Source organism: Cricetulus griseus, chromosome 7 (genome assembly GCF_003668045.3).
Source record: "Cricetulus griseus strain 17A/GY chromosome 7, alternate assembly CriGri-PICRH-1.0, whole genome shotgun sequence".
Taxonomy (NCBI): Eukaryota; Metazoa; Chordata; class Mammalia; order Rodentia; family Cricetidae; genus Cricetulus; species Cricetulus griseus.
This window is the reverse complement of record NC_048600.1, coordinates 8,987,795-9,204,784: the sequence shown is the minus strand read 5'-3', so window position 1 is coordinate 9,204,784 and position 216,990 is coordinate 8,987,795. Positions and strand designations below refer to the sequence as shown.

The 216,990-nt window shown below is 39.0% G+C and overlaps 1 protein-coding gene across 1 annotated transcript; it reads left to right on the top strand.

Annotated features, from left to right (window-relative positions):
* Positions 1–31,498: 31,498 nt before the first annotated feature.
* On the top strand, positions 31,499–207,595 carry Birc6 (baculoviral IAP repeat containing 6). Its single transcript, XM_027426080.2, is given in 74 exon segments — positions 31,499–31,784; positions 31,787–31,957; positions 48,789–48,970; positions 50,214–50,351; positions 53,366–53,559; positions 56,809–56,920; positions 57,762–57,844; positions 64,903–65,286; positions 70,566–70,624; positions 76,673–78,067; positions 85,114–85,263; positions 89,297–89,522; positions 91,304–91,464; positions 92,409–92,498; positions 92,958–93,089; positions 94,669–94,847; positions 96,098–96,231; positions 96,891–97,052; positions 97,144–97,275; positions 97,803–97,900; positions 102,299–102,446; positions 104,030–104,163; positions 104,853–104,987; positions 107,452–107,639; positions 108,385–108,708; positions 109,132–109,231; positions 111,072–111,286; positions 111,648–111,856; positions 112,291–112,637; positions 113,669–113,888; positions 114,416–114,549; positions 115,371–115,481; positions 117,063–117,190; positions 118,569–118,700; positions 120,216–120,431; positions 121,670–121,853; positions 122,197–122,352; positions 124,234–124,367; positions 126,344–126,497; positions 128,641–128,757; positions 130,489–130,643; positions 131,135–131,261; positions 134,697–134,807; positions 135,667–135,800; positions 137,489–137,616; positions 138,519–139,081; positions 140,392–140,567; positions 141,231–141,327; positions 141,471–141,665; positions 142,362–142,562; positions 144,618–144,897; positions 145,662–145,918; positions 146,152–146,260; positions 146,564–146,785; positions 147,792–148,572; positions 150,333–150,476; positions 151,029–151,158; positions 154,066–154,197; positions 155,120–155,287; positions 156,212–156,385; positions 158,366–158,562; positions 161,533–161,833; positions 162,994–163,211; positions 167,437–167,601; positions 169,298–169,466; positions 172,583–172,814; positions 189,215–189,360; positions 190,634–190,744; positions 191,281–191,498; positions 192,711–192,872; positions 195,807–195,884; positions 197,334–197,522; positions 201,767–201,901; positions 206,429–207,595. Coding segments are annotated over 74 exon segments (14,637 nt in total). The 5' UTR covers positions 31,499–31,600; the 3' UTR covers positions 206,609–207,595.
* Positions 207,596–216,990: the final 9,395 nt, after the last annotated feature.

Here is a 216,990-nt window from a genome sequence, read left to right as displayed (position 1 = left end):
ACAGGAAACCCTGTCTCAGAACTCCACCCCCCCCCAAAAAAAAGAAAAAAAATCAGGAATGGTGCTAAGTAGTCTACATTGAGGCCAAGGATGTAGCTCAGTGGTAGAACATTTACCTAGCATGTGGAAGGCTGTGAGTTCTGTCTTCTACCTGGCAAATCAATACCTTACCATGTACTATAAAGGCTCCTCCCCCAACAGTTATCTATTCTGACATGTGTAATGATGCTAAAGTTAGCCAGGCAGTGGTGGCGCACACCCTTAATTCCAGCACTTGGGAGGCAAAGGCAGGGGGATCTCTGTGAGTTCGAGGCCAGCCTGATCCACAGATCAAATTCCCGGACAGGCTCCAAAGCTACACACAGAAACCCTGCCTTGAAAAACCAAACCAACAAAACAAACAAACAAACAAAAAAACCAAAAACTTGGGACTGGAGAAATAGGTCATCTGTAAAACAGACTTATTATCAATGCTTGGCCTAGCTTAGGCTCATTTCTGCCTAGCTCTTTTAACTTAAATTAACATGTTTCTCTTTATCTCCTTTTTGCCTAAGGGCTTTTTACCTTTCCTTTCCTTCTGTGTATTTACTTACACTGCTTCTGTGGCTGGCTGAATGGCAGCTACCTGGCTGGCTGGCTCAGGGCATTTCTCTCTTTCCCCATTCTCCCTCTTCTCTTGTTCTCCTAGTCATTCTCTTTGCCCAACAGCCTTGCCATTCCCTCCCCTGCCTAGTTACTGTCCATTCAGCTTTTTATTAGATAAGTCAGGTGCCTTAGACAGGCAAAGTGAAACAGATGTCACACTTTTATCTAATTAAACAAATGAAACACACCTTTACATGGTTAAAGAAATATTCTGAATAAACAAATGAAACATGTCTTTTCCTAGTTAAAATAATATTCCACAATAGATAGGTCCCTGTGTTTCACTAGCTAGCCAATGTACTCTAGTCAGCCAGTTCCAGGTCCCTGTGAGAGATTCTGTCTCAAAAAAAAATCACACATACACACACAAATAAATAAGCACCAAAAAATATTGAGGGGAGGACAGCAGCAGTGGGTAAGAGCTCTTACTACCAAGTCTGATAACCTGAGGATCCCTGGAACCCACATAGTGAAAGGAAAGGACTGACCCAGTAAGTTGTCCTGACTTACAGGAACACACTGAGCCAAGTATTCACCATAGTGTGTACTAGTTTCCTCCTACATTCAAATAGTCCATCCTGCGGGGAAGCTCCTTAAGTTAGAAGGTAAACAACTTAAAATAGCTTCAGGAAGTCCCTGCAAGTGCCCAGATTCAGTAAGTCTTAGGGTTCTATTGCTTCGACAAAACTCTATGACCAAAAGCAAGTTGAGGTGGTGGGGAGGTATATTTGGCTTACCCTTGAGCATTGATATTCATCACTGAAGGAAATCAGGACAGGAACCCAAACAGGACAGCATCCAAAGGCAGGAGATGATGCAGAGGTCATGGAAAGGTGCTGCTTACTGACTTGCTCCCCATGGCTTGCTCAGTCTGCTTTCTTATAGAACCCAAGACCCTCAGCCCAGGGATGGCACCACCCACCATGGACTGTGACTTCCCATATTGATCACTTCACTAATTGAATAAATGACTTACTGCTGGATCTCATGGAGGCATTTCCTCAACTGAGGCTCCTTCCTCTCTGATGACTCTAGCTTGTGTCAAGTTGACACACAAATCCAGCCAGTGCACTCTCCCTGCCAGAGTAAGCAGCAAAAGTAGAGGGGTGCTCTCAGATGCAGTGATCCTGAGCTACAAAGACTCAGACAAGACAAACTGCAAAGAAGACTGAAACTAGACCAACTATCTGAGGGAAGAAGAAACCAGCCGAACTGCTTGGGAGAAGTTCAGACCAAGAGTATTGTAGTACCCAGAAGGACACTCTTCAACGTGTTGAGGTGCCTTCAGGCTATGCAGTGTGTTCCAGATCTCCAACATTTGTGAGCTGTCACCCATGCTGGTGTGTGCCTTGGTGACGCAGCTGTCTGAGTCATTTCTGCTCCTGAAAGGAGCCCCTCACCCATACTTTTGTAAGTAACCCCAGAATAACTCATTGGTTCACAAAGTTGGACTTTGTTGGTTTCTGTACTTTGGTCTGTTGTGGGCTTCCTATCTGGGGTGAGTAGACATGTGTGTTGTATCTCTCCAGGGAAAGTTTTGTCATAGAACAGTCACCTATCGCCAAGTAAATGAGTTAAGAAAGATTAAGAAAGCGTGGTGGAGGGCACCTAAAGTGCCCTTCTGGGTGCTCTCAGATGCAGTGATCCTGAGCTACAAAGACTCAGACAAGACAAACTGCAAAGAAGACTGAAACTAGACCAACTATCTGAGGGAAGAAGAAAGGCACCTAAAGGTTACCTTCTGATTTCCATGTGCACTTGCATGCACACAAGAAAAAAAAATGAGAAGAAAACAAGATTGTACGGCTTGTAGCATAAAGATTTTAATGTCATAGATATTTACTGGGAAATGACATTACATATTTCATTTTATGTATTCGTGTGAGTGTACATGTATGATGTGTGTGCATGAGTGGGGTTGCTCACATACAGTGGCACACACGTGGGAGTGAGAGGACAGCTTTTGGGAGTCAGTTCTCTCCTGCCATGGATTCCAGGGGTGGAATTCAGGTTGTCAGATGTGCACAGCAAGTGCCTTTCCAAGCTGCCATCTTTTTTTTTTTTTTTTTTTTTGTTTGTTTTTTGAGACAAGGTTTCTTTGTGTAGCTTTGGAGCCTGTCCTGGAACTAGTTCTTGTAGACCAGACTGGCCTCGAACTCACAGAGATCTGCCTGTCTCTGCCTCCTGAGTGCTGGGATCAAAGGCATATGCCACCACTGGCCAACTCCAAGCTGCCATCTTTCAAGTCCAGGAAATGTTATTTCTATAAAATACCTGGTGGCACAGGACTGCAATCCTAACAATGGTATGCAGAGGCAGGATGATCAGAAGTTCAAGGCCTGGGTTACATATTATGACCTTGTTTCAACAAAACAAAACACAAAACATCCAAACGGCCATCAAAGCCTGGATAAGAATTCGGCTCTCTGAGCCCTTGGGTGCCCATCAGATCTCTGAAGCTCTTTATCTTGCCTACTTGCTCGGACATTGTGGAACCTCTTCTGAGGGTAAAGTGTTATCTGTTCACAGCCTATTCTGTACTTGGGGAAATGATGTAGCTGGATGTACTTGCCCACTCCCCAGTGAGAGCACTTACAAAGTACATCCATGGTCCCTGTTCAGCAGAGGTGATGTGAATTGCTGAGAGTCCCTCTACACTATTTAGTTCCAGGCTTTTTCTTTTGGATCATCAACCAGCTCCCAAATCATAACATTGAGCCTCGGTTTTGAATGTTCTGCCTTAGCTTAGCATTTATTTATTTATTTATTTATTTATTTATTTATTTATTTGGTTTTTTGAGACAGGGTTTCTCTATGTAGCTTTAGAGCCTATCCTGGCACTCACTCTTTAGACCAGACTGGCCTTGAACTCACAGAGGTCTGCCTGCCTCTGCCTCCTGAGTGCTGGGATTAAAGGCTGTCGCCACCAACCGCCAGGCTGTTTAGCTTTTATTTTAATCAGTTTCTCCTTATCTCCATTTTTACCTCGGGGCTATTTACCTTACTGTCAATGCTTCTTGAGTCTGTCTGGCAGTCGCCTGGCTTCTGGCCCTGGGCTCATCACTCTCTTTATCTCATTCTCTCCTCCTCCTTCCTCATTCTTCTCCAACCTAGATTTCTCCTCCTGTTTATTCTCTCTGCCCACCAGCCCTACCTATCCCTCCTCTGCCTAGTTACTGACGGTTCAGCTCTTTATTGGTGCACTTGGGTGCTGTAGGCAGGCTAGGTGAAACAAATGCAACACTTTTTTGTTTTGTTTTGTTTTTCAAGGCAGGGTCTCTCTGTGTAGTTTGGAGCATGTCCTGGAACTCAAATCTGTAGACCATGCTGGCCTGGAACTCACAGAGATCCACCTGCCTCTGCCTCCTGAATGCTAGGACTAAAGGCGTGCTCTGCCACCACCACCTCTCAACATATGAAACACATCTTTACATAATTGAACAAAGGCAGCATAAACAAAAGTAACACACCCTTACACAGTTAAAGTAATATTCGGCAGTAAAAAACAAATGTAACACATCTTTCCCAGTTAAAATAATATCCCACAACACTAATGTTTCTATTTACTTCTAGAAATTGTCCACAAAAATTTTATTAACCTGTGGCAGAACTTCGAGTTGTCACTATCTAGGTGCTGAGTTATTGAATGAATACTTCCTCTATCCAGAAATCTCTGAGAAATAAGCAATGACTATTTGGGGAGTACAGAGGTTAGAGAAAAAGTGAAAGTATTAATTTTTAAAAGAAACTATTATCAAAGTTCTCTAGTTGTAGTTATTATGATGATTTTTATTATGCATAAAATACCCCATATCTAAAAGAAGTTCCTCACATACACTAAGAACATAAAAAGTGTCTATTTTTAACTCAACTTGGCTGGGTGGTGGTGGCACATGCCTTTAATCCCAGCACCCAGGAGGCAGAGGCAGGTGACTCTCTGTGAGTTGGAGACCAGCCTGGTCTACAAGAGCTAGTTCCAGGACAGCCTCCAAAGCCACAGAGAAACCCTGTCTCGAAAAAAACCAAAACCAAACAAACAAACAAAATATTTGTACTCTTAAAGAAATTAGCCAGGGCCAGGGAGATGGCTCAGTGGGTAAGAGTGTCTGCCTGTCACACAAGCCTGATGACCTAAGTTCAATACCAGAATTCCCCATAGTGTTAAGAGCCAGGTGTAATTCCAGCACACTTACAGCAAGATTCGAGATGGAGAGAAGTGCCTGGAAATTCATGACTCAGCTTTGGGTAGGCAGTACAGCGTGGAAACAAGAGAGACCCTGCCTCCACGGGGTGGAAGATGAGGATCAACAGACCCTGAGAGTTGTTCTCTAACCTTTCTATACAAGCACCACCCTGCAACCAAATACATAAAGAAAAGTTTGAGAAATAAATTAGCTGCTTCCCAAAGGCTTGTGATGTAATGTCACAGCTCCCCTGCCATGCTTCCTCTACCTTAGTCATTTTGGAGCACGGGTTTTGTTTCTTGAGACACTCTGGTGTATCCCAGGCTGGCTGCTGACATGTACCCAAGGATGATCTAGGCTTTCACCTTCCAGCCTTCACTTCCCAGTCTGGAATTACAGGCATGCAATGGTGCCCTGTTTCAAAAGGTGCTGGAGATGAAATCCAGGGCCTCCTGATACCGAGTAAAGGCTCTGCCACTAACTAGGCTGCACTCCCCCCCCCTTTTTTTCTCACCATTTTGAGAGTGGGTCTTGCCATGTAGTCCTGGCTGGCCTGTAACTCACTATGTAGAGACCAAGGTGTCCACAAACTTATAGAGATACACCTGCCTTTGCCTCCCTTGAAGTGCTGAGATCAAAGGCCTTTGTCTCTATGCCTGGCCTTCTGGCCTCATATTTTTCAGTGTCTCCAATGTTTACATAATTACTCCCACCTGTTACAATAAATCTTTCCGCCAAAAGCCACTGAGCCCCACCGCCATGTGGGTGCTTTACGCCAGCCGCCCGCCTGAGTTAGGGCCCAAATTAATACACAGAAACTTGTGTTAGGTTCAAATGCTGCTTGGCCAATGACTAGGATTTTCATCTGTTAGCTCAGTATTAATTATCATAAATCTATATATTTTATAAGACTTATCTTATAGAGGATGCCTTTCTCTGGCGCCCTCTCTTGCCTGTGGCTCACATCCTGCTGCTGGAGGATGCAAAGAAGAAAAGGGACACTTCCTGTTTCTCCTTGCTCAAATGAGTCTACTTGCTACGTCACTTGCCTGGATCACCACTTCTCTACTACATTTCCCAGAATCCTCTTTGACTCCTAGTCCTGTCTAACTTGCTGTTTCATTGGCCAAACAGAATTTTATTAAACAATCAGTAAGATAAACATACACAGAAGTACTTCCCCCATCACCCACCTTTAAGAGGCAAAGGTTTGGCTAATTTAGCCATTTGCCCTCTGCACCATTTTAAGTCACATTATCTTAGCGGAAGTCTTGAAAACTTACCATCTTGTTTCCTACTTTCCCTCAGGTGTGTCTATTAGTGTGTCACATGAATCCATTACCTTCTCTCTTCAGCTTCTCTTCTACCCAACTTCTGTCCGCATCACCTTTACTTGATTTTTTTTTTCATTCTGTAACATTTAGAGTAACAACAACTGTATCCGGTCCTATAAATATAAACAGATATTCGGTGTTTTGTCTCTAGCAACACTAGCTTTACTGTCACTCTGTAAATATTACTTAGGAGGATACAGAAGCTGCCCCTGGCCATTTCCTCTCTTGTCATCTAAGAACTATACCCTTTCTTTAAAGTCTGTCATTTGTTTAAAATCAAGCCAGATTTTGGTTTCCTATATGGACCGTGACATTTTGGGGGCTTTATTTAGTACTTACTATGTATCATAATCGTCCTCCCTGCCCCCTTCTGAAATCTGGGACTCCTTTATCTTCTTCCTCTACAGCAGAAGCTGCACACACACTGTTCTGGTTTGTGTGTACAGGCTTTTTGGCGGTTTCTGACTCATGCTTCGCAGACAGATTGCTTCCCAGCCCTTGACGCTGTTCTCCATGGGTAGTTTGCAAGTTGTAGACTCCACTTCATTTCCTTGTCCTTCTGTCTTTCCTTCCTCTTTTCCTAATTGCTTTCTTTTTTATGTAGCCAGGCTGGCCTCAGATTCATAATCCTCTGCTTCAGCCCCTCTGAGTGCTAAGATTACAAGTTCGTACCACCATGGACCTGGCCATTTTTCTTGATTTTTTTTTTATCAGAACACATCAATATGTCTTCATGGGAATTTTGAACACATTCTTTTTCTTTGTTTGTTTTGTTTTTTGTTTTTGTTTTTTTTGAGACAGGGTTTCTCTGTATAGCCTTGGTTATCCTGGAACTCACTTTGTAGAGCAGGTTGGAGTGCTGGGATTAAAAGCGTGTTCCACCACCACCCAGCGTGAGCACATTCTTGATTTTCCTGTCTGAAAATAAAATTGATAGTCAATCTACTTAAGTGCTTGTCTTTTTAAATTTTTAGCATTTTTTTGAGACAAGTTCTTACTAGCTAGCTGGCCTGGGACACATTATGTAGACCAGACTGGTCCCAAACTCTTAGAAATCTGCTTGCCTCTGCCTCCTGAGTTCTGGGGCTAAAGGTAAATGCCACTGTACCTAGGTAAGTGATTGATTTTTATTTTAATTTTTTTCAAGGGTTCCTTTGTGCAGTCCTGGAACTCTAGATCAGGCTACCTAGACCTAGACAGAAATCCTAGGCTACCCTAGACCTCACAGAAATCCACCAGCCTCTGCCTCCCCGCTGGGATAAAAGGCATGTACCTGATTTTTATGTGCTGATTTTTGGTTTTATTTTGTTTTGTTTTCTGATACAGGGTTACTCTGTGTAGCTTTGGAGTCTGTCCTGGAACTCGATCTTGTAAGCCAGGCTGGTCTCGAACTCACAGAGATCCACCTGCTTCTGCCTCCCACCTAGTCCTGGGATTAAAGGCATGTGCCACCAACACTTGACATATGTGTTGATGTTTAAAATTTTATGTGTATGTGTTTTTCTTCATGTATATCTGTACACCACATGCATTGCCTGATGCCCACAAGCCAGAAGAGGGTGATGGATACCCTAGAGCTGGAGTTACAGACAGTTGTGAGGTGTCCACAAAGTGGGTCTGTGAACAAATGCAGATCCTCTGGAAGAGCAGAAAGGGTTCTGTATTAATTATTTTTCCATTGCTGTGATGAAACACCATGGACAATCTACAGATAGAGGACAGGTTTATTTGGGGCTGTGGTTCTAGAAGAGTAGGGTCCATGATGGTGAAGTGGAGATAGCAGAAGAATGGCAGGCAATAGGTCCAGCAGGGAGCTCACATCTCAAGCACAAAAAGGAAGCTGAGATAGCACTGGGGAGGGCAGGAGGTTTTTGAAACCTCAAAGCCCACTGCCAAGGACATACCTCCTTCAAAACAAGGCCTCACGTCCCAGTCCTTCCCAAACACTTGTACCAACTGCCAATCAAGTATTCAAACATGGCAGACTATGGGGACCATTCTCATTCAAACCACCATGTATAGTGGGAAATTATCAATACAGAGCCAAGTAGAAATATAAGGGTATTTAATAGGGAAAAACCTTACTTACAGAGCAACCTAGCCAGCCGGCATGGCAGCAGTCTGTATGCAAGCCGAAAGGGGTGAAAACTGAAAGCGAAACTCAGCCAACTGAAACTCTTACTCTATGTCACCCTGACCACGCCCTCACAGGCATGGCTACAGGTTCCCCTACAATTCCCCTTTTAGTCTAAAAGAGGATTAAAACTTAACCGTGTAAAGTATCCAAAATTAACAATCATAAAGGTGAAATATAAGAACATACAACAATCTGCTTATGTCACATCCTAACTGTCTATTTTAACTAAAACCTAAAGTCATCTGAAAGAGGTGTCAAGCCTGAACACTTCCTTCCAATCTCAACCATAAACAATAGGAAGCTATCCCTAACTAGGTATATACACTATCCTAAGTGACAACAATGGGGAAAGGGGGCATAGCATCTTCCAAGTTACTTCCTGCTGAAATGGGATGACGATAGTCTTGTGGGGTCCTGTAGGAAGAAAATGTTAGTATAATGAAAGTCTTGAATGGATTCTATCCAGTCCATGTTAGACAGGATTTGCTTGAATGAAGATCTCGCTTGAAATCCTCAACTTGATTGAAGTCAGTACCCGAACCTCTGGCCGGAGTGTCAGTTGAAATGGAGCAAGTTGGATCCAGTGCAGTCGAGGAGGTGTGGCCCATTTTCTTTCCAGGGTGTCTAGGGATTGCTGTCAGGCAGGACTTCATTGGCTGTGTGGGACTCAAGCATAAACAGCAGAGAAATGTTTGCTTGTGTATGTACACATACTGGGAAAGGCAACCATGGGAGAAAAACGATTAGGAGAGGGTGTACACCTTGAAAGAAAGATCCAAGAAAAGACAAAGACAGTCCCAAATTCTTCTTTTATTCTGTATTACATCAATTGGCTTCTTGATACAATACAGAAACTCTAAAGTTTAGTTAAATAACTTTCTTGGATTTTAGAGGAGGAAAGCCAAATCCACCTCTAAATCCAGCGTTGGTTTAATTGAATAGGGACTAGGAAATAAAGAGAAATAGAGTTCTCTGAGAGACAGCTGTAAAGTTTACCATATGGCACGTTCCTTTTGTTTGATGATTATAGCCACCTTTTCTTCTTAAGTATCTACCCATGCAGTATCCTTTGCCTTCTGGAGATGAGTTTTCCTGTGAAGATAAAAGCAAAACACTTCCCTTTCCTTTGGGGGGGTTTCTATTTAGTTTATGAGATATACCTTAGTAGAATACCTGTCAATTGTCCTCGTTGAGAGGTTTTTCCTTTTCCACTCGAATCTTGATCAACTTTGATGGTATCCAAAGGTTTTCTTCTCCTGTAGAAACCAATGCAAACCCCCTACCCCAACGTAATACATGTCCTGGTTTACATACAGAGGTTAGTACATCTTTGATGTATACCGGCTGATTCAGTTCAGCAGTTTTCTCCGTAGTCCAGTGTCTTTCTGCAGCTGTTTGTCCTTTCTCATTGGCATTAAGAAAGTTTAGTGTTAATAAAGCATTATGCAACCTATGTTTGGGGGGTTTAGTCTTCCAAGCTTGTTTGTTGAGCATCTCCTTAAGTGTTCTATTAGATCTCTCAACCACTGCTTGTCCTGTAGGATTGTGTGGTATACCGGTAACATGCTTTATGTTATAATATTTGAAAAATTGTTCTAATTTTGTGGAGACATATTCTGGAGCATTGTCAGTTTTTATTTGAGCAGGTATATGCATAACTGCCATCACCTCTAGCAGGTGTGTAATAACAGAATCAGCTTTTTCAGAGAGTTAACAGCAGTAGTCCATTGGAACCCTGAGAATGTGTTTATAGTATGATGCACATAGTTCAAATTTCTAAACTCTGCAAAGTGAAAGACATCCATCTGCCAAACCTCATTTCTCCAAATGCCCTTAGGATTACAAGCTGATGGCAATGGAGTTTGGTTATAAAAGGAACAAGTAGGACAGTTTCTTACTATCTCCTTGGCTTGTTGCCAAGTGATGGAGAAGTCCTTTTCAAACCTTTGCTATTTACATGATGTTTCTTATGAAATTCTGAGGCTTCTAGCACACTTCCAATTAATAAACAATCAATCTCATCATTGCCTTGTGCTAGTAGGCCTGGCAAACCTGTATGGGATCTGTTATGTGTAATGTATATAGGATTACTTCTGTTTCTGATAGTTTCCTGTAATTGTAAAAACAGAGAAGTTAATTCTGTATTATCAGGAATGAATTCTGCAGTCTCAATGTGTAACACAACTCTCTCTGCATATTGAGAATCAGTAACTATATTAAGAGGTTCTGTAAAATCCATAAGCACCATGAGAATTGCATATAATTCTGCCTTCTGTACAGATGTATATGGACTTTGAACTACTTTACTTACCTCACCTACTTTATAAACTGCCTTACCTGATTTGTTGGCACCAGTGTAGAAGGTAAGAACTCCAGAAATGGGAGTTTGTCTTACAATATGTGGAAGAATCCAGACTGTCTTTTTTATGAATTTAATTCTGTCAGTTTTGGGATAGTTGGTGCTAATTGTTCCCAAAAAGGCAGTAAGAGCTATTTGCCAATATTCATTATCCTTCCATAAGGAGGAAATTTCTTCATTAGTTAAAGTTACTATAATTTCTGCTGGATCTTTTCCAGTCAGTTGACGAAGTCTTAATTTTCCCTTTAAAATCAAATAAGAAATCTTTTCTATATATGTCTTTAACTTTTTATTCTGTTTATGTGGCAGAAATATTCACTCCAATATAGTATCTTCCCTCTGCATCAGAATCCCAGAAGGGTATTCTCTGGATGGCAAGATAACCAGAATACAGTCTAAATCAAGGTTTATCCTATCTACATGTGCATCCAATATTCTGTTTTCTACTCTTTGTAACTCTTTTTCTGCCCCAGCAGATAATATTCTCGGACTGCTTAGGTCCTTATCACCTTTAAGGGCCATTTTAAATGCTTTAAGTCATGTCCTTCTACACCAATAATCGCCTGTAATTGAGAAATTTCCCCTAATAATTTCTGAAGAGAATTAAGAGTTTGATAATGATCTCTCTTAATTTGTACCTTTTGAGGTCTGATTCTTTGTAAGTCTATCTTGTAACCTAAATAGTTAATAGCATCTCCTCTTTGTATCTTTTCTGGGGCAATCTGTAATCCCCAATGAGGCAGAACTTCCTTCACCATTTCAAACATATGTTCCAAAGTTTCTTTATTGGAATCTGATATAAGAATGTCATCCATGTAATGATAAACAAGAGATTGTGAAAATTTCTTATGAATTATTTCCAAAGGTTGCTGTACAAAGTGCTGACACAAAGTAGGACTACTTAGCATTCCTTATGACAAAACTCTCCACTGATATCTCCTAACTGGCTGTAAATTATTAAGAGTTGGTACAGTAAATGCAAATTTTTCCCTATCATTTTCCTGTAACGGTATTGTGAAAAAACAGTCTTTTAGATCAATGACTATGATAGGCCATCCTTTAGGTATTAAGGAAGGTAAAGGCATTCCAGGTTGCAGAGAGCCCATTGGTTGAATTACCTTATTTATGGCTCTCAGGTCTGTCAGCATTCTCCACTTACCTGACTTCTTTTTGATAAGAAATACAGGAGAATTCCAAGGACTGATAGATTCCTCTATATGTCCAGTGTCTAGCTGTTCCTGTACTAACTTTTCTAAAGCCTCTAGCTTCTCAGAGGTCATAGGCCATTGTCCTACCCAAACTGGTTCATCTGTAAGCCATTTCAATGGCAGGGCCTTTGGCTCCTCTGAAGGTCCATCATTTGTATTTAGTTTCTGTACAGCATGGAAGGCTGGTAAACGTTTTCCAAAGCATCTTACCAGATCTTTTCTACTATCTAAAGATTGTATATAATTTGTATCCGACATTGGAGGAATATTAATCTGAGTATTCCATTGCTGTAAGAGATCATGACCCCAGAGATTTATAGCTATATCTGCATTCTCCTGGCTCACAAACCTTATCCCAGGCATTTAATGCTGCTTTCCTGCATAGGGACAGTATATCATCATCATATTCAGCCTGAACCTGTGGGTCAGCATAAATTCCCTCACCAAGAATCTTATCTGGGGGAGCTTCAAAACCTTCCTTTATGCCCTGACGCTCAAGGAGCTTCGCCTCTTCTCTCACCAATGCCTTCCACTGGATTTGGCATGAATTCTCAAGTACAGCTGCTACTACTCGTTCCCAATCGGTGGGTGTCACCCTGTTAAAGGGTGCCCATGAATGTAATAACTTTTTTACATATGGGCTATGGAGACCATATGAGACAACTGATTCTTTAATATTCTTAAGATCCTTCAGCTATATTGGTTGCCATTCATAAGCCTTCCATCCATGAAGGTTTTTCTTAGAAGCTGGCTTTTCTACCGTGGTAGCTGGGTACACTAATGGTGTACGAGTAACAACCTTAGAAGAATAGTCATGATACCTGTGTGGAGTAGGCTCCTTGGATTGGAGTGATTCTGCTTCTGAGGCATCCCAATGATCTTTAAGCCTAGTAATGATATCCTTATGAAAAGTTTCAATTTCCTTAATCATAAAAGATTCCAAGCATGTTAGTGAATCTGTAAATTGCTCTAACTGCTCATCTACATGTTTTTCTAGGTCTTTAATATGATCATCCTTAGGCAGCATCTGGATGTCATGGAAACTGCCTTCTAGGTATTGGAGTCTAGATTCGAGGTCATGATTTGCTGATTTTGAGTCCTCAGCAATCGACCGTATGGACCTATGTAATCTGTCAGCCCTGTACTGTAAATTATCTTCCAAACATTCAAATCTAGACTCAAATTTCTGATCTGCTACCTTGGATGCTTCAATAATTGATTGAATGTCATTGTCCAATTCTTCAACCCTCTCCTGGGTATTTTGTACCTTTGCATATAGTTTCTGGGTAACATTGCCTATCTGAGTTTCTAACTGGCTACAGATATTCTTTAGCTTGTCACGGTCTTCTGACAGCCTAACCTCTAAGGCCTCAGACATGGAGGTTCTCTCTGTGTTTATCTTATCATAAATATCATCCAATTTCTGTTCCACTTGCGCACAACTGTGGTCTGACTTAATCTTTTCTTCAAAAACTCATTGCTTAAAGCTGTTATTTCCTGTAAGTAGGTGGTTGGGTTATCCTTATCCCTGTTCCTGAGCCCTCTGGCTAGTAATATTATTTGTACCAGCAGGCTAACTGCCATTATGGCATTTAGGCCAGTAATTGGCAGATTAGCATCCTCCTCAAACATTGAATTCACGTAATAAGCAAAAATATTACCAATTTTAGCAAATGATAAATATTCCACCATAATTTTACCTGATTTCCACTGCAGATGCAGTAACTATCTTTGACCAGCAAGTGGCACAGGTGTTCAGTTAATCTGTGGTGTTTGGCAGTGGTCGGTGGCAGCTGTGGAGAGAGGTCACAAAAGCAGCTACGCTTATCTTAGAGAGTATCTGGCCTTGTGGCCCCAGCTACTGAATGAGGTACGGCTTTAAGGCCACTGCACAGACCCTGCTGAAAGCCGAGGAGGCATCTGGGCGCGGGTAGGCTGCAGTCCGAGCTGGTCCCGAGCATATGGTGGTAAAACCGTAGGAGGTCTGTGTGAGTCTCCAAGCTGGGTGGAAGGCTCTTCTGAGCAGCTCAATGGCAGCGGGTTGGGATCCTGGAGAACCTATGGAGAGAGGGACCTTGAACCCATAGGCTGTCCCTAATGGGGTGTAGGTTTCCAATATCCAGCTCCTGACAACCAGATATAGTGGGAAATTACCAATACGGAGCCAAGTAGAAATATAAAGGTATTTAATAGGGAAAAGCCTTACTTACAGAACGACCTAGCCAGCCGGCGTGGCAGCAGTCTGTATGCAAGCTGAAAGGGGTGAAAACTGAAAGTGAAACTCAGCCACCTGAAACTCTTACTGTACATCACCCTGACCATGCCCTCGTAGGCATGGTCAGGCAGACCTGTAGGCAGCCCCTTAGCAGGCATGGCTACAGGTTCACCTACAACCATGTTTTTTTGTTGTTGTTTTGTGGTTTTTTGTTTGTTTGCTTTTGTTTTTTGAGACAGGTTTTCTCTGTGTAACAGCCCTGGATGTCCTGGAATTTACTGTATAGACCAGGCTGTCATCCAACTCTGTAGACTGCCTGCCTGCCTCTGCCTCCTAAGTGCTGGGGTTAAAGGAGTGCACCACCACCTGGCCCATCATGGGTTCTTAAACAATGAGCCCCCTCTGCAGTTCCTGATCCTCATCTTTTTACTACAGGAAGGGTAGAGCAATCATAAGGATAGCTGAAAAGAGAAACTGCAAACACATAAAGGCAAGAAATAGTGGCAAGTTTAAGGATGGCTCATTTCAGCCCATTGGTGGTATTGATTGCCTTTAATCCCAGCATGCAGGAGACAGAGGCAGGTGGATCTCTGTGAGTTTGAGTCCTGCCTGGTCTACAGGATGAGTTCCAGGATAGCCAAGACTGCATAGAGAATCTCTGTCTCTTGGGGGAAAAAACATTCTAAGAGGAACTACCAAAAAACTCACACAAGTCTAGAGAATGCACACAAATGACTACAGATGGAACTTTCTTCAAAACAGTATCCCCTAGATCTGTTGCAATGTTGTGACATTTGAAATTTGACATGAGAATACAATTCTGGACTTAATGTTACAGTTCCCCTGACAGCAGTTCACTTTAAATCGTTATGTCCATATAGTCTGAGAGCCCCAGCTCTGGCATTTTTTCCAAGCACCAGGGTAGCACTGATGTTAAACACACTATGTTTAGAATCTTGGAGGAATGATTTTTGTCAGAACCTGGCATTGTGCTGACTCCACCCCCGACAATGGGTGGGACACGCATATCGGCATTCAGGCAGATACTTAGGCAGCTCACAGGGCCCTGTATTGTGTGGCCATGTCACACATTTCTGGGCTTCGTGAGGTCTTAGTACACATGTTGCAAGCTTTCCCTTTTAAGTGAGCACGTCAACATGTTTGCGCTCTCTCTATCATCTCCCCCTCTCTTCTCTCTCTCTTCCTTCTCTGCGCCTTCTTTCTCTCTCTCCCCCTTCCCACTTTTCTCCTTCCCTTTCCCTTCAATAAACTCCATATGGGTTTGTTGAGTCTCATGGTTCATGTTTTCATCTACTTGTGACTGAAGTATGGTTTCCTGTTCCATCTACTCTACTTGTAACTTTAGCAAAAGAACAACAGTTTTCCTTCCAGTAATATGTAGTCTATGCTTCTGTTTTCATGTGAGAGTGAATTAAAGAAAAAAGAATTATGACAACCCATGCCTGTAGTCCCAGTACTCGGGAAGAAGAGGTAGGAGAATCATGAGTTAAAGGTCATCCTCACTTACAGTCTTTGTTAGGATTTCTCTTGCTGTGATAAACACTGACATGACAAAGTGTGAGGGGAACCTTGGTGTATTCCATGGTGGACAAGCATAATCGAGGGGGGAGGGACAGGGGGCAGGGGCACACAGACGACAAACATGCCAGGCAGACAGAGCTTAAGTGAGAAGTTTTATTAGAAAGGGAAGGCTGGGAGAGGAAAGAGAATAGAGGTAAAGAGACACAGAGACAGAGAGAGGACAGAAGAGAAAATGGAGACAGGAAAAGTCCTGTCTGCCTCAGGGCAACAGCAGGAAAGAGAGGATAAGTAGGTAGGGGTCTGTCTTTTTTTTTTTAAGATTTATTTATGTGCTATGTATATAGTGCATGCCAGAAGAGGACACCAGATCACATTACAGGTGGTTGTGAGCCACCATGTGGTTGCTGGGAATTGAACTCAGAACCTCTGGAAGTACAGTCAGTGCTCTTAACCCCTGAGCCATCTCTCCAGCCCCATGGGGTCTGTCTTTTAAAGGGTTTTTTTTTGCATCTGCACACAGACTACTGAAAGACCCCCGGGAGTTCAGGCCCCCAGGATCTCAGCCAGGACTGCGGTCACCCCAATCACCAGGCAGAGTCGAAAACTTGATGCACACAGCACGAGGCTTTATTGCAGTTGTTTAACGAGCTCACCCCATGTTACCTCGGGCCTTTCACCTACCCGCCATGGCAGATGGCTAGGAAAGACCTTCGAAGCCACTACATGGAGATCTTATAGGGCAGTGTAAGGGGAGTGTCTAGGGGTATGTACAGGCTCAGGATAGGTGTGCCTCCAGGCTTGCCCTGTGTTGATTGGTCAACTGGTTGTTATGGCCCATAGGACCTCCCAGGGCGATTGCTATGCTCTGTCTGTAAAGCACACCCAGAGCCATAAAGCATAGCACCACCAACTAACTTCTGATTGGTTCCTTGCCACGAGGCAGACAACTGACCTCCTAGTGACCAAGACAAGGTCAGGCAAGTACGTGTTTGGCTGTTAAGGCTGCCGAAATGGGGAGATGGTCCCTTTACTACGAAACCATGGAACACTGGGCTGACCAGGGTACTGCCTAAGTGCATCCTGCCAGGTGACGGGGCAGATCAACATAATGCCTGAGTCCGTACAAGCACTATGACCAATAGCAACCTGGTAAGAAAAGGGTTGTCTTCTCTCAGGTCACAATCACTGGGGGGATTCAAGGCAGGACCCTAGAGGCAGGAACGGAAGCAGAGCCCATGAAGAACGGTATTTGCTGGCTTGACTCTCATGGCTTGCTCATCCTGCATTCTTAAAAACCCAGGACCGCCTTCCCACCATGATCTGGGACTTCCCACATCAACCATGAATCAAGACAACACACCACAGACGTGCCTACAGTCTAATCTTATGAAGGTATTTTGTCAATTAAGATTCCCTCTTCACAGATATGTCAAATTGACAAAAGCCAACCAGCACAGCTGTGTAGTGTGTTGGAGACCAGCCTGGGCTACATGAAACTCTGTCTCTGAGTAAATCTATGAATAGAATGTGACTGGGGGTGTGCTTCAGTGGTATACACTTGGCTAGCACACACACGATGCTGGATCATTTTTATTTTACATAAAATGAGTGCATTGCCTGTAGGTAACCCCACGTGCCACATGTATGTATTTCCTAGAAAGGCTAGATGAGATTGTCAGGTGCCCTGCAGCTGGAGTTAGGGATGCTTGTGAGCTGCCACAGGGTGCTAGGAATCAAACCCTGGTCCTCTAGAAGAGCAGCAGCCAGTGCTCTTAACTAGTGAAGCATATCTCCAGCTCCTGAACAAATGGTTTTGTTATTGTTTTGTTTTTGAGACAGCGTCTCTCTATATAGCCCTGGCTGTCCCAGAACTCACTATGTAGACCAGGCTGGCCTTGAACTCACAATGATCCTCCTGCCTTTCCCTTCCATGTGCTGGGAAATGACAGTTTTCAAAGTTGTGAGATTAAAAGTTTTCAGAAAAAAAATGTTTAAGGTGGGGGGATTTGTGGAATAGTGGCCCTTGATGAATTAGCCATCTGTGATAGAAAAAAACCCACACACTTCTCACTTTTTTGTTGTTTGATTTTTGAGACAGGGTTTCTCTTGGCTGCCCTGAAACTAGCTATGTAGTTTTGATAGCATATATTAATTGTGCATAATGGATTTTGTTATAACATTTTCATGCATATAAATTAAATATTTGATTGCATTCATTTCCATTGCCACTTCTTGCTCTCCTCACTCTGCCATTGCCTTCATTTTGCTAATGACTCCTCCTTCTGTTTTCCATGTTATTTTTTGTGTATGTATGTGTGAACCAGTGGATTTGATACTGAACTTGGGGCCACAGGCTGTGCTACAGCAAGTCATAGTTGTTGGAACCTGGTATGCTGACCACGCCCCCTGACAATGGGACACTCATATTGGCATTCAGGCAGATACTTAGGCAGCTCAAAAGGGCCCTGTGTTGCATGGCCACATCACGAGTTACAGGGCTGCATAAGGACTCAGTATACATGTGCAAGCGTCCTCTTTTAAGCACTCTCTCTCTCTCTCTCTCTCTCTCTCTCTCTCTCTCTCTCTTCGCTCTCCCTTCATGTCTCACTCTCTGCTAGCTCTCCCTTCATTTCCCTCTCTGTCTCTCTGTCTCTCTCTGTCTGTCTGTATGTCTGTCTCTCTCTCTCTCTGGTAGTCGACCACTAATTCTTCTCTCTTACTTTCTACTCTGCTGTGTTCTTGCCTTCCTCTCTTCTTGCTCACTCACTCTCTCTGTCTTTCTCTGTCCCTCTCTGTCTCTTCCCCCCTACTCTCACTCTCCTGCCCGGTAATAAAACGCTATGGTTAATGTACTCTACCATTCGTGTTTATCGTGCTGGTTTCCATCTCGCTACTTCTTTTCTAACTTTTAAACTTTTACGGAAGAACAACATTTTGGTGCCCAATGTGATTTAGGCTCTCTCCGTAACCTGCTCACTCGGTTGCTTGAGAACCCACAGGATCCTAAAATCCAAACTTATGACCCACTCATCTGCCTGTTCACTGCAACCTAGTAAGACACTCCTTCTGATCAATACATTTCCCACGGATGAGATCCACCACCATGCTTGAGGAGCATTGTGTTTTGGCTTTGAGCGTTCGGCTGCTAGCTGTCTTTCAGACCGCTGGGTCCTTTTTTCGGTACAGGACTGCTGAGTCCTATCAGACTGCTGTGTCTTTTGGGCCCTGCCCTGGCAATACTCTCGGGCTGACAAGCATCTGAAGAGTAAATTTTTTGTTCGCTTTACCCATGGGAAATACATTTTATGGCACCTTTTGGTTTTTGGCCAGCAAACAGGTAAATTATTTTTCATTTTTTTCCTCCACAAATGAGGTTTTCAGGTTTTGTACCCTAGCATCACTCATATAGACTGGTGCAATCATTTCTCAGATCCACAAGGGGTCTCTTGGGTTTTGTAGCCCAGCACTGTCCATAGACTGGTGCATTTGTTTCTCAGACCAACGGTGGTCTTTTCTGGATGTTGTGCCACTTAGACTCTGATGTCCTGTTGGTTTCACACATCTTTCTGCCTCACTCGTGGAGAAAAAAGTCACTTCTGCTGGCAGTCGGGAATGTGCTTATGGCCATGTCATCTTGGCTATGTGACCCAGCTGTAGGCACTCCCACTCCTACTGACAGATACAATTCATTTACTTTTTTGCCTTTTATTTTTGTCTCTAATTTCTTCTTTCACTGGCCCTGTTGCACATGGCTCATTTATGGAATACTGTGCCTTTCCAGGGCTCCTATTCTATCTGCAGGGACCTTCTTTCCTGTCACTGGTACTTTTAAGTTCTCCTGTTTTACTCTTATCTGCAAGCTGTTTATAAAGGTAAAGCTTCTATTACAAAATAATTTTTTTCCTCTAACTAAAGACAAATTTTGTCTGCTGAGCTACACTAAACAGACAGCCCTCAAATGCTAAGAGATCTAGAGGACATTTAAAATGTTTTATTGAAAAGCTTTTTTTTTTTTCGTTTTTTTTTTTTTTTTTTTTTGGTTTTTCAAGACAGGGTTTCTCTGTGTCGCTTTGGAGCCTTTCCTGGCACTCGCTCTGGAGACCAGGCTGGCCTTGAACTCACAGAGATCCACCTGCCTCTGCCACCTGAGTGCTGGAATTAAAGGTGTGCACCACCAACGCCCAGCTATTGAAAAGCTTTCTGGAACAGAGAGACAGGCTAGCTGCTGGCTCTACCCCATTTCCTCCAAAGAGACTTGTGGGCACTGAAGAAACTCCACCCACAAAAGTGGCAACGCTAGTCACTGAGAAACCCTGCCTTTTACCTCAACTGCTGCAAAGGACTCTTCAGACTGTGGACAAGAGGACAGTGGAATTGACTTTCTTCACGTTGCTTGGGTCAACGGTAGGCGAGCCTTCCTACAGTCCCTAATTGACAGGTCATATGCTGTCAGCAAGAAGGTGGGTGTCCTGCTACCCACAACCATGGAGGACCTTGGGGGTGGCTGTCCATGCAGCCAGCTGGCAAGTCTCTGTTATTCTTTAATCATTAACTCAGGCAAAAATTTATCCTTCCTAAGAACTCTGATGCAGTTTGACAGCTGGTAGGTTTTAATATAATTCTTACCATTCCTTTGTTTAAAAAATGTTTTAAGGTATAACAAAGTAACTTCAGGTATACTAATACAAGTTATCAGATCTTTCTCTCTCATTATGCTACTGTTCATAGTCTTAACATTAATTAATGAAGTTTTGATGAGCTATTGATCCAACTCTAACAGGGTACTAAACAACATGCTATACGATAACTGCAAGGTCAAAATTAAGGAGCTTTTCATTGTCTGAAAGACATCTGTCAGTTTTAAAAATGCTGATGCTTTCAGCCAGATCATTTCTGGCATAAACATCCTGCTAATGTGTCTAATATTTATATTTTCACAAGCTCAAAGGATTCTTGTAAGTTCCAGGGAGCTGAATTGGACCCATCCAAACAGGTCTAAGAGGTACCAGAGTTCCATACAGCCAGGACTGTGATGAAACAACCAGCTACCCCAGGATGTAGCAGCATCCCAGCTTTCTTGGGTCCCCCAGAGATAGTCAATGCCTCCCAGGTCAGCAGGAAGCAGTCTTGAAAACTTGACGCCCTTATTCCCTAACCTGCCATGCCTAACTCCCCAACTTTTTAATAATTAGAAGAGGTGAGATTGTTGGAACCTCGTATGCTGACCACGCCCCCTGACAGTGGGTGGGACACTTATATTGGCATTCAGGTAGATACTTAGGCAGCTCATAAGGGCCCTGTGTTCCATGGCTATGTCACGAGTTACAGAGCTGTGTAAGGACTCAGTAAGTATGTGCAAGCGTCCCCTTTTAAGCGTGGACCTCCACATTCTCTCTCTCTCTTTGCCTGCTCTCCCTTCGTGTCTCACTCTCTGCTAGCTCTCCCTTCATTTCCCCCCCTCTCTCTTTCCGGTGGTTGACCACTAATTCTTCTCTCTACTCTGCTCTATTCTAGCCTTCCTTTCTCTCCTTGCTCTCTCACTCTCTCTCCCCTCCCCCACCTGAAATAATCCCTATGGTTAATGTATCTCTTGTGTTCCGTCTTGCCTGCGCCAGCCCCATCTCTTATTTTTCTAATTTTTAAACTTTTACAAAATCACTACAATAGTGGCCACTCATCCTCAATAATCTAATTTAAAAAAGCAAAATCAATGGTGAAAATCTGAGTTACTCAGTGTGACCACCTTTGGAAGAGAGGCAAAGGGATCCAGTAGCCCTATAAGTCCGCTTTGGGCTGACATAAGGTTACTGTTTAAAATTTATTCGTGTGTGTGTGTGTGTGTGTGTGTGTGTGTGTGTGTGTGTGTGTGTGTGTGTTTGTGTGTGTGTGTTCATGCATTCAGGTGGCTTAAATTCCCTAGAGGTAGAATTGAGGATCAAGTGTTCTTAACTACTGAGCCATCTCTCCAGCCTGAAAGGTATGGTTTTTGTTTGTGTTTTTGAGATAGGGTTTCCCTGAGTTAACTGTCCTACCTGTCCTGGAACTCACTTTGTAGACCAGGTTGGCTTCAAACTCACAGAGATCCACCTGCCTCTGCATCCTGAGTGCTGGGATTAAAGGCATACACCACCACTGCTCTGCCTCAAGGTTATGTATTAAACAGAAGGTAAAAGATAAGCACAACTAAGTAGTCTGGCCAATGTGGCCCTTGCCCACTAGTGTCTCAGCTCCAAGGCTCTTCTGCAAGATCGGCTGATAAGTAGCAAAATGTTTCTGCCAGACAAGTTACTCCTGTGACTACCCTTAAGGCTTCTGAATTTATTCTCCCAACAGGAGATTCCTGGGACCATTCTAGTTTCTTGGGGTCCCTTCTTTCAATTGTCTGATAGCCAAAGAAGGGGGCACTAATGTTTTCTTTTTTATTTTATTTATTTTGTATATAGTGTTCTGTCTGCATATATGGCTGAAGGCAAGAAGAGGGTGCCAGATCTCATTACAGATGGTTGTGAGCCACCATGTGGTTGCTGGGAACTGAACTCAGGTCCTCTGGAAAAACAGCCAGTGCTTTTAACACTGAGCCATTTCTCCAGTCGCTAATGCTTTCTTTATAATCTCTTCATTACTATCAGATAGGCTAGTTACAGATTTTTTTATGTGCATTGCTTCATGCATGTCTATTGAGGGTTTTGGGTCCCCTGGAACTGGAGTTACAGACAGTTATGAGCTGCCATGTGGGTGCATTAAATTGAACGGTGGTCTTCTAGAAGAACAGCCAGTGCTCTTAATTGCTTGAACCATCTCTCCAGGCTGGATACAGATTTAAATATGGTTACATAAAGGTGCATGGAAAAGGGGTTATTTATAGGAACATGGGCAATTCACCAGTGGCTACACAGCACTGAAGAAAATGTTTCTTCTCTAGCAACCATTAACTGCCTGTAACTTCTTAGGAAGGAGTGTGTAGCTTGACTAATAAAAACCCAGAGACAGATGTTGGGCTTCAAGTTGAAGATCAGAAGAGTAAAGCAGCCAAGCCATTAGAAAGTTTTTACCTCAGCCGGGTGGTGGTGGTGCACGCCTTTAATTCCAGCACTCAGTAGGCAGAGGCAGGCAGATCTCTGTGAGTTCCAGACCAGCCTGGTCTACAAGAGCTAGTTCCAGGACAGCCTCCAAAGCTACAGAGAAACCCTGTCTCGAAAACCCACGCACACATGCACACACACACACACACACACACAAAAAAAGGAAGTTTTTACCTCTCCCAAGGCTGGGTGATCCTATTCTTACCATGACTGAAGACTGAATACCAAATGAATACTGACTACCAGACTAAGACCCTGAGTTCCTGTCTTATATACCTCTCTAGTGCTGGGATTAAATGTGTGTACCACCACTACCTGGCCTATATTCTATGGATGCAGCTAGCTTTGCATTTTGATATTCAGGTGAGATTTATTAGATCATAAATAATACATCACCACAGGAGTGGGGTCTTATGAGTTTCTCAACAAAAATTATAACAACATCACACACACACACACACACACACACACACACTCATACTCATGCAGACACAATATCCCAATATCTATGTACAACATTCTGAAAAAGACAACATCAGAGGCACTAAAAAAGATCAGTGGAACCAGAGGTTGAGAGATGACTATGTGCTCCACCACCTCCTGGCGATGCATTTAACTTTTATTTATTATGTGTATGACTGTTTTACCTGAGTGCCAGGTGTGTGTGTGTGTGTGTGTGTGTGTGTGTGTGTGTGTGTGTGTGTGTGTGTGTATGCCTGGAATTTGAGTTACTGATGGTTGTGAGCCACAGTGTGGATGCTGGGATGACACCTGAGTGCTCTAAAAGAGTGGCAAATGGTCTTAATTGCAGAGCCATCTCTCCAGCCCCTGTATTTTAATTTGGGTTATGTGTCTGTATAAATATACACTACCAGTATGTGCATGCCTGTAGGGGCCAGAAGAAGTGGCAGGAATCCCTGGAGCTGGAGATCTGTAGTTCCAGGTAGTGGTGAGCAGCCTAGTGTGGATGCCGTAAACCTGGGTCTTTAGAAGAGCAGCAACTACACTTAAACACTAAAGTATTTATCTAGCCTTTTTTCTTTTTCTTTCTTCTTTCCCTCCCTCTCTCCCATCTTCCCCTCCTTCTTCTCATTATTATTATTATTACTATTATTATTATTATTATTATTATTATTGAGACAGAGTCTCTATATGGAGTCCTGACTGTCCTGGAAACTCGCTCTGTAGACCAGCCTAGCCTGAACTCACAGAGATCTGCCTGCCTCTGCCTCCCTAGTCCTGGGATTAAAGGTATGCCACTATGCCTGGCTTTTCTTTTTTCTTTTTTTTAATTTATAGATGCCTTTTTTTCTTTTTAAAGCAACTGTTTTATTTATTTATTTACTTAATTATTTATTTATTAATTATAAATACAGTCTTCTGCCTGCATGCCAGCAGAGGGCACCAGATCTCACTCAGGGTGGTTGTGAGCCACCATGTGGTTGCCGGGGATTGAACTCAGGACCTCTGGAAGAGCATCCAGTGCTCTTAACCACTGAGCCATCTCTCCAACCCCTTATATTCTATTTTTCCTCTTATTTTTGTGCTCATGTATATGTGTTTTTTTGTGTGTGTGTCAGACAAAAATTGAAGGGGTTGGATTTTTTCAGTGTGTGTATATGTGTGTGTATGTATATGGGACATTCCAACCTGCCTGTCTAGTAAGATAGAATATATTCTTAATGGGCCCTAATGTCCCTTCCCTGGTATTGGAATCTTGAAAGAAGGGGCCCCAGCAATTTAGAATTACCTCAGAAATCTCCTTCTGGGGGAAGAAAGGCTGAAAGCCCAGTGGCAGCTGGAGGAGGAACTGGTCTCCCAGAGAAAGGAAGGATGACTTTTCAGATGACCTTTCTGGGACAGAATTAGAGCTGAGACAGTGGTGAGAGACTGAACACCTTGGCCTGACTGCTTAGTTACTCATTTTCTCTCAGTTTCTATTAAATACTATTCTTCTATAAGGACCACTATGTAGACTTCCAGAGTTCCTGGTTCTCTTTGACCCTTTCTCCAATGTCCCATTGAATAAGTCTTTTTCCTTAAACTGTTTGTTTGTTTGTCTGGGAACAGGGTTTCTCTGTGTAGCTCTGGCTGTCCTGGAACTTACTTTGTAGATCAGGCTGGCTTCGAATTCAGGGATCTGCTTCCCTCCTCTGAGAGTGGGTGGTGGTATGGCCACCACCGCCCAGCTTCCTTCACTATTAGTTTTGCTCTTTCAATTGTGTTATTGAGGACTAGTGGCAGAACCTGACTTGTCATGGACAGAGAATGTAACTCCTTATTGTTCAGCAATACTCTCTCTCTCTCTCTCTCTGTGTGTGTGTGTGTGTGTGTGTGAGAGAGAGAGAGAGAGAGAGAGAGAGAGAGAGAGAGAGAGAGAGAGAGAGAGAGAAAGAAAGAGAAAGAGAGAGAGATTAAACTTTTCATTTTGAACCATCCTGCCAGCCCTACAGATGTCTTTATCACCCTCAAGCATTTTTTTTAGGTAGAGTTTATGCATGGCTCAATAGTATATGCATTTGTGTTCTATTTTACTGGGAGTAATTAATCAATGTGCCCCAATTCTAGCTCCCCTGATGTGACCTCAGACTTATATTTGTAGCCCCTCAAAGTCTTAGTCTTTATCTTTCTGTGTGCTGGTGCTGAAATCTAGGGCCTTGCACATATGAGGCATCACCATGAGGGACTCCATGTGCATGCATCAGGAGTGGGAGCTTTACTCGGTGTCCTTCATAGTCAGTGAACCTCTTTTAAATAAAGAAAATCCATTCTTTTTTTTTTTACGAATTATTTATTAGTCGGGCATTAGTGGCGCACGCATTTAATGCTAGCACTCAGGTGGCAGAGGCAGGTAGATCTCTGTGAGTTCGAGGCCAGCCTGGTCTCCAGAGTGAGTTCCAGGATAGGCTCCAAAGCTACAAAGAAACCCTGTCTCGAAAAAACCAAAATAAAAAAAAAAAGATTTATTTATTATGTACAGTGTTCTGCCTACATGCATGCCTGCATACCTGCAAGCCAGAAGAGGGCACCAGTTCTCATTATAGATGGTTGTGAGCCACCATGTGGTTGCTGGGAATTGAACTCAGGACCTCTGGAAGAGCAGTCAGTGCCTCTGAGACATCTTTCCAACCCCCCAAACCCATTCTTTTATATATTTTATATGCATGATTATTTTGCCTACATATTTTGGCTGTGTACCTCATATGTGTAGTTCTGAAGATGCCAGAAGAGGGCATCAGATCATCTGGAACTGGAGTTACAGTTGGTTTTGAGACATCACATGGATGCTGGGGATCAAACTTGGGTCCTCTACAGAGGCACCGAAGTACTGACCTCTCTAGCCTCTCTTTCAAACTTTTTATTATTTATGTGTGTGACAAGTGTGTGCAGGTGCCCAAGGTCATCAAGGGGCATTGGATCATCTGGAGTGGGAGTTACAGACAGTTGTTTGTTATATGGTATAGGTGCTAAGCACCAAACTCTGCTCTTCCAAACTAGAAGAGCAGCAAATGCTCTTAACCAGTGAGCTACATCTTTTTGCCCCTTGTGCAGTGGTCTGTGACCTCCTTGTGGTTGAATGACCCTTTCATGAGGGGTTGCCTATGACCATCCTGCATATCAAATATTTACATTATGATTCATAACAGTAGTAAAATTACAGTTATGAAGAGCAACAAAAATAACTTTATGGTTGGGGGTCACCACAACATGACAAATTGCATTAAAGAGTTGCAGCATTAGATTGGTGGAGAACCACTGCACGGGTGTCTTTGCTCAGGCCTCCATTGGACTACAGCTTTCACTGTTTTTTGTTTTTGTTTCTGAGAAAAGCTTTCTCTGTGTAATAGCCCTAGATGTCCTGGAACTCTCTCTGTGGATCAGGCTGGTCTTGAACTCACAGAGATCTGCCTGCCTCTGCCTCCTGAGTGATGGGAGGGTCAGAGCTTCCATTGTTAATAAACAGACTAGTTTAGAGCTACTCAGTTGCCTTGCTGCTGGGTTCTCACCAGTGCTGCACAGTTACAGACAAGAAGGTAAAAAACTGCCTTTTCTTTGCTTTTTATTTCCTTTTCTTGCATGGTTGCAGGGATTTTTCAGCAAATTCTAGAACTGTAAGCTCTGTGCTTGAAAATTGTGGCAATGGTTGTCCTTGTCTTCTCCCTATGTAAAAGCAGCCAGTAGTTCACTGGCAATTATGGTTTACCCTAGTTTCCTTTTTTTTTGTGCACGGTGATGGGTGTCAAGTCATTTTCTTGAGGGGCTTTGAGGTGAGGGGCAGTAGGCAGAGGACAGTGAGGTGACAGCCTCAGCAGAATTGGATCTCTCCAGCCTTGCTGTCACTCAAGTATCAGGATTTCTTTGTAAGTGCTTTTGATCAAGTAGAAGAAAATTTCCTACATCTTTAGTTTGGTTTTTATTCCCTGAATGGGTGTTGGATTTTGTCAAATGCTTTTTCTACACCAGGCAGGCCTATTTCTGAGAGCTCATTTTTTATTCCAGGAAATCCCTTCCCAGAATGACTGCCAGTGAGGGCTTTCTACTTCCTTTTCACCTCTGTTCAAAACAAAGGCTGTCACTTCAAAACAGATTAGCCATGAAAGCAGTATAGCTTTCTGTGTTGAGAGTGTTTGTCCTCAACACCAAATGCAGAAACACACCAATACCAAGATGATGTTGAATTTATTTAGTCTTGTCCAATGTCATTCTCCTCCCCCCAGGCTTTTTGGTTTTTGAGATGTCATCTCACTTTCTCAGTGTGCATCTCAGGCTAGTCTAAGAATTTCTTCTTCTTCTTCTTCTTCTTCTTCTTCTTCTTCTTCTTCTTCTTCTTCTTCTTCTTCTTCTTCTTCTTCTTCCTCCTCCTCCTCCTCCTCCTCCTCCCTCCTCCTCCCTCCTCCTCTTCCTCCTCCTTTTGTTTTTTTTTGAGACAGGGTTTCTCTGTGGCTTTGGAGGCTGTCCTGGAACTGGCTCTTGTAGACCAAGCTGGTCTCTCTCAAACTCACAAGAGATCTACCTGCCTCTCCCTCCCAAGTGCTGGGATTAAAGGTGTGAGTCACCAATGCCCTGCTCGAAGATTTTCTTTTATGTGTATGGGTGTTCTGTCTGTATGCATGTCTGTGTACCATGAGTGCCTGGTGCCAGGGGAGGCCAGAAGAGGGCATTTCCTTGGGAATGGAGTTACAACTGTGTATCACCACTTAAGTGTTGGATATTGAACCTGGCAAAGCTAGCATTGTTCTCAACTGCTGAATGCTGAATCATCTCCCCCCCCCCAGCTTCTCAGTTCCATTTTTATTATCACTTCTAACCTGTGTCTTGAGCCTCTTATCCATAGCCTTTGGGATCTCAGTTAGTCCTTCCACAAAATACAGAAAGAACAAGTTACCATAGAGTGTGATTTGAAATGTCTCTCAAGGTTCTATGCTCACTTGAGCTTAGTAACTTTCTTTTTTTTTATTTTTTTGTTTTTCGAGACAGGGTTTCTCTGTGTAGCTTTGGAGTCTATCCTGGCACTCACTCTGGAGACCAGGCTGGCCTCGAACTCACAGAGGTCTGCCAGCCTCTGCCTCCCGAGTGCTGGGATTAAAAGCGTGCGGCACTGGTGTTTAGTAACTTTCTTATCAGAACAGTTAAACAAGAATCCTTATTACAGGTGATCTTAGATCTTTTGTTATGTTGGTATTTAGTCCAAAGCCACAGAGAAGAGTCACTGGGGTCAGTTGTTTCTAGGTTTGATTACAGAGGTGGTTTATTTCCAAACCTCTTCTGATTAATTAGCTTTGGAGAATGCTAGCCTAAAGGTAAAAGCAGTCTAAGCTCATGTGACAAAAACATGTTTTTCTTGGTAAGAAAAAGTTAAACATGCATTTAATATCAGCATTTGGGAGGCAGGGGTAGGTGGACCTCTGTGAATTACAGGCCAGCCTGGTCTACATAGTGAGCTCCAGGTCAGTGAGGGCTACATAGTGAGAACCTGTTTCTAAAGCAAGCAAGCAAACAAACAAAAAGTTATTCAGACTAATAGACAAGTTTTGCTTGATTCTACTCAGTAGTATTCATTAAAATGCACTTGTTTAAATGCAGCGTTCCAGTTTCAGGGTTTCCTCACTAATAAGACTGACTTGATTTGCATGGGAGGCCTGTCCAGAAGAGTCAGTCTAATTAAAGAATACTTTGGTCAAAGGGATTTTGAAAACACCTTAAAGTAGTAGCTTTTACAATTTCTACTTCATTGTTGGTGCTTTATAGGATACTCTGTGGGCCTGGAGAGATGGCTCAGTGGTTAAATGCACTGACTGCTCTTCCAGAGGACTCAGGTTCATTTCCTAGCACCCACATGACAGTGCACAACTGTCTGTAACTCCAGTTCCAGGGGATCTGACACCTTCACACTAATGCACATACAATAAAGTTAAAATAAGTTCTATTTAAAAGAAAAGGATACTAGGGTTTTGTTGTTGTTTTGTGGGAGGTGGGGGTGAGGAGCTGAGACAGGGTTTCTCTGTGGCTTTGGAGGCTGTCCTGGGAATAGCTCTTGTAGACCAGGCTGGTCTTGAACTCAAAGATCTGCCTGTCTCTGCCTCCTGAGTGCTGGGACTAAAGGTGTGAGCCACCACCACCCGGCAGGATACTAGTTTTTTGAGTGATTTAGGTTAACTAGCCACACCAATTTCAGTCCTTTAAATTGAGAACTATTTTGAGAAGAGGTTGTGTAAGCAGTTTGGATTTTCAAATCAATCTGAGTTCAAACTCTTAGCTTCGAACTCTTAGCTTCTGCTAGCAGTAGCCTGTAATGGCCAGCATTACAACTTTCCCAGAGTTCGGGTGAGGGGATCTGTGGATTAAATAAACACAAGACAGCTGGTCACTCTTGCAAGGAGAATGCCAATTATATTCAGAGGGAAGTTGACTTAAATACCACAGCATCGCCCCTGGAAGTGACTCAGATCAAAGTCCATGCTCTTAAGCCCCAGGAAATGGTTGGATAATCTGCATATTTGTAAACAGGCCTTGTCAGTAGGAGGGAACGATGATGTAGCACCTAGTCTCATCCATAGATAAGAGGAGAGTAGCAGACCCCCATGGAAATCCCCAATAGAAGCTCACAGGTGGTAGGATCATGGACAAGGCATTAAGTCTGTATTTCGATTAATTTTATTGACAAGTACTAAAGCAAGCCTGTCATGAATTTTTATCATTTTCATTTTTCTTGGGTAAGAAATTCTCAGAATCAGATTATGGTGGTATACACCTGTGTGAAGGCAAGGGGATGACAAGTTCAAGCTATGTGGCCAGTTTAAAGTCATACTGTGCTACATGCGATCCTGTCACAAAACAGAGTGGGACTGGGGAGATCACCCAGAAGTTAAAAACATTTGCTGCTCTTGTACTGACCTGGGTTTGGTTCCCAGAACTCACTGGGCAGCTCACAACTCCAATTTCAGGTGATGTAGTGCCCTCTTCTGGACACTGTAAGCACCAGGCATGCATGTGGTGCACATACATATGTAGGTAAAACCTCATATACATAAGTCTTTTAAAATAAAAACACTATGTAGATCAAATAACTTTGCTTAAGATTTGATTGGGATAATGCACAAATATTCGCTCTGCAGGAATGAAGGTAGTAACTAGGTTTCACATTGTCTTTTCCTTTTGTCTGCTAGGTTTTCATGTAGCTTAAGCATACCTCAACCTCCTGTATTAGAGGATGACCTCAAATTCCTGCCTTCCTGTTTACACCTCCTAATTATGTGTGCCTGTGTCTATATGTCAGTGAGTGAAGGTACCCATAGAGGACAGAAGACACGTGTCAGCTCCTTAGAGCTAGGGTTACATTGTTGAGGCATCCAACTCAACCTCAGGCTGAGGTCCTCTAGAAGAGCAGCAACGAGAGGATTTTTGTCATATATATAGCACAGGCTTGGCCCGAATTCGTAGCATTCCTGTTCAGGACTGGGATTCCAAGCATGTGGGACCACACCCAGGTACCGTTACACTATAACTCAAAGTGCTGACTCTAGCTAGTAACTGTTTCAACAGTTTTAAAAAAGTAATTTTTCAAAAGCCCACGATTAGTTGACTACCACTCCAAAACCTAAGCATCCTCGTGTAAATCCTTTAGAATAAGGTACACCAGACTGAATTGTAAGCTCTCCAGAACTCCTGTAGAAGGTGCATTTCTCTTTAACAAACTAGGACAGGCGTCATAAAAATCAGGTTCAGTTTCTCAAAGCCTTACAAGAGTGGTGTGCACCGATCGAGGCCTGCTTCCGGGTCCGCCCCGCCCCCCCCGCATTGCGCTGGGAACCGCTCGGCCGCACCCGCCACCAAAGGACTCCAGGCGTACCAGGCAGGGCGCGCGGACCCGGGTCTGCCTAGCGGAAATACACTGGGCCCAGCACCGCCCTCGCTGCCACGCGCCGGGCGGAACTCCCGCCGCCGCCACTCCCGGGGCTCGCAGGAAGAAACTGGGACGTTGAGGACGCAGGGCCGGCAGGAGCAGCAGCGCGTGGCACGCGCAAGCCCTACCGCGCATGCTCCGCGCACCGAGTTCCCGGCCCCGCCCCCTCCTCCGCCTGCGAGCTGCCTGGGCTGCCCTGCGAGGCTTTCCGCGCATGTCCACCTCGCCAGGTCCCGCCCCCGCCCCGCCTTCTCTGTTCCTTCGCCCGTCCCCCATCAGCTTCCCTCAGCGCTCGACCCTCCGGGCGCTGCCGCGTATGCTCCGCCCCCTGGGCGCCTGCCCTCTGGTGGTGCGGCCTCCGTCCCCTCCCCCGTCAGCCTCCTAGCCCACTTGGCCTGGCCTGGCCGGCCCGGCGGCCGACGTTCCCCGTGCGTGCGAGCGCTTGACTTCACTTCCGGCTAACGCGCTCCGCTTTGCCCCCTGGCCCCGGATGGTGACTGGCTGTGGTGCTGCACCTCCCGGGACTGTCACTGAGCCGCTTCCCAGTGTGATTGTGCTGAGCGCAGGCCGGAAGATGGCGGCTGCGGCTGCGGAGGCCGCGGGCCCGAGCTGCTCCTCCGCGGCGGCGGCGGCGGCTGCGGCGGCGGCGGCGGCGGCAGGGGCTGGGGCGGCCGGGTCTCCGAGTGGCTGGTGCTGCGGGATGGCTGCATGCGCTGCGATGCCGACGGACTGCACAGCCTCTCCTACCACCCGGCGCTCAACGCCATCCTGGCCGTCACCAGCCGCGGGACCATCAAAGTCATCGACGGCACGTCGGGGGCCACCCTCCAGGCCTCGGCGCTGAGCGGTGAGCGCGGCACGCCGGGCGGGGGCTGGGCCGGTCGCGGGCGGAGCCGGGTTGTCGGGATGCTGGGCGAGGAAGCCGCCCAGCCCCGGGGCTCGGCCTCGGGACGGCAGCGGGAAGCGGGAGGGCCGGGGAGGGCGCGGAGGCCCGGAAGCTAATGCAGGGGACCTTCGGACTCTCGGAGAGCCGGGCGTTTGGGGACGAGAGCCCGGTGAGGGGGAGTGCGCTGCGAGTTGCTTTCCGGGCCTTGTGTGTCTGGACCGGCCTGGCCCTCTGGCTGAGGAGGCCTCAGGAGGTCAGCGCCTTAGAGGGTCTGGCTCGCTGGCCTTTGGACGAGGTTTTTGGTCCAGCTTCGGGCTGGACCAGAAAGGAAGGGCTTGGTAGACTTGGCTGTGGCGGGAGAGGTGGGTGGCTGGAGGCAAGGGGCGGGAAAGCTCCCAAACTGGTTGTCGAGCCCTCCATTCCCGGGGAGTAGGGCTCGTCGGCTGTCCTCAGGTCCCGCAGGTGCGGGGACCTCCGGAGGACTGCGAGCCCTCATAGCGGTGGGTTGGGGTGGGCTGGGGAGGGGGTGGCGAGGGAGGTAGGAGGGGAGGGCCAGCTGTCTGAACTGTTGCGTGGACGTCAGTGGGACTCGCAGAGTGCAAAGGTTAGACCGGGCCCCTTAGCTCTGGGCTCCCACCCTTCCAGTGTCAAGAAGTCTAGGCCCCCTTGTAATTAGGTGAAACTTAAGGGCCTTCCAACTTGTTTTACCAAAGAGAGTTAGAAATTGGTAGTTAGAAGTACGTCTGAATCTCCTCCACCTTGAAGGGAAGAGCACATTGGTTCAGTAATAGGACTTTTAGGATGCATGAGGTTAAAGTTCATTCAGTGGACTGACTGGAGTGTTTTGGGATTGCCCTAAGTTATTTGCTGAGATGCCATTTCATTTGTGGATAAATGGTGTCTTAATTTTGATGTTAAAGATTAAAATGGAGAAGCTCGTTTATTAGTGGGTTTAAACTCAGACACAGAGATAATTGTATTTTAGTGCATTTAGCTAAATGGAAGTAGTTATGTGGTCTGCCATTCCCATTGTGTTATTTTACACAGACTACAGGGATAAGCTTGTTGTGTGAGTAAAAAGGCATAGGAATAAATGGCAATTTAGGGATACAAAGATGAAATTAGAGATGTTAATTTTTGTTGACGTCTGAAGGAACTGGTTATGTATAGTTACAGCATGCAAACCTCTATTACATTTAAGAGATGTCTAAGAGAAAGTTTCAGGTGGTAGGCTTGTAAATTTCCCTTTTCTTGCCTTAGGTAAGTGACAGGACGGCTGGCCCAGATGTAACAATGCTCACTTAACTGCAATTTGGATATAACAGGTTGTTATTGTGGCTGAGAGAATGATGTTCATGAACAGTTGACTCTTTAAAATTCATTTAAAATATTTTAAATAAGGAAAGGACTTAATTGCAAATGGTCATGTAGTCCCCTACTTGACATAAGAAGTAAGATTACAAATACAGATGTTTACTGTGGCTCCTGAGTTGCATTCACTGACCTTTTCTTTCTCTCTTCTAAATACTTAAATTTTAAATACTGACTTTCATACATGTCCATGCTTTTAACCAATTATATAATATTTTCACAATTTCTAATTTAGGATAAATGGTGTCATTACATATATGTTAGGATTTCTCTCTTTTTTTCTTTTTTTTTTTTCTTGTGGGGCAGGAAGTCACTTTGTAGAGCTGACTGGTCTCTACTCAGGAGATCTACCCTAATCTGCCCCCAGAGTTCTGGGATTAAAGGAGTGAGCCACCACTCCAGGCTTGGAATTATTTTATTTTATTTTATTTACTTTATGTATATAATTGGGTCTTTTTGAGTGTTTGATATGAGTGTGCAGGTGCTCATACAGGTAAAAGAGAGTATGGATTCCCTGAAGCTGTAGTTACGGGTGCTTGTGAGTCTCTTGACTTGGGTGTTGAGAATGGAGCTCTGTTCCTCTGGAAGAGCAGCAAGCTCTCTTAAAGGATGAGCTTTTTCTCCAGCCTAGGTGTTAGGATTTCTACAAAAAATTTTATTAGCAAACTTATTTAAGTGTTTTGGATAGACAGTTTAGTTGGGATGTTTTTGTGTCTGAAGGCCATGTTCCAGAAAAATAATGTGTGTCAGGGTTTGTTAAAAATGTGTGTCAGGGTTTTTATATTTACCTGCTGTACACAGAAAGAAAATATTCACCTTAGTGATAGAGGAGGAAGGTTCTAGGTATATAATATGAATGCAAAAATAGATGAATTAAACAACACTGATGGGAACATGCACTTGCAGATGGCCCATTCATGAGGATTGAGAATGTGACTAAAAAATATGTAGATGGGGCTGGGCTGGACTTGGTGGTTAAGAGCACTTGCTGCTTTTCCAAAGGACCTGAGTTCAGTTCCCAGGACTTGTGTCTGGCAGCTTAGAGCTGGTTGTAACTCGGAGGGTACCTGGAAATAGAGTGAGTGTCTTTGTCTCTCTCTGTCTCTCTCTCATACATACACACACACACACACACACACACACACACACACACACACACACACACAGGTGTGCGAGCACACACAGAAATAATATTAATAGAGAAGTTAGGGCTAACAGAAAAGAAGGATTGTAGGAAAACAGTTGGAAGCAACAGATCGATTATAAAACATTTTATATGTGAGAACTAAAATTTCTTTTGAATAAAGTTTAGCTGAGGTTGTGTAGGATATTTGTGTGTGATTATTCAGATGATGGGGCAGGAATGCTGCATTCCATGTTTAACCTGGAATATGTAGGTATTTTGTGGGTAACAGTTCTAAGAAGTAAGGAATAGGTACTGTTTGTGGCCATGGTCCTAATACAGCTCCTGTTTTCAATCCAAAGGAAGTGAACTACATTCTTTTCTTTTCTAGAGAAAGCTGTCTTTCTTTGTTGGGATAAATAGTTGGGTAACCATATAGAATTTTATTGGGTGACAGTAATAATATTGGGATTCAGTTTGTAGAGTTGATCGGAGCTTGTTAGTGTAGATTGGAAGTTAAAGAATTGAAGCAGGAGTCACATATATTTATCCAGTTTGGGTTCAAATTGGTGATCATTTTTTTTTAATTTATTTTTTTGCTTTATTTATTATTCACTCACTTATTTATTTTTTTAGGCAGGGTTTCTCTTTGTAATAGCTCTGGCTATCCTGGTACTTGCTCTGTAGAGCAGGCTGGCCTTGAACTCACAGAGATCCACCTGCCTCTACTTCCTGAATATGGTGGTAATTTTTAAACTGTCCATCAATGTTGTCAAATTATCTGTATCTGATATAGAATATTGCTAAATATAATTTTACTAGATTAAGAGTTGTCAGGATAGCCAGGCGTTGGTGGCGCAAGCCTTTAATCCCAGCACTCGGGAGGCAGAGGCAGGCAGATCTCTGTGAGTTAGAGGCCAGCCTGGTCTCCAGAGCGAGTGCCAGGATAGGCTCCAAAGCTACACAGAGAAACCCTGTCTGGAAAAACAAAACAAAACAAAACAAAAAACAAAACAAAAAAAAAGAGTTCTCAGGAGATAGTGTTAGAGTATTTCAGAGTTAATATTTTCCTGGTTTACAGAGTGAGTTCCAGGATAGCCAGGGTACACAGAGAAATTCTGTCTCAAAAAACCAAAAAAAAAAAAGTTAGTACTTTGGGAATCTAACTCAGTCAGTGGAGATTTGAAGCCAGCCTGGTCTACATAGTGAGCTCCTGACTAGCAGGGCTACATAGAGACCCCTCACTCCTGCCTTTTTTTCTTTTTTTTTTCTTTTTTTTTTTTTCTCCAGACAGGGTTTCTCTGTGGCTTTGGAGGCTGTCCTGGAACTCGCTCTTGTAGACCAAGCTGGTCTTGAACTCACAGAGCTCCTTCCTTCCTTCCTTCCTTCCTTCCTTCCTTCCTTCCTTCCTTCCTTCCTTCCTCCCTCCCTCCCTCCCTCCCTCCCTCCCAAGAGAGGTCTCACAGTGTCATTTTGGCTGGCCTGTGCTGGGATTAGAGGCATGTGCCACCAAGTCTGGCCCAAGTAAAATATTTTAAAGAAATAAAGTCATTCAGCATCCTTAGTTTATATTGGAGTTCATCCTTGGTATTGACATCTTTGAGTTTGGAAAAATACATAATGACATCTACTCACTATTGTGCTGTTATATCGCACCGCCTTAAAGTATTATGCTCTGTCTTATTCATCCCTCTTCATTTCCTTTTTGGTACCTATTGTTTTTTTTTTTTTTTTTTTTTCCCAGACAGGATTTCTCAGTAGCTATGGAACCAGTTCTGGAACTCGCTCTATAAACCAGGCTGTCTCAAACTCACAGAGATGCACCTGCCTTTGCCTCCCAAGTGCTGGGAGTAAAGGCATGTGCCACCACTGCCCAGCTACCTTATTGATCTTTTTACTGATTCCATAGTTTTCCCTTTTTCAGGATGCTATAGTTGACATCATACAGTTCATAGACTTTTCAGATAGGGCTTAAGGTATTTACATGTCTTTTTCATAATTTGATGCTTCATTTCCCTTTTGAGACTGCATTTCATTTAGGGCTGGCTGACCTTGAACTCACTTTGTAGTTCAGGCTAGCTTTGAACTAACCCTCCTACCTCATCCTTCCGGGTGCTGGGATTGCAGTTTGTGTGCCACCACACTCAGCTGATGGCTCATTTCTTTTTAGCATCTACTGCTGTTCCGTTGTGTAGATGTCAGTTTGTGTCCCTGTTCATGTTCAAAAGACTATGTTTCTAGTCTCCAAGTCTTGGGAATTACAAATAAAGTTGCTATAAAAATATGTGTTTTGTGTGTAGGATTTTTGTGTGCACAGGTCTTTAATTCATTTGGGAGAGTCTTAAGGAGCCAGTTGCTGGATAGGATGGGAAAACTATGATTACTTTTCTAGTCAACTGACATTCATGGCTTCACATTCTGACCTGCCTTTGGTGATGATACTGTTTTGTTTTTTGCTCATTCTGATAGGCATAGATTGGCTTGCTCTCTCTGGGTGGTTTCTTTCTCTTTTTTCTAAAAAAGGTTTCATGTTGCCCGGGTTGGCCTCAGCTGTGTAGTATAGGAAGACTTGGAGCTCCTGGTGCTTCTGTCTCACAGGTCTGATTAGGCTTTGCTCAATCTTGGTTTTTCTCTCTCTCCTTTTTTTTTTTCCTTTTTCTTTTTCTTTCCTTCTTCTTTTGTAGATCAGGCTGGCTTCAAACTCAGGTATCTCAGCCTGTCTCTACTGTAGGGATCAAATGAGTACCCATCCTCAGTTTTGTTTTACTTTGCATTACTTAATGATTCATAATGTTGAACATCGTTTGCTCAGTTGCCTCTCCTTTTGTGTTTATTTGTGTCCCCTGTCCCTTTTCCCAGCCAGGAATAAGCCCATGAACCTAGGTCGCTGCCCACACTACACAAGAACTTCACCACTGAGCTGTGTCCCTCAGATCATGACTGGATTTTAAAAACCAGAACTGCAGACACCACTTGGCCATACCATTATGACTAGTCAGGCACCTTTCTAGGCAGTTTTGATTCATGGGCTTTAGCGTCATAGGAAGTAGTGTCTTTCTAGAGACAAGTGTCTTTGCTTAAAGTTTTTATTTTATTTTTTTCAGCTTAGTGACCATGTAATCTTCATTAAATTAACTTCACATTTCTTTTCAACCCCTCATTTGCAAGATGGTGGTAATATGGTTTCAATTGTGAGGATTTAATCTTTCTGCCTATATAGTGCTGAGCCTTAAACAGCACACACCAAAAAAAAAAAAAAAAAAAAAAAACTCCACTTTTATTTGAAATCCTTGTAAACAGCTTTATTTCTTTTCATACTTTTTTTTTTTAAAATTTATTTACTTATTTTTATTACATATACAGTGTTCTGTCTGCATATTTGCCTGCACACCAGAAGAGGGCACCAGATCTTATGATAGATGGTTGTGAGCCACCATGTGGTTGCTGGGAATTGAACTCAGGACCTCTGGAAGTCCAGTGCTCTTAACCTCTGAGCCATCTCTCTAGTCCTCTTTTCATACTCTTTAAATCTTCTAAACTTACCTGAAAATTTGAACTATTTTCTTGATTTACCACTTTGTACTATCTTGCACAGTTCATCTAGTTTTTGCCTTGTTGTAAGGATATAGTTAATTATGGAAGTATCTTCCATACATTAGTTGCTGATTTTCTCTTGTTCCCTGAAATAGCACCCCCACTAACTATATTTTGTATGTTTGTTTATTATTTATTTTTTATGAGCTCCTTTGAGGATATTAGGAAACTGCTTTGTCAGGTAGCCCTGGGTTTCACTTGAGCATCCTGTATCTCAGCTTTGTCATTTAATAAGATGGTAGTGAAGATTAAGGGGTCAGACCCTAAATACTTCAAACAGTGAGCTTTTATTTCCAGCCCTGAATAAACACTTTTTTGAGGAAAAGATTTATTTTCAATATATATATATATATATATATATATATATATATATATATGAGTGTTTTGCCTGAATGTATGTACACATGCACTATGTGTGTGCAATCACTGAGTAGTCCATAAGAGAGTGTTGGAGTCACTAGAACTGAAGTTACAGATGGTTGTGAGCCACCATGTTGGTGCTGGGAACGGAATCCAGATCTTCTGCATGAGCAGTCCTAACTGCTGAGACATCTTTTCTACCCCTGGGTAAATATCTTTTAAGTATATTGGTGAGGCTAAATATCAGAACAAAGTTAAGGCTGTTGTATAACTTCTATTTTTATACACATTGTTCATACAGTGTATGTATAGGACGAAGTCTGATCTCTTAAATTTTCAAAGTGGGTTCTAGATCTGTGCTGCAGTGCAAAGAAGAAGGACTACATTACTTGAAGCTAAACATTTCTGAGAACCTTTTGGTATTTTGAGAAGGTCTTAACTGGTGTTTCAGTCAATAGATCAGCCTACCTCTGCTTTCCCCCAGTACCTGGTCTTGAAAATCTTTTCCTTTTTACCAGGTAGACAGGGTTTTGAGAAAATTGTGCTAGCTGGGAATGGTGGTACATTCCTAGTACTTGGGAGGCAGAGACAGGAGTATCTCTGTGAGCTCCAGGTCAACCTGGTCTTCATAGTGAGCTCAGGAAAGCCAGGATGATGTAGAGAGAGAACCTGATTTAAAAAAACGAGAGAAAGAAAGAAAAAAGGAAAAGAAAATTGTGAAAGCCAGGATGATGTAGAGAGAGAACCTGATTTAAAAAAACGAGAGAAAGAAAGAAAACAGGAAAAGAAAATTGTATAGTGTTTGTAAATAAGCAAAGATTTTTGAGTTGGGTGGTGGTGGCACACACCTTTAATCCTAGCACTCAGGAAGCAGAGACAGGCAGATCTTTTGAGTTTGAGGCCAGCCTGATGTACAGAGTGAGTTCCAGGACAGCCAAGACTACACAGAGAAAGTCTGTCTCAAAAAAAAAAAAAAAAAAAAAAAAAAGGAAAACAAAGCAAACCAAAATAAAGGAAAAGATCTTCCTGCTCTTGTGTTCCATTCCATCTTCATTAAAGTTTAGATTGGATACATTTTTTTTTTGTGCCTTATTCAGCTTTTGTTTTGCTTTTGTGTGTACTAGGTAAGTGCTCTACCACTGACCTACATCTCAAGCCTCAAGCCCTGCTCTTGATTATTAGCATTAATGTGTGTGTGTGTGTGTGTGTGTGTGTGTGTGTGTGTGTGTGAGAGAGAGAGAGAGAGAGAGAGAGAGAGAGAGAGAGAGAGCGTGCACTCATGCACTACATGTTTCAGTCATTCAGAGGACAGTTTGCAGGAGTGAGGTGTTGGTATGTTCTCTTACCTGTTGAGACATCTTGTTGACCAGATTGTTTTTTTCCCTGTATTTGCATATATTCATTGTACACATTGATGGGCTTCATTTTGACATTTTCATATACTTATATCTTGTACTTCTACTCCTGATTATTTTTTACTTGATTGGTTTACTCTAGATCATTGGTCCTCAACCTTCCTAATGCTATTATCCTTTAATACAGTTCCTCATGTTGTGGTGACCCCCAACCATAAAATTATTTTTGTTGCTATTTCATAACTATAATATTGCTACTGTTATGAATTGTAATGTAAATATCTGATATGCAAGAATATCTGATATACAACCCCCATGAAAGGGTCATTGGACCCACAGTTGAGAACCACTGCTTTAGATACTGATTCATCTGTATCAATGTCTGACATTATTTCTCTTTTACTTTTGAAAAAACAGGGTTTCAAGTATCCCTGATTGGCCTTGAGCAACTATGTAGCTGAGGATGACTTTTAACTTCTCTTTCTCCTACATCTGCCTCCTGAGTACTGGGATTTTAGGCTTGGGTGACCTCTGTTTTTGTACTGCTGAGGATTCCTTCATGCTCTATCCACTGAGCTGTATCTACAGCTTCAATAAAAAATTCTTGATCAAAGTTAGAGCCCAGAGCTGCCTCTCCGATAGAGCCTGTGTAGTTCTCAGAAACTCTAATTCTGATAAAATACAAATTCTTCCAGTGATGGAAAATTTAAATGATTCAAACCAGTTCTTTTGACTAAGTTGGTACACATAGCCTTCTTATATCCAAGTTATTCTTCAAGAGATAATAGTAATCACGGTGTAGGATTGGGATTTCAATAGCCCTTTAAAGATAGTTCAGTATCTTTTGGGTACATTTGAGTTATTTATCTGTTTTTGTATCCAGAAAAGTAATTTAGTGAGCAAAATTTCGAGAACAGCTAAAATTCCAAGAAAAGCTAAGTGAATATTATCTGTAGGCATTTCCCACACCTCAGTCCTTTGTATACTAAGTTCTCAACTGCATTCCTAGTTATCTTAAAGGGCTCTACACTGGTTTTGGGGAATAAGAGAAGAGGACACTTAGGATGCTCTCTCCTCATTGTGAACATCTGGATTCTTACCAAACCTCATTACCACAATCTCCTTTTGGACTAGGAGTACATGCTTGGGCTGTTTCACTTGATAGACTTCACTGATATTAAAAGATGACTTAGTTTATGTCAAATGCTTGCTGTTCTTTCCTTTTTATAAGCAAAACACTTAGCTATTAGTTATAGCAACTTTTGAGATCTTTCTTTCCTTTTTTTTGTGCTTTATTTTGAGGCAAGGTCTCTGTGAAGCCCTGGCTATTCTGGAACTCCTTGTAGGCCAATCTGGCCTTGAATTTGATGTCCTCCTGCCTTTTTTTTTTTTTTTAATTTTTATTTTGGGAGTGCTGATACTGGCATGAGCTACCGTACTCTTTGTTACTCAAGTTTTTACTTTTCTTCCCAGGTTGTTTTCCTAACTCTTGAATACTTAAAGATGGGCTTGCTCTGGAAGAAAATTTATCCTAGTCTTTTAGTAGTTTTAGATTTATTAATAATTGACATTATAAGAGCTCAGACTCTAGAGCCCAACAATTAAGTACTACTTGTTTGGGCACTCTATCTCCCTCTCTGTATGTAGGTCTCTCTCTCTCTCTCTCTCTCTCTCTCTCTCTCTCTGTGTGTGTGTGTGCGCGCGCACATGCATGTGAGATCTCACTGTGAAGCCCTGGCTAGCGTGGAGCACATGCATCCAAAGGCAAATGTTACTTTAATACTCCCCATCCTTAGCACTATTCAAAAATGCCTGAGTACATACTAATATATAAGCTCTTTATTCTACTTCAAACAGTTGAAATACAGAATCTATTAATTGGTAGTTTTCTTTTTTTTTTTCAAGACCTAAGAGGTCTTTTTTTTTTTTTTTTTAAAATGTATACAATGTTCTGCCTGCATGTATGCTTGCAGGCCGGAAAAGGGCACAAGATCTCATAGATGGTTGTGAGCCACATGTGGTTGCTGGGAATTGAACTCAGGACCTCTGGAAGAGCAGTCCAGTGCTCTTAACCTCTGAGCCATCTCTCCAGCCCCAATAAATAAATACTAAATAAATACCTACAGCAAAACACTACACTTATTAACCTTTTTTTTTATTATTTTAAAGATGCAGTGTCTTATTATTTAGCTCTAGCTGTCCTGGAACTCAGTATGTGGATTAGGCTGGCCTTGAACTCACAGACTTCTGTCTGCCTCTGCTGTAACCATTCAGATACTAAACATGTACTAAAAAAATCAAAACAAACCTTCCTTAAACCTCACATAATATATAGGAGGCATAGTTGTTTTATTACTGTTTACCATAACAAGATTGTTTTGTTTTTTTCAGATAGGGTTTCATTGTAGCTACCTCAAACTCACTGGGTAGCTAAGAATGACCTTAAACTTCTGGTCCTTGGGGGTTTATAGGTGTGTATCACTTTTATTTAGTTGTTTTTGTTTTTCTATCCCTTTTAGTTTTATGTAATGCTGGGGATCAAACCCAGGACTTGGTGAATGCTAGGCAGGTACTCTTAACAGAGCCAGAGGCCAGCCCTGTTGTAGTCTGTTTTGACAGAAAGAGAAAAAAAAGTCTTAAAATCATAATAATAAGTATTGTGTAGAGCCAGGATGGTGTAACGTGACAATATTGAATTCAATGAGCAGAAGGAAGGTGTTGGGGTTAGCATTGAGGGTTTATGTTGGGTAGTCTAGGCAGAGATAGAGGCAAGGACAAGAGCATAAATGAAGGGGACAGAGGCCATAGTGAGTTTTAAGCTAGCCAGGGCTACACAGTGAGACTGTATCCTTTTTTTATTTTTTATTTATCATCATTATTATTATCATTATTATTATTTGGTTTTTTCGAGACAGGGTTTCTCTGTATTGCTTTGGAGGTTGTCCTGGAACTCACTCTGTAGACCAGGCTGGCCTCGAACTCCGCCTGCAGAGTGTTGGGATTAAAGGCGTGTGCCACCAATGCCTTGGCTGAGACCGAATCTTTTTTTTAAAAAAGTTTGAGTTGGCTGTTGGTGGCACACACCTTTACTCCCAGCGCTTGGCAGCCTCCAGAACAATACAGAAAAACCCTGTCTTGAAAAAAAAAAAAAAAAAAAAAAAAACAAACAAACAAAAAAACGTTTGGATTAAGCTGGGGTTTTTGCTTGGTGGTATGGCATACTGCCTAACATATCCAGAGTTCTATTCACAGCATGGATCATAGGGGAGCCATTGTACTTTATGATGTGATTAAAGTTGAATTTAGAAGTTTTTGAAGTTGTGAAAAGTGATATGAAACTCATGTAAATTAGTGATTTTGAGGTAGGGTCTCACTATGTAGCCCTGACTGGTCTGTAACTCACTGTGTGACCAGCATGGCCTCAAAATCACAGATTTACTTGCTTCTCTGGTTCCACCAACCCCTGTTAGTGTAAGTCAGTTTGAAGGTGTAAAATATAATTTGGTGAATATGAGGGATAAGAAAAATAGACAAGGTAGACATTACCTTTAGGTTCTTGCTTTTTTTAATTTTTTTATTTTTATTTATTTATCTTTTTTTTTTTTTTTTTTTTTTGGTTTTTCGAGACAGGGTTTCTCTGTGGCTTTGGAGGCTGTCCTGGAACTAGCTCTTGTAGACCAGGCTGGTCTCCAACTCACAGAGATCCACCTGCCTCTGCCTCCCGAGTGCTGGGATTAAAGGCGTGCGCCACCACCGCCCGGCTCTTGCTTTTTTTTTTAATTGATGGAGGAACAATGTTAATTTAAATACATAATTCAAGAATTATGAATAGTTTTTTTTTTTTTTTTGGAGGTGTCTGTCTACATAGTCCTGGCTGCCTTGGAATTTAATGTAGACTAGGCTAGCCTCAAACACACAAAAGATTCACCAATTTCTGTCTTCAGAGTACTAGGATTAGAGGTGTAGCACTACCTGTGGTGGTTTTCATATATATGAAATATTAATTCATTTCAATTTTATTATCTATCTATTTATCTTGGTTTTTCCAGATAGGATTTCTCTGTGTTGCATTCTGGATGTCCTGGAACTTGCTCTGTAGATCAGATTGGCCTGGAATTTACAGAGATCCACCTGCCTCTGCCTCCTGAGTGCTGGGATTAAAGGCATGTGCCACCACTACCTAGATTTTTTCAGTTTTTAATTTTTATTTTTTGTTTTTTTCAGATGAATGAAATGTTGTAAAAATGTGCCCTAAAAGGAGCACATTGTACATTGAACGAGCAGGTTGGAGTCAAAAACATTAACCTTATCGTAAGAATAGAAAAGGAAGGGTTGAGAAGTCGGGGGAAGGGAGGACTACTAACACAGGGGTTCAGACAACTAAAATGGGGCCTTCCTTGATAGGCATGGAGAAAAGGCAAGGCCCACTCCATGTTTGGATGCCACTTGATCCTCCTGGATCACTACTTACCATACCTTTCCACCACTCCCCAAGTGAGTATGGAGGGACATCCCACAGCAGAAAGGGTTGAGCCAGTCATACCTTTACAAGATAGGGTGTTCATCTTGTCTTAGTGTAGCCTTGGGCTTGGGAGGTGATGGTGACTCCTGCCCCTCCCCCCACCACTATGATCCAAAGGCCCTCTGCTTGGGAGGGTCAGTTATGAGCTTAGAGAACAGTCTGGGGGAAGATAGCAGGTCTAGAGGAAAGGAAGGGGGTGGTCACAGACAAAGTAATTTACATTTCTTTTGAATCCATTTTTAGAGTTCATCTTTGCACATGTGACTTTAAGTGAGCAAATTTACTTGGTATATCTAGGGTAAATGACAGTTTTTATTTGAGGCATGGTTTTTTTTTTTTGTTTGTTTTTCGAGACGGTTTCTCTGTGGCTTTGGAGGCTGTCCTGGAACTAGCTCTTGTAGACCAGGCTGGTCTCGAACTCACTGAGATCCACCTGCCTCTGCCTCCCAAGTGCTGGGATTAAAGGCATGCAACACCAAGCCGGGCGAGGCATGGTCTTATATAGACCAGGCTATCCTCACTTCTGAATCTCCTGCCTCCCCCTCTTAAGTGCTGAGATTACTGGTGGTTGCCCCATGTCCTGCTCATGGGGTGTTGGCAGTTGAACCTGGAGCTTTTTGCATGCTAAACAATCTATCAACTGAGCTATACCCCATTTTTATTTGAATTTTAATTTATCCTTCAACATTTTTCCTTTAGAAAAATGTTTGTCCCAAATTTTTGTTAGTAAAATATGCACTATATTAAAAATTGTATATAATGACTGTATATGAAGTATGCCCATAAGGCTGTATGGCAAAGGCTAAGTTTTTCTAGCTTTTAATTTTTGTTTGTTACTTATTTCTGTGGTACTGGGCATTGATTGAACCTGGGGTCTGGTGAATGCTATATGCAAGCACTCTGCTACTTAGTTGCATCCCTTGCCAATTTGTTTATTTATTTATTTATGATGTAGGGTCTTACTCTGTAGTCCCAGGCTGGTGTCAAATTTATGTTCCTCCTGCCTCAGCCTCTCAAATTCTGGGGTTACATGTGTACGACACCCTTCATGACTTGGTTTGTTCCTTCCTTCCTTCCTTCCTTCCTTCCTTCCTTCCTTCCTTCCTTCCTTCCTTCCTTCCTGTATTTATTATTTTTTTTGTTCTTTATTTGCCTTGATTGAGTTTTGAATTAACTAAGTCTTCTGATAGTTTTTTGTTTCATTTTCTTTTTCTCTGAATCAAAATGTCGCTATTGTTGAAAAGAATGACCTCATACTAGGGACTGGAAAGAGGAAGGAAAAGATAGGGAGCATAGCAAATGTGGGCTAATGTCTTTTTTTTTTTTTTTTTTAATTTTTGTTTTGAGACAGGGTTTCTCTGTGGCTTTGGAGGCTGTCCTGGAACTAGCTCTTGTAGACCAGGTGCTGTATGGTATGGGGCGGGGGGGCTACGACTGGCTGTATGGTATGGCACTTGGTGATAAATACCACAAAGAACATTTAAGTTGGTATGGAATGAGGTGTTGGTTGCTTTGTTAGATGTCTAACGCAAAATGTGAGGACTAACTTCTGTATCCTGAGGTTGTTCAAAGAATCCATAACCAGCTGTAAATGAACTGCCACAAAGTTGCCAGTGTGAGAAGTAACTGGGCTGCAAATCAGCACAGTTCTATTTGGAGTGTGCCCATGTGGATTTCTATTTGCAGCTCATGTCTGAAATACTGTTTGGGACTTAATATAGATAACACACATCTCCAGAATGCCACACAGACCGGTTATCATTCCTCACATAGCCCTTAGTTTAAGGCAGTCCAAGTCAAACTTCATGTAACTGTTCTGAAGCAGACAGGCTGAGAGAAAATTCTCTAAATAGCTCAGATAAAGATGTTAGTCCTCACATTGTGCTTTAGCCTGAACAGTGTCCTGAGGGAAAAATAAAACCTGTATACCGAGGTGCTGAGAGATCTAACAGTGACAGAGTGAGCATAACAAAAGACTCTTGTTCCCTGGAAGGGAACAGGACTGTCTTAGAATGAATACTATCTGTGGAACATTTTCAGTAGTGATTATATTCCGAAAACTTTGTCAGCTGGGTTTGGTAGTTCATGTCTGTGGTACTGTACGCTTGGGAGACTGAGACAGGAGGATTGCTGTGAGTTTGAGGTTAGCCTGGATTACATATTGACTTAAGCTTTTTTTTGTTGTTGTTGTTGTTGTTGTTGTTGTTTTCGAGACAGGGTTTCTCTGAGGCTTTGAAGGCTGTCCTGGAACTAACTCTTGTAGACCAAGCTGGTCTTGAACTCACAGAGATCTGCCTGCCCCTGCCTCCTGAGTGGTGGGATTAAAGGCATGCACCGCCACCACCTGTCTTGACTTAAGTATTATAGTTTTGTATTTTCTATAGTATTATAAGAATTGTACCATATACTTTTTTGTTTTTCTTTTTTCGTGACAGTACTGAGGATATAACCCAGGGGAGAGCCTGGGTATATAGTAGATGAGCATTCTATATGTAAACTTTTTGATGCTGTATTCTTATATTAGCATACTTTTGGGATTCATTAAAGTTGTTATGTATAGCACTTGTAGGATTTTATTTTTGAATAATAATTCTTTTGTTATATACCATTTATTTAAGCCAGCCACTTTGAAGCTTTTATTTTTATTTTTATTTATTTATTTATTTTTGTCTGAGACAAGGTTTCTCAGCTCTGGCTGTCCTGGAACTCACTCTAGACCAGGCTGGCCTCAACTCAGTGATACACCTGCTTCTACCTCCCAAGTAGCTGGGATTAAAGACATGCACCACCACCACTTGGCTCATATTTGGCTATTTTCATTGTTTGATTTTTATGAATAGACCTATCATAAATACCTGAATACAAGTTATTATGTGAACATAGGCTTTCTATCTCCAGTGTAGAGGCATACTTAACTTTTTTTCTTTTCTTTCTTTTTTTTTTTTCCGAGACAGGGTTTCTCTGTGTAGCTTTGGAGCCTATCCTGGCATTCACTCTGGAGACCAGGCTGGACTCTAACTCAAAGAGATCCGCCTGCCTCTGCCTCCCCAGTGCTGGGATTAAAGGCGTGTGCCACCAACGCCCGGCCTTCTCTCTTCTCTTCTCTTCTCTTCTCTTCTCTTCTCTTCTCTTCTCTTCTCTTCTCTTCTCTTCCTCCCTCCCCTCCCCTCCCCTCCCTCCCTCCCCTCCCCTTCTCTTCTCTCTTCTCTTTTCTATGGGTGTCAGGTCCCCTGGATCTGGAATTACAGACAGTTGTGAACTGCTATGTGGGTGCTGGAAATTGAACCCAGGTCCTCTGGAAGAACAATTAGTGCTCTTAACCACTGAGCCATCTCTCCAGCCCCATTAGCTTTATTTTCAAAAAGAAAAAAAGCTGTCAATCATTGTGACTGTGTCATGTTACATTTTCAGTAGAAATAGTAAGTTCTATTCTCCTTATGTCCTTGTCAGCATTTCATAGTGTCTGTATATTGTGAAGATGTCTACATTATCTGCTACTTAGTCAGCTTTCTGACAAATACCTTAGATAGTCAACTTAAAAAGCAAAAAAGATTTATTTAGTAAGTTTTAGAGGTTTTATTTCTTATTTTTTTTTTTTTTTTTTTTTTTTTTTTTTTTGCGATAGAGTTTCTCTGTGTAGCCATGGTTGTCCTGGAAATCACTCTGTAGACCAGGCTGGAAAGCTACAGTAATTAAAACAGTGTAGTACTGAGGAAGGAGACATGGCTCAGTAGTACAGGGCTTGACTAGTATGCACAAATGCTGGGTTGGGTCCTTAGAATTGCAAATAAAAACAATGTGGTACTGTTATAACGACAGACATAGAACATACTGGGATGGATAAAGAGCCAAGAGCCTTTCACATAATAATTTGTGATTTTGGCAAGGGGTCAAACCCATTATTTGGGGGTAAGGATAGTCTCTATAACAAATGATTCTGGGAAACCTGGTTGCATACAGATCACTGTCTCCACCCCTGTTTCCACCGTGATAAAGAATAAAGAATAGTTGTAAGAATAATATGGTTGATTAACTTTGCTACAGCTCCTTTCCTCAGTTCTGGCACTTTTAGGTATTTACCACATTTGCTCTTTGTCTCATGTAGATGTACATAGGTCCTCCTCCTCCTTTGGTGTGGTGCCTGAGTTTTATGGAACAGGATGCCTTAACTTATGCTTCTGCCTTGGCATCCTGTATGCTGGGACTGCAGGTGTGTGCTGCCATGCTTCCCTGTATGGCAGTCTCTTACAGTAGCTATGCAGCTACCAAGTTTTAATCAGTTTTCCGTTGAGACTGGCTTTATAGTTCATATTCTGGTCTGGTATGCTATAATCAGGTCTCCTATGATTGCCTCCAGTTCAGTGTCTTACCCAGAATTGAGTGTCACATTTAGCTGATATGTAAACATATTTTTAGTAGGCTGTTGGTCTTAAAATCTTAATTGTTGAATTTTTGTTCTTTTAACAGCTAAACCGGGTGGACAGGTGAAATGTCAGTATATTTCTGCTGTGGATAAAGTTATATTTGTGGATGATTACGCAGTAGGTTGTAGGAAGGACCTTAATGGAATCTTGTTGTTAGACACTGCTCTGCAAACTCCAGTTTCAAAGCAGGATGATGTGGTTCAGCTTGAACTTCCTGTCACAGAGGTAAGTAGAAACAAGTATACCGTGTGCTTTGTGCAAGGTAACCTCTGACCTTTGGGTGTTAAGTGAAATTAAGTTGTCCTTTAGGACATTGTTCATAATTTGTGCTTAAAGGACTTTGTATAGTTACTCCCATAAAAACAAAGGTTTGAGTCATGAACCACCCTTTTAATTACTTACCTTTCTCTGAACAATTAATTGGTGTTTGTTGAAAGAGAGTTTTAGATGTGAACTGTTCTTAGCACAGGATAAGCAGCTGTAACAGAGACTCCAAAATACAATGAATTAATGAACAAGATTACTTATGGGTAGTAACAGCCCCGGGCTAGGTGTGGGGCCCACTCTGTTATCGAAACACTTACCTGTCAATTGTAGACAGTTGCTCCATCATTTCCAAGTCATAGGAGACCAGCTAACCACATCTTTTCTTTATTTTAACACTCTCCCTTTTCTCCTTTGTCTTTCATCTGTGATCATCTGGCTGTCTCTTCCTCTCCCTAGTACCTCTTCACTTCCTACCTTTTCCTTTTCCCTTCTGCTCTTCTTCCCTTTTTCATCCCCTCCAAACCCTTTTCATATTCACCTTGTTGGGCACAATTTAGTTACATAGCATACCAAGCTTGAGAAAGAGAATAGAAATTTTTGAGACAATGTCTCATGTAGCCCAGGCTGACTTCAGTTTATTCTGTAGTCAAGAATGACTTCTGATCCACCTGCCTCCACCTCTCAAATGCTGGAAGATCGGCATGTACTTAGCTCTCTACTTAGTTTTTGTTTTGAGACAGAGGCTCATTTGTAGTCCTAAAACTTGGATCTGTCTGCCTCTGCCTCTTGAGTGCTAGGATTACAGTTTGAGCCAGCACACCTGGCTTTATTTTTTATTTTATGGATACCATTACTGAGGGTTTTTGTACTATTTGTTGAATGGCTTTGTATACTGTGAGTACTTTATATATACTTACTGAAGAATCTTGTATTTATGTTGAAAAGTTGACTTGTTTCATTTTTGCTCATAGTTTCAACATGTTTATTTTTCTGTTTAATTTATCATAATTGTTGTATTGATCTATTGCCCTCTGGCTACCACACTAAATGATTGCTTTACCTCATCTAAATGATTAACTAGGCTTATATAAAATTAATTGAAAGGTTAAGCTTTGTATATAGTTAAAACCATCACAAATAAGCTGAAGGAAAATCTGATTGTTTTATTGTGTTTAATTTTCTTTCTTTTTTTTGATATCAGGCACAGCAGCTCTTGTCAGCATGTCTAGAAAAGGTAGATGTTTCTAGTACAGAGGGTTATGATTTGTTCATCACACAGCTCAAAGATGGCTTAAAAAATACATCTCATGAGACCGCAGCAAACCATAAAGTTGCTAAGGTAAGAAATGCATTTGGGGTGTGATAGACTAAACTTCGTCCTGTTGCTCTTCCTGTCCTCTTCTAGACATGTTCTAACTAACCTTTTCTCTCTTTTAAGAGAGATACATGCTTACATGATAAAGTTGAGATTTCATTGTTTTTTGTGGCATTCTTTGCCTGTAGCGTAAGTAGCTTAAAATTGCTAAGCAGCAGTTTCAGTAGCCAGTTTGGTGGAACTATTATGTTCCTGGTGGAATTTTCTTTTGTGGCAAAATGAGCTGTGTAGTTTGAAGTGTAGAGAAGAAGAAAAGTCTGTGACTAGCTCTGTTAAATAGTTTGCATGCAAAATACACTGTCGAGTCTTATTTGTGTTATGAGGCTGTGATTAGAGTCCTCTGATGGAGACTTGTGATCTTTCAGGGTGTTACTATAGTTAGTATTAGTTATCAGTGACGCTGCATTGTAGATTACCTTTTTTCTTAGACTACCTCTTTCTGGAGGATAACAAGGTAAGACAGTGAATGTCATGGGCAAGAGCCCATTGCTGGAACTTTCCTTTTCTTCTTTGAAATGCTCTCCTTGGTCAAAAGTGAAATCTAGAATCCCAACATGGTACAGAAGAGGCTCTGTTGTCCTCCATACCATGTGACATTATGGAAGAAGCATTGTGATCTGAACAAATACAATATGCATCTGTTACAGTGAAACAGATTGCTTCTCAACCTGGCTGAATTGATCTAGTAGAGTCAGCTGGCTTCTGGCTCTCTCCCCTGAAAAGTAGCTGGTGGCCTGGTTAGTACTACTTGGTGAGGAAATTCATGTGGTTGGGCCTATGCATAGCATCCATTTCTTGCCTGGCGTCTTACATTAAAGCAGTATTGGAAAGGCTGTGGAGAAAGATGATTTTTCATTTCCTTTGCTGAGCCCTTATGTAGTTTATATGTAATTCATACTGCTTCTCTTGAGATTGTGTGTAGACTTTCCCCTTTGACTTCCTTGTTTTCTTTTTCTTTCGAGCCCTGGCTGTCCTGGAACTTGCTCTGTAGACCAGGCTGGCCTCAAACTCACAGAGATCTTCCTGCTTCTGCCTCCCAAGTGCTGGGATTAAAGGTGTGTACAATCATCCCTTTATATAATCCATTGTCATTCTTGTAGATTTGACACTGTACAAAGGCTAACACAGGTTTGTTATGTGGTACTGAGATGTTTAGTTCCTACCCCTGTTACTTTTCAAGTTTCTAACCTAGTTATTACTCTCAGAAACTTACTCAGGACTGAGTATTGTTTTGGTTAAGTACTCTGTAGGAACTTCAGGGACTTCTAGGCCTTTCCTATCTTAATGGTCCTTACATGGGAACAGCATTAGTGTGGGTAATTTATCACTGGGCTTGTGTCTCGTCTCTTCCATGTATGTCACCTGAGAAATTAGTATGGTGTGGATTGGAGGACCCATACCTTTCTTTCAGAGATACCTTTGTACCAGAAAGCCATTGATCACACAAGAGTCACTAGTCACTAGTCCTCACTTCTACTTTCATACAGTCCTTGAGAGAGTGCCTCACTTTAACCCATGGGTATCACTGAGTCCTTCTGGGGGGCAAACTTTATGATTTACAGTATACAGTTGGAATTTTATTGTAAAACGTTTTTCCAAGTGGAAGTCAGATTTATTTTTTTATTTTTCCGATGAAGACTCTTCAGTGAGTAGGCTTCTCATCTATTAACAGGTTAAGTTTAGAAACTAGGTAAGAGATTTTCATTCAGTTTTTTCTTTTCCTACTTGTGTCCTATGGTGTGTGTGTGTGTGTGTGTGTGTGTGTGTGTTGTGAGAGTGCATATGGAGGCCTGCGGTTGATATCAGGAATCATTTTTCATCATTCTTCTTTCTGCTTTATAAATTGAAGCAGGGTCTCAGTCAAACCCAGATCTCACCCATATGATTAGTATTGCAAGCCAGCTTGCTTTGGGGATTCCTGACTCAGACAGAACTTAAAGGCAGGCCCACCGAGCATTTATATGGGCTTCTGGAGATCCAAACTCCCATGCTCAATGCTAGTTCCTTTACTGTTGAGTCATCTCCCCTATTTTGTGGTGCTGGGAATTGAACCTAGGGCTTTGTGCACAGTAGGCAAGTGCTCAGCCATTGAGCTATAACCCTAGTCTACATTCTGTTTTTGCAATTCAAATAATATTTTTTACCATGAAAGTTTTTTAGTTATTATTCTAGCATGCCTAGTGTGTACTGGACTAAATGGGGACAGTTTTTTGTTTGTTTGTTTGTTTGTTTTTTGAGACAGGGCTTCTCTGTATTGCTTTGGAGGTTGTCCTGGAACTCGCTCTGGAGACCAGGCTGGCCTCAAACTCATAGAGATTGCCTGCCTCTGCCTCCCGAGTGCTGGGATTAAAGGCGAGTGCCACCAACGCCTGGCCAAATGGGGACATATTAATGTGATCTGAGGACAGCCTATGAAGGTGAAATTAATGTATAGATTTATTTGTCTGGGAAAATATAGTTGGAACCTTTGTAGTCTATCCCCCTCCCCCATTGCCTTTCTTTTCCACTAGTGTAACTTGCTTAGCAATAATATTGAATAATGTTAATAGTTTTCAAAAAGTTTGTTTTACTTTATTTATTTTTCTTTTTTTGAGACAGACACAGACACACAGGCACACACAGAGACACAGACATACACACACAGACACACATAGACACAGATACATACACACACAGACACACACTGTAAAAGGCTTTGAATATTTTACTGCATGTATTTGTGCACTCACCCACATGCCATATTTTTGTCTATTCAACTAGTCAGTGATGGATACCTGGCTTGCTTCTCTGTAGCTTGGTATTTTTAAATAAAAGATTACCTTTTTTTTTTTTTTACTTAAAAGCAAATTCTTACTGTAAACAATAATGGTATAATTGATATTAGCGATACCTAGCTCTTTAATTGATCAGGTCAAGGTAAGATTTTGGTTAAAACTGTGGAAAAGTATCTCCTTGCTTATATTTCTGTTTTCTTTTAGTGGGCCACAGTTACATTTCATCTTCCTCATCATGTATTGAAGTCTATTGCCAGTGCCATTGTAAATGAACTGAAGAAAATAAATCAAAATGTTGCTGCCTTACCTGTGGCGTCCTCGGTGATGGACAGATTGTCTTACCTCTTACCCAGTGCACGTCCAGAACTTGGAGTGGGGCCAGGGCGCTCTGTAGACAGGTAGGTCCCTTGTTCCTTGGGGTGTACTGAGATAGAATTCCTAGATTTAGGGTTAACCAAAACGTGCTGCAAATCTGATTATGATTAGAATATTTTAAAAAGTAGATTTTCATTTATTTGTAAATGTTGTGATGAGATGATTGCTGCTATTGATTTTATATATATACATGTATATAAATATATATACATATATATACACACACACACACACACAAACACACACACACACACATACACACACACACACACACACACATATATATATATATATATATATATAAAATCTTTTATTCTCTAAGAGCATCTGTAAGGAGATTCCAAGATTGTCTTTTGAAGATTCCAGATTCCAGTGCTGAGTGAATATTTGAGGAAATTTTAACCCATTATAACTGTTGGGTGTGTAATATTTTGCCAGATATGAAATTTCTTTGCTTTGGAGCTATGACAAATACTGTGTAGAAATGTGAGTGTAAATAAAATTGTTTAACTGTTTTCATGGAAGAGTAGTGGGGAGATATGATCAAATACATTGCAATTATCTGTAAAACAGTTATTTAAAGGGGTGTGGGGTTTAGGTATGATTAAAATACATTGTATTCACCTATGAAGTTCTCAAAGGAAAAAAAAAAAACTGCCTCCCCATTCATTGGAGTAGTTTCCTTAAAAATCTTTATGCTATTTGCTGTAGATTTAAACAGTACTGTGAAAATCATGCCTCTGTTACTATTTTTTCAGATTTATTGAGTGACTATTTTGTGTAAAACTAAAGCTTCTAATGTATTTGGCAAAAGCTTGATAAGTTATTGGTATTAAAAGTAATAAAGTTTATTAGTGTTACAGTGGAATTTAAAGCCTGATAATTATAATTGAATATTCACATTGGATTTTCATATTTCCATTAGTGAGTCACTTTCTATGTGCTTTGCTGAAGTACATTTTTTTGGGGGGGGGTGGTTGAGACAGGGTTTCTCTGTATTGCTTTGGAGGTTGTCCTGGAACTCGCTCTGTAGACCAGGCTGGCTTCGAACTCACAGAGATCCGCCTACCGCTGCCTCCCGAGTGCTGGGAATAAAGGTGTGTGCCATCAACACCCAGCAGTAAGGGTTTTTATATTCTAGAATAATATTGTTACCTCTGTCTTTTGGATGGAGTATTTTACTTGAAATCTGAATATCAGATGCTGAGTGCTATGGCTATCATTAACATATTCTTGCAACCTATTTGGAAGTAGGAGCAAAGAATGAGAAGCTTGTAATTAGAGGGAATGTTGTCTGAACAGTGTAGATCTTGAGATGTTTATTGACCCTACAGAGCTATTTTGCAGTTACAGTGCTTTCTAAAGAAGCTACTGCATACCATGATTAAGTGTTGTATTTTAGGAAATGAGATCATAAGATAGGAGTTTTCTTTTGTTGTAGTTACTTGTGATAAGAAGTAACGTATAAGGAAAGCTTTATTTTGGCCCAGTTCATCATAGTGGGCAAGGCATGGGCAGGATATTATATGTACAGTCAGGAATCAGAGAACAGTGAGTGCTATGCTCACCTTAGTTTCTCCCTTTTATTCGTCCTGAACTCCAGGTATTTGATAATGCTTCCCAAAATAAGGGTTGATTTTTCCCTCTTAAGTTGAACTTCTGGAAATGCTCTAAAAAGGATGTGTCATTTAGGTGGTTCCAAATCCAGCCATATGTCTCTTCTGGGTGTGCTAAGATATCCTCAAGTACCAATTTGATGGAGTCTTGAAGTTATTTTATTAATAATGAGTCTTCAAAGACTTTGGTAGACATAGTGAATTGAGACCCGGTCTCAACCTCCCCTCTTGTAAATACATACAAAACCTATACATGAAACTTTCTAACCTCCATAGGTTTTTTTTTTTTTTTAAATCAATAAAAGGAAACATTTATCATTATACTTCAAGGGGATGTGTCCTGGGTAGTAACTGAACCACTATCAGATAAACTTCCCTTTTTACTTTGTGGGAGCTGAGCCCAGGGACCTATGTTTCTTGTGTGCATTGCTGGGAATTGGATCCAAGGGCTCAATTCATGTTAGGCAACTGCTTCAAGTTCTAATACTGATCTGCCCCTCCCTCTCCTAGCACATGCTTTTAAAAGTCAGAATGCAATTATGAGTAACAGAGCACTGTTGTAGAAATCAGTTTTTCTGATCTGTTTTTTCATCATCCTCCCCACCCCCGACTTTCAGTTACTATTTATACAGCTGTAAGAGCAAGAGAAAGCTTTGCTCATAGTCCTTTCTTACTTTTGAAGCCCCTTGGATTTCAGTTTGTTATTATCCTTTAAAAATTCACTGATGCCCTGAGTTGTAGCTTAACTCTGCTTGAAGTAGAAGGCTATTATGAAAGTGTGAAGATTTCATTGCATTGTTTTCTTGATAGTCTAGTTAGGCTGTCTTCCTGCTCATGATGCTCTTGTTTCAGGCTTCTGAGTTCTGTGTTTACAGACAGTATTACGGTTTTTAGAATTTACTAGCGTTTCTGGCCTTAGTGATGCACACCTTTGATCCCAGCAGGCAGAACCTGGCTGAGTTTGAAGCCAGCCTAGTCTGTCTAGTGAGTTCCACAATGGCCAGGTCTGCACAGTTGAGACAGTGTCTCAACCAGTACTAAATTAAAGTTTGCTAGCTTATAGAGCTTTGCTGGAGGAAGATTTTCCTAGTGAAAGAACAAAACACTGATTTATAGCTTAAAAAACAAAAAACAGCTTAAAAGCAAATGAAACACAGGTACTGCTTATGAGCTTAGCCAGTAGCAGAGACAGATGCCCACATCAGCTGGCTTGTGGCCGGAGGAAAAAGTGCAGGGCTTTCTGCCAGCCTCTTCATTTCCTGTTGTCTAGTTGGTAATTATTCATTATTAGTTAACTTAATCCACCTGTGGATTTATTTGGCTGCAGTAGCCATTAACCAGCTTTTCTTTACAATTTGTAGGGGACAATGTTGAAAATAAAAATTGGAACATAACCATTCCCACTTAATTTGGTTTTTCAAGACAGGGTTTCTCTGTGTAACAGCCCTAGCTGTCCTAGAACTTGCTCTGCAGATAAGGTTGGCCTTGAACGCACAAGGGCTGGGACTAAAGGTGTGCGCCACTACCTTCCAGCTTCTTTCCCCTTTTTTTTTTTTTTTTTGGTATTTCAGTCATTTTCTTTTCTGCAGCATTAAATAGGAGTTTCCCTGCAGCTTGATGCCTCGCTCCAATTATTTGCTGTTTGTTTACTTTTAGGGCATTGATGTATAGTGAGGCTAACAGAAGGGAGACATTCACTTCGTGGCCTCATGTTGGCTATAGGTGGGCACAGCCAGATCCTATGGCTCAAGCTGGATTTTATCACCAGGTAACAAGCATCAAAAATAGACCCCTCCCCCCATGTGTGCTATTCCAGCCTTCAGTGAGCCCAGCATTTAATTAAATTTTTTCTTTTTAAGTATTTTGTGCAGTCTAGCTATGTGCTTTTTTGTATATGTCCTTGTGAGTTTTGTTTGCCACGTACTTTGTTGTGATGCTGGTCCTATGTTCTACATTGGGAATTTAGGGGCCAAATAATTATTGAGTCATTTGATATTTAATCTTTCAGATTAGATACATTTTCTACTTTTGGTATCAAGTTCATATGGTCTTTAAATGTCATTTTTTGGGAAATATTCTCATTGGATATTTGATTATTTTCAGTGTTTGATTTCAGCTCTTATAAACTAGCAGTAGATTCTTGAAGTAATGTAATAAATAATTTTGCAAGACAGAAATAGTGGTATACGCTTGTAATGCTATCACTTGGGAGTCTTAGGTGGGGGAGGGGGCTTGTGAGTTGTTTACCAACCAGAAATATTTAGCAGCCAGAAATAATTAGTGAAGCAATACCTTGATTTATTTATATATTTACTTTTGAGACGGGATCTTACTGTATTGTTGTGGTTGGCCTGCAAATTTGTTGAACACTTCTTATTTATGTATGAGCACAGTAGTACTATAAATTATTTTTTTCCTTAGAAAATTGTACTTGAAATTGGGAACTTTTTGAAGAGTTGTTATTGAAACGCTGTTTTAATAATGATTGGTCCTTTTCTTTCTCTTTTCCCTTCTGTACCTGCTTCTTTCTTCCATCCCTTTTCTCCTTTTCTTCCCTTTTGTACCTGCTTGCTTCCTTTCTCTCTTCTCCATTTTAACATATTTTACAGCCTGCCTCATCTGGAGATGATAGAGCCATGTGCTTTACTTGTAGTGTATGTCTCGTTTGTTGGGAGCCTACAGATGAACCTTGGTGAGTCTTGAGTTTTCTGGGCATAGTAGGCTGTTAGTATTATAGTGTTTCTAAATTTCTGTTTTTTTTTTTTTTTTTTTTTTTGCTCTGTTAATTGACATGTCTCAAGAGAATGAGTAGTCCTGTCTGTATTCTGTCACAAGACTTTGCCAAATCTGCATGGAGAAAGTGCCAAGAAATAGAACTAGATTCTTTTTTTTTTTTTTTTTTTTGGTTTTTCGAGACAGGGTTTCTCTATGTAACTTTGGAGCCTATCTTGGCCCTCGCTGTGGAGACCAGGCTGGCCTCGAACTCACAGAGATCCGCCTGTCTCTGCCTCCCAAGTGCTTAAGGGATTAAAGGCGAGTGCCACCAATGCCCGGCTTAGAACTAGATTCTTACCAGACCATAGGCTGTATTAAATCTACCCTAGCACTTATTCAGCTGTATAGTTCTGACTATTGAAGAAAAGTGAACAGAGAATCCATGGAGGAGAGAAACATATAGTATACAGCTCTAATTTTAAATAACTTTTTGAGACAGGGTTTCTCTGTATTGCTTTGGAGGTTGTCCTGGAACTTGCTCTGTAGAGCAGGCTGGCCTTGAACTCAGAGGATCTGCTTGCCTCTGCCTCCTGAGAACCTATAACATTCTAAAACTTGATTAACACTAGATAAATAGTGAGGACCATGATTTACTAATACCTTCTATGAGACCTTACTTTAGAAAATGGTAGTAGTCGCAAATATTTGTTATACCATATAGCTGATGTTACTGCAAATCCTTTGCTTTTTCAATTCATTTAAGTCTCATAGTAACCCTCTAAAGTAGATGCTGTTGTATCAGAAAAACCAAGACTAATTGTCAATAAAAAATTTCTTTTGATAGTTCTTGTAATTGAACTTTAGGGCCTTTAGAATTCTAGTCAAGGGTTCTAACACTGAACTATACCATCCCTAGCTCCTTAAGTTATTTAATTTTGTATGTATGAATGTTTGCCTGCATGTGTGTGTGTACTGTTTGCATGCCTCATGTATTTAGCTACAGGTGTTTGTGAACTTCCATTTGGGTGATGGGGACCTGTGCTAGAAATTGAACCTGGGTCCTTTGTCAGAGCAGTAAGTGTTGTTTTTTTTTCTTTTCTTTTTGGTTTTTTGAGACACGGTTTTTCTGTGTTAATAGCCCTGGCCTGGAAATCACTTCATAGACCAGGCTGGCTTTGAACTTAATGAGATCTGCCTACCTCTGCCTCCCAAGTGCTGGTATTAAAGTTATGCTGTGCCACCACCACCCGGTGCAATAAGTGTTCTTTTTTTTTTTTTTTTTTTTTTTTTTTTTTTTTTTTCTGTGACAGGGTTTCTCTGTGTAGCTTTGGAGCCTATCCTGGCACTCGCTCTGGAGACCAGGCTGGCCTCGAACTCACAGAGATCCGCCACCTGCCTCTGCCTCCCGAGTGCTGGGATTAAAGGTGTGTGCCACCAACGCCTGACTGCAATAAGTGTTCTTAACCACTTAGTCATCTTTCCAGCTCCTTCCTTTATTTTTTATTAAATTATTCATTTTTAAAACAATTTATTTTTATTTTATGTGTATTACTATTTGGCCTGCATGCATGTCTGTGTGAGGGTGTTTGATGCTTTGGAACTGGAGTCACAGACAGTTATGAGCTGCAATGTGGGTGCAGGGAATTGAACCCAGGTCCTCTGGAAGAGCAGTCAGTGCTCTTAACCGCTGAGCCATCTCTCCTAAGTGTAAATGGGAGTTTCTCTCCTACCCACCAGTTCCCAGATAAACACTCAGAAGCTTAATGTTAATTATAATTGTTTGGCCAATGGCTCAGGCATATTACTGACTAGCTCTAACAACTAAATTAACCCATTTTTTTACTTATCTGTATATCACCATGTGGCTGTGACTTACTGGTAATATTCTGGCATCTTACCCCTCCAGGGGCTATATGGTATTCCATGACCCCACCTTCTTTCTCTCTGTATCTGTTTGGATTTCCCACCTATCTATAGTCTGCCTGGCTGTGGGGCAAATGAGCTTCTTTATTAACCAATGATTATAAAACAGATTCACAGCATAGAGTGGCATCCCACATCACCTAAGGTTTGTTTTTTTGTCTTTTTGTTGTTTCTTTCTTTGCTTTTGTTTCTCCAAGACAGGGTTTCTTGACAGTTCTGGACTAGTTCTATAGACCAGGCTGGCCTTGAACTCACTGAGATCCGCCTGCCTCTGCCTCCCAAGTGCTGGGATTAAAGGATGTGCCAGCACCATCTATCTGCACTTTATTTTTTATAGTCACTCTATGAGATAGAAATTATTATACCCCATTTTAAGCATGTTTATTTATTGATAACTCATTTATTTTTGCATATGTGCCTGTGATACCATGAAATGTGTGTGGATAAGGACAATTTGGAGGAGGAGTTAGTTCTTTTTCCGTATAGAATTCAGTTATTGAACTAAGGTCTTCAGGCTAGAGTTGTGTTTTTTTTTTTTGTTTTGTTTTTTATTTAAATAAATGATTTCACTGTGTAACTCTGGTTGGCCTGGAGCTTGCTATGTAGACTGGGCAGCTCTAGAACTAAAGGTTTTTTTTTTTAACTTTTACATATACATGTGTTGTCTGTATGTATGAGTTCATATGTGTGGGTGCTCATGAAGTCTAGAAGAGGATGTTGGATCCCCTGGAACTGGAGTTATAGGTAGTGACCTGTGTGGGATGTAGGTGCTGGGATTCCAACTTAAATGCTTTGCAAGGGTAGCAAGTACACTTGACCATTGAGCTGCCTCTCCAGGTTTTTGTTGTTGTTGTTGTTATTTGTTTTTACACCAGGGTCTCACCATGTGGTGTCTTGGTTGGTCTGGAGCTCATATTAGAGATCTGGCAGTTCTTAAACTGATTGATCCTCATAACTCTGCTTCTCCAGTGTGGGGATTCACCTTCAGGCACTTCCACACCATACTCCCTTATGCATTATTTCATTTTAAAATGAAGAAACTAACAGTTTATCCCAGGTGCATGTCCAGTAAGGGATAGAGAGAGGCTTTGGTTTTCAAATATTTCATTTAGTTTGTACTGCAATTGGTTTGAAGTTTCATGCCAGCTAATAAGCTGACATGTATGCAGTAAGCATATAAAACAATCATCTAATGTATATCTGAAAAATTATATGATATTGTAGACCATAATACATATTTAAATTTTTATTTTAGTTTTAGTTATTTTTTTTAAGATTTATTTATTATGCATACAGTGTTCTGCCTGCATGTATGCCTGCCGACCAGAACAGGACACTGTATCTCATTATAGATGGTTGTGAGCTACCATGTCGTTGCTGGGAATTGAGCTCAGGACCTCTGGAAGAGCAGCCATTGCTCTTAACTGCTGAGCCATCTCTCTAGCCCTTATTTTAGTAAGTGTTGTGTTATATATGAGGGAGGGTGCCTTCAGAGGCCAGATCCCTGGAACTGGAGTTACAGTTGGCCATGAGGTGCCTGATGTGAATGCCAGGAACGAACTCAGATTCTTTGTTAGCCATTGAGCTGTATCTCTGACCCCAACACACACACACACACACACACACACACACACACACACGGGAATGTATGTACATATATACATTTGAGACAGTTTCATATAGCCCAGGCTTGTTTGGAACTCACTATGAAGCAGAGGCTGGTTTCAACCCCTTTCCTATTTTGACAAAGGTTTTCACTAAGTAGCTCTGGCTCACTGTATAGATCAAACTGTCTTCGAACTCAAAAAGATCCACCTGTCTCTGCCTCTGTTGTGCAGAGATTAAAGTTGTGTGTTACTGTCCCCTTCTTGGCGTCAAATTCTTGATCCTCCTGCCACCATGTTCTGTGGTGTTCAGAGGAATGTGCCATCTCACCCAGTCAAAACTCTTTTTAAAAAATGTAGTCAGTCCTAAAATGAGCCTAGGGTGCACATCAACTCACTGTGTAACCCAGGATTGGCTCAAACTCATGTCAGTTGTCCTCCTCAGCTTCCTGAGTGCTGGAAATATAGGTGTAAACCACAATGGACAGTTTGGATGGTACCTGTATTGATAACTTTTTGTGTTGGGAAGCAGGTTCAAAATTTCAACTTGGGCAATTAAGTAACATCTTTTCTTTATTTGCTGAGAGGTTTGGAATGTACCTGTAGTATGAATAATAAAAACTAGAGACAGATACTGGGGTTCAAGCCGAAGATTAGAAAAACAAAGCAGCCAACCCACCAGAGAGCTCTTAACCTCTTCCAAGATTGGAGTGTTCCTGTTCTCAATGCGGCTGGAGACTAATTGCTCTGAGAGTGTGTGTCAAATGTGGTATGAGACCCTGAGCTCCTTCTCACATCCCTCTCTAGTGCTGGTATTAAAGGTGTGAGCTCTGTTTCTCTTTTAGACTGAGTCACTCCTATGTAGCCCTGAGTGGCCTTGAACACACAGAAATCTATCTTCCTCTCTCCTGAGTCCTGGGATTAAAGGTGTGTGCCCCCATTTGGCTGTGGCTGTGGCTGTGGCTGTGCCTGTGCCTGTGCTTGAGCCTGTGGCTAGCTTTGCATTCTAATCTCCAGGTAATCTTTATTAGATCATAAACAATATGTACCAGAATATGGAATTCAAAATCTCTCAAGAATTTGCTAGCATCTGATGTTCTGAGTTCACTGCTCTTAAGTGTATAGGTGAGAAACTAGATTTTTGAGTAAGGTTGCTTTCCAATCTTCTAAGAGAAAAGAGTCAATTTTAAATAATTTTAAATAGGACCTTGATATTTTGCTAGTAGGAGTTGAGTTAACTTTGAAGGGAGGTTGAATTCTTCAAGAAATAAAAGTGGACATTCTCTACTTCCTGTCAGTTCTGCTTTTACTTCTGCTCTAAGGAGTTAATTCCTTTTGTATGTTTGGCGTTGTGACAAATTTGGCCATTACAGTGAAAAAACTGGAAATTTTTTTTTTTCCCCGAGATAGGGTTTCTCTGTGTAGCTTTGAAGCCTGCCCTGGAACTCACTCTGTAGACCAGGCTGGCCTTCAACTCACAGAGATCTGCCTGCCTCTGCCTCCCGAGTGCTGAGACTAAAGGTATGTGCCACCATCTCCTGGCCTGGAAAACTCTTAAATGCTGATCAAGAGTCCAGTGGCTTCTGGGAGATGGAGGCCAGTGGATCTTTTGTTAGTTTGATGCCATCTATGGTTGCATACTGAGGCCATGACTTATTCTCTCCCCTCCCTCCTCCCTCCCTTTCTCCTCTCTCCCTCCCTCCCTCCTTCCCTCCCTCCCTCCCTTCTTCCCTCTTTCTCCCTCTCTCTCTCTTTCTCCCTCCCTTCCCTCTCCCTCCCTTGCTTCCTTCTTTTCTCTTTCTCTCCCCCCCATTTAATTTATTGTGTATACTGTGTTCTGCCTGCATGTATGCCTGCAGGCCAGAAGAGGGCACCAGATCTCATTACAGATAGTTGTGAGCCACCATGTGGGTGCTTGGAATTGAACTCAGAACCTGGAAGAGCAGCCTGTATTCTTTTGGTTTTTCGAGACAGGGTTTCTCTGTGTACCTTTGGAGCCTATCCTGGAACTCACAGAGATCCACCTGCCTCTGCCTTCCGAGTGCTGGGATTAAAGGTGTGCACCACCAACACCACCAATGCCCGGCCGCAGCTTGTGCTCTTAATCATAAACCTTTCCAGTCTCCGGCCATGATTTTCTTAAAAAAAAAAAAAAAAAAAAAAAAAAAAAAAAAAGCTATAGCCAATAAAATGTGACTGATTCATGATAGATGAGCAATAGAAAATTAGAAGAACTTGATATTCTCTAGTGATCACTATCAATAACATTCTGTTCTTGGCTCATGAAAATTGTTGCAGTTGCACAGTGCCACCGATGATTTAAAATTGTTTGAAGCAGTAAACCCTGTTTTTTTTTTTTTTTTTTTTTGGTGTACATAAATGAATAAAAAATTTTACAAGTATACTAGTTAAAAATGTTGAGAATACTTATCTGAGCTGGATGGTGGTGGTGCATGCCTATGAGGCAGAGATAGGCAGATCTCTCTGTGAGTTCACAGCCAGCCTAATCTACATAGTGAGTTCCAGATCAGGGTCCAAAGCTACACCCTGTCTCAAAATGCTTGTCCCCAAAAAGAATGCTTATCTGGAAGGTGGGATAAAAGATTATTAGGATTAGATATAACTGGTTAGCTTTTATTTTTATTTACAGTCACATGGGACTGTAAGTATTTAGTTAAGAAGTTTAAACTAAGGTAAGAAAAAGTAAGCAGGGGAAAAATGCACTAGAACTTAGCTGGGAGAGAATGTAGCTCAAATATGTGCTCGGTGGTATAATGCAACAGGATTTATGAAAGAATCTATGCATTACAGACTGCCCAGGGTGTCATTATAGTAACTGTAGGTGCAGTGTGAAAAAAAGTATGTCTGTTCAGAAGAACAGCATATGTTACAAGTGAAATTATTTTATTTTTGCCCAGAGTAAGGAAACGAAATTTTTCTGTCTTTGGTAGTAGGATTCTGTCCTCAAGTACTGCTTTGAAATTGCAAGTAGAAGCCGGGCGTTGGTGGCGCAAGCCTTTAATCCCAGCACTCTGGTGGCAGAGGCAGGCGGATCTCTGTGAGTTCAAGGCCAGCCTGTTGCAAGTAGAAAAATTGTACAGGGCAACACACATCAGAAAACTATAAGAGTTAGGAAGTTGGGCAAATAATTTTGTCATGAATTGCATTTATTTCTGATTTCACACTTGAAATCAGTTAAAGTGAGTAAAACTGCTAATAATAAGCAGCTAGAATATGGAGTGTGTAAACACTGTGAATGACTGAATGAAATTGAATGGTCTTCTAAAGGTAAGTTCAGGTGAGGGGTGGAAATACAGCTGAGTGGTAGAGTACTTGTTCGACATGCTCGAAGCCCTGCATTTCATTCCAGTACTTGTATCTGCCACCTCTATTTGCCCCATCCAGCCAAAGGAAAATGTGAATGATTTAGTAAGTTGAAGACTTTTTAAAGGCAGTCTTTGAGTTTCTGCTTTGCTCTTCAGTAAAATTTCCTTTTCACTCTGTAAAGGTCTGAACATGAGAGACATTCCCCCAACTGCCCCTTTGTGAAAGGTGAGCACACTCAGAATGTGCCCTTGTCCGTCACGCTGGCAACGAGTCCTGCACAGCTTCCTTCTGCAGATGGAGCTGACAGAATATCTTGCTTTGGGTCGGGGAGCTGCCCACAGTTTCTAGCTGCTGCCACCAAACGTGGGAAGATATGCATATGGGACGTCTCCAAACTCATGAAGGTGCACTTGAAGTTTGAAATTAATGCCTACGATCCAGCAATTGTACAACAACTGATCCTATCAGGAGATCCAAGCTCAGGAGTTGATTCAAGGAGACCGACTTTGGCATGGCTAGAGGACTCTTCTAGTTGCTCAGACATACCGAAACTGGAAGGAGACAGGTACAGGGCTTTGTTTCAGTGGTATTTGTTTTTTTTCATTTTTTTTTCTTTTTTAAATTTAAATTAGAAACCAGTTTCTTTTCTTTCTTTCTTTCTTTCTTTCTTTCTTTCTTTCTTTTTTTTTTTTTAAAGATTTTAATTATTCATTTATTATGTATACAGTCTTCTGCCTGCATGCAGGCAGACAGCACCAGATCTCATTCAAGGTGGTTGTGAGCCACCATGTGGTTGCTGGGAATTGAACTCAGGACCTCTGGAAGAACAGTCAGTGCTCTTAACCTCTGAACCTCTCCTGCCCAAAACCAGTTTCTTTTACACGTCAATCCCAGCTCCCTCTCCCTCCCCTGATTTAGGTTTTTTTTTCCTTTTTTTTAAAATTTAAATTAGAAGTCCACTTCTTTTACATGTCAATCCCAGTTTCCTCGCCTTCTCCTCCTCCCCTGCCCCCTACCGACGACCTCCTAGCCCATCCCCTTTCTTCTTCGCAGCAGGGGTGGGGGTGGGGGGGTGGGGGGGGATCCTCAAAGTCTGTTTCATTGGCATTTGTAGTGGCACATATTTTCTTTTTCTAAATTTCATTTTCTTTATTAGCTAATGAGATAGCAAAAAAAAAAAAAAAAAAGGGTCAAGTTGTAGCATAGAAAATATTCTCTTAGCTTGTTTGGCTGAAAATCTGAAAGCGATGTGAATCTCAGAAGTTTTCATTCAGGATACCACAGGTTAGTTAGATCTGGTGACTGGAACAGTAGGACTTTTATGAAGTGTATGCCAGTCTGGACCATAGAGTGAGAATTTGTCTCAAAATACCATAGGAAAAAAAAAACAACACACACACACACACACACACACACACACACACACACACACACACACAGGAAATGCCACATTGTATAATACTCGGTTTTTCTCCAAATCACATTTTCCTTTATGTTTTATAACTAGAGATCTACGGGAGTTGGTAGAAATACTGACAAGTGACTAAAGATAAATATATGATAAAGAAAAACACAATACCAAACAGTTAGGAAACAATGGAAATCACAGTTATACTAGAGAGGCTAAAATACATTTGAAAAATTATTCATTATGCAGTTCTGAAGCTATTCTGTAAATCCATTCCTATGCAGTAAATATCAAACTATGTAAGTCTTGAAATAGGAAGTCCTCCATCTTGTCAATTAGAAGTAATTGCCACAATAAAAACTAAAATCTAGGGATTGTAATTTACCAATAGAGTGCATGTGTAGCATCTGTGAAGACTGTAGTTCTGTCTTCAGTATCAGAATAAAAACAAAAAATAAAACAAGAAAAAAGTTTAAATATTGAAATTAAGCCAGTGGCTTTCATTTGTAATTTTACTTTTTACTAGGTAGTTCCATGGAATAGTTGTACCAAATGATTCTGGTTTCTCCTTTTAATCCCTCAAGTTCTGGAACTGACTTTCACTAATAAGTGGCAAAATGACTTCAGATGAGGCAAGAGGATGCAATTATTTGGAATAGTGTACTAGTAGTAGTGAGGGAGAAATGTCTGGTTGTTTTTGTTCTGCTTTCCCTCCTTAGAGCTGGAGTGCCGACCGTACAGAGCTTGAGGCACTGTAATTGAAGTGTCTCCTCTTACCTTCTTTGGTAGGTTCTTGGTTTTTGTGACTGTATCTGACCTATAGTTTTGGGGTGGAGCATCAAGGAAACCATGTTTCCTAAGAGTGTCCACTTGCGTTTGGATTAGACCACAATCACATGGCTCTGTTTTATTCACATAAATAAAATGAAGGGTTTCAGGTAGCCATTTAGTGTGTGATCAATAATAGCAGCTATTCCTGTTAAGACTCTTGTCAGTGGAGATGTGAAATGGAGCATTTTCAACCGGGTACACTTTAAATGTCTGCCTTTGACCTTCTAGGTGTCCCGTGTTACTGATGTGATCACTGTTAGACTGCAGACATGTCCTTTGTTTTTGAGACAGGATTTCATTGTGCAGCCCTGATTGGTCTGGTTCTTGTAATGTAGACCAGGCTGGTCTGAAACCTACAGATCCTTGTGCTTCTGCTTCAGGCGTACTACTATACCTAGTGACGTGTTTCTATTAAGTAATACAGAATTTTGTTAAATGGAAATTGTGGAATTGAGAATCCATAACATACAAATTGGGAAGTTTGTATCTTGGTAATAGCATGTGGAAATGGACTGGCAGATAAAGGAATTGGGCCAAAGATCTGGTACAAACTAAACTAAAACTTAAGGCTGTTTGAAGAGCAAGCAGTTTAGCTGTTGTTGTCTGAGTTTTTATTAACATTTGCTAATAGCCCTAGAACTAAGAATGCTTGATTTTCTTTTTTTAATTTTATTAACGTATTTAGTGGGTCATTATGGAAGATCATGAAATTGGCTTGTCATCTTAAACCCTGATTTTCTATTAGATTTTTGTTTTACATTTTGATTTCTGGATTAAAAGTTGCATCACAATAGACTTCTAGTATTACCATATTCCTCTTTGGGAAAATGTACCTTTTTTTTTTTTTTTTTTTTTTTTGAGACAGGATTTTTTCTCTGTGGCTTTGGAGGCTGTCCTGGAACTAACTCTTGTAGACCAGGCTGGTCTTGAACTCACAGACATCTGCCTGCCTCTGCCTCCCGAGTGATGGGACTAAAGGCATGCTCCATCACTGCCCAATGCCATATATATTTCTTTTTGAGACAGGCTCTACTGTATTTCCTAGGTTGGCTTTGAGCTCTGAACTTCCTACTTCTGCCTTCCAAGTGCTGAGATGATAAGACCTTCACTACTATGCCTGGTTTTGTTGTGTACTTTGTTGAGTTGACAAAGATGTTTTGAATTTCATTTTTAAGGATACTATGTCATTGGTAAAATAAGTGATACTTGATTAGTTTTCCAAAAAAATTATTATTGACTAAACTTTGTGACTTGCCTGTGAATTATCAAGTATGTTTGCTACTTTGTAGAAGGTTTTGTATCATCTAAAAGCTATATCATACTCCATATAAACAGGAGTAAATATGTTTATTGTAGAAAAATTGGCAGAGGCAGGAATGAGAATAAAAGGGAGCACAGAGAGCCTGTATCTAGTTATGGAAACATTTATTTGTTTTCTACATTTTTTAAAGCATGTGTTAGATCAATTTACATGTTTTAGAATTCTTTTTTTATTTTTAAGATTTATTTATTTTGTACACAGTATTCTGCCTGCATGCCAGAAGAGGGCACCAGATCTCATTATAGATGGTTGTGAGCCATCAAATGGTTGCTTGGAATTGAACTCAGAACCTCTGAGTGCTCTTAACCTCTAAGCCTTCTTTCCAGCCCTGTTTTAGAATTCTTCTCACAAAAATATTTTAGGGATAGTTTATTATGTTTTTGAACACTTTCAGACTTCTGAAATGTCTAGAACCCTGAGTTATTTTCTTTAAAAATACTGTATTTTATCTCTTATTAGTATAGCTGGGCAGAACTTGGTTAATACTAAAGTCCTTTGGTAGTTGAAACCCAGTGTGTTCTTGCTTTAGATTTGCTTATTCTAGCTTCCAAGTACAGTATTTCTCTTAGCATTTAGTTTTTTAGTGTCTTCTTACTTGTAATTAGGATTTGAATTCTTGAAGCTAATTAGCAGGCAATCCTAAGCTTGATTTACATTGTTTTTATTATTTTAAACTATTGTGATTCGGGAGTGGGATCTGGTGATACTGCTCAGTGGTAGAGTACTTGTCCAGCATTCAGGAAGCCAGACACTAAACAATAACAAAAAAGCTAATCATATGAATTGAAGTGGCTCCATTTACCTATTGATACTACTTACAAAAACCTAAGGCACAGACATTTGCCAGCATTGATAAAAAGATTTAAACATTGCCTTGAAATTTCTTTTTCTTTTTGTTTTTGTCTAAGAGGGGTTGGGGTAGTTGATTGCCAAGGCCACACTGTATTCCCAGGCTAGCCTGAAGGTTTTGGGCAAAAGTCCTGTTTCTGCTTCTCAAGGAGCTGGAAAGACAGGTGTGTGCTTGATATTTTGCCAGCAATCTTGAGTGGAAATTACCATTTATATGCAAGATAGCATTAGTAAATGTCTAAGTACTATGGATTATACAATATATTATTTGAGTACAATATATTATTTGAGAAAAGGAGAATTTCCTTTTCTTTCTACAAAATGTATCTTTTTATTTTTGTAATGAGAGTCTTAAGATAAAAAAAATACTGGTGATACGTTATGTTCCTCTGTAGGGTGCAGAGCTTGACTATTACATCTGAGAAAATGAATAAAGGTTGATGCAAAGGGGTGAATTGGACAATTTCTTGGCCACCTAAGAGAAAGGCAAAGGACAATTAACCCTGCATGTCTCATAGAATGAACACACAAAAAGCACAGGCTAAAAACAACATGGCTATTGGTGTGAATACATGTATAATGTATTACATATACATACACATAGCTGGTTTTGGTTTTAGAGTAATGGTCTTGAATTCATTAACAATAGTTGTTAATATTTTACTACAACAAACTCAGGTTTAATTTGACTAGCTGCCACTCTGACTTGCTTTATCGCCAGTTATAGTTTCACATACCTACAAAGGTTGCAGAGATTTAGAGGTTTCCTTCCACACAAAATTCTTCATTGTAGACATTCTTTTAAAAATTTATAATTGTTAATTAGTTATATATGCAACTTATTTATATCATACTTCTTTTGAGCAATTTGTATATTGCTTGTGTTTGCTCTGTGTAATAGTGATTTTACACTGCTTTTCAGGGCTGGGGTTTAGCATTGTTTTTTGATTTTGTTTTTTTAATTTTTAGGTATGTGAGTGTTTTGCCTGTATATATGTTATGTGCACTATGTGCGTGTCTGATGCCCATGGAGGTCAGAAGAGGGGATCAGCACCCTCAGAAAACTGTGAACCACTATGTATGTAGGTGCTGGGAACTGAACCTTTCTTTAAAAGCAACAGTGCTCTTAACCAATGAACCATCTCTCCATCTCCTAGTTCAGAGTTAACAGCCCTTGAGTAGAACACATAGGGTTCTAAGTTTGATCCCTGACACTGCCCCTTCTAAAGCACAAGAGACAAGCCACACACAGCTATGCTGTGTCTTCCTGCTTTCTTATGTGATGTGTGTTCTTTTTTTGGGTGCTGGGGATTGAACCCAAGGACTTATATGTGCCAGGCTCCTACACTGTAGCTAATGCATATCCCTAACCTAGCCCATAAGGTACAGTATCTTTCTTTTTTAAGTTTAAATTGTTCTTACTTTGTCTTTTAAGCGATGATTTACTGGAGGATTCAGACAGCGAAGAGCATTCCAGATCAGATTCTGTGACGGGTATGTAAAAAAAAAACCTTAGATAATATATTTTATATATCCTTTTATTTATACAGTTCAAAATAAGTCTTAATACCAATTAATTCTTAATTTCCTAGTGACCTGGAAATCTTTATGGATACACTGTTTCAGTTTTCTGTATTTTTCAGAGATCTTGAATTAAGTATAATAATATTATGTTCCCTAATTAAAATTCAAATGATGACTATTTCATTCAAAGGGAATAAAGTGTTAGGTTCATTAAATCTCTGTCACATATGCCAGGGGAGGAAAATTGTGCTTATTATTTGTATGATGTAGTCTGTTAAATAAGTGTAACGTTTTAATAAAAATTCTTCATATTCAAAAAAGCTGAAACTGTGGAGTCATAGACATTGTGCCATCAACTAGATGTTGCCTTGTTTGCCCATAAAATAATAAGGTAAATTAACATGGTTCATGTAGCCCAGGCTGGCCTGGGGCTTGCTTTGATAGTGAACTCCATGGTCTCTTGCCTTAACATCCTCAGTGTTGGATTAAAGGCATATGTCAACATATGGCTTCCATGTGTCATTTTTTCAATATTATTTCATAGAGGAGGTATTCATCTCAAAATAGTTTTATTACATTGCTTTTTTTTTTCCTTTTATGGGTGCATATATGTTTGAGTTTACTCATCTGTGCATGTGCCTGAGGAAGCTGGAGGTTGATGGATTGAATGTCTCTGCTTATTTTATACTTTAGTTTATAAAACAGTCTCAGACTCCCCCTCCCTGTTTTTCTTTCTCTCTCTGTCTCTGTGTCTCTTGTGTGTTTTTCAAGATAGGGTTTCACTGTGTAGCACTGGCTATCCTGGAATTCACTCTGTAAACCAGGCTGCCCTTAAAATTCACAGAGCTCCGCCTGGGAGCTTGTCCATTTGACTCTGCTAGCTGGCCAGCAAGCTGTAGGGTTCTACCTGTCTATGTGCCCCCAGTGCTGGAGTTACAAATAGATACTCCTGTGCTTGGCTTTTACATGGGTTGTGGTAGTCTGAACTGAAATCATCAGGATTGTACATCAAGCCTTACATCAGTTGAGTCATCTGCCCCTGCCCTATCATGTTTGAGTATAAATGCCAATCTACTTTCTTATTATTATAGTCTAATTAGATCTCCTAAACTGTAAAATCATAATATTTAACATACATTATTCTAGGGATTGAGTAAGATAACTTCATACAAAGAATTGTGCACAGTACTTGAGAAGTGCCTAGTTTTTAAAAATTGATGGTTATTGTGACTATAACTTAATATCATGTCATGAACATGTCAAGGGCATGTAACATACTTCATGTCTTTAAAAGCAACATAGGTTTGTGTAGTGTAGTAGTTAGAAACTGTAGTTATTATAGAATAGTGAATGCTTTCTAAATTCTGATTCACTGTGAAATGTTCTTAAAAAGCTCCTACAGGGAAGGCTGCACTGATTTTGGGTTAACTCAGTTTTGAAGTTATTAGATGTGGAAGAATCCCAAAAGAGACATCAAAATGCCCTGAATGATAGATATATAATTCTAGAAAAGTAAAGAATTGATTTCATTTAGAAAGTTTAAATTAGGGGAATGGAGATAGCTCAGTGGTTAAAAGCTCTGGCTGATCTTTCAGAATACCTGGGTTCAATTCCCAGCACTCATGTGGGAGCTCACACCAGTCTGTAACCCCAGTTCTGGGAGATCCAGTATTCTCACACAGGCAGACATGTAGGCAAAACACCAATGCACATAAAATAAAGGTTCTTTTTTTTTTTTTTTTTTTTTTTTTAAAGACAGTTTAGACCAGGCTGGCAAGATGGTTCAGTAGGTAGTTGGTGCTTACTGCCAACTCTGATGACCTACCTGTGTTGGGTCTCTGAGGTGGAAGAATACAGTAGAGTCCACAAGTTGTCTTGGGAGCTCCACGTTGTATGTGAACACACATGCCAACATAATGCATACAGTTTAGTCTAATGAAAGCAATGAACTTTTCCTCCTTTGCTGTCCTTTTACAAAGACAGAAGCAGCATGATGTTACATTTTCCTAATCTAACATAGAAAAATAGGGCATGCACCAGAGACCTTCTGAAACCTTGAACTTTGTTAGGTCAGTTAACTCTGTGGGTTTCAGTTTTTTGTTGTGAAGTGTTTGCAGTAAGTGTTCTTCCATGTACCCTTTCCTCTTCTTGAATACTTTGGTTTTAATTACATCAATTTATAAGCCATAACTTTATTCTTTTCTTTTGGTCTAAGTAGCTTACTAATTATTTTGGGGATTAATAGTACTTATGTTTTTTGGGCATGCTGACACATGGCACATAATATGCCATGATGGTTGTTATTAGGAGGATTGCTACAAGTTTAGCCTAGTTGGGCTATATAGCAAGACCCTGTTTTAACCCTCAAATAATACTTGCATTTGGACTATATACTTGTTTCTCTCCTATCATTATGTTTTCATCTGTGTTTATTTTCCACATTGCGTTATGATGTACTTCAGTTTCTAATATCCACAGATTTATTATTATTATTATAAATTCTTTTTCTTTTGAGACAGGATCTCATTATGTAGCTTTGGCTGGTTTGGAACTTGCTGTACAGATTAGGCTAACCTTGAACTCACAGAGTGCTGGGCTTCTGCCTCCTGAGTGTTAGGATTAAAAGTGTGTGGTGTTACCCAGGGTCCTTATGGTATATCCTTATTGGTACATTTGATGCATTTTTAATGGAGGTGTTGTGTTTGAATATAATTAAAAGGTCATGGTAGTAAGGGATAAAATCCTCCCAAATTAAAAATTTTATATTCCTTTATTTGTATTTAATATGTGTGGTGTATTTGAGTGTGAGTTCATGTGTACAGAGGCTAAACACCTCTAGTGTTTACTTTTTTGAGAGAAAAACCTCTCATTGGCTTAGAGTTTACCAGTTCTAGGCTAGACTGTTTGGCCAGTGAGCCCCAGGGACCTGCTTGTCTTGGCCTCCCCAGTGCTGGTTCCATTGCATGCCTCGATTATTTTACATTGGTTCTGGGGATTGAATTCAAGTTCCATGCTTTCTTAAAAGGCAGGTACTTTTCACAGTCCAAGTTAATTTCATTTGAGAGTTTGCAAGTAGGCCATTTTTTCATAGGAAAATGCATTTCTGTGAGACTAATTTTAAATATATAGGTTCTAACCTGTACTGCTCCCCCTGCCCTCCCTGCCAGCTTTGGATTTTTGAGACAGGGTTTCCCTGTGTAGCCTTGGTTATCCTGGAACACGCTTTATAGACCAGATGGGCCTTAAACTTTGAGATCCTCCTACTGCTGCCTCTGGAATTAAAGGTGTGGGCCACCACTGCCCAGCACCTATATGTTTTTACATCAATAACTTTTTGCAGATTATGGAATAAGCATATCTAAACTTGATAGTTACGAGAGATGTAATCTTATCCTGAAGCATCTGAAGATTTTTTTTAGGTGCCATTTCAGAACTTTACAACCCTAAGTGATTTGTACTACCTTGAATGACACAGTTCAAAGAATTGTAGAATATATTAACCTCAAAATTATGAGTACACAATTAGAGGCATCTGTTTTTTGGCTGAAGATTCTAAGTTTTTAAAGTTCCTAGTTAATTTCAAAGAGGAAAATCTTGTGTCCAAACCATATATCTGAATTAAAAAAAAAAAAAAAGACTTCTCATTAAGAGTGGAAAGAAGGGTTGGCATGAGAATTGAGTACAAATCGAACTTTGGCTTTATAAAAAAGCTAAGACAAAATCCAATTACTTAGCTCAGGAAGTATTACTGTTGGAAACTGTGGCTTGGCACTACTTAAGAAAGCAAGCTACAGGGCTGGAGAGATGGCTCAGAGGTTAAGACCACTGCCTGTTTTTCCAGAGGTCCTGAGTTCAATTCCCAGCAACCACATGGTGGCTCCCAACCATCTGTAATGTAGTCTGGTGCCCTCTTCTGGACTGCAGCAATAGATGCAGCACTGTATACATAATAAATAAATAAATAAATCTTTAAAAAGAAAGAAAGAAAGAAAGCTACAGTAGAATTGCCCAAAGTGATTGGGAAGTATTGCATTGCAGGTATGTTGCATAAACATTTGTAGACACTGTGTGTTAAGGGCCTGTCTGTGGTTCAGTGGCAGAGTGGTTGTTTAACTTTCATGAGGCCCTGTTATTCCAGGGTACTGCAAACATAAATTGAAGAAGGAGGAATAGAGTTACAGATTTCAGAGTTTCTCACTGAATTATCCTGCCTGTTTCCCAGATATGCATTGAATGGTTATAAGAGGAAGCAGAAAAATAGGGCCACTTGCTGTACTTCCCTGTTGTATGTTTATTTTCTAGTTTTTGCTTCCTTTTTTGAAGATTTATTTATTATGTATACAGTGTTCTGTCTGCATGCCAGAAATGGGCACCAGATCTCATTACAGATAATTGTGAGCTACCATGTGGTTGCTGGGAATTGAACTCAAGACATTTGAAAGAACAGGCAGTGCTTTTAACCAGTGAGCTCTCTCTTCAACCCATTCTTTGCTTTCTTGAGAAGGTTCTCACACTGTTTCCTAGCTTGTCTTGGAATTCCCTATTTAGCCCCGACTGGACTCATCTCAGAGTAATTATTCCAACTTGTTTCTTGAAGGTTGGGATTACAGCAGTGAGCCACCCAACCTAGTCCATTCCATCATTTCCTTTTAAACAGTTTCTTATGCATGCCATTTACTTTAAATAGTGTCTTAACTTTGTGTGCATTGTGGATTTATTTGACTTAATATATAAATAGATTAGAACTATTCTGTTTGAACAATTTCTTGTCATAACTTTAAAAAGTTTAATTTTTTTAGTTTAGTTCAACAAATAGGTGTCTCCAGGATACTATATTATATATCGTGAAAGGTATAAAAATACTTTTACTCTGATTTTCCAATTTGAGAAAGTAGATACAAACAATGCCATGTAGTGAAGTGGCTATTTGTTATTCTAGCCACAGAGTGTAGAAGGAATAACAGTCTTGTTCTTCTGCTTCAGGTAGAAAAGATATTAGTTGTAGAGGTTAGTGGTAATGTGTGAAGTTAAGATTATCTCAGATAATGTTGAAGAGACTCTAGTAGTGTAGTGTTCTACTGCTCCCTTACTTATTACTTTCTTGTACTTTGTTTTCATGTAGATACTTCAATATATTTCCTTGACTCTTACCTTCCTACCTAATTATAAAAGCAGCTCTAATTTTTCTTTTATTTTTTGCCTATAATTAGAAAGGTTTTTGCATTGTTGTTACTCATTCTTTCTTATTATGAGAAATAAAAAAAGAAAGAAAGAGAAGAACCAAAACCAAGATTGGTTGAAATAATTTTCAGTTCAGTGTTAGATTACATGAGTGGAGGATTGACTGTTGTCTCAGGTGGGTGTGTGTGTGTGTGTGTGTGTGTGTGTGTGTGTGTGTGTGTGTGTGTGTGTGTGTGTATGACTGTCAGCAATGTGGAGCAAGGGAGAAGAAATGGTGCAGTATTAAAAAGAAAGAGATTGAGGTGAGAGAGAGTACATAAAAGTACAATGTACAAGTAATATTAAGTTAAGCAATGACTAAGTAATATACTAATTTTCTCTTTACCTTCCCATGCCTTAAAGATAGTTCTCAAGAGAATGTATTTGAGTTGAAAATAATTTTGAATTTCTTGGGTAGTTTTTTTTTTTTATTTTCTTATGTAGGGTCATCTGAGATTTGAATAAATTTCTTTTAAAATACTCGAAATAAAAAAACATCACTTAAATTTTGCATGTGCATGTATGTATGGGCACATAGACACATGTCTAGGTCAGATGGACATCTTTTAGGAGTTAGTTTTCTTTTGCCATGTGGGTCCCAGTGATGGGGCAGAGTCTGCCTTTGGGGCAAGAGCCTTTATCTGCTGATCTATCTTGTGGCCATGAAGTACTTTGAATTCTTATATTTAATATAATGCATAAAGCATATGAATAAAGAAAAACCTCATTGAAGTACTGATTTAAATTTACATCACCAAGGCTGTTATATCTAATGTGTTGTATTATTTCTTTTTAAAGGGCATACATCACAAAAGGAAGCCATGGAAGTAAGCCTTGATATAACAGCGCTCAGCATTCTCCAACAGCCAGAAAAACTGCAGTGGGAGATTGTGGCAAATGTGCTTGAGGATACTGTTAAGGATCTTGAAGAACTTGGGGCAAATCCTTGCTTAACAAACTCTAAGAGTGAAAAGACAAAGGAGAAGCACCAGGAACAACACAACATTCCCTTTCCATGTTTATTGGCTGGAGGTTTATTAACATATAAATCTCCCGCTACCTCACCAATTAGTAGTAATTCCCACAGGTCACTGGATGGTTTAAGTAGAACTCAGGGTGAAAGTATATCAGAACAAGGGTCAACTGACAATGAATCCTGTACAAATTCAGAACTGAATTCTCCTCTGGTAAGGAGGACTTTACCTGTTTTACTTCTTTATAGTATCAAAGAATCTGATGAGAAAGCAGGAAAGATCTTTTCACAGATGAACAATATTATGAGTAAAAGTTTGCACGATGACGGTTTTACGGTTCCGCAGATTATTGAAATGGAGCTGGATAACCAGGAACAGTTGTTGTTGCAGGATCCTCCTGTGACTTACATTCAGCAGTTTGCAGATGCAGCAGCCAGCCTCACCTCTCCAGATTCTGAGAAGTGGAACTCTGTGTTCCCCAAGCCTGGGACTTTGGTTCAGTGCTTGAGGCTACCAAAGTTTGCAGAGGAGGAGACTCTTTGTATAGACTCCATAACACCTTGTGCTGATGGAATTCATTTGTTGGTAGGACTGCGGACATGCTCTGTTGAATCATTGAGTGCAATAAATCAAGTCGAGGCCTTGAATAATTTAAATAAATTAAACTCTGCACTATGTAATAGACGGAAAGGTGAGCTGGAATCCAATCTTGCTGTAGTGAATGGTGCAAATATTAGTGTGATCCAACATGAGTCACCAGCAGATGTACCAACTCCTTTGATCATTCATCCGGAGCAGAGGAATGTTAGTGGTGGATATTTAGTTCTTTACAAAATGAATTATACCACTCGAATAGTGACTTTAGAAGAGGAGCCGGTAAAAATTCAACATATCAAAGATCCCCAGGACACAATTACCTCGCTCATTTTGCTTCCACCAGATATACTGGATAATCGAGAGGATGACTGTGAAGAACCTACAGAAGAAGTGCAGTCAACCTCAAAGAATGGGATTGAAAGAGAAAAGAAGTCTGACATTTCTACTCTTGGACACCTGGTGATAACCACTCAGGGAGGATATGTAAAAGTATTAGACCTTTCAAACTTTGAAATTTTGGCCAAAGTGGAGCCTCCCAAAAAGGAGGGCACTGAAGAACAGGATACATTTGTTTCTGTCATTTACTGCTCAGGCACAGACAGGCTGTGTGCATGCACCAAAGGTGAGCTATTGACTTGACTTTTCTCAAGATCCTTCTGTGGCACGTGTCTATGTGCATACCTACTGTGAATTGTAGATCCATGTGCAGAGGATTCTTTGTTATTTTAAAATAATGTCGTGGTCCATTTTCCTACTTTTTTTTAATTGACCTTAATTTTTTTTTTTTTAATTTAAAAGTTCCATAGACTAGAGATCTGTTTGTAAGTAGCATAGTAAGTCATCAGAAAGCACTTTTTCAGCTGAATATGGAGGTTTCCTCAGGACCATGAAACTCCAGGTATGAGTTCAAGGTTAGCCTGGATTGTGTAGCAAGAAAGATCTTTGCTTAACTTCAAGAAACAAGCATCCTGGTATTTTTGTGAATATTGACTCTGTATTGCCTACATTTGTGGACCTAGTTTCTTTAGAAACTAGGATAGGGAGGCCCATGTGTTAGACTTGTTGATGTGACAACACTACTTAAAGAAGGAAGGACTTACTTGGGCACATGGTTTCAGAAATTTTAGTATGTCACAGTCAGGAAAGTAAGACTGAGCAGGGAAACCTGTCATGGAAGCTAGAAAGCAAGTGTGTGTGTGTGTGGCGGGTGGTGGTAGGGGAAGTGGGGGGTAAGGAGAGGGAGTGGGAGGAGAGAATGATTATAGCTTGTGTTTTTTTTTTTTTTATTCCAAAGGGATCCTTACATTGAGGGCAGCCCCCATTCCTACCCCTGAGTGAAAATGTCCTCATAGATTGACTTATAGATGGCTGTTTTTTTTTTGTTTTTGTTTTTGTTTTTGTTTTTTCCGAGGCAGGATTTCTCTGTGGCTTTGGAGGCTGTCCTGGAACTAGCTCTTGTAGACCAGGCTGGTCTCGAACTCACAGAGATCCGTCTGCCTCTGCCTCCCGAGTGATGGGATTAAAGGCATGCTCCATCAACGCCTGGCAGCATCTTTTTGTTACTGCAGTTTTTCTTGTCCTGCCAGGTCCTGCTGCTTCAGTCCCAAATGAACACACAGAGATGCTGTATTAATTATTAAACTGTTGGCCAGTGGCCTGGGCTTCTTATTGGATAGCTCTGTCTTAATTATTAACATATTTCTATAATTCTATGTATTTCCACGTGATCTTGGCTCACCAGAGAATTGTCCGGACCAGTTTTTCCCTTGGTGGCTAAATGGTGTCTCCTTGTGGTTTTTCTCTGCCTACTTTTCCCAGAATTCTCCTTGTCTCCTAATCCTGCCTATCTTCCTGTCTCTATTGGCCAAACAGTGTTTTATTCATCAACCAATAAGAGAAATACATATACACAACGACATCCCCCATCTTTTTTAATTTTTGTTGTTTTTCAAGACAGGGTTTCTCTGTGTAGCTTTGGAGCCTATCCTGGCACTCGCTCTGTAGACCAGGCTGGCCTCGAACTCACAGAGATCTGCCTGCCTCTGCCTCCCGAGTGCTGGGATTAAAGGCGTGCGCCACCAACGCCCTGCTGGGACTGCACTCTTTTGAATGTATTTTTTTTTTATGAATGTATTTTTTTTTAAAGATTTTATTTATTATGTATACAGTCTATACAGTCTTCTGCCTGCATGCCAGCAGAGGGCACCGGATCCCATTCAAGGTGGTTGTGAGCCACCATGTGGTTGCTGGGAATTGAACTCAGGACCTCTGGAAGAATAGTCAGTGCTCTTAACTGCTGAGCCATCTCTCCAGCCCCTGAGACACTTGAATGTATTTTAATGCTTATTTTATTTAAGTTTTTGGGATTGGGTCTTTTCTATTATGTAGCTCTTACTCCCCTTGAACTTGGGAGGTTGTAGACCAGGCTGGCCTTACACTCACAGAGATCTCCCTGCCTCTGGGATTAAAGATGTGCATTACTAGGCTTGGCAGTTTCTTACTGATACGTGGTAGCTTTTTAGTTTTATGTAATCTCATTTGTTTATTTTCTCATTCATTTCTTTTGCTCTTGGAGTCTGGTTTCAAAATTAAATCTCTGCCCATTTTAGTGTTCTGAAACAGCTCTCTTTTGTTCTGGTACTTTTCATACTTTTTTTTTTTTTTTTTTTTTTTTTTTTGAGACAAGATCTTATTCTGTAGCCCAGACAGGACTGTACTGTGTAGTCCAGGTTAGCCTCAAACTCAGACATTACTCCTTTCATAGCCTCTGATGTGGTGGGATTAAAGGCATGCATTCTTATGTCTAGAAAGTTTCAGGTCAGATCTTACATTTAAGTCTAATTCTCTTTGAGCTGATATTCACAGTTGTTAAGAGATGGTGGTTTCATATTACTCTTCTGCATTTGGACATCTGCTTTTCCCTAAACCATTTACCGAAATGGTAAATGCTTCAGTTTATGTACTTTGCATGTTTTTGAAAATCAGTTGGTTGTAGTTGTATGACTTATGTTCTGTGTGTTATATTGGTATATATGTCTTTTTTAATTTCAGTATCATGCTGATTTGATTACAACAGTTTTTGTATTATATTTTTTTGTTTTATTTTATGTGTGTGCTTTTACAAATGTCCATGTACTCATGGAGGCCGGAGGAGCATGTTTGCTGTACTATGTACTATGTACTATGCTGTCCTATGACTCTTCTGCCTTACTCTTGTGACAGAGGGTCTCTCACTAAACCTGAAACTAGTTTGATCATGATCAAGTCTCAGTGATCCTTCTGTCTCCAATCCAGGGAGTTGGGTAGATAAGGGCATAGAGCCTACTATTTCTGCCACCCTGCTACTGAATTTTCCTTTCCGTTGCTGAATTGAGCCCTTTACATTATATTACAACCTTCTTTTCTTCCTTTTTGATTATAACAAGTTCTTTTGAAATTTATCAAGTTCACAGGATTCCATGAATAAGAACAGGAGCCATTGAGATGGCTCAGTGGACAGAGGTACTTGCCAGCTCAGTGAGTTGAATTTGATCCCTGTCACCTACATGGTAGAAGCACGGAACCAACTCCTGAGAGTTGTCCTGACTTCCATATATGTGTATGCTGTGGCATGTGCACTCACATGAACAGGCACACACATAGACAACAAATAAATGTAATAAAAATTTAAGGAAAAGAATAAGAACAGAATAACAGAACAATGAAATCTATTTATAAAAACACCCTATTTGCAAGCCAACGTTGGTGACGCACACCTTTAACCCAGCAATTGGGAAGCAGAGGCAGGTGGATCTCTGTGAGTTTGAGGCCAGCCTGGTCTAGAGAGTGAGTTCTAGGACAGCCTCCAAAGCTACAGAGAAACCCTGTCTCCAAAAACAAAAACAAAAAAACAAAAAACAAACAAATAAAAAAACGCAACAAAAAACCCACTCCATTTGCATTCCATTTCTGTTTGCATTTTCATAAGCTATCTTGGTTTACTCTTTTGCATTGTCTTGAATTTGTATAACTACTGCTGCCATTAATTTTGTGCCTTTCTGTTCTTTTCTTAATTATCTTTCATTTCAGAAACCTTCCTTTAGAGTTTGTGATATAATGTGTTTGAAGTGGAAGCTGTGGTGGCTGAGTCCTTTAACCTTAGTGAGTTAGGAGGATCTACCTTTGTTTACATCATGAGTTTAAGGCCAGCCTAGGCTACGTGAAAAAGCACAACAAAACCACTTCCACCACCAACAAAAACTTATCTGCTAAGCATATATTCTTTAATCTTTTTGTTTGGATGGCAAAGTATTTCTTCTTTATTCTAAAACTTACCTGTTTTAGATGTAGCATTTTTTGAGATTCTTTTTCTTCCATTTCAGATCTTTAACATTTTGCTACTTTTTCATCTTCATAAAGTTTCTGTTCAAGCTAGTTGAGTGTGGTGGTACATACCTTTAATTCCAGCATTCAGGTGATAGAGGCAGGTAGAGTTTGAGGCCAGTCTGGCCTACCTATTGCATTCTAAGCCTACATAGTGAGATTCTTTTGAAAACAAAAAACCCTGTAATTTTCTGTTGAGCAATCAGCAGTCAAGTAAATTGTAAATTGAGGGAACATATGTGTTTTTCTTTTCTCTTATAGTCATGAGAATCTTTCACCTGTGAAAGATTGATTATATAATGTCTTGGGGGTAGAGTTGGTTGAATTTGATTAGTGTTCTTTGACCTTTTTGTACCTGGATATTTGTATTTAAGTTTGGGAATTTTTCTATTACTATTTTTAAAGTAAACTTCCTACCCTTTTCACATTCTCAAGTCATTCTTGAACTCCAATACCCCAAATAGTTACTCCCTTTAAAAATACTGTTAAAATTTGTGCCATCTCTGTTCCCTTTTCTTGCCAGTTGTTCCCTTTGCCTGTCTTTGAACTCAGTAATTCTTTTTTGTCATCTATGCTGTCATGCTTTAATTATAGCTGGGCGATAAAGGCACATGCCTTGAATCCTATACTTGGTAGGTAGAGGCAGACAGATCTCTTTGAGTTTTAGCCCACCATGGTTTATAGAATAAGTTCCAGGATAGCTAAAGCTAAACAGAGAAACCCTGTGAGAGAGAGAGAGAGAGAGAGAGAGAGAGAGAGAGGGGGGGGGGGAAAGAGAGAGAGATTATAATTTTACTGTGTAAAGTTTTCAGCTCGAGCTTTTTTATTTTTATTTTTCATCTCTGTTAGAAGATAGGGACATGCTGGTTTATTATTACTTTGGATTATATGCCTGGGAATGCTGGTGTCCTTAAAGACCAGAGGCATCAGATCTCTCCTGGAGGTGGCATTACAGGGAGTTGTGAGCTGATATAGATGCGGGGAATGTGACTCCAACCTTGTGCTAGAGCCACTGTCACTCAAGCCCTTTGTATGGTAATCTTGCAGCCACAGTTTGTATGTGGGTCTCTCGGTTTGTTGTTTGAATTCAGTGAACTGAGCAGATTTGTGGGATAATGATTAGTGAAGTTTTTCCCCACCAAAAATCTGCCTTGAGTGCTGGGATTTAAAGACATACACCACCTGCTCCTTTTCCCCTCTTACTCAGTAAGTGGGTTAGTCTTTCTTGGTCCATTGTAATTCATGGCTGGGCATTTAGTATTACAGAAGATGAGTCTGATTCTTTCCTCCTTAAGGATTATTTTATTGGTTGTTGAATAAAGCACTGTTGGCCATTAGGGAAGCAAGATAGGTGTGACTAGGAGCCGAGGAGGATTCTGAGAAATGTAGGAAAGAGAAGGCTTGTGATCCAGGCAGGAAGTGACATAGCAGGCAGACTCAATATAAGCAGGGACAAGCAGGAAATTGCTCTCTTCCTCCTCCTCTCTTCTCTGTGGAGCCGCCATATCATCCCTGGAAGAGTTCGCATGCTGCCGGTGTCCTCCATAAGTCTTTATAAATATATAGATTAATGGCCATAGTTGATACTTAACACAGAACAAGCATATAAGAAGTCCTAATAATTGGCCAGCAACATTGAAACTTATATTAATCTCTGTGTGTTATTTTGGGCTTAGGCGGCTTGGTGAAAAGACATCCCATATTATCCTCCTGTATCTTCTTATCTTTGTACTCCCTTTTTCCCCGACAGGACACACACACACACACACACACACACACACACACACACACACACACACACACACACACACACACACACACACACACACACACACACACACACACACACACACACACACACACACACACACACACACACACACACACACACACACTCACACACACACTCTGCCTCCTGACTTTAATTAGAGTTGCTTTGTTTTCATGAGGGTGGATTGGAGGAAGGCTTGATTCTTACCTACTGTTTCTGTGTCAGCATCACTTAGTGTTCAGCCAGGTTGCTGTGTCTCACAGCCTTATGCAGTGTGTTCTCTGATTTTATTTTCTGATGGGATTCGTCAAGTCTCTTGGATTGAAGGAGAGGCTTAGGCTGACTGACTTGGGGCCTCTTTGGTGGTTGCTGACCATGTGTGAAGCATCTGAGTGGGCTGTGTGGGGAGAGAGTATCCAATTCCTGATGCTTCTCTTGCTATGTGTTAATTCTGTTAGACATCTGGTTTTTCAGGGTTTTGCTTGGTCCAAACAGGAATATAACCTTACATAGAAGACCTTGTTGGCTTTCCGCTTGAAACTTAACACTTTTTACCTCTCAAAGCTCTGTAGGTCAAGTTCCCTTATGAAGTGGCAGTGAATTGGCAGGTTTTCATGACTTATCTCACCTTGACTGTAGGTTTCATAGCTTTATAGTCTATATTTATATATGTGAAAGAAAATCTATATGGTTCTATATACATGTAGACTGTATATACAGTAGCTTTTCTTTTGGAAGGGTAAATACAGAAACTCGAGTTACAATGTAACATTTGTAATCATTAGGTTTTCTTTTTGCTTTTTAGCCTCATATTTCTTGTTTGCTGTTTCTTTTTATGTGAAAGATATTTAAACTAGAAATTTGATTTTCTTTTTAAAAATTTTATTGTGAGTTAATCAGAAGTTATGAATATTTGTTCATTTTTATTTCATTGTAAGTGCATCAAAAGTTGAGAATGTTCATTTTTATTATTTCTGGAATCAATAGATTGTGCTGTGGATCTCAATATATATAACTAGTGTTTTAGTGTCCTCATCTGTAAGATGATAATGGGTATAGACCCTGTTTCAAAGGCTTTGGGTAAAGTGTAGATTAATTGTAGATATCAAAATTTCATGTTATATAATATTATGGATATGAGAATAAATACCTTTAAAAATATGTATGAGTGTTTTGCTTACATGTATGTCTGTACATGTATTTGTGCCCTTGGAGGCCAGATTCCCTGGAACAGGAGTTACAAATGGTTGTGAGTTGCCATGAAGGTGGTAGAAATTGAACGTAGGTCCTTTGCATGAAGAAATGCTTTTAACCACTGGACCATTCTGTAGTCATGAGATAAATATCTCTCTGTTATTTTCTTTACTAAGTTAGTTCATTGCAACTAAATTTCCAAATTCTTTGACACAGATAACTGCTATAATGTTCTTTGTGTTAAGTAGTATTAAAATAAATCATGAATTTTAAATTAATACTGCATTTAAATTTTAAACTATTTTATACGTATTTGTTGATGAAATTTTACTGTACTGTAGGTGGTGAGCTTCATTTTCTCCAAATTGGAGGAACCTGTGATGATATTGATGAAGCTGATATTCTGGTAGACGGATCCCTTTCTAAAGGAATAGAACCATCTTTAGAAGGTTCCAGACCTTTATCAAATCCTTCAAGTCCTGGTATTTCAGGTAAGAGACTACATTTTTAAATAATTAAGAATACTCTTATAATAGTATTTGTTTTCTTTTTAAATAATGAAGTCTTGATTGTACTGTTTAGAAAGACATTTTTTGGCCAGGCTTATTATTTATTATATGTATTATTATACATTATTGTTACCTTTCTGGTAGTTGAAAAATGTTACAAACTTAGTAAAGAAAGGAATCTTTTTTTTTTTTTCCCCCAAGACAGGGTTTCTATGTGTAGCTTTGAAGCCTATGCTCGCACTCGCTCTGGAGACCAGGCTGGCCTTGAACTCACAGAGATCACCCTGCCTCTGCCTCCCAAGTGCTGGGATTAAAGGTGTGTGCCACCAAAGCCCAGCTGAAAGGAATAATTTTCATAGGCTAATTAGTATTAGTGAAATCTGCCTATGAAGTAAAAACATTTCTCTTGTTTTTGAAAAAATCACATTTAGTTATTCGTTTATTTTGTGTGTGTGTGTGTGTGTGCGTGCATGTATGCATGCCACAGCACTTGTGTGGACTTCAGAGGACAAGTTGGAGTAGGTTCTCCAGGGGATTGTACTCAGGTTAGGTTTGGCAGTAGGCACTTTTACTCACTGAGCCATCTTGCTTGCCTTTTTCTCTCAGTGTGTAGCTTTTAGTTTAATTAAGGAATACAATGTGAAAGAGAGGGACATTGGAGCTCAAGAGAAGGCTCAGCACTTAGGAGCACTTCCAGAGGACTGGAGTTCAGTTGACAGCACCAACCTGGCAACAGTTTACAGCAGTCTGTAATTCTACCTCCAGTAGCTGTGATGATGATCTCCAAGGGCACCTGTACTCATATGTACATATTCACATAAAGACATGCATACATACACATAATTTAAAAAGATATCAAAATTAAAGTAAGGAGGAACATTAAAGTAAGTGTAGAATTTGTGGAGTTGGTAATGGTCTTAATATTACATGTAATTGAATAGCTAAGAGACAGTCTTATTGCAGAGGTACATTAACATTGTCATTGCCCCATGTCAAACCCCTAGATAGCATTGTGTATGTTTGTTTTTGCTGTTGACACCATCCACACCCACCCCAATTCTAGGTCTGTTATTATTACCTAGGCTGAATTCAGACTTCACCCAGGTCTCCTGACAAAGGGCTGACTGGTCCTGTTTAGAGTCTAGCCTGTTACTTTTGCCTTTTGTTCCTATCCACACTCTGTACTGTTTATTGAGCTAATTTTACAGAAGTAGCAATAGTGTGTTAATCCAAGCTTAAAATCTATTCCTGGCCTTGTTGATGTCTATGAAATAACTGTTCCAACCTCCAGATACAGTAAATCCATGATTTTAAAAAAAGTTTTGTTCTTGTTGTTTCTTTAAAAAAAAAAACAAAAACAAAAATAAAAACCAACGGTTTCACTATGTAGCCCTGACCAGCATGGACTTTACTGTGTAGACCAGGCTGGCCTCAAATCCATATATTCACCTGGCCCTGTCTTCTGGGTATTGGGATAACAGGTGTATGCCACAGTGCTCAAGTAAACTTCATGAATTCTTTCAAAAATATTTTTTAAAAAAATTATATATTTTATGTGTACGGATGTATTACACATGTTTGTGCACCAGCACCACGTGCAGACCCGGTGCTGTGGACTCTAGAAGAGGGCATTAGATCCTGTAAGTGGAGTGACTGACAGTTGTTACTCCCACCTGGATCCCCTGCTTGAGAAGATCAGCAAGCTCTTTACCACTGAGCTCTCTCCAGCCCCTTTTTCTGTCACACTTTGTCCAGTCCAAGGTTTATCCTCCTACTCTCCCTGCTGTGGATCAAAACCAGTGCTTTAAGTATGGCTAAGGCGTCCTTCCTCTCTGAGCTCTGTCCCCTTCCTTGTACTAAGCCATTTTACTGCTCCCTTTACATAGGCAGTTAGTCCTTCTGTGCTTCCATAACTCTTACGTACACCACAGTTTATCTTCTGAACCTAATGTTTTAAAGAAGTTTAAGCCAAGCTTGGTGGCACACATATTTAAACCCAGAATTTGGGAGGTAGAAGCATAGGCCAGTTGATCTCTGTCACTAGCCAAGGTGACATAGTGAGCTCTTGTCTCAAAAAGTGGGGGGTTGAGGGTGCTGGAAAGATGGCTCAGAGTTTAAGAGTGCGTACTAACTGCTTTTGCAGCCAATCTGAGTTTGATTTGTAGCACCCACATGTTGACTCACATCTACCTATAGCTCCAGTTCCAGAGGGTCTGACACCCTCTTTTGACCTCCATGGGTACCAGGTACATAACTGGTATACATATATACATGTAGGCAAACATTCATACACATAAATATTTGACAAAATAAACCTTTAATAAAACTTTTATTTATTTATTTATTCATTTATTTATTTGTATTTTTGAGACAGGGTTTCTCTGTAGTTTTGGAGCCTATCCTGGAACTTGCTCTGTAGACCAGGCTGGCCTCGAACTCACAGAGATCCCCCTGCCTCTGCCTCCTGAGTGCTGGGAGTAAAGGCGTGTGCCACCAACATCCAGCAACAAAACATTTAATAAAAATGATTTTAAAAGCAGTAAATAAAAGAAACTTAAAGCCAGGAAGTGGTGGTACACATGTTTAGTCCCAGCACTTGGGAGGCAGGGGCAGGCAGATTTCTGAGTTCTAGGCTAGCCTCGTCTACAGAGCAAGTTCCAGGGGTTACACCAATAAACCCAGTCTAGGGGTAGGGGAGAGAAGCTTAAGATATTTTCAGTGGTGCTGGAGAGATAGCTCAGTGGTTAAGAACACGAGCTGGTCTTCCAGAGGTCCCAAGTTTAATTCCCAGTAACCACATGATGGCTCACTGCTCTCTGTAATGAGATCTGGTGCCCTCTTCTGGTCTGCAGTGATAAAGCAGACTGTATACATAATAAATAAATCTTTTTTTTTTTTTTTTTAAGATATTTCAGTGAAAAATGTGTGTAAGAGTGAGTTAGATTTGGTGGTGCATAGCTCTAACACCTACCCTTGAGGATCTGAGACTGGAGTACTGTGATTTTTGAGGCCTATTTTTTCTACGTGGTGAAACTCCAGTTCCTCCCCCATTACCTCCTCATAAAAAATGTTACATGAATTGTAAATGGGAGTAATATCTGAAGTTGTTATATGTTCTTTATAGAGGTCCCTTACAGTTTGTCATTCTGATGTTTTTCTCTTACACAAAAAGTAAACTCTTGGTGACCATTAGTTAATGTAGTTAACTTTAGGAACTAGAAGCATAGAATGTGGTCATTTTCACTTATTTAATACTGGCACGTCTAGATGTCTATCCCAGAAGAGAAGGGATAGTTTACTCTTTATGTTTTTAAATGTTTATTGCTGTCAGAATAGCCTTTGGCTATTAATTTTTGGGGGGGAGAGGGGGAAGGGGTTTCAAAACAGGGTTTCCTCTGTAGCTTTGGCTGTCCTGGAACTAGCTCTGTGGAGCAGTCTGGCCTTGAACTTAAAGAGATCCGAATTTTTCTGCCTCCTAAGTGTTTAGATTAAAGGTGTGCTCCACTGCTACTTGGCCTTAAATTTTTTAATTGATTTTTGAAAAGGCACTTCATACTTAATTACTGTTACCTTGCATTTGCTTTGTAAGTAGCATGTTATAAAAGTTAATTGCTGATCTGAGTGAGTTGGTTTGTGTTTTAATATCATATTTGCCCATTTCTAAGAGACCGGGTTTAGGTGTACTGACTAAGCTTTCCCATGATCAGTGCTACTTAGTGTGGAGTAGCCTGCTTTATTAGCTTTCATACATTTGGCATGTGGTGGCTGGGCGTTGGTGGCGCATGCCTTTAATCCCAGCACTCAGGAGGCAGAGGCAGGCAGATCTCTGAGTTCGAGGCCAGCCTGGTTTCCAGAGCGAGTGCCAGGATAGGCTCCAAAGCTACACAGAGAAAGCCTGTCTCAAAAAAACCATGTTGGCATGTTGTATTTTGAATAGACAAAAAGCATGACTTAAAATAACATCTTTTCTTTTTCTTTTCAAATTTGTTTTAAATACTTGTTCACTACTGTTAAGGAGTTGATTTATTGGTGGACCAGCCATTCACAATTGACATCTTGACGTCTCTAGTAGAGCTAACTCGATTTGAGACACTGACTCCACGATTTTCAGCTACTGTTCCTCCATGTTGGGTAGAAGTTCAGCAAGAACAGCAGCAAAGACGGCACCCTCAGCACCTGCACCAGCAGCACCATGGAGATGCTGCTCAACACACCCGGACTTGGAAACTGCAGACTGACAGGTACTGGACTTCTCCAAGGAGCTTCACCATAGACATTTGTTAGAACTAACCGAGTTCCCAGCTATGTTACTATTTTTCTTAATATTTTAGTATTAATAACTTTTCTCCTTTGAGTTTGTCATTTGATTTTGAATATTCTTATAGTGTTTCATGTTGTAGGATGAGACAGTGTACTATTGGTTATTTGATTACTTAGTCTGAAGATTTCTTTAGTGAGATATTTAAATACTTGTGTGAAAAACTGGCACTGTTGTAGACATTAGTACTATGATTCTTTTTTTTTAAATAACGTGTTTTTATTAAATCTACTCCCCACTCTCTCCTCTCCAACTCCTCCTTTTTGGTTTTTTGAGACAGGGTTTCTCTGTGTTGCTTTGGAGCCTATCCTGGCACTCACTCTGGAGACCAGGCTGGCCTTGAACTCACAGAGATCCTCCTACCTCTGCCTCCCGAGTGCTGGGATTAAAGGCGTGCGCCACCAATGCCCGGCCAGTACCATGATTCTTGTGAAAGGCATATTTTAGTGGGCACCAGACAGATAAATCCTATGCTGTTATCATAGTTCAAAGATGGCTGTGATTAGACTAGCCTAGGGGTGGAGAAGGGGGAAGACACCAGTGAATTCGAGCAAAAGGGCTAGAGAGAGCATCCTTAGAAAGCCCCGTATATTGCTATTGATTCAGGGGCAATACAAGTATAAAACCCTGACATAGTGTATCTTATGACTTTTAGAGTAAGAAAACCATTGTTGTTGGAGGGTGGAGGATATAGTAGAATGGTAGGAAGTAAGGTCCAGCTTCTGAATTGTAGGAGATGAGGATGTTAGAAGCTTTTGAACACAGGAAAACCTTGACAGCAATTTATAGTTCAGGTTTTCTCTTGGGAATCCATAACAGGTAGGTATAGTTGTGGATTGGGGTGATGATAGGGTTGCTGTATAAGCAAATATTTTTGTTTGGTTGCTTAACTGCAGATGTTACCTTAGAAGCTAGTAATAATGATGGAGGTAGTGAAAAGAGTAGTTAGAGTCTGGATATAATTTAAAGGTAGAGGGCATAGAATTTTCTGATATATGTACCTCTGCTGTGAGAGAGGAGACTAGGTAGCAATACAAATGTATAAAGTGAGGAGTTTTTGTTTTCACAGTGAAGATTCTAGGACCCCTTTCACAGATCTTGGTTGGTGTCCAGGTAATTGATATATGACTGAATCTCATTGTTGATGGTCAAGGTATTTGTTGTTGTCATAAACAAATCTCAAGGCAGGTACAGAGTGCTAAGGTAAGATCATTTCCCTAAGTTTCAACTCTCTTTTGTGAGACAGTTATCTTCTCTTCATATTTCATGGCAAATAACTTTTTTAAAAAACAAAACAAGAGCATAGTTTTATTTATTCCTATGTGTATATCTGTTTAATTGTATGCCACATGTGTGTGATGATCATGGATGTCAAAAGAGGAGATCAGATGCCTTGCTACAGGACTTAGTGGTAGTTATTAACTGCCCAACATGAGTACTTGTAAATGAATTTGGGTCCTTTGGTAAAGTGTTGTTTTAACCACTGAGCCATCTCTTCATCCTTGGTCCTCCCTGTCCTTTTTTTTTTTTTTTTTGCAGTGTCTTTGTATCTGAGCTTTGTGTTGAGCTTTCTGCATCCCAGGGTTTGTTGGTGTGTGTACAAAAAGGAATAGGAAAGGTGATGGGATGCCTACGATACTATATTTATTGATGTATGAGGAAGGTTTTTGCCTTACTTAGCACTTTGTTTTCCTTTTCTGACAGCAACAGCTGGGATGAACATGTATTTGAATTGGTTCTACCTAAAGCCTGTATGGTTGGACATGTAGACTTCAAATTCGTTCTTAACTCGAACATCACCAGTGTCCCCCAGATACAAGTGACACTGCTGAAGAACAAGGCTCCAGGCCTAGGGAAAGCCAATGGTAAGAGGGGTCAGAGTTAATGCTGGAAGACCTTGTCTTGTAATTAGTGTCGTTACAGAAGCTAATTGTCAGCTTGACTAGCAGTTCTGGTGGCTCTTCCTGCTTCTCAGAACTAGAGTCAGAGTCATCTAAAGGACATTTCAGATTTTTCCAGTAACTCAGCAATTTGCAGAATTTATGATAGTGAATAGTTTAATCAGGTCTTTGTGAATTGACGTTAGTTTCCCTTCTGTGATTGCTAGCTTTATCCTTTGTCTTTTTGGTGGTTAAAAAAAAAAAAAAAAAAAAAAAAAAAAAACTGTTTAAAAAAATTTATTTAAAAGTAATCAGTCAAGCTAGCCTTTCATGTAATGCCAGAAATAATACAAATTTTTCATGGATTTATCATGGTAGGAGCTAGATGTTACTTTTTCAGCACTTGTTTTTCTTTAAAAATTCACTTAAAAAATTGAGAATAAATTGAGTGTGAAGTGTCACCTCAACACTAAGGATACAATATTCAAATCTGAAAATTTTCCTTTGCCACAATTTTCTTGTGTGTTTGCATACTTGAGGGTGTGTGTGTATGTGTGTGTGTGTCTGTCTGTCTATCTATCTGTGTATTCTCATGACATTTTCTTTTAATGAATCTAGGACTTAGGCAGTTGGTATTTTAAAACTTTGTGCAGCTTAGGGAAGAACTTTTAATTGCCAATAAGTATGTCTTCAGGCAAATATTTTATTACCATTTGTAGAGGAGAAAATATAAAATCATTGAGTTTAACTTTGTCCTCTTGACAAGAACCATTGTATATTATCTGTGATGAAAATCATAGTTCCCTGTTTAGCAGAAGGTTTTAGGTTTTTAGGCACAATTATTGATACTAAGCAAAATTAAGTTTACTAATATTTTTATCCTCTAGAAACAGCAGTAGATAGGCAGATCACCTTTCCTTTGTCTCCAGCTCTTACCACGGAAGTGGAACACAATGGGAACCCGTCTCTGGTTGATTTGAATGAAGAAATGCAGCACATGGATGTAGAGGAGTCACAGTGTGAGTTCTACTGCAGAGATGTTGTCCCCGGCAGTAAAGGAGTAGAGTTTGTAATGCATCCTATCGCGAAAGACTTCCTTGTAGCTTGCAAAAGCTCAGTTTTAAGAGTGTGATTAAAAAGTAACCTGTAATTATGCTTTGGCAATGTGCTGTAACTTTCAGTTCACCTTTGCAAATATAGCTGCACTAATACTTGTGTCCTAGTTTTTAATACCTTTTGATTCAAAATGGCCATGATTCTGTAGATCCTTTCTTGAAAATGAAGGTGAAATGTAAAATGAGAGTGGAAAAAGACACATAATATAGAAAATTGATTATACTTCTTAGCATGATGATGGTTTGTTTGAATATGTTTTATGTATTGTATTTTGTGTGGTGGTATCATATAAATGGGATACATATGTCTTTATTGGGTTTCCAATAATACACTGAAAGAAAAATATGTATTTTTCTTTTTAGGTCTTAGGCTATGTCCATTTTTAGAGGATCATAAAGAAGACATTCTGTGTGGCCCAGTATGGCTTGCTAGTGGTCTTGATCTATCAGGCCATGCTGGAATGTTGACATTGACAAGCCCCAAACTTGTTAAAGGTGAAGTAACTTATTTTATAAAAGCAGAATAAATAATACCAGCATAATAAAAATGCTATTTTGTTTGGAACTATAATTAGAACTACCAGCTTCCTATGTGTGAGGTTATCAGCTGCCGTCAGTACCTATTTATGTGAAACTTTTGTTGTGGGTTTTGGGGATCTCGATGTGTCTTTGAAGTAGGATTGTGTAGCTTCATCACAGTTTTGTGTTTTAGGAAATTGTAGGGTTCAGCACCATCCTTTGCGTGGTTTTCAAAAGTATACCCACTTTAGGCCAGTTCTGTATGTAGACGAGCTTCATTGTACTTCATGTTTGTATGTCATTTGTTCATAAAAATTTGAGATCCTATGATGTATTTGGGTTCATTCTTGAAAGTAGTTCTATGACAAATGAAATCTCATATCATTTAGAGTATAAATGAGCATTGTATGGAAAAAATGCTTAGACAAAACTGGGACACATTACATTGCATGTCTTGGGAAGACTTGGTGTTTTGGAGAGTTTTTTGTTTTGTTTTGTTTTTTGTTTTTTGTTTTGTTTTCTCTTTTTTGAGGTAGGGTCTCTATGTAGCCCTGACTTGGTATTCATTATATAAATCTGGCTGGCCTAGAATTCAGAGATCCAACTGCCTCTGGAGTGCTAGGTTTAAAGGCCTGCTGCACCACCACACCTGGCCCTCATGATCTTTAAAATTGTAGAACTGTGATTGGTATAAGTTGTGTCAAAGAGAAGTTTGAAGCAGGAGATTAAGGTGGGGAGTCATGTCAGAGCCCAGGAGACTGTACAGTAGTAAGAAGAGTGCAGCAGCGGAGAGAAACAAATAAATTTAATGTAGTCCGGGACTAGAGGCAGGCAGAAATGTGGAAAATGATGGGTAGCTATTGACTCTGTTCAAAGACTTAGTACTTGCCATAGCAACAGCCTGATGCTGTATTTGTTAGGTGTATTTATTTGAGGATATTTTTGCAACATATAGATAGGAACTATGAGAGTGCATTATAGAGTTAGTAACTGTTGAATTCTTTCTTAAAAGAGTTTTAGTTAACTCCAAGGTATAGGTACTATTATATATGAGAAGGAGCTGAACCACAAGAAAGTATTTGTCACATGCCTGAAAGGCACAGTTACTACCCAAAACCTGGTAGTTATAGCAAAACTTTTCTTTTTCATTCAGAAAGTTCCTCCCTCCTTCCCCCCTCCCTCCATCCCTTCCTCCCTTCCTCACTTCCTCTCTTTGTGTAGCTGTCCTGGAACGCTGTAGACCAGGCTGGCCTCGAACTCACAGAGATACGCCTGCCTCTGCCTCCTGAGTGCTGGGATTAAAGGCGTGCGCCAACAACGCCAGCTTGTCTAAGATGTAAAGCTTGATTTATTGTTCGTTCATTTGTTTGTTTGTTCGGTCGTTTGTTCATTCATTCTGTTGAAATTGTTCCATTATGTAATCAGAAGGTATAAATTGGAATTTCTGGCCTTGTATAGTTTTCTTTTTACAGAGTTAGTACTTACCTTGCTCCATAATGATGATAAAGTTTACTTTTTTGGCAATAAGTTTTCATCTTACTCTCCACTCCTTCAGGTATGGCAGGAGGGAAATATCGCTCGTTTTTAATCCATGTCAAAGCAGTGAATGAAAGAGGAGCAGATGAGATGTGTAGCAGTGGCATGCGTCCTGTTGTGAGACTTCCATCTCTGAAACACCAGGGTCACAAGGGCTACTCACTTGCTTCTCTCTTGGCAAAGGTTGCAGCAGGCAAGGTATGAACCTGATATTTGAATAGGACAATTCTGTGACTGAGAATTGTTGGAAGGTATGCTTCTCTTGCTTGACAGTTTGCTGCTTGGTCTGTTGGTAATTTTTCTTTGCTGTGATTTAAAAAATATATATAATTATAATTAATGTATTCTGAATTAACTTTGAATAAGTAATTTAGAGGTGTTTTTTGTTTTTATGTTTATTTTTTGTTTTTTTCAGGCAGGGTTTTATTTTGCGTGGCCTTGGTTGATTTGGAACTCTGTAGTCCAGGCTCTCTTTGAACTCAAAGAGATCCACCTTCATCTGCTTCTCAAGTGCTTGGATTAAAGGTGTATGCTACCACCTCCCAGCAAATAAGTTAACTTTTATAAACTGTACTCACTCAGTAGGGAGTTAATTTTAGAAGGTACTTTCCTCTAAACTTTTTTTTTCCCTCGAGACAGGGCTTTTCTGTGTAGCTTTGGAGCCTATCCTGGCACTCACTCTGGAGACCAGGCTGGCCTCAAACTCACAGAGATCCGCCTGCCTCTGCCTCCTGAGTGCTGGCATTAAAGGCGTGTGACACCAATGCCCTGCTAAACTTTTTTGTTTTTATGACCTCTTCATGAGGCTGCTGTCAAATAATTTTAGAGATAGCCTAAATTTTCTATAGGTAAGCAAAGGTTTTCATATTTGTCTGAGTCTAGATTTTCCTGAACTTGGGTTTTATTTCTTTATATTATTATTAAGAAACATAAGCAGAGCTGGTGTTGGTGGCACACGCCTTTACTCCCAGCACTCGGGAGGCAGAGGCAGGTGGATCTCTGTGACTTCAAGGCCAGCCTGGTCTACTGAGCGAGTGCCAGGACAACCTCCAAAGCCACAGAAAAACCCTGTCTCAAAAAAGTCAAAACAAACAAAAAAGAAACATCAGCAATATTCTCAGTAACACCCCCATCACTTTGGATTTGCATATGTCTTCCTGTTTTTCAAGGACTTTATCAGAATTAATCCTCAAAGTAACTCTGAGGAAGGCCAAAAATGTGCAATATCTCTGTATTTCCGTATCTGAGGATTAGACTCAAAGTTTTGGTTGTATAATTTCTAGTTATTGGGATTTTAAAATTTTGACTAATTTCCTGTTAAAATTTTGTGGAAAAATAGGCACTTACTGGTTTAATCTCGAATTTATTTTTTGGTATTTGGAATCAATTTTTATTTTATCTTTTTGTTTCATTTGTTTATCTTAAGTTACTTAATTTTGTATATTTAGGAAAAATCATCTAATGTTAAAAATGAAAATGCAGGAAATACTCGTAAGTCTGAAAATCTCCGGGGCTGTGATTTACTTCAAGAGGTCTCTGTCACCATTCGGAGATTTAAGAAAACTTCAATTTCAAAGGAAAGGTAATCACATTTCATTAGTCTGCTATTCTTTTTTCTGTTGTTTTGAGACAGGTCTCAGGTACTTGCAGGCTGACATTGAACTTAATCTCCTGCCTTCAACTGATGCATCCTACCATTTAAGGTGTGCCTCATCACGTGTGTCAATTCTGCTATTGTGACAGTGAATGGAGAAATAAAGACATGATTGAATGTCTTGCACCTGGAAGTATTTGTTTGCTTTTCCATTCTCTAAGTAAATGACAGTCTCCAAGGGTATTTTTAGTTGCTTTCACTGCTTTATTCCTGGTCTCTATGTTACTTACTGTGTACAGGGAATCTGTAAGAAATTTAAGAATTATGATTTGAGGCTCCAACTACACTCTGATCATATTACTGCAAGCTTGTTTTCCTTTAAAATACTGTGAATTCTGTATTTTACATAAGACTATATAAGAAGCATTTTTCCCCTTTTTTATTCTCCTCTTTTGTATTCTTCTGCTTTGAATCTAGATCCTTAACCATGTGGGCAAGTCCTCTGCTACTGAACTACCCAGCCCTGAAAGTTTTAGTTTTGATATTTATTATTTTACATGAATCACTATATAACCCTCCATATTGCATAGTAATAGTCTGATTGTTTTGTATGCACTGGTATAAATACACTATATATCTCTTTTTAGGGTTCAGCGTTGTGCCATGTTACAGTTTTCAGAATTTCACGAGAAGCTTCTTAACACTCTTTGTAGAAGATCAGATGATGGGCAAGTCACAGAACACGCTCAGAGCCTTGTGTTGGACGCTCTCTGCTGGTTAGCTGGAGTCCATTCAAATGGACCTGGCAGGTTAATAGTTGGGACTTTGGCTACCTTAATGATTGTCAAGTGGCTGCTAAGATTCAGAGATCAAATGAGTTTGTCTCCTCTTATTTTACAGCTCAAAGGAAGGAAACGATTGCCTGCTTTCAAAAACACGAAAATGTCTTTCAGACATTGTCCGAGTTTGCTTCTTTGAGGCAGGACGAAGTATAGCCCACAAATGTGCCCGGTTTCTAGCCTTGTGCATTAGGTTGGTCTGTTTTTATTTCAAAGCATACTTTGTAATTGTATATATGGTTTTGTGCTGATATTTTGTCTATGATGTGATTTGATTCTCCTCAAATCCATGAGTAACTTTTCAGCAGTTGATGACTGTGAAGTCAGTCCTAAAGGAGAATTTGGGGTTTTTAAGGGAGATTGCAATGTTGAATAAGTCCATTTGGCTTAATTACTCCAATAGGGAGAATTTGATGAGTGGAGGTGCCCTTCCCCCAGTCTTACTGCTTGATTATTGTCCACCACCTTATTTGTTGTCTTGCTGAGTCCTCTAATATTACCTAACTGTCTAGGAAGTATTTAAGAGGAATGGCACCTGCTTTAGCCCTTTTTAGTAACCATAGTGGTCTTACTTGGGAGAAAACTCTTGGTGGCTTGGCCTTTTTTTTTTTTTTCCCTTTTCTTTCTTTTTAAGATTTTCAAGTACTATGCCTAGTTTAGGGTTGAATTTAAATCATACATAATATCTTTACATTCCTTTTTTAATAAACAATTTTCTAGTAATGGCAAATGCGACCCCTGTCAGCCTGGATTTGGATCAGTTCTTTTGAAGGCTTTGCTTGACAATATGTGCTTTTTGCCAGCAGCAGCAACTGGTGGTATGTAAAATTACTTTAATAACAAATAGCTATAGTGAATAATTTAACAGTTATTTTGTTTGTACTCTAAATTTTTCTGTAGCTTACCTGGATTATTAGTAAATGTTTTGGTATTGGGAGTTCTTGTGTTTGTGTATATGTGCACCTGTGAGTACAGGTGCATTTGAGGGCATCAGAGATTCTCAGGTATATTTTCTCATAAATATTGTCTACCTTAGTTTTGAGCAAGGTCATCTTACTATTAGGCCAGGCTGTGTGTCCTGTGAGCTCCACGCATCCCTCTGTCTGCATCTCCCCAGCATGCCATCATGCCCATTTTTAAGATAACGTTTTTTTAGAGCTTGGATTCTGTTGAGTGGGAATCATGATACCAGATGTTGAGTGGGAATCAAGATTTACTAGACTCAATACAGGTTAAGTGAAGTTTGTTTGGGGAGAATGCAGTTAAACAAGAGGCAGGTGACTGCCACAGGTTCCAGCTCCAAGGATCATCCCAGGCTGTTCCCTGTGACCCTACCAGAAGCAAGAGAGAGCAAGCTTGTCCCCAACCCCAGACCAAATCCAACATGCTCACGGCCACAGGTAGTTAGATCTCTCACTACAGAATTCAGTTCTCCCTGCTTGTACATTAGGTACTGTACTAATTAAGCCATTTTACCAGCCCTATATGTATTTGTGGGGAAGTTAGTAACTTGTGGTTCATTGTATATACACTTTCTGTTTAATGATAGGAGGGGCAGGTGAGAGGACCTGTGGTTCAGGACACTTGCTGCTGTGCCTGAAGTGTTGAATTCCATTCCTGGAACCCATGTGGTGGAGGGAAGGAACTAACTCCTTGAGGTTGTGCTCTGAGTTCCACATGTGCCCTCAAACACAACACACATACTCAGACCTCTGCATATTTTCTGAGGCATTTTTATCCATAAGCACATACATATATACATAGAAAATAAATGAAATTTAAAATAAATAATTACCAACAGTAGATCATTGGCACAGCAATTTTCAAGCACACTTGGCATATTTTTTCTTCAACATTAAAATTATTGAATTGTTCAGTTGTTTCCTGTCTGTAGATTGCATATGTTACAGACTACAATGACAGAAAATGTTTGGGAGATGTCATAGATTAATAAAATAGTTAAGCTGCCATTGCATGCATGTATATATTATATGTTATTGCAAGTGGCCATGGCAAACTGAATTCCCTCAAGGGACCTAGTGAAGATTGTATAGAAATACCTTCCAAGAATAAATGTTGTTATTTAGCAGGGGTTTGCAAAGCTGTCTCCCTCAATAATACATACATAAGGTAATAGAGACTTTTGTATGTGTTCTTTTGTTGTTACTGTACCCTAGGAGACCTGGAAGGGGCTGCAGATCCTCTAGAGCTAGTGTCATGGGATTATGAGCTGCCATTAGGATACTGGGAACCAAACCTAGGTTCTATGCAAGAGAAACAAGTGCTCTTAACTACTATGTTTTTATAGGTGTTTCTCAGAGTGGTCTACCTTATTTATTTATTTATTTATTTATCTATCTATCTATTTATCTATTTATTTATTTTCCTAATTTTGAGATTGTCTCTATAGATATGGCATTCTACATCCTTTTGCTCACCACAATAACCTCTGATCTTCCAGTTTTTATATTGACTGGTACAATTCTGGCATGTACTTATTACTATGATTTCTTTGTTTAGGTGTCTGATGTGCCATGGTTCTCTTATTCATGCTGCGTTGGTTATATCTGACTCACAGTTTATAGGGCTAGCCCATTCATTTAAGTGCACTGTTTTAAGCTTGCTGCCATCAAGTGTTTTGAACAATTTTGTACAGAGGAGCAGTATTTCAGGAAGGTTAATTTGACAATTCCAGTTTCTGCTTTTCTGGCTCTTTCTCACATTAATATACTTTTTTTTTGGGGGGGTGTCTTTGTGTGGCATGGTTACTCTGGAACATGCTATGTAACAAATGCTTCTAAGGTCCAGCTTTAAAAGTCTTTGCTCAGGGTTCAAAACAGATGCTACAATAAGCTAAGAAATTAAAGTCTGAGGGTTATAGAAAACGAATCTTCTCATAACACGTTCTTTCTATTCATGTGCTCTTTTTTGTTCTACTGTACTTAGACAATTTCCAACTTAAACACACAATCAGCAGTTCTCTGGCTCTAGCTAGGTACAGCTAGTGTTTTCGATGGTCATAGGAAAAGCTAAAAAGTTTTACATGAAGTGGTGACTGTCAGTCTTTTTTTATGTTCTTTATGGTTCAGAGTGGCAGTGGTTTAAGCTTCCAACAACTTTTTAAAGGAATGGGAGGGAGGGAGGGATGGAGAGAGAGAGAGAGAGGGATGGAGAGAGAGAGAGAGAGAGAGAGAGAGACTGAGACTAAATCATTAGGGAATTCTACGGAGAATATGAATGCTTTGCTATTCTTTTTTTTTTAATTTATTTATTATGTATACAGTATTCTCTCTGGGTGTATGCCTGCAGGCCAGAAGAGGGCACCAAATATCATTACTGATGGTTGTGAGCCACCATGTGGTTGCTGGGAATTGAACTCAGGACCTTTGGAAGAGCAGGCAGTGCTCTTAACCACTGAGCCATCTCTTTAGCCCAGCTTTACTATTTTCTTAAATGTGACTAGGTAAATAAGCCAAAAGTTATAATCAGTAAAAATCAGGAGCAAGGCAAGAATCATCTTTATTATCAGCATGCAGCTTTTCTCCAGCGGGCAGAGGGGGAGTGTCAGGTAACTAGGCAACATATGCAAACAAAAGGAAGCTTGTAGCATTTGGCTCATGTTAGTACTTTTGCCAGATGTTAGCTGGCTGAACTGAACCTTTTGGCTCTAAGGATTACATGCTATGCTATCTCCTAGGGTAAAATACAAGCAGTGAATTTTTTGCTTCAGTAGATTGAGGTAGTAAGTACAGAGAGTTATGGATTTGCTTTATGGTTAATGGGAGGTTTGCTTGGGATAGCACTTCCCTATCTGCTGGGAGAGTGAATCCAGGACACTCTTATTCTCTATCTCACTGAGAGCTATGGATCAACAACTTCAGACATGCCATGATTCTTCTTCTTGGGCATCTGTGAATGTCTCAATTCAGGTCTCTTTGCCTGGACACTAACACCAACCATCTGCCAATGAAGATAATTGCAGGGGGATTTTTAGGAACACCTGGTTGAGAGAGTAAGAGTAATCACAGAAAGTAACTGTGATTACTTTGTTGTCAGAATCATGCATTGCTGGGGAGTCATCCAGTATACCAGTGCTTAGGGAAAATTTTGCTCAGTAAGCAATTAACACATTGTAGTGCTGTGGGAAAAGTCCCCAAGTTGTAATGTTAAGGAAAGAGCTCTTCATACAAGAAATCTGCAATGAGCACAGCTAACACATTCAGAAGACAGTATTCCTTATCGCCTCTCAGATAAGGTTACTGAGATGTGCATCTCATTCCTTGCTGCCTTGCTAAGTATGCATTGATATGCTAAGTATGCTAAGATATGCATCCCTGATGGGTTGACTTTTGAAGTATGCATTGAAATGTCACTGCATAATTCTGCAGCCCATAGCCACTATGTAGATCAGGCTAGACCTGAGATCTTTCCTGCTTTTGAATCCTGAATGCTGAGATTAAAGGCACCCTCTTGCATGGAGCCTGGCACATTAATGTACTCTTAATACAATTTTTAATCAATATACCTCCTGAAAAGTGTTGTAAAATCTTTAGGAAAGTAATTCTATGTTTGTGGATGGGAGGTCGTGCATGCCACAGTGAACACATGGAGGTGAAAGTATTGATTCTGGGCTCATTTTGTCAGGCTTGATGGTGGGTAGCCGGGGGTCAAGTGTTTATCCTTACTGTGTCATTTTACCATCCCTGGAATTCTATTTTTTTTTTTTTTTTTTTTTTTTTAGTTCAAGTTAGGGAACAAGCTTGTTTCACATGTAAGTCCCTCTCCTCTCCCTCTCCCTCTCCCTCTCCCTCCCTCTCCCTCTCCCTCTCCCTCTCCCTCTCCCTCTCCCTCTCCCTCATCCCTCCTCCTCTACCCCCAACCTACCCCCCATCCCATCCACCCACCACTCCCCAGGCTGGGTAGGGCCCTCAACAGGGGCTCTGCAAAGTCCACCAAATCTTCCTGTGCTGGGCTTGGGTCCTTCCCAGTGTGTCCCATCCTTGGAATTCTTAATCTAAGACTCTTCCTCAGGATGCTATGTATATTATTAGTGTTCTTGAACTCTTTGTTCTTTCTTCCTAAATTGTTAAGGATTATCTTTTCAGAATGAGGAAGTGTATTTCTAGTGTAGGTAACTGTATTTGTAAACATAGAAACTAAGTTTCTGTATGGTAGAGAAGAAGGAGCACAAGGGTTGATTCTGTTGTTGTTTCTAGGTTCTGTCTATTGGTATTTTGTACTGCTAAATTACGTTAAGGATGAAGACTTGGCTGGGTGCAGTACGGCTTGCGCAGCTTTACTCACTGCGGTGTCCAGACAGTTGCAGGACAGGCTGACACCATTGGAGGCTCTACTTCAAACAAGGTTTGTTTAAACATCTTAAATTATGAATAGTGTATACAGAATTGTTAATTGCTAGGTATCTTAGTTGGGATTTCTATTGCTGTGAAGAGATACCATGACCCCCAGTGACTCTTATAAAGGAAAACATTTAATTGGAGTGGCTCACAGTTCAAGAGATTTAGTTCACTATCATCATGGTGGAAAAATATGGCATCTTTCAGGCAGACATGATCCTGGAGAAGGAATTGAGAGTTCTATATGTTGATCCACAGGCAACAGGAAGTAAACTGTGACACTTGGCATAGCTTGAGCATAGGAATCTCAAATCCTACCTCCTAATAGTGCTACTTTCTTTGGGGACCATTTTCTTTAAAACCACCATACTAGGTCCACTTGAAACAGTGTTTTACCTTAAAAAGTATATTCATTTTATGCTAAACCTTCTTCTAAATATGACTAGTCCAAGGTCCCCCTTCCCATGTTTCCTCTGGAACTATTCCCTTCAGCCATTAGTAACATTCTATAGAAGTTATTCAGAGAGCTAATTGCACTTTTTAAAAGTTTGTTTTCTATGTTTTTTTTTTTTCTTTTTGCCTGCGTGTTATGTCTGTGCATCATATGTATGCAGTGCTCATGGAGGTTAGAAAAGTGTGTTGGACCCCTGTTAACTGGAGTTGCAGATGGTTGTGAGTTACCATTTGGATGCTGGGCATCATTCCCAAGTTCTCTATAAGTGTAGCCATTGTTGTTATCTGTCTGGCTATCTTTCCGGCCCTAATTGTATTTAATAAAGATAATTTGCCTTGCTAATCCAAGAGGCATGTAATGTAATTTATTAATTGTACAATTTTGAGGTGTAATTATATGAATCCCTTTTTATTTTCACCTGAAATTCTTTAAATCTTAATGTTAGTGAAATAACAAAAGTTTGGATTTACGATTTTACTGGTCTTCAGCTTTTAAAGAAAAATTTTAGATTTTATTTTATTGTGTGTGTGTGTGTGTGTGTGTGTGTGTGTGTGTGTGTGTGTGTGTGTGTGTGTGTGTTTGTCCTGCATGCACATATGTGGGTGTAAGAAGAGGGTGCCACATAATCTGACACGGAGTTATGAATGGTTGTAAACCACTATGTGAGTGCTGGGAATCAAACTCTGGTCTTCTGTAACAACAAGTGCTTTTAATCACCAAGTCATCTTTCTAGCCCCTGGTTTTCAGCTTTTAAAGTTGGGCATTCCTTTAATTAGGGTACTGCTTTTCTAGTACGTTTAGTACTTATAAATCCTTATTTTGTTGAAATTTTCCATAATGTGTTTATTATCTCTATAGTCATTGTAGTGATGGAGTGTGAGAGAGGAATGCTTATTTTTTTGTTCATTTTTGTTTCTCCCTTACCTCAGGCTATGAAAACGGTCTTGTTGCATTGGCTGCCAGTTTATTTGAATCATGTTTATTGACTCTCAGGACAGTGTTTTGGAATGACATTTTCTCTGTTGTTCAGTGAATTTGATGCCCCCTTTAGTCAAACTGCTTTTGAGACAAAATAGGTAATTTCTCAATTAAAAGGCAGAGAAGTAAATTGCTTACTACATTATTTCATTTCTTAGATATGGATTATACAGCTCACCATTTGATCCAGTCCTTTTTGACTTGGAGATGAGTGGCTCTTCTTGTAAAAATGTACATAATAGCAGCATTGGTGTCCAGTCAGATGAAATTGATTTATCGGATGTTCTTTCAGGTACTGACCTCTTATTAAGTGAACAAAACACAAATAGTTCTGTAGTTTATTCATCTTTCTAGATGTTAGGTACTGACTTTAAGTTACCATCTCATTATTGTCTTTAGAACACAGTAGCTTATCCATATGTCTATGAAGTATTAAACCATTTGAATTAATTGATTAATTTCTTTGTTCATTCTCAAAAAAAAAAAACTTTTAAAAAAGCACAGGTTGAATATACATAATTTGAAAATCCAAAATCTGAAACTTTGTCCATTTGTCAAAATTTCAGAATTTTGAGTATTTCAGAAGTGCAAATTAAGGATCTTTTATAGTGAAACATACAAATATTAAAAACACACAGAGAAAACAGTTTTCTAAATTTACAATTCAGTGTTCATTTTGATTGTTTGTTTTTTTTTTTTTGGTGTTGGAATTATTTCACTGTAGTTTTACTGCTCAAGAGATTTGGTTTGATATATGCTGTTAAGTTTCTTATTACTGTGAATCCTCCCAACTTGCTTTTTTATGAAGGAAGCTAGTATCTTTGCTTATAGATTTTTTTTTAATGTGCCTTTTGTTGAAGTTGTGTGTGAGGTTTGTACATTTTATACCAATTAAGGTTGGTGTAGTAGTCATGATTATTGCTACTTCGTGCCTTTTGTAGATTATCTTCATGCATTATGAGATTTCTCTTTCTGCACTAGGAAATGGAAAAGTCAGTAGTTGCACAGCTGCTGAGGGAAGTTTCACATCTCTCACTGGACTTTTAGAAGTTGAACCCCTGCACTTTACTTGTGTGTCAACTAGTGATGGAACCAGAATAGAAAGGGATGATGCAAGTACGTTTACTGGTATATACCTTCTTTTATTACATTCTTCGTGTAGTAATAGACAAAAATGATATTTAAATAAAGCTTATATATGTACATTTTAGATATCTTCTGAATGGTAAGTAAATATATGTGAGAGAGGCTATTTGGACAGAATACCACGAATAGTTTTGTATTAAGGTCAGTTCATGGTTTCTCCCTGTTACTCCCTTAAATCCATTCATTTTTATATGTGCATGTATTGCTAGGATGTTTTTATTATGGGAAATATCAACCGGAATGAAAATAAAAGGAAGAGTAAGGTAGATATGTATTTCAATATTCATCATTAACCATCAAATGATAGCCAGTTTTGTTTATAATTTTGATGTTTTGATGTTACTTCTTATACTTAACATTAACAGTAGTTTTGGGCAGTTTTTACCTGCCTATAATCACTGGAATACTGAATCCAGCCTAGGCTTTATAACAAGAGCTTGTCTTAGTGAGGTCTTCTAATTGTTGCAGTGATGAACACAGTATGAATGGGTAAGTGAATGTTGGTATTGAGTAGATAAGCAGCTTCTACACTTAAGCATTACATCTGTAAGTCTTGCAAATGCTTATGATTAAAATTTTTTTCCTGTTCCCCCCCTTAGATTTTAGGCTTAATGTATGTTTATAATTTTATTTTGACACAAAGAATTAAAATTTTATAATAAAGAATATTTATATTCTGTTTGGGCCGTGGAGGCACATGCCCTTAATCTTAGCTTGTAGTCAGATTCAGGTAGACCTCTGTGAGTTCCAGGCCAGCCTAGTATACAGAGTGAGTTACAAGACAGCCAAAGCTACACAAAAAATCCTGTTTTGAAAAACAGAAACAAAACAACAAAAAAGATATTTGTATTTTGGTCTAAGTATTTATTTCCTTTCTAGAAGGACTTGAATAGTATAGTGAACTGATTTTTACCAGGTACTTTATTTAAGCAAGTGCCTCTTCAGCATCTTGATTCCTTTAACAGGCCTGGTATGCTTCAGTGGTAGAACACTTCCCAAATGTGCTCAAGAATTTGGATTAAGTTCCTAGTCCTGTCAAAGAAACAGGTTAAAAAAGTACCAACAAAAGGAGAAGTCACATTTTGCAATCCTGGATTTTGGTTAAAGATTTTTAAAAGAATTCATCAGTTTATTTTAGTGTGTTTTCCTTCACATTTTGCTTTGTACCTTTTCATTATGGAAATAACCACTAAATTTAGTTTATGTAGTCAAAGATGGCACTTCAGATTTAAAATACATATATATGAATTGTGGTTTTAGTAAGTTAGGATTGCTTTGTTTTCTTATAGTCATTTCATAAAATACTCTTAGAAATCATTATCTTTTCTTGGAACCTGTCATAAGATTAGGTATCGATGTTTTTAGTTTTTTTTTTTTTTAATGTGTTTTAGTAATGTTTTGAAGAGGTTAAAAAATGTAAAACTACTTGGGTGGTTGATAACTTATTGAGTAATAGCACTGGCTTCTCCTTCAGAGGGGCACTTGCATGGTGGATGGCTCACAGTCTTCTGTAACTTTAGTTCTGGGGTATCTGACACCCATTTTTAGCTTTCATTGGCACTAGGAACACTTGTGGTAGGTACACTCCTATATGTTTAGGAAAAATACTCATACACATAAAAATAAAGCTTCAAAAATTTAATGATGAACTATTGGGTCTGAAAACTATTTTTTGTATATCTGCTTCATCCCCTACTGTAAAGCAAACCATGCAATCCTTCCCCTCCCTCCCCCAATATATGTAGTATCTGCATATACCATGTTTATTTTGGTTTTTCAAGACAAGGTTTTCTCTGTGTAATAATCCTAGCTCTCCTGGAACTCATGAAGGGTGGCCTTGAACTCTCAAGAGATCTTCCTGCCTTTGCCTCCTGAAGGCTGGGATTAAAGGTGTGTGTCAACAGTGCCTGGCAAAATTTAACATGGTTCTTTTGGGGAGCATTTTCATATTTAGTTGTTGAGACAGCATCTCACTATGTTGACCTGCTTCAAATGATGGGATTAATGGCATGTGTATCATATCCCACTAAGTGGAGAGCTGTTTTGAGTAGTCAGAGAGTTTGTCAGTGTATAAGAAAACTAACAATACTGTTAAATTTTCTTATGTGCATATTATATAAGATTATTTGGGTTTTTTAATCATGTGCAAATTCTTGTGAACTTGTAAAAAAGTGAATGACTCCGACTTTTGATTTGGGATTTGTTCCAGGACTCTTTTAGAACTTGAGTATGAGTATTAATTAGAAACACTACAGTGAAGTGTTCATATGTATATGGTCATACTGGTGATTGAACTCTGTCTTTGGGCTTTTTAGGCAAGTGCCCCGACACTTAATATAGTTTTAATGTCAAATTGTGTACTTTGACCATTTACCTCTGTGAGCCTTTTCTTCATCCTGGTGTCTTTGTTTGTTTTTCCCTTGTCTTATGCCAGTGAGTTCCTTCGGGGTTACTCCTGCAGTAGGTGGACTATCATCTGGGACAGTTGGGGAAGCCTCGACAGCTCTGAGTTCAGCAGCCCAGGTAGCTTTGCAGTCTCTCTCTCATGCAATGGCTTCAGCCGAGCAACAGCTACAGGTGCTGCAAGAGAAACAGCAGCAGCTTTTGAAGCTTCAGCAACAGGTTGGAGACTATTTGGCTCTTTGTTCATGCTGTCTCTAAACTTCAAAAGCTGAAAAGTACTGTAAAAATGACTATTATTTTCATAACGGGAAGTAGGTTGTCCAATCTGAGCTTATTGTTTTTCAGCAAAAAAATTGAGGTAGAGTCTTTGTGATATGTTTAAATGTATTAAAATTATATGAATGCATTTTATTTAACACATGATTGAAAGAAAATTGTACTTTTTGTTCAGTCTTGAAGTTAATTCTTTGTTTAAACACTCTGTGAGAAAGATTGTAATGTCACTATTTTCATGGAATAGAGAATGAAGGATATTATAAAGACCAATTGCATTCATTTGATTCTAAGTATAGCAATAATGATAACATGGTTTGTAGATTTAATTGCTGACTCGATGCAACCTGTGCAATTTCCTTTTGAGAAATTATATTAGATGAGTCAACATTGAATCCATTTTGGTGTATTTTGTTTTTAGCAGAACTTGGTTTTCTGATTTATATGTAATTATTCTGCTTGCTTTCCATCTTTTGATCAGTTTTAGTTCTGTAATATATAGAAAATTTTAGACAGTATTTCAGGAAGTGTCCTAGTATGGCAGTGCTTCATGTGTTGTTGAGTCATTTGTCTTTATATAACTAGGATCTAGTTCATCTTGTCTAACTTTATTATTTGTAACTATAGAGTATTCCTCACCACTTAGGTAGTCAGGATACTCCTATAGGTATTGCCTTTGTTTCTTTTACAGAAAGCCAAGCTGGAAGCTAAGTTGCACCAGACAACAGCAGCAGCAGCAGCAGCAGCATCAGCAGCATCAGCAGGAGGTCCTGTTCACAACTCTGTGCCTTCCAACCCAGTGGCTGCTCCTGGATTTTTCATCCATCCATCTGATGTTATTCCACCTACTCCAAAAACAACACCACTTTTTATGACTCCACCACTCACTCCACCCAATGAAGCAGTTTCTGTTGTGATTAATGCTGAACTTGCACAGCTTTTTCCAGGCTCAGTCATTGATCCTCCGGCAGTGAATCTTGCTGCACATAACAAAAATTCCAACAAGTCTAGAATGGTAAATGATTTTTTTTTGCTGTTGTTTTTTGTTTTGTTTTGTTTTGTTTTTCAAGACAGGGTTTCTCTGTGTAACAGCCCTGGCTGTCCTGGAACTAGTTCTGTACACCAGGCTGACCTCAAACTCACAGAGATCCACCTGCCTCTGCCTCCTGGGTGCTGGGATCAAACGTGTGCACCACCGCCGCCCTGCAGTAAATGTTTTAAGTAGATGGTAACTTAGACAAATTCTTATATTTTTATATAAATTCTAACTTTGTAAGCCAAATGTTTAAAATATCAACTAAGTACATCAGATTGCTTTTCTCTTATAAAATATTTCAAAATGTGTTTCAGGAAATGAAACTTTCAGTTTAATGTTATGGTTAGAAGGTTTTTTAGAGCAAGCTTAGTATCAGTACAATTACATTGTTTTCTTTTCTAGAATCCACTTGGTTCTGGGCTGGCCCTTGCAATTTCTCATGCCTCACATTTTCTTCAGCCCCCACCTCACCAGTCCATTATTATAGAGCGAATGCATTCAGGTAATCTTTGCATTTCTAAAATTATTTTTCTTTCCTAGTCTGTTGGCCCTTTTATGACTTATTTCAAACAAATCACATTTGCTATCAACTAATTATAGTCTACAAAGAATAAGAATTACAGACGATATAAGTTGCATAGATTGGCTAATTCCCTGAAAAAGTGAGATTATTCTATCTGATTCTTGCCTGTTGAAATATGAATGATACAAATAGTCTGCTTGAACTGTAGTTGCTTAGTTACCATTATTCTAGAAATAAGGCTGTAAGGCAGTATCCTAAAACTACCTTTATATCTACATTTATGTCATGCAGTATTTCAGAAATATGTAATTAGTATGGGAGTATATATATATTTACAAATAAATTTTAGCTTCTAATTCTACTAACTTTTTTCCCCTATACTAATGCAACAGCAAAAATTTTTAAAATATCTCTAGGGGGAAAATGGACATTCTATATCTCTGCTTTTCATCATATTAATAATTGAATCTTATTTGCTTTAGAAGAGAGAATTTAAAGCTTATAAAATACTCTTGGTATTTTCTGTCCTCTTAGTTATTAATTGGTACTGATAACATGTAGAGGGAAAATTTCTTGCTGTGTATACAAACAGTTGTTTATACTGTAGTTTGCTTTTAACCCATGGACACAATTGAATTGTACTAGCCCTGTGAGGAAGTGAACTATACTTTTATTTATTGTTTAGGAAACTATTGGAAATTTCCTTGTTTTATTCTAGCATAGTTGTGTCAAAACCAGCACTATTTTTACACTTTTTAGTTGTTTTTTTTCTTTGTAGAATGTAGATGGTAGAGATTGCTAAACTGCCCCTCATATCTATTTAATGAAAAAGAATTATGGTGTTAATGATTAACATTTCGTTTCAGTAATGGGATTTGTTTTTGTTGTTTGTAATACCAGATAAACAAATCTGTTCTCAACCTTTCTGATATAGTGCTGACCTAGAAAGACAATCTGTATTAATTCGAAGGCATCCACTCGAATTGTCTGTATCTTCTAGATGCCTTTCTTGACGATCTATCTGTCTGTCTATCCTATCTATCTATCTATCTATCTATCTATCTATCTATCTATCTATCTATCTATCTATCTATCTATGGTTTTTTTTGAGACAGGTTTCCTTTGTATAGCTTTGGAGTCTGTTCTTGAACTCCCTTTGTAGACCAGGCAGGCCTTGAACTCACAGAGATCCACCTGCCTCTGCCTCCCGAGTGCTGTTATTAAAGGCATGTGCTACCACTTCCCAACCTATGATTCATATTTTTTTATTGGTACTGTTACTGTGTAATTTCAGCCATGTTTAGTGACATATAAAACCAAGTATATTACAGTCTTGCTCCTCAAGTTAGCAAGACTGTCACAAAGTTACATAATCTTATATGTCTGATCTAGTGGTGAAAAAAGACAAAAAATGTCCAGTGTCTGAATAAAAGACAGATTGGTATTTTATTGGTGTATTGGTGTACCATTTAATGCATTAACTGATTTAATTGTTAAACTATGATGTTTGAAATAAATATGAGGTTTCACTCTGTAGCTGACTGCCTTCATATTAACTTCTTTAAAAATTTTTAACCTCAGGCTTTCAAAACTCTAGCAGATTTTTGGGTGAGGGATCAAATTTTGAGACTTGACATACTAAGGAATTAGAGTATTTATGAGAATTTACTGAGAAAGCTATTTTTTTACTTACATACTTATTTGTAGTTTAATGGCTTGATTGTTTTTAATAAGAATTCTTTAATCTGATTTTATGTGTCGAATTTGGTTATTCGATCCCTCTTTTGATGGGCCACTTGCTTTTTTATTTCTATCATAGGAGCCAGAAGATTTGTGACCCTGGATTTTGGAAGACCTATACTACTGACAGATGTACTGATCCCCACTTGTGGAGACTTGGCCTCCTTATCAATTGACATATGGACGTTAGGAGAAGAAGTGGATGGAAGGCGTTTGGTAGTGGCAACTGATATAAGCACTCATTCACTAATTCTTCATGACTTAATACCACCACCTGTGTGCAGATTCATGAAGGTAAAGAACCTCAAGAAAGCAAATGTGTATGTTTTCCATGTTTCTTAGTAATACATGGAAATACTGGTTAAAAAAAGTAAATCTGGGGCTGGAGAGATAGCTCAGAGGTTAAGAACGCAGCCTGTGCTGCTCTTCCAGAGGTCCTGAGTTCAATTCCCAGCAACCACATGGTGACTCATAACCACTATAATGAGATCTGGTGTCCTCTTCTGGTGTGCAGACAAAAAACACTGTGTATATAATAAGTAAAATCTTAAAAAAACAACAACAAAAAAAGCAGTAAATCTGTATGCTTCAAAATACATAGCTCAGATATTTTTATTATAACATGTGTATACTTATTTTTAACTCTTCATTTTAGATAACTGTCATTGGGCGTTATGGAAGCACAAATGCCAGAGCAAAGATCCCTTTAGGATTTTACTATGGGCATACCTATATCTTGCCTTGGGAAAGTGAACTGAAGTTGATGCATGATCCTCTAAAAGGTGAAGGAGAATCTGCCAACCAGCCAGAAATTGACCAGCATTTAGCAATGATGGTTGCGTTACAAGAAGATATACAGTGCAGGTTAGTAGAAAATCTCTCATATATTGTTAAATTATTTCTGCCAAGGAATATTACTATATAGAAAAGAGCAAAACAAGGACGAACATGTATACATTACAGCAGAATTGAAAACATGAGAATATTGTTAGCTAATTGGTGACATTTATCAATACTTGAGAACAGTAGTTTTGGTATTTTGTTTTCTTTAAGGTAGGGTCTCTATTTGTAATTTTAGGTGGCCTAGAAGTGACTGTGTGAACCAAGCTGTCCATCTCCCTCAGATTGCTGCCTTCCTTTGCCTCAGCGGTCTGGGGATTAAACGTGTTCTCCATAGTACCTAGCCCAACAATAATTCTTCATAGTAGTTGTGCTTTAATACATTTTAAGAGATGTGCTTTTTAGTGTGTAGATACAGAAGACTGAAGGAATGATTTAATTTGTTTTTTTACTCATAGATATAACCTAGCCTGTCATCGTCTGGAAGCTCTTTTGCAGAGTATTGATCTTCCTCCTCTCAACAGTGCAAACAATGCACAGTACTTCTTGAGAAAACCAGACAAAGCAGTTGAGGAAGATAGTAGAGTTTTTTCTGCTTACCAAGATTGTATTCAGCTACAGCTTCAACTAAATCTGGCTCATAATGCAGTGCAGAGGCTCAAAGTAGCTATAGGTGCAAGTCGGAAGACATTGATCGAAACGTCAGTTCCAGAAGACTTGATTCAGTCATCGTCCACAGAGCAGTTACGCACCATTGTCAGATACTTACTGGACACATTGCTCAGCCTCCTTCACTCTTCGAATGGTTTGTATTTGGCTCAGTGACTTATAGAGACTGGTAATAATTCAATGTGTCTCTCTTGCATGTTTTAGGTACATGGTATTAGCATGGATTTTTTTGGGGGGGGGGTTGGGAGTGGGTGGTGCTGGGGATTGAAGCAATAGTTTATACATGCTAGGCAAATTCTCTTCACGGGCCTCTCTTTCCTGCCTCTACTTTCTAGACATTTTTAGTTTGAGATCCTGTTTAATATGTTCATGAAATATCTGTGAATTTACTCATGTATTTTCTTCTTGACATTTTTTGTTGTTGTTGCCATGTTATGGAGTAAACCTAGGGTTTGCCACATGGTAAATGGTTGTTTTTCTACTGACTTTATCAACCCACCCCCCCCAACTCCCCCAATTTTATTTTTATTTTTTTGGTTTTTCAAGTCAGGGTTTCTTTGTATTTTTCTGGAACTTGATATGTAAACCAGGCTGGCCTTGAACTCACAGACATCCGCCTGCCTCTGCCTCCTTTCTGTTGGGATTAAAGGTGTGTACCACCAACACCCAGCTTCATCATCCCCTTTATTCTAGTGTTTCTAAAGTGAATTTTTATTAATTTCTTAGGTTTGCTGTATTCCTATACATCATCATGTGAATGGCAAAGTATTAAGCATTACATAAAAATAGAGTAGCAAAAGTATACTGACTTAATAGAGTAGTGGTGTTTTTCAGCCATGAGCTGTTTTTTGGGTCACTTATTCATGTTTATATTCTCTATCTTAAATGCCTGACCCTTTTCTCATTTATATCTACTCACATACTCACCTGCAAGGCAATTTGATAAACCTAACCACAGAAACAAGAAACACATTTAATGTGTGTGTTATCTTTTACTGCTAAATATTTTACAACTAAATTCTATATAAAAGTGGTAAATAGTCACAAAGTAAATAGAATGTAATTGTCTACTGGTTGTTGGGGAAAAATGTGTATGTAGGTGTACTGGTGTTGAACCAACACCATACACTTAGATAAGTGGTTTTATTTGTTTCTTTCTTGTAACAGGGCATTCTGTTCCTGCAGTTTTGCAGAGTACCTTTCACGCCCAGGCCTGCGAGGAACTCTTTAAACACTTGTGCATCAGTGGCACCCCAAAGATACGGTTGCATACTGGCCTTCTCCTTGTTCAGCTGTGTGGTGGTGAGAGATGGTGGGGCCAGTTTCTTTCTAACGTTCTTCAGGAATTGTATAATTCAGAGCAGCTTCTCATCTTTCCACAAGATAGGTAGGTTGAAGATATTGGTGGAGTTAAAATTATTTTTACTTCTGTTTTGTCAGAGTGTGAAATTTTGTTTACATTGGTAGTAAATATAAAGAAAATATAAAATAGTTCTTATGATTTTAAATACTAAACGAAGGAACTCTAATGTGTATTACATAATGTCATACATGCTATAGCTTTTTCACCCTTTTTTTGAATCAATCTATGAGATTTTATAGGTCTGAGTACATACTTTCTATAAGATCATGCTATGCTTTGTGCATTAAATGTGATTTTTGAGGATCTCATAAAGTTTTTTCTTTGAAAAGTGTCTTCTTTCTTAGGGTTAAGCATTAGGAAATACAACCAGTAACCAGAAAGGAAATGCATATCATTTCTCCTGATAGAAATCTTTCTTACTAACTTTAAAATATGATAGGTTTTAAGAAGCAAATACTTTTTATAGTAATTGCCATGTGCATCTATTTTTCTTTTAAAGTAGGATAAGTAAATTGATTCCCACTGGTCATTTTCTTTGTATCTGTTTTTAGGGTCTTTATGTTACTTTCCTGCATTGGTCAGCGATCACTTAGTAACAGTGGAGTATTGGAAAGCTTACTTAATCTCTTGGATAATTTATTGTCACCTCTTCAGCCAGAGTTGACCATGCTTAGAAGGACAGAAGGTATTATATAAAGTGATTGTCTTTAGTACTTATGGTCACTACAAATCCTGTTTGTATAAAATATTTCTGATGTATTACTTTAATTACCATTGAAGCACATTGTATTCTTATTTTTGTTGTGTGGGCTTTTTAGAATGAATAGCTTTCTTGTGATTTATTGCCATATAGTTCTCCTTTTGGGTGGGGGAAACAGGATTCATCTGTGTAACAGCCCTGGCTGTCCTGGAACTCCTTCTGTAGACCAGGCTAGCTTAAGGGCTCAGGGTCTGCTCCAGCCTCGCAACTGCTGGAATTAAAAATGAGCACCACCACAGCCCAGCCCACATAGTTCTTTTCAACTCAAATTTGTAAATTTGGATGGTTGGTTTGTTACTTTATTTATTTTGTGTATTTTTTTCTTCCTTCTTTTGGAACAGGGTCTTACTTTGTTGCCCTGTGTGGTTTGAAATTTGCTATATGTAGACCAGGCTGGCTTAGAACTCAGAAATCCTTTGTCCTCTGCCTCTTGCGAGCTGGCTGGGATTAAGGTTGTGCACCATCACACCTAGTTGGGTTGGGTCGTCCCGCACTGTCATGCCCTTATCCCCATTTCGTTCTTTTGGATATATGTATGGTTATTTTAGTTTCCTGTGGGCTCTTGTTTAGTTTCCTGTCCTTTATTAGATTCATGTTTCTACTCATTTTGTGACCATAAATGTCTGTTTTAAGGTATATTGTATTACTTTGGTATTGGTTATGATGCAGTGTGTTCTTATTTTAAGAAGTTCTCTCCATTCTCCTTAGGACACTGACTTGAATCTCCCCCTCTTCTTTCTCTCTAGGAGTCCTAGATATTCCCATGATCAGTTGGGTTGTCATGCTGGTGTCCAGGTTACTGGATTATGTGGCCACTGTTGAAGATGAAGCAGCAGCTGCAAAGAAACCTTTGAATGGTAAAGACAGGGAGAGGTTTCTGACAGGTATCAGACATTTATAATAATGTGTTGGTGGGGATTTTCAGTGACTTCCGCATTTGTTCCTGCTCTGGCTATTGGCCTGGAGATACCAGATGTATGTAATTTATGTGAAATATGAGTTAATTTTCTTTAGGAATCTGCTGAAAGGTAGAATTTTTATTTCATTGATAAACTCGTTCGGCTATAATCTATTTTTATCACATTTCTCCCTTCCATTTTCTCCCCCTAAAGATTTTATTTTGATATAGTATGCTGTTTTTCTGAATAACTATTCATTTCAGTTCAGTTCTTTTAATTAACTACAGTTGTCCCTTATACTTAGATTTAGAAATTCCTAAGGTAGTTATTATTCACTTTTTAGTAGGATTGGTGTCCAAAACAGTTTACAAATTTAGGGATTCAAATATCCAAGATCAAATAAATTCTTGCATTTATTAGAATTAATGATGATTTTAATGAAAGATTCGAGGCAGCTGAACCTCATGTATAATTACAGCAAATAGAACTCATAAAAGTTTTGTACATTGTAACGTATTAAAAGCTCTGAAAAGATAAAGGAATTCTTAGATGCAAGGAGATTATGTTGGTGTAAAAAATGTGTGTGTGTGTATGAATTCATTTCCTGAGTTACAGGGTAAAGGGTAAACAATAAAGCATTGAGTTAAATATAACTATAATTTAATATTGGACACAGTTAAGTTGTATTATAAAGTCTTAATTTTCCCTTTTATTGTTTAGTGTTAGAAGGAATGGTGGGAGGACTTTTTCATGGTTTGAAGATTTTGAACTAAGACTTCATTAATGAGCAGCAGAAATAGGAAGATATTTTAAAATTATGAAAAATTAATCAGAAGAGGGACACTGCATCATGGAATATACCTTTAATTCCAGTTGTTGGGTAACAGAATCATTGGGATCTCTGAGTTCAAGGCCAGCCAGAGCTATATACATAGTGAGACTCAAAAGAATAACAACAAGAAGATCAGAGGAAAAGACAGTGTGGTTTTAGGTGTTTTGAAGGAAAGAACAGTGTAGAATAGTGTGGACTGGTTCCAAAACAGAGTCAATGTAATTATGCAGCCTGCCTTTTGAACTATTGAACCCATCCTGGCAGTCATTAATCTGATTAGCTATGTTAGTGCTTTTACAAAACTTTTTATTACGATCATTATTTCTTGTTTAGAACACATCAAAGTTATGTTGCTCAAAATCAGTCTTTGTTTTTTCAAGACATATTTCTCTGTTTAGCTCTGGCTGTCCTGGAACTCTTTTTGTATATCAGGATGGCCTCAAACTTACATAGATCTGCCTGCCCCTACCTCCGGAGTGCCATCAAAATGAATCTTAAGTATTGTGACAGAAAGTGTCTGAGATGCTCAAGAAGAAATTGAATACAGATCTCTGTTGTCAGTCATTTTTTTAACCTTAAGAGAGCTATCTTTACTTTCAAAGACTGTCTTGTTTGATGTATTGTTATGTATGTTTTTGTTTTCTGAGTATAGAAGTTAATGTAAAGCCATATTTAACAGAATTATTAATAAAAGCCTTTCTTTCCAGGTAACCAGTGGAGTTTTATCAACAATAATCTACACACTCAGAGCTTAAATAGATCATCCAAGGGAGGCAGTAGCCTCGATAGATTATATTCCAGAAAAATCAGAAAGCAGCTTGTTCACCATAAGCAGGTAATGGTCAGTAACTTTTGTTTTAGTTTTGAGACTGCCATTTGGGATCAAAGACCTTAGACAAGGATGGAGCATGCTCCCCAGGTTGTTGCTTTACTACTTTGGTAACCTTATTTGTAAAATGGCAAAAATATATATTTAGTTTTGATATTCTTTAAACTTCTAGTTCTCTGTTATTATTCTTCAAGGAATTTGTTTGCTTATTAAGGTGGTTTCTTGGCTTTTTTCTTCTTTATTCTGGATGTTTTGCCATTCTACCATTCATCCTGTATCTTTTTTGTACAAAGCCATTAACACTTTTTTTCTATATTTCTAGTAGCTTCCAGTTTACCTTTGGATGAAGTTACTTGTCAGCTGTACCGCTGACTTTTAGATTTTAATTTTTTGAATATTAGATAATATTGAATTTAAGTTTGTTGGACAACCTGCACTCATTTTCTCACCCAGATTTCGGGGTGTGCTTTTTTAATTTCAATTTCTAAGTACATATTTTTAGTCTTTTGCTTGGATAAATGGACATATTTTTCTGGCATTAGTACACTATCTATGGTTGCTGAGTTGGAATAGCATACCCATGCACTGGGGTTCCCAAAGTGTTGAAATTCTTTATGGTATGAATTTGTTTTATGTTTTCATAGGTAGTGTTGTGTTGTGTTTCTTTTACTTTTGTGCAGTTTATTGTGTGTAATGATTCAGTAAAATATTGGCATGCGGGTATGCAATGTGTTTCCTTCATGTCTAGTCTCTTTTGCTCAGAGTTGTATTCTATGTCAAATATATCAGTACTTTGCTTTGTAGATTTTACTTAATCTAGCTTCTTATGTGTGTGTGTTTTGCTTGAATGTGTGTGTTTGGTAAGTGAGGAGGCAAGAAGAGGGTATCAAGTTTCCTGGAACTGGAATTACAGATCTGGAATCACAGGTGGTTGTGAGCTGCCATGTGTGTGCTGGGAACTGAACTCAGGTCCTATGTAAGAGTAGCAAACTGTTGAGCCATCTTTCCAGCCATAGTACTTTTATTTTCTTATTGCTAACTACGAACGCATTCTTTATTCTGAAATAAATTTAACCATTTTCCTGTAGTTTCTAGAGATTTATTTTCCCATTGTTGCTTTGTGAAATATAAAAAGAAAGCACAAACACACATACTCTCATTCACTTCTCCTTTTGTGGTCATTTGTTCATATACACTTTGCTTTCATAGGTGGTTATGTATGAGAATATAGTTCTGTTGCATGAATCTGTGTGATTTTTAAACAAACAAGCTACATCATTCTTCCAGAATCCACATGTCATTTTTATCTGCAAGAAGTATAAAAATTTATATTTTATTTTTAACATTGATATTTTAAGATTAAGTTGTTGATTTGTATTTTAAGCAACTTAACCTACTAAAGGCAAAACAGAAGGCTTTGGTGGAACAGATGGAAAAAGAAAAAATACAGAGTAACAAAGGCTCATCTTATAAACTGCTAGTCGAGCAAGCAAAACTAAAGCAGGCGACCTCCAAGGTAAGACCTATACTTCAAAGTGTAATCACTGCTGTATTGATGATTGTTATTATAATAATGATTACACATTCTTGTCAGTACTCAATGTTAGAATGCTCAGCTTTAATGTACAAAATGTAGTATGTACTTCACTACCTAATATAGACCTTCAGGGTGGATTGAGAATAAGTTGGAGATGAGTAATAAATGTGCAGTCTTAATGTGTTCTTCGTTTGACATTGATGGTTATATTTTCTTTAAAGATCTGTCTGTCTGTCTGTCTGTCTGTCTGTCTGTCTGTCTGTCTGTCTGTCTGTCTGTCTGTCATGTATACAGTGTTCTGTCTGCATGTATCCCTGCATGGCAGAAGAGGGCACCAGGTCACCAACTTCAGATAGTTGTGAACCACCATGTGGTTCCTGGGAATTGAACTCAGGACCCCATCTCCAGCCAGTTTTTGTCTATTTTCATGGTATATAATAAGATAGATCGGCCGGGCATTGGTGGTGCACACTTTTAATCCCAGCACTCGGGAGAGGCAGGTGGATCTCTGTGAGTTCGAGGCCAGCCTGGTCTTCAGAGCGAGTGCCAGGATAGGCTCCAAAGCTACACAAAGAAACCCTGTCTTGAAAAACAAAACAAAACAAAAAAAGAAGGATCATAAATACCGTCTCCTTATCCTTTTAAAGATAAGTAATATGGAAAATACTTATTGACATTTGTTCTTCCTTAAGTTACGTTATTGGAAGATTTAGATTTGGAATTTGTATCCAGTGGTGCATATGTCTCAAGAACTGTCTTTGCCACATCAGGATTACATTCCAGTGACTTTTTAAAAATGTAATTAATTTTTTTCCTCATGGTGGTGCTTGCTTATATTCTCAATATTTAGTAGGTTGAGGCAGATGGATCACAAGTTTAAGTCCAGCTTGGACTAGAAGCAAGACTATTGTCTCAAAATAGACAGAACAAGAAATACCCACTAAATTTGTTTTCATGAATCCATATTTACATAGCACCCAAGTAACATTAATTTTAAACTTGTAAACTTTTGAAGATTTTGAAATAATTTGAATCAATATTTTGAGGTGACTATTTCTATCCATTTTGTATAATTTATTCATTGTATTTTTTTAAAACTTGTTTTAAATATTGGGTTTAATCTAGTTAATGGTCTTTATGCAATTTTGTTCTATATCATGTATGTTAAATAGGGTATGATTTATGCCAGTCAGTATAGTTTTTAATAATCTTAACTTTTAGACAGGTGTGATGGTTCGTGCCTATTATACCAACATCTGGGAGGTAAAGGCAGAAAGATTAGAGATTCAAGGTCACTTAGGATTTTGGCTGGATCACAAGAGGCAGTTTTAGACAAAACACGCTCCACTATTTTTTTCTTGGGAGCTTATGGTATATATGAAAGTTTTGTGAATTAGAAATGTTCTGTTGGATATTTTCATCTCACGGAAGTATATATTGAGAGGTTTCCATTCAATAAGCATTGCTTTAAATCATGTAAATTTCTGTGTGCAGCACTTTAAGGATTTGATTCGCTTGCGCCGGACAGCAGAATGGTCTCGTTCTAATTTAGACACTGAAGTTACAACAACAAAAGAAAGCCCTGAGATGGAACCTCTGCCATTTACTCTGGCCCATGAACGTTGTATCTCAGTAGTGCAAAAGCTTGTTCTGTTCCTCCTTTCCATGGATTTCACATGCCATGCAGACCTCTTACTATTCGTCTGTAAGGTAAGTAAGCTGTGGTACAGTTTTTGGTTGATATTAAAAAAAGCCTGCCTCCCTGTCTCCCTGCCTGCATTCTTGCCCTCCCTCCTTCCCTCCTTCCCTCCTTCCCTCCCCCGTGTTTATTTTCCTTATCTTATCGAGCCTTGAAAACTTTTTAAAAAATATGCTTTTCCTGAGAAAATCAGATGCAGTGTTTTATTTGGTTAAAAAACTTGAGGATTGGGCCTGGAGAGATGGCTCAGAGGTTAAGAGCACTGACTGCTCTTCCAGAGGTCCTGAGTTCAATTCTCAGCAACCACATGATGGCTCACAACCATCCGTTATGAGATCTGGTGCCCTCTTCTGGTGTGCAGATATACATGGAAGCAGAATGTTGTATACATAATAAATAAAATCTTTAAAAAAAACAAAAAAAAAAAAACCTTGAGGATTTGTCTGGACAATGGTGTTTACTTGTCTTTCATCCCAGCACTTGGAGGCAGAGTCAAACAGATCTCTGAGTTCTGGGCCAGCCTTGACTACAGAGCTAGTTTTAGGAGAGCCAAAGCTACCCAAAGAAACTCTGGCCCAAAAACCCAAAGAACAAAAATAAATAAATAAATAAATAAATATCAAAACTTGAGGGTTTGAAATGTAGATAATTTGGGTGTTCCTATCTTTAATTTCCTACTAATTCATACAGGAAATAAATAACATAAATTAGACTTTGAATGTCATGATTCATTCATTCTTGCAATGCATTCATTCATTGTCAGTATTCATCCAGATTTAAAGCCAGAAATAAAATCTGGGTTTGATGGCTCATGCCTTTAATCCCAACTGTCAGAACAGGCAAGCCTCTCTACAGAATGAGTTCCAGACAGCCAGGGCTACACAGAGAAACACTGCCTTTAAAATAAATAAGGCTGGGCGGTGGTGGGATTAAAGGGGTAGAGGCAGGCAGATCTCTGTGAGTTTGAGACCAGCCTGGTCTAAAAGAGCTAGTTCCAGGACAGCCTCCAAAGCAACAGAGAAACCCTGTCTAAAAAACAAACAAACAAACAAAAAAACGGGGAAAAAAAGTGAATATAAAATAAAACCAGATAAAGTATTTGATCTACACTATTTTATTGTTTGTGTTTCATCTTAACTAACTTGGTACAATGGTCTACTTTGAAAACTGTCATGTCATTGTTTCTATTATTGCTATTACTTTTTAATTTAACTGGTATTTCAGCATATGATTCTATGATGTGTTTCAGGTTCTTGCTCGAATTGCAAATGCAACAAGGCCAACCATTCATCTGTGTGAGATTGTGAATGAACCACAGCTGGAAAGATTGCTGTTACTTCTGGTTGGAACCGACTTCAATAGAGGAGACATCTCTTGGGGCGGTGCTTGGGCTCAGTATTCCCTAACCTGTATGTTACAGGATATTTTAGCAGGTTTGTCAGGATTAATTTCTCTTATGGTTTGTCAGAATTAGCTTATCATTGCTCTGGTAATGTCTAAAGGAAATTGTAAGAGGTTTCCTAAATGTATAAATGTTGCAGGGGTAACCATTTAAATTGTCTTTATGTTGACAGAGCAGTAGTTTTAATAAGTTGTTAGGTAATTCAAATTCATTAGCAGGGAAGCCCCTATTTTAGTATTACTATCAATGATTTGCTGCTTACTAGTTCTTCTGTGACCATAGGGAAACCATTTTGTTTGCCTCTTCATCTGTTACAAAAGGGTAATAAAACATATAAATTATTAAAGTGGTTAGGACTGTCTCCTCTAATACAGGAGAATTGTTGGCTCCAGTAGCTGCAGAAGCGATGGAAGAAGGCACAGTGAGTGATGATGTAGGTGCCACAGCTGGTGACTCTGATGACTCCCTTCAGCAGTCTTCCGTTCAGTTGCTGGAAACCATAGATGAACCTTTGACACATGATATAGCAGGTGAAATTTCAAAATTATGTTCAAAATCGCCCTTCTGTCTTTCAAATGAAAATACATCTCCATTTGAGGAATGTTAATGCCATATAAAACTGAATTTTTTTTTTTTTCCTGTCAGGGTTTCTTTTTATGGCCTTGGCTATCCTTTTATTAGCTCTGTAGCTCAGGCTGGCCTTAAACACAGGCCTACCTCTGCCTCTAGATTAAAAGATTAAAGGAGTGTGCCACCATGCTATCATTTTATAATATTCTAATCATTTTAATTTAGTATGATTTTTATATTACTTTCATTGTTATTGCATTGTAAATATTTTCATATATTAGTTTCTTTTCTGTTGCTGTAGAGAAACAATACCCAGACTAAAGCAATTTAGGTAGGAAGCATGTGGGATGGAGAGTGGGCTCAGCAGTTAGGAATATTTCTTTGGTTCCCATCACCACACAGTGGCTCACAACCACCAATTCTAGGAATCTGACACCTTTTTCTTATGTGGACACCAAGCATGCATGTGGTGTGCATGCATACACGTAGACAAAACATTTATATCCGTAAAATGTCTAAAAACAATGGAAGGGTTTCTTTTGGCCTGCATTATGAGGTTTTATTTCATCACTGGGAAGTCATAGTGATGAGCTTGTTAAGTCAATCATCACATCTGTAATCTGTAAGTAAAGATGATGAATGCTCACTTTATCCTTTTTATACAGTTAATGGTGCCACCAAGAGTGAGTGAGCCTTCACATCACAGTTAATACAATTAAGAAAATCTCCCACAGTTAAGCCTAGTGGCTTGACTCCCAGCTGATTCTAGATCTCAGGTTGATAGTTGTGATTAACCATCACTTACATGTTGAAGGCAAAGTAGAAAACATTATAAAAATACTCAGTGATGAAGACAAAGTTGAAAACTCTTGTTTTTTAATATCTAAATATGGGATATTATATATATTTCTTCCTTTTTAAAATCTGTATTTGTTAATTTGCTTGTATAGTCCTTTGTGATCAGGATAATCCTTACTTTTTGAAACTAAATTTTGTTTAGTATTGAGTACACACATTCACACAGATATTTAACATCCTGCTATCATTTTCAACTACCTGTTGTTTTTTAGTCCTAGGTTCCCTCATTTGGAAAGACTTCTTCGCATACAATTCATGGTTGCTGCCAAGAGTCTTGTTGTGTACCTATCAGTAGAGTAGGACCTTTGCCATTAGTACACTCTGTTAACTGGTCTTGTTGTAGTTTGCTTACGTAACCATGTAATGTACCTCTACCTCTAACCCTTTCTTGATCTAGTAAGGATAAAGAAATGGTATATTGATCTTTATGTACATATATGGAAGCTAGTAAAGATTAATATTTGCTGGCATTCTATAAAGATATCTTTAGTGAAAAGAATGGAAAAGTAATCATTACAAGGTATAGAAACTAATTAAAAATTGCAAATATCTGAGAGCAAGGTAATTAGTCATACAATTTAATCCTTTTTTGGTTTAGCCTGTGTGCTCAGGATTATTACCTGTAATAATAGCTACAGGTATAATAATAGTTGAAATACCATAAAAAGGATTACATAGTAGGTGTAATAAGAATATTAATCATTTTAGATAAGCCAATGATCATTTTGAATAGTAAAATTTATGTCACTTTAAGAAGAGCAAATAATGTGGACTTCTCACTAAGAAATCAGATATTGCATTGATTTTATTGTGTTGTAGAGTGATAAACTTGCATGTTGATTGATACTTAAATATAAATACTTAGAAATTTGAGTTGTGTATGTATATGTTCTATGCAAATGAAGTGTTTAGTTCTACAACATAATTTGTTTTAAATTTCATGTAATACACTTTACCAGTGAAATCTTTTTACCTATTTGAAGGTACACCTCCTCTCTCTTCTTTGGAAAAAGATAAGGAAATTGACCTTGAACTACTTCAAGACCTAATGGAAGTTGACATTGATCCTTTAGATATTGATCTAGAAAAGGATCCTCTTGCAGCCAAAGTGTTTAAGGTATTTTGTATTAGAATATTTTCATCTTACATGTTTTGTCTAGTAATTACATGATAGAGAAAAGTAAAGAAACTTCAGAGCTGAGATACACTGTGTATGAACAGGATTTAACAGATCTGTATACAGAATAGTCCATCCAATAGATGGGCAGTGCATAGTTTTGTTGTTGTTGTTGTTGTTGTTGTAGTTTTGTTTTGTTTTGTTTTTAGTGGCACATAAAATTTTTTATCAGATGATCACAGCATAGGATCCTAGTGAAGTTTCAACAAACAGCACAACAAAACCTGATATAATTCCTTTTTTTTTTTATGAGACCATAATATTGTAAAACTAGATGACAATAATAGAAACAATAGAAACTGCAAAAGTACTTGGAGCTTAAACACATGTTTGAATAAACAGTGGGTCATCCAAGAAATCATAGAGAAAATAAAAAATTCATAGAGACAAATGATAGTGAAAATGTGTTCTGTCAGAACCTCTGAGGTGCAGTCATGGCTGTTCTTTTTTTTTTTTTTTTTTTTTTTTTTTATGGTTTTTCGAGACAGGGTTTCTCTGTGTCTTTGGAGGCTGTCCTAGAACTAGCTCTTGTAGACCAGGCTGGTCTCGAACTCAGAGAGATCCACCTGCCTCTGCCTCCCGAGTGCTGGGATAGTCATGACTGTTCTAAGAAAGTACTTATACTAAAAAATACTTCATATAATGTGATGTATGTATGTATGTATGTATGTATGTATGTATGTATGTATGTATTAACCTGATGATGCATCCCAATCGTCAATCCTAAGCACAGATGGCAAAACTTGATGAAATAGATATTTTAAAAAAATCTGTAAGCTAGGTGTGGTGGAGTACACCTTTAGTCCTAGCACTTGGGAGGCAGAGGCAGAGGCAGAGGCAGAGGCAGAGGCAGGCAGATCTCTGTAAGTTCAACACCCGCCTGGTCTACAAAGTCCCAGGGCAGCCACGGCTGTTACACAAAAAAACCCCAAAAAGGAACAATATATAGAATCAACAAAAGAGTTGGATCAATGAAAAAGTTAATAAGCTGGCAAACCCTTAGGTAATCTAACAGAGAGTAAAGAGGAAAACCATGCACATTGTTCCCAAATGTATCCCTTTCATTATTCAGCATCCACAAAGTACATTAAGATACTTAACAGTGGCAGTGGGGATGGAAAACTGACTTGGCAGCTAAGAGCATTGGCTGCTCTTATGTAAGGCCTGGGCTTGATTTCCAGTACTCACATGGTCGTTCTTAACCATCTGTAACTCCAATTCTTGGGAACCCAACATCCCTTCTGGCCTCTGCAGGCACCAGGCACACATGTAGTACACAGACATATGCCCCAGTATACGTGTATATTTTTATAATTTTTAATTATAATAATAATTTATAATTTTTATATTTATAATTTATAATTATAATTTATAAATTATATATAATTTTTAAATAAAATACAATTAAATATAATAAAATACATTTTTAAAAAATTAAAAAGTAAATGACAAGGGTGTTTTGATCCCTAGCACCCCCATGCTTAGTACATCTTTTTTGTTTTCTTTTTAAACTGATAATATCCATGAACAACTGTGCTAATCTGAATCTTGAAGTAACAGATGCTAGTGATGGATTACCAGCATTCCTGGCAGCCACTTGGAGTCTTAGCCAAGACAAGATTCTTGCTGTCCTTATTTCTGTGTTATTCTCCCTCAATTTTTAATGGAGATACAGCTGTAATCCTTTATACAGTTACTACTCTTTGGGTACATTAGTTTATTAATGATGCTGGTCACCTTTCATGTTCTGATCCTCTAAGTTATTTTTATGTCTGAAAAATGAATAGGATATTACCGAAGCTTTTAACAATTTTGGGGCATTTAAAAGGGGAAGAAATGTTATTTTGTAGGCTTACTTTGGTTCAAATACTATGAACTTTGTAAATCTAAAATACTAATTTTTCTGTTTTTAAAAGCCTATAAGCAGTACCTGGTATGACTATTGGGGAGCTGATTATGGTACCTATAATTATAATCCTTACATTGGAGGCCTGGGGATGCCTGTCGCAAAGCCACCATCAAATACAGATAAGAATGGATCCCAGACTGTCAGTGTTTCAGTATCTCAGGGTAAGTATGCATAGGGCTATTTTAAGATTTATGCTGTAAATGTTGTGAATTTCTGTTTTGTTTTGAGAATTTGCATTTGAGTACACAGTAGCTGAGTGGCTATAGCTGTTTTTGTCAGCATGATTTGTTTTGTTTTCTTCTCATTTTGGTTTTTCAAGACAGCTTTTCTCTGTGTAGCCTTGGCTGTCCTGGGACTTGCTCTATAGACCAGGCTGGCCTCTAACTCACAGAGATCTTCCTGCCTCTGCCTACTGGGTGCCCTATCAGCATGTTTAGAGAGCTTTCATTTATTGATGGTCCACCCTGGTTTCTCATTGAAAGTAAGACTTACCCTAAGCTATTTGATGGCTTTTTGATACGTGAAATGAAAATACATTACTTTCTTGTAATTTCTTTTACTTTGAGATTATGTTATAATCACAACATTTTCCCCTTCCCTTTCTTCCTGCAAACACCCCAAAATACCTCTCCTTTCTCACTTTCAAATCAATGCCTCTTTTTCTATTCAGTGGTATGTATGTATGTATGTATGTATGTATGTATGTATGTATGTATAAATACATAAATATAATCTGCGCAGTTTGTAGAATGTTTTCAGGTTGCTTGCACAGTCATATTGGTGAAAAAAAAAACTTACATGGGTATAGCTGCTAGTTTCACAGCAAATTCCCTAATCTTTTGTCTCTTAACAATCCTTCTGCTCACTCATCTACAGTGTTTCCTGAACCTTAGGTACAAGTGTGTTTTCTTGGTATAACCATTGGGACTGGTCTCCATAGCTCTGCATTTTGATTGATTGTGGTTTTCTGTAATGGTCTCCATCTGTTGGAAAGAGAAGTTCCCTTGATAGGGGGTAGACTCCACTTACCTGTGGGCATAAGGACTAATGTTTAGATTGTTGTCAGGATTATGCTAATTTAGAAAAGGATTGTTTTCCAAAATCCATGACTTCTTTAGCACTTAGTTGACTAGGTTTCCAGTAGCAGGCATGGTTTCTCTCATTTTGAGCAGATCTTAAGTTCAGTTAAGAGAGTTGCTGGTTACTGCCAAGGTATGCTTGCCACTACTATCCTCTTAGTGCCATGCTGGTTGCATGGTATCTTCAGTAATAGGGTATCAACCTTCCACATTTGTGGGCCATCAAGGGCAGTAGCAACAGCCTTTATGTTTTGGGAGGCTCTTGGACAGCCTTGAGTAACAGCTCAAAAGAGGGCTGCTGATGTCTGGTATTGGGGTGTTTGTTATGTGATTTTGGCTCTTAGAGGGTGTATTGTCAGCCCAGGTCAAAAAAGTATGTTTTAACAACATACACATATTTATCTACAGAAATGAATTTAATGTCCTTTTTTTTTTAACTTAATTTGTGTGTGTGTGTGTGTGTGCGCGAGTGTGTGTGTTATGTATGTACTTGTGCAGACATGTGTGTGTGTGCATGCACACCAGAGAGCTATAGAAATAATATTTATACTTTTGGTCATTTTCATGTATAGTTATTACATATTTTACTCCCAGAGTCACTTTTATTTAATTGGATATGTAAATTGTCTCAGATGTGACTAATCTGACTCCTTTAAGTGGCTTTTGGATCTCTAAGTGTTATTATTTTTTAAGCATTTTTTTCAGTTCTTTGGCAAATTAAGATGCCTCTGGTTCATCATTTACTGCTTTTGCCTGTACTTGGGAGTTAGTTCCTTGTATAATTAGCAGTAGTGTATTTCCAAAGAAATCAAGAATTGGATGGAAGTTATTACTGTCTTAGTGACTGTTAGTATATGGATGTATGTCTGTATTTCTACACATATATCTGACAAGTGTGATAAGCTAACATTTATATGTCTGATAGTTCTCTCTTACATTTGTTTTGGTTTTCTCTTTTTGTCAGAGGGGGAAGCCTTCTCTCATTCTTTAATGTATTTTCTTCTCTTGTCACTGTGTCATTTATTCCAACTGTCTCTGTACTGTTCATTTCCCCTGTTTAATCTGTGTACTCAAGATATTCTCCCTGGTTTAGTTCTGATACCACATGCTAGGATTTATTTTTAAAATAAAAAAGCTTCATCAGCCTTTTCTGGGAGCAGATGTTGCCACGTTTTCTGTAGTAAGTAGTAGTAACTGATCGGGTATCTCTTCTTCCCTTTTGTAGCTTTAGATGCTCGTCTCGAAGTTGGCCTTGAACAGCAAGCAGAACTTATGTTGAAAATGATGTCTACTCTGGAAGCAGATTCCATTTTGCAAGCATTAACAAATACATCTCCTACCTGTAAGTCTGATTATTCCTGAGTGTCATGTATTATTTATCAAGAACAAGTTTAAAGTTCTATGTCTGTGGGGAATTTGAAATAGCTTAGAGTATATAGAATACTACCTCTGTAACTTGGTAGCCTGTTGTTAAATAAGATAATGTATTCACAAGTGGACATTTGGTGTGCATGCCAAATAGAGCTCCATGTAAATTCAGTCCAAAAACATAAAGTGTGTTCCTGCTTTTGTGCTCTTGTGCGATTGAGGAAATTCTAGAGAATACTACATAGCTCATTACTTGTATTATACATCCATGAAGGTGAACTTTTGAAATACCTTTATTCTGAATAAACATCTCTATTCTGAAATACTGGGCTAGATTAGTGAAATGTCAGCTAAGGTCTCCTAATTGAACCCCAGAATTGAGAGGCATTACATTTTAATTGTAGCTCAAAGAAGGCAATTTTTTTTTCCTAATGGTGTGAACAGAAATGGGCTGTCTGCCAGATTTGGCCATTACTAATGTGGATGTACACTGCTAGATTTTACTCATAACAGGGAAGTACATTTTGAGGAATACTCTGTTTAATAAAAGACAAACATTAAGGAGTAGCACTGAGGAGGAGGAAATACATGCCATGTCACTTTCTCCTAAGCTGAATTAGTAAAGAACTATGGATAGTTGGGTGTGTTGTGGGTGATTAAATAACCTGTGAAGATAACTCAAATGTATTTTGGTTCATGAATTTGGGATTTTTGAACCTTCCCTATGTAATTGGGAAGTTTATAATCTTCATTAATTTCTTGCTCACAGTAGATGAAAGAATAAAAGGAGAAAAATCCTACTATTAGTACATGAAAATACTGCGTATTAGCTGGGTGGTGCTGGTGCACACCTTTAACCCCAACACTCAGGAGGCAGAGGCAGGTGGATCTCTGTGAGTTTGAGGCCAGCCTGGCCTACAAAGCTATACAGAGAATAACCTGTCTCAAAAAAATCAAAAAAAAAAAAATTACCATGTATTATCTCCCATCTAATATGAGAACCATTTTTATTGCTTCAGTACCCTTATGATATGAGACAGTGGCATGTCCCCCCAAGATCCCATTTCTTTATTTAATATTACTTATTTAAAATTTATTGGAAGCCTTATTGAAATAATAATAATAATAATAATAATAATAATAATAATAATAATAATAATAATATCTACTTCTGTTCTACATTCAGGTGTGTACTTTTTAGTGTAATAATACTTTTAATGTATGATAAAATTTTCCAGTGTTCTTGTGTTTCCTGCTCCCCAAGTGATGTGTGCAGCGAACTTTCAAAAGTTATTAAGTTGATTGTAAAGTGTAGTCAAGTTTAAGAAACAATAAGCTATAGGGTTGTGGATCTAGGTCAGTGGCAGAGCACTTTTCTAGAATGCTATGTCCTAAGTTTAACAACATGGTAGGAAAAATAACTGATGCACTTTATATACTGGATTATTCTAAAATCGCCTTCTTAATTACTATTCAAGGTTTTTTTTTCATTAACTTTAGAAAAGTGTTAAAGATTAGTGTTGTGAATTTGGGAGCTTCTCTTTTCCTTCTCTTCTTAAATATCGAATAATTCATAAATAGTTTCCCCGAATAGTATTATAGAACCAGTGTACAGACTTTAAGTTTTTAGCCTGTTCCTGACTATTGAGCAATTCACATGTTTCTGAAACTTGCTTACAAAATGGTACTTGTGTTTGACTTTCAGTTTCACAGTCTCCAAGTGGAACAGATGATTCACTTCTAGGGAGTTTACAAGCAGCAAACCAGAACAGCCAGCTTATTATACAGTTATCGTCTGTCCCAATGTTAAATGTTTGTTTCAATAAACTTTTTTCCATGCTTCAAGTCCATCATGTTCAGGTAGGACTTTAGGGGAGAAAGCAATGAATTTTGACATATTACTTCTTTATTAATGGATGAAACTGACTGGAAAATTCATAAGTGACCTGACCATCATGTTATTTTTGTTGTTGCTAAACTTAATCAAGAAAAATCTTGGGAATATTTAATAATGCCCCTCATTAGTTATCAGCCACTTTTTGTTTTCATGAATTTATGCATTGGTACTTTCCTTTCTGCTGTGTACATATAAACCTGTGATTAAAAAGAATTGGCTCGCCCAGTTTTCATTGAGGAGAACATGGGATATGAGGGGAATTATACACTTTAATTCAGTTAATTATAATTCATCAAGAATTTTAAGATCTATTTGTGAACCAAATTAATATAGCTAGAAGGTAATAAGAAATTATTTACTCATGACAAGTTTATAATCAAAGTTTTTTGTTTAAATGGCACTTTGTAATATAAGTACATCTTCCCTTTCTTAGTTTTCTTTCTTTTTTTTAAAGTTGGAATCACTTCTTCAGTTGTGGCTCACATTGAGCCTTAATTCTAGTTCATCAGGGAACAAAGAGAACGGAGCAGATATTTTTTTATATAATGCTAATCGAATACCTGTTATCTCATTAAATCAAGGTAAGGTTTCTTAGCTAGAAAACTATTAATATAATCTAAATAGCAAGTTTTTAAATAGTCATAATTTGTTTAAAATATACATTATCTTTATTGTTAGGGTTGTATTGTTTTGGTGAAAGAAGTGCTTTATGGCTGGGTGTGGTGCCTCATGCCTTTACTCCCAGCATTTGAGAGCAGCAACAGGTAGATTTCTGTGAGGTCGAGGTCAGCCTGGCCTGTATAGCAAGTTACAGACCAACTAGAACTACATAATAAGCCCCCATCTCAAAATTTTAAGTGAGGAAATAAATGGTTTATTCTTTTTGAAATTCAGTATTTAGACCTGGATGATTTTTTTAGTCATGTCGTCTGGCGTGGGCTTCAGGCCAGCCTGGTTCTACCTAGTGGGTTCCAGCATAGCCAGGGTTGCATAGTGAGAACCTGTCTCAAAAATCCGGAAAAAACTTTGATTAACCTCCTCCTTCTACCTTTTCCCCCCTCCCATTCTCCTCCTCATCTCCATCCATATACATTTGTGTATGGGTGTGCATGTGTGCGTGTGTGTGTGCGTGTCTGTGTCTGTGTCTGTCTGTCTGTCCTATGTGTGCCAAGGAGTGTATTAGGAGTCCTACTCTATCACTGTGCTCCTATTGAACCTGGATCTAGGTTGGTAGTCAGCAAGCCTCAGCAATTCTCTTGTCTCAGCTTAATACTAGGGTTGTAGTTGTTGTGCCTTTGGCTTTTTATGTGGGTTCTGGGAATTTTAACTTGGGTCCTTAGATATGTACAGCAAATGCTTTTCCATGCTGAGCTATCCCTCCAGCCCATTTGCATTAATTTCTGTGGTGTATTCTCTTCCATGCTGTAAGGTTTTATTGCTTCGTTCTTTGGGGGTATATTTCTTCTGTGTTTCTGCTTCTGCTTTTGGAATTACTTTTTCTTTTTTAGTAAAGATTTTGTCCACTTGTGGCTGAGGAAGCTCATGTTTGGGTTAATTACCCCATGAAGTCTGTAAGTACAGGAATGTGCCCTGATAATTTGTTCACCTGGATACATACCATATCCTGACACTTAATTCCTTTGTGCATTACTCTTTTTTTTCTTTTAAGCAAACGACCCACTCCAGAGTTGTAATAACAGGTGGTACACATTGCTTCTTACGAGTTGTGCCTTTTGTGTCCTTGGTGATGTTTGGGTAGGTTTTTGCCCTTCTTGGCTTTTCTAGTATCCTGGGTCCTCTGAAAGTAAACATGAAGATTTGAAGCTTGTGTTTTGCATGATTTTGTGAGATTTTTTTGTGCGAGAGTAGCCAACCATTTTCATAGCTGACCAGAGACTGTTTTCTAAAAGCTGGCTTGCAGAGACTGGAGAGACTCATCAGCAGTTAAGAGCATTTGTTGTTCTTATAGAGGACCCAGGTTTTGTTCCAATTACCCACATGGTGGCTTACAGCCATCCATAACACCAGTTCTAGAGGATCCACCACACCTTTAGACACCAAGAAGACAGGTGGTACACAACATATGTCCAGGCATAAACACACACACACACACACACACACACACACACACACACACACACACACACACACACACACAAATAAAATAAATAAATAAATCTTAAAAACATAAAGTAAAAGCTGAGCTGGTTAGGCCTTCCTTCCTTTTTCTTCCCCATTTTCTCCTTCCCCTTCACCCTTCTGGATTTTTTTCCCCCTTGCTTTCTTCCTCCTTTTGTCTGCCCCACCCCCTTTTCCCATTGTTCTTGACTGGCTTACTTAAACTTATGGCCTCAGCTTCCTAAGGGCTGGAATTGAAAGCACATGTCACTTCTAGTCTTTATATATGTGTGTGTGTGTGTGTGTGTGTGTGTGTGTGTGTGTGTGTGTGTGTATAATTTTTTTTTTGGTAAGACAATTTTTAGGTATATATGCCTATTAACATTCTAACTAGAAGTTTCAAAATGAATATTTCTTTTCTTTTTTCTTTCTTTTCTTTTCTTTTTTTTTTTTTTTTTTTTTTTTTTTGATTTTTCGAGACAGGCTTTCTCTGTGTAGCTCTGGACCCTATCCTGGCACTCACTTTGGAGACCAGCTGGCCTCGAACTCACAGAGATCTGCCTGCCTTTGCCTCCCGAGTGTTGGGATTAAAGGCGTGCGACACCAATGCCCGGTGCAAAATGAATATGTCTAATGGTTCTTATTGTTGAACTTCAAAATTGTGCCATTTGGGACCAATAAGAAAGTGTATCTGCTTTTGACATTCCAGGTCTTTAGAACTCCCATTGTTTTATTCCTTACAGCTGTCAGCAAGCATCTCTGCAGCATGTTTTAAAAGCTGTTCGGGCCCTGGTCCTGCACATACTGCTGTATTTGATGGGCATTGTGCACTTTGAATAACTTCTTAGACTTCTCCAACTGCTCTGCTTTGCTGTGTTCACTCTCTCTCCTCCCTTCCCTTCCCCTCTTCTTTTTCTCTTGTCTTTTTTCCTCTTCCTCTTCCTCTTCTCTTCCCCCTATGCTTTTTTCCCCTTTGATATGAGTGCTCAGTCTGCATGTATGCCTGCGTTCCAGAAGAAAGCATCAGATCTCTTTATAGTTGATTGTGAGCCACCTTGCTGGGAATTGAACTCAGGACCTCTGGAAGAGCAGCCAGTGCTTTTAACCTCTAAGCCATCTCTCTCCAGTTGTGTGTCCGTCTCCCTCCCTCATTTGTTTTTTTTTTTTTTGAAACCAGGTTTCTCTGTGTAGTCCTGGCTGTCTTAAAACTTTATCTGAAGATCAGGCTGACCTTGAACTCAGAGATCTGTCTCTGCCTCCTGAGTGCTGAGATTAAAGGGGTGCACCACTACTGCCTAATCTTGCTTCTTTCTGTGTCCCCCAGGTTACCTTATTAGTTTTGAGTTTGTCCTTTTCTTCTGAAGTTTTATTGATTATAATTGATCTACTGTATCCCAGATTTTTCAGTGTGCCTTTTTATATGATTTTTGTTCTAAAGAATTTAACTTATAGACAAATTACATTTAATGAAAAGTACAGCAAATTTATAATGATAACATTTCATTGTGTGTAACGTGCTGATCTTTAGACTTGTTATTAACATTTTAAAATGTTTATTTAACTTAATGTGTATGTGTGTTTCTGAGTGTGTGTATGTGCAGCGTGTGTGTGTGTGTCAGAATCCACAGAGGCCAGAAGAGTTACCAGCTCTCCTGGGATTGTAGCTCCTTGCATTTGTGATTTTGTGGGAACCTTATGCAGAGCAGTAAGGGCTCTTACCCAATGAGCCATCTCTTCAGCCCCCTTGTCATTGACTCTTGTCATTTTATTTGTATTTAGTGGGGGGTATTTTTGTTTTTGTATTTTAAAGATACTAGGTAATTTGTCTTTTGCTTTTTATCATTAATAAATTTTCAGTCATCCTGAATAAATAAATTGTCCCTTTCTCTTTTATGTAGCATCAATAACTAGCTTTCTCACAGTGCTAGCCTGGTATCCAAATACTTTACTTCGGACATGGTGCCTTGTGCTTCATAGCCTAACACTCATGACAAACATGCAGCTTAACTGTAAGTTCAAAAATTTATTCATGTCTCTGGCATGTACTTTAAAATACTTATAATATTTAGTTGCTAATGTACATTATTCCATTTTTCTTTATGTCACTATTTGGATGGATTTCATGTTTATTTAAATATAAATTAATTTAATGGAAAACTTTTTACAGTGATGTAAAGTGTTGTTCTGCTTTCTGGGGTTTGTATTTTATCTCCCATATGACTCTGTGATACTGACAATTAAGTTATTGTAAAGGTGTGTTCCCTATAACCTGTGTATAACAAAAGTAGAATAGCTTTTGCCTCAATTTATCTTGGAGAATTGAGTTAAAGTTTTTCAAGTAAGTGTTTCTGGAAATCGAAGGTTGTTACTCTAAAATATGACACTTGAGATTTAGGTCCTTTCCACTTGTCTGTGCATGAAAGTAGATGTACTTGATATGTTTTTACAAGATGAAGAGAGGTGAGTACACATGAGGTAGAAGAGAAGAGAGGAATATCCAGATCTGTCTTCTGAGTATTGAACTCAGGGCTTCTTGCCTAGGAAGTAAACACTCTACTCTAGGACTGACTGTATTCACATCCCTCTTTGTACTTTTGAGTATGAGAAAGAGTCTTCCTGAGTTGCCCTATGTGGCTTTGAACTCTTTGTCTATATCTCTAGCAGTCCTAAACTTGTGGTTTCTCTTCTTGCTTCAGCAACTGCAGTAACTGGGAATGCTGGCCTGCGCCACAGGCCCATGTGATTGAACTCTGTTTTAATAAGGAATGTAGGCTTGTTCTTTGCAATGAAAAATTGGTTATAAATACAGCATTTCATTATTGCTAGGGGTTATTTATTGCTTTCCTTACTTTTTCTTTTTTTAAATAGCTGGTTCCAGCAGTTCTATTGGAAATCAGGAGACTACTGCTCATTTGTTGGTTTCAGATCCAAACCTTATTCACGTATTAGTGAAATTTCTTTCTGGGACCAGTCCACACGGGACAAATCAGCACAGCCCTCAGGTAATACAGTCTTTAACTAGTGATGTTCAAAAACCTTTTAGTAAACATATTTGTAAAGTGTAATTCTTTAAAAGTAGCCTTGAAAGTCTGATAGAAAACTTTTTGTCTATGCAAATTTATTTTGTTTGGCATGTTTGTGTTCTTGTCTTTTGAGACAGGGTCTTACTATATATCACTGACTGTCATGGAACTTACTATGTAGACCAGGCTGACTTCAATCACACAGAGATGAACCTGCCTTTGCCTCTTGAGGGTGGGATTAAAGGTGGGCATGTATCACCATGCCCAGCTATTGTTGTTAGTTGAATAACTTAATAAACAACATTAAATTTGGGGGGGATTAAGTTTTTCTGCAGTTTCTCTGTTAATAGTGCTATTAAAATTGACGATTTTAATCATTTTCTGATATTAATGATATACCCTAAACAAAAAGATAGAACCCCAAAAATAGTGCTCAAGAATGAGCTTGATGCATCTCACTGTAGACTTCCTTAATATTAATTTCATTTATGTTGTAATGTGCTGCTTTTATTTAAGTAGTCCTACTTGACTAGTGGTCAAATCATTTTTTAACTTACAGGTAGTTAAAGTTATTTAAAAAGATTAAACTTTCTAAATTTTATGTATTTCTAAAATAATTTGGTGGGTTTTATTGTGTTTTACTTTTCATATATTTCTCTAGGATTGTATTATTTTTCTACCAAAGCAAATTAGCTTAACAAAAAAGACCACTATGTAGAAATTCTGCAGCGGCATTCTTAACCTGAAACATGGTCTGCCCATTGAATGCTGGTAGTCATCATTTCATTCATTGAGGAGAATGATGTTTGGGGAAGAGGATTTTGGAACTTGGCATAAATAATTTTAGCTTTAGGGTATATTGTTTTTTTATGGTTTTTTTTTTTTAAGCTCTTGCTTTACTAGGCACTGAAAACATGACCATTGGTGAGTCATTTAACCTGAGTCCAAGTTCTAGTGTTTTTTTTTTTTATTAAGTTATTTATGTGCATAAATGGTTTGTCTGCATGTATGCCTGTTTACCAGATGCATTTCTGGTGCCCATGGAGGTCAGAAGAAGACTATAGTTACATAGAATGTTGGAAACCACCATGTGTGTTCTAGGAATTGACCTGGGTTCTCTGGAAGAGCTAGTGCTTTTAATCACGAAGTCATCTCTGTAGCCTCTAATTATTTACTTTAGGTATCACACTTTTTTTTGAGACAGGGTTTCTCTGAAGCCTATCCTGGTACTCTCTCTGGAGATCATGCTAGCCTTGAACTCACAGAGATCTGCCTGCCTCTGCCTCCCGAGTGCTGGGATTAAAGGCATGCGTCATCAACGCCCGGCGGGATCACACTTTTTAAAAGGTTGTTCATAAAAATCAGTGGAAAATGTTCTCATAGTTTCAGAAGCGTTATAAAGACTTTGCTTGGTCATTGAAGTGAATCTTTGTTAATAGCTATATAATCATAAAGAAATATGATTAATAATAGAATATCCATTTCCATCTTACTGTAAATATATGAAGACCTAAAACATGAGTTTACTTTCTCGTGTTGCTGTTAATACTGTGTTCTTCCTCATAAGAAGCATGCTGTGGTATAGCTCACAGCTTTACACCTGACCCTTTCAGAATGCCATTGGTATTTGTGTCAGTAGGTTTCAATGGATATGCGTTTCTCTTCAGGTTGGTCCAACAGCTACACAAGCCATGCAGGAATTTCTCACCCGATTACAAGTGCATCTGTCTTCAACATGTCCTCAGATATTCAGTGAACTTTTGCTCAAGCTAATTCATATACTGTCTACAGAAAGGTAAATGACAGCATTTACTGTAAGCATCCTGATGTAAAAACAAATGTGGAATCCTCCAAATACACCCCCTCAATTTTAATTAGGGTTTGTTTGGAACAAATAGGTCTTAGGATAGTTTGGTTGAGGAAGCACTTATTTGGTGTTTCTTGGTCATTTTCATTTCATCTCGTTGCAGGGTCGTCCCCCCCCCCAAGTCCTCCAGTTTCTGTTATAAGTAGGAATGTGGTTCCTCAAAGCTCAACCTGTGTTTTAATGGTCTTACAGCTTAGTTAAAAATTTTAGCTAAAAGTTATTTGAAATTACTTAAATTCTTCTGGAATACATAGAGAAATAAGGTGATTTCTTATGAATATGTCAAGATAAAGAAGAAAATAACAGTTTAATTTCACAAAGAAATCATAAGTAAACAAAATTATGCAGTGTGTCAAAAGAATTTTGGTCATGTTTATGTTATTCTTGAAATGTATTGAATGTTACAGGTTGTCACATGACAGTGAATTTTTATCATTATGTAACACCTAGGGTCTCCTTTGTACATTGAAGGCAAGCTCTGTACCATCGAGCCTGAGAAATACTTCCTGGACTATTTTCATTTATGTAGAGGTTGAAGAGACTACCTTGTTAGCCAGTGTCCTCATATACAAATGACCACAATAGAAGTCTGTTTGTTATGAAAAAAATCTTTAGTCTGTTACTTTAAGATAATTTGGTATTCTTATGTTATTTTCCCTTTGATTTCAATTTAGAAGGGAAGCTATTTTTCATTCTCTGTAAAGTGGAGTTGAACAGAAAACTTGGGAATGGTAGAAGAACTGCTAAATGAAGAAATGTCATAGTTAACTCTGTCAAAATTACCTAAAGTGATTTCATTCTCAATCCTGTTTCTGTTTCTGTGTCTGCAGGGGGGCCTTCCAGACTGGCCAAGGACCTCTTGATGCTCAAGTGAAGCTCTTAGAATTTACTCTGGAACAGAACTTTGAAGTTGTCTCAGTTAGTACTATTTCTGCTGTGATCGAGTCTGTCACCTTCTTGGTGCATCACTATATCACTTGCTCAGACAAAGTAATGTCTAGAAGTGGATCAGATAGCTCTGTAGGTGCTCGAGCTTGTTTTGGGGGACTCTTTGCCAACCTCATTCGTCCAGGTGATGCAAAGGCTGTTTGTGGTGAAATGACAAGAGATCAACTCATGTTTGATTTGTTAAAGCTTGTTAACATTTTAGTACAGCTGCCTCTTTCAAGCAATAGGGAATACAGCGCAAGAGTGTCCGTGACCACCAATACAACAGATAGTGTTTCAGATGAAGAAAAAGTCTCAGGAGGCAAAGATGTCAATGGAAGCAATACCAATATTCCAGGATCTCCTGCCTATGTTGCTGACTTAGTCTTAGGCAACCAACAGATTATGAGCCAGATTTTGTCTGCTCTAGGCCTGTGTAATAGCAGTGCCATGGCAATGATAATTGGTATGTATTTGGAATATTAATCTTAATCTTTTCTTGGTACTAAATCTATTCTTACTTTTTTTGTAGGATTTTTACAACAACATAGTATTAGTGAATATTTTCAATGGAGTGACTTTATAGGAAATGCACTATCAAAAGATTGTATGTGTCAGTTTCAAAAATTCTGAAAAACACTAACAAAGTAAATTAAGAAATCAGTATTAACCAGTCATGGTGGCACATGGCTTTATTTCTAGCACTCAGGAGGAAAAGGAAGAGGCTCTCTGTGAGTTTGAGGTCAGCATGGTATACACAGGTCAGCACTCTGTCTCCAAAAGAAAAAAGAACAGCAAGATTAAAATATCAGTCTTAAGTACCGTAATTTATATATAAATACCTGTAATGATTTCAGTGTATTAAATACCAGTAAGATAAATCTTTTCCTGCTTGCTTTTATGACACATATTTCATTATACTTTTACATGCCATTATTTAACCTTTCTACCATTTGGAAACTAATATATTGTATTACTTTTTAAAGTGTCTTAAATACTTTTAACAAAATGTGACAGAGTTCATTTCTGATATATTTTCCACCTACTAGTATGTCTTTCTCCGGTTTTATTTCACGTGTATGGTGTTTTACCTGGATGTATGTTTGCATCACATACATTCAGTGCCGTCAGCGGCTAGAAGAGGGCTTCAGATCCCCTGGGACTGCAGTTATAGACAGTTGTGAGCAAGTTTCCATGTTGGAGCTGTGAATTGAAACTTGGTCCTCCTGGGGTGAGGTGGGATGCACACCTTTAATTCCAGCACTCAGGATCTGGAAAGCAAAGACAGGCAGATCTCTGTATGTTCTAGGCCAGCCTGATCTACAGAGTAATCTAGGACAGTCATGTCGACAAAGAGAAACTTTGTTTCCAAAAAAAAAAACAAAAACAAAAAACCTGGGTCCTTTGGAAGAGGAGACCGCGCTCTTAATCCATACCCTGTATTTTCCTCTTGTCTCAGTGCTAGCGTTTAGAGTGATGTTCTCTTAGTCATACAGGACACCTTTTTTTATAGATACCATATATGATGATGCCTTCACGAAATCATACTTTATTGGACACTGTTATAGATACTTTAGTCTTACAGATGTGTGTGTGTGTGTGTGTGTGTTTGTGTGTCTGTCTGTCTGTCCGTCCATCTCTTTCTCTGTTCATGAGGAAGAGACTTATGTACCTATCCTTTAGTGTTTATTTTTTTAAACTGGCATTTAAAACTTTTAATTTTTATTGGCTTTTTTGTGTGTAGTTTAAAAAATGTGCAATCTTTTATTAAACTAGGTGCAAGTGGCTTACATCTCACGAAACATGAAAACTTTCATGGTGGGTTAGATGCCATATCAGTTGGAGATGGATTATTTACCATATTGACAACACTTAGTAAGAAAGCCTCTACAGTCCACATGATGTTGCAGCCAATCTTGACCTACATGGCCTGTGGATACATGGGCAGACAAGTACGTTCAATCCAGCAGTAGCTGCAATAATTGGAACAGTTTGATAATAGTGCTTGTAGAGAATTACACAATTATCATATAGACAACAGTATCGACCAAATGTATTAGAAAATAACATACCAGTTCATGAGCAAAGTAAATTTTATTTCAGTTTTAATAGAAATTGAAGACTTAAATTCTTTTGCATGGTGTTTTCAAAACTGGTGGTGGCTCAAGACGGGTGGCAGTAGTGCACGCCTTTAATCCCAGTACTCAGGAAACAGAGGCAGGCAGATCTCTGTGAGTTCAAGACCAACCTGGTCTACAGATTGAGTTCTAGGATGGGCTTCAAAGATGCAGAGAATTCCTGTCTCGAAAAACCAATACAGTAAAAGAAAATATTTATAGTCCCGGAAGTACCACTACTACTTAAACTTCATTAGCTGAGGTCGCATAGTTGAATATTAAGATGTTTGTTGAGATGTTACCAATAACTACTTAAGATAGACAACTCTTCAATATTTATCTTTTGTTTCTTCTTAGTTAAAGGGGATTAGGGTAAATATTTAATGTTTAGATTAATTCATTAGTGATTTCAACATTATATTTTGATCATATTAAGAAATGTAATTATCCAAATTCACAGGGACTTCTAAAATCATATTGTATTTATTTACTTTTTAGGGTTCTCTTGCTACTTGCCAGTTATCTGAACCATTGTTGTGGTTTATTTTGAGAGTGTTGGATACTAGTGATGCCTTGAAAGCATTCCATGATATGGGTAAGATAAAAATCCCATATACTATCATTTTAGAATGATCTTGGTAGTAGTATGTGTTCATTTTTGTAGTCTCTGAACATTTACTGTTGATGTCCAGTCTTGTTCCTAGGATTGTTTTTATTTAGTATTCTTTGTGAATTTAGGTGGAGTTCAGCTTATTTGCAACAATATGGTTACCAGTACAAGAGCTATTGTGAACACTGCAAGAAGTATGGTATCAACTATTATGAAATTTCTTGATTCTGGTCCAAATAAAGCTGTTGACAGCACTTTGAAAACAAGAATCCTTGCCTCGGAGCCTGACAACGCAGAAGGGATTCATAACTTTGCACCCTTAGGTAAGAAAATCTGTCCTGATTCTTAACAATCATGAGTCAATTTAGCATGATGTGAAACAAAATTAGTTGTTGACACAAGTTGATATTAGATGGGCACCATTTTAAATATAAACAGTTGTTTTTATAGGCTGTCAATACCAGAACATTCAGTTTAAGAACAAAGAATTTAACAATTTTTTTACTTGAAAGCGAAAGGGTTTCTTTGCTTCAACTTCAAGTTGAAATAGTTGTACAATGTATACACCTATGACATTTTTAGGTCTGTTTTCTCTTAATGTTAAACAGCTTGAAAGGATTTAAATATATGTTTTAAAGAATTAATATAGATATGTGTTCCTTTATACTGCATTTCTTTTTATGCTTTTCTTATTGCTGCTTCATTGACATGAGCATTTGAAAAATAAAGATAATTTTTTTCCTGGTAAACAGTATAGTGGACAGAGTTTTTTACTTACTTTAAAAATTGCACTAGACTGTCTTCACTAGAAATCATTTGTCATCTGTATAATGAACTTGTCACCTTGTCAGTCTTACTGTTGGGGATACTTAGATAATCATGTTTGGTGACAGAAATTGTTGCAGTTTATTTTCTGCTCTTTTTATAGTTGAATGTTCATACTATCTGAATATTTCTCAGTGTCTTATTGTACCTTTTCACAAGTTTGTATGTTATTTATTTATTTATTTTTTTAATAGGTACAATCACATCTAGTAGTCCTACTGCCCAACCAGCTGAGGTGCTTTTGCAAGCCACACCACCCCATCGCAGGGCTCGATCTGCTGCTTGGTCCTACATCTTTCTGCCAGAGGAGGCTTGGTGTGACCTTACTATCCACCTGCCTTCAGCAGTGTTGCTGAAGGAGATACATATCCAACCTCACCTTGCATCTCTTGCAAGTAAGTTTTATGATCCAACATTAATTTAGTAATTGGTGAAAATGGGAAGTACTGTTGAACAAGCCAAGATATATCACTTTTGATTTTACTGTGTCTGTTTGTCTCATCAGTTTTGAATGGAATATTTTAAATTATCACCAAGTAATTTCTTATTAAGTGAAATGCTGACAGTTTGGTTTTTTTTAATGCATTATTGTATAATTCATTTGGTTGTTAATTGGATACATTTATCAAAATATTTTAAAGTAAATTCCTTAAAATATTTGGAAAATCAGTTCCAGATTAGGTAGAGACAGAACTCTGTATTGTATTCATTAATAGTACTTGATACCATTTTTTTTTACTTTAAAGTCACTTAGATTCTTACAGTTTATATTGAGACTGTTACATTCATTTGTATTTACTGTGCTCATTGTTATCCAGTGTCACTCAGTAGGATGAAAACTGAGAGATTTCATAGATTCTTACTGTATTTGAAAGAATGGTTTCATTTGAAAGGTAGACTCTTATTTAGTTATGTTATCCAAACTATTACCTAATCACATACAATTAATATAAAGTGAAAGTCAGGCATAATGTCATTCCCCTATAATTTCATCTCACAGGTGCTTGATGTAGGAGAGCTTTTATCTTGAGGCCATCCTGCATTACTGGATAAAATAAAACAAAGTTTGAAAGAGTAACATAGACTAAAACCTTACTTTAGCAGGTCAAAAACTATTTTAAAAGACAAAGTACTGCTTGACAGTATAGTGTAGATCTGTATCCCTAGCTACTTAGGCTCAGACAGTAGGATTTAAAGTTGAGGGGTCCTCATGGGCATCAATAATCAGTGAGCAACTTAGGGGGACCTAGTTTTAAGATATAAACAGTGAAATGATCTAGTGATATAGCTTATTTATGGGGCATTTTCCTATTAGATTCTGGTTCAATCTGTAGTGGTCTTTCTTAGCTTCCCTTCTGCCAGAGTGAACTAAAGTTCAGTTGGGTGGGCCTGAAATAAGAGCTTTTATTTAGAAGGAGAATGGTTGTGTGAATGTGGATAGATTTCACCTGTGGGAATAGGGAAAGAAGTACAGTGTAAGTAGGGAAAGCAGATATTTATGCTTAACAAACAATACATTACTGTTGGATTAGGGCAGAGATTGAATATATGTGTTCCAATGAAAATTGAATAATTTATTATTAAATAGTGATGGGAATTTCCATATTTTTGATTTCTTTTACTATATTGCTCCTGTAAAATATAGCTGATAGTTTCTTGAAATGCTTTTAAAGTTACAGTTTACAAAGTTTTTTAAAATTTCTCTAATCCTTAGTATAAGTCTGACATTTAGCATTTAAATAATATTACACTAAATATGTTTATTATTGAAATTAAAAATAAAACCAATTTTCAAGATTTTTCTTTAATAGATATGTTTGCCCTATAGGTTTCTGTTCTTTGCTGTCGATGGTAATGACCCTGTGGGAGTTGCCTGTTGTTATCTCATTTCAGTAACAAGAATTGTTTACTGTTAAAGTTTGAGGCTGTGTGGTTTAGGTTTAAAATTAACTGAAAATTTAAACACAGTGTTGCAAATTACACTATGAAGTCTTAAACCAATTGGTATTACTATTCTGTTCTTCTCAAATTATTTTAAACAGCTAGTTTTAAGATATAAATCTTAATATTAATCTTAATATTAACTTAATGTAGTCCTTATTGTTCATGGTAGTTTTGGTAGAACATGAATAATAAGTAATTGCTTGTTGGATTGGGATATTTTTCCTTTTGGGAGTATCAGTTGTGTAAGTATTGAAATCTATAGTTACTATTTCCTTAGAAGAATGTTTTAATATTTATGATTATTTTAATTATTCAAGATCACAGTTTTAAAATCTCAAATTATGATGAATTTTAGCGACAAGGTATTATTTGTTATATATAGTGTTTTTTGGTAAGTTTATAGTGTATACATCTGAAAGCTGGTAAATTGGTAGAATTTTGTATTAGAGTGTGACATCTAGTTTACTTTTGTGTATGTATGAATTTTCTATTTTCTCTTCTTGTAGCCTGCCCTTCCTCAGTGTCTGTTGAAGTAAGTGCAGATGGGGTTAATATGCTACCTTTGTCGACTCCTGTTGTCACAAGTGGTCTCACCTACATAAAAATTCAGCTGGTTAAAGCTGAGGTAGCTTCTGCTGTCTGCCTCAGACTCCATCGTCCTCGGGATGCCAGCACATTAGGTCTTTCACAGATTAAATTATTAGGCCTCACTGCTTTTGGTACGACTTCCTCAGCCACGGTTAATAATCCGTTTCTTCCATCTGAAGATCAAGTTTCCAAAACAAGGTATGTTTTTTTTTATTTCTTACTCTTAAAAGATGTGAGTTTGAGGCCTTGTCTACAGAGTGGGATCCAGGACAGTCAGACTCTTTCAAAAAAAAGGGGGGGGGGGTCAAATTATTTGTTCCATGATACATTTCCTGTGTTAGATTGTAGTAAGTTGTTGTTCCATAGGTGCTTATATATTGCCTAACTCTATGAGGTGTGGTATGACAGTTTTGTGGAGGTATAACAATGAAACAGTAAGTTGAAATTTTTGTGTGTTTAGGTTATGAGTTGACCCTTGCTATGTGTAGTATGTTTGTTTTTGTAGGTTTCAGTTTGGAGATTATAGTCTTGCTTAATGATTCCTAAGTACCTTGCAACAGGAAATATTTGAACCTTACATACTAACTTACTTATAGAAACAGTGAACCAATCCTCACAGTGATTTATCAATGTCAGTTTATAAGAATATTATTTCACTCATACAGTTGATAGATTGGTTTCATTAAAGTTGTTATCTGGTCAAATATTTAGGATTTCTTTAGTTTATTAATCTTTAGTGTTACTGTATAATTGTAAAAGAACAAAGTTCATTATTGACTTTTTAAGCAAATATGTAGTTCTTAAGTGATGTGCACATTATCCATAGGGAAAACTTGCTGTGTGTGTAATTCAATAGTGTATTTCCAACATTCCAAAACTTTTTAAAAACACATTCTGTTTTATTCTTGCAATAATTTGGGGTACTTATGTTACCATATATATATTTGAATTCTGTATTTCAGCATTGGATGGTTACGGTTACTACATCATTGCCTTACTCATATAAGTGATCTGGAAGGAATGATGGCCAGTGCAGCTGCACCTACTGCCAATCTGCTACAGACTTGTGCTGCCTTACTGATGTCACCGTATTGTGGAATGCATTCACCCAACATTGAGGTTGTACTTGTAAAGATTGGATTACAGTCCACTAGAATTGGCCTGAAGCTTATAGACATTCTCCTGAGAAATTGTGCAGCATCGGGCAGTGATCCTACAGGTGACTATTGACTTCGCCCTAAAATTTTTACATTCCTGCACAGTAATCATACTTGGACTACATGATGTTTGTAATTAACTTTTTCTGAAATGAATTCTCTTAAAGCTTTGTTACTTTTGAACTGTTTTCTCATTATTACAGCTGACATTTAATTAATGACTTACAATTTTAAGCATATGTTCCATTTTAAGTTGACTAATTTAAAAACTTTTTTTCCCCCACCTTTGGCTTAGATTTGAATAGCCCTTTACTTTTTGGAAGGCTGAATGGACTTTCCTCTGATTCTACAATAGATATTCTTTACCAGCTTGGAACAACTCAGGATCCTGGAACTAAAGACAGGTATATATTGGTAGTGGTTTTTAATTCAATCACAAACATGCTGTAGCAAATTGGACTTAATACTCTCCCTTAGGAAGGCCTCACAAAAGTTAAAGCAAGTATTATTTATTGATACCTATTTACATGCTGTCTGTAATGGAACCTAAATGTAGATCCTAAATTTTTAGACATATTTTGAATGCTTTTGAGCTAAAAATAGAATTGTAATTCAATATTGCCTTTCCAGGACTAGTTTACATGGAAAATTCTTGTTTCTATCAAATATCAGTTGTAGCATTACTGGACTTTTTCTTTTCTTTGAAGAATTCAGGCCCTGCTAAAATGGGTCAGTGACTCTGCAAAAATGGCTGCTTTGAAGAGAAGTGGCAGGATGAACTATATGTGTCCAAGCTCATCAGCTGTTGAATATGGCCTTCTCATGCCGTCCCCCTCTCATCTGCACTGTGTCGCAGCGATTCTTTGGCACAGTTATGAATTGCTTGTAGAGTATGATTTGCCAGCACTGCTGGACCGAGAACTTTTTGAGTAAGTTTGAGTGAAATTCTACCATCTTTCTTCGGATGCTAGATTACTGTATGTTTTCACTTGATAGTGTCACAACAGAGTATTTTGTCTGTTACAGTAGTTATTTTCTGCTCTAAAGGTGGTGGGACATGAGACATTGGAGTGTAAAAATGAGGCGGACTAAAGTCTCAGCAATAGCCAACTTTATTTATAGCATTGGACAATTTATACTCCAAGGATTAAGAAAAGTCACTTGATTACACAAGGACAAGCCACACCTGGCAAAAATATGTTTTTCCATGTGGGCATATGAATAACAACAGCTGAAGTTGTTATTTACTCCTATCTGTTACACCTGGGAGGAGCACAGAAAACATATAGCAAGAATAATTCTTTTTTTGAATTAACTGAAGTCACAAGACAAGAGTATTGTTTTCTTGGAGTTTTCTCACAAGCACTCAGAATTCTTACATGATAATTTTTTTCTTGGTAGTAATAGTAGTTAGAAAGTAACAAATATGAAAGTAGTACTTTTGAAATGAGATATCACATTATTATTTTCTCCCATCCTGGGAATTGACATGTTCTACCACTGAGCTACACTCCCAGACTTTCTTGTTTTAAGATTGAATAGCAGTGTAGCTAGCTTTTCTTCAAATCAGAAACCTTTGTGTAGGTGTTCTAGATTGCTTTACATTATTACCTGCAAATCTTTCTGTCAGCTAAATTTTTCTTTACTGTACAACTGTGGAAGGAGAGTAGAAGAAACTTTGAGATTGGCAGGGACGGTTGCCCACCTCTAATCCTAGCACTGGGAGACTGAGGAAAGTGTTATAACTAGTGAGTTCCAGAGTAGTCAGGGATAAACACTGAGACCCTATTTCAAAGAAAAGGAGTCGGAAGAGAGCTAGAAATGACAAGTAAACTATCTTTTTGTTGTTATATTTAGTCTATAGTAGGAGTTATTCCAGCATTGAATGTTTTCCAAAAAAAACTATTATTCATGTGGTATCTTTTCTTTCTCTAGGTTACTTTTTAACTGGTCCATGTCTCTTCCATGCAACATGGTTTTGAAGAAAGCTGTTGACAGTCTACTTTGCTCCATGTGCCATATACATCCAAATTATTTTTCCTTGCTCATGGGCTGGATGGGAATTATCCCTCCTCCAGTGCAGTGTCATCATAGACTGCCCATGACAGATGACAGCAAGAAGCAAGATCTTAGTTCTTCATTGACAGATGATTCCAAAAATGCACAAGCACCTCTTGCACTAACTGAATCCCATTTGGCAACTCTTGCTTCCTCTTCTCAGTCTCCTGAAGCTATTAAACAGTTGCTAGACTCAGGGTTGCCCTCCCTTCTTGTGAGGAGTCTGGCTAATTTTTGTTTTAGCCACATTTCCTACTCCGAAAGCATTGCTCAGTCAATAGATAATTCTCAGGACAAACTCCGACGGCATCATGTTCCACAGCATTATAATAAGATGCCTATCACAGCCGATCTAGTTGCTCCTATTCTTAGGTTTTTGACTGAAGTTGGCAATAGCCATATTATGAAAGATTGGCTTGGTGGTTCTGAAGTTAATCCACTATGGACAGCACTTCTGTTTTTATTATGTCACTCTGGGTCTACTGCTGGAGGACATAATTTAGGGTCACAACAGAGCAGCACAAGACCAGCTTCTCATTCTTCAGCTGCTACAACAGGACTGACTACTCAGCAACGGACAGCCATTGAGAATGCAACTGTTGCCTTCTTTCTGCAGTGTATCTCATGTCACCCTAATAATCAAAAGCTGATGGCACAGGTAAGAGAGCAAAGCCCATCTGAGAGTTTATATGGGACCTTACTAATAGGAGAAAGTATTACGTTTTTGTAAGTAGTTAAGTGAGTGCCACATGATAATAAAGCTTGGGTTTAAGTATATGCAACTATCAGAATCTAAGCACAATTGAAATATTGGTGTCTTCTCCCTATCCTTGAAATATATGCTCTTTAAATCCATTAAATCTTAAGGTGAGGTGACTGGAAATTCATGACCATTCTGGCTAAATCTGACACTCTCTCAAAACTCCTTAGTTTAAGAACAAGCCTAAAAGAATGTAGTTTTGATGCTGGAGCCTCTTGTCACACAGTCATTAAGAGCAGGTTTCAAGAGAGAGAGAGGCTCTGGATATTACAGACAGTTTACTGGTGTTAGTCTGCATGGCCACCAGTTTTGCAAAGTAGAATTGTTTAAGGATATTTGCTGGAGCTGCTTTTTTTTTTTTTTTTGTTTGTTTTGTTTTGTTTTGTTTTTTTTTTGTTTTTTTTGTTGTTGTTGTTGCTGAGTTCTGCAGCTCTGGCTTTTGTGACTTTTATTTAGTATATATATTATATATTAGATATTAGATATTTAGTATATATATCAGGGCTAATAGCTCTGTCAGGGACTTTTGAACACAGGCATTATTGTGTACAAACACTTTAGCATAAAACCTCTGTAAAATAGGGGGGTATAATTAACAGGAGAAAGCTTCTTTTTATTCCCTGTCAATGGAGATTGCTTATTCCTGTCATTCTGTTAATATGGGAGAGCTTTCCAAATTTTTATAAATATAGAATGACTTGACTTTACCAAGTAGAAAGCAAGGTGCATTAGTGTTCATAGTAGTAGTTATTAAGTAAAATGCCTCTCTGCTTAATATGGTTAGTTAAAAGTGAGTGCTTGAAATATATCCTCAAAGTAGGGCCATAATCAGCAATATTTACAAGTTTTAGAGCTGTGCTTTGACTGCATTGTGTAACTGACTTCTGACTTCATTATCATGTTTCTTATTAAGACTTTGCTTTTAATGCAAAACCAACACCCCCTATTCTGCCTCATACACCCCCTTTGACCTACCTCCCAGTCTCACTATGTAGCCCAGGCTGGCCTCAAACTCAAAAACTTACCTGCCTCTCAGTGTTGAGATTAAGGCATGGGTCACCATACCTGACTAAAGACATTTTTCTAAAAGTAATTTTTACTATGTTATAACTGCATTTATATTGACTAAAATTAGTTATGCTAGGTCTAATCTTCATGTCAAAGATCAATACTAAGCATTCCTCTCAGCTATTTGAAATTCTTTTTGTTTTTGTTTTGTGAGTCAGGGTCTCACTATGTAGGCTGACCTGGAACTTCCTATGTAGACTAGGCTGGCCTTGAGTTCACAGAGACCCACTTGCCTTTGCCTCCTGAGTGCTAAGATTAAATGTATGTGCTATCACATTGGGCTGTTTCTTACCCTTGTTTATCTGCTTCTGTATTCTCGTATTTTAAGATAAGTATTTATTTGCAAACTCAATGCATTAAAATACTTTTGTTAGCTGGGTGGTTGTGGTGCACATCTTTAATTCCAGCACTCAGGAGGCAGAGGCAGCCAGGTCTCTGAGTTCCAGGATAGCCAGGGCTTCATAGGAAAAAATAAAACAACAACAACAACAAAAAATCACATTTGTTCTCATTCTTAATTTCTTGTGGGGTTTTCAAAGTAAAAACCTCCAATCTTCCACTAAATTTTTGAAATTTCCTTTCCTTGCCAGGTTCTCTGTGAACTATTTCAGACAGCTCCTCAAAGGGGTAGCCTTCCAACATCTGGGAATATTTCAGGGTTTGTTCGAAGACTCTTCTTACAATTGATGCTGGAGGATGAGAAGGTGACAATGTTTCTTCAGTCACCATGTCCAGTGAGTGCTCTTAATGATTACCTACGTGCCTGTGTAACTTGCATACTTTTTAGGGGAACTTGTAGTAAGTTCTCTTCTCTTTTTTATTTTTTTGTTTGTTTTGGTTTTTGGTTTTTTTGTTTTGTTTTGTTTTGTTTTGGTTTTGGTTTTAGTTTTAATTTTCTTTTTATGTGTATGAGTGTCTTCCTTGAATGTATGTATATCCATGTACCATATGTGGCCTGATGCCCAGGCAGGTGAGAGGAGGGCATTGGATCCCTGGAACTAGAGTTATGTGAGCTGCCGTTGTATGTGTTGGGGTCAAATCCAGGGCCTTTGTAAGAACAAGTGCTCTTAACTGTAGAGTTGCTACATTGCTAAAGAGAAGAGGGGCCTGGAAACATGGCTTACAGTTAAGAGCACTTGTTCTTATTGAAAGCATGCCTGAAATATATAAACTATACAAATTACTTTGTACACTTTATTGAACCTTTTATTCTTCCATGCTTTTGAAATTGGTTCGTAATGGTATGTGTCCTAAAACATTTAACTTCTTAATTAATATTTTCCCAGCTGTACAAAGGGAGAATTAATGCAACTAGCCATGTCATCCAGCACCCAATGTATGGAGCAGGTCATAAGTTTCGTACTCTTCATTTGCCAGTCTCAACAACATTATCAGATGTTCTTGATAGAGTTTCAGGTAAGTTAGAATTAAATTTTAGTTTTTCTTTAATTCCGTTTTTTTTGCATTGAGCTTAAAGAATAAGGTTTATTTTTCTTTTATGTATATGGTGGTTTTGCTTGCATATATATGTCTGTACCACATACATGCAGTGTCTATAGAATCAAGAGTGCATCAGATCCTCTGGAACTGGAGTTAGAGACAATTGTTAAGACACCATGTGGGTGTTGAGGACCGAATCTGGGTCCTCTGCAAAAGCAATAAACCCTTTTAGTCACTGAGCCATCCTTTCAGTCCCTTGTAACTTTGCTTCCACCCACTCAGAAACTGTTCACAGCCAGAAAAATCTATGTATCTTCATAGTTTAAAAAGAGAATAAAATACTAATTAAGCAAGTAATAATGAATATTACCTCCAGGCAATAATAGTCTTAGCTATGATGTCAGCTTTGTCTTATGATAACAGGATGAGAGCTGGAAGTGCAAACAGTCACTGGAAATCATTGTTGGGTTTTCCCACACATAACCATCTGGTTCCTATTATAGTTACATTAGTATATGGATGGTAGGTTTCAAATTAGTATTTTCTGAATCTAGATGTAAAATCAAAAAATTGTCAAAAGTTGAAATAAAAGGAGTAGGATTACCTAGTTACCTAATTGTTCATAATGTCAGTGAAGAAAGCAGAGGGAACATTCTTTCTTAGGTGCTTGTAAACAGCTTAACAGTGTGTTCAGGAAAAGCTGCTTTTTTGTTGTTTTGTTCTTCAAGCTAGGGTTTCTCTTTGTAACAGCATGTCTTAGAGAACTCACTTAGTAGACCAGGCTGGTCTTGAACTCAGCCTCTGCCTTCTGAGTGCTGGGATTAAAGACATACACCACTACGCCTGGCTGGAAAAAGCTGCTTTTAATGACACTGTGAACATCAGCTTTAGATAGAGTTTATTGCCTCTTAGAAGTCCTAGTTATTGACTGAATAAAGTGATTATTTTCTGTGAATAAGACTGTAATTTTCTCTGGTGATGTGCTTGTGAGAATGACCCATTTTGTCTCTAAAACCAATTATGATTATTTGTAGTAGATTTTAAAGTAAACTGATAATATGTATGTGTTATGACATAAAACTAGTTCCTATTTATGTACTTAAGTGAATTATTGAAGGAAAGGGTGGGAGCTGCCTGTTTATCACATGAAAAATCCACAGCTCACAATAAAAGACAGCTTGAAAAGACTGGAAAGGGGCTTGTTTGGCAGCACATATAGACATTAGCATTGCCCCAGTACAGGGATGACATGCAAATTCATGAAGGATCCTGTGCTTAAAGAAAAAAGAAAAAATTAGAAAGTTTGTTAGTATTTATTTGCAGGTAGTATGTCAAGCCATGTGGATGAAACTGTTCACTTTTGTAAAACAAAATAAAAGAATTCTCCTTAAGACAGTTATGGGGGAGTATGGTTCAGTGCTTAGCTATGGGTGCCTGTTTCTGCTTCGAACAGCTACTGGATGAAGGCTCTAGGAATGGTAACCAAGGTAGACAACAATCCCATTATAGGGGAAGGGCATCAATGGCATCTTCACCACCACTGCTTGGATTCTTAGTTGGGGTCATCCCTGTGGATCCCCTAACATTTCCCCTGTGCCAGACCTCTCTCCATACCTGTACTGTTTCCCTCTATTAAGGCATCTCCTTTCTTGCCCTCCTCTATCCTCCTCTGTCTCAGTCCTCTTGTTCTCCCCCCCCTTCTTTCCTTCCCACCTTCTTCCTCTTCATCCCCCCTGCTCTGTGCTCCCACTTTGTTCATGGGTTCTTGTCCCCCTCCCCTTTTTCAAGGTACTATGCAATCTTCTCTTGGGGTCCTCCTTGTTTCCTAGCTCCTCTGGCAGTGTGGATTGTAGACTGATAATCCTTAGCTCTATGTCTAAAAATCATATATGAGTGAGTACATTCCATGTTTATCTTTTTGTGACTGGGTTACCTCACTCACGATGGTTTCTTCTAGTTCCATCCATTTGCCTGTGAATTTCAAGATTCCATTGTTTTTTCTGCTGAGTAGTACTCCATTGTGTAAATGTACCACATTTTCTCTATCTCTATATATTGTGGAGAGAGAGGAGGGATGAGCAAAGGAGCCTAATGGAGCTGCAGAAACCGGCAGAAACAGTTGATCTGATCTACTGAGAGCATGGAGACCCTAGTCATAAAGCTGGGGAAACAGCATTGAACCAAACCAAGCCCTTCTGAATGTGGGTGCCAGGCTAGGAGGCCAAGACAGTCTATGGGACCTCTAACAGTGGAGCCAGTGTTTATCCCTAGAGCACAAATGGATTTTGGGAGCCCATTCCCTATGGAGGGATACTATTGCAACTCAGATACAGCAAGGAGGGCCTAGGCCCTCTTCCAAATGGTATGACAGACTTTGAAGGTCCCTTTGGAGGGCCTCACTATCCCTGGTGAGGGGTTGAGATGGGTGGGTGGGGATAATGGGAGCATGGGAGGTCGAGGGAATGGGGAGGATGGATATGTAAATATGAGTAGTAATTAAAGAATTTAAATTTTAAAAAAAGGTTTAAAAAAAAAAGACAGTTATGGGGGTAAAACAAGTTTCTGGAGGCTGGAGCAGGAGGATCACTAGAGCCTGGAAATTAGGGTTTAGCATCAGAGTGAGTTCCTGTGTTGTAGCAAGAAACAGATTGTATTTTAGTTTGCATTCCATATAGCTAACACAGTTGTTTGCATAGAATTTCACTTTTTCCCTTCAGAACACAATAGAATTTTAATATGCTATAATAACTACATTTTAAAACTAGTTTGTTTTTGTTTTTTAATTTGGAAATGGCAACTTACTATTAAAACTAAACTAATAATATTGCTTTCCTTCTGGATAATGTAGAAAAGCACTGTACTTTAGACAGTATTTTCTTACAGATACTCCAAGTATCACAGCTAAACTAATTAGTGAGCAAAAAGATGATAAAGAGAAGAAGAACCATGAAGAGAAAGAAAAGGTTAAGGCGGAAAATGGATTTCAGGACAACTACAGCGTTGTTGTTGCTTCTGGTATGCTTTCTGCTTCCTGTCATCTTTATTTTCCTTGCTTCCCAATATAATACAGCACTGTGTATTTACAAAAACATAATGAAATAAGTACACTCATGGGAAATTGGACTTCTGTTTTAATACTATATTTTAAAGTCTTGTACCAGAAGTCTATGATTGTCTGTAGAATTACCTGTTTATTGACTAAAGGTTACTTACTATATACTCCAACAGGAACTGAACATGTATGAATAGTATAGATACTGAATTTTGATTTGAAATACTGCTCTTACCACAATATGAATGTATCTGAGAAAGTCCATTAATGTAAGAACCTTTGTGTAACATCTTTCTTTAAGCACATGTTAAAACTAAAGTAAAAAGAACTTACTGGTTTTCATTACATAAAGTCAGACATTAAAGATTTAAAGATTTAAAAATATGTTTCTAGTATTTGATTTAGGAAAAAAGAAAAAATACTAGGGTTACTTTAGTTTTGTAGGGTTATATCTTTCCCAGAATTGAGATGCTTTTAGTTCAAATGAGAAGGCTATGCATTTAAAAAAAGATGTGAATGGAGAGAAGGAAGGGGAGAGAAAATGTAAACTTAGACTGTTCTTTTATCAGGATATTGGAATATTTTCTTTATTTTCTTTCCCTATCAGCTAAATCAACTTGACGTCTCTTATACCAATTTTCGAAAACTACTATTTTGTATGAATAGCTCTATGCATCTAATAGATGATGGCAGCTTGCAGTATTATTTTCTTGGCAGATGGAATGCCAAAATTACAGCATATCATGAAGGTCAAATAGATTTGGGAGCTTAATCTGTATTAATGATTTTATTTTAGTTAGAAATGTCTATTTTATTAAAACATTTTTGAAACTTTTATCTTATAACTATAAAAAATAAAAAACCTAACCAATTATTATCTTTAAGGGTTGAAATCACAGTCTAAACGTGCTGTGTCTGCTACACCACCTCGACCACCATCCAGGAGGGGAAGAACAATTCCTGACAAAATAGGAAGTACTTCCTCAAGTGCAGACACTGCTAACAAAATAATCACTGTCCCAGTGTTTCACTTGTTTCACAGACTCTTGGCAGGTAAAGTTCATGATGAGTGAACACCAGAGCAGATTCTGAGATTTAGAACTGCACAAGTCATGTATTAGGTCTGTTGCTTTGGGTGGCTTAAATGAGGTACTGAGGATGTTTCCACATAGTTCCTTTTAGGTAAAATAAGTCTAAAAAGAGAGTAGCCCTTTAAATGTTTGTTTCAATGTTACAAAGTTGTTTTTTTCCTCACTTCTTTGTCTTTACCTTTGCTCTGAGCAGAGTTTTAGATGAAGTAGTAGTAGTATCAGACAGACTTTATAGGTATAATTCTAGCTGAGGATTACAAGAATGATCATTGACAATTCAGATATTCTTCCCAGATAAAATTCTTAGACTAGTGCTTTCTGTTCATGCAATATTCATTTTAGTCTGTGCCATACTCTTAGTGCCAACTAACAAGGAATGATATCCTTTCTTAACTTCCACATTCTAAATTTATAACACAGGTCAAGAAACTATGACTGGTGTGTTATGTTTGTCTATGTTTAATGTGTTTTCTTTAGCTAGATATAGTAGCTGCAGTTACGTGGTTTCATATCTCAAAAGTATTTGTTATCTAAGCCTCCTATGGAAATATTTACAGATGTTAGATTTTTGAATATCTGCTCTTTCATTTGTGGTTTGACCTAGGTATTCTACAGATTTTATTTTCTGTGTGTGTGTGTGTGTGTGTGTGTGTGTGTGTGTGTGTGTGTGTGTGTGTGTGTGTGTGTGTGTGTTTGTGTGTGTGTGTGTGTAACAGTTTGACTTTTGTAGACTTTCCCATGGGTAATTTTAAACTTTTGAAATTGGTGTATTTACCAAACTCTTGCCCATAATTTAGTAAAAATAATTGGTTAATTAAGAAAGTTAAGATGAGTAAAAATGTCTCCCTTCCAGATTTTGTTTTAACTTATTTATGTTATTTTTTAGGTCAGCCGTTGCCAGCTGAAATGACGCTTGCTCAGCTTTTAACTCTTCTCTATGACCGGAAACTTCCTCAAGGTTACCGCTCAATAGACCTTACAGTTAAGTTGGGATCAAAAGTCATTACAGATCCAAGTTTGTCCAAAACAGATTCTTTTAAAAGACTCCACCCTGAAAAAGGTATGTATATGATACTCCTTTAAAACTTGCAACCCAGTGGTGGCAAGGTGGTTCAGTCAGTAAAGTACTTTCTGGGCAATCATGAAGATCCAAGTTTGATCTGTAGCATTCACATAAAAAAGTTGAATGTGCTAACTTCTGCTTGTCATCCCAGTGCTGGGAGGTTGAGACAAGAGCAGCCCTAACATTCACCAGCCAGCCCAGCCCATCTACTTTAATTGGGCTCCAGGTTTTAAAGAGAAACCCTGTCTCAAGAAAGTAAGGTCAGCCAGGCAGTGGAGGCACACGCTTTTAATCCCAGCAGAGGCAGGTTGATCTCTGAGTCAAGGCCAGCCTGATGTGCAAAGTGAGTTTCAGGATAGCCAGGGCTGTTACATAGAGTAACCCTGTCTAACAATGGGGGTGTGGGGGGCGGGGAATGTAAGGTCAGAGTCATCTAAGAATGACAACCAAGGCGGACCTCTCCTTATAGGCCTCCTTCCCAGCATATACACACATATATGGAACAAAACAACTTACTAATCTGTTAGGTCAAAGACATTATTTTCACTGTCATTGAGCTAATGACTCAATTTTAAATTGACCAGTTATTTTCATATGTCAACTTAGTTGTACTTTTTTGTTGGTGATTTGACTTATTTGTGAACATTGACATTGAAAACATCTATTTCATTTGGAAACCGTTAACTATTCTTATATCATCACTTTAGCTTTTTGACTTATTTGTGAACATTGACATTGAAAACATCTATTTCATTTGGAAACCGTTAACTATTCTTATATCATCACTTTAGCTGAGTGCATAAGGTTTTCTTTCCTTTTTTTTTTTTTTTTGAGAATTACATAGGTGCCATTTTATAGTCAAGTTATAACCCTAGTTAGTAATTTACTTGTCATTTATACTGAAATGCTTTCAGTGTTCATAAAGATTTTCCACATGTATAAAGGGGATCATACATTTTATCCTGTTTTACCTGTAGAATCAATTAAATATTTTTACATGTGCATGCTTTAAATATGTTACTTTTTTATATATGAGTAGGACAAAGTGTATGTTATTCCACTGTTTAATGATTGCTAATTCTTAATTTTCAATGTCTAAATGCTGTGTCAATAGTTCATCTCACCATGTGAATGTTTGATTACATTTAAAACTTTGTATTCTCATGATTAAAGATAAGTTCTTAGTTATAGGTTATTTATATTATTTAGTATATCTTAGTACATTTTCCTTCAAATTTTCAGGAGGATTATTTGTAACTTTCTTAACTGTCCCTTAAATTTTTCTTTAACTTTTTACATATTTTTAAAAAGATTTATTTATTATGTATGCAGTATTCTGCCTGCGTATTTGGTTGTACACTAGAAGAGGGTACCAGATCTTATAACAGATGGTTGTGAGCCACCGTGTGGTTGCTGGGCATTGAATTTGGCCTCTGGAAGAGCCGCCAAGTGCTCTTAACCTCTGAGCCATCTCTCCAGCACCTAACTTTTATATTTTTTAAATTTTATGTGTATGAATGTTTGCCTGCCTATATGTATGTGCACCATGTGTGTGCCTAGTACCAGAGGAGACCAGAGAGGGGAGTCCATTCCTCAAGAACTGCAGTTACAGATGGCTATAGGCCAATAAATTAGAAATTGGGGTTATTTCTTGATGGTATTTGTGTTCTTTGTTATTTTTACTTCAAAAATTACTATCAGTGTGTGTGTGTGTGTGTGTGTGTGTGTGTGTGTGTGTGTGTGTGTGTGTGCGCGCGCACACGTGCGGAGATTAGAGGTTAACTTTTGGGGACCACATCTTCCACTGTGAATTCCTGGCATTAAAGTCAGTGAGGCTTACACAACAAGTACTGATTTTACCCACTGAGCTTTTCGTCATTCCTGCTCTTTCTTTTTAAGTTTGTATAAATAAATGCATGTTGTATATGTACATAGTTCTTTCTTACATACTGAGTTTTTGTGTAATGTATTATATAGATCATGGAGACTTAATTGGTAGCTGTCCAGAAGATGAGGCTCTTACTCCAAGTGATGAGTGCATGGATGGAGTACTGGATGAATCTTTGCTAGAAACCTGTCCCATTCAGTCACCATTACAGGTTTTTGCAGGAATGGGTGGACTGGCTCTTATTGCAGAGAGACTGCCCATGCTTTACCCAGAAGTAATTCAGCAGGTAAGCTAAGCTTCTTACCATGGTGCATTGTGGCATTGCAAGCTTGTTTGCTCTGTAAATTGGTTACATTAACCTTAAAATGTTCTTGTCCTTACAATTTTTGAGCACTGGATAAGTCACAGATTGGTTTATATAGAATGTACGAGGATCAGCTGGGACTAAAGGACCTCATTAAAGTATGGCCTTACCCTTTATTTTTTGTTGTTACAGTTAACCCCACTAACATTCTCATTTCTTTTTTTTTTAAATTTGTTTATTATATATACAATGCCCTGCCTGCATGTATGCATGCATGCCAGAAGAGGGTGCCATATCTCATTACAGATGGTTGTGAGCCACCGTGTGGTTGCTGGGAATTGAACTCAGGACTTCTAGAAAAGCAGCTACTGCTCTTAACCTCTGAGCCATCTCTCCAGCCCTGAACATTCTCATTTCTGTATGTGGCTTACATGTGGCATTGACTGTGGTTATTATTGTAAATGACAGAGTAAAATAATAATGTTCTACTACTCATTTGTGCCTTGTTTATCTTCTACTGTTGTCTTAGGTGCCTTTTCCAATTTAGATAGTTTTAAATTATTGACTCAGACAATGTTGGTATTCGTTCTTGCTGCTGTCATCGATGTATATATGCTTTTCATTTTCTTTTATATTAATAGACAGTTTTGTCGGTTGTCTCTATAATGTTCTTTAAGGACAGAAGGAAAAATCTAGGGGGTGTGCTGGTATACACCTTCAATTTCAGCATTTGAAAGGCATGAGCAGAATTGCCATTTGAGGTCATTTTTAGCTACAGACAGCTAGACCTTTTATCAAAAAACACGGTGTTTTCATTTTGCATGGTTTGAAATGATGATCTATGACAGTGGTTCTCAACCTGTGAGTCATGACCTCACATCAGATGCCATGCATATCAGATACTTACATTATAATTCATAACAACATCAAAATTACAGTTACAAAGTAGCAAAACAATCATTTTACTGTTGGGTGTCACCATAACATGAGGAACTGTATTAAAGGGGGTTGTAGCATCGGGAAGGTTGAGAACCACTGGCCTGGGGTCTACATCTAAAATGTATATTGCATTGTGTTCGGTCAACTTCATAATAGGTCTTTGTTTCTTTGGTTGCGATGATGTTTTAAAGGGCTAAAAGTAGCTGTTGTGCCAATATGGAAACTCACATAAATATGGATTTCTTAGATTCATTTATGGATCATACCAGGAATCAGACTTACCTAGCAGTATGTGTCTCTGATGTAAGAACTTTTGTCTCCATGAAGTTCAGAGGCTGGACCAAGAAATAGTCAGAAAGCTTAGAATATCACGTACTAGAAAAATGGGGGAAATTCTCAATGAGTGATGTAAACAGTGTTAAAAGGATGCAGAAGACTGCTTAATTGGGAATCTCGTTACCAAATCTGATTGCACTCACTCATAAAAATAAATAGTAGTTGTAACTTGTAGAATAAAATTAGAATACATGCTGATAGATACTCTATGAGTACATGGGCAGAAATACTGTTTCCCTAATATTTCATCACCAGATAATATAGAAAGAATGGTAGAGTTAGGAAGTCATCCTAGGTAACCACTGTAGCTATGGTTTCAAGGAAGTCTTTGTTGTTTCTGGTTTTGTTTTTTGAGATTATGACATTGCATCATTTCCCCTTTCTTCCCCCAAACACTGGCATAAACCTTTCCTTGCTCTATTTCAAATTTATGGCCTTTTTCATTTAGTGTTATTACATGAATATGTCTATTTTTCCTTAAAGACATAAATACAGCCTGCTCAGTCTATAGAATGTTACACGTTTTTTCTTCAGAGCTGTCCATTTAGTGATGGATAGGCAATTGGTGTGGTCTTCTTTGCGGAGGACTTTTTCTTCCTTTCTTAATATTCTTTAGTTGCCTATGGATTTTTGTTTGTTTGTGTGTGTGGTTTTTTTTTTTTTTTTTTTTTTTTTTTGTGGGGCTGAGACCTCATCTGCTTTCCCCAACCCATTTTTGGCATGTCTATGGGTGTTGTTCTTATTCAATTCTAATTTGTGGCAGTCATATTGGTGAGGTTTTATAGGTGTAGCATATGACATTACTAGGAAACACAATTTCACAGCAAACTCTATGATTCTCTGATTTTTACAGTCTTTCTTCCCACTTTTCCACAGTGTTTCCTGAGCTTTTGGTATGACAGTGTTTTCTAAGTGTATCCATTGGGATTGTGTACTACCACTACATTTTGATTGATTGCTGTTTCCCGTTAATAGTCTCCATCTTTTACAAAGAGAAGAGTCTTGTTGAATTTTTGTAAATGCTAGTATAGGGGCTAGAAAGATGCTTCTGTAGTTAATAGGGCTTACTGCTCTTCAGAGTATTTGTTGACTTTCTGGCATTCATGTGAAGTAGCTCACAAACTGCCTACGACTCCAGGTTCAAGGGACATGGAATATTTCTTCTGGCATCTCAGGGCACCAGTACACACAGCATTCATTCATATAGACAGTCACACATGTAAATACATTTTGTAAAAGGATCTAGATATGGTGGCACATGCCTTTAATACCAGCACTGGTTTTAAATACCTTTAATACCTCTGGAAGTAGAGGTAGGTGGATCTCTTGAGTGCCTGGTCAGCCAGAATTACATATAAAAATTAAATAAATTCATTAACAAAAAAAATACTAGTAGAATTGAGTGAATCTGTTTGAAGTATAAGATGTTAACATAATTTTGAAGAATCTGTAGTTATTTCACTAATGTTAAATTGGAAAATGCAGTTCTAATATAGACACACTTGGTAGATACTGTTGTACTTATGATGTCATATTCTTGGTATTCTTTGCCTTGGGTTTTTTTTTTTTTTTTATATTGCTTAAGTCTGTAGGTTTCTATAAAGAGGTCATTTGAACTCTTTTGTTTGAACCCAATGTTGAAACGTGGAAATAGCTAAATGCTTCTCTTTTCTTTAGGTGAGTGCTCCAGTGGTGGCATCTACCACTCAGGAAAAACCAAAAGATAGTGATCAGTTTGAATGGGTGACCATAGAACAGTCAGGAGAACTAGTTTATGAAGCTCCAGAAACTATTGCAGCTGAACCTCCACCTGTTAAGTCAGCAGTGCAAGCCACTTCTCCTATACCTGCTCATTCTCTGGCTGCTTTTGGATTATTTCTTCGTCTTCCGGGATATGCTGAAGTGCTCCTGAAAGAGAGAAAACATGCCCAGTGCCTTCTTCGATTGGTATTGGGAGTTACAGATGATGGAGAAGGCAGTAAGTGTTTAGAGTTACTAATTAAATTTATAACACGTATGCAAGTAGCTTGAATAAAGTTGTTCACATTATTATCTACTCTTACCCATTTATTTCTTTTATAGTAAAGCTGTTTACGTGGTTTGCCATTATTGTTCTTTCAGTATTAAACATAATAAATTCTAAAGAACTTTCATATTCATTTTATAATTTGTATGGTGAGTATTCACAGACTGAATAACATTGGAGTGATGTGATCAGGAAGTAGGATTGTCTTCTAGTCACTGTATTGACTCTGACAAGTTAGAGAAGGATTTGAGCTGAGTATTATTAGAGCCCTACAGATGTGTAAGAGTGAAGTTGTTTGGCAGTTTTTGGCAGTGGTCTGAAAGACAGGCAGAATTTAGTTTTGGTGATTATTTCAGCAAAGGGGAAATAGACTTTATGCTGCCCTTTCTGCAGTCTGTATAGTGCTTTATCACTTGTGTTTATTACTTCTTTCTGATGAAAGCAACACAAAATTATTATACAAAAAAAGTAATTTTACTTGTTCGTCATCTGTTCAAGTGGGAAACCCTTGGAAGGCTAGCAGTTAATTGCTGATGGGTGTAAGAAATATTTTCTTTAAGCCTGGCGTTGGTGTCACACACCTTTAATCCCAGCACTCCTGAGGCAGAGGCAGGCCTATCTCTGTGAGTTCGAGAGACCAGCCTGGTCTACAAGAGCTAGTTCCAGGATAGCCTCCAAAGCCACAGAGAAACCCTGTCTCGAAAAACCAAAACACACACACACACACACACACACACACACACACACACACACACACACACAAAGAATTTCTTCTTTGTCTTTTTTCCCTTGGTTTGGGTTGGTTTCCCTGTGTAACTTTGGATCCTGTCCTGGATCTAGCTGTTCTAGGCCAGGCTGGTTTCAAACCCACAGAGATCTGCCTGCCTCTGCCTCCTGAGTATTAAAGGCATGCACGACCAACGCCTGGCCATGCTGTGTCATATAGAGACATTCTTGATACTGTTATAAAGGTAATATTCTATCTCACATTCAGCCTGCTTTATAATCAATTTAGTGGTAAAACCTTACTTTGTCATTATTACTTGTGACCTTGTATGTAACTACTTATTATTTATAAGTGTTTTTAATTTTAGTCCTCTTCTCTTTCACAGGCCACATCCTGCAGTCTCCATCAGCCAACGTGCTTCCAACCCTTCCTTTCCATGTTCTTCGAAGCTTGTTCAGTGCTACTCCTTTGACAACTGATGATGGTGTGCTTCTGCGGCGGATGGCACTGGAAATTGGAGCACTGCACCTAATTCTTGTCTGTCTCTCAGCTCTAAGCCATCATGCACCGAGAGTTCCAAACTCTAGCCTTAACCAAACTGAGGTAGACTTCATTCACATTCTTTTAATCAATTGTTCTCAGCCTTCCTAATGCTGTGACCCTTTAATACGGCTCTTCATGTGTGGTGACCCTCCACAATACAATTATTTTTGTTGCTATTCCATAACTAAATTTGCTTCTGAGAACTGCTACTTACATTATAAAAAACTAAACCTAATTGATGAGAGTTTGAAGTGACATTTCAGAATTTGGAGTTCCATTTTATGATTACTATGGGATATTTGGCTAGCCTCCTCAGAAAAATCAGATTAACCTAGCAGTTTAAGAAATGGATAGTAGCCAGTCAGTGGTGGTGCACAACTTTAACCCCAGCACTCAAGAGGTAGAGGCAGTCGGGTCTCTTGAGTTTGAGGCCTGCCTGGGGTACAGAGCAAGTTCCAGGACAGCCAGGACTGTTGTTACACAGAGAAAACCTGTCTCAAGAAACCAACAGAAAAAGAAAGAAATGGGTAGTTAGAGCCTTCCTGCTTATCAGGATATGTTGATATCCTTTTTCTTTTTAACTTTAGAGAATCATATTACTGAGTTTTAAGTTATATAGTATAGTAAGCCTCCCCCATTTAAAAACCACACACACACACACACACACACACACACAAAGGGGGAAAAGTTCACTTAGCTGTATGTATATAAAAATCTGAAATCAGCCGGGCTGTGGAGTCAGAGGCAGGTGGATCTCTGTTAGTTTGAGGCCAGCCTGGTCTACAAGAGCTAGTTCCAGGACAGCCACAGAGAAACCCTGTCTCGAAAAACAAAACAAACAAAAAATCTGAAATCATTTAGAAAATAGCAGAGGAGTTGAGTATACAGATACTGTTTCCAGTGTTGCGGAGGTGCCCAACCAGTAAAGTCTTTATGCGCTTGAGTACCTGGGCAAGCTGAACCCCAGGCTTTATGGAGACTGTTTCTAGATAAGATAGGGAGCAACTGAGAATCTCATATTCACATCTGACCCCCTTGTGCAGTGTTCATGTCATGGGTACAGTGTAATGTTCTAATTCATGCACTCAATATGTTTTAATCAACACAGTGATTAGTTAACCTTACAGTTAGCATTTCTTCAAGAAATAACTTACCTTTCTATATTCACCCTACCACTTTAAGAACATTTTTGCACCTTTATTCCCAGCACTTGAGAGGCAAAGGCAGGTGGATCTCTGAGTTCAAGGCCAGCCAGGTCTACAGAGTGAGTTCCAGGACAACCAGGACTGTTTCACAGAGAAACCCTGTCTTGAAAAACAAAACAAAACAAAAAGAACATTTTTGTATTTAATCAAAAACATTATCAAAAGGCTAACGTGGTAGTTTATGCCTGTCCAGAGTTTAGGATGCTCAGGCAGAAGACTGTTGTGTGTTCAAGGCCAAACCTGGTCTAGTCCTGGATCTTGTCTCCAAAATCAAAGCAAAAGAAGAAGACAACCCTTAAATAATGAGATGACTGGGGGTAAAGGAGCTTATCATCTTGATGTGAGTTTGATTCCCAGATCAGAATTGGTGGAAGGAAAGAACCCATTTTCAAAAAGTTACCATCTGATCTCACTCAACAAACATGCTGTGGCATGTGTGCACCTGTGTCCATTCCCCACATGGAAAGAGTCAATGAATGACTGAATAACTATAAAAATTAAAAATGAAGCAACCAACTATTCAAGAGAAATAGTGTTACAGTTAAAATACAAATCACACAATGAAAATCTATTTTGGGTTAGCTCTGTAAAGAACCAAAATTTACATTTAAAGAGCTTTAAAAGAGCAACACCAGACATCCAATGGGAAAATGATTGAAAGGCTAGAATGGCCTGTGTACTTGTTTGATAATTCTAAAATAGTCATGTCTGTTATTATTAAAGTAAAACTTAGGATCAGCTAGAATAAAGGTGGTATCTGTATTCTGCAATCTAATTCTTTTTTCTTTTCACATTTTGGTTTTCTAGACATGGTTTCTCTGTATATACTTGGTTGTCTTACAACTTGCTCTGTAGGCCAGACTGCCTACCTCTGCTGGTGTAAAGGCATGTGCCACATCCTACAGCTTGTGATCTCATTCTTGATTTGCATGGTTTGATGGTGTTTGCATTGTAGTTTGTGGCAGGCTTACTTTTGGGCCACCAACCAGCTCCCAGATCATGACTTGGTGACTTATTATTAGTTATGAATGTTTGGCCTTATCTTATGCTTGTCCCACTAGCTCTTACAACTTAAAGTCACCTATTTCTCTTCACCTATAGTTTGTTTGCATCAGGGCTTTTTACCTTTCTTTCATTCAGTATATCCTACTCCATGTGTGGTTGGCTTACAGCTGCCTGGCTGGTTGGCCCTGTTTGTCTCCCTCTCTTCTTCCCTTGTTCTCTCTTCTCCCTTATCTCAAGCCTAGATTCCTCTTCCTACCTATTCTCTCTGCCTGCCAGCCCCTCCTATCCCTCTACTGCCTAGCTATTGGCCATTCAGCTTTTTGTTATATCAGTCAGGTGCCTTAGGCTGGCAAAGCAACACATCTTTGCATCATTAAATAATGCTGCATAAACAAATATAACATATCTTTGCCAAGTTAACATACTATTCCACAACATACTTTGTCTGATTTCTTTCTTCTGTATTCTTTCTGTATGCACATTACAGATTACATTAAGGATTTTTTGTTGTTGTTGCTTTATTTGACTTGTTTATGAGTTAGGTTCTTGTTCTTTTGCCCATCCCTGTCTTAGTTCCCTGAGTTCAAGTAGTCCTCCTACCTTCGCCTCCCAAGTGCTAGTACTGCAGGTGTATGTTACAATTCCTGGGTGTGTGTGTGTGTGTGTGTGTGAAACACAGGTGGTCAAGCTTATCAACAAGTGTCTTTAGCCACCGAGCTATCTCATTCTTTGTTTATTCAGATTGTTTTACATGTAAAAATTAGTTTATTATAATGAACTCACAAATAAAAAATTACACAACTAGATTAATATAACTAGTCATTCATATACTTGCCCAATCCAAACTCTGTACATCTATTCTGAGAACTTGTATTCTGTTAGAATGGCCATTTTGAGCCATGGCGTTCTCCCTGGTGTTTTGCAGTTTATCCTTAGTCACATTTTTATGTATTTGCCCACCACAAAAGGGAAGGAGGGAGAAAGGAAAGAAAGGAAAGGAAAGGAAAGGAAAGGAAGGGAAAGGAAAGATTCATGACAGGATTGAAACTAGAAGAAGCATTAACTTTACACCTTTTATGACTCATGTGTCTCTGTTACCTACGTTCCGTCCTTCCTCATCACCTCTTACTACCTTTTCTGGTCTCCTTTCTAGGTGTCACTCGATAGCCACACATCTGTTTGTTTATGCATAAATAAATGCATACATTAGAAACAGAATCTATAGGGAGGAGATCAAATGAGATTTTTTTTTTCCCCTTTCTGAGATTGGGTCTCCTTAATTGTTACTACATGTTCCAATCAGAATTTGGAGAACAAAAAAATTGAGGTGTGTTCCTTCCAGCAGTAGAAGTAGTCTGCCTCTCGATTTAGAACATCTTTTTAGTGTTTTGATGAAATCTCCTGAGGTAGTTTTTTTGTTTTGTTTTTTCGAGACAGGGTTTCTCTGTATATTTTGCAGCCTGCCCTTGATCTTGATCGGTAAACCAGGCTGGCCTCAAACTCACAGAGATCTGCCTGCTTCTACCTCCCAGTGCTGGGATTAAAGGTGTGTGCCAACACTGCCCGGCTTTGAGGTAGTTTTTTTACTGGAATTCTAAATTAGTCTGACTTAACAACCCTTTCCCTTTGTTTTCTGTTTGTTTTTGAGGCAATTCTTTGAGCCTATGTAGTTTGTCCTCCTTTTCCTAATCCTCTCTCTCTCCCTCTGGCCCTCTTCCACTTAACATTTAATATTTTCAAAGTTTATTCATGTAGCATGTATTAGTATACCTCTTTGTAGCTAAATAGCATTCTCTTGCATTAGTTCCTATACTCATTTCTTGGTAGGCATTTGGAATCTTTCTGTCTTTGGATTGTGGTGAACAGTGCTGTTGTGAACTTGTATGCACAGGTTCTTATTTTAGCACCAGTTTTTATTTCATTGGGGTGTATGCCTAGGAATGTTACAGTAATTAGTTTTCAACTTTCTGATGAATGGCCAAATTGGTTTTATGTTGTTAATCTGTTGGACATTACAATGATAAATTTTGAAGATAAGTAATACCAAGCACTAATAATACTCTTTTTCTTAAAAGCCACAGGTGTCAAATTCGCATAATTCTACATCAACAGAAGAGCAGCAGCTCTATTGGGCTAAAGGGACTGGCTTTGGCACAGGTTCCACAGCATCAGGATGGGACGTGGAACAAGCCTTAACCAAACAGAGGCTAGAAGAAGAACATGTAACCTGTCTTCTGCAGGTGTGTTTGTGAATTTGTTATTGTTAATGGTAATCAGTAAATTATTTTTTATTTGTTCTGCTTTTTAAATATGGTGACTTACTCAATTTATTCTTAAGTATCTTTTTTTCACCTTTGGTTGAGATGTTTCTTGTAGTCTAGGTTGGCCTTGAACTCCCAGTGTTCCTTTCTTTACCTTCAGAGTGCAGTTGTGACTGGTGTTTGCCAGCATGCTTGTCTACTTCATGCTCACTTTTGTTTTCTTCTCCAAGTATATTATAAAAGTCATGGGTTAAAGAATGGTCTTCTTGCGGGTGGTGGTGGTGCACGCCTTTAATCCCAGCACTCCTGAGGCAGAGGCAGGCCTATCTCTGTGAGTTTGAGACCAGCCTGGTCTGCAAGAGCTAGATCCAGGACAGGATCCAAAGCCACAGAGAATCCCTGTCTCGAAAAACCAAAATAAATAAATAAATAAACAAACAAACAAACAAACAAACATAAAAGCAAGAAAGAAAAGAAAAAAAGAATGGTCTTTTTCCGTGCTTGTATTCTATATACCTTCCCTCTCAATTAGCTTCTCCCCTCAGAGGAAAGTGAAGGTATACAATTACCTAGTATTTAGTATCTACCTGCTAGACACCCCTTTGTCTTGACATGGGGCTTTTGCCCATCTATTTTAAAAATTAGGATTTGTGTTTCATTCTGTGCTGGGACTGAGCTCAAGACTCCACACCTGGTTAAGCATATACATGGGCACTGAACTGTACTTGAAGCTCACTTTTAGCTTTCTTTTGCAAATTGTTCTATACTGTTTCCAGAATCAAGCAAGTCAGAAATATGAGAGAATGTCTATATTATAGAACTGAGATGCAGCTAACCTAAATTGATGCCATTTTGGAGTGTTATTTTCTACAGTTCTAGGATGGCATGCTCATTCTCTCAAACCAAATCCGTTGAACAAAACTCAACAATGAGGACTGGGATGTAACTCTGTTGTGTTTTCATACCATTAATGGAACCCCCTTAGATTCAATCCTTAGTATTGAATAAAATTAAGAATGGTAGTACTTGCTTGTAATCCCAGCCTTAAGGACGTGGAGGCAGGAAGATCAGAAGTTCAGTCATTCTCAACTACATAGCAATGTAGAGGCCAGAATAACTGCTTGAATCCCTCACAAAAGGAAGAAAGCCAAAGGAAATAAATGATCAATGATATTTTGAGTTGCTGGCAGTGGTGTCATTACTAGTCACTAGCACCAGTGTGTGTCTGTCCTTAGGCAGATTGCTTCTCTTGTAGTTACATGAAGTGCCTGCTCCATGTAAGCAGTACTCAGCAGAACAGTGACTTCTTCTTGGAAAAGTTAAGCTGAAATGTCCCCTTTTAGCCAGGTTTGATGCCTCACACCTGCAATCCTAAACTCAAATGTTGAGAGGCATCAGCATCACTGAAAAGCCCAAGGTTACCCTTTTGGAAATCTCAACTTCTCAAGGTTTTCCAGGTCCACACAGGGAAAAGCTGTCCCCAAAATAAGTACACAATCAGAGTATATTGTATGAAGAGAAAAAAATCTTTTTTTTTTCTGTTTAAAAAAATGTCTTCTATTCAAAGACAAGAATATCTGACATTAAGTAGAAAATACATGTGTTGAGTATGCTAAGATCAAGTACCTAATCATGAAATACATCATCGAAGTTCAATGTATTTTCAATAATCTAGGTTCTTGCAAGTTACATAAACCCCATGAGTGGTGCTGTAAATGGTGAAGCCCAGTCGTCTCATGAGAGCCGAGGACAGAATAGTAGCGCTTTGCCCTCTGTGCTTCTGGAGCTTCTCAGTCAGTCCTGCCTCATCCCCGCCATGTCCTCCTACCTTCGAAATGACTCTGGTAAGCCACCGTATATGACAGATTTATAATCTTCATGATGATATTCTCATGTAAATATGGTGCAATTCTGTGTGTTCTACTTTCAGGAAGGTATGAAGAGTGTGCTATTCACACCTTTAATCACAGCACTCGGGAGACAGAGGCAGGAGTATCTCTTAGTTTGAAGCCAGCCTGGTCTACAGAGCTAGTTCCAGTATAACCAGAGCTACACATAGAAATCCTGTCTCGAAAACAAACACAAATCCAATAAAGAGAAGTAGTTATTTTTGCTAGGAATTTCTTAGGTAGATAGGAGAGTCTTGTATGAAGAATATGTTCATGTTAACTTAAGCATTTTATACAATGCCAAAGTCTGCATTTATTGGCATTTAGTTGGTTGCAGTTGCCCCGTTTGCCCCTAGATGGAGGTACAGTGTTAGGAATGTTTGTAAAGTCTCCAGGCAGAAGGTTACCTTTACTTTGTCATGCCCCTTTCCTCCTGAAAATAATATAGTAAGTCTTGTAGCACATTAAGTTATTTGGTATTAAGCCACTTAGTGGGGCATGTACCTTTTAGTTCAATTTTTAAACATGAAATTATCTTTAGGGTTGAAAGAAAAATTAGGGCTATTTTAAGAGATATTTGTATTTGTGGGCAGGAAACTGAGAAGAGAGTCTCCCTCAAGGAGCCACAGAGTATGGGGTAATCTAAGGTGAAAAGTTGCAGAGATATTATTGTTATCTAAATGTGAGGTCTGTCTTTCGTTAAGGACTTTTTACTTATTTTTTGGATAGGATTTCACTCTGTGGGCTAGCTGGTCTCAGACTCATGCTCCCCCATCTTATCCTCCTTCATTCTGGGACAGTAGAATGTGTAGCCATCCAGGCTCTGTCCATGTGGTTTTACACTAAGTCTGAGCCCTAACCCTCATCTATACATCCATGTGATAGATAATGAAGTATAGAAGGAGATTTTGAGACTGAAGAATTAAGTTGTGATAAAAGCTAGACTTTAATATAACTAGAGTTCATTTTGTTTTTAACTTTACAATAATGTTAGATTCATAGTTGTAAGGCTCTTGTAGGCAGTTCAGTCTCTTACCCATCAACCATCTTCCCAGGAATGCTGACATCTTTCCTAGCTGTAGCAAGTTATCCAAATGAACAATTTGACATTAGTTCAGTGGTTAACCTAAAAACTACTTCTATCTTTTCTTTACGTCTGAGTTCTGTCTTGGTATCCAGTGTAGGATAGCTTTTTGCTTTTAGTAATCACATTTCTCCAGTGTCTGTCTCCTTGTGATGTCTTTTTATAATCCTCTCACTTTCCAAGAGAATTTGTTAGTTTCTTCCAAGATTTTCCAATTGGGGGGGGGTTCTTTTTTTATCCTGATTAGACTAGGGTTATGGGTTTGGGTAGAAAATAGGAGAAAAATAGTAGTTATACACTTCAAAGAAAAATGAATTCCTTTCCCCAACAGCCAACTGTTACCTCAGTAGGGGTGAATTTGATAGGAGGTTCCTCAGTTAGGAGTCTTATCAACTCTTTCCTTATAAGTCCTGCAATGTTGAGTGACTATCTTGTGCAGGTAACTATAGCATGAAAAGTAAAAGACCCAGAGACAGATTTTTGGGTTCAAGTTTCAAGCTGAAGATCAGAAAAGCAAAGCAGCCAAGCCATTATATTAGCTCTTACCTATACCTCAGGCTGAAAGGGCTAATCCTGTCTCCATGAGCTCTCACCAAGCCTCTGACTGCTGCCTCTCAGCATGGCTGGAGAGAATCAGTGCCTTCCTATCTTCAGTGTTGCTAGAGAATGAATGCCAGCTCTGAGACCCTGTTCCTGTCTTAAATACCTCTCATTAGTCATGGGATTAAAGGTGTGAGCTCTGTTACTCTTTTGGACTGATTCAATCTCATGTAGTCCTGGCTGGACTTGAACTCAGAGAGATCCATCTGCCTTTGCCTCCTGAATCCTGGTATTAAAGATGTCTGCCACTACTGCCTGGTTTCTATGGCTAACTAGTATGGTCACTTTGCTATTTTGATCTCCAGTGGCTTTAATAAATCATAAACAATATAGCACCACAAGTAACCATACCTGTTGTGAATTCCTGAGTACAATGACCACAGCATCTCAAAAAGGCAGCTCATATAGTTCTCCCCATCTTCTGACTCTTCCTTTTCTCTCTTTCATGATGGTCCCTAAACCTTGGGAGAGTTAATAAGATGTCCCATTTAGACAATTACTTCTTCTCAGCACTTTGGCCACTTATGAATCATTGCATTGATTGCTGTTCACCATAAAAGGAACCTTCTTTGACCAACAGTAAGATCATCACTAATCTATGGATATAAATATAAACTTTTATAAGATAGCTTGATAATATGTCTAGTTAGTAAAATAACAGTAGTGTGTCCCTTTCATCGCCCAGGGTCTATGGCCTCCTTTCTCCTAGATTTTGACCAAATTTACAGTACCCAGCATGAATTCCCCCTGTGGAGCAGGCCTCGAGTCCAGTTAAAAACTAATTGGTTATCCCCATAACCATTGTGCTACAATACACCCATAGGCATGTCTTGCCTGGAATGTCAGGGTCTAGATGTTTCTTCCTTAATAACCTGCCTAGTGCCTTTTGACACTATGAAAGCTAGCCAACTGGAAGGAAGTTTTTTGTAGATTGATTTCTATGTATCAAGCATCCAACTTTTCTTGTATCTTCAGCAATATCAATGGTGGACAAGCAAGAAAATAGCCTTTCTTGCTTTTTTGGGGGTGGGGTGTGGTTGACTCTGTCATCTCTTTGGCCAGTAACTGTGATATTTAGGCACATACTATGAGATGACTTCATTGTTTCAACTTGATGTAACTGTTTTCATGCTTTACTGCTATAACTATTGTCTGGGCTACTTAATCATTTTATGTGTAACATGACAAAATAGTAATTATCACCATACTTGTTCCCCCCATTCTATATCTTCTTCATTTTCTGGAAGTGCAGTGGTGACTTATAAACATATGTTGCTGGGCCAGTCACCAACTGTTAACCCTATGATCAGGTCAGCACAGTATTGCTGTTGATGCTGTTTATATGCCATGTGTTCTCACTGTATGCATTCTCCCTTTTCTCCCTTAGTTCTGGACATGGCAAGACACGTGCCATTATACCGGGCTCTGCTAGAATTGCTCCGGGCCATTGCTTCTTGCACGTCTATGGTGCCACTGTTGTTGCCTCTTTCTCCAGAGAATGGTGAAGAAGAAGAAGGAGAAGAAGAAGAAGAAGAAGAACAGTCAGAATGTCAGACTTCTGTTGGTACATTATTGGCCAAAATGAAGACCTGTGTTGATACCTATACCAACCGCTTAAGGTACAGCACCATGTTTGTTTCTAATTGACCTTTTAAACAATGTTTTAAAAATGGTTCTGTAGATGGCTTTAGCTTTTCTTCTTTATTGACCCATACTATTTATTTATACATACACATACACAAGTAGTATATCTACATAAAGAAACATATCCATCCATATCTTATACCTCTGCCCCTTTATCACAGTAGCTTATTAGATGTTTCCCTTGAGTGATATTATAGGTATAGGTAATGGGTTTTACTAAATGTATCACAGTGTGTCTATTGTACAAAGGATGTTAATTTCCCTCAGCACTGATGTTAGAGACTCCTATAAGTGTCATTGAATACACTCCAGTGGCATTGTTTTTATTTCTAATTCCATATTGAAGATGCTGTTTTACTTTGCCTAGTTATTGGTGGGTATTTGGGTTATTTTCTTATAACAACTTCATAATAACAGTTTTGAAATTTATATAAACCTGCACAGGTAGAATCTTAATGTCTAATATGTGTGTATATATATTACTTTTGTCAATTAGATACATGTTATAATTTATGCCATAATCTTTCTTAAAAGTGAGAAGATCAGTCATTATTTGTTGGAGTTGCAATGAAGCTAATTGCCTATGGAACAGTGGTATTTTTAATTTCCTTTTGTTGAAGTTTATATGTGAAGATGATGAGTTTGGTCATGAAAAAATTTATAATCTAGAAAACTCTTTTCACAGAGTCAGCTTTCCTTAAGGGTGACCTTTAAAGATAGTTTTTAAGGCATTTATATTATTGATGGAAGCTTTTGTGTGTCAGTAGACTTCTAAGTCAACACATGTTCTTTCTCATCTCTGTACTCTATTTCCTTTGTACTCTGTTATTTTGTATGGATCTACAATTTAGATGTTACAGGTTTAAATAATACCACTGAGTTGGTCACCAAAAGAATAGTTCTGTTTTGGCCCAGTGTACTAACTGTCTGTCATTTGGGCAGGGATCATACACAGGAAGAAATTAGGATACACACTACTTGGTAAATACACAAAAAGCTATAGTTTCTGTCAGGAGTGGTCGCATGTGTCTGTAGCTATTCAGGAGGCCACAGCAGAAAGATGACTTGAAGCAAACTGGGTATTGCAGAGAGTCCTTTTTGTTCCTGTTGTGTTTGTTTGTTTGTTTGTTTTGTTGTTGTTAAAGATGGTCCATGCTACTCTGTTATTAGGAAAGGCCCATTTTCGTTGATAATTTTCTGTTGTATAGAAGAAAATAATAATTGTGTTTGGTCCTGATCTGTTCTCCCTTCCATTTTCAGTCTTTCTGATTGGGGTTTCAGAAGCCATGTAGTTCTGTTAAAATAGTATGTCGCCATTATTGAACCAAAATATCAAATTGTCCAGTTGGAGTGGTGTCCTCAATTGAGTAAATTGTCTCTGCACTGTAATTAGTCTCTTCCCTGTGTACTCTGAACATTTAGCTTTTAGCTATATGTCTGTTAGGTATCAAGATGGGGATCTACCATGCATTTCTCTGCCTTATTTTGTGTTTGGGATAACTATATTTGTTACTCTGGGGTAGGACTCAGGGAGGCAGAGTCAATCTGATCCCTGAGTTAAAATATTGTTTAAAAATATCCTTCTTAGCCGGGTGTTGGTGGAGCATGCCTTTAATCCCAGCACTCAGGAGGCAGAGGCAGGCGGATCTCTGTGAGTTCAAGGCCAGCCTGGTCTACAGAGCAAGTGCCAGGATAGGCTCCAAAGCTACACAGAGAAACCCTGTCTCGAAAAACCAAAAAAAAAAAAAAAAAAAAATCCTTCTTTAAACTGTATATATCTTTATTCTATAATAACCCTGGTGAGTCCTGTAAAGGATCTATGACACGAAAGTCTAAGATATTTAGGAATAATTTTTTTGCAATGAATGATAGTTAGATACCCCTTTCTTTATTTTGCTTTTCCTAATCCTGTCCATACAACAAATGTCATGTAATTTTTTTAATGGATTTTTGGCTTCTCTGCAAAATGTATTATTTCACTGGGAAAAGTTAATTTTAGATACAGAATTACTGAATTTGTTCTTCAGTTAATTATCTGGAACAGTGATTCAACTATAAAACACATCATATTTCAGATTTAAGACTCCTGTGTGAAACCATAGTAACTGTCAACAGAGCTGGTTTCATTTGTTATTTTATATCCATAAAGACCTATGCAGACACTGTTCTTAGTAACTCTCTTTGCTGTGGTATTTTGTGTTAAGACTTGTTAAGTGAATGTTGCTTGGTTGGGATCCCAGTGGTTTCTGGTGGGGGTGGGGTTGTCACATTAGAGAAGGCAGTCAAGGCCTAGTGTTGTTCCATTTCTGCTTTGCATTCAAGATTTGATACAAGTTTGGTTTCAGCTTCACACAAAGTAAAATCCATCGTGTTTTTTTGTTTTTGTTTTTGTTTTGATTTTAAAGTCTACAAAGACTTAAGACTTAAAACACTGCCTATCTTTTATAAAATATACATGTATTTTGTCCTTTTGCCAAGCAAAAAAAAAAAAAAAAAAAGCGCTCCCCCTCCCGAGTTTATTATATTTAACTTTATTCATCTGAAAAGAAATTGTCATCATTCTGAAGATCTCTGGTTTGAAGGTGGTAGTTGCCTACATGTCCAAGGCTCAACGTTATAACTACACATCCTCAAAAAAATAAAAAATAAAAAAAGACTAGAGGGTGTTTGTGTTCTAGAGTAAGTCAAAAATGTTATCACTAAATGAAATCATTACATATGCAAGGAACCTAAGGAAGCTTGGTGTGCCATTAACTGTATATGGCAAATAAGGCTAGAGAGAAATTCAAAGCTGGGTTGGTGATGAAGGGTCACAGATTACTTATCTTTAAAAGTGGTGATGAGGACTGGCAAGGTGACCCCAGGAAGTAAAGTCAGTTAATGATAAGTCTGCTGACCCGAGTTTGATCCCTAGGATGACCCACATGGTGGAAGGAGAGAACCAGCAAATGAAGCTTGTCCTCTGTCCTCTACACATGTACCAAGGCATGTGTATGCCCCCTCAAATAATATGTAATCAAAAAATTTCAGTAGTGATCTAATCTGATTTGTGTTTAAGATAGATGATCTCTGAACGAGTTGAATGGCTACAATGAAAGGTGGAATGAGGCCATGAAAGAACTTTTTATCTCAGCAGTTGTGTCCCGAGAATTGTGACCAAGAAATGGGGTGTTTAGTTTTATTCTTGCTGATAGTTATGGACTTGATACAAAGTTAGTTCCTAGGTAGAAATATATTTTGTATTCAGGACATTTGACTTAAAAAGGAATCATGGAGCCGGTAGTCTATAGAGCAAGTTCCAGGACAGCCAGAGCTACACAGAGAAACCCTGTCTGGAAAAACAAAATAAAAAAGTAACCATGGGTTTGGAGAGATGGTTCAACAGCTAAGAGTACTTGATACTCTTGCAGAGGACCTAGGTTTAGTTCCTATCACCCACATTGAGGCTCATAAAAGCATGTAATTCCAGTTCCAGGGAATTGGATGCCCTCTTCTGACCTACACAGGCATGTATGCTGTGCACATACATTCAGGTAGACAGAACATATGTAAAATAAAAGTAAATGTAAAAAAGTTTTTTTGTTTTTTTTAATTTAATGAAAAGCAATGCTGGGTAGGGGTGGCGCATGCCTTTAATCTCAGCACTCAGGGAGGCAGAGGCAGGTGGATCTCTGAGTTCGAGGCCGGCCTGATCTACAGTGTGAGCTCCAGGACAGCCAGAGCTACACAGAGAAATCCTGTCTTGGGTGTGGGGGAGAAGTAAACTCAAGTTTGCTAGGGATTCTCCTCAGCAATATGCAAAATGCCATGAAAACTAATGATCCCAGGTAGAAGATCTATAAAATGGATCATACTGCTTGGCAGGATTCTATCAGCTCTAGGCTTGATGAGACCCAATCATTTGAAACATTGTATTAAGGTCTGTGAGTATACAGGAGGCAGGAATGAAAAAGAGAGTATGTACACACTCAAAATGTCAGAAACTTGTACAGCAGCTAATAAATTAAAAAAAAAAAACAACACCTTTTTTTTATGAAGCTCCGTGTGCAAAATATAGTGGAATTTTACCGATCTAGTCATCAGTCAGATAGCTTTTATTGTGGAAAACTAAAGGTCAATTTCCTTAATGGAAAGGAAGTTCTTTGTCTGATTCCAGAGCTTCTGGTAAGTGAAAAAGTAGTTAGATCTTGAGCAACCATACTGTCACTTAATTAGAGTCTGTCTTAATCCAGTAGCATTTTCACATTTAGAGAGGAATCATGCAATTTACTGTAAGTGGAAGATTAGTATTAAAATAAACTATCCTGAATAAAATAGTTTCTTTCTCCTAGACCTAGAAATGTGTTAAACCATATTCTCAAAGAAGAAGATAATTAGTCTCTTCTTTGTACAGATTCATTTTATGTGTTTGCCTCATGTGTTCAGTGCCCACAAGATGTCAGAAGATGGTGTCAAATCTGAAACTACAGTTAATAGATGGCTTTTAACTGCTGTATGGGTGCAGGGAAGTGAATCTAGTTTCTCTGCAGAGCCCAAAGTGTTCTTAACTATAGCTGGAGTTTTCTGTCCCGCCTGGTCCCACAGCCGCTTTGCCTCAGATAAACACATAAAGACTTATATTAGGTATAAAATGTTTTGCCAATGGCTCAGGCTTTTTATTGGCTAGCTTTGTCAAATGTTAATGGACTAAATATTGTAAACTATAGTTCTTGACTGACAACTGTTTTGTTATATATAATTTTACTATCTTAAAGTTAAAACCTTTTATTTAGACATAAAAGAGGAGGTGATAGGGGATGTCCTTTTTTTTTAAGATTTTATTTATTTAATATGTATGCAACATTCTGCTGCCATGTATATCTGCACACCAGAAGAGGGCACCAGATCTCATAACGGATGGTTTTGAGCCACCTTGTGGTTGTTGGGAATTGAACTCAGGACCTCTGGAAGAGCAGTCAGTGCTCTTAACCTCTGAGCCATCTCTCCAGCCCAAAGTAGCTTTCCTTTTATTTATTTATTTATTTATTTATTTATTTATTTATTTATTTATTTATTTTTCGAGACAGGGTTTCTCTGTGGCTTTGGAGGCTGTTCTGGAACTCACTCTTGTAGACCAGGCTGGTCTTGAACTCACAGAGATGCGCCTGCCTCTACCTTCCGAGTGCTGGGATTAAAGGCTTGCACCACCACCGCCCGGCTTGGATGTCCTTCTGTATTCTCTTACTGGTTGATGAATAAAAACACTGACTGGCCAGTAGCCAGTCTAGCAGACTTCTCAACAAACCAGGAAATTTGAAACTGTCCCTGCCTGTACTGGCAGTTTGTCAGTCATTTTTCTCAGTGTCCTGTAGCGTGTCTGAGCCATCTCTCCAGCCACATTCTCATTGTTTTTAAAAGTAAAAAAAAAAAAAAATAGGAAAATAAGATTATATATCCATCAGCAGGTGACTGTTTATGCAAAGTGTGTTAATGGATGTAAAAATTATGCAACAGTGGGAGTTAATACAGTGGATCTCTACTTGTAAGTCTTTTAGGTATAGAAAGAACTCTGAAAAATCACTGTTTTAAAAAGGTTGCAGTACTATTTCACATAATAAATATAGTATGATATAATTATTTTTAGTAAGTTCACAATTATTGAATGAATACCTTTTTTCTTTTAGTGTGCATTTCTGTAAATTCAATGTGTCTTAAGATTTCTTTAATCGCAACCATAAATAAGTCGAATAACAGTTTGATCACTAAAAATTTCCACAGTTTGCAGTTAAACCTTCATTCCATCTGTAGTGTCTGGTAACCCTGACATATTTTCTGTTACGTTGCTATGACTTTTCCGAAGATGTTTATTAAAAAGTGAAAAAAAACCCACAAGTGGTCAATAAGTATTTAAAAGTGTTCAGAGAAATGCAAATAACCTTTGAAATTCTACCCCTCTTCGGTTAAATTAGTGTTAAGAAAACAAATGGCCTGCCAATAGGTAGTTACATATGCCTTTAATCCCAGAACTTGGTGGCAGCGGCAAGTGGATCTGAGTTCAAGTCCAGCCTGTTGTACAGATTAAGTTCCAGGACAGCCAGGCTACACAGAAAAATCCTGACTAAAAAATTTAAAAAGGAAAATAAATGGCAATTGTAGTGAGGATGCAGAGACAGAAGAACCCTTATCCACTACCATATGACCAAACTGTGCTACTCCAGTGCTCATACCTTAAGGACTTTATATCATTCCCTCAGAGATGCTGGCACATCTCTGTGTATTGCTGTATTATTCATAAAAGCATGGAAATTGAGTCAGCCAAATGAACGGATAGTGGTAGAGAGAGAGAGAGAGAAACAGTGGAATTCAGTTCAGCTATAAGAGAAGTAAAATTGTGAAATTTGCAGGAAAATGGATGGATTTAGAAAGGTGATCAGACTTAAACAAAATCTCTATGATTTCCCTCATGTGGATTTTAGTATTTAATGTATATAAGGTGGATATAATCTATGAACCAAGGTAAGAGACCTGTAATATGACAAAACTTCTCCTGGGGAGATGCAATACACATGTGTACTCTCCCCAGATAGGGAGTCCACAACAGACCAAAGTACAGATACCATGAAAGTCTAACTTGATGAGCCATGAATTTTATTGAGGTTACTTACAGGAGCAGAAATGACTCAAAGACAGCTGCATCACCAAACCCCACCCCAGCGTAGGTGACAGCTAGCAAAAGCTGGGAAACCTGGAACACACTGCACAGTAAGAGAAAGTAGCTCAACAGGTTAGAGAGTGTACTTCCACATGCCTTAGCTGTTTTAAACTCTTCAGAGTTTTTGCAGCTTGGCTTGTGAGTCTTGTTTGCAGCTTGTCTCCTCTCCTCTGAGAGGGACTCTCAGCTTTTATTGCTTACTCTGGCAGGGAATGGCCTAGTGAAATCTGGTCAGTTTTAGGGACTTCCTAAAACTATTTAGAGTTGTTTAAATTCCTGCTTAAGGAGCTTTCTTGTGGGATGAAATGTTTCAGTTTCAGAGGAAATTGTTGTACAACGGGACTACAGAAAAGAGAAAAGAGGGGCTGAGGAAGGGAAAGGAGTGCTGAAGCAAAATAACATGTTACATGGTATAGTGGGAAATTACCAATACGGAGCCAACTAGAAATATAAGGGTATTTAATAGGGAAAAGCCTTACTTACAGAGCGACCTAGCGGTCAGGGCAGCAGTCTGTACAGCAACCCGAAAGGGAAACCGAAAGTGACCAGCCACTGACCGCCTCTCACTCTACATCACCCTGACCACGCCCTCGCAGGCCACCAAAGTAGGCGTGGCTACAGGTTCCCCTACAACATGGGAGTGGAAAACTTGAAAATAAAATGGAAATAAATAGAAGCAGCCTGTGATGCTGTTGCTCATTATTTTAAAGTGGGGAGATTTAGCAAACTAAAAATTAGCTTAGGCTTTACCAAGATTTTTCCTTTAGTGGAGTTTTCTCTCTGTAGTTAATTCAATGCATGACTTTACCATCATTCATGGCCTTGCTTTGATTTGTTGAGATAGGATCTGGAACTCACTTTGTAGACCTGAGGCAGGAAATCCTCTTGGTTGAGTGCCACCACACCCAGCACCACTCATAGTCTTTCTCTCCCCTTTGGGACACATTGATTTCATAACTAAGCTTTATCTCTCCTGTAGAATGTAGAAGCATTTTACAAATAGAAACTAAAAGGTAAGGTATAGGGAGAAGAGAAGGGAAGATGTCCATCACCTATCTTACTATTTTCCTGTTTCTTTCCTCTGTGCTTAATTGAAAAAAAAGTTAATAATGACACAAACCTTCATTTCTTTTTTAAAGGCTTCTACAATTTAAGGTTGTTTTGTGCTTCTATTTCAGTACCTTAAGAGTTATACGATGTGGCTTGACTTTTAAAATGACACAATAAAGGGATACTAACCCATTAGAGCACGTGGCTCTGGCAGGCCTTGCCCTTCTCCCCCATTCCCTCTGCCTTGCTAAAAAACCAGTAGATTACATTCCTAAAGCTAGACACCAAAGTCTATTCCCTTATTTCACCACTTCCTCCTCCCGAGGCTGACTGACTACCAAGATCCAGCTGTATTGAAGTTCAGCATTTAGAAGCCCTGTTTGGTTCACCTAATTATCATGCCAAATTAAAATGAAACACTTCATCCTATCAACAGGTTTCCTCCTTTCCCTTTATAAGCCACCTTTGCTCATATGCCATGAATGTGTCCTGTCTATCTAGAGGCAGTCCTTTGTCCTCTGGGGCAAATATCCCTGCCCCCCTTTCTTTGTCCCTCTCCTCTTCCCCCTCATCCTCTGCCTCCTTTGCCACCACATCCTAGCCCATTCTAACACAGAATAACATCTACAAGGTCATTTGCTGCTGTTTTTCTGCCAGAGTCAGAAAGTAGCCATTTTAACTTTTCTTCCCCACTTGATAAAGGCTCTGTGGAAACAGGTATTTTGGTGTGGTTTTTGAGGGCTGTTTTTAATTCAGAGTATTCCCACGAGAGGGATTAAAATAATTTGTAAAAAGTAGAGAATGGCTTTTTAATCTTTTAGGGGGCCACTTTGGGAGCAAGGCAATGGATGAGTTTACTGGATTTACTTCCAGAGCATGGGTGAGGGGCTGTTTACATGAGTGTGGGTGATACTAAAACAAAGTCTCACCCTGTGATTTCATGAATAACAGCCTTCTAGAAACTGCATTACAGAATCCTCCCCCCCGCCCCCCCCCCAGGTTACCTTTACACTTCCTATTTACTCTGGCATCTCCTAGGATGTCTTAGAACTGAGGGCTTGGGGAACCAGAGGGAATAATGGCTAGATTCCTAGTTAAGGGTCCTGTGGTCTCTTCTCCATCTCTCCTCCTGTGGGGAGTGCCAATAATTTAATTACTATCACTATCAATCTAGTTACTTCTGTAATACTCCTGGGCCATGGTTATATTCCCCAGGTGTGTGGGGAAGGTGGGGGTTGCTGTACCACAGCACTGCATTTCAAATATCTACTCCAACTTTCAAAATTGTTTTGTACAGGTTTTTTGGTTTTTGTTTTGTTTTTTGTTTTTTTTCAGAGTTTAGTGAAATAGGGGCAAGTGTAGCACGAATAATAAAAACCCAGAGATAGATATTGGGGTTCAAGCTGGAGATCAGAAAAACAAAGCAGCCAGCCAGTAGCTTTTTCCTCTACGGTTAGAACCCCGGAAAAACTCAGGTATCCGGGGTCCCAGGCCACGACTGCAGTCACCCCAATCACCAGGCAGATTCAAGAGCTTGATGTAAACTGCATGAGGCTTTATTGTTTTTTAACGAGCTAACCCCATGTTAGCTCGGGTCTATCACCCATCCGCCATGGTGGATGGCTAGCAAAGACCCCTCCAACCGGCTGCTGAGTGATCTTGTAGGGCAGCGTAAGGGGAATGTCTAGGGGTACGCACAGGCTCAGGATTGGTGTGCCTTCACGCTTGGAGGGCTTGCCCTGTGTTGATTGGCCAATTGGGTGTTATGGCCCATAGGCTCTCCCAGGGTGGTTGCTATGCTCCATGTGTCATTGCTGGTGCGTAAAGCACACCCAGTGCGGTAAAGCATATCGCTACCAGCTAACTTCTGATTGGTTCCTTGCCACGAGGCAGGTATCTGACTTTCTAGTGACTAGGACAAGGTCAAACAAGCATGTGTTCAGCTGTTATGGCTGCTGACAGGGCAGGCATATGACCTTAGTGACTAAGACAAGGTCAGACAAGCTGTTATGGCTGCCGAAATGGGGAGCCGGTCCCTCCACTACCAAGGCTGAAATGGAGATCCTGTCTTCCTTGTGACTGGAAACTGAATCTCACATGAGACCCTTTGTGTCTTATATACTTCTTTAGAGCTGGGATTAAAAGTGTGAGCTCTGCTACTCTTTTAAACTGATTTAGTCTTGTGTAGCCCAGGGTGGTCTTGGACTCACAGAGATCCATCTGCCTCTGTCTCCTTAGTCCTGGGATTAGAGATATGTACCACCACTGCCTGGCATCTATGGCTAACTAGTGTGGCTAGCTTTGCATGCTGATCCCTAGGCAAGCTTTATTAAATCATAAACAATGTATCACCACTGGCAGGTCTCCTAAGAAGTAAATGATATCAGAAAAAGCAAAGATGTACATTGGGTCTGAGTGGTTGAATAAAACCTGTAATTGCATGTTTATTGATACACAAGTCCAGGGCCACTGTACTAAGTTTTACACCAATCATGAGGGATCAGAACTAGAATTTCATGAATATGAATTTCTTTAACTGTTAATTGGTACCCCCCCCCCAGTTTAAGTTAATTTTGGTTATTGTAACATGTCTGCTTCAACCCCATGCTTGTTAGTTTCTTGAGCATAAGCCAGGCTTCATTCATACTGGTACAGCCTTAAAGACAAGGTTTTATTATGTAACCCTGACCTACTGGAACTTGTCATGTAAACCAGACTGACCTTGGAATTAAAGGCATGTGACACCATGCTTGCATCAGCCTTAATGTAGGGTTTACAGTTTTAAAATTACTTAAAGATGGGTATGGTGGTACATGTATGTAATCCCACTATTTATCGTAGAAGTTTTGGGCTGTGTAGGGCTATAGAATGAGATTCTTCTTCAAAAACAAACAAACAAATAAATAAATAAATAAATAAATAAATAAATGAATCACTTGGATTTATGTCTTGGTTTTTCCAAGACAGTGTTTCTCTGTGGCTTTGGAGGCTGTCCTGAAACTAGCTCTGTAGACCAGGCTGGCCTCGAACTCACAGAGATCTGCCTGCCTCTGCCTCCCAAGTGCTGGGATTAAAGGCGTGTGCCATTGTCGCCCAACTATTTTTGGTTTTCTATCTAGCAGACAAACATATCTTACTTGACATAGAATGAAACTATGAGAGTTTAAATCAATATTACTAGAAAAATAGTATAAATGAAGAAAGGTGAATTAAGTGACCCAGTCTATATATTTATGCATCTACCACAACCAAATAATTGATTGATCATTTGTTTTCAGACTTGTATAATGACTAGGTTTGAGCTGTAACTGGTTTCTCAATGACTGATTAAATTGAAACTATAACTTACTAAACCAGCTGATTAAACTCAGAAATTGCGCTAGAGAGATGGCTCAGTGGCTAAGAACACTGGCTGCTCTTTCAGAGGACCCAGGTTCAGTTCCCAACACCCACATGGCAATTTACTGTCTTCAACTTCAGTTACAGGGAATCCAACATCTGACTTCCTTGGGTACCAGGAATGCACATGGTACACAGACATACATGCAACCAAAGTACCCATACGTATAAAACTAAATGATGATGATGATGATGATGATGATGATGATGGTGATGGTGATGAAAATAAAAAAATCATTGTTAGTATTTCTACCTCAGTGATGAACTTTTATGTAAAATAGTCATTTTGGTTTTTTTTTTTTAATCAAGTTGCATTACATTAGTTCTCTTTTTTAAAAAAATATTGTGTATACAGTGTTCTGCCTGTATGTAAGCCTGCACACCAGAAAAGGGCACCAGATCTCATTACAGATGGTTGTGAGCCAACATGTGGTTGCTGGGAATTGAACTTAGGACCTTTGGAAGAGCAGCCAGTGCTCTTAACCACTGAGCCATCTCTCCAGCCCCCATTAGTTCTCTTTTATCTTGGACAAAATAGGGTCTGGAGGGGGATGGCTCAGTCCTTAAGGGCATTGGCTTCAAAACAAAGTCAGTATAGAAAATAATGGGTTTTTCTGTATCTCAAACAGTGTTAATATTGAATTTGAATCTATTGCTTTTAATTTATAGCACATTTCTAAGCACACCACAGATAAGTAGCTTGTTTCTGTTATTTAGAAATTGTCAGAGCTGTCAGGGATTCTTTGGAATTCAGCTTGCCACCTTTTACAAATTAAGGATAAAGACCCATATAAATTGTGACTGGGAGTGCTACAATCAAAATTGTGCACTCTTGATAGTGCAGTCAGTGTATTCACTAAATTGAACTTAACCTCTGAGACCTGTTATGTTTGTTATCATACCCATTTAAAATGGTAGTGATATTGTACACTGTGTTTTGGACCAGGTATTTATGGTGTGGAAAAATAATTTAAATGCAAGCAATTAATTTAAGATTATTTTTACCATTAAAAATTTTTTTAACCTGGCGGTGGTGTCACATGCCTTTAATCTCAGCACTTGGGAGGTAGAGGCAGGAGGATGGATCTCTCTGACCAGCACGGTCTACAAGAGCTAGTTCTAGGACAGCCATTACTTTATCTGGTGATATTCATACCTAATATATTGGAGCTAAAATGGCTCCTTGTGCCTGTGTTTTAAGTGCTTCCCGGTGGTGCTCATTTACTCTTCCCAAGGCATGGACGCTTATCTGCTCACCCAACCCCTTCAATTAAGTCATTAAAAATTAAGCTGGCACATTAATAAGTTGAATTGAGTTTAAGTAAAACTAAAAAGAAGTATTGTTAAAACCTAGGCTTTAAATTCATCATGGGCCATATCTCACAGTGGTCCTTGCCTCTCTTGTGGGCATGTTTCACCAATTACTATGCTTTCTGGAGACACTGAAAGCAAATAGTTATCTACAATCAATTATTTTTCAAAAGAACACATTATTTACTTTTGATCTTAATTTGCTTTAAACTATAATTCTTGGCAGAGGGCTATCCGACTAAGGAAATAAGTAAGTGTAGTTACTGTTTCATTTCCAGTAGTCCTGCATACTGTGCCTTTCAGGCAGCTCCTTCACATGGCAGTGCTTTGAAGTGCTTATTTCACTCTGTGATACTTTCAGCTTTAGAAATAGACTCTAGGAGATTAAAGAGGGGTTTCCCTTTTGACTACCAAGAAAATAGCTACTTGAATTCCATTCCATACTGTAATCCATTTCTGAATTACAAAGCCACATAATCCTGATATAATAGAGTAATATCTGACATATTTTTGGCAGTGTTAGTAGAGGTCATTAATATAATGGTTTGAGGTCTGGAGGTTTTTTTTAAAATACGTAACATTTTTGTTTACTTTATGTTTGTTTGTGCGTGTGCATTTGCCATGGTAAACATATGGCAGTCAGGATGATTTGCTGGAGGGAGTCAATTCTTTCCTTCCACCATGTGAATCCCCACTGTGCATGCAACTCAGGCTTTCAGGCCCAAGCCAGTCCTTTACCAACTGAGCTATCTTACTGGCCCCAGAAATTTTTTGGTTTTGTTCCTGTTCTTTAAATCTTTTTCTGCTGACACAGATTTGCCCATTTTGCTCACATCCTAGATCAGATTTTACCCATGGAACCAAAACACTTTATCAGCTATTCAGTTGGAATTCACAGTGTAGAGGAAAATGTGTACATTGTAAAAGTAGAAACCTCAGTTGCTTCCTCGTATTTCTTCAGGGCAGTGATCACAGCCAGATTCAACGTATGCACAGAGCAGCGGATGCCATGGTAGCGGCCGTCGCTGATTGCTCTTACCATGTTGGATCCATTGTCAGTCTCAGAGGCCTACTTCCAGCTAGGTGCCTTGAACCCAAATAGCTTTTCACACAGACTTCAGGATGTGAGCTAAGGTATGGCCTTTTTTCCTGAGCTGGGCCTACTTTTGGGTTGACAGTAACCTTCAGCTTTTGTAGACGAGGACTTCTGTCACACATTGAGTGGCTACGGTTGCTGCTAGGCAGGCAGTGCTTACCATCCTCTATGTGAAAATCCCATTACCATTTGGAGTCATTCCTTTTTTTTCTTAAGTTTTTGACAAAGCAACTATCCAAGTAAAAATTTTTTGATAGCCTGTGTAAAAGTCTAAAATATACCTGCCATTATCTTCAATGTGAAGTAATTGTTTTTTATGAACTTCTTGTAAATTTTCTTAAATTTCTGGATTCTTGAACTACTTAATTTTGGTTAAAAAGAAAACCTAAAACTTACTATCCTGCTAATACTTTTATAATAGCCTGTCAGTAATATTCATTTAAAAATTGCAATTAAGAAATCATTGTCCATACTCAGGAATACAAATGAAAATGTAGTGGTTTCCCAGTATAACCTTTATGTCCCGCTGGTAAATACAATAAAGCACTTAATTGCATTGATGCAGTTAACTCTCCACATTGAAGACTTTGTTTCCTCAAAAATAAAATACATTTCTGGAGAAAAAAAAAAACCAAAAAGAACTTTCATATCTTCCTTCTTAGCTTGGTGAGCTTAAAATCTTTTCTAAGAGTACAATAGATCTGCCGGGCGGTGGTGGCGCATGCCTTTAATCCCAGCACTCAGGAGGCAGAGGCAGGTGGATCTCAGTGAGTTCGAGATCAGCCTGGTCTACAAGAGCTAGTTCCAGGAAAGCCTCCAAAGCCACAGGGAAACCCTGTCTTGAAAAAAAAACAAAACAAAACAAAACAGAAAAAGAGTACAATAGATCAGCTGCTTGAGACTTAGGGCATTATCAATTTTTTTTTTCACTACAAACATGAGTGTTTTCTCAAATAACTTCCTGATTCTTTATTATAATCCAGTATCCTAGTAGTTCACTATTTTTGACCTTAATGACACTTACAAATTGAGAAGGGAATATCCTTGCAAGAGTGATTATTGTAAAGAACCTTTGTACTGTTCTTGAACCTTAGAAGTTGCATACAACTTTAGATAGATACAATTGGCAGCCTATTTGAGCTTTTCTACAAGAGTCAATTCTTCATTGAGAAATGGCCAGTCTCACTATTAAGCTGTAGTATCAATTTTGTTTGAGAATTGCAAAGGACACTATGTCTTTGCTGACTATATAAGTAAAAGTATCTGATATTTCAGCTTTAAAACATTGCCTATTCTCTACTTATAGCTAAGCACAAATGTGGTCATATACATGCACATACATTGAGATTGATGCTGAAGGTGGTATACAGTACCAACACATGCTGAGTTGTTTCGGGGTGGCAAAGGAAAGTAGCCATTTGTTTTCTGTGACTTCTTACATCTGAGGAAAGATAAGGACAATGATCCAATGACACATTGTGCCTTTTCAGTTAAATCGTCTTGCCAGGTGAGAGATAGTAGATAGCATTCCTGAAACTAATTTGTGGCCACTGTGGTTTTGACACATTGGAGCCCAAGCCTTAATGGTGTTGTCATTTGCTGCTGTTTCCCTCGTGAGTGACTTGTTTATTATTACTTACTGTCTCCCTAGAGTTAAGCAAGGAGTTACTTTTGAGCAGGTTTGTCTTTGTGGTAAGGTTCATTTTTGTGTGTAGATGACATTATTTTATCAGATTCTTCAAAATTAGATTCTGCTGATTTTAAAAATTGATTTTCAGCCAGGCACAAACCTTTAATCCCAGCCCTAGCGAGGCAGAGGCAAGCACATCTCTTGAGTTTAAGGACAGCCTGGTCTACAGATCGAGTTCCAGGACAGTCAAAACAACAACAAAGATTCTCTATGGCTCCATGCCTACTTTGTGAAATATTTTAATACAATGGTCTTTTTGTTGGTAGGTATTCATGTAGAAAAATAAGTGCTATAAAGTTTAAATTGTGCCTTAGCAAGATTTCATGCATCTTCATCTGTTATTTATTTTGAAACCTCTACTGAATTAGCAAGGATAAATATTTTGAAGTTCTAAACAATAAAGTTATTTGTTAAGTGAAGAATATGTGCCAAGATTTGTAATAGAAGAAAAAGAAATGCTTAGTTGTGATTTTAGTGAATCTTATATTGAACTGACACTCTGTCCTGTACACCGAAAACCTTTCTGTAACGCATGCTATTGTGATAATTTGATAGAATGTTGAGTCATTTTAGGACCTGGAAAGAAGTAATAAAGTGATGCTTTGAAATGATTGGTATTAAAGATGTATAGCTGGTGCACATTGTGTCTTGTAAGAGACCCATTCATGTGCCTACTCTTTACTCTGAAATACTAAATTCTTTTCTTCTCAGTAATTAGCATATTCGGTGAAATAAAAGTAGTGTTTTTAAGTTGCCATGAAGTTTTCCTGAGATTTCTAGTTTACAAGAATGGAAGAGATTCCTTTAACCTCTGGATACTTACAGTTAAGTGTTTATAAATGTAGGTCTAAGGGTGTAGCAAGCATTTGGTTGCTTACCTTGATATTTATGTAATGTTTATTTTTTTTGTCTTTTAACTAGACAGGAACAATCTACCCATACTTTATTTGTTATCCTAGGTGTTAAACTATGGCTTCAAAAGCAGTAATGAATATGACTTAAGCTTCTTGTTTATCACATATGACATATGTAGCACATATCTGTTACTTTAATCACTGTTACTGAATTATTTTTTATTTGCAGTACTAAAACTGAATTTTCCCTGCATTTCTTTCCATGTTATATAAAAAAAAATCAGATCTAAAAGGGAAAATGTTAAAACAGGAGTCAAACCAGATGCACCTGATCAAGAACCAGAAGGACTTACTCTTCTGGTCCCAGACATCCAGAGGACTGCTGAGATCGTCCATGCAGCCACCACCAGTCTTCGGCAAGCAAATCAAGGCCAGTAATGTCTAATGTGATTTTGTTGTTGTTGTTTTCATTTGCACAAATCTTGTTTCATTTAGCAAGTGAGAACTGCCTGTTTTTTCCCTGTTTTCAGGTAAGTTCTTGTACTTAAAAGTTTATTCTTTGTTATGTTTTGTTCTTTGTCAGGTTTTAATTAATATTTTCTCATTGTAAAATAATTCATCTCAGCACATGTCTTTAATCTCAGCACTTAGAAGGTAAAAGCAAGTGGATCTCTCTGAGTTTGAGGCCTGATAGTATGGAGTTCTGGCCTAGCCAGGGCTATATAATGAGAACTTGTCTCAAAAAAACTTAAAAATTAATCTCTTATATATATGCTAAGATTAAATGTAAAAGCTTGAGAACATGTATATTAATCTCATTTGTTTTTCTTCTCATTGAAAGTCGTGGAATTAAAAATCATCATTTTTGTCAGGGAGTCATAAATTGAGGTAGCTACACATAATAGCACATATCTGTACTTCCAGCATTTAGGATCATAAATTCTCTGCCATATAAGGACACCCTGTCCCAACTCATCTCTCATTCCCCAGATGAATGAGATTGCAGGAGAACTTCTCTAATACATGTGTCGGTATTAGAAGAAAACAATGACCTTTGCTGTTGAAGAAGTTAATGAGGGGCTGGAGAAATGACTCAGTGGTTAAGCACTGGATGCTCTTCCAGAGGTCCTGGACTCAATTCCCAGCATCCACACAGCAGCTCACAACTGTTTGTAACTACAGTTCCAAGGGATCTGACACCTTCATACCAATGCAAATAAAGTCAAATAAATGAAATAAATTAATGAGCGGTTTGCCCATTGTTATGCTTATGAAATAGAAAAGTAATTCCATTTCCCATATCAATAAATTAGGAAGATAGTTGTGAAAAGCTTTGTAGAGATTTACTATTCCAAGCCTGAATGTAGAAGTAGATTGTTTTTCAATTTAATGTCACATAGAGTTGAAGAGGAAAGAGGTTCGTGGGAGGAGAACAAGAGGGTAATGGAATATGATCAGAATATATTATTTGTTTTCTAAGACAGGGTTATTCTGTGTAACATCCCTGGCTACTCTGAAACTCGTTTTGTAGACCAGGCAGGCCTTGAACTCATAGAGATCTGCCTACCTCTGCTTCCCAAGTGCTGGTATTAAAGGTGTGTGCCACCAAACCTGACTCAGAATACATTATTATCTACATGTATGCTGGTAAAAATATTTTAAATATATACTTATGTTATTTATCTTGAAATATTAAATTACAGAAAAAAAACTAGGTGAATACTCTAAGAAAGTGGCTATGAAACCCAAACCTTTGTCAGTATTAAAATCACTTGAAGAGAAATATGTGGCTGTCATGAAGAAACTGCAGTTTGGTAAGTTGAAATTTCTCATAGTCACCCTTCTAGCTGTGCTGGTTAAGTGTATATAAGTAAATGAGAGATTTCTAGACTTGAGCTAGGTATGGGACACTCACTTGTAATTCCATTGATGTCACATTAAGATGCTGTCTCAAAAATTGCAGCACATCTTTGCGTACGTCTGTGCGTTTAAAAATGTGTTTGTGACCTGATTGCTACTTTCTGTGTGCACATGAAAGCTTCTGCCATCTTTGACTTGAGGTCTGTGTGTATAGTCACAGCATTGTCACTCCAGGAGATGCACTAGAGCAACCTACACAAATAAAAGCACAAGTAGAGGTCTGCAGAGCATGTGAAGAATGGACTTTCCTTTCACTTGCTGCTGTGCTGGGGCTTGAACCCAAGATCTCATGTGGCACTGTGCTGCACTTCCACCCTGTGGCACTCTAGCAGTTCCATCAGGATGGAAAAAGAGACTAGAGGCTTCTTTGTGATGCTTGTATCATAACAGCTGTTTTCCATATTGGTTCTCCACTTCTGTCTCCTTTTAGATACATTTGAAATGGTTTCTGAAGATGATGATGGGAAGTTGGGTTTTAAAGTAAATTACCACTACATGTCTCAGGTGAAAAATGCCAACGATGCCAACAGTGCTGCCAGAGCCCGCCGTCTGGCTCAGGAAGCAGTAACGCTTTCAACCTCACTGCCTCTGTCATCGTCTTCCAGTGTTTTTGTACGCTGTGATGAGGAGCGACTTGATATCATGAAGGTAGAATACAGCTTTGTTCCCACCCTCCCTCAGCTACTCAAGTATTTATGGAGAGCTTTAGACATAGCCTGAATTTTAAATTTCAACATAAATTTTGCTTACAGCTTGGGATAGCAGTAAAAGGAGCTGTGTTCTAATGTTAGCTCAGGGTGTGCAAATGAGACAGCATGTGAAGATTTAGAAAAAATACCTGAATAGACGGCTCTCTGTTTGACCTCTCATAGTTTTGAGGCGTAGTATCAGAGGATTCAGTGCTGAGGAGTGAAGAGGATAAAGTCATCTTGTTTTATAGACTGCTTATCAGAAAAGGTCATTTTCCTTTATGAGAAATCTCGTTTTGAATACCTTTACATTTTGTGAATAAAGTCATAGCAATATAACATAACTTGTACTTTCCTGTTTTAACATTGTGATCTGTCTAATCATAAAGTCTAAGTGAAAACTACATTAAGAAAAAAACTGAAATTTTTATAGTGAAAAATTACTTACATTTATGATTTAATTCATAGGTTAATTAATCTGCCTTCCTCAGACAACTCAAATTACTGATCTTCTGAGATGTTTTTCTATGCTTTGATTTTCTGGATAATTTTTCAGTAGGAAGGTTATAGACTTTGCCTGTTTGGCCATTACAAAGTAATGGACATTATTGCTTCACACTCATGTCTTCCTGTGGAGCATTGTGCTCTATGTGTAAGACCTCCAGCCTAGAACCTCTAGAGTAAGTCATTTACTGCTAGTGGCTTCCACGTGTAACTGAACACTGCAGGTGGCCTCCCATATTAGCTCTGCACTGCAGGTGGCATTGCATCTCTTAACTGACTCAGATGAAACTCAGTCATTGTTATGCTTGACTACTGGCTCTTCTGCTTTTCTCTAGACCTTTTTGTACCTTGCAGGACTTCTCTTCCCCACTCCTATTTATGCCTTGAGTTCAGTTGTTGACTGTAACTATTAAAACTCTCAGAAAAAAAGTTCTTTACATTTTAAAAGAAGTTTAAGATTCGGAGAAACTTTCTTGATGCTAAATAAGAATCTGGTTTTCACCAAAACCACAACACTATAATTCTAATCAGAAACTTTTTCCTCATCCTGTGTTTATGCTTCTTTTTTCCATTCTTCGCCCAGGCTTGTGCACTGGTTGTCTTACCGTGTTCTCTAAGGCAGTAAAGAAGTGATTGTCACAAGTCTCTCTGTTTATGTGCATATCAGGTTCTGATAACTGGGCCAGCAGACACCCCCTATGCAAATGGCTGCTTTGAGTTTGATGTGTATTTTCCTCAAGATTATCCAAGCTCACCTCCTCTTGTGAACCTAGAAACAACTGGGGGTCATAGTGTGCGCTTCAATCCCAACCTTTACAATGATGGCAAGGTAAGGTGGTTGGATCTTTTGTTTCTAAGGCCACACTGCTCAGAAGGTTCTTTGTGATTCAAACAAAAATTGGTGTGGGTTTCTTTTTCCTTTTTTCTTAGCTTCCTCTGTTTGCACAGTTTGAAAATAAGAGAAGAAACTGAAAAGGGCAAAATACTACCGTTAATTAACACCTTCCATGAACCTAGTGTCTAGTTTGGAAGGTTCCCTTACTCTTCTGTATCTCCAGTGCTGATCATCTTTTCAGGGATGTTTGAGCACAGCTGAGCAGCAGAGCTGCCGTCAGGTCTGCACCACTGTCCTCTTTGCATTCACAGCTCCGTCTTTCCATCATAAACCCCCTTAGTCTATGAGGCACAGAATTAGGAATCTGCTTTTTAAACTATTTTCATATTCTTTAAAATTAACAACCGGATGATTCATTCTTAACTAGAAAAGAAAATCTGACAAAGAGATGTAATAAAAAAAAAAATATTTCTGGGCTTGGGGAACAGTAGCTGTGTGGTAGAATGTTTGTCCACCATGGGTTCAGTTCTGAAAATAAAAGTTTTATTTCAAACAGAAATCATTTCCTATGACTATAAATTTTTTAAAGTAAAATTTAAAAGAATAATTATCACTTTTCAATGTAATTTTGGACAGTTTAATAGAATTCTAGTAGTAAATTCCATGCCCGAGTATTGCTCTTTTTTTTTTTTTTTTTTTTTTTTTTTTTTTTTTTTTTTCTTGGAGACAGGGTTTCTCTGTGTAGCTTTGGAGCCTATCCTGGCACTTGTTCTGGAGACCAGGCTGGCCTCGAGCTAACAGACATCCGCCTGCCTCTGCCTCCCAAGTGCTGGGATTAAAGGTATGCGCCACCAACGCCCAGCAGGTATTGCTGTTTTAAACACCACAAGAAATTAAGAGGAAATGTTTAGGAGCTGTGGAGATGGCTCAGCAGTTAGAAACTCTGCCACTTTGCAGAAGCCCTGATGCCCTCATGTGGCCTCCATGGGCACCAGGCACATATAAGCAGATGCTTCTTGGTGAGAAGAATAGCAGATTCATGCAGAGGTACGAGGATCTCTGAGTTCAGGGTAAGCCTGATCTACAGAGTGAATTCCAGGGCTACAAAGAGAAACCCTGTCTTGACTCCCACTTCCCTCCAAAAAACAAAAATAGTAGCAAATTCTTAAAAGTAGGGCTTTTATCAAAGATGTCTCCAAGTCTTACTTCCTTTTTCCTTTTATATTCAACTAGTTCAACATGGAATGTTACTGTTTCATCCTTATTATCAGGTGATAAATCATAAAATTGGAACTAGTTTTGTAGACTTCTTTCAGAAAGTTTAAAAGAGGCACCATTTATTTTCTTCAAGAAAACAAAGAACAGGGTTTCAGGAACAGAAGCTGAAGTAGCCATGTTAGCTTTTCTTGATAGATCCCAAATAATGTATAAAGAAGAATTTGCTTAAGCTATTCACTCTGTAGGGTTGAGTGGGTAAGGATAAGGGGTTGAGACACCAGTATCCTGATAGTTTAGTATTTATTAAGTGTCTATGTTGAATGCCTTACACAAATATATAGTTTTAAAATTACTGTTTTTGTAGTTTTGGTGTCAGATGAGGGCCTCACGAATGCTGAGTAAGCACTCTGCCACTGAGAAGTATAGTAATAACCTCAAGTCCCTGTCCTTTTAGAGGTGACTCAGCAACCACCTGTAAATTCCAGCTACATGTGGATCTGACAACTCTGTTCTCTGTGGTACTTGCACATGTGTATGCACACAAAATTTAAAATAAAACTAAAAAAAAAAAAGTTCACAGTTGGGGGTGAAGAGATGATTCAGTGGTTAAGAGCCGTACTGTGCCATGTGATGGTGACACACACCTTTACACATGGGAGGCAGAGGCAAGCAGCTCTCTGAAGCTTGGTCTACAGAGCAAGTTCTAGGACAGCCAAGGCTACATACAGAAGCCTTGTCTCAAAAAACAAAACAAAACCAAAAAAAAAAAAAAAAAAAAAAGAGCCATGTTGATTGCTGTTCTAGAAGACTTCTCAGTTCCCAGGACCTGAGCCCACGTCAGGTGTCCTCACAGCCGCCTGAAACTTAATTTCAAAAGGTCTGGTACCCTTTGGCCTCAGTGGATAAAGGCAATAGCAACCTTAGTTTGATTCTCTGAACCCACATAGAGGAAGAAGAGCACTGACTCACTCATTTTGTCCCTGACCTCCACATGGATGCCCACATAGAAACAATTTAGATCACCGGGTATTGGTGGCACACGCCTTTTATCCCGGCACTCCGGAGGCAGAGGCAGGCGGATCTCTTTGAGTTCAAGGCCAGCCTGGTCTGCAGAGCGAGTGCCAGGATAGGCTCCAAAGCTACACAGAGAAACTCTGTCTCGAAGAAGAAGAGAAGAAGAAGAAGAAGAAGAAGAAGAAGAAGAAGAAGAAGAAGAAGAAGAAGAAGAAGAAGAAGAAGAAGAAGAAGAAAAGAAGCAATTTAGATCACACCAGAAGCTTTTGGTTTTTAGAAAAGTAGTATTTTTCATTAAGAGGTATGTTGTGTAGGGGTAATGATGTAACTTGGTTGGTAGCATGCCTGCTAGTGTACCCAAAGCCAGTACTGTATTAATTGGGTATGATGGTGCATCCTTGGTATCCTAGTGCTAGAACGGTGGAGGCAATAGAATCAGAAATTCAAGGTCATCCTCTACTACAAAGGCAAACCTGAGCTATATAAACAACAAAAGAAGATTACATGTTACTTATGCATATATGGATGTCATAGGCACCAAATTTTCTTTTTGAAGAAATTGTAATGCCATATGGGTTTGGTTCACACCTGAAGACAAATTAGACTACACTTTGATTTGAAGAGTATCATGTTTTTATTTCTAGGTAGTTACCTATTAAAGACTTCTTTAAATTCTGTTTGTCTTTCTCCCTTCAGGTTTGTTTAAGCATCCTGAACACATGGCATGGAAGACCAGAAGAAAAGTGGAATCCTCAGACATCAAGCTTTTTGCAAGTAAACAAAGTTTCTCTGACAGATTTACTTACACTCTTAAGAATTATGTGTGTTGCAGGTGAAATTAATGACCAAAAATGAACATAGAAAATTGTCCAAAAAGCTAGAAGGCAGGAAATACTAAATAGCTAATGTAGTAGTCTCTTGGGGAGTTCGAAGTCTGAAGTTCTGACATGAGACAAACATTAGACTTGTTGAATCAAATTCTTTCATAAGTTCTTAAAATACAGTGTGCTGCAATAAGGTGATTCAGGCATGCCTCCTGTCTTGTGCATCAAATTTAATACACTGATGGCACCCACTTCTTCAATGGGATATAGTGTTAAGTAGAATTTTAGTTTAATTTTGACCTGGTGATCAAAGTTAATGTCCCGGAATTGATAAATGTTGAGAGTTTTAAGCTCCTCCTCCCACCCCCCCCACCCCCCTCCCACTAGTGTTTGGTTTTTCGAGACAGGGTTTCCCTGTGTGACAGCCCTAGCTGTCCTAGAACTTGATCTGTAGACCAGGCTGGCCTCAAACTCATAGCGATTTGTCTGCCTCTGCCTCCCAAGTGGATTAAAGGCGTGTACCACCACTGCCTGACTTCTTACTAAGTTTTCTTTGTGAGTATTGTTGGTATAATGTTCTATATGAGTAAGGCCAGTTTTACCAGATGCTGCATAAATATTATTTAAGGCAGTGGCAGAGGCAGCAGGATCTTTGTAAGTTCAAAGCCAGCTTGGTCTATGTTGCTGGTGCCAGCCATATCAGCCAGGGCAACACAGTGAAATGCTGCCTATAAATAAATGAGTAAATAACTATTATATGGGGGTTTTAGTGTGGTTAGCTTAAATTTATAGTTTTTTTTAAATTTTTTAATATAGGTTTTTTTTTTTAATGTTTTTTTTTTTTTTTTTTTTTTTTTTTTTTTTTTTTTTTTTTTTTTTTAGGCAAGGGTCTCACACTTTAACCCAGGGCATCCTAGAATTCAATATGTAGCTTAGGTTGGCTTTGAGCTTACCCTGATATTCATGACTCAACTGAGATAATATATATGGATGATTGTCTATATATATGTATATGTACCACATACATATGCTGATAATCAAACACAGGTTCTCTAGAAAAGAAGCTTAACTGTTGAGCCATATTTCTAGCCCCCAATATATTGTTGGTTTGGCTTGGTTTGGTTTTTTGAGACAGGGTTTGTCTGTATAACAGCTCTGGCTGTCCTGGAACTCATTTTGTAGACCATGCTGGCCTGGAACTCAGAGATCCGCCTATCTCTGCTTCCTGAGTGCTGGGATTACAGATGTGTGCTACCACTGCCTGACTTGTTTTTGTTTTTATTTATGCCAGAAATATGTGGAAATATGCTAATAGAGACTTTTAGAGATGAAGCAGGATAACAATTTCCTGGCGGTAAAAATGTCTAATAACTGTTCTTTAATTTCCTCTTTTCCTTAGGTGTTGGTTTCTGTCCAGTCCCTTATATTAGTAGCTGAGCCTTACTTTAATGAACCAGGATATGAACGGTCTAGAGGCACTCCCAGTGGCACACAGAGTTCTCGAGAATATGATGGAAATATCCGACAAGCAACAGTTAAATGGGCAATGCTAGAACAAATCAGGAATCCTTCACCATGCTTTAAAGAAGTATGTTGGATAAAGTTAAATACTTAAGGCATTTGAGAATAACTTCTTAGTATTATATTCTATGTTTACAGTATCTGATACAGTAAGCTTTACTTCTTATAACTAACAATCCTAAGATCACTAATAACAGTGCAGTTAGTAAGGTTTAAAACTACATTTGTCATAGAAGACACTGGACTTTATCTTGGGACCTTATATTTAATGTTTACTTTTGCTTGACATGTGTAGGTACACATTTTGTGTGTAAAGGTGTGAAGACAGCCCTGGATTTTGATATTGAGGTGTTATCCATCTTTTTTCTGAGACAGGATCTCTAGCAGGTTTTAATTTCACTGGGTGAGCCTTTGTGGGCCAACTGTCTCTGTTGCTTCAGAACTGGGATTCAGAGCATGCACCACCACACTTCTGCTTTTGTTTTTTTGTGTTTTTAATGGGCTGTGATACACTTCACCAAATGAGCGTCTTTCTAGCCCAGGACTGTTTGTTTTTGATAGTTATCATTTTATCCAAGTAGTCAAACATTACTGAAATATTACTCGTGTAATATTACTTATTAAATGAAGGTCAACTAATTTATAAATCTGTCATGGGAAATAGATTTTTTGTTTTTGTTTTGTTTTTAAAGACAGGGTTTCTCTGTATTGTTTTGGAGTCTGTTCTGGAACTCGCTCTGTAGACCAGGCTGGCCTTGAACTCATAGAGATCTGCCTGCCTCTGCCTCACGAGTGCTGGGATGAAAGGCGTGTGCCACCAACGCCGGGCCTGATTTTTTTGTTCTTATGCTAAAGTATGTTTGTGAATGTTAAGAAAAAAATTAGAAATTTTCACGCTCCTAAAAGCCGTCAGAAGCATTTCAAGGGATTTGGCCTTTCTGTGTCTTAAAATTGCTTTCTTTCTCAAAGTTGTTTCCTTGGATTATCAGTTTCCTAGATTTTCCTGGAATATGGCAACATTTTAAATGAATTTTTTGTGTTGGCCTAAAAGACTGCCATATATAATAGGATTTAGCAGTTGTTACTCTTAAACACTGTGAGCCCTGTTAAGTGTTGCTCCTGTTAATCAGGTAGAGCTCATGAGCGTGATCCGAAGGATGTAAAGGGAAAATTCTTTTGTTACTACTACATGTGTGCACATACCCAGAGGTTTGCCTTTACCTTAAATGCTATGGAAGGTAGTAGTAGATCTAATGTTATAGGAGATTGGTTGTGCATGCACATGTGTGTGTATATTTGTATACAAGTCCTTTGATGTAATCTCTTTGTTAATTAGGCATAGGTTATTCACAGTAAGATAATTCACTGTGCAACTGCCCATCACCTGTTATTAAGCATTCTGTCAACTTACTGAAAAAAAAAAAAAAACAAGGATAAATACAATTCTCTTGGAGAACATGTATTCTTTCCCTTTGCATCATACATGAATTCTTCAGTGCTCTAGGTACTGAGCTATTGAAACGCTTGATAGTTCTGCTGTGTGTAACAGGGATTCCAAGTTCCGTGATGAGGCTAAGTGAGTCTTGATTCTTCTTTTCAGCTCTGCATGTTATCCCACTTATGTAAAGTTCAGAGGTCGACAGAATTAGCTTATTGAGCAAGTCAGGGTAAGGGCTGGAGATGTCACGTGGTGGTAGAACACTTGTGTAGTATGTATGAGTCTCAGGGTTTAGTCCCAAATATGAGCACATAGGGTCAGTGTGATGAGAGGAAACACAAGTGTTCTGGCAAGTATGATGTGCTGCTATGCACAGGTAGAGGTTACATTGCTGTGTGCTCTGTTTGAAAAGAAATTAATTTAGACACAAAATGATTTCTTTATATTTATGTTAAACTTCTCTGAAAATATATTTAAAGTACTCTGAAATATACCCATTTTATGAGTAGGTTTCCCTTGAATAAACACAGGGGTTACAATGGGAGAGTGAGGCTTATAAAATTTAAATATGGGGGGGCAGGGGAGGAGGGGAGGGAGAGGGAACTGGGATTGACATGTAAAACAATCTTGTTTATAATTTAAATAAAAATGGAGAAAAAATTAAATATATATCATTAGAAAAACAGTTCTATTATCTTTTAGAACCTAACTTGTTAAAATTGGCACTCCTTGCCACTGAATACTTAAACCTGACTTGCTTAGTGTGAATTCCCTGGGCGTTTTTGCTTATTTGGGTTGTTGGGAGGGGGGGTGTTGTTTCGTTTTTCTTTTTCTGTTTGTGAGGTGAGAGCTTCTACTGTTCAGGCTGGCCTCCAACTTGCTCTGTAGGTGATGATCATCTTGAACTTTGGATCTTTGAACGTCTTATCCTCCTGTTGCCACCTATTCAATGCTGGGGTTATAGGCATGTGCCCCCGTGTGACAGTGGGGCTCAAAGTAAGGCCTCATGCATACTCTGCAAGCAAACTGGTTTTTCTTCTAAAGTATTTTTTCCCCTGGTGCTCTCATATCCTGTCTGGTTCTGAGACTTTTTCTTTTTTTTTTGAATCCTTGAGCATCAGTCTCACAAACTGCTAAATGTAAACGTTGGTAAACGTTGGATTATTGGGGCTGGAGAGGGCTCAGAGGTTAAGAGACTGACTGCCCTTCCAGAGGTCCTGAGTTCAGTTCCCAGCAACCACATGGTGGCTCACAACCATCCGTTATGAGATCTGGTGCCCTCTTCTGGTGTGCAGGTATACATGGAAGCAGAATGTTGTATACATAATAAATAAAATCTTAAAAAACAACAACAACAAAAAAACCCATTGGATTATACTAGTGTTTTATTTCAGTTCCCATGTCTTTATCTAGCTTTAGACAGGATAGGACAGAGAGAACCCCTTTAGACAGTATGGGAACTGAACTGGATTTCTTGTCTGTTTTCTAATTTAAGTTTCCCAGAGATTCCCAGTGCTTATGTATCAAACATTTTTCAGAGGTAGAAATCTTTTAAATTTCCAGATGAGACCAGGTGGTGGTGGCTCACACCTTTAATCCCAGCACTCAGGAGGCAGAGGCTGGTGGATCTCTGTGAGTTCAAGGCCAGCCTGGTCTACAAAGTGAGTTTTCTGGCTATGAGAAACCCTGTCTCAAAAAACAAAACAAACAAACAAACAAAAAAAAAGGTAAGAAAAAAGAAAATCCAAATGAGATACATTGTTACTACAAGGGATTTTAGTGCTATACATAAATGCATTAATAACCAAACCAGAAAATGCAATTGAAAGCTTGTTTAGATTGTGTGTGTGTGTGTGTGAGAGAGGGGGGGGGGGCACGGACGGACGGACTGACCGACAGACCGACCAATACCTGGACTCATGATGCCCTCAAAGGTCAAAAGAGGACATCAGATGCCCTGGTTGTGAGCCTCATTGTGCCCTGAGAACCAAACCTGGCTTCTGTGCAACAAGTACTCTTAACTCTCTCTCTAGCCCCAGAAGATACAATTTAATGAATAAGAATATGCCACAGCTAGGGCTTCATTTTGATTTTTATGTGGTTGTCTTTGATACTTAAAATTTCCTCACTTATGCTAAGTGGCACAATGGATAAAGGCCCTTTCCACCAAGCCTGCCCACCTGGGTTTAATTCCAAGACATGCTAGGAGAAGAACCTGATGCCTTTGACATTTATGTGTGTGGTGTGGCACACATGCATAACCACAATAAATAGATGAATAATGTTTTTTAAAGCTTTACTTATCTAGATCATCTTTGAAACCTCTCTTAAAAGATCTTTTTCATTTTTTTTTTTTTCTGTTTTTGGTATGGTGCTAAGGGTGTGTACATGAGTACAAATGCCTAGAGAGGCCATCAGATCACTTGGAGCCTGAGTTAACTGGTGGTTGTGAGCCTCCTGACATGGGTAATGATAACTAAGCACAGGTCTTTTGTAAGAGCAATATACTCTGAGCCATGTCTTCAACCCTCTTTCTCATGTAAAGACAGACATTTTTCTGCTGCCTACGTGTTGAAGATTTTTGACCTTTTGCTGTTTTATTTCTATTTGCTTTATGTTGCCTTATGTGTATCCTGTGCTATTTAGATGGGATTACTTGAATATCTAAGCAGTGTTGAATATCCTTTGCTGCTGTAGAATTTCGTATTTCAGTCTATGCCCTCTGATGTTCTGAGCCTGGTTCTTCTATGGTAATGATGTAGAACATATAAAACAGAATATTTGAAACCTGAAATTCTTTATTTTTGTAATGCCACCAACTTTGATTTTAAAGTGTGTGGACATGCTCTATTCTATTGCTTTTTGTCTTCAAGGTTATACACAAACATTTTTACTTGAAGAGAATTGAGATCATGGCCCAGTGTGAGGAGTGGATTGCAGACATCCAGCAGTACAGCAGTGATAAGCGGGTAGGCAGGACCATGTCTCACCACGCAGCAGCTCTCAAGGTGAGTTGTGATTCACTGACTTAGCTATTCCCACCTGAAGGTCAGGGGCAGAATTGAACCAAAGAAACAAGTTGTTACAGAAAGTGTGTAGTACACTTTGTACACACTTTGTACAAAGCTTTTGTACAAAAGCTTTGACAGGGGACTGATACTTAGTCAGATTAAAAGTGGCTATAGGACCGGAGCCCAAAGATGTTTTGTCCTTACCTTATGCCTTTTATCTTACATAATTTTATTACTTGGTATGATGAAGAAGCTATGAGATGGAGGGCTACTGAGAGCTGATTGGTAATAACCTCTGTGGGAGGTAGGCATTTGTTTTTAGCTTAAGCATTCACTGATAGAAATGGAAGATACAGCCAAGCGGTGGTGATGCATACCTTTAGTCCCAGCACCCGGGAGGCAGTGGCAGAGGCACGTGGATCTCTGTGAGTTCGAGACCAGCATGGTCTACAAGAGCTAGTTCCAGGACAGCTTCCAAAGCCACAGGGAAACCCTGTCTTGAAAAAACAAAAACAAAAACAAACAAACAAACAAAAATACAGATGGAAATCCTTCTTTTTGCTGCTTCCCAATAACTATTTTATTCTTCTGTCCTTTTATCCTCTGCCAACTGTCTTCCCTCTTTATGCATGCAGTATTTCATCCCTGCTGGCTTCTTTCCGTTTTTGTTTTCCAATCCTCACTGAAACACTGTAAATTCCCAATGGTGAAGACACACACCTTTAATCTTGGTACTTGCCAGTGGCAAGATAATCACTGTGTGTTCCAGGACAGCCATCCAGTGTTACATAGTGAGACCCTCTCTCAAAACAGAGCAAGTAAAATATGTAGCTGATAATAAGAATGCTAGATTTTTAGGTGTGTTTTTTTTTCTTCCAAGTACAGAAATATTTATGAGTGACAAGTCAGTCATGTGATATTTGGAATTTGTCTCAAAATAAGAAAAATAAAAACTGATATCAGATTAGCAAAGAGTTGCTAACAGTTGAAGCTAGGTGTTAGATATGTATACATTTATTTTCCTATTCTGCCTACTTTTGTATACTGTTGAAATTTTACATTATAAAGCCAGGGGTGGTTGTTGAGGACTGGTGTTTGTGGGGCTGCTGTTGGGACCAGCGAAGCAGTTCTGGGTCTGTTCCTGAGTGGGGGAGTGTGGATGAGGGAAGGCTAGCTATATACGTTAAAGGAAAGATGGAGACATAGGATGGTATCAGGAGGACAGTTTCAGTCCATACTGAATGCACATCTGTTTATTCATACAACATCTTAAGTAATCAGCCAATGGCAGAAAATGTCTATTATCATGTATAAAGGGCAAATAGCAATTACTTCTCTTAATCCTATTTGGCCATCAGGTGCTTCATAGCTGCACATATCACCTAGCTTTCAGTACGAGTGTAAACTAACCTTGGCCCAAGGCTATTGTTATTTAGATATGAGCCATTCACCACCGAGGCCAGGGCATCCTGTAGTCGTTAAAATAATATCTTAGACAATAGGAGTGATTTTGAGCTCTCTGAACTAGTGGCAAGATGGAATGGACTTCTGTCTAGGGGTCCTGGGTCCCCCGACAGGTGGACGTGCCTTAAGTATCTCAATTAGTAGGATAGGGATTCAAAGCTACCCTTGGCTAGTGAGGCTGTCAAAGGAAATAACACTTAGTTTGTTCTATGCCAGTTCTGTTTTGTCCAATACTGGAAAGCAGTTTGTGTTCTCCATCCAACAAGAACAAAGACCTCTGTATCCAAAGGTTTACAAGACTCTTCTGCCTCCTTACACAGTGCCCACTAGCCCATCTCCATGTACAGTTGTGCTGCAGTTTCACTCCTCCAACTCTTTCTCTCTCTCTCTCTCTCTCTCTCACACACACACACACACACACACACACACACACACACACACACACTGTAGTTACTCATTAGCATACCCACCACTTATCCAGTGTTTTCCTTTTCTATTCATCATAAGCTCCTCTTTCTCCCCCTTTTCCCTCTTTCCTGAGAAGCAGTTTATCTTCACCTCCTTCCACTTGTGGTCTTTGGGCTTCTAATGTTGGACAAGGTGACTCATAAAACAAAACCAAAAGTCATGGATCTGAGAAAGGGATAGAACAGGTTTTGATAAGGACAGGTGGGAAATAAAAGAAGGAGAGGTGGGGAGAGTGATCAGAATGCATTATATACCTGTAAGAAGTTGACAAAAAAACAGAATTAATCTATTAAAAAGTGATTCTTGGAACTCTTTCCCTCTCCAGAGTTGTGTTTCTAATGGTTTTTCCTAAACACCCTCATTAAACATTGAGAGTAGTACTGTATCTTCCTTCAGATTGGTTCTTCTAGTTTTCTACACTTAGTTTCTTTTTCTTTTAGTCTTTTTTCTCTCAGATCTATAGATATTGCTTAGCTCCCTTCATCTAGTTCACATGCTTAGTAGGAGACCCCTTTAGTATTGTCCTCAGAAGCAGCTTGTTCCCAGCTGCTCCTGTTGTCTCTGTGCTCCATAACCAGTTGGATGCTTACTGGAAAGGTGCTGAGCTGCATCTTTGCTCACACACATCTTCAGAGCCTGCAGTTTAGCTGTTGCTGCTGCTGCTGTTCTGTTATTTGAACATTTGCTTTTGCCTGAAATTATTTTACTGTATTTTGAAGGTTGTTTTTGTTTGTATTTTTGAGACAGGGTCTCACTCTGAAATCATGACTGGCCTGAATCTGAACTATGTAGATCAAGCTGCCCTCAAACTCAGATCTGCTTTCCTCTGCCTCCCCAGAGTTGGACTTAAAAGATGTGAGCTACCATACTAAACTACTGTACAATTTTTCTATGTCACCCTGACTTGGAAATCCTTCATTTCCAAATTGGTGAAGATTTCAACATCTTTGCTGAAGAATGCTAGTCAAGGAAGTGCATACTTTTCAGCTAAGTCCATAATATAGTTACAGTATCCTACCTCTCCCAAGTCCTCATAATAGTGAGATTTTTCTTTCTTCTTCCTTGGCCAGTGTTTTTAAACATAGTGGAAGGGGAATCGGTGCTGAAGAGTTTGTGAATTTCAAGTGTGTGAATATGCTTTAAATAAGTGGCTGAGAGTGTGTGATTGTCTCAGCCTCTAACTCTATCTAACTCAGGCTTCACAGAAGTTAACGTATCTTTATTGTGCTCATTGCCCTTGTTTTGTCAGTGCTTAACAGAACATTTTTTAGGTGTAAAGATTGTTCTATAAAACTGTGTAGTGGGGCTGGCCAGATTGCTCAGTGAGTAAAGGCACTTGCCACCAAGCCTGACGACCTGAGTTTGATCCCTGAGACCCGTATGGGTGAAGAGAAAACTGTTGCAAGTTGTCTTCTTACTTTTCATATGTGTACATGCCTCTTTACACATAAACACACACAACAATCAATGTGCTTTGAATTACTTGGTTAATTTTCAAAATCAGCTATTGGTACAGGTAATTTTCAAAACCTTTAATGTGGTATTTTCATTTATAAGTAACTAATCAACCTCTTAGCATCTTACATTTTAAGGCAAGATGGGATAACACAATTATTTACTTTCTAGACATTGTTTTCCATTTGTTTGCATTTTAAAAATTCTAATGATAAAATTACTTTTTATGTTTCTTCTGAGTTAAATGAAATGATGAGGAAACTTTTGCCAAGTTTATGAAGGGCCCTTTGATCGAAACACACCTGTTTTCATTCACCAAGATAGCCATGCATGTGTGGTCTCAATTTTGTAGTGTAGTTTAGGTTTTTGTTTTGTGTTTGTGTAGATGTGTGTCTCTCCCCTCCCCCCCCTTTTTCCCCCACTCCATAGTAAAGATCAGTCCCAGAGCCTTGCACATGCCAGACAAGTGCTGTACCATTATGATAAATCCCCAATCTGGGTTTATTTTAATTTGTACACTTGTCCTTTTCAAAGTTGACATTTATGACAACACAGGGGATTAATGTCTTCAATTTAAAAGAATACACATATCAATCTGTAGGTGTTTAAAGTCATTGGTGGTGCTGCTTCTGTGGCCAGGGTGAGACACATGAGGTTATGTGGAACTACACTGTGTTTTTTAGGAGGTGACCTTTATTCCTCTGTACCAGTACAGAATGTTACTTGGGGCTTTTTAGTATCAGGAAGTAACTTTGAGTTTGGGGATTTTTTTTTTTTTTCATATAATTTATGTTTTGCTTGCATGTATGTCTGTGTGAGGGAGTCAGAAGCCCTAGAACTGGAGTTACAGATAGGTGTGAGCCGCCATATGAGTGCTGGGAATTGAACCCAGGTTTTCTGGAAGAATAGCCAGTGCTCTTAACTGCTGAGTTATCTCTCTGGCCCTGAGCATGGGTATTCTTAAGAGTTTTGTTTACTGTGTGTTTTAAATGTGTGATGTACTGGCTGGCATAAGAAGACACTGGGTACATATTTATACACTTGATACTGGAGTATGTTAAAACCAAGTTCTTGTCTCAGTGATATGGTAGAATCACAATGATCACACTTCTGATATTAGTAATTTCCTCCATGTAGCGCCACACTGCTCAGCTCCGAGAAGAGCTACTGAAACTTCCCTGTCCTGAAGGCTTAGATCCAGACATTGACGATGCCTCCCAGGTGTGCAGGGCCACAGCACGTGCTGAAGAGACTCTAACACACGACCATGGCAAACCCAGCAGCAGCAAAGACCTCCCCAGTGACTTCCAATTATGAGCTGCATTGATGTGTATTTCATAGACACAACGGCTTCGGAAGCACAAGCCAAATATGTCAATATTTGTATGTAAGAAACTAATTATGTAATAGGTAATGAAACTGAAACTATACTATGCCCTTAAGGAGATCCAGTTTAATTCAAGGTGATCTTTGATTTACCTGTACAAGAGTGTAAACTTTTTTGTGCTTTTATTTTTCAATTGTGAGAACCACTGATTGGTATGTTCAACAAATTTGTGTATACAAAGAAATGGATAAATCACTGATCTATAAGGGAAACTACCTTAGGAAAGAATGTTTACTGAATGTTTATCTTTTTTTTTCTTTTTTTTTTCTTTCTTTTTTTTTTTTTTTTTTACTGTAGAGTGAGAGGTTGTTAACAAAGGATATATATTGGTCATTCTTACAACTGCTATTTAAAGTCAGCAACTTTTCACTGAATTTGATAGATTTTATGTTTGGCCATATCTTCATGCTCATATTTGATTTCTGAAGACCTCCTACATACACTTTAATAAAAGTTAAATGGACATAGCCCTTCTTTTTTGATTTACTGGTACATTTTTAAGTAATAAATCTGCCATAAAATGCACTATAGCTGGAGACTTGCACTTGTATGGATGAATTTATTACATTCAACATATTTAATTTTATGCCTTCTAAGATGCAGAAAAAAATAAATGAACATGATTTTATTCTATGCCAAACATTGGGCCTCTGAATGTATCAATTCTTTGAATTTAAGTATATGAAAAGGTATGGTCAATTGGAAAAGTCACTTTAAACTGTTTTCCTCGAGGGCTCCTCTCTGTCCTGGACTGTGTGGTTTTGTTCCTCAAGTCCCATGTATGTATCAACACGGAGGCTCTGTAGAGGAGAGAGGCTGGGCCTCTCTGGTGCTGTTACAGTACGCTCTGTACCTGCCATACAGGCTCATTTTCATGCAAATTCTTCCTGGAGCCAATAAATAAAAACTTAGGTGAATTAGTATGTCTTGTTTCTAAAATAGTTGCCATGTGTGAAATGGTATTTCTACAGAGAAGCTTTTGAGACCTGAGCATGGGGGAAACAAGGAGGTTTTTGTAAGACCAATTACCATAGAGAAAAGGCTGAAAGCTGGGCATGGTGGTGCATGGTTTTAATCCCAGAAGGGGCATTCTGTTTTTTTGTTTGATTGTTTTTTTAGACAGTGTTTCTCTGTGGCTTTGGAGCCTGTCCTGGCTGGTCTCGAACTCACAGAGATAGATCCTCCTGTCTCTGCCTCCTGAGTGCTGGGACTAAAGGCATGTGCTACCACTGCCTGGCAGAAGGGGCATCCTTATCTCTACAGTTCAAGTTCTGGGACAGCCAGCTACATAGAAAGACACTTTCTCAAAAAAAAAAAAAAAAAAAATCTGAAGTGATTATTGAAAATAATTATATAAAAGTGGTATTTGACTCTGAAGAAACTGGCAGCCTGGCAATGTTCCCTACAATCCCTGACTGGGAGACCGAGGTATAGCGTTTGCTCAGAGCCTGCAGTATGAGACCCTGTCTCAAAAATTAGGGAATGGGAAGGAGAATCAGAAATTTAGGTAGTGGGCATGAAGTAAAAAGGGAAAATGAAGTTAAGGGGTGTGATACCCCTTCATGTTTCAGGCCCCAGACTCCTTAAACACCACTAGCAGAAAACAGCAGGGAAGCAGAACACCTAAACACAGTAGTCTTAGATACAGTGTGTAGTAAGTTGCAGCAGAGTAACAAGATAGTGATGCAGTGTATGATGAGAAAGACTTAGTTAGACAGAGTCTGTATCTAAAACTATTAGCAATACCAAGTAAAAGCATTTGGAGGTGGCTCAGTGGCAATCGGCTGAGCTAGGCCAACAACCTGAGTTCAGATCCCAGGAACCCACATAAGTAAAGGGTGTCAGGGAATGGTGAAATGATTTAGTGGGCAAAGCTGCTTGCAGCCAAGCCTGATGAACAAAATTGAATACCAGGACCTGTGTGGAAGAAAGGAAATAACTGATTTGTGCAAGTTGTCCTCTGACTTTCATTTGCATCTCCCAGCACAAACAAATAAGTAAAAGTGATTAGTAATCTCTAAAGGAGAAAAACAAAGCTGAGCCAGGTGGTGCACACCTTTAATCCCAGTACTCAGGAGGCAGAGGCAGGTGGATCTCTGTGAGTTCAAGGACAGTCAGTGCAACACAGAGAAACATTATCACCAAACAAAAAACAAAACAAAAAACTGGCCACAATGGCTTTCATCTCTATCTCAGGACTTCCATGGCAAGATGGGAGGTGGAGACGAGAGACTCACCCAGAAGGTGGCAGGTGGGCTGCCTGGTGCTTATAATGAAGCTGCAGGGAACAATGTGGTCCTGCCTTGAAAAGAGAGGATAAGAACTGCCTCTGACTTCCACAGTGTATGTATGCACATGGAACACACACAGAAAAGGACATAAAAGGGCAATCATCAACTCTCCATGTCTGTGTTTGCTTTTCCCTTTGGTCAGGATCCCATTCTAATTGGGCATGAATGATAAACACTGTCAAGTACGTTTTTCCATCACACCTCATTTTTAGATATGGGAAAGTGTTAGAAAGCAACAATATTGTTACCGGCGCCAATAAATAAATGATTTACAAAAACTAGATGGCACAGGCAGCAGGTGAGATGGCTCAGTGGGTAAAAGTGCCTGAAAACCGGAGTTTGAATCCTAGGACTCACTTGACGGATGATGAGAATCAACTCTTCTATATGTTCCATGGCCTGTACATGTGAGCGCTCATTGAGTGTAAGGTTCCTGCACTCTGGTTAACTGAAGGCACGAAGACAGTACAATATGGTAAGTTTTCCAGAGAGTTATTTACAAGGTTCTGTTGGGAGGGACCACTGAGGACAGTCACTGAGGAAAGTCACTGAGGAATAACCATGATGTGAACAGGTACAGTTACCTAGAGGAAAGCCTCCTGAGTAAGTACTGGAGAGTGACAATCAAGACAATGGGTGTGGCAGGCTGTGATGTCAGAGAAGTGACAGCTCTCGGGCCACTGAAAGCCTGGTTTGGCCTACTACTGACCTTCAACACCGTGAATGATTGGGAAAGCTCTCAGCTTTGACCAGGGAAGAACCAGATCATAGCATTCTGCCTTCTGCTGTGACTGCAGAGTCCACATGGTAGGTTATCTATCACCTGGAGCCTTCCAAGGGTAGACAGGAGGAGGCACTTGGCAGAGCTTGGAGAAATGCATATATCCGTTGATAGGAGAATGAATCCCATGTTTTCAAGCTGAGAAACTAGGGTAGACAGGTAGAGTAAAACAAAAGACCGAGTTGGCCCAAGAGTGTACAACTTTGGGAAAATGTGAACAACAGTGTTAAAGCAGTGTGTTCATGATCTGCAAACTGTTGTGTATCCCACCACACCCCCATGGTGTCTGTTCTGAGCCAGTGCTCTACCATTGAGCTGCATCCCAGCCCCAGAATAGTTTGTTATAAAGTTTTTAAAGGCAAGTTTATTGAGAAGTAAAATAACTGCTGCCTGCAGTAGAGAAAGGCCTGAAGATACCTTGCCCTGTTCTGCTTTAAATTACTTAAAATCCTTTCTAGGGACTTGAGAGATGGTTGAGTACTCAAGAGCTCTTGTTGCTCTTGCAGAAGACCAAGGTTTGATTCTCAGCACCTGTGGTTGGATTTTTCTTTGAGCCACCAGCCAGCTCCTAAATAAAGACATGGAGACTTAGTAAGTATGAATGCTTGATCTTTAGCTTATGCTTGTCCCACTAGCTCTTACAACTTAATTAGCCTGTTCCTAGTCATCTGTGTTTTGCCTCACGGCTTTTTACCTTTCATTCTATATGTCCTGCTTTCTGTGTGTGTCTGGCCCCTGGCTTCTCCCTGGCATTTCCCTCTCTGCCTCTCTCAAGCCTAGGTTCCTAGTATTTACTCTCTCTGCCCACATCTTTACATAGTTAAACTAATAGTCCACAACATAAAGAAATGCAGCACATCTTTACATTTAGTTAAACTAAGATTTCACAACAAGCACCCACATGGTATCTGTTTTAGTCAGGATTTTTGTTGTTGTGATAAGATACCATGACCATGGCAACTCTTACAAAGAAAAAAACTATTAAATTGGGATGGCTTATATTTTCAGAGGTTTAGTTCATTATCATCATTGTGCAACATGGTGGTGTGCAGGCAGACTTAGTACTGGAAAAGTAGCTGAGAGCCCTACATCTTCACTTTCAGACAACAGGAAATGAAGTAAGATACAGGGTTGTATCTTGAACATATGTGAGACCTGAAAGCCCACCTCCACAGGGACACATTTCCTCCAACAAGACCACACCTTTTGTAGTACTTAAGGTAATTCTGATGCTAGATGATCTCTGAGATTTGAGGAATATGGACATGCAGGACTTGATGTCTTAATGGCAGGTTTGGTTTCCAGTTGTTATTTATTTGCTTATTTACCAGGAAATCATGCGTTGCTTTGCCTGTAGAATAAGGCTTCAGGATTATAGCATTAAGCAACATATCAGATGGGAACACGCTGCTAAGACTTGTATTCTTGGAGCAAGACCAGCCACAGCTGGATTTCATTACTTGGGTTTTTCTCCTACCTTTTGTGTTGAAGCTGTTTGGTACACTTGCAAACAACAATTCCCTCTTCTGTTTGGGTTTGCTATTCATAGCCATGGAAATGGAAACATTCCCCTTTTGGCTGGAAACAGGCGCAAAGCCTGGAAACACTCTGGTCAAAGTCTTGCACAGACCCCAGGCCTCTTTGTGAAGCCTCCTGAGTATATCAAATCCCTCCTCCCACAGTACAGGCAGAAGACACTGATGCAGTGCAGAGTGCTTCATCACATTACTCAGCCCGATAACTCGGTGATATATTGTCTAAGGATAGTTAGATCCCTATGTAGTACCTGAAGGAAGAACTGAATTTATTGCTAACTGTAGGAAAGGAAAATTACGCAGGTCTGTTGCAATCTCTTCTTGCACAACATACTGTTAATCATACATAAGGTGTGGAGTTCAAATGTTCCTAGATTGAGAGGCATAAGCATTAAGCATCATCTGTAAAAAGGGCCTTCCTTGGGTGAGGCTATTGATGGGCTGGAATTCAGGCCCACATGTAGCTAAGGGAGTCTGTCCTGGATTTTAAGCACTGGGCTTCAGAAAACATGTTCAGGCAATTAATCATCGAGTGAACAGTTCTAAAACTTGTTTTGATGGCTACTTTTTGCTGTGGGTCTTTCAAGTTGATCTGAATGTTTATTTTGGTTTTTAGATTTTTCTTTCTGCTAGAGAGATGGCTCAAGCCAACAAGACAAGATTTTGTTTTTGTACTTTTAATTATTTGTATGTTGTGCACCTGAATGTGTATATGTACAACACATAAGTGCAGGAGCCCACAGAGGCTGGGAGAGGGTGTCAGGTGCCCCGGAACTGGAGTTATAGGTAGTTATGAGGGACCTGGCCCTGGGAATAGAACTCAGGTCCTCTGCAGGAGCAGTGTGTTCTTAACTGCTGAGCCCTCTAACATCACTGAAAATGCATCAAAAGCTGTAATGGCTGGGCGTTTTGGTGGCGCATACCTTTCATCCCAGCACTCGGGAGGTAGAGGCAGGCGGATCTCTGTGGGTTCGAGGCCAGCCTTGTCTACCGAGTGAGCTCCAGGACAGTCTCCAAAACAATACAGAGAAACCCTCTCTTGAAAAACAAAACAACAAAACAAAAAGCTGTAACGATAGGGTTTTATAAACATGTGGCTGGTTCTACCTTAGATATGTTTTTATCTGTGACAGCAGGTTTTTGATGTAGTGTTGAGCACCTCAATTAATCTGATTTTGTCCCCAGTCATTTGTTGAATCATCTGTCAGGCTAATTGTTGTGTAGAAGGACTGAAGGTTCTGGACAGCAGACATCAAATGAATGTGAAGCAAATGTATCTAGAAGAATCTTGGGACCAGGAGGAAGACACATTGCAAACACCTAGGTCTAATCATGAAAACAAGATATGGTGACTCCTCGTGTCTACTTTACACAGCCAGTTTTCTGTGCATTATAAATTTAGACATGGCATGAGATGTTAGCTATGTCCTAGATCCCTTCCTCGTTGGCCCAAAGGAAAATGAAGGGTATTTATTATCCATATGCTACTCATTAGTCTGTTACCCATAAATCCTTGTGTTAGGAAATTCAAACTTTTTCAATGTCCCTAGGGCTAGTCTATCCTATTCACTTTGTCAGCTGACGTGAAGAAATACTTTTTTGATGACCACTCTGGTTATTTAGCTTATATCGTAGGACATTTTTCCTTAGTCTTTCACTGGAAATGGTTACAGGGTTTGTAATCTTTGTAAGGGGATATGGGCCATTGCGCTGTCATAGTCTTGGAATGGCCTAATTGTCCTACATAACAGTTCCTTTTGCCTTGGGGTTGGCATTAAGAGTGGTATGTTCACCTAGAAGAAGCACTCTGCTAACAACACAGGAGCCACAGCTCTGGGGATGGTTTCACTCAATGATGTGCCAAGTGTGGTTAGATTCCCATCTCTGCCACACCACAAGAGCTTTTTAAAATACTTTGTGGGGGGATTAAACCCAGAATTTAGCTTATGTGGAGCATTCACTCTAATACTAAGCCAGAATCAGCCCCTATTATTATTTGTAGATTATCACTTTTAGGGCTGGTGATATAGCTTAGTGGTAGAGCACTTGCCTAGCATATGGAAAGCCCTCAATACTGCAAAAAGGCAAAAAGATTTTATATTTTGTTGTTATATAATTTCCCCCCAGTTGTATTAGCAACGGCTGGAGGGAACTTCATATAGATGGTGGTGATGAGTACCTGTGGGGAAGGCTGGATTTAGTTAAGTGTTGAGTCCTTCACCACGAGAACATGAGCCATCATTACTTTCTTTTTATTTATTTATCTTTTTTAATACACAGCTGACAAACCTATCAGGTCATTTATGCAGTCAACATGAAATGTGACATATGGTAAGAGAGGTGATGTCCAATTTAACACCCCCATCTTCCACCTCTGAGATGTGCTCTTTGAACCAGCTGAAAACACATTATCACAGTGTAGGAGAGATGACCCAGTGGTCAAAAGCACTTGTTGCTCTTCCAGAGGACTTGGGGTCATTTCTATAATGATTGCCGGGGTCCAGCCTATATCAGTCGCTACAAAGGCCATCTATTCCAGACTGATGTCTGTGGGGCTGCGATCAGGACCAGCCGAGCATCCCCGGGTAGTGTGTGGATCAGGAAACTCCTAGTTACCCAACAGCTTTAAGGATGAGACAGAGACATTTTGTCATCTCAGGAGGGCTCTCAGTTCATGCTGGAGTCTACGGTTTATTCAAGTATCCTCTTAAATAGCTTTCCAACAGTGGGAAAAAAATCAGATATAAAGCTGATATCAAATATTTTCTTTAATCCCAGAGACACCCCTAAAACTGCACGTCCTCACCAGCCTCACCAGATCCTAGGCACATATACAAGCTCTCAGACATTCCACAAGGGCCCCAGCCTTCCTGCACCAGGTACCTTTCACTAGCCCTCAGAATAGGTATGGGCCCACCCAGGGCCTAGGTCTATAGTTATACAAACTAGGAGACATTCTCCACCGTGGCCAGGCCTTTTGGAGGTAACCAGCCAACATCTGAAAGACAATGGGAGATTCAAACTCCTGGAATTGAGCTGAGGTTTGTACCAAAAATATCATAATCAATCTTCGGGCCTGGACAAATGGGCAGCTCATAGTCTCCCGTGACTTCAGGTTCAGGAGATCCAATGCTCTCTTTTGGTCTTCACAGGCACCAGCACACACTTGGCACATTCTCACGTAGACAAACATATGTACATAGGTAAAATTTTTTTTATAAAGTATTATCAAGGGGCCGGGCATTTTTGGTGCACGCCTTTAATCCCAGCACTCAGGAGGCAGAGGCAGGCGGATCTCTGTGAGTTCGAGGCCAGCCTGGCCTACAGAGTGAGTGCCAGTATAGGCTCCAAAGCTACACAGAGAAACCCTTTCTCGAAAATAAACAAACAAAAAAAGTATTATCAAGGACCAGAAAGATGGCTCAGTGAGTAAAGGTGCCTGCTGGCAAGTCTAAAACCCTGAGTTCAGTATCTGGGCCCCACATGGTGGGAGGAGAGAGCTGACTCCTGCACTTTGTCCTCTGCTATTCCTGTCCAATGCCTAAAAAAAACAAAACAACATCAGGATCCCACAGGGTGAATGTATCAGTTTGTTTATTCCGTCATGGAAGGACACCTGCATTGTATTCATTTTTGGGCTATGAAAGTGCTGCCACAAATATCTGCAAACTTTTTTTTGTCAGTGTCTCATGTAGCACAGGCTAACTTCATATTCATTATGTAGCCCAGGCTGTTCTTGAATGCCTGCTCTTCTTGCTTCCACTCCCCATGTGCTGACATTATGGGAAGGCAGCATCATATCTGACTTGCAGACTTTTAAAAATGTTTATTTTATTATTTTTTTCATCTTTTTTTGGCAGATGTGGTGCACTACATTCTGACAGCCAACAGGGCTGCTACTGCACCCAATCCACCACACTGTCAGTGTGTGTTCACATCGACTGAAACATGAATGGGTACCAAAGGAGAATGGCATGGGAAGAGTGGCAGTCAGCCATTCTGCACAGGGAGCTTTAGATGTTTAGTGTAGTTTGTCTCAAGGAGGGGAAAAAAGAGTTTGGTGCTTTGGAAAGGGTGAAGGCTGCCAATGAACTCCACTGTCCTGTCAGGAAAGGTGACAGAAAATCCAGGGTTCATCAACAGATTGTGTTATGAAGATGGTTGGCTGATTAAGATGAGTGACCTTTTCGAGTTGGGTGAATTAACAGTGAAGAAGCATATGAGAAATATGTGAAGTCCACATAGGAGTGAACATGGCACCCCCATCCTCCACCCTCACCTCCACATAAAACAGTGGGAAATAACCTGTGCCAGCATGGTTGTCTTAAATTAGAGGAAGATAGGAGACCTGAAATAACTTCTAGCAATACCAATGGATAAGAAACGATTCTCAGCAGTGCTACTGAAGGCAGTCCCCAACTTCCTAATGGATACCAATAAACATGATGTACATTTTTATTGCATGTAGAGGCTAAACCAGAGGCTAAGCTCTGGTTTAAGGATTTCATGAGATTATCTATGGTTAAAAATTACCAAACTTGGGTTTATGAAGAATCACCCTTTAATCCCAGCATTCCAACAGGCATATCTCTGTTAAGTTTGAGACTAACCTGGTCTTCATAGCAAGTTCCAGGCCAGCAACAGTTACATGGCTTAACCCCTCCCCCAAAAGTAGTGACTATGTATTCCTTATTTCAGGATAACAATGTTGTCTCGTATTGTAATTCACCCATATCTATCCCTGAATCTTCTTTGTTTTTTTTAAGACAGGGTTTCAGGGTTTCTCTTTGTAGCCCTGGCTGTCCTCACCCCATAGACCAGGCTGGCCTGGAACTCAGAGATTTGCCTACCTCTGCCTCCCAAAGTGCTGGGATGCATGTGCCAACACTACCTGGCTGTTCCTGGATCTTGGTCAAAAACTTAATGTTTCTTCTCGTTAGAAATGCCTAGGAGCACAGGAATGCCAGATGAAGGACAGCGCTGTCTTAATTTTACTTTGGGCTGCACTGGCTGCTGTTGTTTTTCCACACTGAAGTAATGGCTTTGCAGGTGAGTGACAAAGAAACATTTATCCTCTTCAAAAACAAAACCAGACAAACAGCAAGCTCTGTGCCCAGCTGCTGCCCCACTGGCAAGAGGATATATTTCTTTTCCCCACTTCATCAAGGTGTTCTGGGTTCTATAGACTGGCCTGCAAAAGTTTCCAGGCCCTTGGCCCCTGCCAGGTTTATGTGATAGCTATATTAAAACCAGACCCATCACACCCCCATCCTCTTTAAAGAAATTGTTTATGTGTATGACTGTTTGGCAATAGGTATGTATGTACCACTTGCATGCCTAGTGCCTACAAATCCCGAGGACAACCGAGCATCTAGAGGGACAGGTGGATATAAGCCACCTGTTGTGGGGTGCTGTGATCAGAACCTTGTCTTCTGTTGAGCCATCTCTCCAGGCGCCCCACCACTGCTCCCTTTGAGATAGGGGCACGCTCTTAGAGGAGGCTAGTTTGGAACTCACAGTGCAGCGCAGGATGGCTTCGAAATTGCAGCCATCCTTCTGCCTCATCCTCCTCAGTGCTGAGATTCCACTTTCCTCTTGGCTTTCTTGCACTTTCAGTTATCCCAAGGACAGCCTATGCTGAGGCAGTTCTAGCCTGGGGACTCATGGTCTCCACTATGAAGCCAGTAACTTCTAGAGCCTCGCTT